Genomic DNA, 246,232 nt, shown 5'->3' with positions numbered 1-246,232 from the left:
TGGGATAGGCTTCCAGCTCTCCCCTACCCACCCACCCCCTCCCCTCCCCGATTTTCAGTGGCATTTCAAGTTACTAAGGTTAAAACTTCGGACAGTATTAGTTTTTGCCCAGCAAATTGACTAACAAATAGATCTGAAACACAGATAAATCAAAGTAACCTCTTTCGTGACATGACGTAAGCCCATTTTGCAGGAACGTCCAATCTTCTGTCATGGCTTGTGTCATGACACAATATGTACACCAAGTTTACTTTACCTCCCCCGTCAATCAGTTCCAGTTTTATGTCCTCGACGGCTACGATCAGAATGAAGAGTGGAGGTTCCACTACTCAAATAGCTAGCAATCCTTATTTCAGCTAATAGCGCATGATGTGACCGCAATTAATTAACAGGGAAATGGTGCCAAGACGATACCGAAACGTCGGTCCTTTTGTTATGTCTGGTTTCCTTAATAATTCTACCACATTAAATTAATTATTCTCAGTTTTGCGGTCCGTGCGCTGGAATGTTGCAAATTATCCTAATCAGATTCACAGTTGTGAAAAATGTGCGGTGTTGTATTTTAATCATCGAATCGAATTGCCTTTTTAAGCGCATTTTCAATTTTGTCTCCCAGCTTTCACTCATGATTTTGGCAACTAGTTCCAGGCCTACCGCTGGTTACAACCCATAATGCGACTACTGAGTTCACTCCAAGCACTCCGAGAAAATTGTGGTGAATGGAACCCGCCAAATCTCTTAACGAATTTCCGTTCGGCCTTTCTTGCGTTCTATTTATCGAGACCGTGAGCCAACTGGTTTCCCGTGAAAACTTCCGAGAAGACCTCCGAAGCGATTTTCGGGTGCATCAAAAAATAGCCCTCAATAATTTTTCCATGCTCAATGCGTACTGGCATTCATGGTATTTTGAGATATTTTGGCCACATGCAAAATTACCTTTAGATTTAAGCAAACCTGAAAAAAATAATTCACTAAGATAGAAAAACACTAAAGAGATAATAATAAACCATAAAGAAACGAGGATGGAGAAGATTGATTCGGATTACGAACGACGAACTTGAAAAATTCAGTCTAAACTTTTCAAGATGGGCAAACCGTGACGTAACCCCTTTAAACAATCACTATTCACGAAATACGACGTGGTTGTTAAATTAGTCAAGTGTTGCCAACACATAGTGTCTAACAGTAAGAAAGATACTGAATTACATTCAAATCGACAATTTTTCGGCGGTCTACTTGATGATCTTAAATTAACTGTTAAGTTGAAACTGTTGTGCTGATGGAAACGTCTCACTGGAAGTGGGGGGGCCAAAACATGCGTTGTGTTTTTTATCTTGCGTCGAGATTGTCACGAAATATCAATTTTTTAGCGAGAAATATTGGACAAGTTCTGTACTTGACTAGATCCACGCCAAAAATATTATTGCAGTAATCACGGGGATTATTCAGTCGCTGTGATTCGGCGATAATTTATGTCCCTGAAGCCATGTTTTGTCAGTCATCTTCTTCTCAACCGCACTTCTAAGCGACGTACATTTGCTTTTAATATAAGATATCACTATGGCTCACTAAGTTTTGCTAACTCAGTGAATGTACGATAACTTCAGTAAAAAGAAGACGCATGCGAGTTGTACATCATGGTCAACACGCGTTTTATCCAGTGTAATTCCTTGGCTCCAGATATAAAACACAGAAGCCGCCGCTAATGCACCAAGCCACAACTTCTAAGAAAAATTTTAGCGTGACGTCGCTGATTACTTCGCCAGTAATCAATTATGCTTTACGTTAACTTTAGAAGCTTAAAGTAATTGAATTCGAGACACCTTTGAAACTTGCATTACTTACCTGTCATTACATTCCAACTTAAGGTCCAGAAATCCCGGAATACAAGAATCTTCACGTACAAACTGCCTTTCGTGGTTTATGACGATTCTGGCAAATCAGTTTTCCGGTTGATGTTGTGCTTCCTTTTACTGCGATGGGATTATTTCCATTCCGTGAAAAGACTATTTTTGGCCCTGGAGGCGTGATCTTTGCCACTTCTGTTTTTGATGTCAGCACTTCTGAAAAGTAAATATAACTTGAGAAAACATCGGCACGTCCAGAGTATTACTGGTGCGTGGAAGTTAATTAAATTCTCTTCAATTGATCCAAGTGTCGCACGTCAGCTTTGAGCGAGCCAAACTTTGCAGAAAAATGTTACATTCCACTCAAATCCATGAGATACAATATCGATGCACATTAATATTTGAGATAACGGGCAGAGCTTCAAGACTCTGGTCGACTTACAGTTACGCATATACAAGAGTTCTTTGAAAGTAAATAATTAAAGCGTAGGAATTTTGTTTAACTCTGCAAGGAATGGCTTCACGGCGTTCTCTAACTGGACATCGTAGACAGAACGCTTCCTTCTAATTCTTCGCGTTTACTTGAAGACAAACGTTTACAGTGCAGAGAGTGACTTTTCTAGAATAGATTCAGCTTCTGTTAATCTTGTTCGCCAGCTTTCCGACTTCATTTGTTACATTTGGCATTGTAATGAGAATTCGATGAATTCCCTGACACAGACATGCCACTTCACAACTTCCTGTTCCCTGCATTCTTGTTTCTCGCTGTTCCTATGTTACATTCCTTTATAAAGGTACTAATTATCATTTGCAATCTTTACAGAAGCAATACAGCAATGCACAATCAAAGAAGTTTTGTTTTGGTTATTTTAATAATCTCTAAGTCCTTAAGCAACTCTCTTCAGTTTTAAGTAAGCCAGCGCTTATAATCCGCTAAACGTCATCATGACACGTAACCATGGAATTCAAATGAGAGCTAATTAAATCTCGCATTAATACCAATTTTGTTGTGTTTGGTGCTATAACAAACCAAAGATTTGAATGTATACAAAGAGCTTAACTCGTTGCATGACTATTGCTCAGCTATGTGTCCATAATAAAAGAAATTTTTATGGACAGTCCAATATAGCCTCAAAGAGCATACACAGTTAAGAGGATTAATATTGATCCCTCGTAGACAAATAGCACGAGGTTGATCTTTTTTTTATTCTTTCTTGTGGCTTTATAAACAAAAAGGAAATTTAATTGAGGCAAAAAAAATGATCCTTGTAAAGAACACACAAGTTGATGAATATTTTACTTTGACGTAACAGAGACACGAGGGCTAAACAAAGAGGAGTATTGGAGTCACGGTATCTAGACTTCTAGGGTCTGGTATTAAAATCGTTTAACCCAGAGTAGGCTCAAGTAGAGTAGAGCAGAGCAGAGGAGGGAGCAGGAGGGTAGGGTAGGGATGGGGACCCTAAGGTAGGGTAGACTAGGTTTGGGTAGGGTAGAGTAGAGTAGAGTAGAGTAAAGAAGGTAGAGCGGAGCGGAGCAGAAAAGATTGCTTGTTCAGTATCGCAATGTAACTTTTTTCCAAAGACACAAAGATGAAAATGAATAGCCTAAGTATATCCAAAAAGTCCCCTGATGAGGTCTCCGTGCTCTTCGATCGGTGCTACGGTATCTATGCCACTTTATATCAAGTCCCCTGACGTAGCAGTATGGTGGCCTGGTGGGGAAAGTGATGACAGATACAAACGACATACGTCTCATATTCTGCTGTGATAACTCTCATCCCGTTTGCGGAAAAAGGCCTGCAGTACTAATGGATTTTTGTTTTTCAATAAACAAAACTAGCCATGTTTATGCTCATATTGTGCTTGCAGTTGGTCAACAACCCATATCCCTTTTTAAAGAATCATTAAAAACCACCCCGAATGAAGTGAAGCGCACACTAAAAGACGCGTGAATTACGCCCAGACCACTGAACCTATTGCTCGCACTGAGAGAGAAAGGAAATGTTAGTTTTAATGGCATTTCCTAGAGGAGAAAAGAGGCAGAAACAGCCGTATACATCGTGAAAAGGCCATTTTAATAAATTTGATTCATTTTGCGACGGTAGCGTTGCCTGCGCTTTGGAAAATACCCGTGGACAGATCGTGTATTCCTAAACGACGTACAGTTTCGCAGCTGTGGAACCGTTTGCTACTGGGCACGAGCAAGTTTACCAAGGAAAAAAAGTGCGGGTTCTTTTCCCTCAATATTGTTTTGTTTTCGTTGGAGAATGTCACAGTTCTTTTGAGTGACTCAAACGTAGTATAAAGAACGTATTTTTCGACAGAATTATCAGTTACTTTGACTTGGAGAAAACGCGGTCGACAATGTGGTCCTTCTCATACTCGGCCATGTTGTCATGTTGAACCATGTGACATTTGTGACATTTTCAAGGTGAGAAATGCGTTGTTTTGTCAAATTTACTAGCCAGTATATGTTTGCTTACACGCAGCGTAGATACATTAAACTGCTGCTTCCTGCTATATTGATTCTGTGCTTAGGATAACAGTTTTTACACCAGCTGAAGATGGGAGCATCGAGCGATGACCAAGATGAACTGCCGCTGAGTTTGTCAACGAAAAAACGTCGCTGCCTGAAAAGATCACGCTTATCTTCCGACTCTGATGATGATAAAAGAAAGACCAGATCATCGAGGAAACAACTGAACAACTCAAGCAAGGAAAGTGATGACAATGAAGGCTGTGGAAGTGAACAGTTGAACCCAACGCCCTCACAGACCCCTCGCAGCTCAGAACGGTTGCGAAGGAAATCTTTGCAATCATTCTCTTTGCCAAGCAGGGAAAAAGTACTAGACGCCATAACACCCAAAGGCAAAACCCTTTGTAGTCAGCAGAAAGTAAAGACGTTAAAAAGAAAACTGGTCAACAACTTTCTGAGAGAGTGAGTACAGTCTACGTGTTAAAAATGGTACATAATGTGGCTTGTGATTGAATATAAGCATAAACAAGTAGGAGTGTTGGTTTCTAAAGAAACTGTTGGGCTGCATTGGTAGGGAAGCGTGAAACAGTTAGCTATTTATCAACTTGAAGTTGTTGAAGGTAATCTGTGAATACCAGGCCTGCCCCACCCCCTTCCTAAGGGTTGGGTATTTTGTGCTAACAGGTCAGCCTGATTGATCTGATTTCAGGGAAATTTAATCAGGTGAAAGATTAACCCAACAAAAATGTGAATTTGACAATTCTAAAAATTATTCCACTGACAGTCATATCTGTGTGGTCACTCCATGATGTAGCAGAGACAGATCCAGGGGAGGGGTTGAGGGGTTGCACCTCCCCCCCCCCCCTTCCCCCTTGAGCAGCATACAGTGTATTTTTGTTATTTCTTTGACTTTTCATAAAATGAATAGAATAAAATATTATTGTGTTGTACATAGTCATTTCACTTCAAGTTAGGAAAAGATAATGTACATTTCACAACTGAGTTATTATGTTTGGTTTCCTGGTTGAAAAATAAGTTAAACTCCAGATTTTATATCATGCCTTTACAAATACTTTTCAAGTGTCTGGAATGCTGGAAATGGCATTTTAGAAGGTGTAATCTGAAAAATTTTTGCAGAAGGCATGGCCCTAGACCCTCGTATAATCTCATGTTATTTAACTGTAATACCCCCCCCCCCCCTGCCCTCTCCTTTTCAGGAATTCCTGGATCAGCCTCTGTTTACAGCAATTTTGAAAGTGTTTTGTTGGTAACTTTTGAATGCAATTGGAAACAAAGGAAACCCTTCATGTGTGTTACAAGCATTTGGGTTGCTGATCTCGAGAAGAAAACAAAATTCCAAAAAATGTAAAAAATGTAAAAAAGGTGTTGAGCTGAAACTTACAAAAAAAAAAAAGAAAGATTTATACCGTCCAGTTTAGAATTGGTGGAAAATTTGGTGAATCGTTATCTGGAAAAGCTGATAAAATATTTGAAAAGCAAGATCTATAAGCTTTACTCTGATAGAAGGGTTAGGCTATGTATGATGTCCCTACATCCATTTGACCAAAGACACCCCTGAAGGTACATGTACCTGGCAACCTTACCACTGTAGTGAGTTAGTGAAGCTGATGTTTTGAGTATTACATGTACATGTAGCCCTTCATCACAGGAGGGCCATGAGCACTTTGGGCACTTTACCCTGACAAAGGGTTAATGCTAAAAATATCTACTTTGGTGCTTAATTTACCGTTATCATCTTCAAGGTGGTAAATAGCTAAGTATTATATGTGGAGGTACAGTGTACATGGTCTCCCTTAGTGCAGCAATTTAAGATTTTGGGAAGTTTGTATGTGTTGCAGTTAATTTTTACAATGGTAATTTGTGTAGCAGAATATAATATCTCCATTCAATGGCCAGAGTATTTTCTACCTGCTGTTCATTATAGAGCAACACATTAACTGTTGGCCAACCATGCCTTCCACAGCGATAAAGTTTCTTGACTTTTAGTATACTCTTATTTACACAACCCTTACCCTTTTGGGTACATGTAGATCACTATGGCAGTATGTATATTACATATATCCAATACAGCTGTAATGTACATGTACCTCCTTTATACCCTCCTCCCCTCCTCTCCCCACCCCTAGGAGGTCATTGGAATTTCAGAAGTGTTGAAGTGTTTTTGAAAGAAAGTACACATTCAGTTCTATGAATTTAAACTGGAGTTTCCATAGGGCTGTGGAACTGAAACCAAAAATTCTTCTTTGAAGGGGTTATGGATATTCTTTAGAACAACAGCAGTTAAAAGAAGGTGTGTTCTGTTTTTACATACAGGCGTTCTTCATATGTCAGCCGTGGAGAGGGTCGTTATGACTCAGATGATAGTGGAATGTCTGATTTCATAAACGATGATTCAGAGGAGGATGAAGAAGATGATACAGACTCCAGTGCGGAGATTAACCAGAGTTGTGACAGCAACAAGAAAGACTCGGGAGTATGCAGTGTAGAAGTCAATAAAAAGAGACACAAGGAAAGAGCAGTGCTTAGCTCAGAAGAAGAAAATCAAAAATCTCGTGGAAGTGACAATGATAATGTGCTTTTGTCAGAACTGGTGGATGAAAAAAGAGCAAGAAAGAAAGTGACTCCAACTGCTGCTGATCCAAATTACAGTGAGTCAGAGGAGGAGTTTACTCCAAAACTCAAAACAGCGAACAAAAGAAGGAAAATCATTGAGTGTAGTGACTCAGATGAAGAAAGTCAATCTGCAAAACAGGAAAGGAAACTGAAAGATGTTAATGATGAGAGGAAAAACTCTGACAGTGATGATGAACTGTCAAAGAATTCTCCAGCTAAATCTGCCTCTTTGAGGCCACGCTCAAGGCGTCTGCAACACCTTTCACAGAAACATGAAGACAAACATCGCAAAACATTTGACTCTTTATTAAAGAAAAGACAAACAGCAAAACTGGATCCAAAAGAGAGACATGCAAAGAAACAATTGTCAAGAGATAGTGATGAATCTGAAAGCAGTGATGCATCTAGGTTAGAGGAAGAGCTGGATCCTCTAAAAGAGGCTGATGCATGCTTTGAAATGCACAGCAGTGAACTTGAGGAAGATGATGATGATAGAGACTTCATAGTCAAAGATGGAGAGACTTCTGATGAAGGAATGAATTCTGATGGTGCATCACAGTTTCTTAAGCTTCTAGACACGTTTACAGGCAAGCAACAGGATGAAGAAGTTGCATGTAATGAAATGAAAGATGTTCCTTATGGCAGTGAGGACACTCATTTCAGAAGGCGAAGAAAAAGAAGGAAAAGGAAAAAGGAGAGGAAAGCATCAAAATGGAGGCGCATCAAGATGGAGGATGACAGTGACGATACTGATGCCAATGATACAGCAGTCAGCGACGTGTGTAATAGATATCCACCTCTTCATGCTGCTGTTCTTGAAAATGATGTGCCTTTGGTGAGTAAGCTGATAAAAAAAGATCCCGATTGCGTTTATGAAATTGGGTACAGAAAGAGAACGGCCTTACATTTGGCAGCATTAGAAGGCAAAGTGGAACTAGTGAAACTTCTTCTTTACCATGGTGCCGATCGAACTGCTGTGGATTGCTATCATCTTTCAGCCATTGCTTATGCTCTGGATGGACATCCAGAATGTGTTCAGCTGTTACTTGATCACACAAACATTAAGAATATTAATAAGAGTATGACAAACAATCTGCAAGAAATGAACTTGTTACACTTTGCTATTGGGGAAACAAGAGATGGCTTGAATTGCCATGACCGAGCAAGATGCCTGGAACTTCTGTTTAGTAGAGACAAGAAGACCTCTACAAAGCTTCTAAGACAAATTGATGTTAGGAAATTTTTCCCTTTGGCTGCAGCTGTATTTGCCGGACAACATGAGGTGGGCAACTGACCTTTTGTTTTTTGTTCCAAGGACGTGTTGGTGGTTTGATAATTTTCAAGCTAACCTTATTTGTCATCTCTTTTGAATTATATTCATTAACATATACAACTTAATCTGAAGGAAAAATTATATGTAAGCCTGCATCAAGCCAAGTGCTCCTGATATCACAAGAGCTCATCCCAGTTTCTGTAGCATTACGTGACTACATGCAGGCATGTTTCTAAACCCCCCTTCCCCCAGATGGAAAGCTAGTTCATTACTGTTTACAGGTTACTCTCAGCACTTATTCACACCAACTGAACGTTATGTAAAGCTTGGCATATTCATGTCAAATGAAACTTAGGAAATGAAAATCAGAAACATGTTAGTTAAATTTTAGGCCTTGTAGCTTTCAATTGTGTTGCTACATGTACATATATTTCAATCATACATTTCAGAGATAGCTAGGCAAAGCTTCATTTAAAGAATGTCCATCCCTAGGCGAAATGTATGGGTTGTTGACCAAGTGTGAGGTCAAGATGGCTGTATATTGGCCAAGTTCTTTTTTTTGCATGTTTATGGACCGAGACGGAGTCGAGGTCCATAGACTCACAAGAAAAGAACGCGGGCAATATCAAGCCATCTTGACTGAACAAGCTTGGTTAATAAAGGATTTATTATACATGTATGGCTTTCTTGCGAGACATGGCGGATAGTCCCAAGCAGGCAAGATAACTCCATCTTGTCCGCTTGGGTAGCCAATCACAGCGCAGGATTTGATTCATCATGCTCGCTCACGGAGCTGGCCGTATAATAAGGTGATGTGTGGAAGACTTAAGTTAATACAGTACTTTGTAGCTTAGAGCACATGAAGTAGATACAGTGTACTCGTGTACTTGACGGTTTTGTTTTCTGAAGTTACTTTACATGTAGAATTGTATGCAGTAGTTTGTGAATAGCTGTTTTCCCTCAACAGTGTGTCCAAGTCTTGCTTAGGATGGGTGCAGATGCTACGGCTTGTAAGACAGATGATGGAGGAAATATCCTGCATTTTGCTGTAGAATGTGCATCTCATTTTAAAGGAACATGGCCAGCAACCAAGGACACTTCACAGTGCCTGAGAGAACTTCTAAAGAAAACAAAACTTCTGATTGACCAGCCTGATGACAATGGTATGGTTATGAAAACTATTACTTATACATGTTCATGGACATGTATGTTATTTTTATATGCATTTTGTGTGGACATTCCCAATTTCCCTGTAAATGTATTTGCCTATACCATATGATAAACAACATACACTTACTCAGCCATTGTTTTTATATTCCATAAAAAAGATACAAAGAAGTCACAATTATTAGTACATGCAAAAATTAGAGTAAAATGGCAAAGAAACCTAATAAAAACCATGGGGCTTGTAAACTTCGGTTCCCTCTCAAGAAATATAAGATGACAAAAAATGATACATTATTATAGTAATTGACATATTGACAAGCCATATTTGTATGAACAGCTCAACTTATATTCGGCAAGTACATGTATATATGCATAAATGAAGTAGTAGGAGGTTAGTGGAATGCATGGTCACACCCAGCATGTACACTAGAGTTTTCTTTGTCTGATTTATTTGCCAGGTTTCACTCCACTAATGTATGCCTGTGAGAGTGGGGATGCCAAAAGTGTCAAGCTGTTGCTGGAAAATGGTGCTTCACTCAAATGTGTGGTCAGTGGTAATTTGTATTATTTTTTTTTTAATTCTCAAAACCATGATCAGAAATAAATTATCAATTATTAATTGATTTGCCCTTTGTCAATAACTGCACATGTGTATGTAACTAAATAAAATTGCTGTTTCCCCATGAAACATTGGATACATGTGTGATCAATGATCGGTGTACCTGGGAACATATGTGTACTTGACACTTAACAAATAGAAACATTTGGCATGTGTCTGTATGTATGTCTGTATGTACAGTATGTACGTGTATATGTATTTAAAAACAGAAGTGACAGTTTGGGAGAATGTAAAAATTAATGATCAGAAAACATCAGGCTGTGGCAAGTATTTCACAGCTTTTTTAAGTTCTTTCAATGTTCATGAGTGTTGCTGTACATAACCTGATAGAGATACAGAAAATTAGTTTATTTCATATCTTTAAGAAATAAACGATTATTCCAATAGACCATTTTACACTTGCGAGACTGTTCAGTGACCTGGCCTTTGAATGACAGCGAGACTGGAGGTGACCTTGTTTTGATAAAGACCTTACTGTTTTTGTTGTGTAAATCAAGTTGTTCGTGTGCTAACTAGTTTGCATTTACATGAGAAAAGCAGAGAGGTCTGTATCAAAGCAAGGTCACCTCCAGCCTCGGTTGCATTCATAGGCCAGGTAACTAAGCACACAACTGTAAAATGGCCTATTGTCAAAATGATTGATCTCTTTGTTTGTGTGTTTGATACATGTACATGTCAGTGTATTCTTGTAATAGCAATATTGCGTGGACGATATTACGATAATAATTATTATTGCAATATCATCTACAATCCACTACAAATAGTTGTGTTTGTTTTCCATTAGGACAGTCATGGTACCTCAAGCCTTCATCTAGCTGCAATGTCAGGGGACACTGAGTGTGTCCAGTTACTGCTCAACTTTGGACACCAGGTTGATTGTGTTGACAAATGTGGTTGGCCACCACTACTTTATGCCAACTTCAAGGCTCACGAGAGCTGCGTGCTAGCGCTTATGAAGCCCAAACCAGAGCAGGTGTTTGTGTTGGGAACATTGTTAAGAAAAGTAAGGAATGAGTTGGACAAAAAAAGAACGGTCAAGGTACATGTACACTGTATATTGTATGTTGCTGTAGGGTGTGTAGTTAAGCACTGGTTACCAGCTTATTTCAACAGCTGATAGAGATTTTACATTATCATGGGCTGAAAAATTCACAAGAAAATAGACTTGAGTTAATTTGGAAGATTACAGGCCAGAAAAGCTGGCTGAGCTCGTGAATGAACCTGTTAAGTTTTTTCTTACATTGTAGCCCAGTTGTTGACAATATACATGTAGTTTTCAATAACTTTTTTCCACTAGTAAATTATAAAACAGGAACATGTTTAACATTACTTTTGAGTAAACGTTTTTGTTTTTGTTATTACTATTTTGACAACTTTCTACTACATGTACATGTACATGTAAATGTAGGTTCCATTTGATTTATCTAGCAAGGATTTCAATATTAATACATGCATGGGAGGGGGCAAGGGTGTGTATGACATCAACAACTGGTGGGAAATTCACATGTAACAATTTCCCACACCAACTTGTGTGATCAAATCACGTACATGAAAGCCCAATGGCAGAAAAAAAAAAGAAAGAAAGAAAGAAAGAAAGAAAGAAAGAAAAAAAAGACAAAAGAGAATTCTTTGACAGACTGTGAACAGTAGTCAGCATTATGCCACACACTCATCATGAACTGTAATCAGAGACACAATTCTTGTCTCGATAGAAATGAGACGGGAGGCCGGCGTAGCTTACTTTTGAGTGGTATCATATGTGTCGATGTCTCCATATTGAGGCTTGTCAGGTTAAAAAACTTGTAAATAATTAATTTTTCAATCATGTTGTCTTAAGGTTGTCAAGAATGTGCTTGTTTCTCTGGCAAACCATGATGCCTACTACACAGTCTTCAATGACTTCATTCGGCAAAATCCTGAAATGCTGGATGAGAACAACTATGGTCTTCTACAGCACATCTGGAGGGCCATCCTGGATTTTGATAATAAGAGAAGGTGGTTCGTCAAGAAGCTGTCACAGATAAGGTTTGTCTAGGATCCTTCTTAAAGTTGATCTCACTGCAGTGAAGATGGCCTACTCAGGGCTGTCTCTTATATTTAAAGTGTTTAAAGAAGTGAAAAAAGTTGTTGTGAATAGGGTCTCATCACTATCTAAGGAACATTAACATTGTATTCATACAAACATTAATAACAAGCCAAACTGAAAGACTGGTTGCTTTAAGGACAACCCAGCACTGTTGGTTGTAATGACATTTTTCTTACAAACGTACAATCTTCCGTCACAACCCTGCAGTGTACCACGACATACCAGAATTTAGAAATTAGCCAAATCCGTACCTTTAGACATGATTTTGTAGCAGTTTTTTTTTTATTATAGTTTTATCTGTGAAGGCTCCACCCACAGGTCTCACCTCTTACCCTTTTGTATACTATTTAGACAGAAAAGGTAACCCTTTCATATACCTACTCAAGAACACTGCATCCCTTTTCTAAACCCTTGGAATGAAGTTAATGAACACTAATTATTAGGGGAAAACATCAAACATTACTAGGTACAGTCACAAGGTATGTCTGTGCAAAATATGTTCATTAAAGGCCCTTTTAAATACCTAAATGTCAGATTTCCCTGCTCTTTCATATACCTCAACTTGTGAAATCCCTTTTTTAGATACCAGAAGCTTGACAAAGGTACCCCTCTCACGAAGAGCCTCCCCATATAGGCCATCATAGGGAGTACCCCCCCCCCCCACCCCTCCCTCCCATGCCTGCAGGATTGTATCCTGTGATGATATAATACCGGTACGTGCACGTTTGATTTTACTGTTGACATTTTGTGAATTCACTGAAACATTTCAGAGGAAGTGGCCCATATAGCTGGGCATTTGAAAGTATATCCCTGGACATTGACAGAGAAAATGTGCTAGGCAGTGCTATAAACCAGATGGGCAGAACACTTGGACATGCACTGCGAAACAGATCATTGCACGTTACTTTTAAGAATGAACCTGGTGGGTTACATCATGTTAAACTTCATTGATATATTAACAAGTTTGTAAGGATCACAAAGTGTCAGAATTACTGATTGTAGAAGAGTCTGTGTTTAGTGAGGTTTATACATACATGCATAAACTTTATTAACCTGTCAAAATATATTTAAATATTGTTGTTATTTTTTTTTCCTGATTGCATCATACACTGTGGGAACATGTAGTAGAAATTTCTGATTCTTACAGCTGTACATGTATGTTGAAAATGTTTACATGTAGAAGACTAACATAGCATAACCTGATGTCCTATCGCGTCTGTGCATGTATAAACCAAGTAGCATTCCCATAATAATGGTCTAATTTTGTGCTTTGTCATTTGAATTTCCTAAAGGTATATGCACTGGTCCTAAGAGGGAATTCTTTGCTTGCTTCTGTAAAGATGTTATTGATCCTAAACGTGGCCTCTTTATAGTCACAGATGATACTCAGTACAGGTAAAATGATACGTTTTTTTCGTCTATTTTTTGTTGTTGTTGTTCGAAAGCTCATGAAGTCATATACGCTGCAATAACTGTCTTCTTAACCAAGCTGTTTGGTACTGTACTGAGCTGTACTGGGAGAGTACTGTTCTTTCTGCACAGACCTCGCTGCACTTGAGGGCCAATACTTTACAGCGCAGGCCTTGTGGTGGGTCTAAAACACAAGTCACGGGTCATTGTTTTACTAATACTGGAACAACCTTAAACCGTTACTAATACTGACCTTAAGCCTAAACATTGTCTTAGTGTAGTACTTAGGGCTAAGGTTAGCATTAGGAAGGGGTTAGGGTTGTTCCAGTATCGGTAAAACAATGCCCCGTGACCTGTGTTTTAGACCCGCCGCAGCCCTTGTGTTTAATAAGCTGTATATTTTACATTTTTGCCATGCGATACATGTACTTCTGTTTGGCGCGTTCATGATATGTTTGCTTTTTTCCATACATGTGCAGTCCAGTGCCAAATGCTTACTTTGCTAAATATGTCAACAAAGAAACACAGCAGGATTCTTCACAGAACACTACAACTCAGCCAGTTACATCAGTTAAAGAAGCACATCCATCAGCCGAGTGTACAGATGAAGAATTAATGACAGCATTGTCGCAGGCTGAAGAGCTTGCCGAAACTACAACAAACACCAGTCATGATGATGCAGAGCGAATCAATGAAGATAGTCAGGCAATTCATCAGGCAAGCAATCTGTTGTCTGACGTACACCGTGAAACAGAGAATCATGATGTAAGCCCGCCTGGAGAGAAGCAGACTAATTCAGGCAGTAGCGTATCAGGAGAAGGCGCAACGTTAGTTGATGAGGAGATGAATATAAAATTGTCTAGTCAAGTTGCGTCTGGTGAGAGAGCGGAAGAAAGCAATGAGACAAGTGCTTCAGATGAAGCACACAATGGTACATCTCACAGCAGTGGACAAGATTCATCTAGTGCCAGCAGTATTGATCGTGGGGATACAACGTGGATATCTTGTATGGTGGGTAAAATGATTGACTTGCATGGACTTGTATTTTTTAGCCCTCTCACTTGATGCTGGGGGTAACTCTGCGATGGACTGGCATCCCATCCAGGGTGGAGTAGAAATGAGAGGAAAAATCACAGAAGGAAAAAAAGCCGGCAGGGCAAGCAAAACAAGACAGCACCCCCTCCCCCTTAACTTAAGGTCTGGATCGCCACTGAGTCGCTTCATGCTACAGAAACCGGAATAATTTCGGGCCTGATGAGCCACTTGGCTCGTATGCAGACTTTACCTTACTTGAAGCACAACAGGCGATTTTAAAGATAATTTTCGAAAAATTTCAAATTTGCCGCCATTTTCGCTTACCATTCGTCTTAGTTTTCACTTAGTTCTTCTCACTAACAAAGAAGCTGTAGCAAAGATGAAGGAACACGTGACTTCAGACTGCAAGTAAACAAGTTGAGTTCGAGGAAAATTTATTTAAAAAAATAAAACATAACCTTTATTTACCCTCGGCAGTGTTTATAGCACAAGTGCTAGTGGGGCCGAGCAATCAACTGAAAAAAATAATTCAAATTGAACATAACATTGTTAAGAATCCCAACTGGCCGAACGCAAACCAGTTGGCTATTTACAAGCGTGGCCGAGGATTTGAACTCGGAACTACCATGAAACAAATCCAGGTAGTGGTCAGAGCGGGACTCGAACCCTGGACCACTGGACTGCGAGTTCGACACGCTGACCACTCGGCCACGCTGCCGCCGTTATTTGAGGTTTAGTGTGGAAAAATGCCGGAAAGATGCGTTGCAAGGACAACAAGATGCGATCACTTGCTATTGTCCTTATTTGTAAGTACAGCACAAGGTGACAATTCAACGCTGATAGATGTAAATGTTCCTAACTGTTGAAACAATGTCGAATGGATATTACATGTACATTGAAACATGCGTATCACTTTGTGGTATAACTAATAATAATGTATTTTGCCGTGGTGGCTTATTCATCAGGAACGTAGCAGTGGAGACAAGGCCATTACGAATTTGTCCTTGCGTTCCAAACTCAAGCAGCTTCGCTTCATTGGCCGCATGACAGGATTTGCCATTTGCCAGGACTTGCTTCTTGATCTCCATCTGTCTAAACCATTTGTGAAGCAGGTTTGATGTAACTGTTTGTTTACAGGTCATGCACACGTGTAAAAATCCCCACCCCACCCTAAAACGTAATGACATGTTCCCTCACCCAGCCTCAAAAGAAAATTAAATATCGTGAATTACAGACCAAAGTGTGAAAAACTTGTTGTCTAGATACACTTGTATTGGCTGAAAACACACTTACATGTTGGCACGGATATTAGTTACTGTTTCGTATTTTCCCATCTACTGTTGCGTTCATTCGATTTGCAGGCTACATGTAATTATGATGTTTCATCTCTCATTTCAGATCCTTGGAATCCCATTATCTCACCCAGATGACCTGAGTTCTTTTGATTACGAGCTTCACAAGAATGCAGTGACCTGGGTACAGGAGAACAGCGTGAATGACCTTGATTTGTCATTTAGTGTGGATGCACTGAATCCGTGGAATTCCAAACCTGTTACAATCGATCTTACTGATGACAGCGACAAGAAACTTACAGATGATAACAAGGTGCGTGATAACAGATACATGGAACCTGTTCCAGGCTCACGCATGACCAAACTCGGCCGGAGAGGAGACTAAGAAGAGCACTCTTACTCTCCCTAGTCCTACCCCCTTTTAAGCTTTCTAACTCGCGTGTACATCTCGCCCGTTCCCTGAAATCTGAAAGTCGGAACCAGGAACAGAATAAAATTTAGGATAAAAGTGTAGAAATTAAATTGTTACTGCTATGAAATAATCAACTGTCATGTTTTACCTGTCTCCTCCCGATTATGAAAGTTGCGTTACCCTAATAAGTAATTAAATGCCCATGGAGAAGCTATTTTGCAATGTACTGGTAAAAGCAGTACGCATTTCTTTCTTGCAGGAAGAATACACCAAACTTGTGTCCCAGTTTAAGCTGGAGACATCGATAAAGGATGAAGTTGCGGAATTTTCCGGAGGACTTAATGAGGTTAGTTATAGTGGATAACCAACAAATTAACTGGGAAATGAGAACCAGAACAATCTTCCAATACAAAACAAAGCATATCAACTTAGTAACATGAAGAATCACAAGTGATCTGTAGAAATCCACGGCCGCAATACAACATGCTGACTTCACACAAGGCAAGGCTGGGGTAGCCCTGAAACTATCGGAATTTTGTATATACACTTTATATCAAAATCAGTTTATCTATGAACAATTTCCTCTTAATTTAGGTTATTCCTCGTGATTTCCTGTCCCTGTTTACAGCCGATGAATTTTCACTCTTGATTAATGGAGTCACTAAACTGGATGTGGAAGACTGGAAGAAACACACTGTGGTAAGTTGTGTTACTGTTTATTATGGCCTCGTACGAGACAAACTGAGAGCTGGTACACTGAATTGGGCCTACTACTTACTGGACACTACCCTGCTTCTACAAACGCATTTCGAACTGCTTTGCAAGGTCTTTCATTAATAGAAACACAACTCGCAAGAATCTCCAGCACCTTTTCCTCCTAGTACCACATGTAACATTTTGCTTGATGGTTTTTCCTCTGCAGTACAAGGCATGCACGGTGGAACATGACGTCATTCAGTGGTTCTGGAATGTAGTGTGGCAGTTAAAGGAAGAAGAAAAAGCTTTGCTGATGAAGTTTTCCACTGGCTCGCCGTGTGTTCCTCTTGGTGGTTTTGCTGCTCTAACGGTATGAATGCGAATAATTTTTATTTGTAGATATCACTGCAACGCCATCGATATAAGCCGATATACCAAAGCTCCTCCCGCACAAGCTCTTCTTTAGTTCCGCAGGGGGTGAAGGCTAGAAAAAGATTTTCCACGCTAGGCATTTGGCTCAAGTGATCAATGTAGTTCTCTTTTGTTTGTCAGGGTTTGTCGGGACCTACAAAATTCACCATCCTGAAGACCGAAGGACTCAACAAAGTAAGTATCTTACGACCTTAATGTAGTGACGGACTGACCGGCTGGCTGACTGACTGACTGGAAGCTACAATTTCCCTTTCCATGTGATATTCCCTTGCACAGTTCAACCTAATTTTACCTACTTGAAGTCAGTTTTGTACGTGATTGTCTATTTACACCCTCACCAAAAAACGGGTGCACAGCAGTAGAATACGAAGTCTTCTACAGGGTTAACACATTGTAATCCAGCTCTCAAAAATACACACTCCCACAAACTCGGTGCAGATTTGCGAACCCCCGGAACAACGATCATTATGTAAGAACTACTCACCTTGATTATTTGATCAACATACTGAGATTTGACTCGTGTTTTGTTTTTTGTTTTTTTCAATTTTGTTTTTGTTTTTTATTGTTATTTATTTTTTATCTTTTGACAGATTCCAATGGCATCCACTTGTTTCAACATGTTAAAACTAACCAGCTACAGTTCTGAGAAGCAGCTCAAGGATAAGCTGTTGATTGCGATACGACACGGTGCCGAGGGCTTCTCATTTTCATGACCCAGTTACAGACTCTGCTTCACAGAGCGTGATAGAAGAAACAGTGAGATCTCAAAAAACTTTGCTTTGCCAGCAATGATTGAAATTGACGCGAAAGACAGGGTGCTGAGGGACTCTCCTTTAGATGAGTTACAGATCCAGCTGTACAGATCATAACAGACTGAGGCATTGAAAGGGTATTTTTTTTTTTTCAATTATGAACTGATTGCCGCGATTCGACACGATGATGAGGTGTTCTCGTGTGCGTGATCTGCTTCCAGCTTTACAGAACATGATCGTGTGGTTGCTGGATCCAAAAACGACATTGATTTTGTTGTTTTGTTTTTGTCTTTTCTTCCACTTATTTATTGGTTATCAAACAACGTCGTGAGTAATTGACAAAACTCGATCACAACTAAAGAAAGGACATTGGCTTAACTTGCAATTGCTGAATTGAGCAAAAATGTGGACGTTAGCACGTGCAGATGTTTAAGGTAGTGAATAATTCCTAAAGGTGCAGTTGCACTAGACAAATTTTCGCGCTTGCTTGTCTCACTACTGAGGTGCTACACAAATTGCACAAGGCGTTGCCCACGGTAAAGCCCCCCTGAAATGGTCATGTCTCTAACGTTTTGTCGCTGCAAGCATTGCTGTGCAACACAACAAACATGCCATACAAATTACCTGGTGTCATGTGTAACAGAGCCTAATAATTATTTGTTTATCACAATTTGGTACGCTGCATTGAGGTTTTTGAAATCTGGATTTTTCTCTAATATTAAGACAGGCGGCGTGGATTTACCACACGACCATTAGTGTGATCAGAAGCCAACAATTCAGAAAAACAGGTTTACACCGCAATTTGCTATTGTGAATTACTAGACCGAAAGAGACTGCAATACCGCCAATGTTAGTGGGTTTGGTATTGTTTTGTTTGCTGTTTGTTTTTTGTATCAAACCCTTGTGGTAAACGTCGATCAAATAAATAGACGGATTCGGCTAATGTGTTTACATCCTTGGTGCTACCCAATAACGAAGCGCGTTAAGTCTAAAAATAGAATGCATATTATTGGAACCCCGCGAGAGTCAGACAACATAAGCGTTTTCTGAGAGAAATAGGAGGAAAATTAACGCCAAATTGTCGTTTTAAAAATTGTTTTAGGAACACTTGCTTACGCGCTTGAAAAAGCTCCAAATTTTCCACCATTCCGTTTTGTTTGTCTAAGTTATAACGTCACTCGCGCGCTTCGCTATTCAGATCAGGTGATATTACTATTGTGCAATCTGTCACACGCAACTGAATGCATGAGGGTGCGTACAAACAGACCAGTTGTAAGCTCCCAAGTGAATCATCACGTGTTCTGATCTAGGTGGCAACAAGAATGAAAACACGTTCAGCGAATCTGTCTATAACCCAAATACATGTATGAAAAAGATAACATCACGTGGTCTGTAGGCAATTTATATTCGTCATTAATCATTTGTAATGAAATTTTAGTTCTGTTCCGAAATGAATTTCACATGACTGATTTCACTGTCAAGATAAAAATAGCGCGGAATACGCTTTGAAATATTCTGCAACGTGTATCTGTGATGTGGGAAAAATGTAGTTTATCATAAATGTTATTGTTTGCAAAATAAAGAAAGGTAGTTTTTATTAAATTTAGCTGACATCCGCGAAAAATTTGTTTCGTTTTTTTTGCCAGAATGTAGCAGGATATTTAATTAATTAAACCTGGTTTACTTTTAATATCCTAAGCAGAAGTAAGCGCCTTGCCTAATTTGGATCTTCCAATTTTCAACAACTGAAGAAACATGTCACTGGAAACGAGACTTGAAGTCAAATGTTTGACAGTTGTACCGTTAAACCGCAATTGAAACCCCGCCCGACTTATATTGAATTTGCCGCGACATTTATCTAATAATGTTACGCATGCGCGGACCTTAAAGTTATTTCACCGTCTTACAACAAGGGAAATCAGAGAAGTATAGATATTTTTCTCGATTGCAGTTACTGATTCTTCGAAAAATTCTAGATTGCTGATATAATAACAGTTCCTCGTCGATATTCGCTCTTTTTTTAACTGCACGAAGTATTTGTAAAGTAAAACTATTGTCACTGTTTCTTGCTGCAAACGCTCCTGTTTCCGTTATTTTTGTCTTGGCACGTTTAGAATGTTTAGGGTTGAACTGAATGGCTCTCCATATTGACTGCTTTTTACAGATAAAAGTTTTTCAGTATTGACTAAGTACAGAGCTCCGAGATTAGCAATCTAGATTTTTCAAGTTGATTCTGTTAGATTAAATTAGGAGCCAAGAAAATTGGATCAGTAAAAATTGATGGCATGCGAAATAGGCCATGTACTACAATGTACGCCATACACATCAAGTCTTCAGTGAAAAATCCAGGCTTAGAAAAAATATCTGTATCGATAAATCTTGTTAGGATAAAATTGCGCTCGAAAAGCTTTTAAGACTGGGCTTCGATTCATGCAAATTGCGATCCAATTCCCTTTGGTAATGACGCATTTGGACAGTAAATGTCAGTTTATATCTCCATTAATAAAAGGCCATCTATTTCCATTTGCGTGCTGAAATTTAGCACCAGAAGATCCAATGAGAGTTTGTGCGTAGGTTTCTTTAGCACAAGCTTTACCGCGTCCATGACTGGTAATGGAGACTAAATCACGTCGACACGATCGCGTGGAAAGAAAAACACAACAAAGCACAACAAAGTTATCTCTGAAATTTTCAATGACGTGACTATATTTTTAGAAGTGTGTTTTATTGCTCTTCTGTCCACAAGCACTCAAGCAAGGCTTTGCAAATGTTATGCTAAACAGGTGTGATGTAACCTCTCACAGATACTTTATTCATACATGAAGAATATACAAAACAATTTCGCTCATACGCATGCTTTTTCCTTCTCGCCCTCAAAAGTTCCGGTTTGTGGAAAATTGATGGCGAAGCGTGATCGGCGAGGAACATGTTATTCTAAGCACTGAACAATTATTGGATTTACGACGAACACACAGGTTTCTAAACCATTATATTGCTTGGATAAGGAAACAAAAAATGCTATTTATTACGAGCATAATGTTTAAATTTCAATCATCGATGCTGGGTCTGGGAAGTATTCCATGATAATGATATGTGTATGGTTTGTATTTTTAGAGCAAGAGCGGTCTTTATTACTCAAAACTTGCTGCCTTTAGCTCTTGGTTGTGATGTCTTCTCCGCGGCCTTGGCGAAAAACCTTTTGACAAGATGAAAAGCGTGATCTTCTGTACCATTTCGTTCATATATTTGAATTCGTACAGCCTTGTTGAAGGGGAGGCAACTTCGAAGCCATCATCAGAAACAAGCAAGCAATTTACTGGTAAAACTCTTTATCATTCCTGTTTACCCGCGTACACTAGACACTTTATAGAGTTTATTGTCTTTTTTTCCTTCATGATTGTAAGATTTTTTCAATTCAATGTGTAAAGACGTTTGAAAACAAATAGGCCGTGTTACCATGAATATTTCGAATGAAATGTTTACAGGGTTTACAGATATCCGACCTTTCGTGAAAGAAGGGCCGTTACGATATATATAGGTTCGACGTTTTCACGGAAAATAAACTTCGTTCAACGCGGAAAAGTCAACTCATTGTTTACGAAAGGTGAGTGTGAGTATTCAATATTTTTGTGGCCGGAAAAGTGCTGGAAATTTTATAAACTGAACCTGACAAAAGTTATTTACATGGCGTCGGCTAAAATTTTCCGCAATCTTTAAATTTCGATTCAATGGATGTTTTTGCCTCCGGTGCCCATAATTAAACACCTTCTTATTGCTAAGCAAACGACAGTGGTTTGATCTTCGACGAAACAATGCAAATTTTCCGCTTTTGTTTAAAAGTTCCGGGGTCATAAGGACAATGGTTTTATGAACAATAATAAAATATCGTCATTGAAAAAAACTACAAAAAGCCAAAGAAATAGACTTAATGAACCGAGACAACTATAAAAATTCACAAAGAAAGCCCTTTAAGTTCGGTGAGTTGGTCGAATAAAGAACACTTCTACAATTAATTGATAATCTAAGACCGAGCCTCCCACTAAATACAGTCCCCCTCAAAATTCTGGAATCAGATAAAATGTTACAAGCGGATTAGCAATTATTCTGGTCAAGAAAGATTTATCACGGGCGACTTGGCCAGTGGAATAATTAGGAGCTTTTTGAAAGAAAAAATTGCTTCAACCAATGACGCACCCTGAAAATTAAGGCTTTGTTCTTATCACTGTTGACAAGTCTGTGAGTGTTTAGCGACGAATGTTTCATAAAAGCTACAACAGAACTGTAAGCTTTTGTATTTCATACGCTATTTGTTGTGAGGCATCTTCGCTATGAAGTCCGGAGGTAATGTAATTTTATTTTCTGGCACAGTTCATGGCTCGCAATCTTCTTTATGTCTCAATGGTTTCGCGGCGTTTTACGGTTAGATTTTTATTCCATTTTCACCTGTGCTGCGATGGCGGTATTTTTTAGCTTTTAATTTATTTTATGCTGTATAATCCAAAATTAAAACCGCAAATGTATGAAGTTTCTGAACGTCCGCGAAAACATCACTTAAACATGTATCGTTAAAAATAAATTATACTGTTACCACTTTTATTATATCTTAACTTTAATCAAGAAAATTTTCTTCCTTGATTATTTTTATTGTAGTTGTCTTTTTTCAATTTTTGTTTTGACGAACGGCTCCCATGAAAAACGTGTGATCTTGCTTCCTTTATTTCTCGAGCTAAGGAATTGATTTTAGAAAACAATCTTGCACATTTACAACTAAAGCAATCTAAAATGCGTTTTTTTTTCTAAGTCATTCCTTTAACGAAATTGTTCAGACCATGTATTTTTATCTCTATTTTAATCCTTATCTAATTTTGCTTATAAGCGTGTGGCGACACTTTCGAGAGCGCTAATGATTTCCTGGCTTTCTTGCTTTGACTTGGTCAGTTTTTCTAACCTGGGGAATTTTTGTAATGATCCGGCTAAAAAGATAAATATCTTGTTAAATCATCAATACTTGAAGGCAAATGCATAGAAGAACTGACTATTATTATTTCATCCATGTCGCTCGCGGTAACTACTGCGGCTAAGATTTTGAAAATTCATGGGATTTTACAAACGATCGAGGTATTAAGGCTACCTAAAAACCCACAGCTGAAGAAAATATACAAAATTACTTTGTAATTTCATGCACCTTTCCGCTTAGCGCGGTTTAATTTTTAGCCATAAATAATTTCTACGATAACAGCCTATGAACAAAATTTAAAATTTAAAATTTGATCCGCAAACGCATCGAAGGAGAGATGTTAAAATGCTAACTTCGACCCTAATTTTTGCCGTGTTTGTCTCCCAACTGTGGAGTCAGTAAGTATTGGTCAAAACTATCGATCTTTCTCTGATCTTATGCGTTTTATTGTTTCTTTCTCAGTTCCACAGCCAGCGATAATATTTCTGGGATTCCTTGGAGTATGTCTCGTGCTTGTGTTTCTCTTGTACAAGATTCTGCATTCCGATGTATGCAAACTCGATCGAAACAAACTGGCCGGCGTGCAAGAAGCGGATTACGTGGAGCTTGGGCAATCACCCGCCATGGGCGAGGATTCCATGGATGAATCGGACAGTGTAGATTTCATTCAACCTGAGACAACTGCAAGCGACAGGGAAAGCGATGACCTTGTTTTGAAAAAACCCAAATACATTAAGAGCAAGAGTTTGAGCGATTTGCTCTCTGACAAACCGCGTCAAGCGCCTGCCCAGAGAAAGCTGACTCAATGGGAGAGGCCTTCAGTTGAAGCTGTTAAAGCAATAAGTCATCTAAATGTCCTTTCTGCTTACGGCGATACGGCCGGTGCGCAGCGAGCCAGGCGAAACAAAGCTCCGAGTCGTGAATCAAGAGGCGAGATCAACTGCGTTGCGAAACTGCAAGTTTCCGTAGGATTTTCTCAGACAGCGCAGCGATTAGAAGTGACTATCATCCGCGCACAGGACTTCCCCGAAGCAATTTCTGTCGGTAGTGCTACTTCGGCGATGTCAATTCACTTGACATTAATGCCGTCGAAGAGATATCGATTCAAAACGAAGACAAAGGCGACCTCTGATGTCACTATTAACGAAACGTTTGTCATGCGCGGGATTTCTGCGAATGAACTGATGGAAAGCAGTTTTCGCTTTCGGATCTACGCGCAAGGCTCCATGAAGACTGGAAAACTGCTGGGAGAAACACAAACACACGTCACTGACTTTGATTTGGATGACGTCGTGTCTACGATGTGGATTATGGTGCCGCCAGCCGCCGAGGAACAAAAGAAACCTCCCAAGAAAAGGAAACAATAAATGGAGCTCATAGGTACTAAACTGAAAAAACCCAGTCTGATTATTTCTTCCTATCGTTTATTGGCTTTCCAGACTCCGGCAGTATACAGTATGTGCAGCTTAGTGTGAAAACCAACATAAACACTGTCAAAAATCGACAAGAAAAATTATCACAAGGACGAAGATCATGTTAAGTTTTCATCCCTGTTGGAAGAATTTGACTTTAAGTTTCGTTTGTTTTGTTCCTTAGTGCTTGAAACTGTTACAAACAGGTAGAGAATTCATTTTGGCGAAAAAAGTGTGGAGATAAAGTCGAGCCTCCTGTAGTAGATTCTTCCAACAAGACTCCTCCACCGACAATGCACAATTACCCTTCCTGCAGCGCCTCTAGACCTGAATTCATAATGACCTAATTGCCCTTTTGCATCTTTTGCTAAACGGCAAGGGACAATGTTTTCTGTTTTGTATGTTCTCAAAACTATCTGGAAAATCACTCACTCAGTGCGTGTGTCATTTCACGTACAATCTCTGATCACACTCAAGTTTTTTCTTGGTTAGAGTGTAAAGAAGACAACGAAATTGAGGTCTGAAAGGAGGCTGTATTTACAGGTTTTCCCACGCACTTTACCTTTTAAGGACACGCTTATTCATTTCCTTGACACTGGGCAGATGTTAAAACGCAGGATTCGGCACAAAAATACCTGCCCTGGGCTAGAGATAATTTTAAGCTGAAACTGTTCGAACGGAAGTTCGAAATTGTGTTTGAAAGTTCACGATAATTGTATTTGCAAGGCACGATGCCTTTTTCAAATTTTTATGTAAGAAAAATACCCTGTCTTAATAAGCAGACTTCATGAATAAGTTTTATCTTATTTCAGAAGGAAATAAACTGCATAAATTATTTTGTTTTAAGAACAGCTGTTATCCTTGGGGTAACTGTATTTGAATACTGCTTCAAACAGAAATTACTTTCAGGATTTCACCTGAACCAATGTCAGACCAAAATGTACTATTTCTCTTTAAGATTATTCAGTATGTTGTAAAATGCAGGCAAAATTTATTTTACTAGTAATTTTCGCCGCCTAGCTTGTAAAACGCCAGGCGGTAGCTTCACATTGTAAGGACTGGGTCCGAGATTCAGTGGGAACTGAGTGATCGATCCCAGGTCTCGTGCAGCGAATAATAAATTTTCATATTAAAACCTGAAATGCACTCTCAGTTTCTTTTACTTTAAGCGAAACAGGATTTCACTGTTTCGCTTTTGTAAGTCCCCTCGCAACTAATTGATTAAAACGTATCATGTGACTCGAGTGTGCAAAAATTTCACCAACTGCCAGGCGGTGACGTGAATGTTTTAACTTGGGAACTCAATTTGCAAAAATAAGTTTATCCTTCTACGCGCGAAATATTTGCAGCAAAAAGATAAGAACACAAACGTACAGGTTCAGGAACAGCAAAATATTTTGAATGTGTTACAGCAGGATACAGGACAGTAGGCACGGCTTCTGATTGGCTAATTGCGAATGACGCGTAGCGACAAAAATCACGCAAGCCATGTCTCACTCATTTGAACTGACTAGACGAGAAATATGGGGCCATTTATCACAAGGTGGTGTCCGAAGGTCACAGAAAAGCAAAGCAAGTGGTTTAAACTTCACCATCCCTAGTTCCAGAGGTAGCCCATGCAACACTCACAGATGATCAACAAAAATCAAGAAAATACTCCTGAAAAGAAATTTCTCTGTCCAATGGTCATTAAGGCATTTAATACCAAGGCAAAAGAATAGTTGTACTTAATTTTAATGTGTACTACGCCCACAATGACTGACAAGTAACTCACACCTTTTGAAGGCTTGTTCCCTTTTTAATAGGCCACGTTCGATATATCAATATTTTAACATGGTTCCGAGGCTTTCGTAGCCTCCCCAGCAAACGCTCTTACGACTCGTTACGCGTGACGAGCCCTAAGAGCGTCTGAGTGGGAGGCTAAGGCTTTCGGGGCAATGTTGTTTTCTTTGTATCCAAGTGTCTTTTGGGAATTGAGAGACAAAAGAAACTTTAAAAATGTGCAATTCTGATCTGAAAGCCTCCGAGCCATGTTAGAATATTGACATATCGAACGTGCCTATTACAGACTGTGTCTATCATTGTTATTAACGTTTTAACAGAAACGAACCAATTGTGTCGGCAAGGTATTTGTAGTCCTCCCAACCTTCTCAGCAAGTGATAAACCTCTCAGAATGTTGGACAATCGAGACTCAGGACAGCTATTGTCATTCAAAGCAATCTCGTTTATTTCATAAATCTTCATATTTAACTTCACTGGAGGAGAATCTTCGGAATTTATAATTTATTATCTACCATAAGGGATAATGCTGAAAACAGCAGTTTTAATTCACTCTAAATATCGTGGTGGTTTCTTTTACAATAGGAATCATCCAATGAAATTCCAGGAATACGATTGCGTCACAAGGTGACAAGCTAAGCTCTTAGACACGCGCGCTAGGTTTTAGGTAGCCACAGTTCCGTCTAACGGTGCCTAAAGAAAACTGCGACAACAATATATAACATAATTATGCTCGTCAGGCTTGAAATCAAGATTTCAGGAAAATGACAACATACTTTTCTTCTCTAACCACTTAAAGATTGTCAGTCCTTACTGTCATATTACAGTTCAAGGTTTTTTATTACCTTACTGTGCCCAAGTTATTTTCAACAAATGGTTTAACTAAATAGCATGTGGGGTCTATGCTTTGTACACGCAAACGATTTACGCAATTTTTACAAAAAGCGTAGCTTGATAACTACGTTAACTTTGTTAACTTTACAATGCATCAATAATGCAAAAAAAGCGAACTAGATTTTTTCCAAGTCAGTGTTTGATTATAAGGGGTTAAAATTAAAAACTCTGTCTGTTCTAGACGAAATCCTGTTAATTCGTTTCCGACTTTTGTTTGTTTCTTCTAGTTGCTGTTGTTGTTTTCAGTTTACTACTCTGAGCGGGAGTAACATCGGGTTTTCCGTTAACTTACTACTGACTAAACATACTACGACATAATTCTTCCTGACCACAAACATAAACTACTACACACTGAAACAAACAAGAAGACTTAGAGACGCTGCACATAATCACATGTCAAGCACGCGACTTGGTCGCAAAATCACGTGTCAAGCACGTGGTTTAATTTGGTGATGGCATACATTTGAGTCTTTCAAAGGAAGCCTTTTCCAGCCATTCTCGGTGATCAGGGTGGGCGACTTTGATCAGTTCATAAGCTCTTTGTTTCAAGTTCTTTCCAAACAAGTAAGCGATACCATGCTCAGTCACAATATAATGCGTGTGGGCACGTGTCGTTACTACACCTCCACCTAAAATAAATGGCGACGCCAGAATTCAGTTAAAAACCACATCTGACATCTAGAAGGAATCAGCCCCGGTCAAACGGCGTATGATAGTTCATGATAGTTGTAGCACGAGCTTGCGTTTGACCGCCAATTATGAGGCCCCATCATCGACTATCATCAATTATTTAAAAACTGGATTATTGGATAGTACAATTCCAGAGTTTTACATTGGTGCGCTCGTGGAATAATTGTTAATAGTCGTTCACTTTGAGCTTGTTCAAATTCTCCATGATAGTTAAGTAATAGAGGACTTGTTAGCCTCATCTATAAACGAGAGGGATTCGGAGAAATAAAGACAGTCATGCAAACCCGAGACTGCGTCTCGGGTTTGCATAACTTTCGAGAATTCTGCCAACCCCCCGAGTGTTTAGATGAGGCTATGTAAACACGGAAAAAGTCTTCTATTGCTTTTATAAGATAATTCTCAAAAATACGCGCGAATCTAAAACGTCACAACCGTGTCTACAAACTCTCACCTAAACACACCTATCAACCAATGAGAGCGCGCGCAGTATCTCACTTATTTTAAGCTCGATGATAGTTTTTCCCGTTTGACCGCGCGTATGCGAGTATCATAAACCGTTTGATCATGGCTTAACGCCCATTTGACCCAACGCATAGATTCATTTTGTGCTTTGTACAACAACCTCCTTCAAGTTTCACGAAGACACAAATCACATACAAACAATAGTTCGACAATTCAAAGCCTAGAAGCAAACCACGAATAAATAAACAGATAATTGATTATAGTTACTTTATAGTCGTGAGAAGATCTAGCATTTCTCCTCATGTATTCATACACACTAGTGGCCATGCATGCGTGTTTATTTACGTACCTTCTTTTAGGAAAGGAACAATCTTGGACTCTCCCCTCTTGGTGACAGAATTCAGTGCTAAGATTGGCTTACCAAGGCCATCATGCCCCAAGGCTGCCCCACGTAAGAAGTCTATTTGACCTCCGACACCTGAGAGGAAATAAAAACACACATCAAAATATCATGAGATACCTGTTACAGGCGCCGAGGTCCCACCACAAGAGCACGAGCTATAAACAACTCTCCACTGGCATCCCCCACCTCACGCTCCACTTAAGTTACAATTAAAAAAGACCACATGTCTGGTGACAAAACAAAAGAATCAGTCAATTACCTTTCACTGCTTTTTTTTTTATTTTTTTATTATTTTTTTTTTTTTTCTTGTGTGTATTGGTGTTTTAGTCGTTTTGGTACCAAATAGGGTATGGTTTTTGCACTTTAGTCTTGAATTGGTTATGATTTTATAGAAGAAGCTACTTTTTCACCATTATTGGTAAGACCATCAACAAAGGCCCTTCATAATGCCTTTAAAATTGGTCTGAACTAGGGTAAACTAGGGTGCTAACTGTATTAGGCATGTCTGAAACAGTGTATTGATTTAAGTGTCAGGTCTTAAATACTAACAGGGTACAAATTTCTGGTCAGGTCATAGATAGGGTAGGGAAAATCACAGATTTTGGTCTTAAGGGACCAACAAGCTAAGGTTCATCAGGCTGCTGTACCTGCCATGCAATGTACATTACCTGAATACATTCGTGTGCCTATGGAATCAGATACAACTTGTCCAGTGAGATCCACCTCAATGCACGAATTAATTGCTGTCACTTTGGGGTTTTGAGAGATTATTGACACCAAGTTGACAAACCCAACATCTAACATGACTACAAAGCAAAACACAAAACAATACAAAAATAATGTAACGTTATAGTATAAGAACGATTCATAATAACGAAACTGTTAAATGGTACAATGTTCAGTTACAAAGCGGATTTTTCAGTGTATAAATGTTACTAAGTGACATACGACGTTTTTTTTTAATGTATGAGAATCTGCAGACTGAGAGTTTTAAACTTTCACACCTGGGAGTAGAACTCAACTAAGAGTTTAAAATTTAAAATTAAATCTTATATTAAACAATACGTTACAAATTATTAGGTGAAACAAAAATACGTGGTACTGAATTTAATCCACTGCTTAAATTGGCAGGTCACACAATAGATTTTATCCAAAAACATTTTAAGTTAAATTAAGGTGTGCTAATTATTAAATAGTTAGCAATCTGAATGCATGTGATTGGTTTTAGTTCTGAACGTGAGTACTTTTAAATTTGTAATCATGACTAACAAAATTCACCAAAATCCAGTTTATCAAAGGAACATTATCGTCCTTGAGGACACGATCCTTCAGGAATCGCAATTTCAGGGCAGGTCCAACAACTGAAGCCTTCGATTCCCTGACTTCTGGTCAAATCCGACAAATCTGATTGGCTGAGAATACAAAACGAATACTCTGCGCGGAATTCTTGGTTCCGAACAAAAAGATTGTGGCCCCTGGGCACGAGTATGCCAAAGAAATATCACGCTTTTCTAGGAATATTAAAAAGCTTTAAGTTTAGTTTATCGATTGTATGAGATAGGTTTCACAATGACAGCTCCCCTCAAACCCAGTATCTCTAAATTTACAGACGAAAATACGTGTACAGCTCACATGATAGTGCATGTACTTTAACCTTTTGGCTCGCTGAGCTTCTTGTCAAAAACGCATTTTTTGGACATTTTGGAGATTTTCAAGCTGGATATGGGCCAAATTAGCTCCAATCTACTCAAAAAGGCATTTGCAACATGACAGCATGCCTTTCTTTCCAACAGCATCGCGTTTTGCGACATTTTTGCTCGGGCATGCGCAGAAATAAAAATTTTGAGTTCTTGGACGAGAAAGTGACCTACGTCTTTAGGCTTTTCGATTTTCTTTTTCCGCCTTTCCTTTCTCTCCTTTTTTTTTCTTTTTGCTGCAGTGATTGACCTACTGGGCTTGGTTCCAGTTCAAACAATTCTGAGAAAACACCATCGAGACGGGCAATTTTTGCCATGGAGTAGCCACGTGTAGTCGCAGGAAATTTTGCTCTGAGTTTTTCACTCAACCTTTTGAGCTTTTTCATGAATATTTCAGGCCCCATTGAGCCGATCACTCTGATCTGGGTATCAATGGAAAGATCTTTTCCTCCCGCAGAAGTTGAGCATAGATGATGCCAATTTTGGTCAAAGGTGTTGACATCAGAAGTGGAACAAAGACCACGGCTCGTAAGCGCCGGTTACGGGCGGCACGGGGGTCAATGGGGAGTTTAAGAAATCCACGGGAACGTCGGAACGGGCAACGGGAACGTCGCTACGAGGAGAACAATGGTTTAACACGTGCGTTATAATTCTTAGTACATTTCTTTACCGCCCTCTGCAAAACAACAACGTGAAATGACCAAATTCTGCGTTGTCTGGAGTACGTGAACCACGACGGATAATATTTAAAATTTATATTTTGAATTTTGTGCTGTGTTCCATATATTCAGTTTCGAGCTGGTTTTGACAATGAGAAACAAACTAATTGACTTAAGAGTATCGCGAGATTTGCCGGTGAAATATTAATTTATTTTTTAGTCGAGGTTGTCCCCGGCGTCGCCGTCGTAGCTTCTTAAACTCCCTACTGGGTTAACTGATGCAATTAAACCTGAGTGAGTGGAAACTGGATTTTGAACAACTAAGCCAGTCATAACTCACCTACAAAAGGATTATTGTCAATGAATTCAAAAACTTTCTCTGTTCCAATCACAAAACTTCCCACACATCTTCCAGGCAGCACATTCTTGAAAGCATTGGTTATTGCTCCTCTCTCTGTCAAAGCTACTACACCATCACTGAACATCTCTGAATGAATGCCAAGGTTTCTGTGATCCAGCAGCCGACTAAGACAGGCATCTGGTATTGAGCCAATACCTTAAAGATTGCCACAAAAAGATAACATAATCGTTTTCCTATACAAATCCTTACATTTCAACTGTCGCATACCATGAATACTACCGTATGTATAGGGATGCTCATTTGCAAGCTTGGGCCACCTGTGTTTTCTTTTTGTTTCAACCTCACAAACCTGAGGGAATGAAAAATTTCAGTGACCCCAGCCAGTGCTTGTAGTCTGCCTTAACATCTCAATCCAGATTTTAAATATCCCAGCCTGATCAATCGATGAAACTGATAATCGATAGCAATCGATAGCAATCGAGAACAATCGAGAACAATTAATCGATTGATATCGGAAATCGATGACCAATCGATGAACAAAAATTTTACGTTTTTCGATTGCCATCGATTATCATCGATTTTCATCGATTGTCATCGACTGTCATCGATTATCATCGATTGCCATCGATTGTCATCAACTATTATGGAATCCCATCGATTGTCATCGACTAGCAATTTCATCGACTTCCATATTTTTTGGTCAGGTATATAAAATACGTGTCGTATCTGGACTTGCCAAAGAAGTTCCTATACAGTAAGCGCTATGCCAGTTCTACTCTAACTTAGCCGGGAACTTAGGTAGGTCAGGAGAGTAAAATGAGGCAAGATGGTTGATGCTGAATGCATATGGTGTTGACTTGTTAAATAAACACCCAGCAGGAAATGACCGCTGCGTATTACGGCTTTATGTCATCGTTGTACGTTAAAACCCCGGGATTAAACGTAATGAATGCTCGGCTGCCATTTCTCTTGTGAACAACAGCAACAACACTTTATTGATCTTCATAACAGAACCAAATGCAAAACTATAATTCTTTACAAAACGTAAACCGTGACTGCAATGAAAATGTTCCCACTCGTGCAACGGATACGTTGCTCCTTTGTTAAAAGTTCACTGGCAGAATATTTTCATTCCCTTGATGTGTTCTTTCAAGAATTATCCATAGTGCTAATTGCATTGAAAATGATCTTGCTAAACAATAGCAATCGATAGCAATTAGAGGACTCGAGCTTGTGATTATCGATTGGTCATCGATTGGACGATAGCAATTGACAACAATTAACTAATTGTCTTCGATAGATATCGATTGATCAATTGGATTTCCAATCATCAATTGTCATCGATTGATCAGGCCAGGTAAATATGCACTTTCAATTACTTCGACAATGTAACTTCCCTCCCCCCTGCCACAGAGGATCACAGAGCCTCCAGCCACAGATATGTATACCTACTTAATTAACAGTAAGTGGGTAAAAGACCTGTTTGCCTTACATTGCAGTAGAAAAACGTAATAACATGCGCTTAAATAACCTCTATTTATTCAGAAATTATGCACTGTACTTATGTAGGGTAGGTAGTCTGCTTATGAGCCAAGTGGCTCATCAGGCTGGAGCTGATTCCGGTTTCAGTAGCATGAAGCAACTCCGAGTATTTCTACTCCCCCCCCCCCCTCCCCCTGGATGGGATGCTAGTCCATCACGGGGTTACCCCCCAGCATATTCGCCGGTAACCATTTATACACTTGGGTGCAGGCACTGTGAGAGTAACATGTCTTGCCCAAGAACACAACACATTGTCCCCGGCCAGGGCTCGAACCCAGACCACTTGCTCCCGAGTCATGCGCACTAATCGTGAGCCAGTACCATGCCTCCCACATACTGTACTTATGTACAATCTATAAACTTACCCATTTGAAGAGTTGCACCATCGTCTACAAGATTTTCAGCAATAAGTGATCCAATTTTGGCTTCCTCAGGAGATTCTGGTTTAATCTTTAGTTCTGGAAGTTTAAACTCGGAAACACACAGCACGTCAAGATGGGACTGGTGAATACCTCCTGGGCCATGTGTGCGAGGACACCGAGGATTGACAAGCCCTGGAAATTAGAAAGTAAAGAAAATTATTTCACGATCTATGCAGGTATGAGGTTGTTAAAATTGGCAAAATGTGAGTTCTATTGTAAACCAGTGCTACCTAACTAGTAAACGAAAATATTTAATTATCAATAATAATTATTATTAGTATAGGTAATCATACGGTTTTTCTCTTTCAATTTGGAATTAATTTGCACGAGTGAGTTTCTCCAAAAGCTGAAATTGCACGAGCCGCTTCCGCGAGTGCAATTTCAGCTTTTGGAAAAACTCACAAGTGCAAATTAATTCCAAATTGAACGAGAAAAACCGTATGGTTTACTTATTAATAATATAAACATGAATAAATTTGCATGGAGGAAGTGCTGGAAGACCTTTCTTGAAGCCATTTTTTCTCATTCAAGAAAACTTTTTTCAAAGTTTCCGCACAAAATTTTCGTCATCGTTTTACGTAATACCATTGGCTTCAAAAATTTATTATTGTCTTTCAGCCAATTATAATCTAGAATTATGAAGTATAATTTACACGTAAAAAAAATGTAATTTGTAAACGTAAACGTAAAAAAAAAAACGTAAACATAAAAACGTAAAACGTAAACGTAATTTGTTCACCCACGGAGCACCAAGGAGTTCACAGAACTCGTTCAGAAATGTCTGTGCATTCAAGAATCGAATTGGAATTTGAGAAATGTTGGTTTTTGAGGAGAGGGGAAAACCGGAGTACCCGGAGAAAAACCTCTCCGAGCAGAGAAGAGAACCAACAACAAACTCAAACCACATATGACGCCGGGTCCATGAATTGAATGCAGGACACATTGGTGGGAGGCGAGCGTTCTTACCACCGCACCATCCCTGCTCCCTGAACTGCACTTGAACTGCACTGCTCTCAGCCAATCAGAATCGAGTAATTTTTCCATGTATATTATTATATCTAGAATAGTTTGACAAACATATAAATACAACTGAGCAAAATACAAATTATAATAAATTAATTATGATACTAATAATTAACATGCATTGCCACATAGAGTTACAAAGAGAAATTGGAAAATAAAAATTTTCAAACCGTGACAGTAATGCAATTATATAATTAAGAAAATGAGACAGTATCGAGATTTGGAATAATTCACTGAAGAAAACCCAGCTTAAGTGCTTTATACAATTTAGAAGAGTCTAGTCACCGCATTTAGCTCAATATCAATTGATTAATTCACAACTTGTTTGTAGAGGCTGTGATGCCAATAATGCAGACATGCACACTAGACATAAACATCTATACATTTGTATTACAATTCATTAATTACATAACACACGCAGCCCTACCTATGATATATTTAGCATTTTGTATGGCAGCTCTTGTACAGTCCACACTCGGTCCTAGAGTACAGAAGCCATGTTTGTCTGGGGGACTAACTTGTATAAGAGCCACATCCAAGTCAATAATTTTCCGTTGAAAAAGCAGTGGAATCTCACTCAAGAAGATGGGGGTAAAATCAGCACGGCCTTCATTTACAGCTTTTCGACAATTGGCCCCGATGAACAAGGAGTTGCTTCTAAAAATTCCTACAACAGTTACAAATATCAGTTTGAAAAAAGATTTCAAAAAACTTGATGAGTTTACCTCTATAAGCTTGCCAACCGAAAAATAATATGATTGCTACAACTTAAAGTCTTCTAAGGGCAAAACCCTCAGCTATGATGTATTCTCATTGCCAGGTCTTGGCTAACAGAGGGCTCTGGAGAAGAAACCATCCCCCCTCCCCTCCCCAACCCCACACATACATGCTCCCCATCATCTTCTACTGAGGGCCAAAAACCTGTCCCACCTGACCCTGTCATTTGATGAGAAAGGGCCTATGTTCTCTTCTTGATGTCCCTTTGAGAAATACAGTCAAAGTCTCCAATGATACTGTTAACTACTGTTAGCGTTTACATTTGTTTGTTTTGGTACAGATTATAAAACAAGCCACAAATTAACACCTCACCTCTGTTGAGAACCATCCATCACTTGAAAAGCAGGTTGACTAGACCTACTAGTACTCTTGAAAAGTTAACACGTGAATCACCCCCATGCGTGAATGCTTTTAAGATCAGAAACTATACTCTCGCAGAGTCTCTTAATTCATTCAATGCTTAACACTTAAATCATGCATGTTTTAATACTTCTTGCTAATATATATACTATACTACTTACCATCAAATTCAGGTTCTACAAAAACCCCTGTTCCTTCAGTATGGATATGAATCAATTCTACATCCTGCAATCCAGCTTCTTTTCCTCTCTGAGCCATAGCTTCAAGAAGTGGTATGGGAGTAGCAGCACCCCCATGAACAAAAACTTTCATTCCTAAAACAACACCAGTATTATTACAAACTAACCTGGAAAAATTCACCTTGGAATGAGCATTGTATTGTAAATATCTCCCATCAGACAGTTTTTTGGTTTGACCCCCCGCCCCCCAACATAACCCCCTATAAATCCCAGTTTAGTTTCCTATTTCCTTTTAAATGTATTGCTTGTGATACTACCTACCCCCTACCTACCCCTTCTCATGAGGTGGGTACATGGACATGTTTTGCAATTGTTCTACATAACAGCTGGATTTGAGGTTGGAAATTGTCAACCAGCAAGACACAAAATAAAATATTTGAAAAAAATACCAAGCTTTAACTTTCATAGACAACTTTGCAGTGCAGTATATAATTACAGCAGTCTACTCGTGATTTTGACGCATGCAGCTGTTGACAGTGATGTTTTAAACCAGGTATACTGTATCAAAGAAACAGTCTATTCAGAAAAAATCATGGGATTGTACAGCAGTAGCAGCCATATACCATTATACATGTGATAAAATTTAGATAACCTCGCACCTACATTCCTTTTGTAGGGGGGAGGCAGCCTCTTTTCAGGGGTAAGGTGCTAAGTCTCTATTAATAACTAAAGTCGAACCTCCCTTAAACGACCACCCAAAATGTCAAGTCTAGGTGGCTGCTCAAGGGAGGTCGAGGGCGGATTTAGGGGAGAGGTCAAGGGGGCCACTGCCTCCCTTTTTTTCTTGTATTTTCAAAGCATTTTTGTAACCAACAACGCCAATCCATCTAACCTTCTTTTGAGTGGTATTATTCAATCAAGCTTTCCTTTTATTTTATTCTCTGAGCTTTCCTTAGTTGAAATACATTTTGTGTGAACAATTATAATATATATTTATTTACCAAATATTCAAACAAAACGTGATCTGAAAACTCCACACTAATTGCAAACACCAAATGTAATAAGCATTTCTATCGGTGTGAAATGACGAGCAACACTGGACACAAATGTATTCCCTGCCGCGTCCCTTGCTGCGTGATTAAGCTGCACGACTGCTAATGAGTGAAATAATTTTTGAAGCAAAGCAAAGAAAGCCCCCTGTTTATAATGATATTTCATCATAAACCAGGTGAGTATGTAACTTTTTTTTTTAGATCTGTATCTGTCTGTGATCGGGCGCCGATCGAGCTCTGCCTGCGAGAGTCAGACTTTGTTTGGTGATCCAGCAGAAAGGCAAAAGAATTAAAAATAATAAACTTTAGCTTATATTGAAGCACTCAAAGTAATGTTTTATCACAAAAGGTTTTGCGTAAATTGATTTATAAACCTGAGTTAATTTCTGGATAGAAAATTCTGACAAAAACGATTACAATTAATTTATTACAGCAAAAACAGTTTGCTGATGATATTTCAAAAATGGATTAGCTGTTTCTTCTTGTGCCAGGTGGAAGCGAGTTTTATAGAGCCAGTAACAAGTGCATCTGTTGAACAAAGCAACTCTTCACTGTGCTTTGTGAAGAATGTTTGTTGCAGCACCGTGAGGGAAGACATATCTAAAGATTACAATACCATTGTTGACAAGTATGCATAAGTGTAACCAGACAAGGATGAAATTTATCAATCCACTGCAGTGATTTATTTCCAGTAATAGGATGTATAAAAACTGTAATGCGATGACTCTGTTAATAGTTCGCCTTCTGTGCAGGAATTTGTCACAGCACTGTCTCTGAATCAAAGGGCTGTATATTTCAAGTTAAATAGATGCATTTATTTCTCTCAATCTCATTTGATATTACACTGTCGATAGCTATTCCGATCTGAACTACACCCTTTTACATCAATGGATTTTACATTATAACTAACGGGGAAATACAATAATGTTGTAGGTCAGTTAATTCTTGGCTCGCCTTTTCTGTTGTAATACAAGTTCTACATCAAGATCATGCTTATCATTTCCTTTACATGCAAATCAGCACGCGATCTGTGTTAGCTATGCAATCTGTAAGTAAATGTCACATTGTGACGTTACCCTCCTAGATAATTTGCATAGTGTGATATAAAAATAATTGACTATTATCAAACACCTACCACTAACATAATTAGGATTTTGCTTTTGAAAATCATTTTATATAATGCTCTTTAATTTTCTCTTCCGAAATATTAACTTTACTCTTTACATCACATATACACCCACAATGCTGCATGCTTCATCTCCTAAAAGTGAATTTTCATTCGGGGTGGGGAGGGGGGGTCGCATTCAGCCCCCTCTTATGGAATTTTCTGGATTTGCCCCTGGAGGTAGTTGCTTACCAGAGCTTAGTCCATGCTGGGTCAAAATTTTACATCATTAGCATATGGTAACTGCAGAGATTTTCCCCACGTTTTAAATGTTTTACTCATGTAACAAGTCAATTTTGAGAAAAGATCTGTTGTTCCGTCTCTTGCACTTCCCAGGTATATGTATGCAGTAGTGTTACAACACCTTACCATCAAATTTCCATCCTATTATCCGTCAAGTGGTCACTTATGGGAGGTTAAAAACAAAAGAAAATTTCAAACTTTTAGCTCTAAAAGTGGTCACAGTCACTTATGAGAGGTGGTCACTTTACAAGAGGTTCCAAATATCGTGATTTGACTTGGAAACTTTTGTTATTTTGGAAATCTGGTTGCCATGAAGAGATGGTGGCAACCAGAGGTTCGACAGTAGGAATCTTGTATCTTTATTTTGAAAAAAACAGTTGTGTTTATCAATTTTAGAATGGGCTTTGTGTCCCAAGCCAGTTAAATGGTTTCATAATTTTATGAAAATAAAGGCAGTATTAACTCATCAAATTCTGAATAAATTAAATGTAGTACGTAAATGCATGACCATGAAATAAGGTCTACAGTAAGAGGTTTGACAAATTATTGGAAAATCGTAGTTAATTGAAATTTTGTACAAGCCTGTGGAAAATATTTCTTGGAGGGGTGGGGGTGAGGTGGAAATAATATTTTGGTGGTGGTGGCAATATTAATTCAGTGGGGGGAAGTTCCAATTTTTGTGTTTATAATTTGTATTTTTAACATTTTTATAAAGGCATATGATCTGCAAAGTTAACTTCAACTGGGATATTAACTATACTAAAACTGGTGTAATATTATAACCATCGAAGAAATAAGTTTAGCTATAACGAGCAATTACAAGCTCCCCTCACCTGATTCAATGACTTGTACCGCTTCTTGTGGTGACTTCCATGCCGGTGTTTTACCAGGCAGAGGATGAAATGGCTCCGCAGAATACGTGTAAAAACTACGATGACCTGAGATTGAAAACAAATAAATCAAAAGGTAGTTCGCGTGATAACCCATTCAGTGAATTTTATGTAAGGTATAAGTCCTGTTAATTGGGTGTGCTGTACAATTACGAACTTACTCGATTTGTCGACGTCTCCACGGGTTTTGTTGCTTCCAAGTGAAAAAATGCACCTCGATTGTAACCGAACTGCACCCGTAAGCAATCTCGCTGGGCGCAGTGTCTGTGCAAGCCGCGAAAACAAGGATGCCATACTTTCTTTCCAGCTAGACAGCTACCTTGGCCTTCCGTGACGTTATGCACGTTTTTATTCACAGGAAGCTGCACCAAATGGAATGACGGGTATCTGTCTGTTACAATATCACGTCACGAAATATATCTTAAAAAGTAGTCTATGGAAACTCTCAGAGCAATACCAAAGAGTATCACTTCAGAAATAGTTTTTGATAGAAAAATAGCAGTTACTCAAAGCGTAAAGTGAAAAGAAGAGCTCCTGAAGAGCACCAAGAAGAATTTGACTATTCTGGTGAAAGCAGCCGCTGTACAGAGAATGTGCGTGTTCGAACATAGACAGGCGCTGGCGGTAACGTTTGTTGGCCGTATTCAATAAATATTTTTGAATGCCTTGTTTATGAATTTGATTTTTTTAAATCTATAAGGGAAGGTAGGTTTTTTATTGGGGGGCGGGGGCCGGGGCTTCGGAAGGGAGCCTGGGGCTTCGGAGGGGAGCCTGTTTTTATTCGCAACCAGGGGAGGGTCACAGGTTTTTTTTGGCAAGGAAAAAATTAATCCCTGTCACTTAGTTGACTCTTATTTGATAACAAACACACGAAGTGTATAGAAACCTAAAACTTGTATATACAAGCAAAGCTACCAGTCAAGATTAATCTACATTATTTACAGGTGTCGAAATATTATATCAAAAAACTATCTTGTCCCAACTGACATAATCGTTTCTCTCAACCCGTGCCCGCTTTCGTCCATATTTTGACGGCGGTAATGTTTCCACGCGGGATTCAGCTGGTATAAAATTAGTCTCCGGTGACGATTCGTTACTTAATGAACCGACAACTCGATCTACTACATCCCTTTCGAGTCAGTTTCAACCTCGGAAAGTGATTAGGTCACTTGTTGCTGCACATTTCTTAGTGGGGGCTGCCGAGGTTGTTGACATTCCATTGAATCGTACAGCAAGCTGCCAATGTGCGCTTTGACCATTGCGACCTTTTCAGCTTTCTTCCCATTGAAGGTAATCTTGTGATGGGAAAAGTACAAGGATAGCTCGTCCACCCTCAAGGACGACAGCTTATCGGAGTTGTACAGTCCAACCCAGTCAAATTCATTGTACTCCCGGTTCAGCCGTTTCATTCGCTTCCTTTCAGTCTCCTCTTTCTTCTTCTCCTTGCGCATGTTTATCTGGGCAAGATGCTCAACATACTCTGCCACAAGCTTTTCGTGGACAATGTATATATCTGAAAACTTTCTAATAGCCTCACTGTCCAGAATACTATTTGAGATTTCAGTATATTTGCCCTTTGAGTTCGGTAACCACCCCTGGTCTTAATCTTTCCACTTCTCTGGACTTGCACTTTCACTTGTTCCCGCACCCGATGTGCCACCAACAGAGTCAGCGGAGTAGCGGGCATCCTTTTTAGAATGGCGAGTCGGCAAACACCCACAATAGCCACAAGTTGCTCCATCTGAGCTCATGAAATCCTCGCATTCACCACAAGCGCATTTCCCTCTTTCTATTCCTCGCACATCCTTGCCCATTTTCAAGTTTTCACCGTGCAATCACACGCCATGCAGTTAACTGCTTTATGTGCAGACGCGGTTATGTGAGTAACACTTCCGGTTAGGTATTTTCACTTCTGGTTGTTTTTGTCTTGGAGGAGGTGGGGGGAGGGTCAGATGTTTTTGTGTAGGTATTTGTGAGGGGTCATGTATTAATCCACTCTGGGAAGTGGGAGGGCCACGACTTTTTTCACAAAAAATTTCTAAAATATCCCGACCCCCCCCCCCTCAATAAAAAAACGTACGTTCCCTAAGGAGCATTCTTCAGTTTAAACTATATACTTTAAGTCTTTTATCAAGGCGCGTATGCTCAACAGTAGACCGTACAGATGCACGTATGCAACCCAATGCAGGAATGGTTGTTGATCTCGTTGATCTATACATATTTCAGCTGTTATTATTATTATTATTATTATTTACACCAAGATGTTTGAAAATGCTATAATTTAATAAATGTAATTATTTGACGTTTTTGTCCTTCATTGAATTCCAGCTGTTTTACAATAATAGACAATATTCCGTGACATAACCGCGCGCTGCACGCGTGCAAACACAGGCATTACCCTTTAAATGCACGCATAGGAGATTATTCCGTGCGTTTTACGGATCACGAACTTTAAAGCCCTGGCCAAACGATCGCACCATTTCAACGCAACATATCGCGACGTTGTTGGTCCAGTATTTGCTAGCCCCGGCCAAACTATCGCAGCATTTCAACGCAACTTATCGCAACATTGTTGGGCGCAACATGTAACGTGCGTTTGGCCACCCTGTTAATAGTATTGCGACGTGTTGCAACATGTTGGGTGTTGCAAATCGAACTAGTGCGCATGCCCTGGCGCAACATTGTTGCACGAACCTGGCACAACATTATGCAACATCCACAAATGTTACCTGAAAAATTTGACCAGTTACACACTTGAGCCAACAACACCCAACATGTCGCAACACATCGCAACACGGTGGCCAAAAGCGCCAATGTTGCGATATGTTGTGTTAAAAATGTTACGATCGTTTGGAAAGTTTTCATTTTGGCTGTAATGATTAACTATGATTTTTTATGATTGTTACGCAATTTCCGTTTGCGAATCATATTCGGCCAAAGGACAATGTAATCAGAGAATAATAATAATAATAATAATAATAATAGAGCGGTTTTCAATTGAGTGTTGAAAGTAATTAGACAATTACTATGGTTTGGTTTTGGTTTTACTACGGTTTGAAATTGGCTAAGTAGTCTAATTGGTAAGTAATTGGTTTGGTTTTGGTTTTACGACACTCAATTGAAAACCGCTCTAATTAGAGCGGTTTTCAGTTGAGTGTCGAAAGTAATTAGACAATTACTTTGGTTTTGGTTTTACTACAGTTTGAGATTAGCTGAGAAGTCTAATTGGTAAGTAATTGGTTTTGGTTTTGGTTTTGGTTTTACGACACTCAATATTGAAAACCGCTCTATAATAATAATAATTAGAATAATTAGAATAATGGTTTATTAATATGTATCCATGCAAAAATGGTTCTTCATCTGTTACTAACTAATAAATTAGAAAACCCACTTATACTAGAGCGGTTTTAATTGAGTGTCGAAAGCAATCTGGTAATTACTTTGATTTTGGTTTTGGTTTTACTACTGTTTGAGATTGGCTGAGTAGTCTAATTGGTATGTAAGTGGTTTGGTTTTGGTTTTACGACACTCAATTGAAAACCGCTCTAAATCCTACTAACGAATAAATAGAAGAAATAGCGATTACGTGTAGACACTAAATGTAAGTACAAAGTTAAAAATATTTACTATTATTTTTTTCTCAAGCGGGTCGGAATCCTAAATCTTCGAATTTGATTGGTTAATCATACGCACGTGACCGGTCCAGTTTTTCACGATACCGCTCACGGGCCGGATTTTTTCTTCGCTGCCTAAATTTCGCTTCTAAAAGTTAGCGGTAATCGTCAACCTTTTGCCTTTTTTACACATCCATCGACGATTAGTCAACGCAAGTTTATCTCTTTTCACTTGAAAATGACAAGGAAAGTCACTGTAAGTAAATTCAATTGAGTGTTTTGAAGTTGTGAGAGTTTGCTTAATTGTTTGTGGCTTGGCGCTGTAATGGCGCGTAATCCTGTGTTTCTCTCGCCGTAAAATTTGAGTCAATTTCAGTCGAGTTTACCTCTCTGATCGTTGCTGTATTTAGAAGAATTTCTGTGGAATACACTTAACGAATTGTTTTTGTAATAAAACTTCAAACTTCGCACGAAATTTCACACCGTAAAAACAATTTTGGAGAACTTAACTGGTGGAATAAATGCAACTAACACAAAGTAGTTCGAAAAAAATCTGTTTCTTAATACATCTTTCTTTGTCTACTATCAGAGTTACTCGCTCGTTGCCGAGATTTTTTACTAGTTAGTAGACGGCGCGCAAGCCGATTCAGTGACAAGAGTTGCATAAACAAACCCATTTGTAATCTGTAAAACCAATTTACTGCAGGAAAAAAATAAACATGTTATTTGCCGGCTTACGGTCGGTCCGTATGGTAAAAAACTGTGACCTCAGGCTTGAAAATGCTGCCCTCGGCCTGCGGCCTCGGGCAGCATTTTCAAGACCTCGATCACCGTTTTTCACCATACGGACCGACCGTAAGCCGGCAAAAAACATATATGTAGTAATCGTAGCTTAAAGAGTGCGTTCGAGCATTGAAGCAAAAATTCTCGGAACAGCAATTTGTGCCTGAGCTGTTAGGTAGACGTGAAATTGGCCTCCCTCCCGCTGGGGCGAAAACAAATGAACTGATCGCAAAGCGCGTACGTACGAGAGGGTTTGATCTCATTGTACATGAATTACGTAATATTAGTTACGACCGGTCAGTATAAAACATGGAATGTGGTCGGTAGGCCGCATTTAGTCCGTAGTCCGCGTTTTCCATGAGTCCATATTTTATACCCAGTCCGTAATGCTTAGTCCACATTTTACACCTAAGTCCGCAAGTCCGCAGTCTGCAGTCCGCCGTCCGCAGTCCGCAATCCGCAATCCACAATCCACAGTCCACAATCTATATTTTATAGCGACCGGAAACCTACGATTCTGGACCGTGAAAATCGACACAAACGTTGCCTGTTCCGTCAGTATGCGAGACGACGTGCTTTTATTACCAAAACTAAGACAATTATTCTGATTACGAAAACTACTTGAATCGCCTTGGATCTAACGGGATTAAAGAGGTACGATTTCGCTTATGTAATTTGTAATCCGCATAATTTTCAGATAAGTTTTGTGTCTTGTGATTCGGATAATATTTTTTGAGTACGCTTTTATGTACACTAGTGATTGCACAATGGTACATGTTATAAATAGTTTTCGGATCGTATGTAGCAATACTTTATGTCGCACGTTACTTTTCAGTTCTTACGTTATTTTCAAGTGCTCCAAAGAATACAACTAATAAAAGATTTACAAGATGAGCGCTTGTGATTACAAGAAGATCTGTTAGATCTTAAAACCGCGCTTTTAAAATTTAACTGTTTTCTTAGCACTACAGTCGCAATGCAGTGCGCATTCCAAAGCAGTCCTTGATGATTCATTGATTACTGTAGACACCACATGACTTGATCAACACAAACTGTATTATTGCACCATCAGTCGTACTCGCAGCCATTGTGAAATCTCCGATGACGTAATGTTCTTAATCTGGAACTTTCTTCGGAATATGTATGGGCATGAAGATAGGAACACGACAATAATAACACTATTAAAAGTCATGATTGACCAAAAATGTATGAATTCCTTCATCGAGCCAAATTTTGCTCGTTAGAGACTAAGAACGGTCAATTGGACCGATTTATGGCGAAAAAGAAAGTTTTTGAGAAAATTTGTGGTTTTCTTTTTATACAGACGTTATTTATTTTGAAAGGGAAGCAAGTTGTTTGTCAGAGATCCTGCCTGACCAATGCTTCGTCACTATATATGATCTGAACTTCTATGAGTATGAGACGCTAATTGAGAGGGAACTTTGCTTATTTTTCACTGCTTTTTTAAAAACCGTCAACAACCTGCTTCGGATTAGTTTAATCAGTTTTTCACAGCAAAAGAATTAAGTAACCGTCAAATTATCGATGGGATGCATTCAGCTAAATGAGAAGCTAGTAGGCGAGTTCATACTACGTACGTAAGTAGGCCTTAAGTACACCCAAGGTCTACTTGGAATGTGAACGGGGTTTATTTTAGTTCAAGTACCTTACTTTGTAACCTTAGAAACGGCGTACTTTCAAAGGAGCCGAAGTGCGCTCTTAAGTCTAGTTTTGCTGTTCTCGAATGCGTTCTTAGGCACTATCAAAACACGCGAAAGCGATAACACGTCAATCAACTAAACGGCGGGAAAAGCTAGTGCACGCAAACCTTGGCGAAGCAAAAAGCATGGATTACAACGCAAGCCGGCCTCGCTTCTTCGCTCAGCAACAATACCGGTTAGAGGACGACGATTCCGTGGACTTAAGCCTCATGTAAGTGCAGTTTCATTTATTAATTAAACCAGTTAAAGACTTTTGAACAAATGTTCTGTTTTACTCTTAATAAAATCTTAATAGCCATGTTTTCATAAGCATGCTTTCTGTTCGATAGCAACAACTTAAACCAAAGATTTGCCGGAGCAGTACCCGTAACGATTAACCAGCCACAAACGCCTTTCCGCAGTGGACAACTCTTTCATTTCCCACCACACAGCCAGACCTTTTACCGTCCTGCTGCATTTCAACCGAACGACAGTCCACCACAAAGCAACAACAGCTCCCTAGTATCGCGAACCCCATCACCAGGGCCTGAGACTTCATCCGCTAACTCAAGCCGGGTCAGTAAAACAAGTTCCGAAGGCAAAAAGAAGACCAAATTAAAGGCGTCTGACTGGACAGAAGACGAAACTCGTGAGATGCTGGCAGTATGGGGGCCACGGTACAGCAAGCTACGCAGTGCGTCCAACAAAGAAAGGATTAAGATATGGAATGAAATTTTTATCGCATACAAGGAAAGCTGTCCTGACAGCGAAAGAACTTTGCCGCAGGTAAAGAAACGCCAGCAAAATCTCGAGTACGAGTATAAGCTTTTAAAGCAACGCTCTCAGTCGACCGGCGAAGCGGGGTTTAAGAAAATCAAAGAGGGGTTTCCATACTTCGACTTTTTCGACGACGTGATGGGTCATCGCGATAGCGTTGACCCATCCAAAATGGCACTCGAAGGCTCTTCCACGTTTGCCTTCGAAGAAGGCAGCAGCACATCACTCTCTCCACAAGGAAGCGTGGCCGACACAGAAAACATGGAAAATGAATTCGAAACTACGACGCCCAATGAAGGAGTGAAACGAAAGGCAACTGATAAGCCAGCGAAATCTGGCAGCAAAGGAAAGAAGAAACGTGATGAGCAAACAGCGACGTCTGAGTGGCAGACAAGTTTTCTACAACTTATGGAACGAAGCATAGAGCAAGATAACATACGATTTGAACGTTCCACAGAAATGCTTCGGGAATCACAGAGGAATCAGTTGGAACAAACAAATGCAATTCTCGCAGGGTTTAAGGACATTTTCAAAGATTTGGTGTCAAAGTAAATCAGTGCACATATTTGATGTTCTAAAAAGGAGACAGTTGTATTAATTCTAATTATATATATATTTGTTACTGTTCTGCTGTTTTGTTGTTGCCTGTATCGGCAAGTTTATATGTTTATATGACATTTTGGTGCTACACATAGCATTCGTTAACAAATAAAACCTGCAGTTGGAAAATGTAGTGTTACAAGTTATCCCGCACAAAGTCTTTTGAAGCATCTCTCACATCGTTGCCAGTTTCAAATAGAAGTCTGCCTTCATCTTCATCGTCTGAGTCATCATCGGAGTCGCAGCCATCATCATATAGATCACCTCTCTCAATGCAAATGTTATGCAAAACACATGACGCAACAACAGTTTTCGTAAGGGTTGTCGTTTTCTGCTCAATTTTTTTCATAACAATTCGCCACCGTGATTTTAACATGCCAAATGCACGCTCGACTACGCATCGTAGGGCACTGAATTTTTTGTTGAATTTTTTTTGTTCAGGAGTTAAGTGCCCCCTGTCTGAGTAAGGTTTCATGAGCCAGCTGGTAAGGGGATATGCACTGTCTCCAGCGAGAAGAGGGCCGATTTCTACTCCATTTATATTCCTCGTCGGGCCAGCAAGAATTTGCTCATTTTGTGCCAAATCGTATAGTCCACTTAGTCTAAGGACGCGAGCATCGTGTATGCTGCCTGGATAACCAACGGTAGCATGGATGAATTTCAGGTTAGAATCAACTATAGCTTGAAGGTTCACACTATAATGCTGCTTACGATTATAGTAATCCTCGTGATTTCGTGGTGGAGCATTTATCTCTATGTGGCAACCATCTATGGCTCCGACAATTTGAGGTATGCCATACATCTCTTCGAACTCGTCAACCTTTTCTGTAATTTCCTGCCTTGTCGAGGGAAATTTTATGAATTGATCCTTCCTACGAAGAAGAGCGCGCTCGAATTCACTACAAATGCATTTCGCTGTTGACTTTCCGTATCCAAATTGTAACCCACAGCTTCTATAACTGTTGCCGGTTGCAAGTCGCCATAATGCTAAACCAACTCTTTCTTCTACACTAATTGGCACTCGCATCCGCGTGTGTTGTTTTTGTATATCTGCTCTTATTAGGTCACATAGGTATTCAAATGTTGCGTGAGTGATACGAAAATGTTCCTTCCAAAGAAAATGCAGTGCTGGATTAGCTATAAGAAGGCGAAACCAGTTCTGTGGTCTAGGCCAAACCCAAGCTCTTCTTTTCAGTTCTGGTCTTTGTTGTTGTGGGTGCCCTGCCATATAAATAAGCAACATCCGACGGTTTCGCCGGCTAATTCTAAAGGCTTCCTCCATTAAAGCGAAGCAATACATTTGTTGAAGCATGAAAGACCGCTGTCGCAAAAGTAGGAAAGCAAAAATCAAAATAAGGGACGCTATTCGAACGTTTCGAGGTCGCGGCATAATGAAGCTTTGAGTGTCTTGACTACATTTGCTTTGGCGGGTTTTACCGCGTAGTTTGATTGACAAGCGATTCCGCAAGTAGCATACTTTGCAATTTAGTATGAACGCTTATCTTTAAAAGTTAGCACCGCCAGTCTCAAGTTCACTTGAGTTTTTATCGTACTTAAGGCCTACTTGGGCCCTAGTATGAACTTACCTAGTTTCTTGGCCGAAAATTGGACTTACCGCTAAAACAGGTTTAAAACGAAAGCCGTTGGATTTTGCAAACGCGCGGCCGATGTCGCTGTTGTCAAGTTCTTCATAAAATTTCTCACAGCAAGAGAACCGAATGACCGTCAAACTGTCGATTGGATGAATTCAATCACGTTCAAAGCTAGTCTCTTGGCCAAACACTGGACGTATCAAACTCTACATGAAGGCATCAATGTCTCAGGAGTACCTGACGGAGCCGCTCGACAGGCTGCAATTACGCTGGCTGGGAAATATTAGTATTAGATCATTTACTGGCTGGGATTTTCGTTCAGCGTCTGGCTTGCTAAAAACTGATTTAAAACACTCTCCCTAGCTGGAAAAAACGTGACTTGTTTGTTTTTCCTGGCTGTGACTTTTTCGAAAAAGCAATCAATTAAACTGCCGTCCTGGGACATAAAAAACGCGCGAGTGGGCTCTAAAGTCTAAAGTCTTCCGCCGCGAGACGATAAACCGCAAGCGGTCATACTTACTCCCAGCGCCACGCGCTGCAAAAATAATGCAAATCAACGCGTGCGTGACGCCATGCCAGAAAATGATGGCTCCATTGTCAGATTGTTGCGGTTTATCTTTTTTATCAACCAGTAAAAATTGCATAACACCAGCAGCTGTCATTTTCAATGACGTAATAACACTAGTATCTCGAATGGCCAAATCCGTTAAAAACCTTCTTTTCAATGAACACGGCCGATCTTCAGAATTTCCGCTCGTTTGTCGTTCCAAAGGCCTGAAGAGGCCGTCACTTCAGAAAACCGCTGCTGGCGCTATTGTGCTGCAAGCAGTCAGCAGTTATAAAGAAACAGTGGAAAGCAACTTAAGGTTGGTAAATTCATTCCTATAATTCTCTTGCTTGCACACGGGGCAGTGATGGTACATTGTACTGGAATCAGTGACACTGTTCGCTGTCTGTTTTGCATTAATTTTTTCATTTATAGACAACTAAATTTAAAAAGGTATCGGCGGCATAAGAACTAGACTCTAAGGTGTTCATTTACATTCCTCTTTTGCAGTCATTCTGGGTTATTTCGAGGGCTCCGCTGGTAAACGAAAGAATGGAGATCTGCCAAATCTGAGATCTGCTGTGAAAGGGACTTGGCGCAGAAAAACAAAGCGGCTGGATAAAGGGTAGGCATAATGTTCTGTTTATATGCGCTAGTCGTCTGCATCGGTGATCAACTTTTCTCTCTTGATGCTAAAGTAATCAAGTAAACTAAAAAAGTAAAGTGATCTCATTGTACCATGCACTCATCGTTTCGCTCATAGCAATTTTGGGTTGCTATTAATCTGCAAATTTGCTTAATCGAAAATTTCCCGAAAGTTGCTGGAAGACGAGGGGCAATGGTTTGCCCTATTTTTCAGTCTTATTGGGTACATTAAATGCCTTAATCGTGGTTCAGTACTAGCATACCGAGTTAATGTTTGTCCTCTGGAAAACAGGGGACTATCGAGGGTTGCTCACCGGAAATGGCCGTCGGGTGGATTCATTCCACACTGTTCGCTGTGTCTTTGAGCTTTGAGAGAAATGCTTTTGGTGAACTCATTCCACACTGTTCGCTGTCTCTTTGTGAGAAATGCTTTTATTTTGAGACCCTAAACTTATTAATGTATCGGCGATTCAAGATTGCCGTGAGTTAATTTACATTTGCAGTCATTCTGAGTCATTTCAAAGGCTGGAGAGAAAAAAAGAAAAGAGACTAAGGGCAGATATCTGCCAGATCTAAGTTCCGCTGAGAAAAGGACTTACCAAAGAGACAAAGCAGCTGGATAAAGGGTAGGCATATTTGTTTATATGCGCTAGCTCGGACTGCAATGTTGGGCATACAACTATCCTCTCTGATGCTAAGATAAAGGGATCATTGTACCATACAATCAACGCCTCGCTCATAGCACTTTTGTATTGCTTTAAATCAGTGCAACTTTGCGTGATGGAATTTCCCAAAAGTTGCCGGCCGACAAGGGTTAATTGTTTGCCCTCTTTTTCAGTCTTATTGGGTACATTGAATGCAAGGGACTATCGCGCGTTGCGCATGCTCACCGGGAACGGTAGTTAAATCATGCAATATGTTTTATTTGGCATAATAAGTAAAATGTTAAAATTGTCTACGTTATTAAAATTTTTGTCAGCGAAAAGAACTCAAGATTTTACCTTCTTAAACTTTCCTTCAGTTTGTAGTTGAGAAGGAAACAACTTTTGTCTTTCTGTGCGGCTTTCTTTGAGCAAAAATATATCATTTGTCGCCTTTGGTTGTGTTTCACAAGGCTAACTGGTCGGACCTGTAGGTTCTGCGTGTAATCATGTAATAATTGAATTTCCGTACCAGGAACCAACGGATCTTTTGAAGCCTAAAGAAGACAGAAATCAGCGAAGGATTACAGAACTCGCGATCGTTTGTCATTTTGAAAACACTGTTTTAGAATTGTGAAAAAAAAAAACTATGAACTCGTCGTTGACCTACCAGTTGAAGCAACGGTTTCATTCTGCACGCTAGTGCCGTGAATTAACTAGAGTCGTGTAATGAATGATCTATCGATGAACTGTATACCGTAATGAACACTTCTGCCAGTTTAAAATTCTTTGACCAAAGAGCGCACGTCTGGATAGTAATTTTGCCAGATTATTTGGCAGGCATTTGTCGCCTGTGGTATTGGGCGGGGGTAAGGCGAAAACTCCTTTTTTTTGGCATGTTCACTCGTTCACAAGGCCAATGGGGCGAATTCCTTAGGTTGATCCGGGTCAGGATTTATGATCCGAGATCTCACTGATCATGTTAACAAGAGGCCGCAAATGACTTTTGGAACGTCAGGAAATAAGTTAACCCATGAGAAACTTGACACTGCCTAAAGACATGATCGCAAACAAAATGGGTTGTGTTCCTAATCAGAAGCATATCACCTATTCTAGGTGATATGCTTCTGTCCTAATTAATTACGCGCTATTACAAGGTCTGTGAACCCAGTATGTGCACAGGAACCACACGAAATTGCAAACGTCGTTTCAGTTCGTCGACTGACTAGTAGAGAGCGTGATTGGGGGTATAGATCACGTTCACGGGAAATAAAAAGGCCTTTTCACAATTCACGAAAACTGATATAATAGTGGCATTTTACGCTTCACGGAAAATAAAAAAGAACGTTTTGGAAATTCACGGCTCACGATTACTAAGACAAATCCAGTGCACGCCTGACGAACAACCAACGATTGCTTTTGCTGCGAATCCTTGCGGCTTCTGTCGTGAGTCTTTTGCCGTGATCGCCTGACGAACAACTAACGATTGCTTTTGCTGCGAATCCTTGCGGCTTCTGTCATGCGTCTTTTTGCGGTGATCGCCTGACGAACAACCAACGATTGCTTTTGCTGCGAATCCTTGCGGCTTCTGTCATGCGTCTTTTTGCGGTGATCGCCTGACGAACAACAAACGATTGCTTTTGCTGCGAATCCTTGCGGCTTCTGTCGTGAGTCTTTTGCGGTGATCGCCTGACGAACAACTAACGATTGCTTTTGCAACAAATCCTTCCCGCTTCTGTATTGAATCTTTTGCGGGAATTTGCTATTTCGCCAACGAAATGTTATACTGATAAAGGTAGCTGACATCTGTTTGTTTCGTAGGTTCATTTGAAAATAAAAATGACAGACACTTGGTAGCCAAAGCCTAATGAGGGCTTTGTAATCTTGTCTTGTTTTTACTTGTTTTTCTTTGCATGGAGGTTCGTTGACTTTTTGGAGCAATAACTGTGGGAAACGAAATGAATGTGGAAGTTTGTCGTACGTAAGCGTTTGAAACAAGTGATAGGTTGCTTGTTGTACTTATAATAACAACAATAGATCCAGTGAAATGTAAAAATGAAACCATTAACGTATTTTTTGAGTTCAGAGTACGCAATACTAAATCCGTTGTTATATTAATAGTTTTAAGGAAATGTACCTTGCTATTGTATATTGAAATTATTCGCTCGCTGGCTGGCAATAAATGGTATACTCGAACATGCTGGCAAACTTTCGGCAAACTTTTCTTATGCTGGCTAGCTAGGTGGCAAATTTAAAGCATGCTGGCCCGTTGACGACCTCAACGTCGAGTGCTGGCTGGCAGTCCGATAACTTCAAAATCCTGCTTGCTGGCGGTGAAGATCGGGTATTTTTTTCCCAGGAAAGTTAAATATTAAACAAGATTGACGTAGCGACACTCGGGTAATGTTAAGCACACTGTTCGGTGGATTTTCTTCGAAACTGTCGTTGGGTACAGATCGAAACATATAAGCTGCTTTATTAAATCCAATTTGAAATCACTGGTTATCCTTGCAATCTGATTGGCTCTCAATGATGCGATTTATTCACGAATCGCACTATTTTTTGCTCTAAATCGCATCTTTTTCTCAGCCATTGAGAATGGGACAGTAAAACAAAACAACCAATCAGATTTCAATATTAGTTTAAAGTAAACGATAAAATTTCAGGAAAGTGAGAGGCAAAAAGCCATTGTGTGGAGAATTAAGCAACTACTATTGCCAAAACTTTGTTGTTCTTGTTATTTTTTTTTCCAAAAAAATTGACAAATGTAATTAATTACAGTTTGTAAATGACGATTATGAGCTCCTTCAGGCTGAACACCTACTTTAATGGAAGTTTCCAACTTTCAATGTCCATTTTGACGAATATTTCGGCGATTTTTCTTCAACATCTGCTCAAAATCCGTATGATACCGAGTCCAATAAAACATAAACAAACGAAAACCACACAACAACAAATTCAGGGCCATCTCAAGAAGGTAGATGTTTCCAGGTTTCCGGTAGTTTCAAACGAAGCAACAAAAGAGCTGAACTCTGTCGCTGTGAATAAACATAGTCAAAATACGCCCCGCGCCACAAAACAGTGAATGAATGAACGTCTTACGAAGCTGGTGCTAGTCCCGCCATCTTGGAAATATCTTGAAACAAATGGCGCCGCGAGAACTTGACAAGGTCCTGAGTATTGAGTCCTTCACCGAGGTCACAAAAAGAAACGGAGATGATAACGAGCTGGACTCCCTTAAAATCATGCCATTAAACGGTATGAAAGAAAAAAAAACGTACCATCCACTGGGCATCGTGCACTCGAGTTTCACAACTCAAAAGAAATCTATCGCAGAATTACGCAGGATGCACCTTCAAATTCCTTCTCCAAAGACAATGAAAAGTCTCAGCCTCAACCACAGAAGAAAGAAAGACCTTCCATCATTGATTCAGGCGACGAGAATTGAACTTTTATACCTGAAATAGACTATTTTCGTTCTCACTTCAAAACCGCTTGTTTCTTTGTCATGCTCGGATGAGTTTTCGTCACATGACATCGTTTTGCATACTAAATGAGACGTAAAGGCGTTTCCGGTTCCGCTTCTTTTTTTTAACAAACAGGCTACTGGAACAATACATCAAAAATCTAAAAATTAAGGCGATAAAATTGTGCGATTTCAAAATGGATCTAATAAAGTGGCAATTGAACTTCGTGTCGTGCAATTTTGGTCTGAAATCATACTTGTGATTTCAAATCGAACTCGCGCTGCGCGCTCGTTCGATTTTGAAATCACGCGTATGATTTCAGACCAAATTGCACTCCACTCAGTTCAATTACCATTATTAATCAAGTTATTAGTATTCAGCACTAAGTCGTTGTTGATGTCAAGTTCTTCGTATTTTTTTTTCGCCGCAAGAAAATGGAATGACCGTCAAACTGTCGATGAGAGTAATTCAATGAAATTCAGAACTACCTTTGTAGGCGAAAAAAGGACGTATTTAACTCTAAACGAATGAGTAAATACCTACGTTGTGATTTTGCCGAATGAAAAACGAAATAAATTCACCGCGCGGTTCATTGCTGTGGTCGTCATTTCCAAGTTCTTTGCCAATTATTTTCACCACCACAAATTCCGAAGACCGTCCAACTGTCGATGGGAAAATTCAGCCAAATGCAGAGCTAACCTTCAAGCCGAACTTTTGATGCATTGAACTCCAATATCGAATGTGTCAATGCCTTCGCTGTGAGTTCGGCCGAGGTTACAAATTTCACTCCCTACTGGGCTCAGTAGGTGAGCTCAGTGGAGACAAACTTTAACTGTCCTGCCCCTCCCTCCAATCATTTTTCTGGAATCTGCCAAAAAAATCTAGCACACACGTGACCACCTGCAAAGAGAGAGGACCCTGGGAACGAGGTTGCTAGCGAAAGTGGAAGCTGCAACGTCAGCGCATTCCATGGCTGACGCACGTGCCTGGCTGACGTAATACCTTTTTTTAGCGTATTTATTATTCCATTTGAATCCAACGCTTCGATAAAACCAAAAGAAAATATATTTTACCCACAGCAAAGAGAACAATATCCGTAAAATTGTCCGTGTATTAATGTTTCAACAGCTTTTGACGAATAAACATCACACGTTGCGTGACTCAAAATTTGGCCGAGAGGGAGTTTGGGTCTGGTCACGGACAGAAAAAAAATAAACCACGGGTAGAACATGAACCGCGCTCGGCCCATGGCCACGCGGTTAACAAGTACGACTCTGCCTTCGGCTAAAGATATATTCAAGGTCCTCAAGATATCGAAACCATCGCTACATTGGCCATTTAGAAGGATTTGTGCTCCAGTCAACCCTAATTACATAGCTAAAAGCTGACATTATATTGTCGCCATATGTTAAAACTAACTCTTAATTCCGTGCTAGGCGTTGGACCGTATAAATGCGCATGCAAGAATGATTGTTGATCTTTACTCTGTCTGTGAAGCCCTGCGTTTGCTGAAATTTCTATACTCCCTGAGCAAGAAATCCTAACTTGCTAACTCAACGAACTTTTACATGAAGTAAATATCAAGGACTTACTTTAAACTGGCACACGATTGCAAATGTTGATTAGCTAATACTCTCATGTTTCCAGCTTAGAATACTATGTATATATGTTTTACATTGAAAATGTTTCAATAGGACGAGTTTTGAAGGCAAATGTAAACTGACCCAGCGTCGTATATTTAAAACAATATTTCGACTGGCCAGCAGGACCTTCGTTCACAGCTTTGCTGTTTATTTAGTTTTCATTACTAACTAGTTCTTCTTTTATAAAAGTATATCAATTTTACATGATAGACGATTCAAACCTACAAGTTAAATTCTGGAAATTCGCGCGGACACTTATGATAACAAACCCGTCGAACTAATTAAAATAATAATAAAATTAATATTTTAAGAGAAGGCCTCCAATCTGACCTGGAGATGATTTTCAGGGGGGTCCTCTTCATTAAGAATTGATGCAAATTAGATCTAGCTATATACCGCTCGATTACATCTTTGTCTCAGCCGAAAAAAAAGTTATTGGCATGCAGTTTTCTAATTACAAAACTTTTTTTTTTTTTCAATTTCAGATAATTTGAACTTCCATTACGAATGAAATGATTTCTTACAAACTCTTGGTCTTCGGCCATCTAGCTTGATTAAAAATATAAAATAAAAAGCGATGATAAACATTTTAAAAACATGCATTTTATGAATTTGATGTTTCGTATGCTAGTCAACATACACTTTGAAGAGTATAACCGTTAAGATTTTTGGAAAGCTGTTTATACTGTATCAGTGGGGGTGTGGAACCTAGACAGAAAACATCTGCAGTAGAAATTTAAGACGTTTCAAACGCAAACTGTCTGTAAAGTGACACATTTCAAGGTTCTTTTGAAACGCGATCACTCTTCTGCTATTGCTGATCACGTTAAAACGGCATGTACTAAAACCCAAAACAACGAAACGAAACCACCGAAACTAAACGATCGAAACGAGTATAATAATAAGTAAATAAATGAAAAAGTTAAAAACAAAAAAACAGCCTTGATCTTTGGCACGTTACTATGACAGCCTGATCTCGTACCCAGATCCACATGTGTGACATCGTTACATCTCAAACCTGAAAGATGGATGAGCGCAAGGGTGTCAACGACGATCACGGAGACATCGAGAAAAAGGTGAGTATTTTTCACATTTTGAATGGAATTCTAGCTAAAACAAGAAATGTAATTTCAAAGAAAGGTTTCCTGGTCGTATCTTGGATTCTTAGGCGGTGGCGAATCGACAACTTGACGCCGAGCCCAGGATGTACGGAAACACAATCTCAAGAGTATCCGTAAAGCTGAGAGCCTAATAAGAAATTACTTTGAGACTGCAGGAGTCACGAAGGTCTGACGCTAATACGATTAAAGCCTGTCAAGTCGTCCTCGTTTTTCCTGCAATTAGTAGAGATATATATTAAAGAAAGTCCTGGTTCGCACGAAGAATGCTGCAAAGTCATTCTCGAAAAGACCATTCGATTCGCCACCGTCTAAGAACCCACGATACGACCAGGAAACCTTTCTTTGAAATTAGATTTCTTGTTTTAGCTAGAATACCATTCAGAATGTGAAAATACCCACCTTTTTCTCGATGTCGTCCTGCTCGACACGTTTGCGTTCATCCACCGTTCGGGTTTGTGATGTCACGATGTCACACATGTGGCTTAAGAGCAGGATCTGGGTACGAGATCCGGCTGCCGTAGTAACGTGCTAGAGATCAAGGCTTTTTTTAACTTTTTTATTTATTTACTTACGATTTTACTCGTTTCGGTCGTTTCGCTTGTTTCGGTGGTTTCGTTTCGCTCGTTTCGGTGGTTTCGTTTCGCTCGTTTCGGTGGTTTCGTTTCGCTCGTTTCGTTTCGTTGTTTCGGGTTTTAGTACATGCCCGTTAAAACAACCGGTCACAACATCAAATGAGACCATTTTGTCATTTTGGCGTCCGGCAAGACTGACTACCATTGTAAGGTTAAGGAGACTTTGTTTATTCAAGAGTTGCAGCCAGCACTGAATGCCAATGTCAGCAGTGAAAATCTTTTACTTTATTAAGAGTCCCTGTCCATAAAAATGGAAAGTAACTCGGCAAGAGTCGAAGATTCGATTTCGCTCAAATTTTCATGGTAGATAGGCTAGGGCATGACAAAAACTACTGCATAGTTTTTTTGGCAAAATATCCTTTTATTTCAAAGAAATAGGCAAATTACCGAATTCCGTTGAAATCGTCATTTGACGCACCATTTTATTAAGCAAGTTTGAGAGCCACGCATGCAAAACCACATCATTCTTCCGTCTTAAAAACACTCAAATATTTTTGTGCAGTGTTTAAGTGTGTACTGGGTTGATTTTAGGGAATGTTGCGTCGTCTTTTTGGGTGCAAAATAATTAAATTTCGAAGACATGTATTTCACTCACTTAAAAGTACTTCTTGAATATAATTAATTTTCACCATGTGCGAAACCTTCAAATGAACTAAGCTTCTGATGGTTGAATTGCAGAAGGATGGTCTACAGATTCCTGTAAAAATTTCTTAGGGCAAATGATTGTAAGCGACGTGAGAGCTTTTCAAAGTACGTTGAAAATGCAAATATTTGACCATTTCCTCGTCAAATTTCAATTTACGGGTTAGACGTATATTTTAGCATGCGCCACATGACTTGACCTATGTTAAGTTGAAATAGACACAGAGCTGATAATTTCGAAATGATCTAACCTCATTTGTTGTAAAAGTCAGGTCCAAAGCCGATTTGACATGTTTCTCTCACTATTCGTCGCACATAAAGCAGAAGTTTGCTTTTGTTTACCTAATGTCCGATGTACATCGCCAACTGTCAACTTATTTAATGGTCGAATACCATGAATTTGTGACCCTCTTTCGACACATATGATCACCACTGCATCTAAGTCAAAAACGGCTGAGTCATTTGTAGATAGTTGCTTGCTTTGCACTACACCAAAATATTACGTTTGATCATCATGGTTTGATGGCTTGAATCCCTGCTTGCAGCGGTTCCTTGTTCGTCAAGCAATGCTGTCATCCCATTTTAGGGGGTTTTAGGGGTAGGACAATTTCTATCCTAATACGCTCCGTAAGGCTGGAACCACCGGGAGTACACAATCGTGTTGAGTAGGAAGAGATTAAAGAAATGAAAAGAATGAATAGTTCACCATTGCCCCTGTTGTTATCTTTTACTCGATCACCGCTACCTACATGCCCTGCGTAACACTGTAACGTTAAACTCGTACCTACAGTAGGTCTTTTCGCGCTGTGCAATTATTTTTGGTTTACATGTAATACAGTGGGCTACCCTCGGGGAAATGGGTGGTGACCGCTTAATGGGGCTAGCCGCTTAAATAGAGGTTGGTGTACCTTGAATATTTAATTTTTCACTATCGGGTTATACATTTCTTGGTGAACATGGAGTCAATTCAAGACAATCATGATAGAGGTGTGTTTGAATTGATATCACTCTTCATGCACCTTCAGTTTCAGACTCTTATCTGCCATCGCCCTCTCCAAAACAAAGTTTTTAAATTTTGGGTGGCCGCTTAATAGGGGTAAAGACAATAATGAAACCCTTATGGGAACGACCAAATGGTGGCCGCGGAGGTAACCGGTCAATAGGTGTTTTGTTTACAATATTTTACTGACAATAATTTTGGACTGTATTGACAACAGCCCTCTATTTTCTGTTACAAACATACCCATGCCTCGCCACTAAGCAAACAAAATACGCCAAACAAAATGGCATGGCCAGGGCTATTTACTCACGTAATTACTAATTAAATTTGGTCTGTTTTTCTCACGAATTAGACACGTTGTGATTTCCTATTTTTCTTTCAGCTAGTCCTTGCTTCATTAATCTATAATTTGTTTATGGCAATTTTTTTTAAAATTCTAGTGAATACAGGCACTAGCTTTATCAGCTGTTGTCTGAAACATCAGAACGTACAACAAACGTGATTTGGACCGAGGCCACGTACACCATGGAATACGATTATATAAATATACACTGACATATTATTATATATATGAACAAACAGATGAACAATGATTAAATTGTTTCACTTATCCTGAGAGTGCTCTGTACAAAATATATCAAAATGTGCAGCATATGCCGTGACAGCATTGCGTGACTAACAAAAAACGGCTGTAAGACTGTGCTGCGCCGACACACTTATCAGCAATGGTCAGCAATCGATCAAACGTAATATTTTGGCGCAGTGCACAGCAAGCAACTATCTACAAATGACTCAGCCGTTTTTTGACTTAGATGCAGTGATGTTCATATGCGCAGAAAGATGGTCACAGATTCATGGTATTCGACCAATAATAGGTTGACAGTAGGCCCAGGGGGGCACTCCCATATGGAGTGCACGGGGATGCTCGTCGGAAATTTTGAATTTAACCCCTAAAAGAGACCAATCTGGGCGTAGCCGAAGCTTATGCAGACCCCTAAAAGAGACCAATGTATAAAACAGACAAATAAAAAGTACAGTGATTTTTGATGATGGCGAATTTGTTTACATGAATTGAGTAAATATAGAGAATCAAAATTCTTTCTGTTTTGTTATTTCTTCGCGTGCAACCCTTAACGAGACCTTGACGGCTAAAAATAATGACATTTTGCTCAGAACACCCTAAGCGAGACCAAAATCCGAAATTTACATCCCTAAGCGAGACGACGAGCATCCCCGTCCATTCCATATGGGAGTCCCCCCCCCCCCCCCCCCCGACGTTAACCTTGTGTAAACAGAAGCAAACTTCTGCTCAGTATGTGCGACGAATGGCGAGAGACCGACTAGAAACACGTCAAATCGGCTCTGGACCTGCCTTTTACAACAAATAAGGTTAGAACATTTCGAAATTATCGGCTCTGTGTCTATTTCAACTTATTATAGGTCAAGTCATGTGGCGCATGCTAAAATATATATCTTACCCGTAAATTGAAATTTGACGACGAATGGTCAAATATTTGCATTTTTGACGTACTTTGAAAAGCTCTCGCGTCGCTCACAAACATTTGCCCAAAGAAATTTTTACAGGAATCTGTAGACCATCCTTCTGCAATTCAACCACCAGAAGCTTAATCCATCTGAAGGTTTCGCACATGGTGAAAATTAATTATATTCACGAAGTACTTTTAAGTGAATGAAATACATGTCTTCGAAATTTAATTATTTTGCACCCAAAAAGACAACGCAACATTCCCTAAAATCAACCCAGTACACATTTAAACACTGCACAAAAATATTTGAGTGTTTTAGGCCCAGTTCAGACGTCGTGCTTCTGCCGTGCCGAACTTAATTGCAATTTGGTTCGACTGTAGCACGGCAAAGGAACAACTCTGATTCAGACGTCGTGCCAGAGTCGAACCAAATTCAGCATTTAGTGATGCCTCGTAGCAATTCTCCTCCTAACTCCCCGTGAGAACGCAATCTAGCCAAAATACATTAATATAATTTATGAATTTTGTTTAGCGTGGCAAAAGCACGACGTCTGAATCACTGCCGTGCCAGAGTCGCGTAGCACGGCAGAGCTTGTCGAACTTAATTGCTTGCCGAACTTAATGCAAAAGTTTCATTCAGACGCCGTGCTTCTGCCGTGCTTTTGTCGAACTTAAATCCTGAATTTAGTTCGGCACGGCAAAAGCACGACGTCGGAACTGGGCCTTAAACACGGAAGAATGACGTGGTTTTGCATGCGAGGCTCTCAAACTTGCTTAATAAAATGGTGCGTCAAATGACGATTTTAACGGGATTTGGTAATTTGCATATTTCTTTAAAATAAAAGGATATTTTGCCAAAAAAACTATGCAGTAGTATTTGTCATGCCTTACCCTATCTACCATAAGAATATGAGCGAAATCAAATTTTCGACCCTTGCCGCGAAATTAAGAATATGTCTGATTTTTACAGGCAGGCACTCTTAAGAAAGCTTTTCCATTGTGTCACTTTACAGACGGTTAACGGTTGGTTATACTTTTGAAAATGTATGTTGACTAGCATACGAAACGTCAAATTCATAAACGAAATGCATGTTTTTAAAATGTTTATCACCGCTGTTTGTTTTATATTTTTAAATGATTTCTTGTCACTTCAAAAGTCAAGAAATATAATCAAATTAAATGGAAAACCCTGGAAAATTTAACTCTTCCCACAGTTAACATTTCACCCGGGAACATTTCACCCGGGAACATTTCACAAACAAACTGCGACTGCGAACAGTAATGTTGCTTCTTCTGGTTTTGCCAGTAACTACACTTATTCTACTACCGCTATTTCCCCGGCTAAAGCTACTTCATAGAACTCTTTTCTATCAATTCAAGATAATGCACTGTAAGTTCCACCGCGCGGTTTATCCTTCCTTAAATTAAAGCTCCTTGTTTACAAAGTGAAATGGTTTGGGTGAGATAGGAGCGTTTTGAGAGACGTCGCGGAAATGAAATATTTGCTATTGCTTTAAAAGATGTGTTTGTATGACGATATTTTTGTGAATTCTGATGGAAGACAATTATTGTTGGACCTTGTGTGGGTAAAAAATGATTAAATCCTCTAAAGGAGGCAGTGAACTGTGTAGGCGAACAACAAAGGTTCCGTTGTGATAAGTTGGGTTTTAAGGAAAACGACCAATTTTTTAAGTTTAAAAGACATGTTTCGACAGAACTTCTGTCATCTTCAGTTGAATGAATGATTACAAAGCAAGTTGAATAATAAGTAGGCAAAAATGCTAATTAAGACAAATAGTAACAACAGAACGTGAAAAGGTGTAAATTAAAAGGATAATTTTAGATTTACATGGTGTGATTGTTGATTGAGGCAAGGTAGTTCTTTTTGAATATGGATAGCCTCCTTTATCTTGAGTTGAAAGCTGGTGGTGGCGTGATCTAAAATATGAAAGCAGTCTATTGAACACAATGAGCGACAACGTTCAGAATTCTGAAGATGTTTGAAGATGTGAGAGGCCCTATCAACGGCTAAGTGCTCACGTACGCGTGTGGAAAAATGTCGGGAGGTTTCGCCGACATAACAGGCATTACAGCCCGCACATGTAAACTTATAAACCACACCTGAACGAAGCCCGCCGGGGATAGGGTCTTTCACACCAAAAAGGTTACCTATCTTAAAGGAAGAAAAAACTAATTTGATGTCTAAATCATTACAATAGCGCTTGATTAAGTGTCGAATCTTCTTCTGAGTGATGACAGAAAAATGGCCTATGTACAGCAGCTTAAAGTAAAACGTGGGCGAGGTGGTAAGGGGGTAGCGCCGGGGACAATCATTGCTATGGGTCCCAGTGATGTAACGGTTAACCACTTTTTCAATTAAATGGGCAGGGAAAAGGTTCTTTTTGAGAATTTCAGTGAGCTTGGTTATATCCTCGTGTAACCCCAACCAAGTGTTGTTGATCTTGTAGCCTGTCAACAAGAGTCCTAATGAGACCTACTTTGTATGAGTACGAGGTGAAGCTAAAATAATTAGTTAATAACCCAGTAAAGGTTTTCTTACGGTAAATCCTAGTTAGGAAGGAATTAGTGTCACTATTATCAATAAGAACATCTAGAAAGGGTAATTAGCAATTCGCAAATTAGTTTTTTTTTCCTTTAAGATAGGTAACCTTTTTGGTGTGAAAGACCCTATCCCCGGCGGACTTCGTTCACGTGTGGTTTATAAGTTTACATGTGCGGGCTGTAATGCCTGTTATGTCGGCGAAACCTCCCGACATTTTTCCACACGCGTACGTGAGCACTTAGCCGTTGATAGGGCCTCTCACATCTTCAAACATCTTCAGAATTCTGAACGTTGTCGCTCATTGTGTTCAATAGACTGCTTTCATATTTTAGATCACGCCACCACCAGCTTTCAACTCAAGATAAAGGAAGTTATCCATATTCAAAAAGAACTACCCTGCCTCAATCAGCAATTACACCATGTAAATCTAAAATTATCCTTTTAATTTACACCTTTTCACGTTCTGTTGTTACTATTTGTCTTAATTAGCATTTTTGCCTACTTATTATTCAACTTGCTTTGTAATCATTCATTCAACTGAAGATGACAGAAGTTCTGTCGAAACATGTCTTTTAAACTTAAAAAATTGGTCGTTTTCCTTAAAATCTTTACATGTCTGCTGCTATCTAGACCAAGTTGGGTTTTATTTTATTTTATTTTTTGGCGGGTTTTTCAAGTGTGTTAACGAAGTCAACTGAAAGATTTATGCATCAGTCAATTCCAGCAGTGCCCATCCCCCCCCCCCCCCTGGGCTAACCCCCGGGCATTAGTATTTTTTTAAAAAAATGGGCAAATTCCCCGGGTTGGGGAAACATAAGCTGTCTAAATGCCCCGGGGTGGGGACGAAGAAAGAGGGCAAATGCCCCGCCCCCGGGATCGTCGCCTTGCAACACCACAGTTTTTTAATTAATCAGTGAATAAAACGGTCAACTGTTCAGTATTTTAATGCAATGGTACGACTTCAAGGACAACAGTACGTGTTAGTTGATTCTGATTATATTTATTTCTTTATATTTGTTTTTAACAGTTTGCTAGAGGATAGCTGGGATTGCGGCGGACGTGCCCCCAGCCGCGAGCGATGATAGGCGCCTGTATTCGCAGGTTACATTTTCTGTGAAGAATCAAGACATTTTAAATGATGATGCATTGCATTTTAAGCTCGCAAGATCTGTCTTGAAGATCGCATCATTTGAATTCGCAAACCTTAAGTATTTTAATTCCACTTTCATGAATTTAAAAAATGCTAGGCTAGTTTTGAATGCGAAATGCGAAATAGTCGTGTTCACGTCAGTTATAGTTTTGTGATAAACAAAATATAGTTCACCTTGTAGCTTATATTTATATGCTTACAAGTAATGAAGAAATATCTAAAATTGAGAGAACATAACTTTAAAAACAAGTTTCTCCAGTCCCTGACGGACAAGCCATTGTTCGACAAACGCCTCGTCTTTCCCGATGAACTCACCCATGGCACTTTCCAAAACACGTGTGTCGAATGCCCCGGGGTCGCCCCAGGGTACGCAAATGCCCAGCCCCCGGGCCGCGATAAAATTGCGGATGCCCCACCCCAGGGACTGACAACGTGAGCAAATGCGCCGCGATTGCCCGGGGGGGATGGGCACTGCTGGAATTGACTGATGCATTAGTTCGAGGATATTGCATGAGGTAGCTTTATGCGGATATATTTTCTCTTGGCGGATATAAACACCAACCGCTCGGTTTAGATTTTTTGATCAGTATAAATAGGAGGTTTACTGGCTTGCTGTAAGCTAGTGCTGCTTAAAGGACTGTTTACGCTAGATTCAAAAGTCAACAAATGTAATCGAATCAAATGAAAAAGCCAACGCAGTTTAAGTGGCAGTCCCCCTAAAAGCGGTCCACTCGACTTCGGGACCAAAAATAACTTTCCTTCATTTTTTGTCACTGAAAAGGGTTTGACACATATATATATATATAAAAGCAATTTACTATTTTCCAATTCCTTATTTTTGCTTTGCTACGAGCCAAAATTGAATTTTGGCCGAACTGAGGTTGCCGACCGTGATCAGAAAGGTAAAATTCACCGATTTTGTGAAGCGTGCTACGTCGCCTAAAATGCAGCTCACGGAATTTCGTTCCACACCAAATTTAAGGTACATTCATTACTTTGACTGACGAAATATGGAAACTTTTCGAAAAATTCTACGCTTACCAGCGGGGCTGGAAGACACCCTACTCCGAGGCCTTTGATCACCTACTAAAATTTAGCCAAATTTGACGGGGAAAATCTCAAAAGTTCGGTCTAAATGAAGCCTAAAAAGCACATCACAGTAAATTTCATACCTTAATAAACCGTTCTATAAGTTCAAACCGGTGGGTATCTCCTTGGATTGCACGCGAGAACAGATTAAAATCTGCCACAGTCAGTGTGTTTACATAGCTGTCGCTCGTGTCAAAGTTCATTTGCATAACCCTAGCACTCGGTGAAAATACATCTTCTTCCGTTCAGGTTCGTTTGTTGACCTTCTGAGTAGTGGCAAATAGCTTCCTTTAATACTTGTGTACACTCTAGATCCAGTTTTGAGGTGAAGGTTGCGTTAAAGTTGATCAATTCTCAAGACTTGCGAGACTCCAAAAGTAAATAATGGCGCCGGTCTGCAGAAATTAACCGTAGCCGTCGTCCTGACCCTTCAATAAATTCTGCCGCAGATGTAGCACTAGGAGAAGAAGAAAATCGTAAGTTTTCATTTACCGTTTAATGGCAACTGAATCCTGTACTACTGCCAAGACTCCTTGGAGCTTGAGGGCTATGTGCCCGAATTTGAAAAACAACAGCAACGAACACTTGCCGGTTGCATCGCTGGGAAATGAACCTGAATGAACTCGACACGCTTGAATGGAACTATGTTTTGCGATGAATGATGGGCTTTACTTCTGTTTTATGCTTGATGCTTGTCTTTTAGTATCTTGCACAGCGCATAAAATAAACGTCGGGATCCGTTTATCGGGCCGTTGATACAACGACAGCTGCAGCGGCTTCGTCAAAATGTCACACAAGTTGTAACGTGACCAATTACCCGGGAGGGGGTACTCCCTTATATGGGCTATACGGGTATCTGTATGTGAGGCCCCAAAGGGTAGGGTTTTTCAGCCGTTTGGGTCATAAATAGGGTATCGATTTTGGCCATTTTGGCTATAAATTGGGTATGGTTTTGGCACTCTAGTCTTGAATTGGGTATGTTTCTTAGCAGAAGCTACTTTTTCATCATTATCAATAAGACCTTCAACAAAAGCCCTTCATAACGTATGTTTAGGGCAACTGTGTCAGCCGGAACGGTCATAAATAGGCTATCGAATTTTTGGTCAGGTCATAAATAGGGTAGCAAAAAACGCAGATTTTGGTCATAAAGAGGGTAAGGGGTTTGGTAAGTGGGCCGCACACCCCCAATCAACTTTTCTGGAAGTACCCCCGCTGGGTCAATTACCAGGGACCGAGCGCAAATCCCTTACTCCGCGCGCGCCGATCATTAGATTTGGCCAGGAGCCATAATCGGGGACGGAGACCGTAAGCGCGCGCCATCTCAAGTATTGGGGTTGTCCCCATGATATGGGACAATAATTCTATTTTTAGAACAAATTGCGCCATCACTTGCGGCACACGCGCGTACATGCTGCGAGGATTTTTGCGGATGTCGCGCGGGGGAAATGGCGTCCGAAATTCCCGAAATGTTTCATGTTTTTGCCCCACAACTCAACGCGTTTACGTCTGTTGGAATTTTGCTTAAGTATTTTCGTCGTAAGCTGCTCCAGTTTGAGTGAAGTAAGACAGTGTCGAATTTAGGCATGTTCCGCTGTAAGCTTATATATATCGCTGACCAAGTTGTGTTCCGACTGATGCTTCTTTTACATGAGCTGTACATTACTCCACTTTAAATTTCACGTATGTTGAAGATTAACAGCTTTTCCATTACACAGCAAAAAACTAGCTGGATATATTTAGATATAGCAGAGCTTCAGGACTTCATAGTTTCCTAGCTCCTCTTGCCACACGCTTGCGAGGAATTTCTCAGTCTAAAAGTAAAACAAAATAATTGCTAGTTTGAGTTTCGCTTGAATTGTAAGCAACGCTTGATGTTTCATCAAGGCTTAACAACTTTACGTCCGTAGATACATCTCAGTTTTATTCGTGTAAAAATCCAGTAAATTCTCTGTTGTCGATGAATGAGAGCGCCCGCCGATGCGTGTTTTGTACAGTCAGTAAACATAACAAATTGTACTTCCGCCGCACTTTCGTGTTAAAGCGTACATCGAACTCAAACAATAGCTCTATAGTTTTTAAATATGTTTAAGATTGATAAATGTTTGAGAACATATTAAAAGCTAAGCTGAAAGTATGTGAATAAAGCAGAAACAATCAGCAAAGTTACGATGATGCTTTCTTTAATCAACTTGGAATAACGATTTCGATTTTGATGATCGAGTTATCAAAACTCCTTGTCTATTGTCATTTTCGCAGTGTAAAACTTCACTATGCTTATGTTGAAGAAACACACATGATGTTAGTAGCCTTTTTTGCATTCGTGAAATTTGTTGCAGCATCTCAGCACAAAAAATAACGAAAGAAATCTTTGTCCAAATTTGTTGACAATTGAAAACACCGACTCGGACTTGAAAGTGCACGAGCTGCATGCACTATGCAAATGAGCTAATTGTACGCGTCAGACTTTCCTTTCAAAGACTTTTGCAAACTCACCAAACAAGCAGAGACAATAAGAAACCATCAAAACAGGTTTTTGTTATGATTAAACATTGTCTGAGAAACTCACAAATTAACTCGATACCAGAATAGAGAGTTTTCTTGCTATATTCTTAAGCATACGCGTAAGCTTACAACTAACGTGAGCAGATCTTATTATTCATTCCCAGCGCGAGATTGAAGTCTTGTTTTCGACCCTGAAAAACTCACCTTTTCCTTTAGCTCAGAGCATAAAACTACATATAAACGCCCTGGTTCGTATTCTCTGCCTTATTCCCTGCCATCGCCGTGAAAAATACGCAAGAGAATCTCTCAACTCTCACCATTTGATCACGCAACGTGACAACATCCACGCGAGAGCCCCTGACATGTGCGTGAATCCGCGCGGATATAAGACGTCAGGATGGCGCAATTTGTTCTAAAAATAGAAAAATTGTCCCATATCATAGGCGCGCGCGAATCCCGAGACTTACGGTCTCCGTCCCCGATTATGGCTCCTGATTTGGCAAGATTTGCCCATTTCAATACTGATAATGAAAAAGCCACCCATTAATTTTTTTGGACTAGTGCAATCTTTTCAGTATGACGGAACGACGACAATCGTTGCACCTTTTCAATTTTTATCTACCTTTCCTCAGACAATATAAGGAGTTGCTAATACATGAGGGCGCAGGAAGCAGACATGGACCTAAAATTCACTTTTCCTAGGCCTTTCCCGTTATCAGCCGTTCGTGTTTCATAGAAAACACAATGGAAGAAAATCAAAAGATGGGACTAAGAAACCTTCCAAAAAACGTCCATATCAAAGCGCGTGCAGATGTTGAGAGGCCGATTTCTCACTTTGAGTTTATAGAACTACTACCGTGAAGTATATATGAAATAATTCATATTTGAACTGCGGTAGTAGATGAAAGTGAAATGATCATCGCAGTAAATTTTCCAATTTAAGCAACTGGAAAGAAGAAGCCTGAAAAGAGTCAGGGCTTCAACGGGATTCGAACCCGTGACCTCCGCGATACCGGTGCGATGCTCTACCAACTGAGCTATGAAGCCACACATTGGGAGCGAGGTCAATTAATTGAGTTCATATCTTCCCGTGAGTGAAATGATGTGAAGTATATATGAAATAATTCATATTTGAACTGCGGTAGTAGATGAAAGTGAAATGATCATCGCAGTAAATTTTCCAATTTAAGCAACTGGAAAGAAGAAGCCTGAAAAAAGTCAGGGCTTCAACGGGATTCGAACCCGTGACCTCCGCGATACCGGTGCGATGCTCTACCAACTGAGCTATGAAGCCACACATTGGGAGCGAGGTCAATTAATTGAGTTCATAGCTCAGTTGGTAGAGCATCGCACCGGTATCGCGGAGGTCACGGGTTCGAGTCCCGTTGAAGCCCTGACTTTTTTCAGGCTTCTTCTTTCCAGTTGCTTAAATTGGAAAATTTACTGCGATGATCATTTCACTTTCATCTACTACCGCAGTTCAAATATGAATTATTTCATATATACTTCACATCATTTCACTCACGGGAAGATATGAACTCAATTAATTGACCTCGCTCCCAATGTGTGGCTTCATAGCTCAGTTGGTAGAGCATCGCACCGGTATCGCGGAGGTCACGGGTTCGAATCCCGTTGAAGCCCTGACTCTTTTCAGGCTTCTTCTTTCCAGTTGCTTAAATTGGAAAATTTACTGCGATGATCATTTCACTTTCATCTACTACCGCAGTTCAAATATGAATTATTTCATATATACTTCACATCATTTCACTCACGGGAAGATATGAACTCAATTAATTGACCTCGCTCCCAATGTGTGGCTTCATAGCTCAGTTGGTAGAGCATCGCACCGGTATCGCGGAGGTCACGGGTTCGAATCCCGTTGAAGCCCTGACTCTTTTCAGGCTTCTTCTTTCCAGTTGCTTAAATTGGAAAATTTACTGCGATGATCATTTCACTTTCATCTACTACCGCAGTTCAAATATGAATTATTTCATATATACTTCACATCATTTCACTCACGGGAAGATATGAACTCAATTAATTGACCTCGCTCCCAATGTGTGGCTTCATAGCTCAGTTGGTAGAGCATCGCACCGGTATCGCGGAGGTCACGGGTTCGAATCCCGTTGAAGCCCTGACTTTTTTCAGGCTTCTTCTTTCCAGTTGCTTAAATTGGAAAATTTACTGCGATGATCATTTCACTTTCATCTACTACCGCAGTTCAAATATGAATTATTTCATATATACTTCACATCATTTCACTCACGGGAAGATATGAACTCAATTAATTGACCTCGCTCCCAATGTGTGGCTTCATAGCTCAGTTGGTAGAGCATCGCACCGGTATCGCGGAGGTCACGGGTTCGAATCCCGTTGAAGCCCTGACTTTTTTCAGGCTTCTTCTTTCCAGTTGCTTAAATTGGAAAATTTACTGCGATGATCATTTCACTTTCATCTACTACCGCAGTTCAAATATGAATTATTTCATATATACTTCACATCATTTCACTCACGGGAAGATATGAACTCAATTAATTGACCTCGCTCCCAATGTGTGGCTTCATAGCTCAGTTGGTAGAGCATCGCACCGGTATCGCGGAGGTCACGGGTTCGAATCCCGTTGAAGCCCTGACTTTTTTCAGGCTTCTTCTTTCCAGTTGCTTAAATTGGAAAATTTACTGCGATGATCATTTCACTTTCATCTACTACCGCAGTTCAAATATGAATTATTTCATATATACTTCACATCATTTCACTCACGGGAAGATATGAACTCAATTAATTGACCTCGCTCCCAATGTGTGGCTTCATAGCTCAGTTGGTAGAGCATCGCACCGGTATCGCGGAGGTCACGGGTTCGAATCCCGTTGAAGCCCTGACTTTTTTCAGGCTTCTTCTTTCCAGTTGCTTAAATTGGAAAATTTACTGCGATGATCATTTCACTTAGAACTACTACCCTTCCCATTTTTTCTGACCACACCAAAATTATTGGCCATAAAAATAGTTTGTCTTTGATTTCTCCGCCTCGCGAAACATATGGTTAAGTGATGGGACATGCACTCTTACTGGTATGGGACTCAAGCGAGAGTGTGGACTTTGAAGGTAATTGTCCTAAAATGCGATAGACTTTTTATTAAAGGTGTTATATCGCATCCGGCATACATCAGTGTTACATCCTCATGGTGTCTGTAAAAAATCATAATAGCCGAGAGAAAATACATATTTGATAACATTTCTACATATATCATGTATCGCGAGCATTAACATATCTGAATTAAAAGTATTGTTGATACAGACTTATATTCATAACCATCACTGAATAGGACCTAGCAGCAATTAAACAAAAGATGCAATTGAACCCTTTCGCCCGTAGTTCAGCACACACCACTCGCCGTACATTTTTTTTTTTTTTTTACAGCAGAAAAGGCTTGGTGACAGTTACACTTTGACTTGTCGACGCTGCACTGAGATTGACGAGCTACTGAATCTATTTATAACATTCTTTCACCATGTCCTTTAGCTTACAAGTTCATTAAAGAAGACTTCCGCTCGCTGGCTTTGAGGAGAATTTCAAAATGATCTCACATGGCGTTGAGCATCGTGATATTGAATCCCGGGCACCAACGCTTGAGTCCCATACCAGCAAGAGTGCATGCCCCATTACTTAAATATATGTTTCGCGAGGCGGAGAAATCAAAGACAAACTATTTAGCGACCATAGTTTCACGCGCCTTGCAGCCGCGAGATCGCAGTACTCGATGTCCGGTGAACAGAAATCTTGAAATTTTTTTTAACTTCCCACACTGATTTTTTTGTTCACTTTTGGACAATGTGGATATAATTGTAAATACAATCTGTTTCTGGAAAGAAAGTAGGGGTCACGGAACGTCCAAGATCGTTAAATCCAAGTAAAGCTATAGCAATGGCCATCTGCCCCATCATTGTTCATTTTAGTGCTTGGCGCGTGCGCTTTATGCATGACGTAGCGTGTGAATTTGAGTGCGCAGGAAGGATGTGCAGAAACAGTTAGCACGAACGTCCTTAAATGCTTCCCAATGCGGCTGACAGCCGTTAGCAGTGATAAAAGATCATTGCAGGGCGTGGGATGTTTTCTCTACTGGTCAGATTCAAAGTTCAAGAATATGTCTGGGAGGACTGACGCGAACAAGTGCAGTTAATAGTAAGTTGAGTGGTGCCACATGGGAGCTGGAGAAACCTTGACCTGTGTCAATGTCTTTCATTGAAGTGGAGCGAATGTTGAGTTATTTGGCTAGTGCTGCTTCTGAGAACTGTTTTCTATCAATTCGAGAAAATGCTTTTTAAATTTCACCGGCAGTTTTAATGGAGCTCAGTCACGGTATTTTGAGTTATTTTGGCCACATACAAAATTACCCTTAAATGGTAGGAAACCTGAAAATATTAAACAGTTTAATAAAATAGCAAAACACCAAAGAGATAATGATAAACCATAAAGGAACAAGGATGGCTAAGGATGGAGAAGATTAACACGGATTGCAAACGACGAATTTGAAAAATTGAGGCTAAACTTAATGCGCAAACCTTGACGTACAGCCTTTTAAGCCCCTTGTTGTAGTAGTTACGGGAGTGAACCAACGCTTCTAAACTGCCCACGTATTTGAAATTCATTTGTGCAGCCCCCTCACTGATTTCTGTACTGTTAAGAAATAAATTAAAGCGTTATCGGCCTGACTCTGAATGTCATTCAGCAACGAGAAACATATCAACAAGGTGGAACTACTTTTTAACATAGATTAATTTTGAGATTCCGAACCACAAAGGATACGGAAGGTATGATTGAATGGTCTCTACACGACAACTTCATGATAACCAAACAGACCACCGAGGTCTTGTCCACAGGCCGGAGAAATTTGAAAACGGCGTTTTTGTTTTCACTCTGAAAACGTATCAAACGTTATCCATCCACACTACCGACAGAGAAATTTGAAAACGCAACAATCATTTTGGATTTGTGTTTCAGCTGAAACTTGGCAGGAAAATCAAATGATTATCGTTGTGTCATCGTTAACAAAGAGCTCCGTTTCAGAATATTTTTAGTCCATAGTAAAACGCAAAGCCAGCGTTTTCAAATTTCTCCGGTTTGAAGAGCGCTTTCGAAAAGCTCCGCTTTGTGACGGATTAGTGTGGACAGTAGGCCTAGCCATAGAAATCAAGTTGCGTTTTCAGATTTCTCCGGCTTAGTGTAGACATTATTAGACTGATTTATGGATTGCCGGAGGCTTTGAGAATGTATGCGGTCCAAGATTTTCATATATATTTTTGGCGATGGTTATTTCATTCAGTGTAAAGCCTGTAGCTAGCTGTTCGGCGGTTGCGAGGCCTTGTCGATGTGCCAGTGACGTAACGAAACCGCAAGTCGGAAAGCATTGCATGTTTCAGTGATAAAGAAACGTGTCACTCTTTTAAAACTGAAGCTGTAAGAAGTTGTTTTCTTGATCATGATACTGTCTACAGACTGACTAGACCTTTTTGAGTAATAACTTGCATGCCTTAAATTTCAGCTTCTAATTCCCCGAGCAGCATGGAAACTCTTACTGAGAAATTCAGAAACCCGTCTACTCTTCGTAAAGTAACAAGTGCTCTGGGAAAAGACAAAAAAATTCCCTGAGCAAACTTGAGTTTAAAATTACAGCTTTTTCAAATAATGGTGAAATTATTGGAAGTGCTAACATTCTAACAGCATCCTTTGTTTTGAGATTTAAAACGATTTTTATGCCGAAATTAGCGAGCAAATGCAAATCAGGTTTAACTTAACAATTATGCAAAAGCTACAGCTAATGTCTGTCAGTTGATTAATTAGAAAACATGTCGGGGACGATCGTGATGTGATAAGGCATTGGCAAAATAAAGCAAGGATGCCATCCGATCGGTATCTCGTTGAAAAAAAGGGGAAAATGTGAATAGACGTATTTTTGCCGTCTTAATAACCATAATCACTGAAATAATCAATGATGGTAAAAGATATCCTACTGCGCAATACCGTGAAAAAGATTAACTTTCTCGAATGGACCATTTCATTTCACTTAACATCAGTCAAATGTTGGCAAAATCATTAGTCAAGATCACTGGGGTGTCGTAAATTTTTTACCTCACTTTTTGCTTTTCAAGGTTTTGCACTTTGATTTCGAACGTGAGAGAAATGACGCACAAGATTTAAAAAATTATGTTTTCCTGAAGTGGCCATGTCCGTTGACTATAGGATTATGTCAGGAATAGTTAACACAGCTGGTCTAGATAACTTGATGATATGACATAATACAGGATTTTACTTTAGGAGTCGCATTTTACCGTTTGCTTTAGTTTAAAACTGACGCTAAATTTTTCTAAACCTTTTGTTGACGATCTGCACTGCACTCGAAGTTGTGGATACGGTGCAAAATTTTTAATTTCCCGCAGCTATTCGACATAATATACCGAGAGACGGTCCCATCTGTTAGGAATTGCGGTAGGGATTTATTTTTATAATTACTTGTGCAAGCTTTACAAGACGTTTCGTGTTGTTGCTACCTGGTATAGGGCCGCCGTTTGTAGCTGTTTTAAATTGACGTCTTATAAGTATACTAGAGAAGGAGCGAAATCTTACGTTGTTTTTTAATGCCTCTTATAGGAGCCCCGTTTGTGGCAACGCACTCGATGTGTGAAAGTGTAGCTGTTCGTAAATTGTTAATGGCATATATTTATCGCATAAAGCTAACTTTCAATCTTCACTTATTTACCTAAGTCGCAGGTGGGTGATAAAGTTCAATCCTCATAGACTAATTTGAAACCAACTGCCTTAATTTTAAACTTGCTCCTGGAAATGTTATCAAAAGCGCATCAGCTAGGTACGTCCTTTTTATTGTTAGGGTTTCAAAAGATTCTTAATTACTTCGTTTTTAGATCATTCTGAAGGAACTAATCTGATTTGAAAGAATTAGCCATCGCAAATATATTTGATATGATCTCGAGAATACGTGCAGAGAAGGATAAATCCTATTCAATAACATTGAGGAAGCAATAATTCTGAGCCAATTGCATTTATTTTTCTTCTCGCGGAATTTACTCCGCACTTTTGTTCCGACAGCCTTAATTGAAAGATTCGTAAAAACGTTTGCAGTCTGGGGAGCAAGAGTTCGTAGGCTTGAATTCTGTTTATCCCGCGAACCCGCTCGCCTAAAGCTGCCAGCAGGGTAAAAACTCGAAATTCTTTTTCCGAGAAGCGATCTGTCTGAATATGTAATGTCTTGCTCATTGTGCCATGACCCCTAGCAAGATTTACGTATATAACCATTATTTCTTCCCGAACGAAAAATTAATTTTCTCTCTCTCTCTCATTTTTTTAATTGATAACGCACAACATAAAAAGGATATTCACATCTTCAATAGTGCAATACAAATGGAGTCGACAGAAGTAGCTACGTAAACGGCTTCTAAGATATTTTTAAAAAGAATTGTACGTAATCCTAACTGCATGCGAGCAATTCCTGGCGGAAACGGCGAAATTGCCCGAAACTGGCTAAAATTCGATTGTTAGGCAAATGAGAAAAGTTTACCGTGAAAAGGGCGATTGAAAATTTTCGTGAAGCCACTGCGCATGGCACTGTAAAAGTACAGTCCGAAGACCGAACGGTTCGAAAGTTTTCTCCTTTACCTTGAAAATTTAAAGTTTACAGCCGGTGAAAACTTTGCCGAGCGATGTTTACGTACTCCTGAGCACGTACGCTCAGAAGATTATTGACCTCTTGTTTTGTTTGATATGGAATCGAATGATGCAAAACCTGTTCCTGTGATTAACTTGTCGGTTCTTTGACAATAGCTCTGAAGACTTCGTTTGTTTACTCAACCGTCTCACCACAGTTGAAAACACTTAGAGCAAACAGTCATGGTCAGAATCGAAAGTCAGTACCAAGATAACAGCAAAAAAAAAATGCCATTGGAAAATTTATCACCTTTCCAAACGCTGATTTACAATTGTCTCAGCGTCATTCATGCATTTACTACGTCATCACGCGGTTTAACGCTGACCCCAACAGGAATTAACAACAATGCTGATCCAATCAGAATCCTTGTACCATTTGAGTTGCAGCTTGATCTTGATTTTTGTCTAAATTAATCTTTAGGGTTCCTCTTCAAGTGGCTTGACGCAGTTTGCTCAAGAAATGGCGGGATAGTTAGCAATGTTTTGATGGCTCTTTAGAGGACAAAGATGGTGACGCTTCGCTTGTTACTTGATGTCCACGTCGGCAAATGGTTATGTTTAACCTGGTTTTTGATAAATGTTCTGGACGTTCAAGGGACATTTCCAAGTAGCGATACTGTCACTAAAGCACGTTGCATCGCCAACTGCTACACTATGGTAAGTTAGCGCAAATAATGTTCAGTTTTAATGAGAGCGGTCGACAATAGATCAGCACGAATTCTTTACTACTCATGGCGCGCTTTAATATTAATCTCATTATGCAGTCTATACCTATGATAACAGGTAAATGTTAGTTATAAACTTTATTCCATTTTCAAATGACAACCTTCAATTAGTTCGTGTTTGATGCGGGAATGCATTGTCTATCTCAAACAGTGACAAATTATTTTGGTAACTGTTAGATGTCAAAACCAAATGTCGGCATTGAAGACTGACTTGGTTTCCTTTGTGGACTATTATATTGCTCTCGCAAAATAGCGGCATCATCGACCACTTGAAATCTACATATCACATTGCCGGTAAGAAGATTACTCGTTTAATAAACGGCGCGGTTTTAGTGAGAGACAATGCGGAACTTTTTGCAAAATGGAATGATATTAGGGTCTTAAATGATTTGGTTTCATTTTAAAGTCAGTATGATAACAACGATTTTTAAACGAGATGGCGGCTTCAATTAAACCGTGTAGAACTAATATTAGTGATAGATCCCTACACGTTATTTTAAATTAATTATTAGCCTCTACAACTATACACAAACCACAATATTGAAATAAAGGTTGTTACGCTTGACTAACGATGTAGAGAGATGCAACTATTCTAGCAGTTTCCGTTGAAACTCAGAAGTGCGTCAGACAGTTGAAATTCGCTATTTCGAACTCTAAAGAGAAAAGAAAAATGGTTCGAATTGGTGGAGTTCGAAAAAACCAGGTCAGCATTAAATATGAAAATAACAATTAATATGTAATCTACATGATGGAGTGCACTTTTTACTATATTGGCCCAAGGGCTGGAAGAGAACCTCTGAGTGTACAGTTCATCGCAGTTATGTACGGGCAGATGAAATTAAAGTGCCATGAAAGCCTAAATTGAAGTCTTCCAGCTATGTTCTAGCGTGGTCTGAGGTCGTGAAAATGTTTATTTTTCAACTCTACAAATGAAGTTCAAAATAAACAGATTTTACTTTAGGCCAAGGGAAACAGAAATTCCAAATAGCCAATAGTGAGTGACTGAAAAAACTAGGACAAATCCAGGAGAAATGTGTTTGAGTTCGGAATAACGGGGAATTCGAAATAACCGAATTCGAAGTAGCGGGATCCAAACGCGGAAAAAAAACTCACCAAAAAAAATTGTTTTTCCTGTTTGGATTTGGAGACAGATCTAATGATCTCGCATCCACTTATGAATTGCTATCTCCGTTAGAAAATTCGATAACAGCGCCAAATAATAAATTTGATTATTTTGTGATGTAAAATGCCGCATGTCCGGGAGAACCAAAAACTGCCAGTTGCCTCTAAAAGACTTAATGCTTATGGTGGATCTTTGTAAAATGAAATATAATATAGTTATCTTCTGAATCCTCAACAACATTTTAAACTACGCCACAATGGTACCAGATAATCGAACGAATGTTAATGCAAAGCTTTTTCGATTTCTGTAAAGAACTGTCCTTGAAAGTAGCACATTTACTTCCTTACTGAGTTTATAAATTAAAAGACTATTTCCGTTACTGCACTTTCACGAATTTGCGTTTAAGTCACGTATTATTCTTTGCGGGTATTTTTACTGATTTTTTAACAAAATGTCATAAAATAACAGGTTCAGAATAAGGCACAAGGTGAAAAACAATGTATATTTCAGATATCTCAACTTCGGTTTTAAAGTGAACTCGCTTGATGCGTTGCCTTGCGTTGTTCATAACTCGAATAAAACTGAACGTCCTGTGTCACTTATCTGTCAGTTTCAAAACATTTATCTCAGTAAGATGACTTTGATTAATTGATTAATTTGCATCACAAACCGGTTCTTGTATCAGATCATTTATTAACCTCACGAACATAATGCAAAGCTTCCCTTTGTTGCTGCGCTTAGTTGAAACTCTAAAATATTAGCTGCAAAGCACTAGAGAACTTCTGACTTACTTACTGCTCGTTAGGGCTGATGTTCACTTGAGCATAAGCCAGCTAAGAAGCCGACTAAGATGTTATTTATTTACTGTTTTTCAAGGAAATTTACCTAACAAATGGCGCTAAGAACAACATAATACCAACTGTGTCTGTTTTTTGTTGATTATGCTTATGTTCATGTGCTTGTGAAAGTCAGTCTTTTGTTGGGAACGAATGATCACGATGTCTTCTTTTCAAGCGAGGATGTTTTCTATTCGTTTCAAGTCGTCCTCTATCCGATCATGATAGAATCCTACGCCTTTGTTATTGAAAAAGTTTAAAAACGATTTCAATACAAAACAATAGCTAGAAATCAATTTTAAGACATTTAAGAACTCTACTCGGCATTTGTATTTTCCCCCAATGTTTTAAATTTTCCTCGAAGATACTAGCCATATGAAGCCACCCCCATAATTTCGATTGTAGATAAATAAAGTTTACTTTTGTTTGTATGTGGTTGCCAAAACACAGAAAAATACGACGCGCATTCTCTTTTTTAACCAATTACAGCGAGAGTCATATCTTGTTTAGCCAGCAGGTGATAAGTTTCTGGTTTACTTCATCTAGCGAAAGAACATCCAGTGTATAATTCGGAAATTTCTTCATATCACTTTTTTGAAGTCTTTTAAAAATTATAATTTAAAAAGCAATTAAAAAATTGCGCACAATTATTGATCTTTCTCTGGAATGAGAATGAATGAAACAACCCCTAATGTCCGTTCGACTGAATCGCTATTCCAGATCTACGGTATATTTAATAAACATTGTGCTCAGAGAAGTACAGCACTCAGAATAATAAAATCTAGAATAATGACGTGTCGCGGCTAGCTCAGTTTTCCTGTCGCGGTCTTTGCAGAACAATGAATAGAAGGATCAGCTCCTCCGGCGTGAAAAAAATTAAAGGGAGCTTAAGCGATGACGACGGCGACGCCGAGGATGGATTTATATTTTACTTTTGAATTTTGCAGTTATCTAGATCGGAGATGGCGCAAGAAAAACAAAAAAAAGAATTTAAATTTTGGTGATCGAAGCAAACAACGCTTTTTTCCTCATTTTATCGAGTTATCACAACAGTCATAAGTTTATGTTTGCGAGAACTCCATACGGCTGTAACAGCATTTTTCCTTCCCTAAAATTTTCATTCGTGTTTTGATAACCTTATAAAGACGCGGAAATTGTTTTATATTTCTGAAATGAAGTTAATTCGTTAGTAGAGATCCCCTTAGATGTAGAAAATGTCCACTGACCATGAAACGTTAATTTCTAGTCGCTAACTCGACAAGTGTTATTTTTATTACAGACTGGAAGTCACAATAACGACTCGGAGAAAACTTGCCAGACTACAGCCTGTCAAGAGGTAATTTGCTACCATGGTGGATTTCCGTTAGTAACAATTGCAACGTTATTTTCAACCCGCCTAGCTCCCCCCGACCCCCTTTGCCTTTACGACTCTTTCCTCCTTAAATTACATGTCCAACTAAAAGGCTAATGCCCCTCCGCTAATGATGAATGCTTTAAACCAACAATCGCGTTTTCAACGGGTTTTTATCTTGCTTTTATCGCGTTTTGCGTTTTTATTGCGTTTTTTAATCGCGTTTTCATTGCGTAGGATTTGATGTTTGCTTTGAAAACTGCATCAAATACTGCACAAATTGAATCGTCAAGAGGGCATAATGTGGCAGGTTTATAATTACTGGAAAGCGTTAATTTATGTATTCTGCGAGACATCTAATAGCCTTCCCAGCTATTTTCTTCCGTAATATCAAAAAAGCTTATGGTGATTTCTAGATCACCCAAAAACAAAGGCTGACAAAGTAATTAATACTTTTATTAATATGTTTATATTTTAGTGTTTATCACCATGTGAGATTTGGAAGTCCTTTTTAAATGAAACAGAATGCCTGCAAACCTGCGTAAGTACTGAGATAGCTCATTGTACACCTTTGAAACAAAGCAGGATGAAAAATAGAACAGTTAAAACTAGATCTTCTGCACTCACTTTTACTCTCATACACTAGATGAAACTGAAATTGTTTATAAGAGTTTTTCGCACTATTAAGAAGATGACGAAATTAGGTAACTGTCGCTCTTGATGCCTTCTTGTTGTTACAGGAACCATACAATCTCTTGCATTTCTCTTTTAAAATCTAGCTATTGTTTCTTTGTTTGTCATCGTTGCTGTTTTTTAATGAAGGATCAAATCTACCTTACGTTGTATCCATCTTACTGGCTTTATCAATTCCAAGAGTAAGTTACAGCTCCTGTGTTAAGCTTCGGACTGAGTTCTATCACTCGCCTCATCCTATAGAATCCATTTTTAACCTAGGAACTAAATGCACACTATTTCGAGTGAGATTTATTGGGCGGTCCTGGCCATGTTTTTAAGTGTTCTTACAGTTCCTGTCTACATCTTCCTGGGTTCCACTTGATATGGGTTACCCCTGCGAAAATCGGCTCTGAAGAGATAAAGGCTACTTAAAATAAAATAGGGTCTGGATAAGGTTTAACAGATAGCCGAGAATTTGGTCAAAGTTTTTAACTTTTCGCTAATAGCTGAGATATGAGATCTGTAAAACTGACTGATAGCGGAAAGATTGGCTGAAATTATAACTCATATAGCGGGAAATCCCCAAATATAACTGATAAATGAGATTACAGCAGCCCCATTCAAAGCAGTATGAGGAAACCACTGCCCTACATCATTGATCGATCTTTGAAAGCAGGCTACTGGTTCTTGACACAATAGACAACGGGTCACAACGATGCTCGTCACCCCAGGTACGAGTATGTCCGGTTTTTCTAAGTGGATCGAGCGTGAAGCGAAAAAAAGCCGCAGTGCCAGTGAAAAGATTGCTGCGCGAGATCGCCATTTTGCATTTCGGTCTTTTATTTCGCTTCGCCTTTTCGCACGCTTACTAAAAAACATGCTGCCCCCGTAACTACTCTGTCCTCGACTGAGGCATGAGGGAGCGACTTCAATGCATTCAAGGAAGAACCATAAGGGATCACATGACTTGCTACTACCACTATATGTAATTCCTGGTTAACATGTTATTGCCTTCTCTTCAATTGCAGTTGAAATCAGGTAGTTGCAAGGCAAGTTGTAGATTTTTGACGCATATAACGAACCTCTCCTCGACATTGGTTGGAGATGGATCTACATCACCGACACCTGGAATACCAACAGTGGCAAACAAGAATTTCACCTCAATCTCACTGAAGTGGGATCCTGTGCAGAATACGACTGGTACCGCTGTGTACTTGATAGCTATGAACATAAAGGGAGATGAGGTTCTGACTTCCCCTCATTACTTCTTAGAGGTGCGCTCAAACTGTCTGTTGGCAAAGAAATATGAATGTTTTATTGTGATTTGTCTTAATAATCATTATGGTCCCTAGCCAGTATTAACGAAATGCCTCGTAGTGTGCGTCTTAACCGGAGTCTGACGTTCATTTTGTTGATGTCTAAGGTATTCACAGTGCCACAGGCCACGATAGAAACGCGACTATTGTGCGCACTAGTTGGTAGGGGAAATCCAAACAGGAGGAATACCTTCGACGGATTGTACTACAAATTCCACATAGCAGCGCTTACTGAGAATTCGTCTATTAGTTACGGAGCACAAACAACTGATATATGTAAGTAGTTTGTGACATAATAATGATAACTCTCCATAGTAGCTCTCGACTTTGATCACCTTCGTCCACAATAGTTTTGTTATTTGAGAATACAGCTAATAAAAGCACAGCGATATCTTTGTATTGGTAAAAGATAACTGGACTTTAAACACTCCCTGGGACAAAGGGGAGTAGAGACGGATGTCCCTATGGATATATCTGATTGTCATTCGATGCATTTCATTTTTCATTTCATTAGCCGAGAACCCACCACGTGACCTGCAAATAACTGCCTACAAATAATGGTCTGCATGCTCATGCGTAGTACTTCTAAATGTGTTTTGCTGCAAATAATGTTCTGCTCCAGCGAAATTATAGCCACGCTCTCGTGTGAAAAATGGCAGATCGCTTCCCTGAGCTGTCAGAGAGTGATTTAAATATGAAAACAGACTTGGTTCTAGAGTGATAAAACAATTATTGAACTCGGTTGTTGCAAAATATCGTGATTTGTCAGTGTCTCGTAGATCAATTATTTGCCTCCTCTGCTCAGCACTTACAAATAACCATATTTTCCTCAATCTCGTCCAATGATTGTTAATTATTTGCCAGTCACAAATATGAGATCAAACAACGGTACATCGATCGGGAACGCTAACGACGCTGAACAAAGATGCTTTTCACCTCAGAGTTTAATCTAATCTTCATCAGCCAATTTTAAAGCCCCATTCAACAAGTTTTTGGTGACACTTGAAACGGGATACCCTCACAAGGACTACTGAAGGAAAACTGCTCACAGCCTTTCTTCGTTATTTTTCAGCCCTGCCGCAGCCTACTCCAGTCAGTAACATAACACCTCCAAGTTTTGAATATGAAAGTGCTCGTTCGCAACGTAAACTGAAGTTGACGGTGTCTTGGGCTCCACCAGAACGTATGTATTGTGTATTTAGAAACAAAATATATGACGTATTTAACAGTAATTAAATACAATGTTTCCCTTCAGAACTAATGACTAACTCTAACTGGGTCTCTAAAACTTTCACCTCTCATCTTTAAAATCAAAAATTGATTTGTGTTTTTCTGGACTCCGCTTTCCGAGGTTAAAATTAATTTTATATAAAACCGAGGTTTTGGCCAGCTTGACTTGCCTTCTTAAGAAATTAAGAAAAACTAGCTAGATGCTAGATTCATAAAGCAACATGGACATCACCAAACGGCAGAACTAAAAACCAGATAGACCACACAATGATTGCTAAGGAATACAGATCATCAGTTATGGACACTGTAGTTCGGCGAGGCGCAGATGTGGGAAGTGACCATTACCTAGTGGAGACTACGCTTAAGCTGAAGTTAAAGAGAAGTCCAAGGGAAAAGGAAGGTCGAACAAGATTTGGCATGCAAAAGCTGACAGATGAAGAAATACGCAACAAATACAACATTGAGGTCAGAAACAGATTCCAGGCCCTAGAGGGATTGGAAGAAGAAGAAAATGCCGATCAAACGAACAACAGAATGGAGAATATCTATGTTGCAACTGCCAAAATGGTACTAGGGACAGCCAAGAGGGCAAGCAAACCCTGGTTATGCGGAGGAACGTGGAAGAAAGTAGAAGAAAGGAGACAACTTAAACTGAAGCTTGAAAGTACACGTTCAGAAAGAGTCAAACAAAGAATAAAGGAGCAGTATAAGGGAAAGGACCGGGAAGTGAAAAGGATTGCACGTGAAGACAAGAGGCGCTGGTTGAATGAGATGGCAGGAAATGCTGCGAGAGGGGCAGAAAATGGAAGAACTGGGGAATTACATCGAACAGTGAAGACCTTGACGGGTGAGACGAGAAGAGTGAGTACAGCAGTAAACGATAAAAACGGAAGACCGACAAATGAGGGGAGCAGAAGACTGAAGATATGGAAAGAACACTTTGACCCAGTACTCACCAAAAACCCACCTGAAAGGCCCATTCAGCCGCGTGAAATGGAAAGAAGGCAAAATGACGGAGAATTTGATATTGGACCATTTCGACCAACCGAAGTGAAAAGTGCTATAAAAGCAACGAAAAATGGAAAGGCAGCTGGACTCGATAACGTAGTAGCCGAACTTCTAAAAACAGATTTAGATGAGAGAACGCAGGAACTAACAAAACTGTTTAACAAGGTGAAGGAAGAGGGTGTAGCACCAAAAAGTTGGAATAGAGGATTGATAGTAAAGTTACCCAAGAAGGGTGACCTTCGCGAATGTACGAATTGGAGAGGTATTACACTGTTACCAGTCATCAGTAAGATCTCTGGAAGAGTGTTGATAAGTAGAATCAAAAAAGGTGTCGACAACATCCTGAGGAATCCCAGAAGAGCTCATCGAATTGGTGAAGGCGATGCACAACAACTTTGAGTGTGCAGTTCTAGATGAGGGTGAAACAACAGAATGGTTTCAAGTCCAGTCAGGAGTAAAGCAAGGTTGTGTCACGTCTGGTCTCCTATTTCTACTTGTAATTGACTGGGTCATGAGCAGAACTACGGAAGGTAGAAGAACTGGTATACGATGGAAGTTCACCTCGATCTTAGAAGACCTACACTTTGCAGACGACATCGCTTTGTTGTCGTCTAGGTACGTCGACATAAGAGATAAGACCAACAGACTAGCCGATGAAGCTGCAAGAGTCGGTCTTAAGATCAATGCAAAGAAGTCAAAAGTCATGCGGGTGAATGCCAAAAACGACCAACGAATAGAGATTAACGGTGAACAGGTAGAAGAGGTGGAAGAGTTTGTGTACTTAGGCGCACTGCTGGACAAAGAAGGTGAAACAATCAAGGACATACAACATAGGCTGAGTAAAGCTAGACAGGCTTTTTATAGGATGCGAAGAATATGGGGCACCAGTGAGATTGGCAGAAAGACGAAGGTACAATTGTTTAAAACAATTGTTAGGTCAGTTTTGATGTATGGCTGTGAAGCTTGGAAACTTACGAAAACAGAAGCAAAGAAGCTGGACGGTTTCCAATACAAGTGCATGAAGAGGATTTTAAGAATAAGGTGGCCTCAGACCATCTCCCACCAACAAATTCAGGAGAACACAGGAGTGAACAGAACGAGCGATGAAATCAGACGTAGAAGATGGAATTGGATTGGACATATAATTAGGAAAGACAAAGAGGAACATGCGTCACAGCTCTGGAATGGAGGCCAGAAGGGAAAAGAAGGCCTGGTCGACCCAAAACAACATGGAGGAGAATGGTTGAAGATGAAAGGAAAACAGCTGGGTGGCAGTCATGAGCGAATGTCAGAAACCTCGCAGCAAACCGTAGTGGTTGGAAAGAGAATGTCAAAGCCTTATGTGCCTTATGGCATAAAGAGATATATAGAGAGATAGAGATAGAGAGCTAGATGCTCTAAGATCGTTAACTCGGTTCGTTTCGCAATATCAAATTATCGTACTTTACAACTATCGAACAAAATAAAATTGTTTTAGCTTCGTTGAATATCCTCTTTATCCAGTTTCATGTTGTTTGTCTCACCATCGAGGTTCTGTTCATGTAGTTTTTTTTTCAACATGTAAGGTGTTCGTCTGAGCAACACAGTTTTTCGTTAAGTCGGTAGTCATAGTTTTGTCACTGTTTACGTAGTTTTTGAGATGATATAAGGCGTGGTTCTTTGCAAAGCTTTCCTCACAAAACGCAGCATTCTGCAGAGCGAGCACTGAAGAGCGAGCACTCATTCCAAGGAGCGAGAACACGAGCTGTCATAATTCTCATCCCCAGTTCCCACGTTCTCCATTAGGAACGCCTGGAACTATGACTCACCCCTCCCCCCTCCACCTCAGTTATGTCTTTAATCCAAGCATGTTTTTCTTATTTTCTATTTTTTTTTTTTTTTTTTTGTTTTTTTTTTTTTTTGTCTTCTAATTAGAATCTCAACATGTTTCAAGCTACGCTATGATCTGGGATTACCTATGTATTTCTCAAACTGCCCCCGTTTCTCCGCTTTGGACAACAACCGGGGTAAGTGAAGATCTCACATCTCCACCAAGGCTCTATTACCAGCCGCTGTTCGGGAAAGGAGCTCTCCCTTTCTTCTCGGGGAGGAACGTAAACCGGACTCAAGAGAGCAGCCGAAATTGAACCTGATCCCCATTGTCGTCCCGGTAACTGACACCAGGGAAAACTGCTGAGGTTTTTTCGCATTTTTTTCCCATATATTGCGCACAAACTTTTTGAATTAATTCTTAATCGTAAAAAATCGAACGTCTTCCTCTCCACTTATCAATACTGCAATGTTGAGGATTTCAATAAGACTTTGAGAAAGAGAAAATTGCGTAAGACTGGAACCCAGTCCTCATCAAGTTTTGATTAAATCTAGAGCTGAAACTTGTTCTTTACTGTCGTCTAGCTTAATATAATTGAATCATTTATTAGATTATTACAAAAACTAATTTGTTTCAACTGTTTTTAGTTACAACCATCCATACCAGCTTTTTGTTTTACATTTTATGACTTCTTTATGGGTGAATTCTTTTAAATACCCAGGATTGACCATTGCGCTTTTCCCCGCGTCTATTGGTCTTTTGGTTTACATGATAGCGAGGTTTCTATTGTTTTCCATTGCTGTACAGTGCGCAATGCACCCTGGCCAAAACTGGGTCTTCAAATTTTTAAAGAATTATTAAGAAGTGTCATTTGACTTTGAACACGACCAGTATTGTGTTAAGCAGATATCACGTACAAAACAACAGAACACTATCTAACAAACAAGAAAGAATGCGATCTTGTAAGTTGGCCAAGGGCAAATGATTCCAGACAAGATTAACAACATTCTCTAGTTGCACAAATCCCAAAATCCCCCCAAAAAATTGCACAGGCATTGTTTTAGATTTCTCTTGGGACATCTTCCGGTCCCAGGAGAAATTGCAGACAATGATTATGCAAAATTTTGGGGGGTAAAAGAGGTGTATAATGGGATTTGTACAAGTAAGGAATGCCATGATTTGTTCCTTAGTCAATGTCCAGCATACAGTCTAATGATATTGCCAATATTTTGTCCTAATTTACTCTAAACAAATACGGACTAACCAAGGTGGGAGTGCTGTTACTTTAGCAATGTTATTCATATCTTCTTACATCTTTTCTGCAGTCTCCGCAACCCAGTGGATCTATCAACATTGATGAAGAAATAAAGAAATGCAACCACACGTTAAAGGTAAAAATAACTCTGAATATCTTTATTCAGCAAGATTGAAAAATGATTGCTGTCAGGTTAATTTCAGTTGAAATGCAAATTAGAGTTTGTACTAAGACAAGTCAAGGTTACGTGTTAACACTGGATGTCATTTTCACGAGGGTATATAATCCATGGTACATTTTGTTTTGACATTTGGCTTGGTTGACTGATCTCCTCACGCTGATGTATTTTTGTTATGTTATGTTGCAAGGGTTCGATGATGAACAAATAACTTGTAAGACTTAAATTTAACGGTTCTCCCTACTAAACATCTGAGTGGACGCACCACATATTTGGTCACGCAACGCATTTGGTCACGCCACACATCTCTAAATGTTTAGTGTGACTATTGCATTCAGATGGTTCGTCTGAGAGAATACTGCCCATATTAAGCATAATTTTGTTTTGAATGTTCGCCATTACGATCGAGGCAGGAATAGAACCATTCACCAACTCTCTTAACTTTGCCTCATCATTTGACCAAATCATGTCAGGAAATTTCAGTAAATATTGGAAGAGACCAGAGAGAGACTTTCTCATTTTGGAAATCATTATCTTACACATTGTGGAGGCGCGGTTGAGCAATGGCTGGCACGATGACCTCTGGATCGAGCAGTCCGGGCTCGAGCTCCGGCAAGATTCATTCCGTTGTGTTCTTGGGCAAGACACTTGACTTTAGAGGCAAACGACAAATTTAATGCTGAGTGGTAACCCTGCGATTGTCGCTTAGTGTTACAGAAACTGAGATAAGCACCGCCTCTATGGGCCACTTGGTCCGACATAGCCTTGAACTTACCTTACACATTTTGCTTAGTAATTTCGGTGATGTAAACACAGCGAGAGAAAAGAACGTGCAATAACCAGAGGAATATTTTCATTGCAGGTTTATGCGCTGTCTCAGTGTATACCTAGCAGTGTAACAATGATTACTTATGAATATCCTGGTAAGACATAGCGATACCGTTACAGGCATAACTGCAAAATCATAACAGTTACGTACAGAGCTCAGGTAACTACAAACGGGATTTGAACCCATGACCTCTGCGATACCGGGGCATTGCTCTACCAACTTAGCTATAAAGCCAACTGGAAGCTGGTCATGTTGGGAGTTGGTAATACAGCAGCAAAAAAATGTCCGACTTTGTTTTGTGTATCTACAGAAACTCATTGTGAACCATCCCAGGTTAATTATTGGTTTTCAGTGAAACTCGAATCAAAAGAACTGACTGAAACGTTAATTTCCCAAGCTAAGTGATCACTAAGATCGGTAGAGCTTATCAGAATAACCGGTCTTAGAATAGCCTCTTTTCTGAGAAGGAAACAGCTGCAGCCGTGCAAATATTTAACTTTAAGTCCTAAGTTAAACATAATGGTGAGGTCGAAACCAATCTCAGATTAGTTAGGTAGGTAAGCTTTATTTATCCAGAGTGGCTAATTTAGCTACGTGACTAGTCTCCAGGGGCCAGGCTGCGAACAAAACAGTATGTCCTAACTAGAGGAAAACTAGTCTATTCTAGAGGAAAAAAAGGTCTATTGTTTTCTTTTCTCACAGGCTGCAGAAATATCTCCAGTTATCCCAAAGACCTATGCTACAAGTGTAAGATAGACTTTCATTATCTCTGTATTACATTCTTGTGTCTTCTTGTCTAGACTTGACTTGACTCGGTTCCAATCCACCTCGCCGGAACGTTTCTGTCGCTGGCAAGGTTGGAATTGTCAACGTACTTAGATTTAAGTGTCTTTGCTTTGCAGTCGATCCTCCTGATTCCCCAGACGATTACAGAGAAGTGAGAAACGTCAACCACACTGTGATGTCCATAGATGATGCTTACACATTCACTATCAATGTAACATGGGATCCACCCATCTACCCCTATAAACGAGTTCAGTCTTACAATGTCATCTGGCGAAAACGAAGTGAATTCTCTGCTATACCTCGAAAATCTTACGTAAGCTATTTTTTTTTTCCCTTTCTTCTTTCACTGCCTGTCTCGATTATAGGAGCTACGTCACGGTTTGCGCTTCTCGAAAAGTTTAGCCTACATTTTTCAAGCTCGTCGTTTGTAATCCGTGTTAATCTTCTCCATCCTTAACCATCCTTGTTCCTTCATGGTTTATCAATATGTCTCGGATGTTTTTCAATCTTAGTAAGCTACTATTTTCAGTTTTCCTTCAATTTAAAAGGAGTTTTTTTCGTGGCCAAAATAACTCAAAATACCATGACTATTAAAGTGCCTATGAAGTAAAAATTAATTGCTGCTTAGTTGAAAGGCTTATCAAAGTAAAGAAGAATGACGTTTCCCTTTTTAGAATATTTTTTTTCGTTCTAGAGATATTTACGTTTTTGTATTGTGCAAATGAGGAAAGTGATGACGTCATAGGTGGTTCCACTTGAACAGTAAAACACTGAATCAAGAATATCTCTAGAAATATTGGAGCAGTGTTCTTCAAACTTGGCACCACAAATGTGCATCACAAAAGAAACAGAATGACACCTTCTGTGTTGTTGCCATGGCAACACTTTTGGCTCCAGTCTCTTTCGGTGAAAAACCAAATATGCCAGTTTGCAACCCTTCGAAAAGGGACAGAGGGTCTTGCTGGGAACACACATGATTCCCATATTGTCTTAACTCTCCCCATTAGATTGTTGGGAGTGGATGATCCTTGTTTAAGATAAAATCTGGTAATGTTAGTTTTAATTAAAACGAGACCAGCGGCATAACTGTTGTCATGGCAACGGCACGACGGGTGTCATTTTGTTTATTTTGTGATGTACATTTCTGGTGCCAAGTTTAAAGAACACTGCTTTAATATTTCTAGAGATATTCTTGATTGAGTATTGAATTGTTTTAGTGGAACCACCTATGACGTCATCACTTATAATACAAAAACGTGAATATCTCTAAAACGAAAAAAGATATTCCAAAAAGGAGAACGCCATTCTTCTTTACTTTGAAAAGCCTTTCAAATCAGCAGCAATTATTTTTTACTTCATAGGCACTTTAACACTCGCTGATCTTTCCTGCTCCTCGTGTTTTCATTTTAGTGGCAAACCCGGGGCTTAATTAGCTGGCCACTGTTGTGAGGTCCTAATCAGGACAATGTACGTGAATCAGTGCACGGTCAGGCCTTGAAATCGTGGCCTTGAAGAGATAATTTGTTAACAACCCTTTCCCAGTCTTCTCTAAGGAAAAAGCCCTGGGAACGAGGTTGATTTTGGCAACCTCGGTTTGAGTATATCGTTCATATGTGACTTCGATTTGGTAATCATAAATTAAACAAATTGCAAAGTAAACATAGCTGGACATTTTGCTAACATTGCCCTGCATGAAAATCTTGACCTAATTCTGGTTGTTATCTTTTCTGATACATATATGTTATTGGCCGGCTGGGAGGTCCGTATAGTGAGAAAACTGCGACCGAGTTCTTGAAAATGCTGCCCGAGGGCAGCATTTTCAAGTCCAAGGTCACAGTTTTTTCTCCTTTTTTTTTCTTGCGGTAAATTGGCTTACAAGTGGGTTTGTTTACGCGACTTTGTTATTGAAATGCCTTCTACAAGTCATTCGTACTTGAAAAAATGCTAACGAGCGAAAGAGCGAGTAACTCAGATACTAGAAAAAGCAAAGATGTATTAAAGAACAGATTTATTTAGAACTTCTTTACGTAAGTTGCATTTAGTTCACCAGTTAAGTTCTCCAAAAGTGTGGTTTTTTTTTTGGTGTGAAATTTCGTGCAAAGTGTGAAGTTGTACTACAAAAAAAAATGTGTCAGCCGTTGCGAATCACTCGAAATCAGACTTTCCAACGTAAATTGAGTAGCAGACAGCGAGGAAAATTCGTTAAGTGTACTCCACAGAAGTATTCTCAAATACAGCATCGATCAGAGAGGTAAACTCGACTGAAATTGACCCACCTGTACGCCAATTTACCGCAAGAAAAAAAGATAAACATGTTATGGCCAGCTTAGGCCCAGTTAAGACGCCGAACTTTGGATGAGCCCAATTTAATTCGAATTTGGACCGACCCAAATTATCAAAAGTACGCCTGTTGATTCAGACGTCGAACTTAAAATGATTCGCCGAACTTAAAGGAGCTCAGTTACGTTTGCACATTTTGAAAAGTTCAGCCTAAATTTTTCAAATTCGTCGTTTGCAATCCGTGTAAATCTTCGCCATCCTTGACCATCCTTGTTCCTTTGTGGTTTATTATTATCTCTTTGATGTTTTTCTGTCTTAGTAACCTACTATTTTCAGGTTTCCTTGCATTTAAAGGAGATTTTGTACGTGGCCAAAAAAAAAAGGACAAAACACCGTGACTGAGCTCCTTTAATTTAGTGTGAACCATATCACATCATAATGTCAGCAATTTTCAGGGAAAGTGTGCACTGCTTATAAAACACGTTATAACAATTTATGCATCAGTTTCGGCACATGAAAAGTTCGACGTCTGAATCAAAGTCGTTGTAAAGCCGAAATTCCCGCCTGAGCCAGGCGGAAAGAACGGCCGAGCTGTTCCAAATTCAAATGACCGTTCTTAATTGATTCAGACGCCGAACTTTTCATGTACTTAATTCAATGTATTAGGTTCGACTCACGAGAAGTTCGGCGTCTGGGCCTGAGGGTCGGTCCGTATAGTGAGGCCGCAGTTAAAACCTCGCATTTTCAAGACCTCGGTCACAGTTTTTCACTATACGGACCAACCCTAAGCCGGCCAATTACATGTTTATTTGCTTCCTTATTTGACTCGTGACGTTCTGTGGAACTTCTGATTGACGAGCATTAAAAAACCTAACCTTCCGGTTATTTTTGCTCTCTTTCACCTAATAAAACAAACTATGTACACGTTTTAATTTTCTTTATAGCTGTTGAATGGTTACGCGTGCATTGTCTGCATATAATGCTGATCTTTGTTTTCGTATTTCAGGTAACGTCATATTTAGTAGGACCTTTGCAGCCCAGAGAAACTTATGAGATCAGAGTAAGAGGGACTTGTTTATGATCTATGTTCAAAATTAGTAATTCAGAAAACCATTTCAAAAGTCAATTGTGTACCTCGTTCAAATATATGATCTTTCATATATTTACTTGCGATGAAGTTTCCGTTTGTGTTATTAATTCATGTAGCAATATTGTTTTGCTCCTTTATGACTCTATGTTTGTCTTGATTCCTACCAGCTTAAACCGAACTTTGAGGATAAAACTCCACCAGGCAATGAAATAAAAGTCGAAATATCTACTCCCCGTAAGTAGAAGAATTATGATCTCAGAAGTGCATCATCCGAATAATAGTCTCCATCAAGTATTCTGTCAATAGCTTGATATGTTCTGGTGCTCTGGTGTACAGACCGATGATTAAAGACCAAGCAATATGATACAGTAGTTAGAACTATCCACTGACCCTTTGTCTTTGTCTTTGGGCGCTCTCCATTCGACCAAAAATTCTGGTGTGAATTCTGGAAATTTTCCGAGTCGAATGAAAGAGAATTTTCCGCTTGACTGCAACAGAGTGAAAAACGCTGATAGACCTGATAAATTTCAGAATTTTTGTTCGAATGGAAACACAGGCGGCCCAAGCGCGAGATGAGAGGAAATAATTAATGTAAATAAAACGTAGATTTAATGTTCTGTGAATAAAACTGACTAACCTTGCTTTTCTGTCGTATTCTTTGTTGTTTCAGGGTGTTTGAGGCCGTTTTGAAGCGTTTTCAGCGAGTTAGCGCTGGTGATGGTGCTAACTCGCTGAAAACGCTTCAAAACGGCCTCAAACACCCTGAAACAACACAGCATACGACAGGAAAGCAGGGTAAGTCAGTTTTATTCACAGAACATTAAATATTAGGTATTTAAAGCAAACCCGTAAAGTTCCCATACAAACCCTTGTAAATCGCATCTTTGTAACACAACACCGCTCGAAGGCAAGAGTCGCGTTCGCGTATGTTTCATTTCCTCTCATCTCGCGCTTGAGCAGCCTGTGATGGAAACCGCCCTTTGTCTTTGTCTTTGTCCTTGTCTTTGTCTTTGTCTTTGTTGCTGTCGCTGTCGCTGTCCCTGTCGCTGTCGTTGTCGTTGTCCTTGTCGTTGTCCTTGTCGCTGTCGCTGTCGCTGTCGCTGTCGCTGTCGTTGTCGTTGTCGTTGTCGTTGTCGTTGTCGTTGTCGTTGTCGTTGTCGTTGTCGTTATCGTTGTCGTTGTCGTTGTCGTTGTCGTTGTCGTTGTCGTTGTCTTTGTCGTTGTCGTTGTCGTTATCGTTGTCGTTGTCGTTGTCATTGTCATTGTCGTTGTCGTTTTCGTTGTCGTTGTCGTTCTTGATGTCGTTTTCGTTGTCTTTGTCGTTGTCGTTGTCGTTGTCGCTGTCGCTGTCGCTGTCGTTGTCGTTGTCGTTGTCTTTGTCGTTGTCGTTGTCGTTGTCGTTTTCGTTTTCGTTGTCTTTGTCGTTGTCGTTGTCGTTGTCGTTGTCGTTGTCGCTGTCGTCGTTGTTGTCGTTTTCGTTTTCTTTGTCGTTGTCGTTGTCGTTGTTGTTGTCGTTTACGTTGTCTTTGTCGTTGTCGTTGTCGCTGTCGCTGTCGCTGTCTCTGTCGTTGTCGTTATCTTTGTCGTTGTCGTTGTCGTTTTCGTTTTCTTTGTCGTTGTCGTTGTCGTTGTTGTTGTCGTTTACGTTGTCTTTGTCGTTGTCGTTGTCGCTGTCGCTGTCGCTGTCTCTGTCGTTGTCGTTATCTTTGTCGTTGTCGCTGTCGTTGTCGTTGTCTTTGTCGCTGTCGTTGTCGTCGTCGTTGTCGTCGTCGTCGTCGCTGTGGCTGTGGTTGTCGATGTCGTTTTCGTTGTCTTTGTTGCTGTCGCTGTCGCTGTCGCTGTCGCTGTCGCTGTCGTTGTCGTTGTCTTTGTCGTTGTTGTCGTCGTCGTCGTCGCTGTCGTTGTCGTTGTCGTTGTAGTTGTCGCTGTCGCTCTCGTCGTCGTCGTGCTGTCGTTTGTCGTTGTCGCTGTCGCTGTCGTTATCGTCGTCGTGGTCGTGGTCGTGGTCGTGGTCGTGATCGTCGTCGTGGTCGTCGTTGTTGTCGTCGTCCTCGTCCTCGTCGTTTTTGTTGTCGTTGTCGTTGTCGTTGTCGTTGTCGTTTTCGTTGTCTTTGTCGTTGTCGTTGTCTTTGTCTTTGTCGCTGTCGCTGTCGCTGTCGTTTTCGTTGTCTTTGTCGTTGCCGTTGCCGTTGTCGTTGTCGTTGTGGTTGTGGTTGTCTTTATCTTTGTCTTTGTCTTTGTCTTTGTCTTTGTCTTTGTCTTTGTCTTTGCCTTTGTCTTTGTCTTTGTCTTTGTCTTTGTCTTTGTCTTTGTCTTTGTCTTTGTCTTTGTCTTTGTCTTTGTCTTTGTCTTTGTCTTTGTCTTTGTCTTTGTCTTTGTCTTCGTCTTTGTCTTTGTCTTTGTAGTTGTCTTTGTCGTTGTCGTTGTCGTTGTCTTTGTTTGTTTTATCGCCAAGTATCGTTAACTTTCATAGCAAGTTAAAGTTAACTCTCTTTTATTTTAAGTTGTGTATTAAAACGTGCAAACGACTTTAACACGATTTCAAATTGACCCGTTTTGCTTTCGACTTGTGTCAGAAATTTGAAGCCGTTCCGCGTGAGCAGAATCGTTCCCGAACCCGTCAGACACACAGTAGAGATATAACAAATATCTTGATAACCTCGTCTTCTCGGTCCGTACTGTAACTTACGGATCCTCATTGTTTTCTCCTTCGATTCATGGCCCGCGCGAATCGCACATGGGCCATAAATCGAAGGGGAAAAAATTAAGTGGATCTGTAACTTACAGTATGGACCTCGAACTCCGTTAGTAAGATCAGCTAAATCGGAACAGTCAGGCCAAACTGTGAAAGAAACAGAAATATCAGAGACGAGACGACATGAACCGTTAAATCTCCATAAAACAACCCTCCAAAGGTTGGAATTGCTCAAAGTTTTCACGGTTGTACAGAAATTACCCGTGTAGATTTTCTTTTTACCTGAGAAATTATTGGGATGAATTCCACAGCTTTGTAGACTTTACGAGTCACTATTTTACGCTTGTGGAAGTTTTTGATAAATTAAACAGGAATTACCCAACAAGCAACAGAAACCAAGCCAGCGATAACAGGGTTGCTAAGAGACGAATATATATGACGTTTAAATTTTAGAAGTTAACTTTAATTTTGTTATGACCTTTTTCTTGAGTTGTGTCATGTTATTGTTTCTGAAAGATCCTGATCCATCACAAGTCACGGTGAGAAGCCTGGTGCTTAATGACTTCACCTTTAAACTTCCAACTGAGACATTCTCACTGAACGTAACCTGGCAAAAACCGTCGTTTAATTACAGCCAAATTAAGTCTTATGTGATTTCGTATCGCGTGGACAATGGAAAAGAAACTAGAACGCAAACAGTAAGTAGTTAATTTTACCGGGACAGGAGCGCTTGATACAGTTACTTCAGACTGTCTGCAATTCATATACAGTACTGATTCATTGCAGAACATTATCCTAGAAAATTAATGTAATAATCTTCGATGAACCTTAAAGGCAATTTAATTCTGAATTTTTTCGTGTAACATTTTTTCGTTTTTAATGAGAATTCCTGCCTCTTTTACATAACTCACTAATTGGACGGTTGCCAAAAAATGAAATTTCTTAATTGATTGATTGATTGATTGATTGATTGATTGATTGATTGATTGATTGAATGATTGATCGTTGATCCATCTGTACGTCTACAGTCACCCATCCATTTAGTCATTCATTTATTCAGTCAGTCAGTCAGTCAGTCAGTCGTCCATTTAATTTACGTATTTACTCATTCTAGTCTTGCTGCTTATTCTATTTACTAATTTAGCGTTTTTCTAACCCAACTTTTCTTTACATTGCTTTATCAATAAATATTGATTCATTTAGTTGTTTATTTTTTCTCTTCTAGAGCAAAACTTTTTTCAACATTGATGGAATCTCACACGGGCAACCCGTGGCGTTTAATGTAAGTATTGATATTTTTAAGGCCTTAAACCACATGTTGCTTTCTATAGGTCTACGAACGCGTGCTACTTAACTGAGCTAAACACTGTTAAAAAGAATACTGGTAGCTCAAGACAACAACTCGTTGTTTATGATTTTCTCACTGTCGCCTGTCACTTGACGATTTATCAATGTTGTAAAGGGCAATACTTCTTTGGAATAGATTGAGAAAGATATTTGGCGAGAGAAAAAAGTAGAATATAACCAGCTCTCAATAAAATATATAATCAGTTTTTCTTCCACCCGTTTCAGTTAATTCCCAGATTCTCTTATAATTGTCAACCGGTCACTGATACTGGAATGTGTGTATCATTTTTCATAGGTGACACCGCAGTATATCAACAACAGAATACGAGCAGTTCCATCTGTTAAGAAAATTCATGGGCCAGGTTAGTGACTATACAAGTGTGACGGATGACCCGTCCAAACTGAATATAGCAAACAAACCCAAGGCCTCCAGAAAATTCATTAATAAAACTAATGAAAAATTAAATAATTTCAGCGGAAAAATGTTTTTGTTGCATAGCCATATCTATCAAGCCAAATAGTCTAGAATGCCATCTTGTCCACAGGAACACAAGTTGACAAATTTCTCAACTAGCAAGTATGGAATCTCTCTCAACCACTGTGCTATAATTGCATCCATCCGTTTTGCTGTTATCCTAGGATACCCAGCTAGGTTTTGAATTCGGTGGCATAATTTTAGGTGACTAGGAAGGTGCGATACAGTTGGTTAGGATGATTATTTAAGTTTAAGGCTAAACACAACAGCTTACATGTTATTAGTGAGGTGCCATTCGAAAATCAAGACTGGTTTGTACAATACACATACCTATCTGACCAACAAACCATAGAACCATGGAACCACATTATTGTCAATTATGTTTTAATACAAATTTGTAAACTGTAATTGTTTTTTCTCCCTCAAGTACCGAATGATGAAGAGATTTCTGTACAGCAACTGCAGCGTACAGGAGATTTTGTTGAAGACAAACAAACTAACACATTTGCCGTCAACTTCACTTGGAAACCACCATCATTCCAATACAGAGACGTGCTTTATTATAACGTGTCATACGGGTTCTCTGGCTACCCACGTGATCAATTTCCTTGTTCTTCATTGGTCAAGGGCCCGAGATGCATAATAACCGGTGTGGTGAGTGCAACAGAAAATGATAAACAATCATTTCATAATCAGAACCATAACGAATTTCTTTTCCATCTCAAGCTCATTGGCAATAAGATTATAAATATCACCGTTGTATAAATTCGTAAGTGCATACAGTTCTTTTCTTATTAAAGGAGCTCAGTCACGGTATTTTGAGCTATTTTGGCCACATACAAAATTACCTTTATGTCTTCTTTCCTTGTTTCCGAAATTATAACTATGAAGCTGTACCTATGTCAAATTTTCTAGGTCAACAGTCAAGCTTTGTTTGCTAGAGCGCTTAAAGAAATCGAAACCAGACAAGTCGTTGTTGGGATAAATTTTGGCCACGTAGAATGGCCGATTTGTTGATTAAAACTAATATTAAATACAATATAACGAATTATTATTTGTTAACCTCTTGCAAAGGTGAGGGCACGAGAAAAAAGGAGAAGTGCCTATAAAACAAATACATAACATAACTGAGGTGGAGGAAGGGAGGAGGAGGGTCGACCTCGCTGAGTGTGCCAGGTCTGGAGACAAAGAGGACGAACTCGAGAAACATGCCACGTCTTATACCGATCGCTGAAAGCGAGGCTAAATTATTTTCCAGTGAAACTCGCGACTATTACCAATGAATTCGCTATTGTCATCGAAGTCATAAGATTGTCTTGTGATGGTCTTTTGATTATTGCTCAATCAAGTTTGTACTTGGTGACCCCGTCCCCATTTAGTTCGACCCTTCAGTACTCCCAGCCTTTCCTCATTATCTTAAACTCCTGGTTGAAAATTAACACTGTGTTTACAGTAATGCCAGGAGCGTGGGTAGAAGCTATAAACGCTTTTATTTGGTGGCAAATAAAATTTATTTAAATGTTAGGAAACCTGAAAATAACAGTTTAATAAGATAGAAAAACACCAAAGAGATAATGGTAAACCATAAAGGAAAAAGGAGGGCTAAGGATGGAGAAGATTAACACGGATTACAAACGAATTTGAAAAATTGAGGCCAAACTTTTCAATATGCGCAGATCGTGACGTAGCTCCTTTAAAGTTCTTAATTTTGGCGTTTTCTTCGTGAAGCAAAGCTTACATAGCTAGTTCTTATATCGAAACTTGGCAGTCAGAATGCTTTACATATAATTACAACGGAATATTAGGTCATTATAGTGCCGAGTCATTTTAAGTTCGCTGCATCTACGACATTGAGATGATGCAAACATAAGAAATTAACAAGGGTAGTTCTAAAACAATTCGCGGGAGATGCAAGGTTGAATATGGGGAAGGCAACTCGATTTATTCAGAGATAATTAGAGGGGTACTACTGACAGTGTGTAAAGAAAATAAGCTGCGAAAATGCTAATGCAAGTCTTGTATGGATTCGTTACTTAAGGATCAAACGTGTCACTATTTTAGCAAAGCCTATTATTAAAATTTTACTTTGGTGGAACGCCGAAAGAAAGCAATAACCCGTTGTTACATGTAATAATCTCTAAATTACTTTACTTTTTTAGTTGAAAACTGTAACTCAGGGTGAAGATAAGAAAAGTACAACGTTTATGTTATTATAAGGAGTTAAAAATAAATAAATTATTGAAAATTATGTCGTCGTGTTCACAGAAAGAGACGATATTTATGTTATCAGGAATACTTCCACAAGATCATGTCATCATCGAGGTAAGCTTTACACTGTAAAATAACCTCCTGATGTTTTAGATAGATCAATTAAGAAAAGATAGTAGGTTGTGGTTATTGATAGACTGAGATAAAATAAAGGATTTCGCTTCACTGATCAGTTTGTCTTTGTAGGTGACACCTGTTTACAGGGACAAGTATATATTGGGGAAAAAGCGACAACAAGAAGAGATGGCTCCGGGTGAGTTATCAAGATTTTATCACGTTGTATGTGCTAGACCAATTAGAAAACAAACACAATAATCAAATTTATAATGGTTAGGTAGTTAGACAAGGTCTATTACGAAAACCAGGAAAGGAGAGGAAAGTCGAAAGAGAGTGAAAAGAAGAGTGGCCAGCTCAACTGCAGTGAGCTTGTGATACAAAACTGATACACCTCTTGGATAGCACTTGCTGCAATACAAAACTTACTGCAATGACGAAATTCGAAGAACGAGTACGAAGGCAGTGAATTTTCTACTCGTCTTCCATATCCTGCTGAACATATTTCTGACATCGCAATTCAAAGATAATTGATCGCAATGACTCAAAAACTAATTTATTTTTTAATAACTGGTCTTCATAGTTGTTAAGTTTGTTAACCCGGCTTGATACTTGCCTTCATGTATCAAATCGTTTCTCTAATGTAAGCTGGGTATTTCAAAAAATCACGGTTTAGAATAATATCACTGTCGCTTAAACAAAAAACTCTGTAAAAATGTTGTTTCATGAGAACAAAAGTTTCAAAATTGCTACATTCATTAATTTATTTACTACAAAGATTAACACACCTCACTGAGAAAGTGGAACGACTCTTAAATGTCCCGTAACTTGTTTTATTTATTCTTAGTACAACTTACCATTCCAAATTACTATATTTACGTTTTACAGGCCCTAGAGAGGAATTATTGAAAGTTGTTGGACTGAGCCACGATGCGCTAGTTCCCAGTTCTAATGAGTTATTCGGCACAAAAGTGTCGTGGCAAAAACCACTTTTCAACCACAGTGCAGTGAACCATTACAGTTATAAAATAACCAATGGCACCGACAAACCTGTCAGAAATAAAGTACGACGAGCCATTGATCTCAACACCGTGTTTACAACGGTAAGTGAGACGATCTGTGAAACAGTTCTTCTCGGAACTTTTAAAACACTTATCCAGCCTCAATGTCGGCAAGGAAATGAACCCAGCTGGTATCATATACAGCTTTTGTCCTGAATGAGAAAAATTCATCAAGGTGGATCGCTTACCCAACAATTTCGCCGCTTTCCTTCTTTAAATTTTAAATTAAAGCTTTCCACAAAAGAGAATTACATCTTTGGTATTCTATTACAGTTGGCCATAAAGTTATTTTAGCTAAAATATTTAGAATAAGCCTGTAAAGATTCTACCTACGAACAGCGTAGCATCTCTATTTCGTCAGAATCATTTGCACTGGCAACACAAAATGGAAAAAGGTACAACTTCTTTTTACCTATTGAGACAAATGACCACTTAGTGACAGTGTCACTTTTTGACATTTTATCACGAAGTTGACAATTAATTTATTAATTTCAATTATCAAAAAAAGTGTTCAGAACCAGCCTAAATTCATGAAAAAATAAGAAAGACTTGACGCCTTCTTTTCAGAAATGGCAAAAAATCAGCTTTGTTAGCTTCAGAAATCAGTTCTTCGCGCAGTGTCAAAGTGATTGCCCGAAAAGATCACGAGTAGACCACTGTCGTAATATTAGTTTAGATTTGTTGTAGGCCGGGTATTAAAATTCTATTGACACCTCTGAAAAGATCACCTTCAACTTTTTAAACTGCCAAGTATGAAAGGCATGCGTTTTTAAACAGCGAAGATATAGAAATCTGCGAATGTTACAGACAGACTTTCACACTTAGCCACTTGACAAATTTCAAGGTGACTTTTCTTCGGAGGTATCCATGGATTTCAAATACCTTGACAAAGGTCTGTTGCATACGGTACACTTGACTACTTTTGATGTTCCCTTGACAACCAATTCTGACGTCATCATATGCCAATAATTCTATTCACCAATAAATTTTGAGAGATTTTTGTTAAGCGTGCTTCGTCAGTATCATTGAGATAGATGTGATAAAATGCTAAAGATGGGTCGTATTGTGTATTATCGTTACAAAACTTCCAACCACCTATTATGTCCACTAACAGTACTAACTTTTTACCTGTGCTGTAGAAATACACAAACGTCACCATTGACGGGATTCAGCTGGGTAAAGCAATTGAATTTAAGGTACTGGAAAAAATGTAAAAACCTAGTTCTTTTATTGCCTTTGTGTTCAGTTCCCCCACCCCTCCACCCATGCATTTTTTTCATTTTTCAAACTGATGACCTCTGATCGCATGCAGGCCATTTTCTGGTCGTTTCGCGATGAAAGAAAGAGGACGGATCCAGTCAGTGAAATCAGGGACTCTGTTGATACCAGCCTATGGCTGATGGGGCCACCCTGACTAAATAAAGTCTGCAAGGGACTTGCTCAATTAAAAACTTAAGTGTGAGATTTTTCTCTCTTACGCTTTATCCGCACTTCATAATTGCATGATATATTTCATTAATAGAGATTATTTGTCATATTAAACAAAGTCCACTACCGCCACGTCCCACGTTACAGTGTCAAATCCTCTGCTTGTTTGTATGTAGTATTCAATCTTTCGTCTTTCGTTTTCAGGTCACTCCCGTATTTGATGTGCACATGGTGACTGGTAGAGAAGCCTCGATTGCTATTCTCAAGGCTGAAATAGGTAAGTCCAATTCTTGTTCCTGTCAATAGGAACTCTTATCAAGCCAAAACACACAAAACGTCTTTCAGTTCATTGCCATACGTCGCACAAACAAAATGGTTTCAAAAGGTGCAGAACATCAACAAATTTAAAAAAACTTTTTGATTGAAAATAAACTTGTTATTTTCTTGCCCCTTTTCAGAACACGCGAATTTCACAGTGAAGAATTATCTTTGTCAATTGTAATGATATTCACGTATGATCTTTAGCTTTTCGGCTAAGGAACAATTCCTTTTGGAAAATCATACAATCTGAAATACGGCAACAAACCCATTTAAATTTACATATCCTTGTCAATTTGCATTCTTTACAGTCGAAATTGTAGAATAAACTTTTAACGGCCCATAGGCCCGTTTCTCGAAAGCCCCGGAAACCTTTCGGGCCCGTAAAAGTATTTTTAGTTCATCTGTATCTAAAAACGGAGAAGTGCATACCCCTGAAACTTCTTGTATGAAGGGACCTCTGCTCATATTAAGAATTTGTGAATAAAACAACTCTGTAATCGTAAGGTTCGAGATTTTGCTATGGCTTTGCGGGTGCAAAAACGTTTCGGGACCTTCGAGAAACGGGCCCCATGTCTCTTCGCCAAAAAACACATGGCGTCTTAGTGATTAGATCAGTTGGATTTGAAATCGAAATGTCCTTGGCCAAAAACCAGCAGCTGTTATTGTTTTGGGGGTAGTCTCGGTTGTGTTCTATTAACGATAATTATTTAGCGATACGGAGTTACACACATTAATGTTTTTAAAACTGAGCACGAACTTATAGAATTGGTATGGAGGAATCTTTGTTCATAATATTGTCTCATTAGCGGCGCTGCTCAAACTACAAAAACGTTAGCTCTGAACATTGAAAGGGCGACACGATCAAGGAATTTGAGCTCGACGTCTTGAATACTTCTTGTGCGACGTGGGTTTAAAACCTGAAACTTTTACAAAGAATGTATCAGCTCATTAGCCTTTTTGCCACCTCCGTAGAAATTTTGCATTTTTTGAAAGCCAGTTTCTCCTTGAATATTACACCCAAAGAACCCAAAATTTTACAGATTACTAAGCTTTCCAAGCTCTTTAGATGCTCGGAGTCAATTTGTATCTACCGTGATGTCTTCTCAGTGCAAAGTCGTCTGTTATGAGGAAAATGTAAACAATGACGTTAGCAAAGATCGCTCTTTTTTTATGAAATATTAGTCTACTGGAGACAAAGTAACAGATGTCATTAATTTTAAGCGACAGTAAGGAAGCCGAGATGCGAAGCGCCGTTCCATTAATAGGAATGGTACTTTTGGCTCTTGTTAAAAACTCACACATTTTTCATCAGGTGAAAAGGAATCCAGTTCCATGACTCCTGGTGAGATTGCGGGACTTGTCATAGGCTTACTGCTGTTAATCCTGATTGTAATCTGCTCGATGGTTTGGTGCCATAGAGAACGACAAAGGAAAAAGGAGGCCAAAGGACTTGTTTCTGGGTAAACAGCATTATATTTTCGTTTAAGGCTTCAAAATAAACCAAATTGACTCTATATGAGCCGGACACCTCTCGAGGAACAGTTGGGGCCAGTCCGGACGGTGTTTGTCTTGAAAAGAGTTGACTGTACATTCCCTCAGAGGTAGCACACGTTGAAATGCAACCCAGTGAAGTGTTTTCGTGCTTTGCAGCAGAACTCTTTTTAAAGCAAAAGCGGCGATCGGGCTGTGGGCCGTCTCTGTTTGGCCGAAATAGGCCTCTTGTATAGTTGGATTCAGTTATCAACCTTTCGCGAGTGGCTGATCCCCATGTTTTTCGCTTTTACCCTACCTGGGGTGTGGAGGAAAACAGATATTTGATCTTCTCTTGATACTGATCGCTGTCTATGCAGCTAAGAACTGCTTTGCATAGGAGCAAACAAAGCTTTAGTGCGGCAGATACCATCTTATTTAAAGAAAGGAAACCATGACCGTGACTGTGTTTGATCTTAATCAGCATAGGATTATACGACTTTATTTCTCAGTTTTTTTTCTTAGTTTTAGTTTAGATTGAGGAGATATATCAAACATCCAAGACAGTGTTTTAACACATTACCAAACACCTCGATACGCGTCATATTTTCGACTTTATCTCGGTGTTTGGAAATTTGGTCAACACAGTCTTTCGTGTTTGATCTATTACTTCCCAGTTCTCTGAGCGACTAGGACCCAATGTCCAAGCATCCAGGAAATCTATTTTGTTTCACAAAAACAAGACTGGAAACTTTCAATTCGTAACTATTACTGATAACAAACATACATATATTATTCGTAAAGTGTTGATCAACAGTGATCATTCTTTTGGTGTCAATGACAAATACCACCATGAAACAAAATCATAGGAATGACCTGATAAAGTAACTATTTTATCTCTTGCTTGGTTTTCACCAGCAAAAACGCGGTAATGATTGATCACTGGGAGGTAGATGGCAATTTAGTGTCCTTGGAGAAGGAGCTTGGAGAGGGGGCCTTTGGTAAGGTGTACAAGGGAGCCCTCAAGGAACATATTCCGCTTTCTCAGAAACTGTCTTGGAAGACACCTGTGAACACCTCACGAACTGCAACCATCAAAGGAAATGAAATGTTTACGGTTGCCGTTAAAATGCTTCATAGTAAGTATATCAAATGTATTGTTTTCTAATCTTTTAGTTACAACTGGTAGGTTACAGATGATTGCATGTATATTTCTACGTATCATACTTTTCTTGAGCTCAGTTCGGCGATCGGTGAAAACTAACTCTCAGGGGAAAAGCTTCCATTGTCAAGGTCAAAACCTCTGTGCTAGTAACTTAGAAGAGCCTTGTTCCAAGAGGCCTACCTTTTTTAAATAATAAGACAATAAATCTTATCGTGTGCTTACCGATGTAAAAAAAATCTTTAAATTTTCCTCTGATGAATTAGATATGGCCGATGGCGACCAAAGAAGAGAATTTCTCGAGGAAATTCAACTCATGAAAGCTGTGGGATCACACAAGAATATTGTTAACATGCTGGGATGTTGTACTGTGGAAGAGCCAATGTTCCTACTGGTTGAATATGTTCCTTGTGGTGACCTGTTACATTACCTCAGAAAACACAGGAGCAAGGTTCTAAATAACCTTTTATATTTTCATTGATAATTACGTTATAGGTGGTGTCAGCTTCATGTTTTGCTACTTTATTCTTTCACATGAATCTATCTAGTAAACGATTTTATTCATATTTGTATTTGCTATCCTAGGTCAACGAATATCTCGGAGATGATTCTAGAGGGCCTTACCGTTCAACGTACTGCGAAACTTATTTTACCGATGGGAATCCCACAGGAATATCTGTGAAGGTAAAAAACGCATGCAACTACCAGACTCCATGTCTCGCAACTATCAGGATCTATCTATCTCAAATACTTTTCCTTTTCTTATGTGCTTAGTACGCATAGTTCATCGTTCATTGTAACTATATATATTATTGTATTTTACAGCATTAGGATACATGTATATACAACAGCTGAGTTGCGCTCTTCCGCCTAATCTACCTAATCTCTTCCTTTTTAGTTCATCATGTTGTTGAAGTTTTTTAACAAAAACAACTGCAAAAGGGATTAATTATTTACATGTTATTTATCATTATTTTATTTGAATAGCTGCTTGTTTGTTTGTTTGCTTGCTTTTTCATTTGTTTGTTTGTTGTGTTGATTGGTTGTTTTGTTCACCATTTGTTTGTTTGTTTGTTTCGTTCGTTCGATTGTTCTTTTTATCGATGGGTCGGTCGGTCGGTTAGTTGGTTGGTTATGTTTATGTTTGTTTTTCTGCATCGTCACATAACTTTTGTTATTTCTTTTTTTTTTTTTTTGGAAAGACAACTAAAAACGACCGCATCTACGTCAATGCTCCAAACATGCCAAAAGAAAAGAATGAGAATATCCAACTTCTATCTTTTAATTCTCACAACGCTGAAGGTTCTGGAACTGGCGAGGAAAACAAAGGCCTAGATACTCAGGAAAAGGAGGACGAGCAAGACAATAACGAAGAAATCTTAACTCCAGGAGATTTAATGGCGTTTGCTTGGCAAATTAGCCAAGGAATGGTAAGCAAGAGTTGATAAAATTTGCAAAAATTGTTTAGATGGAATGTAGTAGTAACTACATGAATTATGGCTAAGTAGGTCAGCGAGTCTCATTTACCCAGCATATTGCAATGCCAATCGAATCATGTTAAGTGTCTGAGGAGATTTTTTCCTTTTGATTATATTTTCAATTTTAGAACTATTTTTTATTTATTTGTTCTCAGGAATACCTTACAAAGAAGGGATTTGTCCATCGCGATTTAGCAGCTCGCAACATCCTTGTTGGGGAAAAGAAAATTGCTAAAGTGGCAGATTTTGGCCTAACTCGTCACGTGTATGAAGAGAAAGTTTACCATGCAAAGAGAAACAGAAAACTGCCATTGAAATGGATGTCAATCGAAGCCATCTTTGATCAAACTTTTACAGCACAGAGTGACGTGTAAGTATTTTAAAAATTTGGTAGGACCAAAGGGTAAGCCCATAAACTTTGTATCGATGAGTGTACCTCTATTCAAACGTTTTATTAAGACCCCGACCACAATAATGCATTTTCGGGGAAAAACGCATACTTTTTTATGTGTTCTCGCACTTACCGGAAAAACTGATGAAAATGAGGGTTTTCGAAAACGGTTTTAAAAGTGTAGCCTTTTGAAAACGCTCCGTTGCTGGTGTGGCTAGGTGAAAACGGTGCCGAAAAATTCCATCAACGTTTTCGGGCGTTTTAGTGTGGACGATAGGCGAAAACGTATCAAAAAGTATGCGTTTTCATACGAAAACGAACAAGTGTGGACAGGTGAAAACAAAACGAAAACGCTAGTGTGGTTGAGACTATTTTGCTTCGCTTTAGTTAAGACGAAAACGGATATTTTCAAAAACGCATTAGTGTGGTCGGGGCTTAAGATTTACACTGCTCTTCTTTTGTCCTCGCAGATGGGCTTTTGGAGTTGTCCTCTGGGAGCTAGTGACTCTTGGTACGTTGAAAAAAGTGGATTATGTTTTGACTGGAAATATCAAATGCAGCTTTATCAGCTCGAAATAAAGAATATGAGATAATAACGAACAATAGCAAAAGGGTACGCTTCTCATGCCACATAAGTGCACGGTTTTGGCAATTAGGTAACACTTCTAAACATTGACTGAAAGTCCTAATTTTTTTTTTAGCCATGCACTCTTGTCAGAGAATATCTGGTACACATTTGTCATTTTCTCTTTTTTTTCAGAACGTGACAATAGGCAGACACGAACTGAATTGCCCTTAAAATGAAATACTTTTTGTCCGAAAACTAGCAAGTCCGGAAATCTCTATTCCACTTCTACTTTCATATGAAGCTAGTTCATGACAGGATTCAGAGATATTTTCTTTTTTATGCCAACAGGTGGTACGCCGTACCCTGCAATCGACAACAAAGAGCTGCTTCGCCTGTTGAAAGATGGATATCGAATGGAGAAACCAGACACATGCAACGATGACCTGTAAGTAAATACCTCGTAATATGATTCACACCATAAAGGCCCCACTTACGAAATACTTGGATGAAAACGTTATTGACAACTTTAACTTTAGTCGGTGGTTTACGTACTTGAAGTTAGAGGATTTAGTCATGTTTTATGGCACTTTGCTTCGAGGGCTGTTAAACGTAGGCTTGACTGTCTTGGCTGTCAACCCTGAAACCGATACACGATTTACCTAACACTGTAGAAATCAGAAATTAAACACTAAGTTGATCTCCACGTGCAAGACTTAATCGACAATCAGGACAAGACAGTTGTGTAATCTAAAAGACAATCATGTCCTGAATTATGCCATGCTTGACAATTTCCCCTGCCATATTCAACCTGGTCATAATTTTCTGAGAAGTCTGTAGTTGAATATTGACATTTGCCCAATATTAACTTACCGCAAAATTCTTTAGCTACAACATGATGACAGATTGCTGGAAGAAGTGTCCTGAGGCGCGCCCGACTTTTACTCAAATGAGACAGAGACTGGAGGAGATGATGCAAAAGGACAATCCGTATTTGGATTTGAGTGCTCTGGATGAAACAAAAGAATACTACAATGTGCCTTCATTTAACAGCCTTACTGAAGAGTCCACGGACGACTTGTTTGATAAAGACGATCAGGAGTGCCGTCAAGATTCTAACGAAAATAAGGAACTGGGAAGTGAGAAACCTACTGGAGATTCAAATGGAAACGAAACAAAAAGCTTTGAGCAAATAGAGGAGAAAAAGAACACAAAAAATACAGTAGCTTACGATGGGTATGGTAAAATCGATGATCGAGGTGGTAAAAATGTGACGATCAATTTTGATGAGCTAGAAATGAGCGTGTACAGACCGGCAGCTCGAGTAACGGTCTCCTAGCGTTTCACATAGGATATCAACCTGTCAGTTAACTGTCAATGTCAATTGTCAGAAATACCGTTATCTAGCCTAAATATAGTCAATTTTTAGGATTTGCAAGGGCGTACCTTGCTACTTATTGCTAGCTTATATTGGAATAGAAAGGTCCACTGGTATTTTCTTTTTAAAGTTTCCTTTGAAAAGACAACAACCGAACCGGTGAAACTGAATTACTAGACTGATGTTCATCATTAGCTGCCTCCCTAGGCGAAGGCTTAAATGGTTAACGCTGGACGCCGGAGAAAGCAGTCCGACTTCAAACCCTTGCCGAGGTCACTGCGAGGTCACTCTCAGGACACAAGTGAGTTGAAGGCCGAGGCGTAACCCTACCATAGACGTACGACTGGCATCTCATCCAGGGGGGAGTAGAAATACTTCTAGTTGCTTATCAGTGCTATGGAACCCGGGATAAACCCCAGTAGAACACTTGAAACACGTAGCACGAGGCAGACTTTGCCGTCCCTGGCTTCAAAAATCCAACGACGACAAGTTATTGATTGGTAGACTGCGTAAGTTAGTTCACGAAAAACTTTATTTTGACACCCGATGTTTTGTCTGACGGTTGAAAACTGTTGAGAGCAAAACTTTACATAAGAACTCCAAACATTATCGAACTTACAGCTTTATAGTTGAATACACATAGTATCTTCAGCCTCCAATATTTAAATGAAAGGTATCATTTATCATTTTTGAATTGCATAAAATGCAATTTAAAACTGAATAAAATACATATTAATAAATATCTCACTGACTGTGAGAGATGTAGAAAGTGAGGCAATCAAGTTCCAGTTGGTTTAGGCAGAGCGAACATGGAAGTGCCGTGGTAAACGTTTCTAGACTCCCTTCCTTGCTCGAACCATTCCTTCATGTTTTTGTTGGCCCACTCTACCTCGAGCCAAATGCCCATGGCCTTACTCTTGGCGCAACACTTGCGTAGCTTGGCTTTACACTTGTCCTTCTTACCAAGCAAGAGATTGTGATAAGCGAGTAAATGAAGTCGACGAGCTTCAAACAATGGGTGATGACCAAGAGCGTCCTTGAGTTTCTTCAGGTTCTGAAATTAAAACAAACGTGAAATGTAGCTACTAACTGACTCAGGATCGGAAGAAGTTATGTAGAAAACGGCTGGCAAAGGAAGCTTTGAACCCATTCGCCATATTCTTTCGATTAAACGCAGGGTCGAAGGCAAGCGGCAGATTTACAAGGAAAATCTGGAATAAGCCACTCGAGCATTTATTTGGGGTGAAATAACCTTTAGTTCGGACTCAAATAAACCGCCGGAGTCAAATAAAAACCGAGTCCATTGCCGAGTATTTAATCGAGAAAATACGGTAGTTATAATAGGATCGATTACCAGTATACTCGATTACCAGCCGCTGTTCGGAAAAAGAGCCCGCGCTCCTCCCCCGAAATGGGAAGAACGTAGACCGGACTCGAGAAAGCGGCGGAAATCGAGCCTATAGTTAAGCATAATATAAGTTGAGTAAGGCAGATGGTGTCCTCATTAACGTAGCTCTCCCAGGATTTACTTACAGTCTGTCTGCATGATACGTATCATTTTTAAGTAAACAAGACTTCAATGGAATACACCGGGCCAACTATTGGAACTCATTTCAGTTGCAGGTTTCCACATCAACGCTGAAGTTTCATGATTGTGGTGGATTTACTTGTAGCCTGCGAACGCACACGTATTTCCGGCTTCTGGCCGAGCCAGAAAACAATATCTCTGACGTAATTTTAAGCCAATCACAGTTTAGCTCAAGTAGCCCCCGAACTACTGCGCGAGGTATTCGCTGTGAGGAGCACACGAGTTTCATTTTATCATGGAATCTGATTGGCCAAGGAGAAACAAAAGTCACTACGTCACAGAAATCGTTTCCTGGCTCGGGTTCGCAGGCGTTATTTTCGGCGGAGACAAGCGACAGCCGGAAATACGTCTTCATTCGCAGGCTAATTTACTTGTAGTAAGCCCGCAAATTGTGTCCCAAACTATTCTTGGGAAAAAGCCTAATTATCAATCTGCGTCACATTTATTAGTAATTTATCGTTCGCTCCCGGGATTCTACTGTAGGCAGAACTCAGAATAAGCTAGAGTCAAAATGAGAAGAACCATCACCAGTCAACGAGAGATTAACTGAGCTTTGGTGCATAAACACACTCTGAAAAGCGACAGGTTTATTAGCTGAACGTTTCTGCCCTAGTAAAAAATGGGTTTTGACTGGGGAAGAAAACGACTGATTTCTATTTACATAAATCGATTGCAAATCTGAGGTCCTGTCCAAACTACGCCGGAGGAATTTGAAAACAAAGGTTTCCCTATGAAAACGCATCAAATGTTTTGCGTCCACACTACGCAGGGAAATTTGAAAACGTAACAATCACCGGTCATTTTGGATTTGTGTCCGAAGAAAACTCGGTCAGGAAAATCACATAATACTCTTGTCATCTTTTTCGAAAACTTCCGTTTACAAAAAGTTTCTCGTCCACTCTAAAACGCGAAGCCATTGTTTCAAAATTCCTCCGGTTTGAAGAGCGTTTCGAAAAGCTTTGTTTTGGCGATGGATTAGTGTGGACGGCAGGCCTAACCGTAGAAATACAACTGCATTTTTAAATTTCTCCGAAGCAGTGTCAACGGGGCCTAATTCAAGGCAAGAATATCATGTCAAACACTGAAACAAAATTTCGCTTACCTTCTCCACTTCATGTTCATTTCGTTTGTTTTTGCCTTCGTGTTGAAGTTTTAGCAGCCAAAATTCCACAATCTTAACAAAGCCATGAACAGACATAAACCCCTCGAATTTGGAAGGCTCTAGGCCAAGAGACAACAATTAACATTTACGATTTGTACAGTATCATGATTAGCAATGATTAAAACGCTTATGATGAATATATTCGAGGCAACAATGCAAGATATAAAACGCTCGCTTTGTTTCCCACGTGGAGTATAGTAAGAAGTGTGCTTTGGCAAGTGATTATTTTAGTCCTTTTTCAGAGCGGTGAAAATGAAAATTACTGTTTTTGAAATATTGTTTGGTTTGAAAATAGGCAGTGTCTGAACGGACTTGAAAGAAAGGAGACAATTTTTTTAAACTTGAAAAAAGATATGGCCGATCCCAAAGATTTGTTCGTCAAGTCATGCTTTTCGTGATTCTTTCTTCAAGGAAAACCATTTGCACAGATGGTCTATTCTTTACACCTAGGAACATTAAACTCGTGATTTTTTCCCCTTTTTGCCACTTACTTTCTTTGAGAAATAGGCACATGACCTACCAGATCGTTTGCTCGTTATAGCTAGGTTAGTTATTTCCGTTATTTGTAATGTGCTGTCTTTACAAGTAACTTGCCGTGGCTCGCAAACAACGTACCAGAAGCAGTAGCAATGTACACGTCAGCATTCTCCCAATCCCGCCTTCTAGCATACCTGTGTAAAAACAATTACATTTCAGCTTTACTTTCATTTTAAGATCGGAAGTCTTTCAACATGATGTAGTCAGTCATTCAACAACCTTTTTTCCATCATAAAAGGTAATAACCCAATTTCTATATATCGAGATTCTAACTTTCCTCCAAGGTTTGGAGGAAACTGCTTCGACGTTGAGACATGAACAATTAATTTATTTTTTATTCCCTTTAGCCTCTAAGCCAAGTTAGAATTTTATGATATCGAATCTGGTCTTTTAGAAAAAGAGGACCCAGCGTGGAATGAAAGTGTATCGGGGATTGCCTTGGAGAGAAGAAGAGATGGTTATGGGGTTTTTTGTTTGCAACCCGATTAAAGTAAATCCAAAATAACTCTTGCGAAAAGGTGGTTTGCAACTATTATTATGTACGCTTTGGAATTTACTTAAGAACAGAAAATATAAACATAAAACATTACAGGAAAGCCACAAGACTAAAATGGAAATTCATGATAGTCCTGGTGAGCATAATCATGCTTTGAAAAATTCGGATACCCACATACCGGAAAAAAAAGGCAATCAACCTAGAATGCGCCTATACAACATTCTCAAACTCATATCAAGTTTAAACAAAGGAAATCATGACCGTGACGGTGTTTGGATATCTGATTTCAATTGATATAGATTTTTACGATGTTATTTCTCCGTTTTCTCCTTAGTTTTACTTTTTTTACTAAGATATATCAAACACTCAAGACACTGTTTGACCATATCTCCAACCACCTCGAAGTTTGTCAAAAATACTCCGCTGTGCGTCGTATTTTCAAGTCTCTTCTCGGCGTTTGGAAATGTGGTCAAACATGGTCTTTCATGTTTGATATATTACATCAAAACGTGCAACTAACACGTACCACAGTGCCAGAGAGGCATTGAGATAAAACTTTGGCACCACATCAGACGAGAAAGCCGGATCAGTTGACATTTGTGTTGTAAATTGCATGATTTTGTCCACGTCCTCCAGTTGCCAACCTACCAGACATTTTAAAATAGCAAAAAAAAGATTTAGATGCCAGAAATGAATCTCTGAAGGGCAACACCAATATTAAACTTGCTGTAAATGCTTTCAGCCCCTAAATTTATCATTAAAGACCACTTTATTCAGTATTCCAAATCTATTGTTGTTGTAAACGCAACAATTCTTTAGTAAACTGGTATCTTGCGTGATCACCATACATTACCTGCCTCAAGGATCAGATCAAAGCAACAACATATATAAAGCGCTTGGCCATGAGAGTCACAAGATTCCAATGCTGCGGTGTTTAGCTCCTTAAGAACCTCGATGCAATCAGGAATCCTACGCACGGAAAGCAACAATAAAACATACATGTAAATTTTCAGTCAGAAGATATACGTATGGGTTATTGACCAAGCTTGTTCGGTCAAGATGGCTGGATATTGGCCAAGTTCTTTTTTTGCGTGTTTATGGACCTCGACTCCGTCTCGGTCCATAAACCCGCAAAAAAAGAACGAGGCCAATATCCAGCCATCTTGACCGAACAAGCTTGGTCAATAAAGGATTTATTATATGGCTTTCAGAGAAATTTTTCTTGCGGGACACAGCGGGTAGTCCCGAGCGGGCAAGATAGCTCCATCTTGCCCGCTCGGGTAGCCAATCACAGCGTAGGATTTAATTCATCTTGCCCACTCACGGAGCAAGCCATATAATAAAAACGGGTATCACTAGGACTAGATCAAAAGGTCTGTTCCTGTCCTAAGAACTGGACGAACTAGTTGATCTAGTTTTCATTTTTATGGCCTGAAGCTGATGTTTTCGAAATAGCTTTTGACCTTAGCTCACAAATCTTGAGAGTGGACTTTAAGAAATTTCCTCAACAGATTCGAGTATGAGCATTTCTGGCACGTAAAGACAGTCAAATATGAAACACCGTGAGAATGTTGTGTGACAGTGGCGGGCCCATACCTCTTTATAAGGTGGGCCCCCCAAAGTTTTTCTTGCCATTTGGACCATAAATTAAGGCGCAAGCCTAACAACTTTTCGGTTCTTTGGGCCCTTGAGTATTTTCGTCAATAAGAGGGGGTCCTACCGTAAATTCGCCACCGAGTGAATATGAGTACCATAAGGCGAAATAACAACAGCCTTGCATACTTAGCTGTGAAGAGTAGGCTCTGAGCAAGAAGAGGAATGCAGGTTGCCATCATATGCTGATCATGAACTTGTTTCGCGATATCGAGGGCGTGCTCTCCTGAAGGGAAAAAAAATGACTCTTGACTATTGCATGCTTTTGGTTTTTGGGTATGCTTAGCTTTAGGGATCAGACCTGCTTCTTTGTCAATCAAGGATGACTTGTCCCATTGAAGTATTCTTTTGTTTGGTAATTTTTAATATCGTGCTTCAGTATTCATGATGCACCCGAGAGATTTGGACAAGACGAAACGGTGCTAGTGGCTAAAGGCGAAGCTGTAAGCAACTCTAGCTTCTTAAGTGCTCTCCAAACTTCCCAAGTGCGTCATAACTCGATGATGTACGTACAACTAAAAGCATGACTTTTTTGATAACATTGGCAATGGAAGTAGCGAACTGAATTTCACTTAACTCATTCCATGCATGATTGGATTATGATTCACACTTTTTGATAACTTTATTGTGTTTGCTAACACTTTCTGAAACTCGTCAATAATTCATCAAGATTAAACAAAGGAAGTCATGATCGTGACAGTCTTTAGATATCTTATCTTAATTAGCATAGATTTTTGCGGTTTCATTTTTTTGTTTTCTCCTAAGTTTTAGTTTTGATTGAGGAAACATATCAAACAAGAAAGACCGTGTTTGACCACACGCCAAACACCGAAAAGAGAGTTGAAAATACGACGCGCAGCTGAGTATTTTGACGAACTTCGAACTTTACACTACTTATATTTAATTTAAATACAATAAAGCTACTTCAACTGTACTTACAAAACAACACTACTTACAATACTAACACAGCTTCTTTACCCTACCTACAATAAAATACGAATTTTGAACAATTTTTTTTTTATGGAACTATACATTTAATTGAATATTATTCTAATTGTGGTATGAATAATGAGGGTTACATGCATTCTTTGATTGGTAAATAAAGAGGTTTTCTGTTCAGCGTCGAAAGTAATCAGAAAAGTACTTTGGTTTTGGTTTTACTAGAGTTAGAGATTGGCTGAGTAGTCTAACCATACCTATCGAACTATTGTCTAACTGTTAAGTAATTGCTTTGGTTTTTGGTTTTACGACACTAGATTGAAAATCGCTCAAGCTATGGATTATTTTTGAAAACTCCTTGCAGTCCTTTCATTACAACAATATACATTACACTTTGTTAATTGCATATCCTTTCACTAATCTAGCACCTTTTGGGAGTATTAAACAACTGAATGGATTTCATCACACGTATGACAATCACATGACAAACCTGAGCTGATAGCCGCTGACAATCCGCCAATTGCCAGTCTGAAAGCGAGGCTAACACAATACAAATGAGCCACAGTGATCATGTCCTCTGGGTCTGAATAGAGAATGGGATCTTCACACCTGCCAGAGGACAAGGAATGGATTTCTAAGAAATTTGCAGCGATAAACACGATCGACGATACAAAAACAAGAAGGCTAAAATTTTAGCTAGCAATCCTCTTTTCAATAACAAGGCTATGCATTGCATGCATTAAAACAAGGCTATGCATTGACAAGGCAATGCTGGCTGACATTGGCTGCTGCAAAGCTAAATTAATTAACTGTTGCATAGTAGTAAATTTGATTATTGCTACAAGCATAACATAACAATGAAACAAGGCTGATTACTACGTAGAAAGCTTAACGGGACAACGACATGATAGAGTCCAAACTGAAAGCCAAGAATTGCAACCGTAGACAGCTGTTTCGACCTGGTTGGGTCTCGTCAGCACAGTGTAGCTGCAGCATTAAGAAGTAAAGCAACCGCCTGGTTGACCGATTTTCTACTAAATACGCATGGTGATGACTGCAAATGAAACTCAAATCCAAATGTTTGCGAATTGGCCAATGTCACATGCAAATGCGTGACAACGGACAATAGGCAAAAATGGTACAAAATATGCAGCCTTTGGTCAATAGAAGTTTATGAAACATTTTAGCACACTATACAAGAAATTAGAAAATGGATAACAATCCAGGAAGAAAATATGATTACAAATATGCTGTGATGTGTAGCTGAGTCACTTATACACAAATGTTAAATTTATATTAAATGTTACCTGTTCTTTCCAATTTCTTCGTATGTTTTTCCCCATCCTGTCCAACCGACAAGATGAGAACATTCGATAACTCCTGCATAGGCACTTATCAGCTGCAGAGAATAAACATTCCATAAACAGCCTTCACCCATTGACTCAATATCAAAATAGACATGGTAAAGGGACTGTCCTATTCTATGCACACTTCTATGGCAGATCTCATAGACTGGCAACTCTTCGTACGGTTTTTGACATTAGCCGAACTTACTTCATGAAGGTTCTCTTCAGCTTCCTCAGCGGCGTTCAGCTCCTGAAGGGCGGCCATGAGGGACCGATTGTTCTGATGTAGAGAGTGATACACGTGACTTAGGTGGCTTAGACAGCGGGATTGTTCAACTAATCGAGTTGAATTGTCTCTGAAAAATAAGAATGAATCACATAATTGAGTACAAAAAAGCAGTTGTCACAAGATGTTTCATGCCAAGAAATATTCTGTGCCTTACTCCTCGAGAAAATAGTTCAACTTCCGGTACGAACTCAAATGTTCAATTTAAAAATGGTCAAACTTGACATCCTTTTTACCGAAACAAATGGCTCGCGGGATATGGTGTTTACAAAACTCATTTCTTACAATACATTTAGACGTCTCAACAAAATTACTTACTACTACATGCTTAGATGTATGCAAACTTACCCAGCTCCTTCTATGTAGTAGCCAGGTAAAAACACATGCAAATAATGACGTAATGCTTCTTTTAAGATCTTGATGTAACATCCGAAGTCTGAGTTGGGTTGCTTCTTCCCCAGGATGCGTAGCGCCGCTGTCAGATGCGTGAGAGCTTCATGAAGACGGTTCATGTGGAACAAGGCCTGTAAATAGACATTCATAATTTCTAGAAACTTAAAATACTTTTTTAAACAAAAACACTAAGTTTCGGACAAATTACCATTCCTAATCAAATTTTAATTCTTTCAGATTAGGGATGGCTCAGTGGTGAAAGCGCTCGCCTCTTACCAATGTGGCCCGGGTTCGATTCCGGCCCTGTGCTATATGTGGGTTGAGTTTGTTGTTGGTTCTCGCCTCGCTCCGAAGATTTTTTTGCGGGTTTTCCAGTTTTGCCCAGGGGTAGAGGACCCGTATAAAAACCAGCTAAGGCTGATGTGCCTTCATCAAATTCATCAAAAATGACCACACAGATTGTCATTATATGGTGTGATTCTTAATCAAAGCAATTACATAGTAAGGAATATATGAGATGTTACATCAGTAAGTTAAAAGGGTTATCAGTCCATTTAGGTTCAGATTTCATACGCCCTACTCATAAGTCTAAGTAGCCGGCACATGCAACGTCATTTCTACGATGCCATGTTCTAGTTGTTTTTTAGATATCACAGCAGAAGCAAACATAGTTATGTAAGGTTCTCGATTGCTGGTACAGGTTAGAATTCGACTCTTGCCGGTCCATTCTGTGTTCAGGCTCCCAACCAACTGAATTGCTCACCTGACCAATGAGACTCTCGACTCGCGCTTTTTCTTCTTCAGAAGCCAAAGGTTCTTTTTCTTCCTTTGCCTGCTCGATCATGGTCTGCACCTCATGCAAGTAAGACAAGGCTCGCATGTTAGAGGAGGTGGCCAATGCTGCAGCACCAGACTCTGTCAAGTAACGCAATGTCTTCAATCTGTTTCCACACGATCTCCAATGGTCAACAAGTTGAGGAAACACTGAGGCGAGCACCTCAGCACATTGACAGTTACTTAAGTCGATCACTCTTTGCTGAGCGTCTTCAAGGTCCCCTAAGTCGATGTCGTCATCGTATTCTTCTTCTCCTTCTTCTTCTTCTTGTTCCTCGAGTAAAGGAGTGGTTGGACGTTTGGGAGTATATCCTGGATAATCAAACCAATCATTAACTTAAGCTTTCAACCGCATTGCTTTTAAGTTTGGTGGAAGATCTTTGAAGATCGAAAGGCAGTGCATTCCGCTCCGAGGAATGAAACCTGTACAGTTTAAGACAGCTTGTAAAGTTTATAAAGTAAAACCTTGCAATGAAAATAAACACCACTTGCAGGATTTAATGTGGTTGCAAAACATTTAAGACATGTCCACAGGAAAACTGTATTTCTGTAAAATGGACTTAGAATCAATCAAGGCAAAGTTAAATAATATTGATCTCTGAGGTATTGCCATGCACATAAATCACATAGCCATAGGGACGAAAAAAGAGACATATGTATGCCTAAAACATGAACACTTTTATATCTTTCAAATAATTAATTTTCGATTAGTCGAGGAGACGGTTACCTTTCATATCAGTCAAATTTCGTTTAGTAGAGAATTTTCTGAGCTTTTTCTTCCCAATAACGCCTTCTTTCTGCTCAAGCAACTCTTTCTCAGGATCCACACTTTTTCGACTTTTAAAGAATCTCTCTAAGCAGCTAGGCCCGCGATCATCCACAGCTTGACCAACGACTGCATTACTGAAGGGCCCTGAAGTGACAGCAAATGCACCTCCGATCCCAGTTTTCTCTATAAGCGTGGCTTTTTGGCTCACTACTGGAGACTCCGTTTTATCTCCTCTCTAGAAAATGCATAAAAGTAGAAATATTTACCAACTGACATGCTTCACATTTATCACCAAGAGTTCACAGCAAAACGTTAGGCGTGGTGATCAAATCGAACCGGTCATGCAAATTGAGGTAATCAAGTTATTGCTCCATCGCCAATTCAAATAATTAAGGTCGCTTTTTCTTGACCCTTAAAGTTTTTCGAGACGGGTTTACCAATTGAATGTTCTTCATCGAGTCATACAACTGAGTGGAAAGTGGCAGAGACGCATGGAACTAGTCAATCATGTCTCAAAACTACCACTGTAGATTGTAGATTACAGGAAAGGGTTTACTTTTAGCCAAAATCGGACTCCCTAGGGGAGAGGTTTATAGATGATTCCTTATTTAACCGTTTCAAGACGTACTTGTATGTTTGCTATGGTGTTTTGTTCAGCTCTTGAGCTCCGCTTTTATTAACTAAAACTCTGCAAAGTATTCTAACCAATAAAAGGAGACAAGGTATTTTCTCGACCAATGTTGACTCACGCCCGTTCTCTCGTAGTTGAACCTGCTAAGTGGTACTCACGGTTATCAGAAATACTTCGAAAAACAAAGGGCCTCCAGCTTTTTCCCTAATAGCTTTCCATCATTATCTTCTCCTTTATTGATTGGTGTATTGTAAGCCCGCAAAGTCCCCATCATTTTGAAGGTGCAAGGGAGTTGCACAAACCTCCAGAGCACTACTGGTTCCTGGAGTCTCAGCAGATCTTTCATGCGCACGCGCAGAAAACGCTCCTTGACTCTGCACTTTGTCTCTCATCTCCACTGTTTTTCTACGTTTCGCCATCTTGGACGAAAACGCTCCTTGTGATCTCCCGGATGTACCTAAATGTAACATTAATAAACATTCACCGTATTTATATAAACAGTTTTATAACACAATCTGAAAAGTCGCAAATATTGTTGTGAATTGTTTTCTTCATTTGACATCATCTAAAAAAATTCAGCCTCCCTGAGTGAGCCCTCATTAACTGGTGCCCAGTTCACTAAAATACTTTCATTTAAACAAGTTTTAAAAGGTGAAATCGCCGACAGTTTGAGTGATTTGCGGTTATTTCACTTAATTCAGTTAATTTTTGCTCAGTTTTTCCCTTAAACTGTGAAGCCTGTAAATTCTTCCTTCATCTCTCCTGTCCAACAATTAGACATGACTAGGCTGGAAGCTAATTCGAAAACCTAACGGTTCATTTAGCCTCCAGTCTCATTAAAAGAAGATTACAGCAGTTACTTTATCTGAAACATGCTATATATATTAAATAAACAAAAAATGTTATGATACTTATATTTGTATTGAGAAAATAAAGATGTTGCTGTTGTTGTTGTTGTTGATGTGTTTGATACCAATATATACAAACGTGCCTTTTAAAAAAAATGTAAGGTTGAAGAAATCCATTATCCGAAAGTGTTTTTGTTCTTTTTCCCTTCTATTTTCCCAACAAGATAAAACGACTTGTCACTCACCGCTGACTTTTGGTTGTCCCTTGCCTCCTCGATCATCCTGACCTTCACCCACGCTAGCTACAAATCCTCCTCCACCACATGCCTTGCACTTATGAGCCTGCGATTCAAGAAACATGGCAGCTTTCTCATGCAGTTCCCTTTTTTGATCTTCGAGCCAAAGCGAGTATGTGGTCTCTTGAACATACGTGTTGACGAATTTCAGATTTAAGCAATGCTTTTTGGGTCCACTTGGAGTCATAAGTCGTGACAGGTTTATGACCTTGGTCATCTCGTCAGCATAGCAACCACAGTAGACTTGTGTATGGATGGAGCTTGCCACGTTGTGGTGATGGTGATGATGGTGATGATGGGCGTGGTGCTGAGCATGCGTTGGGTCGTTAAAGTCGTAGAATCCGTGATGATTGTGGGCGTTTTGATGCTGTAAAGCCAAGCTTGCACATTCTAGAATCGATTCTTTGGCGAGATTGTACAAAACCAAATCGAAGCTATTTCGAGTGGACCTCGGCAGAATCACTTGAAGCACGCTTCTATGAAATTCAGAGCCTAAAATACTTGCGCATTTCAAGGTAACCTGCTCTAAAGGCATCATTCTATCCACACGAGCGAGCACCATGTCTTTGACGGACTCTGGAACAACCACTTTTGAAATGTCAATACCAGGACTGACGATGCAGACCTTTTTGGTGTCCAGCGGCATCGAATTCTCTGACGCATGCACAAAGTTAGCTGGGTCCAAATTGAACACGGGACCTTCCTGAATGGGATCCTCTTCCGGAAAGATACTACTTCGGCGGGACCCTCTGCTTGACTCTGGATCTGGCTCATGCATTGTCGCCTTAATTTCAAACTGGCTACTTGGTACATTAAGCTGAAAGGTGGTTCCAGTAGACCGTCGTCTTTCTTTTCGAGAAAACGTCAGCGCGTCCCCCAAGCTTTTTCTTCTCGGTTCCGAAATACTTGCCCTCCGCGACAGATCTTCGTCTCGCGATTGTCCATAAAATGGAGTTTTGGGTCGGGTAAAGTCAACCAGTTCTTTGTGTTTTTGTAAAGCCGTGCTGGTATTAGAGCTGCATAATGAATTTATGACGTCCAAAGCTGGTTCTTTATCAGGGAAGGCTTGGCTCTCCGTGACGATCTGGATAACACTACTTGTGAGCATGTCCTTGATAAGTTGTTCACACCAGGACGCAATGCCATGACTCTTCTTTCGTAAGATTTCGTCCAACTCTTTGGGTACATACATTGCATCCATAAACTGACAGGCCAGATCGCTCATGTACTCGGCAGGCAGGCCATCTATACAACGAAATTAACAAAAAATACTCAGAGATAATTACAGTGCTGCTTGGCGGTTTTACATAGACACCTCGAAAGTTACTTGGTACCAAGCCACACATATAAAACGAATATGTGTCATTACAAACCCGTCAAATGATTTTCGTCTTCCATCTAGGCATAGTTAATAGAGGGAAATAGTAAGGAAACCTAGGGAAGTTCTTTCTTGTTTGTTTTTGTTTGCCGTTTTGGGGGGTTGACCCTGCACAAAACCTGGCAAAATACAAAAGGTGGTTATGTGTAATCATACATGTGATTCATGCATAGTCTATGAGCATAAAGCAAAAGGTAGGCAGGGTCAAGGACCTTCCAACATAAATCTTAGCCTGTTTATTTGCTTCTTTGATGTCTCCCGGCCTTCCAAACCATTTCCCTCTATTTGTGTTGTATCTCATAAAGGCCAAGTAGAAAAGCAATGTGGAAAACTTTAAATCATCAGTGCTATTTGAACCAGCTGAACCAACGTCAATTGGAGTATGGGGGTGATTGATGGGGGTGACATTTTTTCCCAGTAAAATTTTTCCAAGCCGCTTGAACATTTTTGATTATTTATTTGACAACGTAAGAAGCCTGCGGCATGCAACAGCCTGTTGTAAAATCCTACGGGAATTTGAGATCTCGGAAAAAAAATAGAAGAAAGGAGCCGCAGGACAGTATGACAGTATGACAGCAGAACACATAGGGTCCTTCATATGCTCTATGATATCGATGCCGAACACACGTAAGACAATACGATTCTTTCTACGGTCTATTTTCTGATAAGCATAACCGTTTGGTCAATCGAGTGTGCAAAGATCCAGACTGCATTATAACCATCCGTCAGTCTACCAAGTCAACTGAGATACGATACCGTTTGAACAAAAAAAGTTGATAGACTAAAATAATAAGAAAAATTGTTTATTAAGTTTTCAATCGGACAGAATCAAGCCATAGCCAATTGAGGCCGAGATGGTTGGCGTTTCATTTGGGACACATTCAAATCAACAAATTAACTCACCCAACTTGATTTTTTTGGTCATATCATGTCCGATCAGTCTGATGGCTGCCTCGCACGGTGGGTTAGATGATGAAAAAGGCCTGAGCGATAGTACTAAGATGGCGTGAGAATCGGCAGAAAGGTCTTCAAGGAAGTCCCATGATTCTTCATCTATAAACTGCGCGTTATCCACTGTAAACAGACATGGCTGACTGACTGCGAACTGAAAGTAGAATTTCAATTGCAATGAAACCTCCAAAATTGCGTGCAAGCTTAAGATTAATTTAACATTCAATTAATTAATTCAACAAATGACTGCTAGTCGGTCATACTTTATACAGTTCTCGTTTCAGCGTAATTTCGTGCGTGTGATTCACTGGAATTAACAAAGAAAAAGAGTTTTTATAGAAAAATCCACACTGGACAGCCCTACGTTAGACAAATGCAAACAACATTTCCAGTAATGCGATTATCGTTAGCAAGGAGCCTGTTCAGGTATGCTTTAACGCTGAAGGTAAATTCCACGCTATTCCCAACCTGTAGTCAGTGACTATTGAAAAACATTGCAGAACACTCACCTGGTGAACAATGTCAAATAGAAGCGTGTGAAAATGTTCAGTTATTTGAGCTGAGTCCATATGAGCAAAGTCAGGATTTGGTGGAATCTGAATCAAAGAGATGACAGAAACCAGTTATCGATTTACAGTTTCAAAAATTATGGGTATAAAGAGTTCTGTTTTTAGCATGGTAGAACTTGACTTTAGCGGGAACTTATCGCTGGTGGTGTCAATGCCTCAAAGGCTTCTCTGTTGGTAATTTCATTTTAAAACGGCTAACTTGTTCCCAAAATTTGGGGTGTTCATTGCCTGGGAATCAGGCAAGTATCACTGATACTAGTTGAACAGTTGTTTTTATGCACATACACATTGAATACACGAGTTGTTTATTCTAATTAGCTATTCAGGAATAGCTAACCGTTAACACAAAATTTACCCACAAAATGGTATTATTTTTCCCAACACTACTTTCTTACCGATGAAATACCTGGATAGTTCTAACTTGATCAATTGGCTGGCAGGAAACATGCTTTTCTTTACTTATTGATTAAATCTTGTCTAGACTAATGCGAATTCTCGTTGAGTCTTATCAGCTGAACTTTTCTATCGCCATATTTTCCTTACATGTGTGCCAAGCAGGTCATTCAACAGAAACATCTTTTCCCGCAGCTTTTGGTCAGTAATGTGCTCCTTCAGAGCATGCTCCCTTTCCGAGGTCGTTCGGCAGGTGTCCAGCTCTAGTAGGTTTGTAATGAGAGTCTGCACTACGTAATAAGGGGTGTGCGCATGCGCCATATCAGCCTCCACGTAATCAACTCTGAAAGTCAATCAAACGTTATATCCTGAATATGTCAACTGATAAACTGAGAAGTAAGGAGACGAGGCTCGTTACATTAGATTTTGTTCAAAAGCTGTTTGTGAAAGTGTTTTTGTTGGCAAACTTCATAAAATAAATATATCTTACTAGATGTTTTGGCGTGTAGTATCGCTGTATATTTTTACGAGTTGTACCGTATTTTGACGATCCCGTAGGGCGAGTCAAAATACAAACGAGTAAAAATATAAAGCGATACTACACACCAAAACATCTAATGAGAGATTTATGATCCAACTGGTGTAGTCAATAAATTTATCAACGAAAGAGGGAGAGTGTGACAGTTTTGCGTGCGCGCGACGACTTGTACGGCAAACAGGTTTTCTACTGTACAAATAACTGTACAATATCGCTGTATATTTGTACTGTTATTTGGACAGTATTCGCTGCAGTTGGATAATAAACCGATTTAATCGAGTGTCATTTTGCTTGAATAGCAGGTTCAGCCAATCTAAAATTAAACTGCAATCAGGCCGAGTTTTCTTCGCGTTCTCAAAAAGAAGAAAGACCCTGGGAACGAGGTAGTCATGCATCATTATTATTGTACGTTCTCTAGTGTGGTCGCACGAAAAAACAGGTAGTTTTTCTAGCGACTGTTGTAGGGACAGCGGTTGATCGCAAAAAATATATTTTTCTTTGTTTTTACCTTTGTTTGTTTGTTTAACGTTTGTTTGTTTGTTTAATGCTTTTTTGCTTGTTTGTTTGACTCTTAAATGCAATGAAGGCGTTTTACAGCTGGGGGAAATCTGCTTGCTTGCTTGATTGATTGATCGTCAACGTTTTAATAGGCCGCATCAATAAAGACAACCACGTTAGAAGCTACAGAAAGCTTAAAACCGGGCCGGGTAACGTTTAACTGCCTTTGCGTTTAACAACATTACAGTTGGTGATAGCTTGACGTTCCTAATCTGATATACCATACCATCCCTTCATACTAAGTGTTCTCTCCCCTAAATGCTGTTTTTTGTTTTGTTTTGTTTTGTTTTTGGTAGATTCAAGAACCTTTCTTACTTGAAGTTTTCATCTTCTGCAATGTCCATAAGCGCCTCCAGCACTCTGGTTTTTCCAATTCCTCCTTCTCCTTCTATCACCACAACTCTTCTATTTCCACTTGTATGAGTATCGTCACATTTAATGGCGTGCAATAGTTCCCTCATGTCGTTTATCTCCTTTCCTCGACCTGTACGTTTCGAAGCGAATTTTTTTTTGCTACATGGGTTTCAAAGCTCGACAACAACTACTTTCATAAAATCCTACCAAATAAGTTAAAAAGTTAGCCAGACTAACGTATCTGAACTATTGATTGATTGACGATGGAATTATTTATCTGGTTCAGTTTCGAATAGACTCCAATGATTGTTTCTACAATGGCATTTCGAGTGTTTACGTCATAAAAAGGAAAACATCATCTTGTTACAAATCTCTCAGTGGTTCGTTCTTTAAAATAGAAAAGCTCATGAAATTTTAAGAGAATTCGAACAAATTTCCACTAGTTGTAGGCTACAACTAAAACTCTATGGAAACACAGAAGCGTTATTAAACATTTCCTTTTAAAAATGAAACATCATAACTTAATTACAGAGAGGAATACTAACCTAGAATGGGATATTCATACTCTTCTTCTTCAACTTCTCGGCTGCAGACATAAACAGATGATAATTAAGCGAATCCGCTGAAATCATTGTTTTCGAATGATTGTAGCAAGAAACTTTCAAATAGACCAGTTTACAGTTGACCCGAACTTTGAATGGCAGCGAGGCTGGGGGTGACCGGACTGGTTATGAAGCCCGGCAAACATCAAAGGAGCAAACAAAAATGGCTAGATTTAAGTTGGAAGGTCCACGACCATGTAAAATCTTTTGTTTTGCGTTCACACACTATGCCTGAGTTACGTAATCAAAACATTTCTATTGGTTAGCTCCTTGGTCAATAGTAAACAACTGCTGTGTTTTGTGCACGGTCAAGGCTAAAAATGAGAACAAAATTGTACAATAAAGAACTTTGTCGAGTTTCATAACCATTCCCCTCTATTAACTATGTTTTGATACAGACCTCGCTGCTTTTGGTTTGTAAATCAAGATGTTCTAATGCTAGCTAGTTTGCATTTAAATTAGAAAAGCAGAGACGTCTGTATCAAGGCAAGGTCACCTAAGGCCTCGCTTTCATTTATAGGCCAGGTAACTGAGCACGCAACTGTAATGGCCTATTGTCAGATATCACTCACTCGTGATGTTTGTTGTATTCCCTGACTGTTCCTGGTTCAGCAATTCCTTTCAGCTTTACAAAAGGCAAGATGACGAAGTCTTCTTTCTTTAACTTCGACTTTCCTGATCTGTAGGTGTCGTCATCACAAGACAAGACCTCGGGATAGTTTACCATCAGCCTGGCGGCCATGTTTACCTTTCGGCCGATAACTGTTAAAATATAAAGACAGAAAACGCTGAGTTAACTTCACTAGTGTGCAAGAGAAAAAAAATATATCATTTTCGATCTCAAATGATCTGATACAAACACAAGACTTGCAGACATAATAATAAAAAAGACAGTTACGAGATTTTAAGATGCTCCGAACTGCGAGGCGTGACACAAACCAATGTCTCATTTCATTAAACTTCATTAAAGGCCCCGTCCACCCTAGATAGATAGATAGATAAGATAGATAACTTTATTTCCACTTGGGTTGATGAGGCTGATTAGGCCTCTAGTAAGATTATGCTAATTTACCAAGAAAAATAACTTTAAACGAAAGAAAATTGAAATTAAAAAAATTACAAGATATAAATATAGAAATTGAGAAATTTGAGAAATTTGAAAACGCAACTTTATTTCTCCGGTTAGGCCTACCGTCCACACTAATTCGTCACAAAAACGGAGCTTTTCGAAAATGCTCTTCAAACCGGAGGAATTTGAAAACGCCGGCTATGCGTTTTAGCCGGAACGAAAAGCAATTTGGAAACGAAGCTTTTCGAAAACGAGTGAGGTTACGATAATCGTGATATTTCACTGCCCAAGTTTTACTCAAACACATATCCAAAATGACTGGTGTTTGTTGCGTTTTCAAATTCCTTCCGGCGTAGTGTGAACAGGGCTAAGTGATCAAGATCTCACTATCGAAAACAAATTGCGCAGTAATCATCAAGCCGTAGAGGACATTCGTAAAGCGTGATATTGGATTGGTTCTAAGAAAAATAATTCTAACAAAAAAATACTAGAAAAAGAAAAAAAAAATAGAGTACAGTAATAACAGTGTACCTGTATATTCATGTCTGTCTCTGTGACCCACCACACCACAGAAAGCTCGGCCAGTTGTCACACCGATAGATTCGTTACTAAAACACAACAAAAAATATTTCAGTTTAAAGTTTTGGTTTTGAGTTACAGTCAGGAATTGACAGGCTGAAATATCCATAACTAAGGCTTTTTTCACTAACTATAAAAAGGTATTACCAAGAGATTATGATCCTGGTATTACACATTGTTTGTTTGTGTGAAAAGTTTAGGTTTCATCTGACTGAAAATACTGCTTCCATGTGCTACGATCGTGACAGAAATTCGTTAGGGATCTTTGTTATCCATTCTGTTTTTCTATACTGAATTTTCGGTGGCTTCTGTCGACTTTCATCAGAGTTTCAATGTTGAGGTTCCTTACTACTCGCGCCACAAGCCCGTGTACTGTCACAACCGATTCAACTAAATCAACTGACGAGTTGAATTGCGCTCAGCTTGCAATCGTGTTAATTGTGCACGGTATTTCTATTTCAAGAACATTGCCCCGTAAGGACGTATTAAGTACATAATTAGTTTATATACGGGGAAGATTGCAACCTGGATTTTTTACTGTATCCACAGGACCAGGCCGTGTCGGTTCCTTATAGTTCCACTAGGTCCACGACTGGGCCGTTATCAGGTCTGTTTACTCCGGATTGTTCTCTTATTATAAGAGTCTGTTCACACCAAACCTTGGCCGACATCAACGTGAGTAACTCAGCTCTCTCTCTCTCTCTCTCTCTCTCCGTTTTTAATTCTCTTCTACCCGTGCACAGAAGTTGTCTCGGACGGGTTCTATTTGGAATCGGTTCCGTGCTAACAAAGCGTAAAATATAGCCTGTACAAACAATCTTATCCCCCACTCACGTGATATCCATAATCTGGTGCAGGGAATCCAGAATTCTATGTCCAGCCTTCAGCGCACGTGCAGGGTCATCCTCATGCTTATCACCCGGTAAACCAAATATCACTATGAACGTGCAGCCCTGAATAAAAATTACACAAATTGAACTGTATCGAGACTGACGAGAATCGGTTACTTAGTCGTGATAAGTGCCATATCGTCCTTGCCTTGTGTAATATATCAAACGCGAAAGAACGTGTTTGACCACATTTCCAAACACCAAGAAGAGAGTTGAAAATACGCCGACGGGCAGCGAAGTATTTTGACAAAATTTGAGGTGTTTGGAAATGTGGTCAAACACGGTCTTATGTTTCTGGTTTAAACTCGATGGTCCTGAATCAGAATTTGGAGATGTTCGTTTTTGTGGAGGGACGAAAACCGGAGAACCCATGCAGAGAAAAACCCATGGAGCAAGGCGAGAACCAACCACAAATGCAACCTACATATGACACCGGGCAGGACTCGAACCCGGATCACATTGGTGGGAGGCGAGCACTCTCACCACTGCACTATCCCTGCCAACTATTAGAGCGATTGTTTGCGTCTTATTTGGCAAGTCAGCGTGTTATATTTCCTTACAGTAAACAGGTGACAATAAAGAATATCAATTTTGAACTGTGACATACGTGCACCATTTTCTCAAAACTAATACGTAAACATTCCAGCATGAAAAAAGGAGCTAATGAAACAAAATTTTTGTCATGAATTGAACAACAGGTAGTAAGATACATACGTACAATGTGGTTCTCTTACCTTGTCAAAGGAGAAGACTTTGTTCAAGCTACCTAGCATGTAGAGATGTCAGAAAGCAATGTAATTGTAAGGCAACAGAAACTTAACCAGTTAGTCTTTAAACAGTTTATTGCACTAGATTTAATTGTTATTTACCTCTCAGTCTCTTAGCACATTCGTATATGACCCCAAAAGCCTTCTGAAGGGCCCAGGAATGAGACCCTCCTTTTAAAGGCAGCACCATATTTATAAACAGCACGGAGACCTGGCGCATTTCTGATAGCCATTCTAGGTCCTGACCATGGTCGATCTACAACGAAAGCAAATAGCTTAGCGAAGTGAGATATGAAATAAAATTTTTTTGCACGTTACTACATGAAGTGGAGCTGTTCAGGCTAGTTTTGACTAGCGCAAAAGCGTAAGCCGACATATGCACACGCAGTAAGGGACGGACCGTTAATATTTTTAGGGTGGGGGGAGGGTGGGCAATTTTCCGGAACTCGAAACTTTATTCTCATCTTCAGGTTATGCACGATTATTTCCCTGATTATTGTTGATGGGCAATAGCTTGTGCAAGAATTTTCTTTAAAAGTCAAACGCACTACCTGGATAGTAGCAAGCACTTGCTCGATTTATTTGGCTCCCTTTACACTATTTTTTTCCAGCAGTTTTCGCTGTGCCGAAATGTTTTTCTGGAAATTTCCCGACATGATAATATTAGCAAAAAGGGGCAAACAGAGCGGACGCTTAATACTATGACATTAAAGGTTCCGTTTATGTATGTTCTTAACTACCCACATAACCAGAGCAGACTGTATGAACAAAAAAGGCCCTAAATCGGTTGGTACTGTAGGGTGAAAGTATAATGGTCGCATTATATCGCAACGCAACTGATTACACTACAGTAAATCATTTGACTCCACTGCTAGACAACTACAACCTATAAAACAAAGCCTCGGTTTCAAAAACGACTCAGTTCAGTTCGAAATGAAATAACAAATAGCTCTTTTCCCGCTACTTTCGGGTTGGCCGTTACTTTCGGGGGAAACGTTACTTTTGGGGTTCAAAAGGGAGGTGAAAAATAACGTTACTTTCGGGGAACCGTTATTTTTGGTGGCGGGGGGAGGGCGTTACTTTCGAAATTAAACGGTGTCTCGTATTTTGTGTGAAGATTGTAGGGAAATTTGTTGTCATGAGGGATGGTGTACAAAGCAGCTCGTTCAATGCAAACGTTCAAAGACGGGACTATGGGGCTTTCAAAGACAAAAGGTAGCACGAAAATATCGCTAATTATCCCGGGCGGCGCCTGGAGTCCGCGTGAAACTGAGTCTCGTAATTTCTAGGCAGTGAAATTTCCACATGTTAGGTGGGGCTTTCAGACTTTACCTTTGAAAGGACAGGTTTGGAGACATAGGCGCGAAGATCTTCGATATCCTGGTCACTAAGCTTACTGTAAACGTCAGTACGATGGTCTGCAAGCAAAAATTAACACCGCTGAAGTTCAAGTGAATGAAATAGCGAGTTGAAACTCGAAACCATTTCAGGGAAATTAAAGATAGAATACAACTGACCAGGGTCGTGATAACTCTTGCTTTTCAACAGATTTCCAGTGATTTTACATGTTTGTTCTTTCTGCTCAGAATGACTGCTCTTGCGGTAGATCCTGGGAAGTTTCATTTGAGGATGGTAACGTGAAAGCAGTGTACCAACATGAGGAGCAAATATTCTTTTAGCCACCGATGGTGTTGATACAAGGACAGCGTTTGTGGATATCACACCAGACATCAAGGCTAGCTGAACTCCTGTTGGGTGCACTGTGGTGACGGTGGAAGACTCTTCTTCAACTTTAACTCCGGCTACCTGTATGAAACAAAGGCAGAGTTTGCGTCTTCTTCAAACATGTGAGTGTGTTCCACATTCATTGCCTGACGAAAACTCTCGGGACCAATGATTCGCGAGAGCTTGAATGGTTCACCTCTGAACGTGACAGCAGGCGCTCGAGTCTTACATGCCCGCGGAGAGTTTTTCCAAATTCACTTGGGTGTTCACACTCTTTATCAAGCTTTATTATTTGGCTGTGTCTCACAAGGACTGGGAACTACCGAATTCACGAATTTGATTGGGTGGAATCGATATTGACCGCGGTCTAGATTTTCCCATCTAGACCGACATCTAGACCGGTTACATTTTGCGGAGAAAAAGTTGCAAACTAAAATGCATGATGATCAAACAGATCGAAAACGTTTAGACTCGTAGTTTTAACAACTTTTTAACTTAAAGTTTTATATTTTTAAAAATGCAAAAATATTGACTGTTTTCTTCTAACAATATTTATTTATTTATGGTAGTGCCAAAAAGCCTGATGAGAAAAAAAGTAAAGAGAACGAGCAAACGTCGACAGAATTAAGTTTGGCTCATCGCCGTTCGCAAGCAAAATGTCAGCTAGTACAAACCAGTTATATTAAACGATTTTTAAAAATTGTTCTTGTTTGCCATATAATAAACATCTTATTAACCGAGCTTAGTCGGTCTGTATGGGAGAATCTTGACCTCGGTCGTGTCATAGTTAATAGAGGGGAATGGTTATGAAACCCGACAGAGTTCTTAGTTGTATGTTTTTGTTCGCTTTTTTGGCCTTGACTATGCACAAAACACAATAGTTGTTTACTCCGTACTGAGGAACTAACCAATAGAAACGTTTTGGTTACGTAATTCATGCATAGTGTATGAGTGCAAAACAAGAGATTGTGAACGGTCGTGGACCTTCCAACATAAATCTTGTAATCTTTGCTTGCTCATTTGATGTTTGCCGGGCTTCATAGCCAGTCCCCTCTATTAACTATGGTCGTGTGTACAGAACTCACTGCGTTCGGTCTGTACTCGCAACCTCGGTCAAGATTCTCCCATACAGATCTCCTGCTCGGTTAATAAGAGCTAAATATGTAAGAATAATGGAAGCCTTTCTTTCGTGAAAAACCAGGGATAATGCGGCGTCTTTATTCGTGTTTACAACGTGTCATAAAGTAGCAATAGTTATCCGATTAGAGCAACTTCTGTCCTGGATTGAAGGGATACTTTGTTAAATAAGTTATTCGCATTTGAGGTTAGTTGAAATTATCACGTTTAGCTGTCTTATTTGATGGAGTTACGTGTGGTTTAGAACGAAAACAAGGCCGAGGATTTTTATCATTCTGAAACATTGTATGCATGTTTTAGTGAACTTTAACAATGACGACACTTTGTAATGTTAAACATGAAAAGAATATTTCGCAAAAACATTCAAAACCGGACGTGGATAGTAGAAACAACACACCTGAACAGTAATATGAAGACAACTAACAGGAGCGATGACTAAACTATGGCAAGACTAAAGATGAATTGAAATAAAAAAAACGTACAAGAAAAGCGACCATCACACAAAGAGAAACAATATTGCCTTGTTGGACATATAAATCATACCCTGTACCCGAGGTCCTGAAGGACGATCGTACCTTTCCAGTGGCCTCACTAGTCGTTTAACATTGACAAATTTAAGGAAACCCCCTTTTTGTGCCTCACCCAATGTCATCCCTACGGACAGTTATTTTCAGCCAAGTATTCGTATCTTTGTATTCTACCTGGCTCTATACGAAAGAAAAGTCATCATAAACGCCTGTAGTATAGATATTTGTATAAGCTTGTCATTACCACAAAGCTTACCCTGTAATGCGAACCGTTGTCCAGGATTTCAAACAAGAACAAAGACTGATCACAGTTCATAAACGCCAAACGTGACAAAATTATTGACCCAGGCTGCGCCCACTTCTCAGCTGCATTCACGTCGTCAACCGCTGTCCCTGCTAGATCGAAGTGTTTGCTCTCCGAGACTCCCACGTGTGTGATGAGCATCTTCCCGACAGACAAAGCGATCTTTACTCCAAGCAGAACACCAACGTCAGTCATGTAGTTGTCGCATTCCTCTTGAATAGCTATGCTACAAATGATGGCTTTGTTGATCAAAAGAGTCAAGTCTCCTGAGGTGTCCTCTGACTTCCATAAGGCAAGCAGAGCGTCCCCTGTGAAAAGGAAAACAGCTAATAGCAACCACGAACCCATAACATGAGAGTGTATAACCGACCGTGTAGCATGGCCCTTTGACAAAATTGAGAAACATTAAAAGTATTGACGTCTATTTATCTGTTTAGTTCGTTAGTTGGTTAGCTGTTTACTTGATTGGTTGGTTGGCCTGTTGGTTCTCTGGTGAATCAATCGGTCCGTAGATCAAGTCCGTTGGTTAGCTAATTGTTTGGTTGGTTGCATGGTCGATCGGTCGGTCGCCTCCTAGTTGACTGGTATCCGGGGGGTTCTCCCTTATACGGCCTGTATAAGAATGTGCGGCCCCAAAGGGTATGGTTTTTAGCCGTTTTGGTCATAAATAGGGTATCGATTTTAGCAATTTTGATCATTAATAAGGTCTGGTTTTTGCACTCCAGTCTTGAATTAGACGTCAGTGTTTTTTAGAAGAAGCTAGTTTTTCATCATTATCGATAAGACCGATCAACACAGGCCCTTCACGATGCCTTTATAATCGGTCTAAACTAGGGAGCTAAGTATAAGGCAGGTCTGAAACAGGGTATTGATCTAGGGTCAGGTCATAAACAGGGTATTGAAAATCGCAGATTGTCGACATAAATAAGGTAAGGGTTTTGGGAAGCGGGCCGCACATCCCCACCCATTTTTTTTCGGAGTACCGCCCAAATTGGCTTGTTGCCTAGTTGGTTCACGGTTTGTTTTTTCGTTGCTTCTCGCGACATTCGTTTGATCGTCCATTTTTCGCTCGGTGATTCTTCGTTTGTTGTAGATCTACAATAATTTTACAGTAACTGTGCTAACAGTTGTGCTACACATCTTATCAACTGTTTATGTAAAGTTGCCTCGTACCAGCAAATTTTAAGACATCGCCTCCATGTTTTAATATATCTGAAAAGAGAAAGTTTTGGAATTAGTGCGAAAGCGTTATACCATAGAAAAGCGTATAACATGACAGTTTTCATTTAGTTCCTGTTTCACTTACCCTCGACTATTTTTCCCAGGTACGTGTTGAGTGTGGAGGTAAGTTTGTCAGTGCCACATGATTCTTCGGAAGCTTTCAGACTATAAGTCTCACACAGAGAAGTGAAGCCTGTAAACGATATCCAAAAAGCTTGTAAATATAAAAAGAATAAAAAAAAAACTATACATTTTTTTCCAGGTAGCTAAACTTGATATTGTGGTGGTGAAGTTTGTGATCTCGAGCAGGGAAATCACATGGTTATCGTGATGTCATACTTTTCGAAAAGCTCCGTTTTCAAAATGTTTTCCGTCCAAACGAAACGAAAAGCCGGCGTTTTCAAATTCCTCCGGTTCAGAAGAGCGTTTTCGAAAAGCTCCGTTTTCATGACGGATCAGTGTGGACGGAAGGCCTAACCAGAGAAAAAAAGCTCCGTTTTCAAATTGGAACAGGGCATTAGTTTGAACTCACCTGAAATATCGGCAAACATACACACGCCCACCATGTGCTTGACACGTGGCATTGACTTCTTATGGTCACAGTTAATCACAACATCCGGGACATGCGTCAATAATTGACGTAATGCAATGGAGTCACCAGGATCCAGGCCATTACCCGGCTGATCTAAGAGAAAATTCAATGCAACAATTTACCCTCTAAATACAAGACAAGAATCATAATTTCACCTGCGTTTCTGAATTAACGCTAGTAACCTTGTTTTTTGTTGGACGTTGGATGTTGATTCCCAGGCAATTTTATAGTATATTATTATATAAGAATTTAACAAATTGACGTCAGCTTTTCATGCGTCTGTCCTGTTATTGATCATGAATTTCGTCATAACATTGTCACTCGCCAAGTGGATCCGTAGACTAATTTGACAGTGTTAGTCTAGGGCTTGTTACTTTTTATTTCTAATCTGGCGTAGCGCGCTGTAAGAAAAATATCTCATTAGTAGGTTAAATGCAAACTGTGTTAAGTCCAGCACACTGCAGTTTTCTTCATAACTGGCTCACTCTTACTTGTTCTAGTTTGCTGTGCGATTAAAAAGAACTGAGGCCTAGGATCCGACTTGGGCGGAATTCAGTGAAAACAAAAGTTTCTTCATGTTATCTTTGTCGGCTGAGAGTTCAAGTAGATGTTCAACTTGCTCTGCACTATCTTGCCAGTAAACAATCTTTTACTATCACAAAGCGCACATCAGTAGACCTTCGTCACCAGAAAAGAGTTGTTCATTTAACTTTACGAGGGCGACGGTACTAATGCCAACTGAAAAACGGCTCGTTTAATCAGTACATTTGCTACAGTGATCTGCAAGTTTTTGTTTTCTACCTTTTGAGAATGTCCGCATTATACGAAGTACTTTTCTGAACTTCTCCATCAAAACAGTAGCGAAAAAGTAATTTGAAAATACAAACACCTTGTCAGTCTCAATTCAAACGGTAGGCCGAAAAAGAAACGACAAAAATAGACAGAAAAAAACTTCGCCATCTGACAAAACTTGGATCTAACCTGATTTTCTTCGTGCAGAAACTGCCTGTATTTCCTCGCTGCTCATTTCTTGGCGTCTTTTCAGGCTCTAAAGAGCCAACCTCTGCATGAAGCGCAAAAACAATGTTTTGTTTGTTTGTTTTGACGCGCGCTGAGGTCATAATCCGTTAGGGATGACGCACGCCAAAGCATTTCCGCGCGCACAAAAGCTACATGAATACGCGGCTATGGCTACCCTGTTGCACCATCCAACATCACGCTACATATTGCAACAGGGGAGTGGCTAAACATGCGCAAAATGTTGTGCGCTAGACATTGAAAAAAGTCCTTGGTCTTGTTTCTGTTGCTCAGCCGCTTCGCAGCTTAAAACTTCGTAGCAACTTTCACTCGCTTAGCTATTCTACGTACCCTGAATCTCATGAGGTCGACTTGTGGCAAGTCTAGTTGTACACAACAACTTGAAATGTTGCCGCCTGCTTTTGGCCGGGCCTGAGTTGCTCAGAATTCGCACCCCAGTCTCGAGACCAAGTCCGTCGTTTACTCGCAATTCCTTTCGAATCTTTGACAACTTCACTTTGATACCTTCTTTTCATCTTTGCTGCTTTGGAAATTGGTTCATGGGGATGGTTACGCTGTAAGGGGCTTACGGTAAAGATTGCCGCGAGAGAGAGGACTGAGACCAAGTCATTATTTCGTAACCGGGTTCTGTGGAGGAATTAAGTGGCTCCTTGAAGTTTTCTAAACTCTGCCAGGGGACGGGAGAGGGGGTTATTGAAACTGATTCACGGTTTATTCGAAAGATATATGGACTGATACCCCGGGGCACCGCACCACTGAGCCAATGTAAATTTAACTAGATTGAGTCAATTCGAAGAAAATTAGAGAAAACAAGAGGAAAAAAGAAACAAATCGACCAAATATATGGATATCAGATCTCTTGCCTTCCTTGAAAGTCTTCGGCAATCAAGCTAACAAGTTAGGAAATCGTGTCTCGTCACACGCAGACTTTGCTCTAGCAATAAAATATGCTCCCGCGTTACGTGCCGCTGATCAACAGCAGCCATTTTGAAAGCGTTCAGCGTAAAGTTCCGCGCGAATACATTAAAATTCGCCTTGGAATATGGCTTACAGGTTTTGTTCTGTACTACGAAGTATCAGCCAAAGCCCTCGAATATTTCTCCATCATCAGAAGCTTTATTTAAGCCCTGTGACATTAACACGGACTATGGTAAGTTAAGCTAACAACTGAATTTTAGAAATTGCGAACGCGCGAACCAAGAAGATTCTTAATTTTTTTCTGCAAGTTTAATTCTCGTTGAGTGCCATGTGATCAGTGGTGGAATAAAGAAACCGAACCCAGAGTGCTCCATAGTCAGTGTATGGCCACTGTCAAGAAAATGCGAAATGGCTCTGCAAAGACATTTTTGTTCGCTTTCATCAGTTAACCAAAAAAATGAACAGCAACAGCGATCGCCAGCAAGCGGCTTTGGTAGCTTAATAGAATATTAAAATAGGCTTACTTTCTCTTCAATTAACTACTAAGCTCACAAGGTGTTCGTTTTAGCTCTAGTGAGCTTCTTTATAAATACGAAATGTGAAAAATCGCCATTCCAGGTTAACACCCTCCTACCTTCCCAGCATCTGTCGTCCCCCTCATTCCTCCCTCACCACTCACCCTACCTACCTCTCTCCCTTCCTCCAGGTCGGCTTTTTAATTTGTGAGAAGTGGTAAGGGAAGGGAAGAGAAATTAAATGCACTGATAATGGTTTATTCCTTCTGAAATGTCGCGATTTTTACTGCTCAGCTTACACTGAAAAAGTTCTTTCCTCGCATGGAGTTGTTGTAATTATTGTCACCCACCCCTCTAGGAGAAATCAGTTCTGGAAGCTTCCTCCCGTGAAAAGATACTAGTACCAAGGGACTTACTTACAGTGTTGTTCTTTTTGCCCCTTGTGAGACATAAGGGCTTCCACCATAGCTCTGCACTGGAGTCTGTTCTACACAATCAGTTGAACTTCATCCCCATGTCTTCCCAATGTTCTCCAGCTTTTTTTGTCCCTCTGCGTCTCCATGATTGTTTTGGTCTTCCCCTTCCCTTTTCAGGGGAGTTAAAGGGTAAATCCTGGACTCGGCAGAATGACAGGACTAATAAGTTCACTGCAAGCCTGACTTTCGTAGCCTTTTTGCAGAAGAAATCAAGACTCCCAGACAGCATAATGAATACTAAAATGAAACACCACCCTTAAACACTGATAGACTCGATGAGACCAGGTCCGGTACCCCTGAAGGGATGAATTCTGACAATTAACACAATGATCCTTCACTACCAACAGGCCACGCGCATTGAGACTGACAGTTTTGGAGAAATTGAAGTACCAGCTGATAAGTACTATGGAGCCCAAACTGCAAGATCAAAACTGAATTTTCCTATTGGTGATGAGAGTGAACGTATGCCAGTAAGTTAATAATCAGTGACCTGTTCTAAATTTATCTCAGACTTAAAAGTACAGAGATGGATTAATATAACATGTGTCTTTTTAAAGAGCCAGAAATACCACTTGTCCATCTGTTAATAGGAAATTACCCCCAAATATAATGTCCAAACAAAACATTTGCCATTTCACAAAGTTTCTTAAATCTACATCTTTCGCAGATGTGTTTGTTTTAAGTTTTTCTCACAGCTAAACTTGGTTCACATCACACGTTTTAAACTTCAATATGTCCAGTAACAACACCAGTTTCTAATAACAGGCTCCAGTGATCCGTGCCTTTGGTTTCTTGAAGAAAGCAGCTGCTGAGGTCAACAAGGAGTTTGGTTTAGATGCAAGTGTTGCTGACAACATCATGAAAGCAGCAGATGAGGTTTGAAATACACCCAGTGTTGTATTGTTTAAAAAAGAGTATTCTTTGATACTACCTGACAGTTTTTGCAGTAATGCAAATTATTTTAATTGATGTGAATAATTTAATTATTATTGTCAATAATTTAGCAACACCCATAAACTGAAGAGGACACTTTGCAGATGTTGTGACCTTTTTCGTCCATGTGGTAGTTTTTCTTTAGCTTTTGGGTAAATGTAGCTGACAGCACATGCATTGAACATTTTTGTACAAAGATAATCAAGTTTATCAGAAAGACAAATTATTAATATATAACCCTTTTCCAACTTCCTCATGTGCACTTTCCTTTTAAGTTTGTCTATGGTGTACAGTCTTCTAGATGTATCTCTTTAATTCTTCTATCTTAAGTCAGTAAACCACCATATAAAGAGGTTAAAGTGATTTAGAATTTTCAATTTGTTACTTACAAGTTACTCTCCACATCCAGGTGATAGCTGGAACGCTAAAGAACAACTTTCCCCTTGTGGTGTGGCAAACAGGCTCTGGCACACAGTCTAACATGAACGTGAATGAAGTGATCAGTAATCGTGCTATTGAGATGATGGGCGGCCAGATGGGATCAAAGAAACCTGTACACCCCAATGATCACGTCAACAAAAGCCAGGTTAGTCCTATGGAGAACATTCTTCAGATCTGTTACTGTGTCCTTGCATCATGTAGGGTGTAAGAACCAAAGAAAATGGATGTCTTTCTTTTGTTGCCAGTACTACTTGCTATTGTAGATTAAATATTCCTTGTGTTTGTCAGAGTTTGATGCAGATTTATCTACTCTACACATATATAATATATACGTGTATGATCTGAAGTGTACTAAAAAGACCTATGTGGAGGATGGTATGCACTTTGCTTGCCTCCTTATTTATATGCATATATTCACTTTTAAGAAGTTTATGAATTCTTGATTACAGAGTTCTAATGACACATTCCCAACAGCAATGCACATAGCAGCAGCAATGGAGGTTCACGAACGGCTGTTACCAGGTCTGAGAAAACTTCATGGTGCACTTCAGGCCAAGAGCAATGAGTTTAAGGACCTTGTTAAGATTGGCAGAACTCATACTCAGGTACAGTTATTTGTTTCATGTTTGTTCACCTTACTGTTGCAGCTTACTGGAAAGCTGTTTTGATAGACTTGTTTTGAAAATTTCCTTTCAGATCAATTCAGAGTGGTTCCTCTGCCCAATTTGTACTGGAAATTAAATTTTATCAAACAATTTTGAAGTATCAAGGTTTTTGATACATTTGTAAGCCACTGAGGTCAGAGCATGGTAATAATTATTCTCCCAAAACACTTTGACCAATTAAATTATAGTTTTTGTCCTTTACTTAGTGGTTTTGGAAAACATAACTTCAATTTAAATTTGTTAATGTTGTTATTATTAATTATTACAGCAACTATCCTTTGCATGTTTGTTCCATAACAGGATGCGACACCCGTAACCTTGGGCCAAGAGTTTAGTGGTTATGTGCAACAGATCGAGTATGGTATCTCAAGAGTGGAGGGGACCCTGGGGAGAGTGTATGAGCTGGCTATTGGTGGAACAGCAGTGGGTACTGGACTCAACACAAGAATAGGATTTGCTGAGAAGATGGCAGCCAAGATTGCTGAGTACACAAAGCTACCATTTATAAGGTAGGAATGAGGCATTTTTTTTTTACTTTAAAACTACTCTTTGCACTGAACAAGTTTGCTGGGACCTTTTGGGATAAGTCTCAGAATTTTGGGAACAAACTTTATCAACATATGGTAAATATTGCTTTCTAAAATACTAGTTATGCAATGCGTTCAAGTGGCAAACCATGGAATATAAATGGTTCATGTGCATACCAAGAAAATACAAGTGACTCATGGGATATTCCATGGTATACCACAAGAGAGCATTGGCTATATATTTTATATACAATGACTTTCCTGTATTCTGACTGGCTGTATTTTCTATGGCATGGTATAAAGATTAATAGAGAAAGTTTTCTTCCATTTTGTTTCCTTCAGTGCCCCAAATAAGTTTGAAGCCCTTGCAGCTCATGATGCTATGGTAGAGCTTCATGGAGCCTTGAACGTAATCGCCTGTAGCTTGATGAAAATTGCTAATGATATCAGGTTTCTAGGCTCAGGTCCTCGCTGTGGGCTGGGCGAGCTCATGCTTCCTGAGAATGAGCCTGGGAGCAGTATAATGCCAGGTAAGTCCTCCTAATCATGTCAGTGGCACTGAACATAAAGTAAGCACTGTTTTTTTGAGGCAACCCCAGGGAAATGCGAATGCTTTTTTGAATAAGACATTATCAAAAAGTGTAGACAGCAGGGAAGTCACAGCAGGTTTCAGATATAAAATGCCTCTTTTTAGTTTTACAAACATGCTTTGGAAGAAATGTCTTCCCTCTTCTTAATATTTGCACTGAATAAGGCAGAAGTTTCTGCTGAAACACGTTTGTAAAACTCCAGATTGTTGTTTTAGAACTGAAAATAAAACATGCTGTAAATGGTAAATTTCTCTCCAGGTTTGTGTGCATTTTGACCACTACCTGTGTTGTAAGACTGTTGCTGGTGACTTATGTTCCAAAAAACACAAATTAAAGTAATTCAACAGTTCTGTGAAATCTGCATTAATGAGGTGTTTCTATTAGTGATGGTGGGGATAAATGCCAATATTCATTTCATCGAGTTTCCCCCATGCCCTTTACATTCACTGACATGATATCTGTTTTGCTAAGCTTGGGTGGGTTGCATAACATAATTCAGAGGCTACACTTTTTCTTACTTTAAGCAAAATTTTAAATTGATCTTTCAGGGAAAGTTAATCCAACACAATGTGAAGCCATCACCATGGTTGCAGCTCAAGTCATTGGGAATCAGACAGCTGTGTCTGTTGGTGGAAGTAATGGCCATTTTGAATTGAATGTGTTCAAGCCAATGATCATAAGGAATGTTCTTCAATCAACAAGGCTCATTGGAGATGCTTGCGTGGCATTTACAGATAACTGTGTTGTAGGAATTGAAGCTAATGTAGAGAGAATCAACAAGCTTCGGGATGAATCCCTTATGTTAGTCACAGCACTTAACCCTCATATTGGCTATGACAATGCAGCAAAGATTGCTAAGAAAGCTCACAAAGAAGGCACAACATTGAAAGAAGCTGCCGTTAGTTTGGGATTGTTAACAGAAGAACAGTTTGCCGAGTGGGTGAAACCAGAGGATATGTTGGGACCTAAGTGAAGTCTGAATCAAACAATACACATCAAAGAGCAACAACACATGATGCTTTTATCAATTTAAATCTGACTCAGTCCTATGCAGTGTTGCATTTTGCCAATTGTAGGACAGATTTGATACTTTGCTGTAAGGAAAGTGAACTGTTTTCATTGAAATTAATATCCCTCCATTAGTGAGCTTGCACAGTACTGTTCTTCAAGCGTATCAATGGTTAGGATGATTTCCAGGTACCTCATAGATTGTACAACAGTAACCAGACATGTTGTAGCAAAGTTCTTGTCCTATGGCAAGTGTTAAGCAACTTTCCAAGTGGGTTTGTTAACATAAATTTCTGTCAACTGATGTAGTCATTTCATGTTTATATCACTTTGGGTAGATGATGGATAGGATTTTTCATCGTCATCATCATCATCATCAATCATCATCATCATCTTTTCATAACAAAAGCAGTTCACTCTATGTAAATTCAGTGCTGGAAATAATATTTTTTTTAATTAGGCACAGTTGTAGCAGGACATATTAAGTGCTTTCAAATCTCTTTGGCCAGACACATTTCAAATTTGATAAATAAAAGATGATAAATTTGCAGCTTGGGGAATAAAATGATAATAAAGAAATGTTGCCACAAGCATTGGACAAAAGAAAAAATCTGAGTCCCCAACAGGATTCAAACCTATGGCCTTCCAGATACTGGTTGGGTGCTCTATCACTGAGCTATGGAGGGACTCTTGGTGAACTAGGTTCATATGTGACACACGTCCTGCTAACTGCTAGGATCAGCAATATTGAGAGCGTCGTGTGTGATAAATGAACCTAGCCAAATGGCTAAGCTCAACAAGAGTCTCTCTGTAGTTCAGTGGTTAGAGCTTACAAGAGTGTCTGTTAAGACAGTTTCCACTATAGTTGGCATTTAAACGAGAAAAGCAGAGAGGTCTGTATCAAAGCAAGCTCACTTCCTGCCTCGCTTGCATTCATAGGCCAGGTAACTAAGCACACACTGCAAAATGGCCTATTCACATGATAGCTGTAAAGATTACAGCAAGTATTGCACATTCTCTTATCTCTGCATAAACTACAGTTGTTTATACAACTGCACAATGCAGTTCATGAAGACATTCTAACGTCATTTAAACTCAGCTACAAATCCTTTCTCATATTATCAGCTGTTTGCCATTTCCTGGTGATCATCTCTTGTATCATCAGCAAGAATGTTATACAGCACTCTGATGCTCAATGTGCAGTTTGAACAACACACAGTGTTATGTCCATTTTCCAAATCACACTCCGTAATCACATACTCCCCACTGCATCGACAAACACTTGAGAAGCTTCCAGAGTCTAGAATAACAACATTATAGCAAATTTGGTATACAGTGGACGCAATAAATTAACACAACCAAATTGCAGTCTTGGGTGCCACAATAAAATTTACTGTCAGCAATGACTTAACTGTGATGTATTCCATGCTATTGCCACACAACAAAGTCATCCTAAGTATTACTGACATCTTTTTGACAATGTTTATACTGCAATGTCAGTTGGCTTCTCATACATGTACCTAGGTTTGGGTCAAGGGGTAAGGAAAAGACACAGTTCCAAATAGACCTCTCTCTCCTCCACAGAGACTTAAAGGGGTTTTTCAGGTGGAAAAAAATCCTCTGAACGATATGAGTGCAAGGACAGGATTATGTGAAAGGGCTGCCTGGCCAATCTATCTGACTTTGCGTCTGCACTTACTTCGCACAGCAGCTTTCTATAACAAAGGTTTCGAGCCTCTGTGGAGGAGAGAGAGAATAGACAATGTTCTGAAAGGGTCATTGGGACATTAAAAAATTTTCCACAGAGTACTTTTAAAATAAAGCAAAGCATATAACACGAAGTAAAAAAACATCACATACAGTGCTGAAAGCTGTATAAAAATAACATTTTCAGGCTACATGTAAGTTTTTAACAGTTTTCTACCTTCATGATATTCCATGTCATCTAAATCCACCTCAGCACTGACTGGCCACTCTTGAGACAGACCCTGTTCTAAATTTGGTAAATAATAATTTTTAAGGAATGCTCTTGTTATGTAAAATAGCTTTTTGTTACAGTAGGGTCCTAGAGAGGAAGCTCATCTCTGACAGTTACCCCATCCCTTCTTTAAAGTGCCACTGAAACGAAATTTTCGTACTCTCTTTTTTTAGCCCAATTTATAGTTTCAAACGTGCTTAAAATAATGGTGAACTTTATTTCTGTCAAATCCTAACGGAAAGTGCTCTTTTTAGCTGCTGAAATCGAATTTTTGGAGCAAAACTGTGTCCGGGCTCTGGAACCGAGTTTAAGGACCTTGTGACGTCACTGGTTGTATTCACGCAAGAAGCGCTTAAGATTCTCTCTTGTTTTCACTTCATTTATTTAAGTTTATTCTTCATATTGTCGATACCTACTAGTTTCCTACCTTGTAATTTCAGTCCAGCCTTGACAGGAAATACACATCATAAACGTTGGAGGGCGCCAAAGAATGTAGATTCACCAAAATAAATGCTACAGATTAGAACAGCTCAGTATACTTTTCGAACATCTTGAGTACTCGATTGGAGATTTCGAAGACGAGTGTGGCAACTTTTGTATCACGTCCTGAAGCCTAAACACGATATTTCGTCGTCTGTTTTCAGCCTGGTTCTGAAATTTGGATTCTCACGTTTATCTAAGGTCTATTAACAAGGTTCGAATATATCCTCGGCAACTTTGCTGCATTAAAAGCCGTAAGCGCATCAGCCATCCGCACAATCATGAAGTTATTAACGGTCCACAATCTTTGAGTCGAGTACTTCTTTGCACACAGAGAGCATCTTTTTATGATACTAATAAGTGAGAGTTCTTGTGGTAGACAAAATGTATCTTTGAAAGTTGTGATCCGCAGCAGGGTTTGCTTTATCGCCGCATACGTATCAGTGTAAACAAAGCGGGAATTTCGCTTCTCTTTCACACGTATCTCCCAATTGTAATATTTCACGGCCGATGGATAACTTGGAGTTCTTTAGCACATACTTATGTCTATGATCTTCATTTAATAGTATTCAAGTTCAAAGCAATTCGTTAAACGTCACTAGTTTATTATTTAGTCGAAGGTTTATTAAACAGAATTTGAACTAATTTGCATATATGACCTTTCGCCGCCGACATTGTCACGCTTTCTCTCGTTTCCTGAAAACATATAATTGCAGGGTCATGGCAGCTAAGTTTGCCTTTATAGTTTAAATTCGCTCCCTCATATAAAAGAAGAGGGTTTCTTAAATTGTTGCTGTTGCGATAACTTGTAGGATGTAGCAGATACAACTAGACTAAAGGTCACTGTGGCACAATCTCGTCCGCGGTGAAACTCACAAAGCGTCCGGTTTCCTCGAAGCGAAGCGACTCGAAAACTCGAAACGTTGTTGCTACGATTCGTGCAGCAGCACTCCGGATAATATTTTCAAAAGCCGCTTTCTCTTGTTTTCATGTCTTTTAACTTTATGAGTGTAGATATTGTTTAATTGAGTGCTGGCCATTTCACTAAGAGTCCCGATCATTTTGCGATCTAAGAACTCCCACTCGTTTGCTTGCTTACATAAAATATCCAATTAAATAGACTGAAAAGCCCCAGGATCGACTCTCCACCTCTTCATGTTTAAGGCTACTGTTATTATCTGCTTTACAGCCCTGAGATGTCCTTAAGATGTTTTTGGGGGGGCTTCGAACAGTATTCTCTTCTCCCATAATCACTCTAAATTTTCAGCGCGGCATGAGAGCAATACAACCAGTGACGTCACTAGGCTGTTTTGGCCGCGCCAAGATGGCCGCCAATTTTGGGCTTAACCAGCCAATTTCGAACGGCTGAAAAAGCAGTTTTCGCTTACCGTATGCGAAAAAAAAGTCTGCAGTGTTTCCAAGTAAGGTTGAAACTTTATTACTAAGCAAAAATCTCACATACGAAAATTTCGTTTCAGTGGCACTTTAAACTGTCTTTGCAGTGTGACTCAGAAACCTTTGGGTTTGTTTATGTGTCACAAGGAAAAGATTTCCTCGCAAAGCATTCTTTACTAGGGACATGAAGTCTTTCACAATTTCCTTCACCCAAGAATGGTTTTACAAGAACAGAGCAAGACATTATTTCAGATGCCTGACTTCCAACATGTCTAATAATTATGGTCTAAAAAGTATTGTGTGTTACTTGGACCATTGCGTCTAAACTTAGCTCTTGTAGGCTGCTTGTTATAAGCTTAATTTGTTTTGCAAATAATGCAAATCGAGCAAAATAAATTATGAAAGTGAAGAATGCTCATCGCAGTAAATTTTCCAATTGGAAAATTTACTGCGATGAGCATTCTTCATTTTCATCTACAACTGCAGTTCAAATATGAATCATTTCATATAGACGTCACAAAATAAATTATGTCAACAAAACATTTTACCTTTCGGGTGTGGACAAAATGTGGGGTAGGCCATGGCCTAGGCCATGCTGTAGACCATGGTCTACCCTATGGCCTAATGGTGGTCAGATTTTTAAAAACATAAGCAAATCATATGCATCAGTAAGAGTCAAATGGGTAAGCTGGCATAAAATTATATCCCTCGTGGTTTCTTGTATCCCTCTAATAGGGGTATACGAAAAGTCACTAACACTAACACTAACAGTCACTAACGCCATTCATTACATGTTTACACTAGCACTCCACTATATGTTACAAACTGGCAGCCAGTATGGATCGTGGAGCCACCATTTTGGATATTCTCAGCAATCAGGTAATACCAGTCCTTCCCGGGAGGGGGGGGGGGAGGATATATAAATCACCGGGGTGCTCGTGGTACCTTTTAGGAGTTAAAAATGCAGTTTTGGTACCTCTTAAGGTGTTTAGCCTCAAAAGGTCCACGGTGGGAGCTCTTGCAAAATATGATAGGGGATAATATTTTATGTAAGAATTGGTACCTCTTAGGGGAGAAACAAATTTCAAACCATGCCTGCAAAAAAGGATCTTGGTACCTCTTAGGGGTTCTTTCCAAAATTTCCAACCAGCACCCTTCCTTTTTATATGGGAGTGCCCCCATTGGGCCCTTCCCTCCCTCTTAACCTGCTGTTATGGTTGATTGCTTGGAGAACCTAGACGTCGAAGGCAGCGAGAAATAGGATGTTTCAAGGCTGAGTGCTGTAAGGTTTGAATTGTTTCGTTCCCTCTGTTGTTGAGAATCGTGTTAGTGACTTTTTAGTATACCCCTATTAGAGGGATATAATTTTATGCCAGCTAACTCATTCGACTCTTAGTGATGTTTTGTTTATGTTTTTAAAAATCTGACCACCAGTAGGCCATAGGGTAGGCAACAGGGTAGGCCATGGCCTACCCCACGTTTTGTCCACACCTTTACCTTTCAGCTGTTTATCAAGGTTTACTCGTGTTTCTTGGTTATTGAGGAGTTTCCATGCCTTATCTATAGCCAAAAACCTTTCATAGGCCTTGTCACGATCTTCCTGGGTTAATGATTCATCTAGTTTATCAGGGTGCACCTGAAAGGGCAAAAAAATTCTTTCGAGATCGAGTCCTGGGATCGAGTGGACAATGCAGAGAAATTTCTTTTGCAAGACGTATGATCGGTTGTCGAACCTTGAGTACAAGTTTTTGATAACTTCTCTTGATTTCTTCGTGGCTGGAGTTTGTTGAAACGCCGAGCACGTCATAAGGATTGGTGAACTCTGCCGCGTTCATAGGATCAGCACTTCCTGAGCGTTCGCCATATTAGAAACCGTGTTCTTCGAGGAGAATGAACACTAGTTATTTTCTAATAAAACTTCTGATTGGTTGATATTGCTCGCGTTTTACACAGTGACCAATCAGAACTATCGTTGTAAGTCTCCATAGAAATTGCGTGGTTACCAATTATTCTAAGAGAAACCAAGATGGCGGCGTTACGACGCGTTGGACTGTGCAGATGCTTATCACTAGTGCGGTCTGCACAACCATCATTAGCTACTAGTAGTTGTCTTTCTTCCAGGAATGAGGTATGAGGCTTGCCTTTATTTAGTTCTTTGTTATTTTTTTTTTTCAAATGACATTCCCTTCAGTCAAACTTGAGGATAGTTTCTAAACTTGTAGATGTGGAAAAAAGCTTGCGCACCGGTAGCAAACTCATTGACGAACCTCTTTGAGTACTGATTCAAATATATAATGATGCTTAACTTCAGCATATCCTCCCTAGAGCGTTCAGAGCTGCCTTAAAAGTTTCGAAAAGTTAAGGTGGCTCTGATCAATGCAAAAAATTGCATCTTATTAGGCTTATCACAATTTGATAATAAAAAATATGGATCACTGAGCTTGTTTTTGAAGTAAAAAAAATTAAGAGTGTTTCTAAGAGGTTGTATTGTTCCCATGGTAACCTGTTATATAATATAATGACCACAACTTGTTTACCAATGATTAGGCATTTGTGTAATATCATTATTGTACAGCTTTAGGATCATTTGACAAAGATAAAATGATATCTCTAGCAATCTTTGAGCCTACCATTTCAACTGAAATTCACCCTTTAGAAGGTGTGAAAACTGACTCCTTAGATATCAGTTGCCTGAAAGCTTTGGTTGTCCTTTCTAAATTTATGTTGTATTGATGTTAGAAAGTCCTTTAACATTTGAGAGTGGGTATGGTGGCAGCTCTATACTGTAAATTTCATGATATATTTAGAACAATCATTATTCATTCAATCATTTGACCGACAACCCAACTGACTGACCAACTGATCAGTTAATTGATACTTTTTTTATGTCTTGTCAGGTACCAGAATTAGGTGGTCAAACCTCACCTATTGGATTTGTTTATCAACACAGGTACTGACAAAAAGCATACATTCTGGTCTTGAGTACATCTGCATTTTTGTTTTCTGCACATAACTGTAATAATATTATTAAATGTCCTAAATGCCTACTTAAACACCTACAACAGCAGTAAAATTTTATCACGTTGTAAGTAATATTATGTCATAACAATGCATCACAAAAGTAATCTTGGCTATGAATAACAAAGGCTAATGCATTGGCAAAAACGTGCAGGCCACTTTCTTCGCATGAGGGGTGCATTTGAAAGGTGCATGCAATGTTCGCTTCCTTCTGAGCAGTACTGTGATCAAAAGGAGAACAGGTCTGTTGAACTGGAACTAGAATGGTTAAGTATGTTTGTAACTTTAAAATTTCAGAAAAAAGGTTAGAAACATTATTATTACTGAAGTATATGATTTTTTTATGAGTTTGCTCTGCCTTCATAGGACAAGAGGGGATTTCTGTCCACAAAGAAAACATGGTAAGAATCTTATACTATTATTTTTCCTGTGGATAAAAACCGATCTGAGACAAATCTGTGATGCAGAAGTTTACAGTATCAGCTTTATTCTCATACCCAGACATTCTTTCAGCTCATGCAGTCAGGAATGCATGACAAGCAGCTTATGTTGCCACAGGTCAAGGAAAAAAATTCAATAATGTCAGGGAATTTTGTTTTGAGTCAGGAATTGGAATAATTTAACCAGCTGTAATCTCAATGATGTATTTCCTTTTCATGTTGTTCCAGAAAATATCCATATCACCACCTTCTCATTATTTCCTTTTTGGCACACAAACATAACCCCCGTTCTTCTGAAATGTCCACAAGTATTATGTTTGACACCCCTTAGCCCCTCTGGAAAAATTCATTTTGTCCAGAAAGTGTGTTACAGTTAAAGGAAACACTCCAGGGTTGTACATCACTGCTGTTTATTATTGATTGTTGGTAACATGCAAAGATACAGGTACAGTACAGACTCCCAAAACATAAAGCAACTTCTTTAAACACACTTTAAAGTGCCACTGAAACGAAATTTTCGTACTCTCTTTTATTACCCCAATTTGTAGTTTCTAACGTGCTTAAAATAATGGTGAACTTTATTTCTGTCAAATCCTAACGGAAAGTGCTTTTTTTAGCTGCTGAAATCGACTTTTTGGAGCAAAACTGTGTCCGGGCTCTGGAACCGAATTTAAGGACCTTGTGACGTCACTGGTTGTATTCACGCAAGAAGCGCTATAGATTCTCTCTTGTTTTCACTTGATTTATTCAAGTCTATTTTTCATATTGTTGATACCTGCTAGTTTTCTACCTTGTAATTTCTGTCCAGTCTTGACAGGAAATACATATCATGAACGTTGGAGGGCGCCAAAGAGTGTAGATTAACCAAAATAAATGCTACAGATTAGGACAGCTCAGTTACTTTTCGAACATTTTGAGTACTCGATTGGAGATTTCGAAGACGAGTGTGGCAACTTTTATATCACGTCCTAAAGCCTAAACACGATATTTAGTCGTCTGTTTTCAGCCTGGTTCTGAAATTTGGATTCTCACGTTTATCTAAGTTCTATTACACAAGGTTCGAATATATCCTCGGCAACTTTACTGCAGTAAAAGCCGTAAGCGCATCAGCCATCCGCATAATCACGAAGTTATTAACGGTCCACAAGCTTTGAGTCGAGTACTTCTTTGTACACAGAGGGCATTTTTTTATGACACTAATAAGTGAGAGTTCTTGTGGTAGACAAAATGTGTCTTTGAAAATTGTGACCGCAGCAGGGTTTGCTTTATCGTCGCATACGTATCAGTGTAAACAAAGCGCGAATTTCGCTTCTCTTTTACACGTATCTCCCAATTGCAATATTTCACGGTCGATGGATTACTTTGAGTTCTTTAGCACATACTTATGTCTATGATCTTCATTTAATGGTATCCAAATTCAAAGCAATTCGTTAAAACGTCACTAGTTTACACTCCTTTCGAAGGTTTATTAAACAGAATTTGAACTAATTTGCATATATCACCTTTCGCCGTCGACATTGTCACGCTTTCTCTCGTTTCCTGAAAACACACCTGTAGGGTCATGGCAGCTTAGTTTACCTTTATAGTTTAAATTCGCTCCCTCACATAAAAGAAGAGGGTTTCTTAAATTGTTGCTGATTTGATAACTTGTAGGATGTAACAGATGCAACTGGACTAAAGGTCACTGTAGCACAATCTCGTCCGCGGTGAAACTCACAAAGCGTCCGGTTTCCTCGAAGCCGCTTTCTCTTGTTTTCATGTCTTTTTTACTTTATGAGTGTAGGTATTGTTTAATTGAGTGGTGGCCATTTCACCAAGAGTCCTGATCATTTTGCGATCTAAGAACTCCCACTCGTTTGCTTGCTTACATAAAATATCCTGCAAATATCCAATTAAATAGACTGAAAAGCCCCAGGATCGACTCTCCACCTCTTCTTGTCTAAGGCTACTGTGATTATCTGCTTTACAGCTCTGAGATGTCCTTAAGATGTTTTTTGGGGGGCTTCGAACAGTATTCTCTTCTTCCATAATCACTCTAAATTTTCAGCGCAGCATGAGAGTAATACAACCAGTGACGTCACTAGGCTGTTTTGGCCGCTCCAAGATGGCCGCCAATTTTGGGCTTAACCAGCCAACTTCGAACGGCTGAAAAAGCAGTTTTCGCTTACCGTATGCGAAAAAAAAGTCCGCAGTGTTTCCAAGTAAGGTTGAAACTTTATTACTAAGCAAAAATCTCACATACGAAAATTTCGTTTCAGTGGCACTTTAAAAGTAACTAGACAGACTGTAAATGGTAACTTGTGATTTTTGAGTAGCTAGATGAGTACTTGAATTTATATTGAATGGAAGGACATCTGGAAACTAAAGTGGATCCAATCTCCCTGCCCTCCATAGTTTCCTGGGTCTTTCACCCCTCACCCCTGTGTAATTTGCAATTCTTTCTGTGGTGGGGTATGAATATTTTCTGGAACCATAAAAGGAAAAAGGAAAATTTGTTGAGAACTAATCAGCCCTCATGAGTGGGTGGAAAGGATGGCTGTCAGGGGAGGCTGCAAGCTGATACTGTAGGGGAATCCTTGTTTACAATATTTGCCTCATTAGCATAAGCAATTCAGTTTCTGATGGAGCGACTAATAAAACAGTTCTGAATATTGAAAGGTCATGTACGATTAACTCTGCCAATGAATATGAGCCTGATGTATTAAATACTTTTTGTGCAACATGGGTTTAAAAACTCAAAGTTTTATAAAGAATATATGAGCTCATTAGCTCTTTTGCCACCCAGAAATTTTGCAGTTTTTGTAAGACAATTTCCCCTTGAATATTACACCCAAAAAGCTACAAATTTCAGCGTGTATTACGTTTCACTAGCTCTTTAGCTGCCTGGAGTCAATTCATATGTAACATGTTTCCTTCTGTGTGCAAAGCCGTATGCAAATGAGCAAAAATGTAAACAATAACATCAGCATAAATCCCCCTATATCTGACATCTTGTCTTAATTTGACCGTCAGGGAAATTTTACTTTTATCAGGGAAAAGTAAGAAAATTGGCAACCATGATAAGCCAAAACAATGGCTGCATATGAGGTTATATCAGCTTGGGATATTTGATAGTGACAGATGTTGATTCTGGTTGGAGAAATATTTCACTCAGATGTTAAACTGAAACAGCTGACTTGTGATAGATACACATATTTACTCAAGGAAGTACTTGGCTTTCTGCTCTTTCCCTCAGGAGTCAAACTAATGCAGTTGAGATCTTTTTCTACCAAAGAAAATGTAAGTGTTTCTAGAAATAATGTAATATCATGTTTTACTTCAAGCATTTGATTGTGTCGTTTGTGTTCTGTATTACTTTGTGACTGGTTTGGAATGTATTTGCTGCTCATCAATTCTATTAAAAACTTACAGTTTAAGCTATTAAAATAAAAGTGAAGATTGGGTTGGGCAGATCCGTTAATCTCAATATGTTTTTCAATAAACTTTTTTCAGGATAGTTCTGACTCAAACAAAAGAGTTCTGTATTCACTAATCAGCATCAAATACAAGGGCAGTGACGAAGCTGTACTAAAGAGCTACACTAAATTTATCACACTAGCTGCTTCACATCTGGACATTGATATATCTGACCTGTAAGTACAATAATTATATTATTCATAGCTAACATAGCTAGCAAACATTCAGTATATGTAAGCATGCATTACAATTCAGCGATGAACACTCATGGTGGCAGGGTTTCATTAAGGGTCAGGCACCAGGCAAATTGACTAGCTGTGAGGATGATTTTGCCTGCCTGGTTTGACCATCAAGCAGAAAGTTTTTCTTATAATGAAGTTCAGTGCAAAACACTGTTAAAATGAGCAATTTTTGTCTGTAAACCAATATAGGGCAGATTAAACTTGCTCTGCTTTTAAATATTGACCAACTGATTGATATTGAGTTCTTATTTTGGTTTATTTCCTTGTTTTGCAGGATTTTACTTCCCACGTCAATTGAAAGACACACAGTTTTAAAATCTCCACACATTTACAAGAAACACAGAGCACAGTATGAGGTGCGGACACATGCGCGGATGTTACAGGTTTGTATTACAATTGAGAGTTTTTTTGTGAGCTAACTACATCGTGAAGGTTCCTGCTCAAGGATGGATCTTCCTCCAGTATGTCCCCGGCCCTCCTAGGGGTTGCTTGGATCTTGATAAAAACGTTCCTTTTGAGGGGAGCGTGTTGTCCAAGAAAAATAAATTGTCTATGTCTATGTCTATGTCCATGTCTAGGAGAGCTGCTTGACTAAGTCCTATGACGTATAAACTACATATGACTACCATATTACTACCAATATTATTACCATGTACGTGGTGATGGAACTTCTTGCTGAACTTGTTTTAAAGAAGCGATATACATGCGGCAATGCCACAGCGGATCTTAATGGCTTATTCAAAACAATCTTATACCATAACTTAATACATGTATACGGTATTACATGTTTAATAACATACATGAAAAAATTACTCGCTTCTGATTGGCTGAGAGCAGTGCAGTTCAAGTGTAACACCAGTGCAGTTCAAGTGTAACACCAGTGCAAAAAGTGTAACACCAGTGCAAATTACACATCATAATTCGGGATTATGATTGGCTGAGAGAAAATAAGACATTTTTGAAGCCAATGATATTATGTAAAATGATGAGAAAAATTTTGTGCGGAAACTCGAATGAGAAAAAATGGCTTCAAGGAAGGTATTCCGGCACTTCCTCCACGCAAATTTTTTCCTGTTTATATTATTAATAAGTAATCATACGGTTTTTCTCGTTCAATTTGGAATTAATTTGCACTTGTGAGTTTTTCAAAAAACTGAAATTGAACTCGCCGAAGCGGCTCGTGCAATTTCAGCTTTTTGAAAAATTCACTCGTGCAAATTAATTCCAAATTGAACTCGAAACCGTATGATTACATTTACTAAATGTGCATTAAATCTCTCCTCAGTCTAGCTCACTAGACTTAACGCAAATGTCAATAATTGACGATAATTATTATGAAAGGACTAGGGAGCTTTGTATTCAACCAAAACCTCTTTTGAAACAAGCCCAAATGGTACGGAAATTTCCTTGGAAGTTTCCGTAAAATCCGAAAACTGGTCCATTTCTGAAATCCAAACCATTTAACCAAAAACTGCGGAAATTCTGAATGGAACAGAAATGCCCAGCAAGAAATTTTCGACAATTTGGTGTTCCTTGCAAGGTTGTCCTCTTTTCGGAAATTCTGGAAATGCTGTTCGATTCGGCAGTGGAAATTTCTGGAAGGCATCTCTACTCGCAGAGAACTTTTGTAGTGAGCATACATGTATCCAAAAATACTTCTCAAGGACATCTTCTAAAGTTCCTATGCGACTACTGCTAGCTGAATATAACTCCTACTTTCTCGACAACGCGAGCAAAATCGAGACTACAGGGTATCAAAAAACGTACATGTACTGCGATGCTACAGAACTTTCAACGAGCTTTAACTGTTCTTGATTCAAGTTTTATTCTCCCGACGTTAATAGTTAGTGTGTACCTTGATAAAAAGCGACTGATTGTCAGAGCATTGGTTTGTATTGTAGGTTAGGAATGTGACCCGTGAAACAGCAGATGTGCTACTTGAGTATATTCAGCGGAACATACCTGAAGGAGTCAGTATGAGTGTGGAACAAACTGAACTGGAATCAATGCCACAATACTTTGAACTTCCTCCTCAAGCACAAGAGTACTTAAACCAAAATAAAGACTGAAAGAATAGCAAAAATAACAACCAAGAAAGATAAATCGCGCCATTGACAGAAGGCAGTCAATACTGCTTAGCCAGTTATGAGGCCCAAGTCTGCATGTGTGATCTATCAAATGTACCATCATGGATTACTGATTTCAATGGCGCTTTGCCGCGATTTATTTCTGGTCTTCGCGATTTTCGATCACCGTCAAGACTAATATGTCTCTTACTTCACAGGCAATTTAAAGTACAATATCTGAAAAATAACATTAAAATAAAAAGATAACCTGTGGTGAAAGAGTTTTATTCCCAAACATGTTGTCCAACATTGAGATCATATTTGTCTCTTGTATGCGTCCCAACAACGACGGTTGGAAGTTGTTTGATTATTTGCTGAGAAAAGGTAAAGAATTAGATGTTTCGAGACTGCCGCCTCTTCTTCACTGATCTGATTTGGGGCAGAATGTAGACAGCCATAGACCTATAAAGAAGGTTTTTTTTTCATGACAGAAAAGACATGATACCTTGTAAATCCAGCTTGATAGCGACACCTGAAGGACGCAAACTAAAGAAATATGTGAATAACGAGCTCATTGCATTTCATTTGTTTGTTTGCTCGAAGATCCCTCGCTACCAAGCTGAATTTTAGTATGTTGAGAGCAGCCTATTGGCTAACTTAAAAAAAAAGCGGTAACGACGATTCTACCACCTTTACAAAGGCTTGTAAAAGAGAACTTTGTCCTGCAGATAAGTTCAAAGCAGATTTTAACGACAAAAACTTCATCTCGAAAATAAGAATACACGATGTCAGCAATACGAGACAGGTAACCGTTATTCCATTTTGTTTCGCCGGGTGCATGGTCTCAGTGCAGAAGTGTACTACTATTCACTTTGCTTCACATGGAAAAGTGAAGGTTTGGTTGCTGTGATCGGTTTTAGTTAGAAATCCAACTGTGGATACGTTAAGGAATGAAACCAGTGTTGAAATTTTTTTTTTCTTTTTTTTGCCATTCAATTTTATTTACAGGATTTACACTCACACTACTTACAGCACCTCTGTTTATACTTACAAATATACTTACGCTATACTTACTTAAAAAAAAAAAAACTTACACTACTTCCAATACATTTATTACAATACAATAACACTAATTAATGTATAGCGCGTTTACTTACAATGTTTTTTTTTTGTTTCTACATTAATTGTTCAAACCCATACTATAAAAAAAGGAAAATTATTTTTTTTGTCGCTTACACTGCTTACAACACTATATATTATACTTGCATAAGTACTTACACTATACTTACTTCTTACATGATGCTTACAATTTATTGACTTGCACTACTTACATTACATGTGTTACAATACAATTACACCAGTCAAATTGAATTACAGTTTTTTTTTTAATTTATTTCCACAATTACAACAATTGCAATTATTTTTTCAACAATTTATTTACTGAAGAATGAATAAAGTTTGGTTACAAAAGTTAACAATGACACCATATGGAATTAGTTATGAAAATAGATAATGTAAATTCTTCTCTACGTTCTTATTTAACTTAAAGACTTTCCTTAATGGTAGCGTTTTCCGACTTTAATTATTAGATAAAATTGTTTCCTCAAAAATCTGCCACTTTTCTTTAAACAAATTCGTTTTATTCAATTTGAAGTATATATGTTTTTCAGTTTCATATTTCATCATTTAATCAAGGAAGGTAATATTTCTTTACATCGACAAGTCCACAAGAAAGATTTTCCTAAAATTACTATGTAATTAAATAGATCCATCTCCTCCTCAAAAGACCCAACAATAACATCGCAATATGTAAGCGAGAGGCTTCTGTAACTCTTGATTTTACTCAAAATTTTTTCATTAACCTCATGCCAAAAAGAATTTGAAAAAGAACAACGGAACAAAATATGGGATATGGTTTCTGTTAGCTGATGACAGAAGGTGCAGTTGGGATTAGAAACGTATCCTATTTTACACAGGCGGTCATTAGTAAACAGAACAAAATTCAACACTTTGTACTGAAAGGAGCGTAGATACAAGTCGTTAGCAACCGTCATGTCACTGGCAAAAGAAATGCCCCTGAAACTTGCTTATCATCAAGACTAAATTCGTTCTTTAGCTTAACCCATTTACTTGGCTTTTCCAATTTTTGTTTTATAAGAAAACAATAATAGTCATGACATTTAAGACTTTCCAAATCAAGAATCACCTTAAAATTTGGTATGTTGACACGCAACTTCAAAGGAATAGATTGCCTTAAGCCTGTCCAGACTAAAAAATTGGACCTTGTCAATCCCTCACTTCTGAGAACATTAAAAGACTCGATAATTGACTTGTCAAAGAGCAGATCATTGGTATATTTAATATTCATATTGAAATAATGCTTATAAAAAACACTTTTACCATCGATTTTGATTTCTTTGTTGTTCCATATAACATATTTGTAAACATTATTTGGATCTACTATTTCCCTTATATTTGACCACCACATTAACAGATCCTGATAAAAGGTGGATGAAATGTTTATCTGGTTTACATCATAATTACATTGAAGAAGAAAAAGACCCCCTTCATTATCCAAAAGACTTCTAGAAACCTGACGAGTCCTCGTCCGTTATTCGCATTAGCCAGCTCAACCTCAACGCTTTTATCATGGTTTCGTAATCTATCATTTTGAGCCCACCTTGCTCATAAGGTGCATACGTTGAACTTCGAATAACTTTATCTTTCCCATTCCATAAAAAATGAAAAACTAAATTGTTAAATTCTTTTATAACTTCAGACGGAGTGCTTATCACCGAGCTCGGGTATATTAGTTTTGGAAGAAGAATTGCTTTTATAATATTGACCTTGCCATGAATTGACAAACCCCTTGATTTCCATAAATTTATTGCATTTCTGATTTTTTTCAGCCTTTGCTTAAAATGTTTCTCCACCAGTATCTGTACATCATGTGTAATGAGAATCCCTAAAAACGTAACGCAAGTTTTCCATTTGACTCCAAGTGGTTCATTTTCACAGTTCTGGAGGGAGCCGATCCACATTGCTTCTGTTTTCGCAACGTTAAGTTTTAGTCCAGAAACTTTCTCAAAACAATCAAGCAATACAAACAAAGCTCGTGCGGAATCTAAATCCGATAAAACAACAGTAGTGTCATCAGCGAACTGCAGCAGTTTAGTTTCTAAATCGTTTATTTTTATTCCTTTAATATCGTCTTGGTTTTATATAGCAATCGCTAGGATTTCAACAGCAGAGACAAAGAGGTAGGGAGAAAGGGGGTCTCCCTGCCTAAATATAACTCCACGCTCTATCTGAAAGTAGTGAGAGCAAAAGCCATTGTTCATAATAAAACTTTGAATATCTTTATAGAAAATATTGACCCATCTTGTAAAATCTGGCCCAAAATCGAATTGATTCAAACATTTTTCAAGAAAAGTCCATTCCAAACTGTCGAATGCTTTCTCAAAGTCAATAAAAAGTAAAATTCCGGGTAATTTCTTAGCTCTTGTATAATCCATTATATCAAGAATTGAGCGTATGTTCTCACTGATGTTTCTGCCCGGGATATATCCTGATTGATTATGTATTAATTTAGGTAAAAGACTTTTCATTCTTTCTGCAATAACTTTTGAGGCTATCTTTGTATCAACATTCAAAAGGGAAATTGGCCTCCAGTTTTGAAGATCACAACGATCTTGGTCCTGTTACTCAATTAATGTAATTACAGCCAGTGTTGAATTGCCCAATAGTGTAGCCAACCAGAGTTGCCGAAACTACTTTTGGCGGGATGGGCTATTTTAAAGAATGGGACAATAACAGCTAAAATCCTGGAAACGAGATCTTGTCAGGGTAGTATACCACAGTCTTGAAGACGCGCTGACAGACGAATCAGTGGAAGACGAATTTGGCCATATAATTCGTCTATAAACACCGGATTTTATACTTGGAAGATTTATCCGTGGATAAATCGTCTTAGCTATAAATTCGGACATTATTACGTTAATGCCGCATAGAACTATTTTTACAGGTTTGTTTTGTAATATAACAACTATAAACGAACATTTAAAGCGTTATTCCCTTTTTTCGTTCGAAGCAACAGTCGATCATTAAGGCAACATTTTGTTTCGTTTCACTGAATTTTGGCCTTGGCCGCCGTATTCAGCACATTACCGCTTAACACAGAATGGAAAACCTTCGCATTTGTTAACACTTCGTTGTTTCAATCTAGTTTAATCACTTTAAAAACTTTAAATTTGCAATGCATTTCACTGATTTGCATATGTGCTCGTCACGATCATTTGAGCAATATATCTGAATGTGTGCTAACCAGTTTATTTGTCTGGCAATAGAACAATATAGGAGATAGAGCAATAGGATGCTATCGTCACTAAGGCCCCGGACGCCGGACGAATTTGAAAACGAAGGTTTCTCCGTGAAAACGCATCACATGTTTTCCGTCCACACTACGTCAGAGAACATGATTTGAAAACGGAACAATCACCGGTCATTTTGGATTTGAGTTTGAGGAAAACTCGGGCAGGAAATCTCGATTATCGTGACGTTATTGTTTGCGAACAACCACGTTTTCCGAATGTTCTCCGTCCACACGAAAACGAACAGCCAGCGTTTTCAAATTCCTCAAGTTTGAAAAGTGTTTTCGAGAAGCTTCGTTTTCGTGACGGATTAGTGTGGATGGTAGGTCTAACCGGAGAAATGAAGCTGCGTTTTTAATTTCCTCCAGCGTAGTATGGACGCGGCCTAAATAAATAGTTCACCTATGAAGACAAAAACACTCACTTTGTTTCTGAGGAAACGAAGCAAAAATCGGATTTTGGTAAACAGTATAATGTCATCATAAATATTTTTTCTTATAAAAAGTCGAGACACGTGTGGATTCTTTCGACTTCACAACCGTGAAATTCAGAAGAGGGGCTTCGCAGGAAGGTGGCAAATTTTATAGAGAGGTTCCTAGCTACGACTGATTACTGGCTCAAATTCACAAAATGATGGCTACCTATTCACTATAATCCAACACTAGAAACACCCGACGCTTTCGATCGTGTCTCACACTAGCACCTAAACTTGTTTAGGCTGAAAACCGACACTCATCGTGCTCTTACACACATTGCATAGCTTTCCTGAAACCATTGTCAACCACCAACAAATGACTCAGATAAAAATACTTCACGTTTCATAAGGGAGTATCAAATACTCTTAATCTTTAATTCATTGTCAGAAAATACATTTAGGACTGAGTGAGGAACTTTGTAAGCGTGTGGCGAGTCGAGCTAGGCTACGATCCAGCAAAAAGCCATCATAACTTGTGATACGGCATATCTGCTCTCCATAGATCCTCCAACACACTATCATTTCCAGGGAAGCGGGTAGTAAAGGATTTGATCATTCCACTCGGACTTGCCTCAAATTCTGTCAGAGCAACACAGTTGTCTTCTGCGGGAAAAAAATGAAGACAAAGGAAATTGGCGCTTCCTATGAGCAAGTCACTCCCGGAGGTAATACTCCCCAAAGTTTTTGGTCGGGGTGTGCAGCGCGAACCCCGTACCCTATTTCAGATCTGAGGCATAAATCAATGCCACATCTCAGACCTCTAAAATTAGTACACAGTTCTAATATATGACCGCAGCTGACCAGACATGGCTTCCATTCGCCTAAACATTTGAGAAAGTCTACAATATCTGCCAATGCTGATGCAGAAAAATAGTTCCTTGTAAACAAAATACCCAATTGCAAGCCAGATTGAAAAACATACCCTTTTGCAGACCAAATCGTTCCAAAACCACACCCTTTAGGGCCGCAAATACCTATATAGCCCATATAGGGGAGTAAACCCACCCCCCGGGAAGTAATTGTATAAAGTCTATAGGCTGTTTTCTTGTGTTTACCTGTCAAACTAGTGTGAGCTTGGACAAACATTCTTCTTGGAGTCTTTCGAGCAAGAACTGTTTTCCTGAGGGCTAAAAATTCATCGTCGACTGCTGAATAGCGATCATACAGTATCTTTCCGGAATCGTGATCTGCCGTTGATTTGTACACCTGGAGCAAAACACAAATATGTTAATAAATTAATCTCTTGTCTCAATACGTAACGCACTCCAAATCAAGGTGATATTATAAAAAGCCAAGATCACACAAGTGATGATAAACCTGCAGTTTTCTGAGGAAGTTTCCGATGGCCGGTCGTCCGACAGACTCGATCTTTGTTCGGTCCAGTGATATCAAGACATCTGGTTTACCGTCTGACCCAGTTACACTGGTCAACTGCACCAGCTTTTCGCCGGCTTCGAGGAGCACGCGCAATATGACGTATCGTGCCTGCATGTGAGCCTGGAAAAGCAAAGAACAAGGGAAACGATATTCTTCAGCAATTAAACTGACCAAGGCTCGAAGCAAAAGGAGTGACGTGCGGCAAGCAGCGCGGGAAAAAGTCACGTGCGCCACGTGGATTAGATCTTGATTGGCTGAAAAACCCAAGTCGATTGAAAATCGCTCTCCGGTTTTGTAGAGTTTCTTGAGCGCTGCTTCGCAAATATACAAATGTCCTCAAAAGGTAAAAAAAAAAAAATGCAGGTATGCGAGCTGCGAGAACATTTACAACAACATAATAACTAACATAAACATTTGCAGCCACATATTTGCTACGCTAGAGAAAATAACTGAACTTATTTTAAGTTGTTGTTATCACAGACGTACCTGTCTCCATTTCTTATTTTCAGGTGTAAAAAATTCCAGTCCTAACAATCCTGCTCGCGCCATGTTGAGCCAGTTGATGTAAACTATGTTGTCTGCATCAGCGCCTTCATGACCAAATATTCTACAGCAGACAACGATATGCACAACAAGAGTAAAGTCTTACTGTCAATTCCACGTACAAAATTTATCCTCTTCGATTAACCTATCTACGAATATGTACAGTCAATTAAATTTTACAGTTGTCAGTAAACCCCAGACGCAATGAAGCCACCGCTTGTCTACACTACTGCTGACTTCACAGTTTTACACTCAAGATATTTCAGTGAATTGAAGGCTTTAGAGAGAGTTTTTAGTTGACTGTCGTGACACCAAAGCCAAAGGTGTTAACACAGCCAGTCACGCACACGTAAGCAACACTATTAACCAATAAGAACTCAGAGCATGACCAAGTGACATCTGATTAGTTAAAAAGGCGGCGCACACTTTTTAAACCCATCACTGCCCAATTCACCGAACGTAAAATCAAATTGTAGCTGTGTAGCACTTTGAATTGAACTGCATTAGATTAAGTTTACAAAGGTGCTTAGAGGTATTTTTAGAGACGTTTCGGGAAAATCCCTTCACCAGTCGCAAATTTGAAGCGTTAACCGTTTTTTTGACACCGTTGAAGGGTTAAAACCGCGTTGAAGCGTTTTTAGCGCTTCAAATTTGCGACCGTAAACTTAATCTAATGTAAGTATTCACCGAGCGTAGTGCAGCAAAATCAATAGACTGATTATGGATTGCATTATATTCAATAGATAATTAAAAATGGCTCTGTTGGGTCATCTTTGTTGACATTATTTACCTGATTGGCATAAACGGGTCAGTTTCCGATCAAGCTAAAAAATATCAGCTCTGAATATTGAAAAGGCACGACACAATTAACTGTCCCAAGGCACTTGAGCGCGTTTTTATTTGTTAAATTCTTCTTTGCGACGGGGGAGTTAAAAGCTCAATTGAAAACCTCTTCTCAAGTGTAAATACTTTCTCTTTCTCGTGTTATATTCCAAACCAAATAGAAGATGGTGTTCCTGTGTTTCTAGGAAAATAAAGCACTTTTGAAGTCTAGAAAAAAAAAACTGCTATACGCACTCGCGTTCCGCTCGCGCGTTCGCAAGCCTCAAGCGTACATTATTTAAGAAACAGAGAACATTTTCCTTATTTCTGTCGAGTTCTAGATACACGAGTGGAAGTTTGAGAGAAAGAGAAATGCTGTGAGAACACGAGCCGACAGGCGAGTGTTTCCACAGCTTCCACGAGTTCTCTCAAACTTTCAAGAGTTAAATACTATCAGCGCACGTATTTTCTTCGGTATATTTTCTAATTTTTTGGAGAACATGGAACACCATCTTCAATTTGGAATAAAATGAATAATTGAGTGTACAAATTTGTGACGTATTGTTGTTAAATTGTCCCACTTGACCACGCACCGCAGTGAATTATTGTAATGAATTGCGGAGCTGTTGACATCACGGCCACAGCTGAAGTCATATTCAGGGCATTTTATGGCTACTACTGACCTGAGCACTTCTTTAGAGGTGCAAAGATAGATTCCCACACACTCTGCACGGCATTCCTCATACGACGAACTCAGTTCAGCGAACCGCGTGTACCAGGTCTCCCCGTCTGTGTACCAGCTAGAGATCTGGAAACCACAATAACAATGTGAATGTCTGAAATACCTGTAACAAAAACGAAACTACAAAATAAAATCAAACCGTCATCTTACTTTTTCTCCAGTTTCTGTGTGCTTCACTGCGTCAATATCAAAATTGAACTTGCCGTCATTTCGCTGAGAAATTTAGAAAAAAAGTATCATAAACATCACGTTAGAGAACCAAGAGATGTGTTAAGAAGCTTCAGCTAGAAAATTAAACATTAGAAAGAAGACAAGACAAAGCCGTCACTCACGACTAAAGCGGGATCAGATGAGGACAGCAATCACTCACTTTAACAAAGAGTTTCCCGCTTCCATGACCTAAGAGTTCATGAAGGCCAACTTGAACTTCAAACGCTGGAGCTTTGAGCTTGGTAAAGAGTTCCTAAAAATCAAGGATAATTATATCATAACTGTGGTCTGCAAATAATATCTGTGAAGCTATAAGCAACAGAAGTAGTGTGTGAAACGGTGATCTGATAATTATTGTTTTGTCTCCTTTTTATTGAAAATTTTAGTTTAGTTTTGTTTTGTTTTGTGTTTCTTTTTTTAAATTCGACTCAAAATAATCAGCTGCATTGATCAAGCAATATTCATCCTCTAGCTTGACAGTAATTTGATTACACTGTTCGTTTCCAATTCCTAGTCTTTCCAAATTGTTCAGTAGCTAGTCATAATCAGTGTCAAACCAAAACTCTAACGTGGGCTGGATTCTAACGTCTGATATGAGCCGCCAGGCCCGTAAACATTTGACAGATTATTTTATTTACACGAAAGGAAAGGTTATGAAGCCATATTATTTTATGCGAGGGAGAAGTTATTCAAATGGAGTGTCTTACTTGATCCTCATCGCTAAGGAAGGTGACCTTTTTATCGACAGAATGAGCGGCGAGAACGTTTCCGAGCGAAACGTTTTTGAAGCCCTCTTCTTGTCGAATGTCATCATCTGTAACACCAAAATAACAAATACGTTTAGGAACACTTATGCGTCTTGTAGGGCTGTGCGACAAGACTTTTCGAGGTAAGTCCATCACAAACAAGGCTTAATATACCATTATTTCTGCTTCAGTCCAGATGTCATCATTACAAACGGTTTGAACCAGTTTTACTCTTTAATAATTCCAGTCTAAACAAGTGAACAAGTGTTAACATTGTGAACTTATCACGTTTGAAGGTAACTGTGCAATTTGTTTTAAAATATCAAAAATAATTTCCGCACTCAGAGCGCAATTAAATATCTTATTACAAGTGGGATATTTTGTCCGGTTCCACCGGACTTCGCCATCCATTATGGTTTAATAGATTATTTTCTGTTGCACATTGTTTTTCTCACTGTTCACGACAGCCTATCGCAGCAGTGAGCTTGCCCCGGGATCACGAACTTCAGAAAATAACCATCACTGATCAATCTTGAGAAACAATCCGATTTATTTTTCAAGTAAAGCGTTGACTGACCTTTGTCAGTAAAACAACTAACATCTGATTTTACAAACGTACCAAACTCTGGCATGCAAGCGAGCATGGATTTCATATTGAGTTGTATCGATATCACTCTTATGTATTCTTTTGATATTGGTAGCACTTTTTACATGTAACAAGGTATCAGTACAAGAAAGAAGGGTCAGTCAGTGATATTATCTCTTCCCGTGTTTTGAGTTAACTGCGGAAAATCCTACCCCTCAAATCAACAACAGGGCTTGTACACATTCGCGCTAACACCTGTGTTGATTTTCGTTTTTCTGTTTGGTACAGTAACGAACTGTTCTGAAACTCAGGTTCAGCCCAACACGACTTTTAAACACCGAACACGGTAATTAATTCTGTCATTATTGTCCCAGAACTCTTGGTTCCAGACACGATAGCAGATTGCAAACTCCATGAACCTATTTGCTTTAAAGTCATGAGGCAATGTGATGCGAAAACTAAACTTGTCTGTTTTGCCATCTGAACAAGTGGACATATAATCCGCCCAAATGTCCTGATATGTCTTCCAGCTATCTAGTGTGAATCTTACAGTCACCTCTTTACTATAACATAAATTTGTCACACGAATAACTCCAGTGACCGCAAAGTTCTCGCAAACGATGTTCTCAAGGCAGACATTCTGGCTGTAAACCCGCTTCGTGAAACTCTCTACCGCTTTAGAAGGCTGAATGAAGCACGGGGAAAGATATTTCACGCATCTCGGAAGCAGATTTCCATTGATATCACAGTGACTTTTCCAAGCGCCAACTAAAGCACACAAGTTGTCTTCGCTGCTGCAAGGAGTTATATTTTTCACGAATTCGAGCTGGTGACCAACCAGGTCCGCAAATTGAACTTTTTTCGCTGCTGCCGAGGTGAGAACAGTTTCCTCAGAGCGGCTAGCTTGTGATTCCATCTGCTCTGATGCGCGGTTCTCGTATTTCAGTCATCGGGTTAGAGTCTTTTCTCCCGGCGACCACTCTTCGAGTGCTGTTGTTCGGGTGAATTTCGGGCAGATGACGTCAACTTCGGAATCAAAGAGAGAAAAAGTAACGACATTGTCCGCTAAACACGATTTGCTTTCCCTGCAAAATTGAACCGCACTTCGGAAGTAAAGAGAAAACCTTAAGACTGGAAACCATATCCAAAGTGCAAGCAATTTGACAACTAGTCAAGACAGCCGAGAATTTGAAGTTAAATTACCACAAAAAAATAACCCGAAAACCGATTAATTACTGCGTTTTTTACTTACATGGTTTGAAAGCTTTAATTCTTCGCCTTATAACAAAGACAACTTCCCTGCAGCGAAAACACTTTTCAGATACGCTGTTCCAGTGTTTCGCAGCACGTACGAGAAAGAAGTCCGCGTGAGCGTCAAGACTTACGCTAGACCGGTGGTGAATGTAGCTGTATTTTTATACAATTGTTGAGACAGAAAGGTCAACAGTGTCACTAAAAAGAACGTGCCCAAATTCACGGAAATAAAGACAACAAACGTCGCGCGCTTTCAAAACAACGAGTGAAACCGCAGTGAACAGTCATGAATTGGTCCTTCCAAACTTCGGCTTACTTTTTCCTGTCGTTCAAGTACCATTTAAATCGGCGAAATTGCATTAAACAATTACCGCGAAAAAGCCAAAAATACTGCATGGACAAAAATATGCAAATTTTGACCAAACTGAGAACAACATTGTCACAAGTCAATTTATTACGTCTGGCGCAAAACTGATCGTGCGTAAATCAACGTCTCAAGAGCCTTGAGAACTTTACTCAAAAAAATATATTCAGCTGACGCTAATTTCATGTGTAAAGTCATGCCATGAAATATATGGCGTTAAATTTTTTGCACATCCAGAATTTAGCCATGCAATTTTCCTGAGCAGACGAGCATTCGAGCCACCGAAAAAAATATTAAGTCACTGTTATTTGTGCTTTCCAACTTACTTTCTTCGTTGCGCCCTAAAAAAATGTATGAACTATCAAATATAATACTTTTTTAGGTAGTCCACGGGTCTCTGTTTACTGAGAAATTCCTCTTTTGTTTGCTTTCGTTTTTTGGTTTGTTTCTTTTGGCACCACCTTGACGCGGTGGCCCGGGGACATTGTGTTGTGTTCTCCTGCAAGACACTTTACTCTCAAAGTGCCTCTCTCCACCCAAGTATATAATTGGATACCGGCGAATTTAATGCTGGGGGTAACCCTGCGATGGACTAGCATCCCATCCAGGGGGGAGTACAAATACTCCTAGCCGCTTCATGCTACAGAAACCGGGATAACCTCCGGCCTGATGGGCCACTTTTCTCGAATACAGACTTTACCTTACCCATTCTTGGCACAAAATAAGCGCGCGGTCGCATGATTCTAATATGTACTGATCTCTCCGCACACATTTTGACATTCTTTGACAGATTTCATCTGACATTGACAATCATCGAAAAAAATACCCCGGCAAAACAAATAATGGCACGAAGTGCATTTCGCAGCACTTGGGGACAATAATAGATATAATCCCTCTTCAACCATCCTGCTTTGCTTATGTAACAGAGCTGGGAGATTCTTGAGGATGCTCCTGGCACCTTTCAGGAGTCAATGGTGTTTGGGCATCACTTCATGTGTTCCATCACGATTGTTGCTTACCATGGTAGCTTTAAGGGTGCGTTTTCAAACTAGTCAGCAAATAAATAGAAACGCATTTGATGCTCAGAGATAAGAATTGACATTTAACTGAGGGTTTTCTGACGCCGTATCCACATACCTTTTATCGTGAAGTTTCCCACCCCCACTAAATTGCACTAAGTGATGTCGACACATCCACTGTATACGATTACACACTATCGGTAAACAAAGCGATTCAATGACGCGATCCGCGAGTTGTTTCAAACGTTTCCTTTCGTCAGCATGACTTTTGAAACTCGATTTCCATGTTCTTACGCCCGGCGTGATCAATCGATGAAACCGATAATCGATAACAATCGATGGCAATCGATATCAATCGATAACAATTAATTGATTGATATCGGAAATCGATGACCAATCGATGGCCAAAAAATTTGTTTTTTAATTGCCATCGATTGTCATCGATTGTCATTGATTGTCATCGATTGTCATCGATTGTCATCGATTACCATATCTTTTGGGGACGTAAAAAAATGATTTGACAGGAGAAATATGGTGACATGTAATTGTGAAGATCATCGTTACCATCAACAACAGTAACAACTTTATTGATCTCTCTAAATGCGGGTATAATGCAAGAAAATTAACATTGTTAACACAAACTAAACTGGGATGAAGATGTTCGTACTCTTTCAAGTTACAACAGAAACGTACGGTTTAAAGTTTTCTGGTTACTGGCAGTCCATGGGAAGAAAATGCTCATTGCCATCGTACAAAAATGAAACAAGATTAATACTTGCGAACATGAAGCTTGCAAATAACAATCTCAAGACGCGAGTCAGAACAGGTAAGACTGAAATAGACTGACCCTACCAGACACATTATGGCCCGTATTGACGTGACTACATAAAGATAGGTTAAAATATCAAGATACAAGCCAAGTATTTGTAGTAAGGACTCGAGCTTGTGATTATCGATTGGTCATCGATTGGCCGATAGCAATCGATAACAATTAACTAATTGTTATCGATTGATATCGATTGATCGATTGGTTTCCGATGATCGATTGTCATCGATTGATCACGCCGGGTCTTACGAACTTTAATTACCATTTTGGTAGTTCACAAGAAAAAAACTGGCAAGCTAAGTAAAGCGAAGTTCTGTTTGTTCATCACTCACAGTCTACACACTAATACATCGGTACTCAAAAGACAAACCTACGTCATTTACAACATTATATTCCACTATAAACAAATTAAATAGCGTCATAATCTCGGTTAAAAGCTTTGGACTCATACGACGTCAACAGAGGGGTTTTAATGGGCGGACTTACACACAGGTCGGGCGTGAAAAGCATCATAAAAAAAATTAACAATTTGGAATGTGAGGAAAAGAGGAAAATGTTGTTTGTTGTTGTTTTCTTTTCTTTTCTGTTATTATTAGAGAACTGGGGGACTAAAAGCGCGAGTTCCTATGGGAGGGGGGGAGGTTATAACTCCGATTTTACGAGGATTAAAGTTAGGTCATTTTAATTATCATGCAATCGTGATAACAACCCAATGAAGACAATATCCGACAACAAAAGTCAATACTCATGACGAGGCCCTGTTAGGGGGGGGTACCCATGTCCCCTGTCTGAAATTCGCCACCAGCCATGTCGGCATTTCACAAGATTCCTATGTCGCCTGTCGGAATTTCGTCTCAGAGGAGTTGTGTCGGGAAATTTGACCTTGTTCGATTAAAACGAAGCTACACGTATAACACATCTTAATACCTTTGTTTATTAAAAAAAACCGACATTGTGCTCTCAAGTCTCACGCATTGAGCATGAGGTTCACGCAAACGAATTCAATCTTGCGCTCTTACGCTGAAACTATTATTTCTTACGCATTGAAGGTTCCTTGATGTTTTAGTTAAGTACATATATAATTAAGTATCTCTTTGGATATAATGTACTCCTTGTATGCTTTGCACTTGCTTCGAACATTTTTCAGCACTAGAAATTCTTATGCAAAGCCAGCATTTCTCCGGTCAGTGGGTTTAATGATTACTTTATGGTTACTTTTAAAGCATCACATTTCGACTCAGAATGAAGGAAAAGACTTCTTAGCTACTTCAATTTTTCACAATTTTCTAAGGGGCTGGGGGCATGTTGAAGGCATATTGGGGGCATGCTTTCTAAGGGTTTGGGCATGCTTTCGAGCACTGAAGTTGCTAACCTCCTAGGGGGATGTGGGGGGGCATGTTCCCCCGGGAAATTTTGAAGTTTAGACGCTTAGAATTGCTATTTTCAGCCATTTTCCAGTCAGTATTTGGACCTAAACTACAATAGAACCTATGACTATTTTTACCATGTTTATGTTTAACAACCGTTCTTTAACTCAAAATCTCAACGGCCTCAGTCAGATAATCTCTCCTATCTATAATCTTCCTTTGAATTTGGCGTAACCCTTATCTTCTCCTGAAGACGAGAAGAACTTGGCAGCTTTCCCCTGTCTCTCTTTTCCTTCCATAATGCCATTTGCTGATAATACAGCTTGATATTCTTTTACTGGTGACCCACTAATAAAAATATGAAGCAGACGGTCGAAGATCTCTTTCTTTTTTCCTTAAGTGTGTTTTTAGGCGTTTTAGGGCACTGCTCACTCAGCTGAGAGTGAGAAAAAATACTCAGCAATGACGGACTCGATTTATTCGACGTGGACGTTTTAGCATATATAAGAAAGCCTGTGTTTCACGATCCGTCGACATCGCGCGTGAGAGAGGAAAACACATTTAAAAGTCTGGAAATTCGTCTTCACTTCAACTCAGACGTTTAAAACAATCACTGCATTCTCAGTTCCGAAATTCGTTGTCGGTCTATCTTGCCATCGGTGTCGCTTTCCCTATTTCGCTGGAGTAGTCTGTCGTTCGTCGCCAATTCATAGCTCTCATGTCGCCGTTTCAAGGCCACGTCGCTTGTCGGAATTTAACCCTAACAGGGTCTCCATGACGTACGCTACACGCCTCGTTGGCTATCTACCATCTCATATTCAACACGCGCTCGTGGAATAATTGTTTAAGAGTCTACACTAAAACTAACTGAAGGAAACAAAACACAGGAAAAAAAATCACTGTTATGATTTGGCTGGCTTCACGTAGAACAATGAGACTGAATAATTATGTCCACGAGAGGCTAAATCTGCGCATTAAAGAGTTTTCTGGAATTTTCAGGTAAGGCCTATTTTAACTTACAGTTTGGAATGTTAATTCCAGCGGGTATTCCACTGCTGCCAAACCCTAGTACATCAAGTGACGTGAAGTCCGGTCGTAAAAACTTGTCTTTTTCATAAGCAGGCGGCCAGGGAAGCTCCGGTAACAGAGCTTCAGCACTGCACACCAATGAGGTGAACTTAGCACTCATTTCTTTATTAACAACGGAGACAAATCCTACAAACAAAACAGTTATCAACACTAAAAAAAAAAGAGTTAAATGCAAAAAGGCTTGATTGGTGATTTTGTTTTCGTGTTTCTTTGTCCACTTCCTCACTCATTTCCCCACACCCCTCCCCTACACTAGAGCTAAGGTTCAAATGATCAAACGTTTCATGGGGCAAACTCCCGGATTAGCTCGGATAGTCTCTCTCCCAAGCGTTATTTGCGTCGTCACGCAACGCAGACGGTCAACGGAGCCGTTAGCTGTTAGCTGCTGCAACTGCCTTTTTTTTAGCAGGATTAGCAAGCAAGTTAGAAAACAAAGGCGAGTTCTGCTTAAAAACACATGACATGCACATTACAGTACCAGGCTGATTAAAATGTAGCTGCGCCCATTTAGAAGTGAACTCTGACACTTTAATTGAGAATTGAATGTAAGTTGTCAAAAGTAGCAAAACAAACACCTAAAGTTACCTTCGTACTCCGCTCGCACGCCAAATGGATCTCTATATGTCTCAATAAACCCTATGTAACTAAAAATCAACAGAACATTTCGTTAATGTACTGTAACAAGGGGTTCAAACCTTTACTCAAATACAGTACCGCTTGGAGGACCTCAGAGATACGCGGTCCATAAAATGCGTTTTAAACTCGTTGACAAAACGACGTCAACGCGTTGGTGCGTTTTTAGGTGACGCATTTGGAAACGCGATTTTCATCAACGCGTTTTACTTTTGTCATTCTTTTTGTCCCCTTCAGTTTGTTTTCCCTTGTGTACTTTCTTCACCAAGTCAAAAGGACGCTTCGAACTGAATTGAAGATGGATGTGATTGTAAATTTTGCTCACATGTATGACTGGATCAGTGTCATTGGTAATGTATCGTGTTTTCACGATGATGACCAGGAGCTTGCCATAAAAGAAAATCAAAAGGCCAAAACAGGCGAAAAGAAGGAAATATCAACAAAAAAGAGAAAATGATGAATAAAAGATTCAACATTTCAACAGATTGATAATTTTGATTGCTTGATATCCTAGCAGAGGTGAAGGCACTTGCCTTCCACCAATGTGGCCTGGGTTCAAATCTTGAGCTGGCATCTAATACTACTCAGGTTTGCTCTGAGGATCTCAGGTTCTCTGGTTTTCCTCATCCACAAAAACCAACACTCCAAATGCCAATTCAGTTTCGATGTATATGTTGTAGTTAACTAATATTTATTTTGGTTAACTTCTTTTTATTTCACCTCTATTTGGTTTGTTTTCTTCTACGTGTAGTTGCTTACTTTTTTCCAATTTATCCCTCTCAATAAATCAGAAAATGCCTACAACATATTCACTTTCTAACAAGCTCTTGGGAGGTCTTGTGTCTTACTTCCCAAAGGGTGAATAATTATATTACAGTCTGACAGACTGATGAGTACATAGCTCAGTTTTCTGCAGAACATGTGTCTACATTCTCGCAAAATCTGCCTCTGCCACTGGTGCGAGCAACTTACAGTTTAGCACAGATTAATAATATGTATCCTTACGTTTCTACAATAGGTCCTTTGTCTCTGATCCAGAATCTTGAGCCATCCTTGTGAGCCTGAACAGAACCTGTTTTAAAACAGTGGATGTAGTTCTTCAGCATTGACAGTTCATTGTCATTAGCAGTCAACTCCTGGAATCAGAACAAACAAGTTAACAAAACATGAATATGCAATTTTCACTCATACATCACACAGGCACATGCTGGCTTAGGCACTTGTCAAAGAGCAGTCTTCAACTTCAGTCAGTGTCAAAAAACTAAACAAAGCCAAAATTGTTACTCCGAAAAATCACAAAGTTTACAGACAATCCAGTGACCAATAGAACTCAAAGTAAACATGTATAGCTGGGAAAACGTATGTGAGCCACTCACATTGACTTGAGCGACAAGTGTAGCAAACCAAAACCAAGGCTAAATTTGCATGTTACTTTCAACACCATTTAAATGAAAACCACACTACATACATAGCAGGGTTAGCAACTTGGCTCTATAACATGTTACTTTGCTTTTATCACCTTCCTTACTGTCTTTTTCATTTCTTTCCTCTCTAACGAACTCTATTCTTATTTCTCTCTCTTTTTCCTCTCACTTTCCATTCCTTACTTCTTTTGTAAACATTAGAAGTGAGCGAACAGCACACTGGCTCTCAGTCAGAATTGTGCTTGAAGCTTATGCCATCTGTCCAGTCCATGATTATTGATTTAGAGTCTCGTGCACTTACTATTAGTGCCATCCCCCTCCCCTCATTGCACATTTTTCTTTTCCCAAGTGGAAAGTCTACTCAACCCTAATAGAAATGTCACAAAAAGACCATGGTCTGGCTGTTAAAAACCTGATTTCCATTATTCCAGAATGAAAGTTATATTAAAGTGTCAGGGAGTTTGAAAAGTTCAAAAAACTTTCAGTCAAAATCCACTCTGATCCTGGATCAGTGTTCAAAATAATCATGCTTTGAACATACCTTTGCTTTTTCCAGATTCTCAACGACCTTTGTCAATATCCCAGAGTAGTCCCCTCTTTCAATCTTGAAGGTGCAGCCTTTAAATTCATGTGAACCCAGAAGACCTGCTATGTTGTCTTTCTCTCCACTGGCACCAGGACACGGCTCCGCTGAAAACAACACATTGTACCAATCAATTGCACTTAGCTGAATATCTTTTTGGGTGATACTCAACCAACTGTTGACGTCACAATATGCTGATAGATCAGATGTGTTGTGCTATTATATGGGTTTGCTCCAGTGATAATTAATCAGACACACACATCTACTCAACTCACCAGTTGTTGCTACTGAAGCCAAGCGAAGAAAGTATGTCACATGACCATCATTTACCTCCTTAAATAACCTAGTGTTGTAAGTTTCTATTTCCTGTCAATTAAATCAAAGTGCATAATTTACTAGATTAATGACACGATGATGATAATGACATAAAAGACAGCGAGAGATAACAACATAAAAAGCGAATCCATGTACGTTCATACCTTTTCCTTCATGAACTCTTGTACAAATTCAGCATCAGTCTTGATACAATTACTGGAATAATATGTTGATAGACCCTAAAAAGCAAACAGTCAACATTGAAACAAAACTAGACACTAGCAGTTGCACTGTACATGAATCATGGTTCTAGTAAACATACACAAATGAGAAAAAAAAAACATCCCTGTACTGTATGCACTTTATGCCAGGCACACTAGCTACTAGTGGCGCAGTGGCCCAATGTTTAAATTGAGCACTGGACTCCAGATGGAGTCCCCACAGGGGTCACTGTATTGTGTGATCTAGGACAAGACACTTGACTCTTGCAGTGCCTCTCTCCATTGGATCAAATTAAATGCTGGGGGTAAACCTGCAATGGACTAGCAATACTCGTAGACTAGTTGCTTAGACTAGTGCTCCTCATATCTGTCTCTATAGTGCGTCACCATGTATTTTTGGGCCTGCCCCACTTGCGCCTACCCTCCGGTGTCCAGTGGAGTGCCATTTGATAAGAGGCTTGGGCCACAGCTGAACCTCTATGCTAAAGCAGGCCAGGGACAGACAGCTGTGGAGCTCCTTTGTGGCTGTCCTGTGTGCCAGTGGGCATGACGGGCAGTGAGTGAGTTAGAGAGCTGCTTAGTGCCACCAAAACTGGAATAAGCTCTGGCAGTATAGACCACTGGGCCTGATGCACACTTTATGTTTTTATTCACCCAGAGAGACTCCCAGTTCTTTTGATAAGTACAAATTGCATACATTTTTAGACTGGAAAGTACTGTCAACTTTTAGTCTTCATTCTTTCAGGCACCTTGAAAACTACACTGTCAATATCTATTTTTATCAGTACTTAATATTACTTTGGTCAAAATCTTACTTGTTGTCCAAACCCTAGCTGTTGAGTTTTTGAGGTTAGGGAATACATTGCATCTCCACAGTCATTCCATAGTTGTTCCATTCTTTTGGAATTAATTTCATAAGCTTTGCTTGAGAACAGTATACCTTGCAGTTTTTCCTGTAACAGTAAAATAGAAAATTCATTAAAATAGAACACATGATTAGTTATTACTGGTATGCTATTGGTCAGTTGAGAAGACATGTTTCACAACATCTGGATACAAAGCAGTTTCATTTTACGACTGCCATAAGAGTAGTAGTATTGTAAAATTAGCATAACAGTCACCAGATTGTTATTTAAAACAAAAAACAAAAACACCGTTTTGTCTCGATACCATTATTGGAGGAAAACATCTCAGAACTCAAAATGTCAGACTGGCTAGTGAAAAATCTACTTATTAAATTCTACATATATGTAGAACCAATCTGCATTGTGCAAAAGGTTTGATCATTTGGTATCAGGTACAACCTGCCCTACAATTCTTAGTGATCTAACAGTTTGTTTCAGTCAGTGTGCAAAGTAGTCCTGTTCAATAGCCGAGGCCTAAATCTAATAGCTTTGCCAGTCAGGCTAGTGGAATGCTGTCAGTCACTTGCCAATGGACAAGTGAAGTTTCTTGGAAAAATATTTTGAGGAATTCAAATTAAAGAAAAGTATTGCAGGAGATCAGAATTTTTTTTTAGGGAGGGGGGAGGGGGGGGGGCTAGTGCACCAGTTAAAGCTTGCCCAAAGTGTAAACCCTAAAATATCTGTTTTCTTTGCACCCTGGTTTAGACACTCATTTTGCATAAAATAATACGTTTTACTGGATTTATGAAAAGATGGTCAATGAAAAGTGCATTCTTATGCAGCAAGTGAACTATATGACTACGTGCTTGGATTGTATGACTCCCAGTGGCTAAGGAACCAAAAAGCACTTCGTATGGCAATAAAAGTGCACAAAGGAAAATAAGAGAGTTTAGGGGGAAAAAGAAAAATAAGAGAGTTTAGGGGGGGAAAGATTGACAATTCCTTTGAATTTTTATATCATCTGCTTTACTCTTACACCAGAGTGAGATTTTCTTTGAAACAGTTTTCATGAATCCAGACATATGTACTCTACATGTATACAAATAAGAATACCTTTCGTAAATCAGGGACAAACTTGGTGTCTCCAAATGACTTATAGTTACCTAGGTTACCATAGAAGGCAGCAGCATAAATCAAAAAGTTCTGTAGAGAGAGCATATTATAAAATATATAGTACTGCTACTACAGGGAATAGGATCAAAAAAAATTATGCTTTTCCTCTTCTCGTTAGATTTAGAAACTTCAATTTATGCCCTGGCCAATTCAAAGCCTGCTAACCACATCCCAAGGGAAAATTGGTTTCCACTGCACCCTGCATTGCTATGGAACGTCAAGCTAGTGAGGGGACGTACATTTTTTGCTGTTTATTCAAAATTTCCTGATTGACATGGATTGGCACACAAAGCAATAGCCAAGTGTTTCACTAAAGGGCTTTTGTTGATGGTCTTATTGATAATGATGAAAAAGTAGCTTCTTCTAAAAAAAACAAATTCAAGACAAGAGCGCAAAAACGATAACCTACTTGAGACCAAAATGACCAAACTCAATAACCTATTTATTGGCAAAATTGCTTAAAAACCGTACTCTTTGAGGTCACACTGCTTTAATTATAGCCCATATGAGGGAATATCCCCCAATTCCCAGGTTCCCTACTTATAATCTATTGGAGGACAGAAAAAAAGTGTTAATGAAGTAATCTATGTATCTGTCCATCAATAGATCATAAGTAAGAACAAATCAAAATGTTAGAATGATTCAACATATTAAGTAAATAGTACTACAGAATAGTTTCAACAACTTTTTTCCCAGACAAATATGCCTTTCAAAATCTTTTTTCACTTGTGTAACTACATGTATCATCATCAATAGGGCCATTTATACGAGAAAAATAAGCCAAGGTTTACACAAGCCACAAACAAGCCGCGATACCATTTATATGAGTGGTTCCACGTCTTATAAGCCATGGCTTATTTAAGCCAAGCTCAAAACCCTCGTCTTACACAAGCCAAGGCTTATGTTATCCACAGCTTGTGTTGGACGTGAACTGGTCAAAATGTAATGAACCATTTATATGGTAAGTTCGCCTCTTATGTAAGCTGCGGCTTGTGTAATCTACAGCTTATTCTCCTTGTATAAATAGCCCTATTGTGACACTGTTGTTGTTATAGTTATTGTTTGGTTGAAATGGTGGTCAATTCAACAACAACAACAACAGCAACACACACTTTTTTACCAAAATAGAAAAACTCTTGGTTTAAAAAAAGAGAATTGAAACAGAAAATTCCGTTAATTTACCCGGAATAACTTAATCCCTAAGAAAGTTGTACCTGGCAACAGCACCTTCCTTGACCACACTGTACTCCCTATTCGTGAAAAACTTACCATCTCAGTTTGTTCCAAAACGCCAGGCTTTTTAGTTAAATTGCAGAATAGATATCCATATTTTAATGGAGCTAAACCTTTTCAAATACCTCAAATTCCTCCTGGGACGGACCATTTTCGGATAACAATGCCCGCTTTTTGAGCTCTTGGACGGATTCCGCAAGGAACAGTTCTTGTAGAAGTAAAAAGATTCCAGGCGATTCAGGTGACGTCTGAAGGAGGCAAATAAGAGCGCCATCCCAAGAGGCTCGACATAGATAATGAGCGTAGAGCTTTTCTTTTTTTGTAAGTCCAGAAAAAGCTGTTCTACAATCTAGAAGATTTATATCAACCTCCCGAGAAATAATGTATTGAGAAAAGTCTTTCTCTTTCAAGTCGGAAGCCATGTTGATTACCGAAAGGAGGCTGGCACGAGCTCAAGTTGCTCAGCGGATTACTGTTTCATAATTTCAAGATGGCGGACACTAACGAGCAACTTCGACATCCTAAAGTTGTGTTTATTTTGAGCGGAAAACGAAAATCAGGGAAAGATTATGTCACAAGCAAACTTACAGAGGCCTTTGGCCATGACTGCTGCGAAATTATCAGGCTTTCTGGACCTCTGAAACATGAGTACGCGCGACAAAATGGTCTTGATTTTGACCGCCTGCTTGATTCAACAAACTACAAGGAATTTTATCGTCAAGACATGATTCGCTGGGGAGAAGAAAAAAGAAACGCTGATCCTTCGTATTTTTGCAGATTAGCTATTAAGGTGACACTTTCTGGAGTCTCCAAAGAAAATGACTCATTACAAAAACCAGTATGGATCGTGTCTGACGCACGAAGAAAGTCAGATGTTCATTATTTTAGGGAGACTTACGATAAAGTTGTACACGTGCGGATAACTGCTACTGAGGAAGTAAGGAGATCACGAGGATGGATATTCACAGCAGGTGTTGATGATGCTGAGTCTGAATGTGGGCTTGATGATGAGGAATTTGATGTACTTATTCAAAATGATGGTCACGATCATCACAAGCTTAACAGTCATATTAATTCTTTACGAAAATATATTTACTCGTCTAACTAGTCCTTAAAACGAGAGAAAACTTTCTTGAAAATAGAGTTACATTTTCTGGTAAAGGTGAAATTTATAATTTGGAAGCAAAGCACAAATGCACATCTCTCATCATGTGTTGAGCTACATCAAAGTGAAACTTTCAAGATTCAAGTTAAAAATTCCAAACTTACGCTATCCGCAATCTTTTTTTTTCCTTAGCTGGATTGTCGAAAAGTGTTTCTACTGCCGTTTCTCATACAATTTTCTTTTTTGCTTTCATTTTTTGTGCAACTGACTTATAAAAATTAGGGAATCCTCTAAGCCAAGGTAGAAACTGGAGTCTAAACAGCTCCATTTACTGGCTCTAATGAGCTGTTTCTACTTTTTAAACTTTTTGCAAAAATTAATCAAAGAACTGAAGAGTACTCATGCATCTCTTCAGTACAACATAATCCAAAAACTTAATACAGTGTTAATGTTGTCGTTAATTTGATCTCAGTTAAATTTTGATTTTAACTATGGACATGCATGGTTTGTTTTCTTCCGGTAAGTTAACTTTCGTTTTCAATTCAGTCCTAGTCAATAATTATTATTGCCTAGGGATAAACTGAAAAAATGAAGCTAACTGAAAGAAAAACAAACCACATATATTTGAAATCAAAAACTAACTACACTAAACTTCTGGATGTAAGCGTTTCCTCTTCCTAAACTTATTCCTTCGTTACTACAGATCATGAGGCCAAGCTTCAAGAATGATCTTTAATACCCAAGTTTGATCCTAGTAGTCACAATTAAAGCTAGTCATATGGCTTGGCTGTTAAGACGCTATCATATCTCTGGGCTACAGGATCTGACCAGTGTGTGAATGGCCTGGGTTCCATCCTATTGGAGAACTCACAATTTTTCACCAATCACCAATGACAACAACAGTACTAACATTTTTCTCAAGAATTTCATCACCTATCAACTCTTGTTTCAAAAAGAACAGTAAACTAAGCTCCCAAAAATGATTACATTGTTGTAGAGTAAAAAAAATATGAAAAATCGCAAAAATAAATTAAAAAAGAAAAATAATAACAAATTTCTTTGTTTATCAAGAAGTTACAATGAATTTGAACTTAAACTCTTTTAGAGTCAATCAAACAGGATAAAGTAATCAGGTCATCTTTTTTTTTTTTTCATAATACAACTAGCCAAAATGTTTAATTAACAAAGAATCAAATAATAAATTAAGCTCTTTGTTGATCCTTGTAACAAGCCGAACTGCATTCAAAAATATTCTTAGTATGATGTAGTTGTGACCACTTCGAGTCTCTTGTCGCACTTGTTTCACTTGCTCTAATTACATTAACTCTGTAAGTGCCTGTACAATTATGTTTATAATTATTTGTAATCTGTGTGCCTCACAGGAACTTGGAAAACATACAAAAACATAGGGAATATACACAGAGGCAAAACCTCAGCACCAGTCTCCCTTTAAAGCTTTTGTGCAAGTTGTTTTCAATAAGATAAGTTGACTAAATTTAATTTCCTCAATTTGTCATACAGGCACTCGGGGTGAACGATTAAGTTTCACCATTGGTACTCTAAAACATTACTGAACATTTAGTGTCCTGTTCAATAGATATTTGATATTTGATTTGACAAATCTAATGTGTTGGCATAGCTCTACAAGGAACCATCCAATGTCACTGATTGACTATTACTAACACACAAAAAAAAATCAAAACCAACCAACAACCAGCCACACACAACATGATTCTTTATAGAGGCATATTATGACATTAGTATGAGCTTTTTAGCTCATCTTGAATGCCTCCTCATTTAATGGAAATCTTAAGAATACAACAACAGTAAGAAGGCTGTTGAGCACTCATGAAGAAATTGAACTGATATATTAACTGGGAAATTGGCCAAGATATCACTAAACTAAACTGATTTCTTAACCACAAGGCTACTCATTTCCAAGAAGCAGTGGCTCTAATGATATACCTACTAGTTATTTAAGTTATATAATATATTAAACGATATTCACCAAGCATTCAACTACAACAAATTATTGTCCACAGACAGAAGGTAGCCCAATAGGGGAGCTATCCTGAAGTGGTTTGTCCACCATTACTCCAGCTGAGCTGACTACACCGCAGTTATTTCTCAAAAATAATGGCCCGGTCACTCACTTCCGTAATTTTATTGTGACTGACGGGAAAATGTATCTGCATTTGTTCAAATAGTCTTCTCTAATCCAACCAAACCTGCACTGACTTCCCACAGTTGTTTCGCTGCTTCGTCATCTTTTCCTTGATCAGCAGGTTCCTTCGGTTTGCAATCACTGTAATATAATCCAGACTCAACATCATCAGCTACAGCGCAATGAATTGTTGTCTGTGCACCTTGACGAGGTGTCTTGAAGAACAACCAAGAGATAGGAGCAAGAGTAAGGGATGCCACTTTCGACTTGGAAAAGGACGTATGGCGAGCTAACTCGGTTTTCACAACGCCGGGATGTACAGCAGTGACTAAAATATCGGTATCTTCAAGTCTTTTGCTCAACTCGCGAGTAAAAAGGACGTTGGCAAGCTTGCTCTGAGCGTAGGCGGATCCCGGACTGTATTCGTGCTCGCTCCTTAAATCATCAAAGCGTATTTTCCCTCTAACATGAGCCAAGGAACTGACATTAATAATGCGACTTGGCTTTGATCTTTCCAGCATATCTAGCAGGAGGTTTGTAAGAAGGAAGTGGCCCAGGTGGTTGACGCCAAATTGCATCTCGAAGCCGTCCTCAGTTTTCCAATATGGACACCGCATGATACCCGCATTGTTGATAAGAATGTCTAATCGATCTTCACTTTGGTGAACTTCCTCGGCAAAATTTCTCACGGACTTTAGCGAAGCAAGGTCGAGCTCCTTCACAATCACCTTTTTATTGCCGGTCGTCATTTTGATTTCCTCGGCAGCTGTGTGCGCCTTCTCAAGATTTCTGCAAGCCATGATGACACGAGCCCCCTTTCGGGCCAAATCCAGAGCAGTTTCTCGTCCGATTCCTGTGTTTGCCCCGGTGACGATCACTGTTTTACCGTCTAGTTTCGTTTTATAGTTGCACACTCCACCGGAAAAGTAATTTCTCAACAAGAAGATGCCACCAGCACAAGCGGCAACAGTTGACAGAGGTCCAGCTATCTTCCAGACACCCTCTGGAACCGCCATGTTGAATAATGTTGACATTTCCACGCGCGATTGCCCGCTGACATTACCGTCTGCAGACTCATCTGCAGCTCAAGATAGGTCCGCAAGCGCAAATCAACATGTCGTCATTGCCTACAACTACAAGAATTCCTTTTAAATATAAAATAATTTCCTGTACTCAAAGCACAATTAAAAAATCTTATTAAGAGTGGAATATTTTGTTCGGTCCAAACGAACTTTCAGAAAAGGAATTCAACAGAATCCCTTTTGTTTTTTTCTTTGTTATCTAAATTTTGAAGCCCTATTGCAGTGGGGTAAACTGCACTAATTCGCACAAAAAAAAAAACACAAAAACAAAGAAGGATTCTGGTAGTTGTAGTCAAATGACGCCATCATGCAAATCGTCTCTGATCAAAGTTTTTTGTTTTGATTTGGCACTTTCGAGCTTCGAATAGATCGTTTTCACGTGACGTCATTACTTTCTACAATCCAAAACTAAATAGCCACCAAAGTTTTTATTCCCATTAGGCATGAGAGGCAGTATATTTACATCTGTTTACAATTTTCCAGCTCAGTAGCCTGCTTCGTTTCGAAACCAGAACATTTTGAATTTCACGGTTGTGGAGGTGCGTGACACAAAGCTACGATCGAGTTTTATTGAAAGATATATACTTATCTCATGCTTTTGGGCCTTTTTAGAAGTTAGAGCACGAGGAAAAGTGCTTATGTAAAAGCTTGTTTGGTCAGTACTGATAATCAGTCGCCTAGATAGCCAAAGTAAGTTCCAGATGTTTACACTATTTTCCGGCCGCAGTATTGGTTTACCACGGAGGTACACCAACATGGCGTTTTCTGTACTGGGCTCTGTAAATTTCTGCGAACATTTTGACGAATATCTGAAATTTGGGGAAACACACAGGCCTAAAACTTAAAGAAGTGTCTTATTTAGTTATCTTCTATAACATCACAATTTCTTAGCTTTTTCCACTCGATGGTTTTCGATTTATTTTTTTATTGCCTGACAGTGAAAACGATCTATAGCTCTTCCTGATTTTAGAAGAACTGCCTCCTTGCTCCTGATATCTGATAACATTCACCATTTCTCATCAAAGCGCTGAGCAAACCCGCTATCAACGAGGACGATACGAAATGACGTTAAAGGTGGTGAGGAGGAAAACATCGGCAATACTATTGTTGACCATTGTTCGATGCAGGTCATCTACATCTTATTTTTCTCAGCAAAGAAGCTAGTTCGACGTGGCAGTTGAACCACGCGATTACATAAATTAAAGATATCTTACTGCCAACTAATTGTCCAATTTCTCAGTTTCGACTCGCCTAATTTTCATCTTTAAATGAAGGATTAAAAAGCACCAACTATAGGGTGGGTTGTTCGAAAGCCGGTTAACGCTAACCCAGGATTTACTGAAAGCTAACAGAAGTATTCATTTTCATTGTATAAAAATGTTTTCACTGCTTATGTTTTGTGTAGTTTGAGATTATCCAAACTCAAAACTGAAGGACAACTGTAGAAACAGAAAACCTCATCGAAAAGTTACAAAACTGAGATCAAAATTCTCGCCAATCCTGGGTTAACCCAATTGGGCTTTGAACAAGCCTCCATGTATTTTAAGCTGCGACCCACTCTTTTCAATTCCTAATTCCTTGTCCTTTGGGTTCAATGTACAGATCCATTTGAAAAACACCAAACGTGGCAAAAGCAATTCCGCTCACGCATAGCCGAATTTCAACTGAATCGAAGATTTCATCGGGATAAGTGTCTGAAACAAAAGAAAGTTCTTTTAACTGTTGGAACTAAAGAAACTAAAATTTACTCTAGAAAACACTTTAAAAACACTCTCAGGTTTGCAACATTTCAAAATACGAGTTCAAACTATAGCCAACTGTTCAAACTATAGCCTTCGATGGGTTAAATGGTCAAAAAGAAAGGCGGTGTAAAATATAGTCCCAGAAATATTATAATAGTGCAAAAAAGTGGAAATAAAGGGAAAGATTTTTGCGCCATAGAATACTGTATTGTGCTGAGAGTGGCAAGAACAGCATTGGAGATTATAATTGTGTGCCAGTATTTCAAAAAGGATTTCTGAAGCCATAATTGCCTTTGTCAATAATCGCAAAACGAAATCTTTTCAAAGTAGATGACATAGTGATCACACCATGCATGGTTCGGCCGACATCACGTTCGCCCTGTGTTCTTATTTCCTGCGGTATCAAAGGGTCTTTTTATCTTATCTTTTTTCCCGATTCTCAGATTTTATTTAGATTCTTTTCAGCATCTTTTTGCATTTTACCCACCGAAGACTGTGGCTCAAACAGTCGAAAGCTCGCCTTTACTACAAGCCATGTCCTGGCTGCAGTCCTTCGATATTCCGGTTCATAAAATAAATTCATTGTTCAATTGTTCACGCTCAGTGATATTTCTGCGGTATTTCATGGACCGTAATTTATCGTGCCAGTAGACGGCAAAACGAGCTTTTGATTCAGCTCGTGAATATTCGCCAGGATAAAAACAGCTGTCACATATTGAATGTTATCACAAAAAAAACCTCAGTAAAATGAAGAGCTCTGTTCAAACAAACTTAAGGAGCGAAAAGATTACAAAATTGTTCTGTTTTTGCATAGAATAAAACACGGTTAAAAGGCATATATCAAGAAAAAAATATCTTACGATATATAAAATCAGTACTTTTAGGTAACATTTTTGTCCCATTTATAACCGCAAAAATAATACTTTTCGTTACAACATTACTTATTTTAATTGTTGTATGTCTTAAGGACATTTAAAATCTGCCATAACATTTTAGATTAAAGTGTTTAATTGCCCCAAACAATCTTGTCAGCGCTCTTAAAACGATTGGTTAGCTATATTTAAACATCCTGCAATTCTTCGTTTCACGGTGATTTAACCAATAAGTGACCCTCTTTTAATTTAAGACAACCGGAATAAGAAAACTGAATACACGAAAGTCATTTATGTCGACGCGAGATAGTTTGTTTCGCAAAGAAATGATAAGACTTAAAGTCGGCGATTGCCTCATCTCAGTCAAGAGAGTATGAAATCGTCCATCTCGTCATAATCTATTTTTTAACTGCTAAGAACAACGGAATAAAAAAGCCAATAAATTGAAATTGTTTCCAAGGAGTTGGTTTGGTTAAATATTCATTACAAACGTGACCGTCCCTAAAAATCACAAGGCAATTTTTACTGATGATATCTCACACAGAGATACTGTCCGTGTGTCAATATTTTCTACCAACGCAGGACATTTGCATTTTAGCCCGAGGTAGACTCGATCATCTTAGCTTCATATCGCCCTCTTCAAGAACACTTGGCAGAATACATCAGAAAATATCAGCGTCGTCAAGAAGATGGTCTTTGGGGGGCCAATAGAATGCCGCAATTCAAGTTCACCTCAAACGCTTTCCTTCATCACATCTGCAATGTCTTCGCTTCTTATGTTAACCACAGTTCCTGGAAATCTTCTTATTTGTGTGGCAGTTGTCAAAGATCCGTTCAAGACATTGCGTTCGCCCTTCAATCTCTTCTTGCTAAACATTTCAGCTGCTGACCTTGTAGTTGGCTTAGCAGTGCTTCCTCTCTCCATAGCTTACCACTCGCTGGAGGGAATGGGTTTAATGTACGATGCATTGACAAAAGCGTTACATCTTTCTTTCTTCATTTCATGTACAGCTTCTGTCCTGGGCATCGCAGCGTTGAGTATAGATCGCTATGTTTGTATTACTTCACCCATGAAATACCGCTTGAAGCTGAAATCCTTACAAGTCAAGAGGGCGTCTTTAATCATTTGGCTGATCTCCGTGATTTGCCCTTTCACGTATCTTTATGTAGACTTTATAATATACACGTTGGTGTTTGCCAATGGAACCCTTCTTTTTACATTACTCGTTTTGGCGTTTGTAAACCACAAGATCCACCACAGTCTACAAACTCAGCGAAAACAACTTCAGACCCTTGTGGATGGTGAAAAGTTGAGAACGAGTTTATCACAGCGTGATGCCCGAGTCACAAAAACATTTCTGTTCTTCCTTGGCTCTTTTCTCGTCTTAACTTTACCTCCCTTAACATTTAGCTATGTGTTAAACTTCTGCTCTTCTTGCAATTGCCGAACAATTCACATCTTCAGAGATTTTCAGTTTCTTTCTATATTATTTCCCAGCTCGGTGAATCCTTTTATTTACGCCTTAAGGCTTCCAAACTTCAGAAGAGCCATAACAGTGATATGCAGAAAAATTTTAGGGAATCGATTTGCGACTAAAAACCCTCAATTTCCTATTTTGGATTCTAGCTCTACTGAAGCTTTGAGTAGACATAGCCCTAGAAGACCATCGGTCTTGCCTGAGCTTCGATCAGTTGATGAAACACTTGTCATTGAGACAAACGCAAGAATTGACGTGACAACGAGACTCAGCCGATGGAGAGCAAACGCCAAAGTATCGTTTGATGTTAATCAGTTTGATATCAACACTTTGCATGTTGACAGCAAGTTTCATTGTGAAGAGCGAACTGCAAACAGAAGGGAACATGGAATATCACAGTTTTACAGAGTCACCACGACTATATAAACAAACTGCAAGAGGATGTTGTACACAGATTTTTATTGCTGATATCTAAATTTCTTCATTAGGTCATTACATAATTATATGTACGGAGTAACTCTAAAAAATAATGTATTAGTGAACCATAAGATAAGGTGTTATTCGGCAGAATAAATTTGTCGGTCCATGTAGTTAGGTAGCTATACAGATTAGATGAGAAAGAAGAATGACCGACTGCAGCTAGAGAGTTCACTTGGCAAATATACGTACAGAAAAATATGTTGAAATATGGATTTATTCACGTTTAAGGAGAAAATTGAGTGACTGTAACATCGCAGAGGGCGCCTTGGTAACAGGAAGAGATCTATGTCACAGCACCTTGGTTCATGGAGATTAAAATTCAGCTGGATCTACTCTAAGAGCATTAAGGAAAACACAGGATCTAACACTAGCTTCTTCAGCAAACAGCTGTATGTGATCGAATTGTTCTTACAATTAAAATTTTATAGAAGTATCTTTTGTTTCTTTAAAGATTAAATACTCTCTATAAACAGACGAAATATTGTGTATAAAGGCATTGTTTCCTAATGGCTCAAATTGTACTTTCAAGCCGAGGTTATTTTGCTGCATTGAGCATGAAAAACCTCCTCTTGTGCAAATTAAGAACTGATCTAAGATTCATCATCGAAAAATAAAACTTTCGCAGATTTAAATGAAAGACAAACAAAGAAATTTTACTGAGATCGGCAGACATTGAAGAGGCCAGCTACTTAATAACAGTTCATAGGAGACCCTACCACTATTCAAAAATAAAAGTTTACAAAGTCTACTGAGCTCATAAGTAAACTGAGGAGGGCTACGGTTAATTTTAATTAAGAATTGTAGAGTTAGAGTTCTGGTTGAAATACTTCTATAAATCGGAAGGACCTACAGAAAAGCAATCTTCTCGTGAAAAATACGTAGTCACGTGTCAGTCGAGCTCTTGGAAGCACTGACATGCGTGACAAATTCAGGAAAAAGAGGGGAAAATTATGACCATTTCGCTTGATTTATTCCATCGAGCCATAAGGTCTCAATAGACGTCAAGGCTAACCGTAAAAAGGTCAAAACCTAGTCATTAGAATTCAGATTTCAGAAATCTGGGTAATCTGTAACTCCTAAAAAAGTTTACCGTAAAAATGTTTTCGCAACGTAATGTCATGTTGACAGTGCTAAGAGTACGCTTGCTGGGAAATTTTGCGTCTTGTTTCGTAAATGCAGCAGCTACCACTGCTACAAATTCTGCCCTGGTCCCGGCAAGAGTCTGTTTTTCGTAGGACAAGTTGCAATTGGTAGACAGCTTGACAGATCTTTGTTTATCAAAACTAGGCTTTCTTTTACTTACCTCATCAAGCAAGTGATGGGCGGGTTCAAAAGTGCCCTGCAACCAGTCGCTTCGATTTTTCCACTAGAGTACGTACTATTATGACGTAGACTACTTGCACGAAGTCCTTGTTCCTTGTTTTACTAGATTTTAAACAGGAAACGGCGAAACAACTGAATATGCTGTGTTGTATACATTGAATTTCTACGCGTGTAGCGATATAAGATATAATATACAATGATGGCCCTTTAGCCAATGAATTAGAAAACTATGCATTACCTACCGATCCAGTTTGTAACTATATGAAATACATCAAGCATGCCGGGAGAGTGTTTCATCGCATTTCCAAACACATAAGAAAGGAGAGAATAGAATACGGAGAGCCGGCGTATTCTACTTTTTCGCGTAAGCATGAAAAAAGCTCGGGCGAACCTGTATGGTAGAGAGCAGCCCAATTTTCGGTCAATCCAGTGCAAATTTGAAATTGGACCCGGGAATTGAATTCAGTGTAATTTCAGTGGCGCTCTCGTCAAAAAAGGCCTCGATTACAAACAAGTGAGAAAATGTTTGTTGGATCCCAAAGGTCAGGCGAAAAGGTGAATCCTGAAGCAATCCAAATAGAACTCGGATAATCAAATTAGAAATGAACAAGAGGTATTGAGAAATTGTTTAATTTTAAATTAATTTTAAAGGTTTTCAGTTTTTAACTGTAACAGAAAGAAATCCATCTGATAAAATAAAACTGTCTTGAAGGAATCTTCGCAAAAGTAATCAGACTTTGTGCTATACATAAAGAGGTAAAGAGCTGTAAAAGCTAAAAAAAATTGTTGCAACGAATCAAATTAGTTAGCTGATTGGTTTACTAGTATAGTATTGACAGCTTGTCGTATCTGTTGTTTGTTATTGTTTCACACTAACAAGTCAAGATATCTTTGAGATCCTGTTAAGATCGCTTTATTTAAAGCATCGTTTCTTCCGGGGGTTGCTGCCTGTGGGTTTACTCACGATCGTTAAGATTTATCGCTATTTTCCAAGGGTCAGTTCTTTCGGGAGTTCGTTAATTTCGCAACTTTACCACGACTCAAATCTCACTGTAATCTGAAGCTGGAACTGATAGCGGACTATTGTTGACCAAAATCGCATGGCTACGCTATGCACAAAATATCAATCGATTTCTTAACTTCCAGATGAATGATGCGATTGGCGGAAAATCTGTACAAATGGCCTTTACATGGTTAAACAACATACAAAAAGTATCAAGGAGAGTAGAATCTTTGGCAATGGCCAGTTGGCTATTTTTCAGCTTTCTAATTGAATACTGTACGTGTATAAACGAAGGTGAAGACAGCTTGCAGACCTTCACCGAAATTAAAAATATCTGAGGTTACGTCAGGCTTTAAATATTAATTATCTTCACTATTTCGTAATAACACCTGGTTGGTTTGAACACGTGAATTTCTCCGACCCGCGTGAGTCTTCAAGCGTTGCCTTTTATGTAAGTATATGTTTTTGTGAAGGCCTTTTCACAATGTTTCTTGAAAAAAATTCCCATTTCTTGGGGCTTTGAAGCTTTGAATTAAGTCTCTTAAAGATACTGATTTTAAAACGCCCCTCTGATCTTAGCTAACACTCAGCAAAAAATGTAAAACAGAACGCAGGTGTTAAAAAATAAAACAAGATAAGCAGTACGCTTTATGCAGATTTTAATCCCAGAATCAGACCTATTTACAAACGACTATTTCATAAGATTGAAAACATATCAAAGATCCTTGAGCATTCAATTTATGGAGGACGTGATGATTTAGAAAGTTCACTTGTGAATAAAGCTATTAGGAGAATATTTACAATCAAATCCTGGATTGCCGTGTGTCTCTGCACGGTCAAACTAAAAAAAGAAATGTCATTTGAAGTCCTTTTTCCGGCTCCTTTGTTTTAACTTCTAACTCACGTTTTCTAAAAATTGAGCCTGTTATATAACATAATGTAAAATAATCTTAAAATTGAGCCTCTTATAAAACACAATGGGAAATAAGAAACATCATGGTGCAAAATTTAAAGAGGGCTGTTTGTCTGCCCTGGAAAGGGGGGAGAGGTGACAGGGGTTAAAACTCAGCCTCGAAAGTAGATCAAACATGGTGACTGCGAAGAAAGGCGGGTAAAAGAACAAAGAAGACGCCCGTGATCAAAGTTGGACTCAAATTTAATTCTGAAACTGACAACTAATCCTATCAACTGTTTTATGTCAGTAGAACTGAGATTAGTCGAGTTCGGTCTGTGATCATACGAGCGATTATCGATTAAAGTCGGACGACCGAATAACGGCAGTCCGCACGAGTGTGTCAGTTACAGAGAGAACAACCAGAGGACGGTTAGTCCTGTTGCCAGCTAATCCAAAGGAATTACCACAAACCATTGTTAAACGTGTTGACAAATCAAATCACAAAAGGAGTTTGTCTTTGAGCCAGATACTGACGAGAAAAAGAAGCTTTTCGAGTACAACCGCCTAAAAAAAACAGCGCACGCAAAATTTCGAGTACTCTTCAATTACGATAGCCAATCAGATTCAAGGAATTGTGTAATAGTTTAATCAATTTCTTTAATGGTCTAGAATCCCCCACAGACATGAATTCGTAATAACACACTTTTTTGCTCTGTCGCGAGGTATTTCCGTCTCCACGTGAGCGTTTAAAAAATATATCTACCCACCTGCAAATAAGTGAAAGCCTTCTAATAAATGTTTTTTCAGTACAATAATAACTTTAGGCTCTCCAGACAAAATAAGTTGAGGTTTCACAACGTTTTACTTAACTTCTACACCACAATAACATTTTCTACTGAATATTAAAATATTGAGTGAAGTAAGTGAAAATCCTAAAGAGAGACTGGTATCAGAAATTACTACCGAGTTAGTCACAGTATCCAGGACGAGAAGATTTTCAAATTCAGTTTTAAAATCAGGCAACCTTCAGTGGATTTTAACCAATTAAAATATTGAACTTTGAGTGTAAACTTTCCAGTTATTTTTTTGATTTTAACTATCGCATACCTGTGTTTGGACTGGCAAAAAATATCAATGATTGTTACCCATGTGGTTTTCGCCTTGCTTTTGAATGCTGAACTCACGTGTTGCAACGTATGTCAGTCATGGACACTTGTTGCATAACACATGCAGAATGATCAGAAAACAACGCACGTCAGATAAGTTATTTTGAACTGTTTGCTTGTATGCGTTTGTCGTGCCCCCTTACACGTTAAACTGCGTGAAAGGCTTTCAACAATGTTTCTAAATATAACTAAACAAATCAAGTTTACTTTCCATAATGCACCACCCCGGGATGTGTTTATTCACTGTAAGAGGCAACTTTAAATATCTTTTGTCAGGGTTTTTTAAATGTTATTTTCATCGTTTGAAATCAGTTGTGCGGCTGGAAATTAGATTAAACGAAATATGCTTTCCTTTATTTTTCCAGAAAGTCGATCTCACGTTTTTACGACGCGTGAGAGCTATTTGTAAAATGCTTGTTTGATAACATTGTATAAACAATGTGCAAAAAGCAAAGTCACGTTATCTTTAATAACATACGTTTTATGGTTCAAGTTGGAATAGTACGTGATCTTACAACATTAGCAGGATCAACAGTGTCCCCAATTCATAGGATCAATAGTGTCCCCTATTAGTTTTTTTTTTAGGCTAAATAAGCTTACCATTGACACTGAAATAAAGTATTTCATTCATTTATTTATTCATTCAACATGCATTATCCCTTCATGTTATATAACAAAAAAGAAACTCACGTGTAATTTTACACCTGCCCAGCTTCCGTTGTTAACTGATGCAAAGAGGATAAAAAGAAACCAAGAACACTGCAATCTTCACATTAGACTTGCGACTAAAGCAGCAAACTAACATGAAGAAGGGAAGCCGAGAGAAAGCAAGAACAGCAGTCCAACATTCACAAATCCTGCACTAAGTTAACACATCTTCCAGATATTTTGACATTTTTCGAGAAATGTTTCAATCCACCAAAGCTGAAGCCAGAACAGCTTTATTTCAAGACAGTCAAGAAAACAAGCGTAAGAGAGTCCGTCAGATATGCGATGAGTTTCTATCAGTAGACAAGACGTCGCTCCAAGATGGCAGTCAGCACCGAACGTGCGAGAGAAAGTCTTGGCCGATTGCATACATGTATGAAGGCGGAAATTTTGTTAAGCGAGAAGACTTGAAACTCTTAGTGCCCTTCTCATTATACACTAAAAATAGCACGGATTGCAGTTCCTCCTCCGAGAGAAAGTACTACACTGAAGAAATTGCAGCCTTCGAGAGCGCAGCTCAAGCTTTATCCAACATGGACAACAAAGAAAACAATTTCCAAGTAACACTCCCTAACCATCAACAGGCACAAGAGGAGCTAAGAGGCGAACCTAAAGTAAAGAAGAGAAAAGAAGATTCTTCGGCAGATGAAGATGCAAATAATGAACCAACAGACAGAGAGAGCTACTGGGAGCGAAGGAAAAAGAATAACGCTTCGGCGAAAAAGTCGAGAGATGCGAGAAAAGCCCGAGAACAGGAAATACAGATCAAAGCAGCTTTCCTTGAGAGGGAAAACCTGAGGATACTTACACAGCTTATGATGGTCCAACGGGAAAATGAGTGTTTAAAACGAGTTTTATGCTCAAAATATGAAACACCTTTATGACAGTTAACCTGATCATTTTGTCTTTATACTCGGTAGCCGGTCGTTTCGGCTACAAGTCGTTTCGTATAGAAGTCGATTCGCCTACACTAAATGCTTATTACTAAATACTAAATACTTACCTAAAAATTCTGAAAATTGACAAACAGGCCGTACAATAATTATAGTAATGTTTTTTGGGAGAGTATTCCACAGCGACGGTGCGGCTATGCTGAACGTTCTGTCTCAACAAACGAGCTACTAAACTTGAAGATCACCAACGGGAACTCGTCATGTACCAAAAGAACAGAGAATTAAAATTCACCTTTAACTTGAAATGATATATGTGTGTGTAAGAAAAAATTCTTCTGGACAGGGAGCAGACGATCGGTATGTTGTCGATTCAAGTAACTGTACGTGATCAAACTGTGTGGAATCCCGATTTCTCGAACCCTCCAATAACTCGAACCAAAAGTCGTTTCCCCTCCTCAGTTGAGCATTGTAATTTTACTCCCGTTTCTCGAAATCTATGATTTTTCGAACCAATTTTCCTTTCCCCTGCGGTTCGAAAAATCGGGATTACACTTTACATGCATCGTGTTACGCGTCTGTCTGATTCGCGCTACAATTTTACGGTGAATTTAACTAGAAATACGGTCAAATACAACTCCTCTGCTTCCCGTGGGCAGTGATTTTCATCTATCTTCGCATATATTTTCGACTTAAGTGTAGGCGAAACGACTCAGTTAATGTAGGCGAATCGACTCAGATCGTGTTGGCGAAGCGACTTCGATGTAGGCGAATCGACTTGCAGGCGAAACGACTGACATCCTTATACACAGTTTATAGTTATAAAAAGTGCATGTTTTAGCGTTTGGAAAGCCTTTGCCTTTTGTAGATCGTCTCAGTAGAGGAAACCAATGTTGTTAAAGATCAGTTTTGTTTTTATGTAACCATATGAACTTCCGATCGGTGTAAGCCGGTATCTTTGGCTTAGTACCAAAGATACGAGTTGATAATCTTTTTATCGTAATAATTGTCTTTTAATGTAATCAACACATTGAGATTGTAATAAAACCCTTACGTTTTCTTTGGAAAAACAAAACCTTCCAGTTTGAACAGTTTTGCACTTTGTCTTCAGATATTCGTTATTCCGTTCAACTCTGAATGATAACTGGATGGCTTCGGCATTAAACCCAAATTATGCTGCACAGAATAAACCCGTAAAAAATACAGTACCCTTTTTAAAGCTTCAGTGCAGCTATGTCATAATTTTAAGCAAAAATAGACCATTACTTTTACTTTTTATATGAACCGTACTGCCCACCGCGCCACTGACCTTAGAAAGTCCTGTATGAGTGCTGTACGCGAGGAAGAGATCCGAAAAAACGAGTGCGACCCAACTAGAAAAGCGTACGGAGCCCCAAATTCGACGCAAGTTAAAATTAGCGACAGAAAGAGTTTAGTTTCTGAAGATTATAATTTTTCTAAAATGAGTGTTGAAGGTAAACATTCTAGCCGGAATTTTTACTATTTGGCCGGAACTATCCGATACAGGACTTCTTCACTTGTCAGCTTACCCCGAAAGCACAGAAAGAAAGTCGACACTTCTCACAATTGTAGAGCAAACTCGAAATAGGATTAAAATAGATGTGGATTGATCGGACAAAGATTGCTCCCGGAGAAAAAAATGTTTTGACCTCAAAAATTTGCAGACATGGTCTTAAATACTCTTTTTCTTTGGCCATCGTAGCTTCATAAGAATTCACCGCAGTTTGCGTGTTATTTCTTATTAAGACACGGTTTTGTTGTTAACTAGCTACTGTCCGTATTGACGTATTGATAATTAGTTATATCTCACTTCACTATTCTTATAATCAATGCTCTTTTTAGTTTCACCTCAGAATTATCCCTGGAGGTCAAGGATAATTGTTCAAATGTGTTTTTTTCCAGGGAAAACTTCTCAGGCTAGGCCACTGACTCGGCTTGGGGAATGAGCCCACGCTCACATCTCGAAAGAGCAGCAGGAATACCGCCAAAAAAGCGGCACGGTTGCTAAGCAGTAAATATGGCGGCTTCAATGATTGTCTTGCGGTGTTCAAACTGTCAGCAGTTCAAGGTGAGTTATCGAAATCTGCTGAATTATGTCTGAATTTCAGTTGTTATAATGATCGAAATAATTTCTTTAATTTTCCATATTTGCCAGGCAATGTTGATCGTTCTGCCCCTTGTAGATAGTGTCTAAAAATTCTAAGCCAACAAATTCGTCGTTTCGCAAAACCTTCATCAATCTCTGTAGAAATGCATAAGCTTATTAAAATACTGGAAAAACCGTCTGTGGAGAAGGCTGTCGAATGGCTTGATCGTTGAAGCAGTTCCTGAAGAATTGCTTATATGTGGGCATAAGCTTGCTACTTTAATTTCTTTTGCTTTTTATGTATCAATCTTGTTGACTTACACTTGTACATGGTGTACTTATCTGATATCAGCACGCAATGTGTGTACAACATTGCACTAGAAAGTTAATCAGAAGCTACATGACAAACAAAAGTTTCTTAATAGAACCAAAGTCAATCAATCAGAAATATGTTTAGTTTGTTTTTCAAGATGGACCTAAAGTCAAATAAGTAATGCCAGGTCCCACCATTTATTGCAGGACGTCCCATAGATAGTCTGTATGGTTTACCCCAGAACCCATTTTAAAATACAGACATTACTTTTCTTTGGATATCATTATTTTGTTAAGAAATTGTTTCTTTATTTATGAGGATCTCCCAGGGGTTTTCTGGAACAAGAAAACATGGTAATGTATTATTTCAAGGGAATGAGGGATATTAATTTTTTTGAGTAACACTTAACTACATTAACAGGTCACGTGAATCTCTCCTTTCATCCCTTGCAATGCTTGACGATTTCAGCAAAGTCTCTGGCCTCAGACTCAATGATAAGAAAACGGAAGCTCTATGGATTGGCGCAAGTATTGGAAGTGATAAAATTCTGTTATCAGGAAAAGAGCTTAAATTGCCAAAAGACAAAGTAAAATCCCTAGGTCTATGGATTTCAACAGATCCCGAACTATCTGCCTCTTTAAACTACAATGAGAAACTTGAAAAAGTGAAAGAAATCCTGAGATGCTGGAAATACCGCCGACTCACATTGTTAGGGAAAATCACTGTTATCAAATCACTAGTGGTCTCCCAATTGGTTTATCTACTCTCGCCTCTTCGCTCAAACTACAGGGTTTTAAAAGAAATAAATGATTTACTCTACACTTTTCTATGGAATGGTAAAGGCAACAAGATAAAACGGAAGGTAATGATCAATGATTTCGGTGGTGGTGGCCTAAAAATGATTGATATTAGTTCCTTCAATAAATCTCTCAAAACCACATGGATTAAAAAATATTTAGATAACAACAATAAGGGAAAATGGAAAATCTTTTTTGATATAACCCTAAAAAAATATGGCTGTCAAAACTTTTTTTCCTACAACCTCAACATTAGAGACACCTTATCGACAATAACAACTTCGGATGCCTTTTTAAAAGAACTATTAGGAATCTGGGCAGAAGTTAACTTTGAACCTGAAATAACATCGAAAGATCACTTTCTGGATCAACAACTTTGGCATAACTCCCTAATAAAGATAGCCAACAAAACAGTTTTTTTTAAAAATTGGTTCACCAAGGGAATAACTCGGGTGAAACATCTTTTAGGACCGGACAACAACTTTCTCTCGTTAAATGATTTCCGCAGTAAGTGTGAAATAGACCCTCGCTCTCTCAGCTTCTACGGATTAATATCGGCTGTAAAGTCTCTTCGGACTGATTCTAATTTTCAAGATTTACAGAACACTGACCACGAATATGAGCCACTTACAACAAGAATTTTGCAGGTCAAAAAAGCAACTACAATAATATATAAAAAACTGATTAGTAACAAGAGTTTAACCCCAGAGTCAAATCAAAAGAAGTGGCTAGAGGATTGTGGCCTACCAATAAATGACAACATAAATTGGAATGCTGCCTATCTTTTAGCTAAAAAATGCACAAAGAGCACTAAGCTGATAGAGTTTCAGTTTAAATTCTTACATAGACGTGTACCAACCAATAACTTTTTATTTAGAATAGGTCTACAGGGCGATGAAAAGTGCAGTTTTTGTCACACCTCCTCTGAGTCAATAATTCATCTTTTTTGGTCATGCCGTCAAACATCTCACTTTTGGAATAAACTTACTGAATGGCTGAAAAACTTAAATTTACTTCCTAGAGATTATGCTTTGACAAATATTACTGCTTTGGGTCTGAGGCCAGATATCTCTCAATTTGCGCTTCTTATAAATTACTGCTTTCTCTTAGCACGATATCACATATGGCTCGCTAAAACAAAAAATGATCATCCAAATCTTACGCTTTTCATATGCACACTAAAATTACAATATGAGATAGAAACAAAAAGTGGAGACACGAAGAAATGGAAACCTCTTACAGGATACATGAGGATTTAATTAATATTTTAGATTATATTTTCTGTAGGGTTATCTATCTCCTACCCATTAATCTATTTCTAATCTCCTGTCAGATGCATAACTCATTTTACTTTTAATGTACCACATGCCTTTGGTCTGTTTTTTTATGTTTCTGTACTACAACCTCAAGCTGTAATGATAACTAGCTATTTTTCTTCTCAGTTTTTTTTTTTTTTCTTTGCCCCTTGTCGTCACTGTATTTCTTAATTGTGTAAGTCGTGTAACTGTATTTGTTAGTAATGTAAGTCGTTTAGTTATTGTAATTTAAATAGTGTAAATAATTAGAGCAATATAATGTAAATAGAGTTAGTGTTGTAAGTAAGCATTGGTTTCCCTTGTGTTATTGCAAATAAATAAAAAAAAAAATAAAAAAATAAAATAAATTATTTAACTTTTGCCTACAGATGAATTTAGTTGCAAGATGTGTATCCAGGGGTATTTTTACAAGTCACCATATTGGTTCTGTTTCCAGGTGAGTTAGGACTAAGAATTTGTCTTTTAGAACTGATAAAACCTGCCAAACCTTGGAGTGGTTGCAAGAATATTAAGGTTGTGTTTTATGTGGATGAACTGTTGGGCTTTTTCGTGTTCTATTAGGAAAAACTGTTTTCAGTTAGTTTGGTTCATGAACATTTTCAACAGGCCTCAAACCAGGTTTAAATGGTTGAAAAAGCATTTATGTGATCATACAGCATGATTGTAGCTCGCGTAAGGACCATTTTCAGGAGTTACGGTGTTTCAACCGAAAATGGTTGGAAAAGTGTTCTATTGAGAAACGTCAAGCATATCAACCCAAACTGGTTGCGATTAAAATGGTTGATCCCAATGGAACATGATGTAACACTGGGCTAAAAAATTGTCTTATCAGTTGAATCCATCCTTGTCAAGTCATCCCTTATCCATAACCCTTCCTCATCTCTGACTTTTAACTCTTACTGTTTATCTTTAAACTGTCCTCTTTCACACCACACCCATTACATCTTAATAATCTCACTCCTCACATCATATAGACACTTAAAATTATGTCTTTGGTACATGCATTACTAATGTTTGACTGTGTTTCACTGAATAGCTATTTTGTCATGATTATAGGTTAACACTTTCCTGTACGAGCCATTCATTGGCATATTGGCTTAAATCAGGTACGCAGAAGGCATGACAATCAGAGTTAGCACATACTCATTTTATAGTCATATAAAGTGACTGTCTTCAATATACTTGCATGTTAAATGTCATGTATATTGAAAAACATGACAACTGTGGGTTGTTATATGTTGCAGATGTGAAAGTCAGCCTTAAAGGCTCTTAATTTGAAATGATATACATGTATATAAACTGAGGGAAAAGATTCCCAACAAATCTTTTGGCATGAACGTGGCTACTGGCATGTACAAGGCATTAATAACCCTTTAAAGTTAAATTTTGGCATGTTAACTCTGAGCTGCTGAATCAAATTCCATAGTTTCAGAACTTACTTTTGTTGTGATGTGGCTCAAGTATTGCCTTGAAAGACATGTAAGACGAGCTAATGGAATGGTCTGCCACAATGGGCAACAAAAGTACGGAGAAAAACATATACAAAAATAACATATTTCAGTTCAATATCATTTTGACTAACTACGATGTGTTTTGGTTGCTGTGATAGTTCCTTGCAAAAGAACTTTGATTCTTGACAATAGTTGCAACCAAAAAACCTGACAGATGCTCAAACTTATAGCAATATGTGGGGAATTTAAAATAGAATACAAACTGTATAGGCAATATTTGCATACAATTTCTCTTGGATTTAAAATTTTATTCCACTTGTTAAAAAAGAACTGGAATTTAGAATTCATTTGTGATAGGTTGACATCAATTTGCTGTGGGAGGTTGCCTTTAAAGTTTTTTCTCTTTTCCTTAAATTTTGAACTACAGTTGTACATGTACATATGAAGTACACTTATCTGTGACATCTGTATTTTATTGTTAGATTCACCATTCAGATCACTTCTACCACAGATGAAAGGGAACAGGTGTAAGTTTGCAACAAAAACAGAAACTGAGGTAGTTACAATTAATTCTTTAATTTTATCAGTTTATTTAGAATGATATCTTTATTTATTTAGAATGATATCTTTATTACAACCTTCTTGTTAATAAGACTGAGTTTTGGTGCTTGAAATAATGTAAAAACCTACCCTGTAGATATCAACCAAAATCTGCTGCAACCTCGCAGGAGCAAAAAAAATACAATTTTCAAAATATTTATCTGCACATTTACATTTGTTTTATACTGTTACTGACAGTATACTGTAGACTACATTCCACTCTTTCTCTGATTGGTTGAAAATCATGTTTTATCATATTGCTGTTGAACTGATTTAATAAGGACACCAAGGAGACATAGTTGAGTGTTAATGTACTCCATACTCTAGAGGTAGAGATTATCCTTTGAATTCTGGTTTCTCTGGGACAAACTGTCCATGCTGAACTACTTTTTTCCAAATTTAACTTATATCGTGAAGTAAGTAATGAAGCCACAGCCATATGTTACATTGTTTGTCAAACAAGAAACAATCTAGTTAAAATAATAAAGTGTATCATCGTTTGTCTCATGATGTAGTCACTTGAGATGTAGATCGCGATCTATATCTCAAGTGTCTACATCATGAGACAAATGATAATACACTTTATTATTGCATGTACCACAATGAATAGCAACGACCTTTTCCTCGACAACAATCTAGTTGTTGGGAACAGTCAAGAAATGTCGAAACTTGTGTCACTCTTTCACTTGTGTGTCACTCAATTCAAAGTTTTTCTCATTTCTCATTCTTGACAGTGTAAAAGTATGGCTTCTTTATTTTTTACTCTAAAATCCCAAGTTAAAGCCTTGGCTTATATAACTTCATTAAGGGGTTTTTGGAGAGGGCTCATATGCAGGGGAGGGGGGGGGGGGGGCATATAAGCGAAAAAAAAAAAAATGTTTTGGAATGATGAGATAAAATGTATCTTAGAAACGAATTAAAGTTAACATACCATTGCATTTAGAACTATTACCCTACTACCCTATAACTCTATTATTGCCCTATTACCCTGTTAGCCTATAACTTTCAATTATTAAAAATTTTGTTGTTTGTAAAGAAATGTAAAAGGAATACACTTTTACATTAGATGGGCATATATCCAGGAGGGGCTTATATCCAGGATAATATCTTTGTTAGCAAATAGAAGGGCTTATATTCAGAGGGGGGGGGGGGTATAACCAGGGGGCTTTAACATAGCCTGCAGAACATGCATAATCTTTTTGTGTATTTTAGGTGAACAGAAGCAAAAGGGAGGCAAAAAAGGGAGGGGGAAAAGAAAGGCGAGCATGAAGCGCAAGTTGTGCGCAAGGGGAAGAGCAGGAAAAAAAATGGGATTTTATGGTCTTTGTTTAAATGGACTTTTAGTTATAATTACTTTGAATCATTTGTTATTATTAATATTTCAACAATACTTAATTTATTGTCTTGACAGTCGCAGGAAAGTCCCCTGGCATATTCCAATTTGCTGATCACGCTAGAAGGTTTGGATGATGGTGTTCTGGATCATTACTGTCAGTTTGTAATCAGTGCATGCAAGATGATGAAACTACAAGTTAACAAGAAGTATGTTCACTTGTTATTAAGTATTGCTTAATAATGTATAAGGTTTACTGTAGTTTGCTACTCTCTCTTGAACCATGAAGACTAGACATTTGTGTTTATTTACTTATTTAAAAGTGGAGCTCCTGTGCACCTATGGCACGCAAGCGGAGCCTCATACCTAACAAAATTTGGTAACCCATTGATCTAAAACATTTGGTTGTCAAGTGACTGGCTGTACGTCCGTCTGTCTGTCCAATTGGATCGCAGACTCAAGCCAGGATATTACTGTGGGGGAAAAGGAGGGAGTACATGTACATGCAGAGGCAATATTTCAGCGCACAATTTGACCCCTGGCTTGCACAATCATCTCTTATTGAGATGATTGGAAAGTTCCTAATATATTGCATATGTAATGTAATTTTACAATCTTGGAAACTGGAAAAAAAAATAGTGAAACCACATGCTGAACAACAATATATATATATGCTCACAATTGATGGGGTACATGGAAAAAGACCCTAAGTGACATCTGATAGACTGCAAGATTCTCCTAGAAAATCACCTTTCACTTCCTTGTACAAAAAAGGAGAATTTGACATGAGATCAAGAGTTGCACTCCTCCAGCTGATCCAAGAGAAAATTTTTTTTTTTTTATGGCAAACTTATTGCAATTAGGAGCCCAACTTTTAGGCTTGGCTATCATACTCTTAATTGCATTTTTGTGATGATTATCCTATGAGGGTATTGCATGTTCTGTGTTAGCAAGAGGATTTAGCATTTGTACAGTGTAAGATCACTTATCCTTTTCTTTATTATATTTATGAAGAGCCCCTTTTAAGTAATAATAAAAAAAATTCACAAAAAATGTGTCCATGGTAATCACACGTTTCTTATGGGTTGTGAGCTAACTACTGCCCTTTCGTTGCTACCATCAGAAAACCTGTTTGTGGAATATAATTTCATGATGCAGCTTTTTACCTTGAGCAGTTTTTGTTGCCTTTAGACCTTGAGAATTGCAGTTCTACCAAATTTGTTGTTTCAATGCAATAATATTGAGTTGTGGTGTAAATTCACGTTTGGTTTAAAATAATATTGAAACATAGTTTGAAGTTACATGCAGATTTCTCAAACTCATTAACAATTCATCAAGTTTCAACAAAGGAAATCATGACCGTGATGGTGTTTGGATATCTGATCTTAATTAGTATAGATTTTTACGAATTTATTTCTCCGTTTTCTCCTTAGTTTTAGTTTCGATTCAGAAGATACATCAAACACTCAAGACCGTGTTTGACCACATTTCCAAACACCTCAAAGTTCGTCAAAAATACTTCGCTGCGCGTCATATTTTCCACTCTCTTCTCGGTGTTTGGAAATGTGGTCAAACACGGTCTTTTGTGTCTGATATATTACATAACAGTGAGCACAAGACAAAGGAAAATAAATAAAACTGGTCTCAAACTGGGGAGGTACATTGGTAGGAAATACAAAACAGTAACTTCATTTTACCAAACAAAACCACTTAAGCTTCTGCAGGAAAAAAATCATGAAATTTGAAAGAAAACAATTGAGCTGTCAGGTGGAAAACACAACTTTAGGGTACCGAGCACACTTCCTCCGATTCAAATCACTGTTATCTTCATCTTGTAAATCTGTCAAAAGGTTATTAGTGCAGTCATCAAATTTTCCATTTGTATGCTCCTTGCAGTGAAGCTGTAGCAAAACTGCAAAACTAGATTTCCTTGTGAGCAGGTTTTTCCTGGAAATTTTGAAACTTAATACATGCAAAATACAGCTCCTGAATTATCAGGAAATAAAGTACATGTGAAAATTAGTAAGAATTAAGAATAAGGTACTGATTGTACATGTAATCTTTTAAGATTCAACCTTGTAACAGAGAACTTCAGTCAAACACTGGCCTTCCCTCCAGACAGCTACAAAAAAGGCAATGTGACATACCATTTTAAGAAACATGGCCGGATGATACAGGTCAGTGTCACAGGAAATTTCAGAATACCGCAATACATATTATATACACGTGTTGCCCGTAATAAAATCTCATTAACTACCGCCATTAATTAATGTCCTGGACAATAATTTATTTTATTATATGACTTAGCTCCATGAGCAGGCAAAGTTAACCAAATCCTGTGCCGTGATTGGCTACCCGAGCAGACAAGATGGCGATATGTTGCCCGCTTGGGACTACCCACTGTGTCCCACCAGAAAAATTCCCCCGAAAGCCATATTACAAATCCTTTATTGACCAAGCTTGTACGGTCAAGATGGCTGGATATCGGCTTTGTTCTTTTTGAATGCGGGTTTATGGACTGAGACTCTGTCCCATATTTTTATATGTCTAAAACATAGTTGTAGTCATGGTGTTCATGTATGCCTCGTCATGATATCAACTCCTACATTGCATCGTCTCCTATCCCCCCAGGAGAATGAATTTTGTTCTCCTGGGGGAATAGGCCAGGAATCAAATTACACAAAGCTATACAAAGAGAATAAATCGTTACACAGTCACCCTCCTCTCTGTAAAAAGGTATTATTCCAGGTACTTAAAATGAGGACAATACCTTGTCAGATTCACACAAAGGCCGACAATATGTCATTTGCATTTAAGTATTTACCTTTCGCTACTTACAACGCAGAAAAACATGATTGTTATGAGAGTTGTGGAAAAATTGATAGCCCGTGTGAAGGATTTGTTGGCATAACTTGTGTTCAGTATCCTTGGTGTTTACATTGTATTCCTGTACACAGGTTGCACAGCTTCCAGCAGAGAAGTCAGATATCTTCATTCAGTATTTACAAGATAACATCCCTCCAGGTGTATCACTACACATGGAGCTGGTAAGGAAAGATTTCCAACTCGTTTGAATTTCTTTTACACTTAAAGTAAAGAAAAGTAAAGTAAAGTAAAACTTTGTTTAGCCGGGTGGCCCATTCAGCGTTGCGGCTGGCAACCAGAGGGGCCCTGGTAATAAATATTACAATCATAAACATTGCAAATATACATAGGTAAAAAATCGAATTTACAGTCCACTCCCGATAACTCGATTCTCGCGTTAACTCGAAGCAATTTTTGTTTCCCTTCAGGTCATTTTCTATATAATTTTACCCTCTGTAACTCGAACCATGAGCATGAGAGCTTTGTACCAGTAGCCAGTACAAGCAGCCCTCCATTGTTCTCTCTAAAAAACCTGCACCGTTCACAGTTCCTGGGCTTCTCCCTGTTGCTTTCCTTTGTTATATTTTTCACATTACGCTACGTTCCGATTTATACAGTAATTTAGAGATGTATGGTTTTATTTTCACTGGACTTCTCTATTCTGTAATTAAATTTGATTAAAATGTACACTGCATGAATGGAAAAACATTTTAAAAACACCGTTGTATTCCTTTTTCCGGTCATTTGTTCTCAACTCCCTATAAGTCGAACCTTTTTCAATTTCCCTTGAAGGTTCGAGTTATCAGGAGTCGACTGTATATTTAATAAGAAGTTAGGGAAATACAGGTATATGCTAAAAATGCTAAAATTTTGAATTTTTGTTGGCAGAGAATTAAAAAGCACTGACCTTCAGGGCACTATATGATAATTGTTATGTCGTTTATATTAGTATCAACTGGCAAACCTCGCAAATAATTGAAATCGGATTGAATCATCTTTTCTATTTTTTTCGTATTGTTTTATTCTGATTGACACCTAGTACATGAACACAAGATAAGAATGTGTGGGAGAACAAGGTGTTTATAACAAATACACACTTACCTTTTAGACATCTCAAAAACATGACCCTCATTGTTTTTGGAGGAAGTGTCAAGTTGTAAGGTTCTGGTCTACTAAAAAGTCACAGTTTCAAGCTCTCTATCCAGGGGCCCGTTTCTCGAAAGCCCGGAAACTCCTCAGGCCCGGAAAGCCATTTTCCGTTCATCTGTATCTAAAAGGTTATGAGAAAATTCGCCGTTCCACAGACAGTTCTTTATTATTTGAAAAATTATAGAAAACACCGACAGTAACCTCTTTTCAGTTTACAGCTAGAGATCTTAAGTTTTGCTCTTCATTGTACTTTGCCGATTCTTTGTATACCTGAGTGTGTGCAACGCTGTTTCACTAACTTTCATTTGGAAGACAAGTAGTTCGTTATCGGGTCATTTGAGTTTCTTTTTATTATTGAAATCTACCTTCCGTTCCCCCAGAAACTAGCCAGCTGAACTACTTTTCACTAATGAAGTTTTATTAGTTTTCTCGGAGGTTAGCCAGCTGAACTACTTTTCACTAATGGAGTTTTAATGCTTTCTATTCATAGGATAATTTTTCCTTGCTGTCGGTAACACCAATTTAGAATTTCAAATTTAAGTATCTCGCTTTTAATTTCCTAAGTTTGTTCTATCTTAATCCCAGCCTGTGTAATTTTAATCCTAGCACTCTATTTTTAATTTTGGAAGCCTCGTGGTGTTGATTAGAATTCGCTATCTTAATTAAGTACTTTCCGCTCGTATTGTTTACTTGAAGTTACATTAGCATATTGTAAACACTTGACGTGTAAAGGATGATATATAAGCAAGTACGTTTGTAAAGCTTTTTCGATTACATCGATTACATCGGCTACATCGTTACGATTTTACAGCGGCTACTCCGCCGAGTATGTCAGTTTCACCCTCGACATTAGAGTGCAGAATAAACTACTGTTGGACCAAGTTATGTCTCTTCCTTGACGTCCGTAGTGAAGACCATTGAAGTAGATCCTCGTGTACCAGGAAATCGTGACGAATTTCCGTTCCCGCAGCAAAGCAGTGCTCTCCAGAGTTAGATTCCCCCAGTTGTCAGTTCAAGTGTCCGTTCAGTCCGAGATTTACAGTGTTGCAGGAAAAACCTATCGTCACAGTAGTTCACCGAGAAAACTTATCGTCACAGTGATTGGAGAAGAGTGGTACTTTGTGGATCTTCCAAGGACGTTATCAAGGCGCCAGAGCAGATTCAAGTTCACCAAAGACGCTAGTTGTTGTAATCCCTTGAGTGCGAACAAAGGATAAAAGCCGCTCAAGCAACGTGAGTACAAAATCAATTCTTTGTCCTCATATATGAAGTCCGTGAAGAAAGTTTTTAGGAAGAAACTTTCGCCGTATAATTTACGAAGTAGGAAATCAGCCGTTCCCGTAGTTAAAGCCAGTACGCCTAAAGTAAATAAAGAAGTACAAGCTTCGTTGTCAGAAGAAGAGAATTGTACATTGTTGTGTGAATTACCATACTATCGAAGTGTCGTCCACGAGTCGTCGACGCACGCGTTAGATTTAAACGAGGAAATCCAGCCAAGCAAACCCAGCGACGGCCCACGTTTGTCCACCGCATTTTCCAGTCCAAGTCAGGCCGATAGTACGAACAGAGAAGCCATAAATATCAGTATAGATCAACGCCAAGAGTCGTCCATTGTTCAACCGAGTTCATCAAAACAAGCCACTCCCTGTGGACCGCGTGTAACAAGCGATAGCAGTTCCTTAGAAGACTTCACTCCAATTGACTCCAGGCAGTTACAGATTGGCCCTCAGATTGCTTTAGAAGTCGAAGAAATCAGCGAACCCGAAAACGAAGAGCCAGATCCAGAACAGAACTTGAGTTTCGCATACAACTCAAACCCGTTAATTAATTCGCAGTTGACTGGTCACAGTCAAGTAGGAGATAGCATAAATTATAAAAAATCAAAACAAAACAAAACAAATACTCGCCGAGGATCTTGTTCCAGCGACGAAATCGGAAACGAAGGTTTTGAACATCCATCTACAAGTAGTAGCAGAGAAGACAGCGAAGAAGAGGAGAGTGACGAAGGATCCCGTACACCCTATAAACCAGAACCAGAAGAAGTTATGGATCCACAGTTAATTCAAACTTTGACCGAAGCTCTACAACGGATTGGACAGCAACAACAGACGTCCATAGTTGTTCCAGAAACTATCAGGATACAACCTTTCCGTGGTTTGGATGGAGATGACGTTGTTGAATGGTTCGAAGTCTTCGAGAACCGTTTAAAACGGAGACGCATCCCCCTGGACAGCGAGAGTGCGTTAACAGAATTGGTGCTACATCTAGCCGGACCAGCCAAGGACTTCTACAGCGATTTAACCCCAGACGAGAAGGACACGCTCGAGAACGTAAAGCGAATCATGATAGAACACTACTCCAGCAAGGATCACGGCTATGGTCAGAGAGAATATCTGCTGAATAGGCGACAAGCTCCTAGTGAAACTCTGGATCATTACCTAACGGATATCTGTACTAAATTCCGCCGCCTTGGCTTAACAAACAAGGAGAAGATGACATATTTTTTGCAAGGTTTGCGTCCCGAAATCCGCCAGCTTGTGTACATGAAGGAACCGAAAACATTTGCCGAAGCCGAGAAAGCCGCCCGATTTGCAGAATCCATTTCTCGAGCTCCTCAATCGTCAGCCGCTGGTGCCGCAACTGAACACGAACTTATTGCTAACTTACTAAGCCAGAAAGCTGTCAAGGACGACAACGCGATTTTAACTAAGCTCGATGTCCTCATTAACGGACAGAATACCAAGACAGGGGACGATCAGATACAATCCTTAGTGTCAAGGCTTAACGGATTGATTGATAAAGCTACGAGACAACCAGCTGGTCCAATCACAGAAACAAAAACAGCGAGCCTGGCAGCGTATGCAGAACCCAACAAGAGGGAAAATCCGGATTTCATGCGCGAAATTCGACGAATGGAAGATAAGTTAGAAGAACTTTCTCGCCAGATGGATGCTCGGATTAAAGGGCTGGCTCGACGAAATCCGCCAAATCAGGTTGATCAGCCAAGACAACGAACACGAGAAGGTCGACCCATATGTTATACTTGTGGAAGAGTTGGACATATTCAACAAAACTGTAACCAGAGGTCTTCACGAGAAACCAGTAACTACGACCGATTCCAGCCGAACCAGCAGCGACGTCAAACAAGTGAAAATTATCCTTCCCGCTCAGGCTACAATCAATCCCAACGACGGAGCGAATTGCCTTCTCAGTTCAATGCAAGTGGCCCGCGAATGGCCGTGCTCGATGATGGAGATTACGAGGATAGTTTCGTCGCTCCGCTAGAACAAAATACAATTCACCAGACAATTCCAAAAGAAGGAGGCGAGTTTCCAAGAATAAACTGGAGCGATGTCGGATCGCAAATTGGCAAGGAACTATCTCAGCAGTTGCCAAATACGTCTCACTTGGTCCCAGAAGTGTTCCAGCAAGGTCAAGTAAAGGAAAACCAGTCGCCAACTGTGGTTATTGAAGTATCAAAACCACACTCCGAAAGTGGTCAACGAACAATGGAGCCGAATAATGAAAACAAAGCAACTGGTGAAGTAACAACCGCTGCCCGTCCCGAGCGCGAGTTGCCTGGAAACCTGGAAACTAAGCCCGAACCGGAAATACGTCAGCACCTGGTCGCTAGTCCACTGAAACCGAACGAACTCAGCGGAAACCAGAGGAGTAACTCACCACAGAGTCAGAAAAAACATGTCCCATTTCCTAACGCTGTACGCCGTACCAAAACCAGAATTACAGCAGATACGGATGTTATTGTTGACCTGTGCACGGACGGGAACATCGGGAATCCCTCGGTTCCAGATCCCTCTCAGCCAAAACATAGTACTTCCGCCGGAAGAGAATCCACTGAAGTCAACAATGACAGCTTGCCTAACCATAAGCCAGACCCTGTCCAGACAAAACGTGAAACTTCACCTTTAACCGATGAACAGTGTCACACTACAAATAATCAAGCTAAGCCACGTGACCTAACAGTCACCGCCCAGCTAAATGGTCAAGATATTAAGTTACTCGTAGATACCGGAGCAGGCGTGTCAGTAATTGATGAACAGTTTAAACGAGATATCTATAAAGGTGAACTACCCAAGTCAGGCTTCGCAGGTAACCCAAGCAATCAGCAACCACTAGAGTTGCAAACAAAGTTGGAGAAACTCAAAGTTGGAGAAAAAGTATCAAGAAAATTTGACGGAAGTCACGTCAGAGATGGAAATACAGGTAACATCGCCGCGTTTTCAGAAGCCAACAATAGAGAGACGTCGGAGTTGCTGATAGAAATTCGCCGAATGGAAAACGGTTTAGAAAATCTAAACCAACGAGTAAATCGCATGGACCGCCTCGCCCGACGTAACCGCACCGTGTGCTATAGGTGTGGACGCACTGGCCATATCCAATATAACTGTTACTATTATTACCAGCCAGAAAGCCCGTACCAGAACCAAGAAGGGAGCCAAGAGTACCATGCGAATTACAATCAGGAAGAAAATCAGCGTCTGACAACTCATCCCTCGGCGCGTTCGTCCGCATTAGATGCTCAGTATGCCCAGCGAGTTCTAAATTACCCTGACAACAAAGTAAGGAGTTCAGGATCAGCTGAACAAACCTCCTGTCAGCCAGTACGCACTTGCAACCTAACATTTGAAGGAGAAGAAAACTCGTTAGATCGTGTGTTAACCGCGCTACCAAAGCAAGACAAGACAAACAGCCAGGAAAATGCAGCAAGTACAACACAATCACAACAAGAAGTGAAGCTGACAAGAGCCAATAAGCGACAACCACAAATCTCACATAAGCAAGTACCTTTGCCCGCAACAAACCACGGTCAATCGAAGTCAGCAGCTCAGCCAAGCAACGATTTCTCGTCTGGTAAAAAGGATTTCAAGCTAAAGTGCAGTGATCTAACTACAGAAGGTGAAATAGCAGGCCAAGCAGTTCAGTTACTCGTGGATACTGGAGCGTGCGTATCAGCCATAAACGAACAGTTTTTCACGAAGATTTGTGGTCAATTCCCGCCTAATATGAGCGAAGGTTCCTTATCGGCTGTCCAGACAGTAAGCGGAGAGAAAGTCCCAGTCTTAGGAAAGATTACGATACCTTTACAGTTGCAAGCAACAGAATATACCTGTGAGTTTCATGTCATGCAGAACCTGACCTACGATGCTATTCTCGGTCGAGATTTTCTACAGAAAGAACGGAGCCCTTATTGATCTGGTAGACGGTACTCTTTCCTTCAAAGGAACAGGATACGTTGGAGAACAAGGCAGCACAGAGAATGTGCCAGTGATGGGAACCTTCCTTTCCCAGCATAACTTGAAAGAAAAGAACACTCTGGCCAGTTATGCAAATCTATCGCCTTTCCCAGAGATTTTAGAGTCCAAATTTGTTCAACGCAATGAAAAGAGCAAATTGATGTTTTCTCACCAGTCACTGCTACTTTTGCTGCTCATTGTCCTATACCTACTGACTGCTTCATGCACGCCACCCACGGAAAACAACGACAAGCCCGTTATTCAGAAACTGCCCAAGTTCTTCATCCAGGAAACCCCCAATGATATCCTTCAAGGTGTTCACGAACTTTGTACCCCAGTTAGCCCAGCAAATCGCAAGAGATCTGACCAGAGTGAAGCCCAAAATGAAAGAAACGTATCGAGAGCTAAAACGTTGAAGTGAGCCGTATCGCTCTTTGAAACCGTTGATGTTCAGAAAACCTTAAAGGCTATGTCTTCAAGCAAAGAAAACAGTTCTAGGTTACCACAAGAGATTCATGTCTACCGAAATGTAAAGAATCAAGAGAGCCAGTTTACCATTTACCAGGAATTTTGAGAGAGGAAGAGGTGTTGATGACATTGGAGAAGTAACGCATGATTGACGCATATAGACAAACAGGTTAATGAGAATGATATATCCTCACAGAAATGAGATTATAGGAGAGATTTCAGTGTCGAAGTAGACAAGTAGACAGTTTTTCCAAAAGAGACAAGCTAATGGAAAGAAATTTGATGAGGAATATTAAAATACCAAGAAAGATTTTTAGGAATTTTCTGGAGACCATTTTAACGCTTGTAAACCATGTTCAGATAGTCAAGTTGAGTTCTAAATTCCTTTTATACTTCTTGCTCGACCAGGAGGTCTCGATTTAAAGGTGGGAGGAATGTTATGAGAAAATTCGCCGTTCCACAGACAGTTCTTTATTATTTGAAAAATTATAGAAAACACCGACAGTAACCTCTTTTCAGTTTACAGCTAGAGATCTTAAGTTTTGCTCTTCATTGTACTTTGCCGATTCTTTGTATACCTGAGTGTGTGCAACGCTGTTTCACTAACTTTCATTTGGAAGACAAGTAGTTCGTTATCGGGTCATTTGAGTTTCTTTTTATTATTGAAATCTACCTTCCGTTCCCCCAGAAACTAGCCAGCTGAACTACTTTTCACTAATGAAGTTTTATTAGTTTTCTCGGAGGTTAGCCAGCTGAACTACTTTTCACTAATGGAGTTTTAATGCTTTCTATTCATAGGATAATTTTTCCTTGCTGTCGGTAACACCAATTTAGAATTTCAAATTTAAGTATCTCGCTTTTAATTTCCTAAGTTTGTTCTATCTTAATCCCAGCCTGTGTAATTTTAATCCTAGCACTCTATTTTTAATTTTGGAAGCCTCGTGGTGTTGATTAGAATTCGCTATCTTAATTAAGTACTTTCCGCTCGTATTGTTTACTTGAAGTTACATTAGCATATTGTAAACACTTGACGTGTAAAGGATGATATATAAGCAAGTACGTTTGTAAAGCTTTTTCGATTACATCGATTACATCGGCTACATCGTTACGATTTTACAGCGGCTACTCCGCCGAGTATGTCAGTTTCACCCTCGACATTAGAGTGCAGAATAAACTACTGTTGGACCAAGTTATGTCTCTTCCTTGACGTCCGTAGTGAAGACCATTGAAGTAGATCCTCGTGTACCAGGAAATCGTGACGAATTTCCGTTCCCGCAGCAAAGCAGTGCTCTCCAGAGTTAGATTCCCCCAGTTGTCAGTTCAAGTGTCCGTTCAGTCCGAGATTTACAGTGTTGCAGGAAAAACCTATCGTCACAGTAGTTCACCGAGAAAACTTATCGTCACAAAAACAGAAAGGTGTGTACGCCTGAAACTTCTTGTATGCAAGAAGACAACTTCTGATCATATTAAGAATACGTGAATAAAACAGCTCTGTAATCATAAGGTTTGAGATTTTGCTATGGCTTCCCGGGTGCGAAAACTTTCGGGACCTTCGAGAAACGGGCCCCAGGGCTCCATTCTGCCACTAGTTGTTCAGCCAGTCGACTATAACAGGAGGTCATGGGTTTGAGCTTGGGCAAATAAAAGTTTGTTTGCTAAAGTTTGCTAACTTGAGAATTCTGGTCTGAGCACAAATGCTCGTAAATCCTTGTTGAAAAATGTCTAGTGGTCGCAGCGACTTAACAGATACTGGCAACCTGCACTTAAAAATTTAAAGACCGACAAAACAAGATCGCAGAAAAGTGAAACGGGAGTAAATTCTGAACAGGAATCAAGGAGTTATTACATGTATCTTTGCGCATTTTGGCGTTGTTTTACAGGTCAGAGTAGCAATAGTAGTTATGTTAGTACTATACCTAAGAATTTCATGGTTGCAAATAGCGTCTGGCTTTTTATCAACAGAAAAAGTGGCAAGATTTTGTTGCACCTCCTGATCCAAGACTTCTAGAACAAGAAAGGCTAGAAAGAGAAAAGATTGAAGCGTGGAAGAGAAAGAACCAGGAAGACAAATGAAGTAGCATACACAAAGGATTATGAAAGAACCCTAAAGAGAACTTGCCATGCAATATCCTCTGATTCTAACCCGAGCTCTTAGGCTTATGTAACAAATAACCCAGACTACATCTTAACTGAGGTGATTCTGAAATAATGGTCGAAGAGACGGAAAGTCTCGAAAGATAATTGGAAGAAGAAAAGTGGGATAAATTGTCAAAATGAACTGTTTCCGTGACCTCAAACCTTTTATTTACTGTTCTGGACATAATATTTTGGGTGATTCTGAACTGATAAACCTTCGGTACCAACTGAGTTTGCTTTAAACACGGAATGGTCTAATAGAGATGTCAGTGACGTGACGAGGACTGTGAGACCTGTAACGCGATATTAGTGCGAGTTTAGTGGTGGGCAAAAAGCGACGACAGCCACAGGTCTCGCAAGCTCCTTGGGATCCGTCAACATTATAATAACTTACATTCAGTCGCGTAACACTGTGGAAATATAACAGTTAGAATGGGAGTGTAACGATGTTTCATAACAATTCGAAATATGGAAAAGCAATCCAATATAAACGACTTACTTTGGACTCTTCTGTGGGCTGGTTGTGTTCCCGTGGCGTTTCGGGCCGTTCAGTAAAAATAAAACTCACTGAAATCGCCTTGAAACGGCCCCAAAACGGCCCCAAAACAACGGAAACAAGTTGAAACATAAGTACTCAAAAAATGGAGTCTTATCCAAAATCAGCCATTGCTGAAGATGATTTACAAAACGCCTATTATAACATTCAAGAGAGAGAAATCGTTTGAACACATGCTTGTCAGAGCAAACTTTCGAAGACTATTAAATAGGACCCAATCGCTAAACTACATGTACACGTTGGCGAGTATGTGTACGTGTGGGCCCGTCAATAACCTTTTCAATCAGTGCTAGTTTGCCTCCTTTCCCCACCAAACAATTCAAACAGGTATTTAGTTATTGTAATGATTTCATTATCTTGATCAAGGTGTGTGGTTGAAAAATATTCTTTTGACGGTTTTGGCTATTTCTGAAGGCAAACTAATTGCTTCATCCTTTAGGTTAAACGAACCCCTTTTTGATGCGTGTAGTGAAAAATCCTATTTTTCAATACCGGTCACCTTTGCCTCTTCAGTATGATCATGATTGCGCTTCCAAAGCCATTTAACCTAGCAATGGTACAGTTTTGGCCCGTCAGTGCAGAGGCTAAGTTAGAAGCAAAAGTTTCCAAATAAACACTTTGCCGACTTTTTCATGCAAAAGTCTCCACACGAAACAAGCATCAGAGCAACATATGCAGACGCAGCAAGGTGTTGATAACCTGCAACCTTTGCTAGGAAAATGTCCTGACAAAAGGCGTTAATTAGCAACACCTTACTGCGTCTGCATATGTTGCTTATGTGCCACTTAATGACAAGCAGCCACCCTACCCTCCCTGCTCCTCCCCCAACCCCTACCATTAAGCTGGGCTGCAAAACAGTTTTCATTTTCTCAGTTGTAGGAAATAGGAGTGGCTGGTAGGAGAGATTTCTTGGATTTTTACCACGCCCCCACTGACCTGGCTGGGCGGAAAAGCGGAGTTTCCACTGTTGAGTAATCAGAATACCTCAAAGAGGCTGCATTTTCCAATTCATCATGAATTGATCATCAGCAAGATGCTTGAAAAAATTATCCAGGCCGTTCATCAGGACTAGTTTCTTTCCACGAATTGATTGACTCCACTCAAACCATAACGATGTCTTTGTCTCCTCCATTTTTGCCATCACGGTAAAATAACTTTTCTGTCTTTAATAATACCAACCATAAGGTTGTTTGTATACGGAAGGCAGAATGTTATTTTTAGTCTGAGGAAGGGGGAAGGGCAGACTCAAAACGTTGCAGGGCACAACAGCGATTTTAACAGGAAATCATAATCTACCAAAAAGTAGGAGGGTGGGGGACTAATTCACCCGTAAAGTTACAATGTTGCAAATAACAATCCTCAACTGCAATCTTAAAAAAAAAACACCAGAGAAAGAAAGTACTTCTTGTTGACTTTCACTTTCTGTTACAACTTTATGCAGTGTGGATCATTGATCATGGTTCGAGCGAGTCTATCAACATTAAAAGAAACGCATTAACCTTGAAAAGGAAAGCTTGAAGTTAGAAATTCAAAAGGGGTAATAATTTTGCGTCATTGCTAGAATAGCAGTAAAATGGAACAGCCTCCCTCAAACCCTCAAAAATACCCCTTTCTTGTTTTTTTTTCTCCTGGCAAGATCTTTGAACAAGGCTACATATTCATGATGACCTATATGGAGTACCTCCTGCATTTGCAGGTTATCAAATCAGTACCACGACGTTAATGTTATGACTTGCCTTGGCTTTAATTACATTTTACTGCAATAAAATAAATCAAAAAAAAGCTACCACACACACACAAACCCCTCATACAGACAAGCAGTGTTTCTTACACTATTGTAAAAAGTTCCACTCTGACCCACACTGCAGTACTACACATTGTGTGATCTGACTGACATTCAAAGCCTTGATGACGCTAGTCATTCAAGGAATGACTGGCAACTCTCCTTCTCCTGCAAAAGCTCTTTGGCTGTAGCATCCATTTTCTCACGCGAGAAGTCATCAATGGGCAGGCCCTGTACTATTTTCCATTCCTGGTCTGCAATAGTCACTGGGTACGAGTACACAATGCCTTCTGGGATACCATAGGAACCATCGGTACAGACACCCATGGACACATACGAACCCTGTAGACAAAGACAGATGAAATAAGTAATGCGATTACAATTAAGCAGTTTCTCATATATCAAACTATGTCGAAATAACCTCAGTACATTGTAAAGCACCATAAAATTATAAGGAGAACCTTTGATATCTTACCTCAGGAGTACCAAACCACCAGTCTCTCATGTGGTCACAAATAGCTTTAGCTGCAGACATGGCACTGGATAACTTACGAGCTGCAATGATGGCAGCACCACGCTTTTGAACAGTCTACAGCAAAAAAAAATGGAACACTTATCAGTAACATAAAACTAATGTAGGTTGAACTTGTTTCGATCTCTATGCGTGATAGTTGACGAGGGCGCGCATGCGATAGAAATCTCGAGCTCATAATCTAATATCGTTTCCAATCAGCGCGCGTATTTGCTTTTCGTCGTTTTTTTTAATTAAATTAGCGTTCTCTTCAGAGGAATTGTTTTGGAGTTATTTATATACACTTTTGCGATCTCAACGATGGACAACAACACGCATTTGGATAGCAATATACCAGCAAGTTGACTTTTGGAGAACGCTTACTGACATATCCAAGACAGTATTTTTCATGAACACGATCTTTATGCCTTTATGTCTTTATTCTATTTATTATTATGCAGCATTATAGATGTTAGCCGTATCGCTGCTGTTAAGCGAAACCTGCTTACTTCGCACTTTCCGTTCGGAAGCGCTCGTTTTAAATTCTCATCTGCTCGACGATGGACTGTTCATAAGAGAATTGAGAGTCGAAAAATCAAAACCCGACTAACTTCAGTCTAGCCAATCATAACAGACATAGACAATCCACTGAACCAATCTAAACTGCAAATAAATCATATCTAACTGGCGTGAACTGCTGGGAAACCTCAGTGTGTGAACCAGCCAGTCACAAAATTCTCATGCAGCATAGTAGTACAGAACCAAAGCGAATGCTAATTACTTTTGACATCCAAGTGAACACCACTGTATGTGAAAGAAAAAAACTAAATACATAGCCACTTAATACAAGAATAACCACTAATCTCGAGACTATGCTGCATGTTGCTGAACAGTGACGTACCCTAACAAAATCTCCATTTAACCAATTGTCATCTTTGACAGCCTGCCTGATAGGCACGGCTGACCCATCTGCAGAGGGAACGGTGCCATGGTTGACATCAGGGTACTGAGTGGAGGAGTGGTTTCCCCAAATGATGACATTCCTCACGTCTTGAACTCGAATGCCAAGTCTGCTAGCAATCTGCATTAACCAGCAAGGACAACTGTCAGAGAACAGCCCTTTAAAAGATATGTCTCTTGCAGAATTTGAATCAAATTCCACAGACTTGCAGCCTAAATTGCTTTTTCATTGCTTTGCAAGTCTCAGGTTTATAGAAAGATATCAGTCTTACGGTCTATCACACGCTCTGATTCACCATTTGAATTCCCCCTTGTGTTTTCTTGTTCACACAACAGCTTTTCAGCCTGAAGTACTGTAGGCCAGGCAATAAAAGCAACGGTTGCATTCATTAGTAGAAAGGATTGGAGAACTCCAGTGTGAAGAATGCAGCAAATAACACACCGTAGGTCTCATGGCATGAAGAAAAATTGCTGGATGCTGCCACATTTTCTCAGAACTGACCTCCTGATGAACAACTGCTCCTCCTAAATTACTGCCACATCATATGTACTCAAGGTGCAAAATAACAGCAATCAACAGATATAAATACAGGACTCCCATGAGAGTCAGTTTCAAACAAAAAGGACTTTGGAGAATTAAAAACCACAAGAAAAGATTAGATTTGTATATTTAAACATTTCTCTCCTCCTTGTCAATGTTATAAAAGAGATTATTGTTTACCTGTGCCTTGGCTCTGTTCATATCCAATCTAGTCAAACAAGAGAAGTTCTTAGCTGGTATGGAAGGTGCATTCATTTGTGCAACCATGCAGTTTGTGTTTGCTGGATTGCCAACGACCAACACCTGCAACATTCAAACAGTCAGCAAGCGCAATCTGTAATATTAAAGCTGTCTCTGCCAAAAATTATGTACTTTACTTGCTTCATGTCTGTGTAGCCCTACCTAATAACGGCTTGATTGCATATCAATTTTTAACAACCTTATTTACTGTATCTGGTGATTGTTAAGGTTGTAGCCAGTATGAGGCAAACCAAGGCACTTGCCTCAGTCATTTTTTTTTTCTCATTTCTGTAGTTTCTTTTTTGAAGGAGAAAAGCAAAAAAGCTGCCACATTCCTATAGGATGAGAATTTAACCGTGAATGTGCCTGAGCCATAATCTTTTTAGGGACATTGCCTCAGTCATAATTATTTTCTGGCTATGGCCCTAAATACCATCCTAAGTATGCCAAGAATCGTAAATTAAGGCAGTGATTTTATAATCCATATGTTTTGGCATGCATCATACCTTGACAGTTTTTTTTGCCGCTTCCTCCAAGGCCTTCCCCTGTGAAACAAAGATCTTGGCATTGGCCTTCAGAAGATCTTTTCTTTCCATTCCTTCCTTTCGTGGCATGGCACCAACCAATATGGCTACATCAATATTGGAAAATGCCACCTTTGGATCAGCAGTTGAGATTATCTCTAACAAATAAACACAGAGTAACTGTTACAGTATGTATTATCTTGACTACTGATCAACCACTGCCTCATAACCCCTGCTACCAGCTCAAAGTTTTCAATAATTTTCTATTATGTACAAAGTGCCATGCAATTCTTTTAATAATGTTAAAATATGCAAATAACAACATGTCACTATTACAGGGCATTTGACAGGATGGGGTAGTGCAGATCCGCATAATTTGCTAACATCCACATCCTCCATATAAAACAGAAAAAGTGTTTCATATTAGCCATAAAACAGCTGTTTAACATCCCCACAAGCAAAAATTGTGAAGTTGAAGTAGTTTTTCTCCTAAAACAGCGACAAAAATATGCCATTTCTTCATGACAAAATTTTAACCTACATGCGTTCCAACCAACTTTAGGCGAGAGCCTGGAAACTAGTTTTTCACTGTCCAATGTAATGCCTGGTTACTAAGTTACGGATGTTCCAAAACAGTAACAACGAATTCTTCACACAAAATTTTACGAAAAACCTGTGTTAAATGAAGAAATACCTGTCAACAAATACTAGAAACAGATCGAGCATATGTCCAAGTTGGCGAGCATGATGTTTAATAAGTTTATTCAATTAAAGAGCTTAGATTGTGGGTAAGACTTTAAAGTGCTTTTCGTTTCACTCTTACTCAGTACATTACAAACGGTTTATTATCAATTTTGATAATCACTGAAATTTGCACATAATCCAGTGTGTTTTCCACATAATTGACACAATTTTCCACATTTTCCCCCAGAAAATTTCTGCATAATTTGGTTTTTTTTTCCACACCCTGTCAGATGGCATGCTATTAATGGCAAATTCCAGAAAGTGACCCCCACAAAATAAACAATGCTTGATCCAACTATTGAGCCTGTAACCATGTACTATCTTAAAATCAGACAAAGAAACAAGACCATTATTGTGACATTACAAATAACAGGTCAGAGAACCTCCAACACCCATATGGAATACAACTGCCACTTTCACCATATGCTAGATAACATAATCCTGTGAACAATCAAATGAAATTGTTTCATTTGCACCAAGCCTGTTTTTTTTTTTTCCTATGTAGCTCTTGCCCATTAATTAAGTTACTGTACACGTACCTTGTAACAAAGGAAAGGCACAGTCCTGCAATTCCATCACGACACCTTCCAACACACTCATCATGGGCTGGATATCCAGCAACAGCAGGGTCAATGGCTGCCATCAGAAAGATTTTATTAAATAAATCCAACAACAATTTTATGACATTAACGGTGAGTAGTGCTAGTGGTGAACTCACATAAGATGTAGCTGATTCTCGTTGCATTTGCTGGTAACTGCAAAAATGTGGTGAATTGTGCTCTCAGACAATTACATGTATATCTGAGCGAATTCACAAAAACATGCCCACTAGGTTTTCTTTGCCCAAATCCAGGCTAAGCCAGCGACATTAAACCCAGGGGGGCTCCATTAAGGCCAGGCTGGGCACATGGCCCAATGACTGGCCTATCTGCTGGTGGCTTGCTAGCGGCCAGCTGTCAAAAGCAGGGGGGAGGGGAGGGTGTCTTGTACTGACACCCCAAACTAGCTAGACCTTGAGTTTTCAGTGTTAAATAAGCTTGATATTGACTGTGTTTCTGGGTATTTTACTCAGTTGGTTGACCTTGTTTGAGGCTGCTGTGTCGACATGGCACCCTGCTAGAGTGGTCCATGCCATGTGCATGCGTGAGGGGCCAATCCCCTAGCCAGGGGGGTGGTCAGAGGACTTCTGGCCGCTGGGACTGTCTTTGAGTCAATGCGGGCGTGTTTTTGCGAATTCGGTTAGATATATAACAAGGCTTAACCTAAGCAACATTTTTTGAATTTTAAATACAGACATACAGTTTTTTTTTATTGTCAGTAAAACAACATCCATTTGTTAGTAATACCTAACAATGATATTATTAGTACAATCATCATCATCATAATTTAAAACACAAAATAATAATGTCGAGCCTCTCCCGAAATGCTGGCAGGATCTAAAATGATAACACATAAGTAACATAAGGGAATGGCTTTGTATGCCTTACACCCGGCCAGCTTTTAGTTGAAGCAACACAAAGAAAAAACTTTGACGTTTAAGGCAAATCATATATTGTACTGTTACCATTCAATTCGAGGATGCTTGTAACTTAGGCTTGTAATTAAGGCTAGAGAAGAACATAGATGTCAGTAAAGTTCAATACAGTATAAATCAATATGTGATCAAAAGCTCAAATTGCAACATTTCAGTAAGCATCTGACATGGTCTTATGTTTATCTTTGGACTCTACAATGGTCTACCAGTGGAGTTGAAAATCACAGGGAAATGAAGAGAAAGAAAAATTAGTTCAAAATGCCAGAAAGTTTGTAATGACTAAGTTTGAATCAGCAAATAGTAAATGATTGAAGAAATAGCAAGTTCAGATCCAAGTAGTATGTAACATAATTAAGTAACTTACTAAGTAGTGTAGTAGTGTGTGTTAGTGTAATATACAATGTAGGTGTGGAGTCAAGTAGTATGTAATGTAAGTAAGTTATTTTATAGTATGTGTGTAAAGGTTTCTGTTTTTAAATGTAATGAAATGAATGTAATGTAAGTAGAGTAAAATCTGATCACCCAGATGACTACGTAGCTTTACATGATTACTTTATTGTACATTGATATTTGTTTGAGCTACATAATATTTTGGATCCATACTCAAGGATCTCTCAAATGGTGTTAAAGATATCATGTAAAGCTACATTAAGTCGTCTGGGTGATCAGGATACACAAATTCATGAAATGTAACTGTAATCTCACTTATTAATAATGTACTGAATTAGTCTTAGTTGACAGCAAGTTGAAGCCCACTAAATCAAACTTGGTTGATGGTCATGATCAATTTTGTGACTTAGACCTATTTTTCCTTGGATCTGAGCCTTTTTTAATTATTTTATTTTAATTACATTACAATCATTTCATTACATTTAAAAACAGAAACCTTTACACACACACTATAAAATAACTTACTTACATTACATACTACTTGACTCCACACCTACATTGTATATTACACTAACACACACTACTACACTACTTAGTAAGTTACTTAATTATGTTACATACTACTTGGATCTGAACTTGCTATTTCTTTAATCATTTACCATTTGCTGATTCAAACTTAGTCATTGCAAACTTTCTGGCATTTTGAACTAATTTTTCTTTCTCTTCGTTTCCCTGTGATTTTCAACTCTAGTGGTAGACCATTGTATAGTCCAAAGATAAACATAAGACCATGTCAGATGCTTACTGAAACATTGCAATTTGAGCTTTTGATCACACATTGATTTATACTGTATTGAACTTTACTGACATCTGTGTTCGTCTCTACCCGAAATTACAAGCCTAAATTACAAGCATCCTTGAATTGAATTGTAACAGTACAATATACATTATGATTTGCCTTAGTGTCTGGGTTGGTTGTCATGTACATACAAAACTTCCAAACAAAGCAACACAAATCAGTGTGGAGCTACATGTCACTGATCAGTGAAACATTCTCTTGAATGGGGGAGAATTCTTGTATATAATTATTGCATTTACTTCTAATCACTGGTTTTTGGGTTGAAAAATCAGACCCATCCACTCTGTTTAGAAACAAATTACTTTTGCTTCTCTTTGTTAATGGCCAGTAATTTGAACAAAAAACACGACATAAAAAAAGTTGTGTAAATATGATATGCTTGTACCTGATTGGTTCCAAACACATCTCCTTTGCAAATAGAATACAGAAGTGAGTATGCAATCTGCCCAGCAGCACCAGTGATACAAATACGCAATGGTTCTCCCTACAAAATACAGCAACAAAATGATCAGGGAGCAAATTGACCAAAGAGTAATAGATCCTCTTCAAGTCTATTAAACAATTAGACTATGAGCCCGAGATTTCTATCATATGATAGTTGAGGAGGGCATAGTATAAATCTTCTAGTCACTCAAAACTTTACCTAAATCCTCTTAACAGGCACTTCAAAAATGCCAAGAAGTGGCCATCATTTTGTCAACAAAATTGTTAACTGATTTTTGTTCATCTAACTCTAATTTCTATGTTGAGTACAATAAAGTTGTTGTTGTTGTTAACAAGGACACACTGCTATGCTACTCATCATCTATCACAGAATAGATAGTGAGTAGCGTAGACAATCAGAGAACGGTATTCTTGTTAGAACGCCAGTAGATTTGTACTAATATTGATTGGATTTCACCAAGCCATCATGCTGCCCACAAAGAAGGCAGTATGGACAAAAGTTTCCCACAGGCTGGACAAGCCCTCAGACCTTTAAATAATGAATTGCAGAGATGCCAACCTAAAAAAACCCAAAAACTGGGAGATCGATAATTTTAACTTCCTGACCCAAAAAAAAACATTGTCTAAAGTAAAGCTATGCTGATACAACCACAAAAAAGCATCAAATGTTCCAACTTTTTCCTGGAAGAAGCCTAAAATCAACCAAAATAAAAAAAACTTACTTTACATGCTCCCCTTTGTTTCACAGAAATTTAGTGACATGCACAGGAGACCAGGAAATCTGGTCAGTATCCAGGAGACTCCTGGATAATCTGGAGAGTTGACATACAAGTATGGAAGGGTAGAGTATTAGCATAACGTAAACTTACTTAATGACCCTCGTTTAGGGGATTCATTAACATTTTCAGCAGGAGGGCTGGTTTTCACAGGTTGGCAAAACTATCTGATCTGAAATTCTTTACGCGAAAAACATTCTTCTAGGTGGTCAAACATAGCTGGGCAAACTTGTCCTCACCGCCAGTTAATTTGCCCAGTACCCGGCCCCTTAATTATTGAGACCCCTGCTCATTACTTTCGGAATTCACAGCCTTTGAGGCTTGTTTCTTTCAGGGGGTCATTACTTTAGGGGAGCAAAAAAAGTTATATAAGGTTGGTACGACTGGGCTCTTCTTCCAGTTTAAATCTATATTGGTGGCACATGGTTGGGCTCTTCATGTCTACACCATGTTGTCAGTGGTCAGCAGGAAAGCTAGTTAGATACCACCATAAACTGTTTGTACTTCATGACACACTGCGGTTAGTTTGCTGTAACAATATCTCACTGCACTGGCCAAGTTTTCAATTTAACTTTAAACAAATGTTCCTTTTAATACACTCATGTTGAAAATGATACTATTTTGAATCAAAGTCTCCTATATTTCATTCCTGTTACTTGATGAAAATTCTACAGGTTTTATTTTAACATCAACACAACATTAACTGAAATGTATGTACGAATTAAAGGACATCTCATCCTAGAAATTCTTTCGACACACTGTAAAAAAAACTCTTAAAACTGTTTCAAGAGTTTTTAGTGTGTTGAAAGATATCTAGAACAAGCGGTCTTTTAATTTATACATGTATACATTTTTCAAATTCTTTTCTAGCCTCAGCAATGGACATTGCTTGAACGAACTGTTACAGTAACTGATGAAGCACAAATTGACATTTCACAACACTTTATAGCATAAGAAAAATCTTCCCTTGTTAAAGAGTGACTTGAATTAAATTACCATACAAAACTTTGACCTGACTATTGACTAGAAAAGTAAATATACTATTGAACCTTGGTCTCACTATTTTCGGGGGCAAGGGGCAGGGATGATCAGGGATGGGCTTGGTTCTTTTGGAGAGGCTACTTTCGGCATTTATTAGAGGCCACATTTTTTTATATCACTTTCAGGGGCTCACTACTTTCAGGGAGTCATTACTTTTGGAAGTTTAGGGTGCTTTCAAAAACAGCCTTGAGAAAATATGCACACTGATTGGTTAAAATTTGTGTTTCTATTCAACAATTAGATTATGAGCTTGAGATTTCTATCGCATGATGGTTGATGAGGGCGCAGCCCGAGTCAGCTATCCCAAATAGAAACTGAGAGCAAATAATCTAATAATTGTTTTAGTATAAATCTACCAGTTTTTCAAAACTTTATCTAAATGCTCTTCAAAACCCCAAAGAAGCGACCGTCATTTTGTTAAAAGCCGCACACTGTTATGCTATTCACTATCTATCACAGATTATAGTTCACCACTAAATTTTCTCCGATTTTTATTGGTTTAAACTGATCATGTGACGCAATAGTGTTCGTCCACGGAGAGACACTATCAGCCCATAGTGCCCGTCCAAGGAAAATACCCGGATGGATAGTACTCGTCCGTGAAAATATTTATGTCAACAAGCGGGCTTATAGAGAATAAACAATTGAATTTATAATGAGAAGGTTTTTTTTGTTTTCTTTCTCAAATTTTACGTTTGGCTTTAACGGCTTTCATCTAAAAAAGTTGAAAATAATTCAATATGATTTTTGAACTGGCACACGGAAAAAAATTTAGTGCTGAACAATAAAGACAATAGAGTGTTTATGTCTCGGAGCTATCGGTCTGATAGTTGCCCCTTGGAAATTTGATGTTCTTAAAACTAGCATATTTGCCCTTGAAGCTTCGCTTCTCGGGCAAATATTTGTTTTAAGAACATCAAATTTCCACGGGGCAACTATCAGCCGATAGTTCCTCGACAGAAACACTCTATTGTTTAAATAGATAGTGAGCAGTGTAGCCAATCAGAGAACGACAGTCGTGATAGATCGCTGGTAGATTTATACTAAAACTTGATAGAAATTTCTATTTCTTAATTAACGCAGGGTTTCAGGTTTCAATGCACTTCCACTGCTCTTATTTCTACATAGATGCAGATATAAATAGCCATAAATTTAAGCCAATGAAAAATTCCTGTACGTATGGAGTGGACGAGATCTCATCTGACCTCCTGATGTCAGGGAAGTTGAGGAAATGCACGAACTGGTTCCAAAATCCTGACTGTACATAACTGTCCATTCCTGTGCCCAGCCTCAATACTAGACGAATCTTAAATCATATCCTTTCAATCGTTACTACATAAAGCATACACACGTAAACTGGCGGGCTGAACTTAAGTAAAGTTGTGTAAGTTATGCAGGTAAGTTAAAGCTCATATTGGGCGTGTTTTTTAAAGTGACTGGCCAAGCCAGTTTGATATGATGTGCCTGATCATAAATTTTACCCGTGACAGAAACCAAAACGGAATGAATACAGAAGTGTCTCGTTGAGAAGACTTTTCCTCTGTGCCTTGATATTACTTGAACAATTTTTTCGAACAGGAATAATGATTAAGCCAAGTGATATTTGCCCAGAATTCCCGAATTGAACGCGACAGACTGCAGATTGCCAAAATATGCCAAGTCACGTTTACGTCCTGCACAAACTAAAACTCCTTTCAGCTGAATTTTCAGGTACAATTTTTGGGAAACAAACTTCAGTGACTAACTACTCACCATTTTGCTGGAGTTGAAGTCCGAGAGAAATGCAAAGCAACTTGGAACAAAACGTGCCACGCTACACGAAAACTGCACTAGCCGAGTGAAACGATATGTGGGAACTGGAGACGAACTTGTGGAGTCCTGGGTATTGTGGCGTGACTTGTCACGGTCGAGTCACATGAAAGTCACGCACAACAGAAAGCATGGTTTCTCACTTCCCGGACTTCCCACAGGTGATTGTTTGACCGCTCAAATTTACTAATGCACTGCATGTGGTTTGGACCCTTATACTCTTAAGCCTGGCTGTCAGAGCGGTGCGCGTTGAACCCGCTCGAGCGTGTGTGTGCGCGGTATCACGGCTTCGCCCGGTGCTCACAGATCACGCAAGAAGCTGCATGTATTCTTTAGAAAGGTAAACAGTTTCAAGTTTCGAATACAGATGCTTTTGATGAAAACTCAGAAATGGTTGTGGCGTAAATGTTACAATAATTTATCCCAAATTTAGTCAAGATGGCCTCGAAGAGTGGCGCAATCAAGGAAAGCAACTTTATAAAAGAAGGTAGGAAGAAGGCCATTCTTCAAGCACCAGACCTCTCTCTCTTTTCAAGACATTCCACCCTTCCCCCGATGTTAGACATACCCATATTCGTTTTAATGCAAAACACACACCCTGCACAAAGTGTGGCATGAGCCAGAATAGATACTTCTTCGCACACGGAATTAAGGTCACAAATACACTTTTTCTTTTTTATAACAATATATTTTATAAGAATATCGAGGCTCAAATTTGCGAAATTTTAAGAATATTTTAAGAATAAATCCGAGGCTGAAATTTTGAAAAGAATATAATTTTGTGTGTTAAAAATTTGTAAATACAAAACAATTATACGTTTTTAACTAAACCGTATAAAATTCTTCATTTCTCTAAACGGCAAAAGTAGCCAAAACGCAACAAAAACAGCATTAGCCGTATTTTCGATGCTAATAATACATGTGCAAGAAGTTATGTATGTGATATCAGGCTTTCATGCTTGCAGGCTGGCTCCAACATTACCTTAACACCATCCAAACACCAAATACATTCGAAAACAGAAATGTCATACGCTATAATCTAAGAATATTAACAAGAATAATTGCAGCCTAAAATCCGCAGAAAAATAAGAAGCCGGAAAAACAATATTCTTATAAAAAAGAGTGTACAACCAATAAGTCGGTTTTGATAATAATGTTACTGGCACCAGTACAAAATATAAAGCGTTTACTGCTTAGTTTTTGTTTCGATTGAGAGGATATATCAAACACTCGAGACAGTGTTTCGTCTGCAATCTAAACACCTCGAATTTCGTCAAAAAATACTCCGCTGCGCGTCGTATTTTCAACTCTCTTCTCGGTGTTTGGATATCCTGATGAAACAGTGTATCTCTTGTTTAATATATTACGTCAGCACGTTCACTAGGTTTCGATTAAATACCAAATTAACCTGTATTAAAAATGGGGACACGCCCATAACACGATCAACAGACACTGTAACTCAATGTCAAATATCAACATTTATATAAAATCTGTCTCTTTATCCAAGAAATCACATAGCAAACATTTCTTGTATCTGCTTTAAAGTGTTTTTAACTCATTTTTACCTTAAATGATTTGTCTTGAACATGTGCATCTCAGACGTTTCTCAAATAAACTCTGCTATCTTCAGTTTATCTTTTATTCTGCTTTTTACTCTATTTACAGGTCGGGTTACCTTAACAAAAAATGGTCAAACTAGCTATTTGCTTTTAAGAAATTTGCTGCATAAAGTCAATTTTTTATCATCTATGATCAGAGCTCATTTGAAATTACGTCTTACCAAGAGAAGATGAGGGGTCATAGAGTGAATCCCCCATACAGTCCTCCTTTTCATGTTTTCCCTCCCAAGTTATTTTTAGGTCACTACCGGTTTTGGAATTCCCAGGAGGATCAAGAAATAACCAATCCTGTGACGAGGCGCGCGACTCGCCTGTGCGGCTTTACACGCACTTTCATCCTCCACAAAAAAAAATATCCGCGAAGAACTGGGTGTCATATCTAAAATAACTTGATGGAGAATACCTTGAGAATACTGTCTATATGAAGTGTTGTTTCAACTCTAAACACCACTTTCAAACTGCATTAATGAAATGTTCTGTGCATCCGCTACGTCAGCTATTTCCTTGTTCTTACGAACTTTTAATGACGGATGAAAAACACCGTAATAAAGCAACAACGATACAAGACCAAGCAGAAACGCGCCACACCCAGTTATTAGCATGATCACCTTGAACACTTTATCAAAATCACTGAGGAAATACCACAACAGAACCATAATGGAGTTCTCAATGCAAGTCACCAGGTAATATGGAATTCCCCAATTTCGTGTACGCTGGCCCTCCAAAGGGAAAAAACAAAACACGTTGATGCAAATAAAGGCACATCTAAGCAATATATCTCTTAATGATCCTTCTTCGAAGTAATTATCTGGCTGTCCGCGCAACAGAAAGTATGAAAACAACAAATGGATACCAACGACTACAAAAACAAAGTGCTGGAAATTAGAAGCAAACAGAACTAAAGCCAGTATCCTGGAAACAAGCATAAATAAGCGCCAAGAGAAATGGAAGACAGAGGCCAAGCTAAAAAGCTCCAACAGCTGGCTTTGTTCATTTCCGAGGCGAAGGAATCTACAAAAACTTAATAAGCTGAAAGCGAACAGAGCCAAAGACTTAATGATGTTTATTGCCACAAACAAGTCGGCGAATGACGTCCAATCCATGGTACCTTTCTGAAAAAGAATGTACAGCTGAAGAGCGACCTAGAACAAAAGAAAACAAAAAAACAACAACATATTTAAAAAACGCTAAGTTAGGAACTGTAGTAACTAAAAGGAAAGTAATTTCCCTTCACGTTGCTCTAGGTCTGTTTATAGACGATAACCACTGACCACTGTTGGTGCGTACCTGGGGCGCCTCTTCAGTAAACGCTTCCACGACACCCAATGTACTCGAGTCTTGCAGCTGAGAGATATACAGGCGATACAGCTCCGTATTACGTGGATCACGGCTTTGGATTTTTCGTATAAAACGCACGGTCCTAAAGATCTGGAAGCACCTACAAGATTAATATTATGCCGAGTAAATCTCGTGTCAGTCGACATCGCGCGTCACCATAATATTTAGATTTCAATCAATGTCCTTTATTAGGGTCATGATCAGAGCGCCCCTTTAATTTCATTATTTGATTAAAACGCATTTTGTACCTTACCTTATAAGACGACCACAAAAAATAAAATGGAACGCATAGAACCATGGTTTAACTTCTAAGTCGTTCCTGCTGAGCTTCTCTGTTTTTCCTTGGTCTTTTTGATCGTCAAGGAAAAATATGGCTGACAGGACATCAGTTATAACCAATGAAAACACAATCACAGTCAGTGTGTAGGCAGCCCATTTATAATCTCCTCTGCTGTAATGTGTTGCTGCTATCTCAAAATCCATACCAACATCGGCAACAAATAACAGAGCCGTGACAAATGGGAAAAGCAGAGAAAATCGACTGCACTTTGCTCTCTCATTCCAGAATCTAGCGACCTCATCTCCTTCTGTAATGTCTGGTCGATCATCAGCGATGTTTTTGATAAGACGCCGACATGGCCGACAGCAACTGGTGATTACATTGCAAAGGTTACACTTTTCATCTTCATGTTCACTTTCACTTTCATTTATTTTACCATCCTGATGATCAGGGACGTCTGCGACAGCCATTGTGTTAGCTGTGTATAGAACATGTATACAAATATGAGCCAGGAACACTGAACGTTATCGTTTCGAACAATGAACGTTATCGTCTCGCATGGACGATTTTGAGTGAATGAAAAGCGCACTATATTTAACAATTTATTCAGTGTTTATTCACCGAAGCGGAGGTGAATAAGTAACAATTAGACCCGTGGCCCTTGAGGGCGAAGGGTCTAATTGTTTTAGTATCATCCAACTAGTCGGACAGAAAAGGTAATAATAAAGTTAGCAAATGCAAGTTGAAGAAATATTTATTTGGGAATAAAACGAAAGAAAGCGTCACGCTCGATGGCGCCAATTTCGCTTCTCGATGACTATTACCAATAGTCCCCTAGTAGCGTAGCCAATCAAAATGCAGGATTTGCATTAGTCCACTAGTTGGGTGATACTAATGATGGATATTTACCGAGCCGCCAAGCGCCGATGTAAATATCCACCACTTTCACCGACACTGAGGTAAATAATTGTTTTATTATATACCACACAAGCTGCATAATCAGCCGATTGAAAATATGCTTTATTTCTAACAATAGAGCAACAAATGTACATCAGAAAATAATGAAAATCTCGCCGCGAGATGCTCTTTCGCGCACACAAAGTCACATGATAAGTCAGGTGATCAAAAGAAGTAAAACGAAGTGAAACGAGAGATTTCCAACGTTCGTGGATCTAATGATCGTCTACATTTTACAAGTGGTGTTGAAACCATGCTGCAAAACAGTAAATGTTTCATTGTTTATACTATATAGTGCTCGACAGTTCATGTAAACAAGGCATTGTACCTTTTTAGGCTTTCAAATTTGAGTTTGGATATATTTGACAACTTACCATTAATCAGGGTTTAACCAAATTTTTGCCATCTAATTTTGTATTTTTCCGAACAGCTGCCTCGTTTATGGACAAAATTTGTTCCTGGTTAGCCGAAGCGAAACGGGATGCCATTTTGTTTTTCTCCGTTTGCTCAGTTACTCTTGCCTCCGAGCTAGCCAATCAGAATGCGCGGAAAGCACTATTCACTTTTGTGGTATACATGGTGTATACTAAAAGTTATTAGTAGGATTCTACAAGTATACTACTTATGTAAATTCTAGAATTCGATTGGCTGTGCTATCGTACACTATCAGTCAATCATGTGCAATGCCTGCAGTGCCTGGAGGTCGTCCACACAATGGCGACGTTTTCTCGTTTCTCCGATGTTTCGGAGGCAAATTTCAATTTCCAGAAAGACTTTCATACATAATATTTCTTTAGATATTAAGGGAGTCGCCAAGAAAAAGTAAAGGCCTATAAATTTAACTGACAAGCACTCGACTTGCAGGCACACAAGTTACGTTACTTTGGCGGTCTGCGGCGGACGTATATTGTGTGACGCAAGGAGAACTGTAGAGCTTGTAGCTGCTTGTATTTGTTCAAATTGAAGTCAAGACATTTGATCTCTTCTGGGATCTGTGACACGACAGGAAAGCTTCACATCGGAAGTCCTTTTACTTACTTGCTTTAATAGCGGCATATAACGGTTTGAATTCCAGTTATTAAGCAGCAAACAGTGCGTGACATTGGAACTGTGTGCAGCAATAAAGGAATTGATTTTGGAAATCTTAGAAACACTACCAACACTGGTGTGCAGCGGTAGCCTTACTTCACAATTTGAAATGACGTCGATCGAAGTTGCGTCGTCTGCGATGTGATTGTCTGAATATGTGTTTTTCCGAACTGCTGTCTGCGTTAGCCTGCGTCACAGACGGAAATTTCCCCGTAAAAAACCGTAACTAGCGTCTCCGAGGCAGTCGCCATGTTTGAATTTAAAAATTTCGAAAGTCTGCGGGCATACAGTCTACGAATCAAAACAAATGTGGTTGTTCTTATCATCGGTTACATACCTTGCATTTATGTGACCTTCGATGCTTCACTGAGGCCTCGCGACGATTTCATTTCCATTTGCGAGGCAAGATTGAAATGCAAACGAGTCACGAAATATGTGAATAATAAGAGATATAAGACCGGAAGTGGGTTGTTCCGGTCTTGCTGTGAATTTGCGGAAGTCAACGCCTTGTCCTTCTTTTCAGTTTCGCGTCAAAACGGGAAGTCATAATTTAGTTAAGAAATCTTTTCGGTTTCTAAATGAATGTCAAAAATGAGCAAAAAGGTTATCAGTTGTCATTATCTCAGTCACAGTCCAAAATATGCAATGTGTGTATGACATATGTTAGAATTCTTCCGCCAATAGCAGGCAAAACCCTTTTCCTTGAGATCCCTACCTAAGGATGCAAAAATAAAATCAAAACAAAGGTAAAGAAAGTATTGGTTCCGTAAAACCAAGCAGACAATCTAATTGGGCTACGCCAATCGTATAATTTATTCCAGGATTCAAGATTATTCGATCTAAAGAGGTAATACAAAATTCCATTGAGAAACCAAACAGACGATCGGAATATAAACGCAAACCTAAGTTACATTGTTTTAAGCCTGAGTTACAGTACTAAACTTACTTCTTTGACGATGTCCAATCAGATTGTTTTGCGGTTTGTCCAGGTCAGGCAACAGATAAACAGATTTGAAAACAGCAGAAAACGGGTCAGCGAAACAGGTCAGCAACGAAGGCGTTCACAGTGAAAATATCTGCGACAGAAAACTAACTTATCCAAGCTCAAAGATCAATTGACCGTATCGGTTACGCGGCTAAATGTCAATCAAAAGATATTTAGGAAATCAAACGTCAATCAAATGCTAATTGTTCATATATTAACGGAACAAGTATGTAGTGGGAAACCTCGGCTGACTTTTCAGTGCTTTTTTGTTTTCACTTTCAGAGCTGGGGAAAATTGTTAAAAGTTGTCGCGCAACCCTTTCCAGTTGCATATTAACATACTAGCATATCTTATTAACCACGCACGCACGAGGGCCGTACTGCGTTAAGTCGCCCTGAGGACCGAACGCAGCCAGGTCCGTACAAAAATGACTGGGGGAGGATATTTTCTCGGTACGGTCCGGAATAAGCTAGGTTCATAAGAGATTTATTACACGAAAAAAAAAACTTTAGGAAAAAAGCCACGATCACGGACTGGAAAAGCATCGCAAAGTTCGTGCGCTCAATTCTGATTGGAGCCGACTAGGCATATATATACTCACGTCTGACGTTACAATCAAACCAAGTGAAGCGTTCCCCTCAAGATTAAATAATGAATTGATTATTTGAATATTGAACCCGCTAGTCGTATCAAGACTGCAATAATGAATCGATTATTTGAATATTGAACTCGCTAGACATTTCAAAAATCAAAAATCAATATTAAATTGATTTTAACCCATTAGCCGCATTCTTGGAACGACTAGTGGGTTCAACAGTTTCCAATAATCAATTCATTATTGCATTCAGTCTTGAAACGACTAGCGGGTTCAATATTCAAATAATCAATGCAATTCATTAATGTAATCTTGAGGGGTACGCTTTACTTGGTTTGACTGTAAACAAAACGGAGAGAAAAGAGAATTGGAAAGAAAGAGAAAAGGAAATTGTGAAAGCAACTTCTTTCAGAAACGTAAACCATAAAACCGAGGAAATCTTCCAAGTGATCCTGAGTCCGGGTTTATTCGGGACAGTATCGGGTCCAATGCTTAGAGAACATTAGAACTGTAATGAACCAATCAGATTTGTTGATTTTTGCTATTGGCCACGTGAACTAACTTGGTCGTTCAATCAAGACAGTACAAAAATACAATTCCGTGAAATCACCGGAAAATAAAGCAACCTGGAGGCAGAAAAAAATACAATTGGAAGCTATTAACGTTTGGAACCATTTACATCACTGGCAACACAGCGCATGCCCTACACAACTTGGTTCTTTACTGTGTTCACGTTGTCGTTGCTGTTGTCTTAATTGTTTGCTTTTATTCTTTTGTTTCTTTTGTTTGTTTGTTGTTCTGTTTTTCTTTCGTGTTTTTGTTGTTCACTCCATTTGTTTGTAGGGGCTATAGATCGTTTTCACGTGACGTCATCAAATTCCAAAATCCAAAACTAAGGAGCCACGAAAATTGTTATCCTCATAAGGCATAAGGGGATCTAAACTTATAGCAGTTCACAACTTTTCAGCTTAATAGCGTGCTTGGTTTGGAAACCAGCGCCGTTTGAAGTTCAGAGTTATGGCGGTGCGTGACATACCACTCCGATCCCGTTTGTGGGAAAATATACACTTATCTAGTGATTTTTAGCCTTTTTAGGAGTTAAAGTGTTAGGAAAAGTGCCTGTGTAAATGTTTGTGGGTTCAGTTCAGATAATTAGTCGTCTTGATAGCCAAAGGAAGTTCCAGATGTTTGCACTATTTTTCGCCGCCATGGTGGTGGCGGCTCCATACTGGGCTCTGTAAATTTTGCGCAAAACATTTCGACAAATATCTTACGTTTGGGAAAACGCAGAGACCCAAAACTTGGAGAAGTGTCTTCTTTACCTGTCTCCTATAATATTAAAATTTCTTGACTTTATGCACTGAATAGTTTTCGATTTATTTTTTCGTTGCGTGACAATGAAAACCATCTATTGTAATTTACCTTGGAATGCTTCACAACTCAAAACAGACAAGCGTGAAATTAAAATTGATTTCTCTATTGAACTTTATTGGCTTCCGCTAAGAATAGTTAACACTCTAAACAGACATTCACGGGTTCTCCTCAGTAAATCAAAGAACAGTTAGTCACGAGCTTGGAGTGTACCTTTCGAAATGTCGGGTTTACATTATCTTGGTTGACAAAAAAAATTGCTAACTTGCCGTGTTTAAGCTCAAAAACCTTAAATGATATTGTACGGTAACAAACGAAAGTCTTAACCGTGCTCTGTCCTATTGTAAAGCACGCTCGAAAATGGCAAGAGCACGACGAATGTGTAGATAAAACTCAACGACTCGTGATTTCTCTACAGATTCATTTGGTGCTAACGTCACCACTGAGAGCTTCATAACAGAATTAAACCATCTTGAAGGCTTTTTCGTCTGTTTAACAAAAAAAAAAACATATATTGTGATTTAGACGCACCTATGTAAAGCATCTTTAATATTCCTGGCATGGAATATAAACAGTGAATGAGCATGAAGCTATTTTCTTAGTTTTATGACATCAACATCAACAAGTATGTCCAGAAATATTTCTACAGCTCTACAGCACACCTTTGTGAAGCCGTAAACTGCACTCGTTTGACAGTCTTCAGGGCAAATACTTTCAGCTGGATTTATGTTAGAAAGTAATTATTTGTTTATTTGATTCTATCTGGTTTTTTGATTTTGTTTTTTGCTTTCAGTTCTTTTTTTTGCATTCGCTACTTTTGCCTTCAATTCATTTTTCTCTTTACGTTCACGTTTAGATTTACGTTTTCGTTTTTGTTTTTGCTTTGACTTTTGTTGTCTTTTGTTTGCGGATTCGCGTTTGCTTTTGGTTTTGTTGACATTTCGTCTTGTTGTACCACTCAAGATGAAAACCCAACCGATGATGGCCACGCGCGTTTTCCGTTGCTTGAACCTGGCGTCATGGGGTTGATTGGCTCAACACGTTAATTTTAAATTTCTGAACGTTTGTTATAATTGGACATCACCACAATCATTGCCCAGTTCCCTTTATGAGACACGCATAAGGGATTCATGGTAACTGAATTCAGCAAAACAAGTTCAAGACGAAAAGGTTAAATACAGCTGCCATGATTCCTCGCAGGCCCGTCTTTTAGAGGAAACTGGGCATTGCAGCGGTAACATTTTGTCATAATTATACGTTAGTTGCATTGCAAGAGCTAATCGTAGTCACGGCTATTGTTGTCACGCTGGTAGCTGCCGTACCGTTTCTATTGCTATTTAGTTCCCAGCGTGCTCTCTTGTAAAGAGATTTCACTCTTGTATGACGGCCTAAATCTACGTCATCTGGTCTCGTCTCATCTGTGTTTAGAGATGGATGAAAACGGCGGTAAAACAGAGCCAAGGAGATTATCCCGATTGCAAATGTTGCCCATTCTGTTGTTAGCATTGCTGTCCTAAACTTCAGACCGTAACTGGTAAGAAAGTTCCAAAGCAGAACCATAACACTATTTTCAATGAGGGTCAGAATGTAAAAAGGATATCCCCATTTACGAGTGTTTTTGCCCTCCAGTGGGAAAAAGCAGAATATATGGACATATGCAATGGCGAATCTGAAGACTTTCTGCTTGATTGGCTCGCCTTCAAAATACTCGCATTTCTGTCTCCACAGCAAGACATAGGAGGCAGCTAAGTGAATTCCAACAATTACGAAAACAAAACGAGTGAAATGTGAAGCAAACACAGCCAGCGCCAGTATCCTTGATGTGAGCATGAACAGTCGCCATATGAAATACAACAGGGAACCAACACTGCACCAGTTTAGCTGGTGACTTTCTGTATCAGCCACCCGGATGTACCTTGCGTAAATGAGCAGGTTAAAGGCAAAAAGAGCCAGTGACTTTGGAATGCTGAGAGCTACAATCAGATCTTCAAACGAGGTCAAGTCCAAAGTACCGCGCTGTAATAGAATATAGAGTTGTAAGGCGACCTGTTGGAAAGGAAATAACTTATGGTTAGCTCAATAAGCATATGTCGTACAGACATTTTAAGTATTTTGAGCATAGCTAATGATAAAAGTAGATTGAAATTGCTTACCATTATTCCCACCTTATAACAACCGAATGGTCAATTCCCTCTATGAAACGCGCCAGCAGGAATCATGGTAGCTGTTTTCATGAAAACAAACATCATGTCCAAGATGATGAATACAACTACTATGATTTCCTGCAGGCGCATTTCGTAGAGCGTCCGGTTTAAACCGTAGATACCTAAACCCCCACATCAAATTAAAGCTTATAGAGCTGGCTATCACACTATACCAAGAATTTTGAAACAAAATGAGTTGTCGAATTTGTCACGACCTTTAAACATTTCACTCGTCCATCGTTCTCGTCAATGGGTGAATAGTTAACGAGGCGTAGCCAGAAGACTATTGCTAATATTTAACTCTGGCCAGAGGCACGGGTTAACCACTGACAGGATTTTTTTTGTGATATTAGTGGGAACCACTTACTTGTGGAGCTTCCTCCATAAATGCCTCTAAGACACCAAGAGTACTGGAGTCTTGAAGTTGAGCTATGTACAAGCGATAGCGGTCTTTATCATCTGGCGACGGTTGTTTGATTCTTCGTATCAGACGTACGGTTCTGAAAATCTGACAGTATCTAGAACAGAAAAGGAAAAAGAAACCCATATTTTGTCAGACGTCTCTCACGACACTCAGTTATTCACGGCAAGTCATTCAACTATAATTGTATATTGTAATTGGCTAGATCTCGAGCTAAATAATACCCAAATGTTGCAGGATAATTTTAAAAGTGTATATTTATAAACCTTTCCCAGAGAACTCCCCTAAATCTCGTCTCAAATAAGGACCAGTTATGTGGGCCTTCACCTTTGCCAAACTCTGGCTAGGCTCCACTAGCTATGCCCCATAGTATGGTAGCATTATGATTTTTGACTCCAACCCAACAACGCTAATATTTTTATTATAATTATTATTATTTCGACATGTTTTAGGCTCGACATAGAGGCATTTTGGAGGGTGGAGGGAGGCACATAGAGTTGATTTAACTCATTACGCAATCTTTCCCCATGTTGCGTGACGGACGTTAAAAGGCTATGCATGCAACAAGCTACGTAAGCTGTTCTGTCTGTCATGTGACGATGGAACATTATCCCATGCAGAGTTTCGTTTACAAAAACACCTTAAGGCACTGTTTTCAGAATATAACTTCTCGTAAAACACGATTGAGTGTTGGCCATACACTGTAAACACTCATCCATGATAAGACCTTACCTTAAAAGACTTCCACAAAGAAAGAAATGGCAAATATAATGCCAGTATTTGATCTCCAGCCCATTCTTCTTCAAGATTTCCCGCTTATAACTCCTTTGGTCCTCAAGGTACCAGTTTGCAGACAATATTTCGATCGAAACAAGAGAAACAAACGCAAATCCGAGTGTCAATACACTCCAGGTGTAATACCCACGTTGATAGTGAACCACCGCCACCCTTAAATCCATCGCAGAATCCAGTAACAACACTAAAGCGGTTAAAAATGGAAACAAGAGGTCGAAGCGAGAACATTTCCCTCGTTCGTACCAAATCCTTGTTTCAGGGTCTTTAGGAGGTATATCTGGACGTGTATCTGTAATCCACTCCGACAACCGACTGCAACAAGGGACGCAGAAGAAGTATCGGCACGGGCATTGAAAGTCACGCGGTGAAGGCTCTGTCCCATTCATCCTGATTGTTGTGGTGCACCGAACGCCATCACTGAAGAGCAGTTGAAATAACAAAAGATCGACTTGCCCGCAAACTAGCAAAAATATTTTGCAGTATTCGCCAAATCGGGCTCACCAAAATTTATAGGATCCGCCCGGCACTCAACTTTCCTTATTTTCTTTTTTTGAAAAAAAAAAGATTTGTCAATACAGAAATGTTTATGGTTCGTGCATGTACAGCCTGTACAAACTCCTCAGATTGTTGCGTGTGTGACAAAAAAAGTCACCAATAAAATGCATGGACTATGGACCAAGACTATGTTGAAACCCTGTCTCTACTGTCAATCAATCTGACAGCTTCATAGTTCTTACTTTCTAGCCGATCACGAGTCCGTGATGGGATTTATTTCAGAAATGAGGCATGCTTTACCATGTTTAAAGGTATTAAAGATGTCACTCAGCCGGGGTTTAATGTTTAAGTGAATCAAACTGTTCCTTCGAAGTTTGATAAACCAAAAACTGAAGAGATTTCATGCGATGTTGTAACCCTTTTTAATGGTATGATTGCAATGCAGCACATCTTTTGAATGATTTCACTTGTACGGATCTCTTAAATTATTAAAGGAGCTCAGTCACGGTATTTTGAGTTATCTTGTCCACATACAAAATTACCTTTAAATGATAGTAAACCTGAAAATAGCAGTTTAATAAGATAGAAAAACACCAAAGAGATAATGATAAACCATAAAAGAAAAAGGAGGGCTAAGGATGGAGAAGATTGACACGGATTACAAACGACGAATTTGAAAAAATGAGGCTAAACTTTTCAATATGCGCAAACCGTGACTGAGCTCCTTTAAGGTAAGACAAACTAAACCATCACAGTCTAAAAAGAGAAAGTAGAAGTTGAAAACAGTAACAGGAAGTACTAACTGAAAAGTTGTCTAAAAATGTTGCGATAAGTCATAAGGAGGGAACAAGTGACGTCATCAGGTGGAACACATCCGGTTTTTACAGGAAGCCGATAAGCGTGACGGTCACGCCAGTATATTATAACATGTGTTTCGCATTTCGGAGCACTTGTAGATTTCAACTTCTGTAAGCAGCACGGAGTCCACGGAAGGCCAAGAGAAGGAAAGAGATAAGAAGAGTAAACTAATAACGTCAGAAACAGCGATGGAATACAGCGACAAATCCGGTAGAATCGAAACTGCATCAAAAGGTAAGACAATCCACGAAGGTGTTGCTTAGTTCATTATATAAATATTTCTATGGAATTACAACAGTCAATAGTATAGCCATGAATACAACAGAGTACTAAAAAAAAATGCGATTCACTTACAAGAACAATATTTACTGATGTCTGTTGGTTTAATTAATATCCATTCGTCCTTTGCGATTAAATTCATTTGCTTGCAGAGGTCTTGCTAGTTTAGATCGTATATCAAACGCCCTCTCGCTCTTCCCAAAAGGAACACCTGACTCGAGAACACAATGGAAATTTAGCCTAGACAAGCTATAAAGCTTTCCTCTTCTTTGCTATATTGCCAGCAGCGAAAAATAAGCTTATAGAGTAAGGTTTGGCCTGTGACTTGATACTTGGAAACTTTTAAACACAACTGAAGACTGATCCCGGCTTAAGTCTGGTGGAGGTGTTACAATCGACAGGGAGAAAAGCGATTTCTTAAAGGGCTTATAAAACTTTACGTGCAGGTTGGTAAGCAAGAGCCGTTTAGTTCGTAGTTCAGATAGCCTGCATAGCAGTCTTTTCCGTTTCCTCTTAGCGGGAGAAAGCGAGAGCCAAGGGGAAGTCGCGCGAACGCATGGGGCGAGAGCAAGAAGTTAGGAATGGGGGGAAGGGGGTGGGGGGTGCCCCTCCCCCTTGCCACTTATTTTTTGTTACCTCTGTCCTAGTGCCCTCGCGGGACTCCCGCTTGCCTGAAAGGAAACGGAAAAGACTGCTACGCTCGTTTGATGAACTTATCAAACATTGTTAGAGACCTGGGAATGAGTGAGCAGATGTGAGTGGAGTGTAGGTAACACGTGGCTATATAAACATAAAACAAAAGACCAACAAAAATTATCAGTCCATCTTCTCATGTACAAAGAGACTTTTTAAAACAAATGCAAATAATTTTCAATTTTTACCCACTGTTCCACTCCACTAAGCATCATTTTACAGATAAAATCTATTATCTGCTTTCACAGGTTGCCCAAACAAAGTGAAAATGTGCAGATTTACTGCAACAGTGCCTAATTCATTTTTTTTTCTCCCCTTCAGAATCTGACGATTCAGATGATGAGATCATTGTGGAAACAACGTCATGGCCTATACATCAAGCACCATCAAAAGACAGTAATGGCTCGGACTTCACAGATAAGGATATAAAAAACTTTGAAGTTAATGATGAATCTGGTGGCAACCATGACACTGATGATGGAGTGACTAATAAGGCACCACGATGTCGCATGAAATTTCATAGTAGCTTGGACTGCTCATCAGCACCGGCAAAGTCATGTTTAAACAATCACAATAGCAGTTCATGTGAACATTTGCATCATAAACCTCAAACAAGTACCAAAAAGGCAAATCACCAAGGTAATGGAAAACTGATTTAACAATATCAACCATTACTCTGAACAAATAACTGTGAAAAGTCTCAGGGTATAATGGATACAGGAGTGACTGGACAGTTTTCATAAATGACACTCTTACTCAGCTTCCCAATTCATTTTTTATTTATGCTATGCTTAGTTCATAGCCCCCGAGTGGGGGATAGGGCCGGAATATATGCTATAGTCTGAGTAAAATCAGAAAAATTATGTTACTCTCTGCAGTAAACTGTGAAAATTTCATTTTTGATTTCATTTTCTCATTTTTATGCAGTAAAAGTTTTGTAAAGCTCCATAAACCTGCTTTTGTGATAAGCTCTTGGCAGAAATTTAACTCCTTGATCCACCTTACTTAAAGAGACAAATTATTTGTGATTTTTTGAAATAAGTTCCTGCTTCTGTATTAAGCCTCCCTCTTCAAAAGGTCTAGAACACCTTGTAACTGGATTGCATTTTCCATTTCAGAGCTATCTGAAGACAACAATTCAAAGTTGCAAAGTAATTCAGAGTCAACACAAAAAAAGGCATTTTGCCGTCTAAACTGATTCATTTCTGGAACTGGAACAGTCACTGATGAGATCAAGTTACTGTTGTCGCATCTGAGGACAAAACAGGCAGGCATGCATGGAGAACAAATGAAGATATATGGGTGCCTGGTGACAAGCAATTATATTTCAAAAACATTTTTTAAAAGTATTTATTAAAATATAATATATTTATGAAGTCATTTATTTGTAGTATCATGCAGTAAATCAAACAATAAGTGTGAACAATGCAATTTTAGATCAGTATTGGAACCGAAAATCTTAAGATTTATGATGTTAGGATATAAAAGAAAAATGAACTTACAATGCTCTGATTGGTTAGACTGTGTCATGTGACCCTTAATAAAAAAAGTAATGCTTATTTAAACAAGACTGTGGTGGGTTAGTCCATGAACTTTACAGACAGTTCCTTTCAAATGCAACCAGGTTAAATTTGAAAGAATGGGATTGAAAAATAATGACTACACATGAAGTATCTTCAGAGCTGCAACTAATCCAGTGTCCTGGTGTGTCAGGAGTTTTCGGTGAAATAAGAGTTTCAGAAATTGTTACCTAAGAATAATTTTAGCATATATGGTTAAGTCTGCTTATGAGCCAAGTGGCCCATCAGGCCAGAGTTTATCCCAGTCTCTGTAGCATGAAGCGACTAGGAGTATTTCTACTCCCCCCTTGATGGGATGCTAGTCCATCGCAGGGTTATCCCCAGCATTAATTATCCGGTACCAATCTGTACACCTGGGAAGGAGGCACTGTGAGTGTAAAGTGTCTTGCCCAAGAACACAACACAATGTTCCCAGCCAGGGCTAGAACACAGGCTGCTCTATCCGGAGTTGAGCGCTCTAACCATGAGGCCACCACTCCTCTCCCCCCCTCTTCCCCCCTCCCCTCCCACATAGAATCTGCACCAAGAATTAAAGATTGGGAGACCAATGATACTGACCAAGTACATGAGAGAAGATATTTGCAATTAGCCAGTCAGAGGCCTTGTCTACTGTCCTGATATCCTGCTGCAATAACTATAACCCACTGATCTGTTAAGGCTGAAGTTGGTTAGGTGAAAACCTTTTTTTGTGTTTATTTTATTTATTTATTTATTTATTTTCTTTCACAGGTTTAGTACAAGAACACATAAATCGATACGTATAAACATTACAAAATTTACAATAATTACCGTAATTACAAACTACAAAGAAAAAAAAACTACACTGCACAACACTACAAGGATTACATAACTTATTCAACTTAAACTTAAAATAAAGAGTAATTAAGGGAACCTTAGAAAAACGAGGTTTGGATAACAGCTACTGCTGTATTCGTGGGAGCAAAGGTTTCCATTTTTTATCGCGGAAATGGATGTTTTTTTTGTTGTTGTTGTTGTTTTGTTTTTTTTTTCGCGCCAAAACATTTGGTTTGAAACGTTTTTTAAATTTATCGACTAACAGTCTCAAACATAAAGAGCCCTTATTTAACTTACAGCGGTAAATGAAATATTTAATTTCAAGAATGATGTAGTTGACGAGAATGCCTTTATTATCTGTATCTAAAATCCCAAAAAGAACATCCTTGATATCAAACCTAAAACAGTACATTTAAAGAATTAAATACAACCTTTAAATACGACAGGTGAAGACCTACCGTATTTATTCGATTGAGCGCTTCGGCGCTCTTAAAATTCTTAGCGTTCCAGTTACAGTGCTTATTTGAGGGTGGCATTTATAAATGATAACCAGCAAATGTTAACAACAAAACACAGCCACTTCGAGTAGAAAAATGTCATGGGTGATCCAGCAAAATAAATTTCCGAAACCAGTTTAGCTTAAGTGTAGCGCTTGTTCAAGGGTGGCGTCCTTTACTATTTGTGTTCTCACAGGTGGCGCTTAATCAAGGGAAGCGTTTAACTGGGGACAGGGCTTAATCTAGTATATACGGTAATCTTACCTCTTTGGTACGCTTGAGGGGCATATCAAGGTGTGTACCAATACGCCGGGGGTGGGGGGACTCCCAGAAAATTTGGTTGGGGTGTGCAGCCCTCTTACCAAAACTCTTACCCTATTTATGACCGAAGGCATTTTTCTCTACCCTTTATGACCTGACAAAAAAATTCGATACCCTATTTATGACCAGACCCTTAAATCAAGTGCACACCAATGTTAAATTGCCATTAACATAATTGTGAAGGGCTTTTGTTGATCAATAATGATGAAAAGGTAGCTTCTCCTTAAAAACATACCCATATCAAGACTAGAGTGCAAAAACCATACCCTATTTACGAACAAAATGGACAAAATCGATACCCTATTTATGACCCAAACTGCTGAAAAACCCTACCCTTTAGGACCGAACATAAGGAGTACCCCGCCCCCTCCCCTCCCGGGACTAATACAACAACCACTTTTACCTGTAAGTAAGATTGATCTGGCGAAGATTAATTTTGCTGTTACAGGACTACGGACCTTTTCGTGCAGATTAATATCAAACAGAAATGATGTCATACCTTAAATATGACTTCCTATTTTGATGCGAAACTGAAAAGAAGGACAAGGCGTTGACTTCCGCAAATTCACAGTAAGACCAGAACAAACCACTTCCGGTCTTATTGGAGGACATGTCTCGTGACTCTTTCGCACTTCAATCCGATAAACGATAAATATAAATCTGCGCCCCGCAGCTGGAAATAAAATCGTCACGAGGCCTGATTGAAGGTCGTATAAATACAAGGTATGTAACCACTGAATTGAAATTTGTTTTAATTCTTTTACTATAGGCTTGTAAAGTTTCGAAATTTAATTTAACAATTTGTCAAATGGCGCGGCGCAGACAGCAGTAAGGTATATACCATTGCAATTAGATTATGAGCTCGAGATTTCTATCGCGTGATAGTTGTCACTATCACGCATAGAAATCGAGAGCGAATAATCTAATTGATTTGGTATAAATCTACTAGTCGTTCAAAACTTTCATCTAAATCCTCTTCAAAGACACTTCGGAAACACAAACAAGCGGACCCCTGCGCGCGCTGCTACGCTACTCGCTATGTATCACAGAATAGAACGTGAGTAGCGTAGCCAATCAGAGGACGGCATTCGTGATAGAACGCTAGTAGATTTATACTAATTAGAACGTCACATCGTATGATCGGCACGAAATGCAAATCGAATTGGTGCAATTTTCAACCATTCCACCTGTAAAATGGATCGAATCGTCTTACTGGAGCTGAGTACGTTGCGTCCGCAGATGATGTTCATATAAAGTATTTTCATCGCCGATAATCGCTGACAACGGCCAGCTTGCCTGCGAAGTTGAACTCACGCAATGTTTCCAGTTTGAGATAATTCACTTCGTTTCGTTTAAATGAGCAAGTAAACAAATTCGATTCCCGTTTGAAACTTGCCGGTCCTTTTAATGCTGCAGGTTCCAGAGGAAATCAATGTTATCATCTACTAGTTTATCTATATTAGTCTTTCTGTCACACAACTCATCTAACGCCGACCACAATACTATGGAGGGAGTTACTTTATTTTCACACAACAAATATAGATTAAACAGAGATTTGTGGAGGTTTGCCGGCTTACTGTTCCTAAGTATCCCTGCCTCATATTTGTATACACAGATAACACAATGGCTGTCGCAGAGAGTGAAAGTAAACGTGAAGATGAAAAGTGTAACCTTTGCAAGGTAATCACCAGTTGCTGTTGGCCATGTCGGCGTCTCTACAAAAACATCGCTAATGATCGACCAGACATTACAGAAGAAGATGACGATGCTAACTTCTGGAATGAGAGAGCAAAGTGCAGTCGATTTTCTCTGCTCTTCCCATTTGTTACTGCTCTGTTATTTGTTGCCGATGTTGGTATGGATTGTGAGATCGCAGTAACACATTACAGCAGAGGAGATTACAAATGGGCTGCCTACACACTGACTGTGATTGTGTTCTCATTGATTATAACTGATGTCCTGTCAGCCATATTTTTCCTTGACGATCAAAAAGATGAAGGAAAAACAGAGTGGCTCGGGAGAAACGACTTAGAAGTTAAACCCTGGTTCTATGCGTTCCATTTTATTTTTTGTGGTCGTCTTATAAGGTACGGTACAAAAATAATTTTTGATTTTTAAATAACTAAATTAAAGGACCACTTTCATGAACCTGAAAAGTCAAAATCCAAAAAATATATATTCATTGATTATAACCTTAATATAATGGTTTAGTTTTCTTTAAAAAAGAATTACCATATAATTGCACTAGAGTTATTAAAAGAGTGACATAATGGTTTATTAACGCATAACGAAGTTGTGGTATAGCCCCTGGATTCCGCCCTTGTTTGGTGAAGCGCAGTGTCTATTGATGGGGCATTTACTTGGCACAATTAATCTTGTAGGTGCTTCCAGATATTTAGGACCGTGCGTTTGATACGAGGAATCCAAACCACTGATCCAGATAATACGCAGTTGTATCGCCTGTATATCTCTCAGCTGCAAGACTTGAGTACACTGGGTGTCGTGGAAGCGTTTACTGAAGAGGCGCCCCAGGTACGTGTCTGTTGTGATCACCGGTATCGTCGAGGACTGAGGTTGCCTGTCCATAAATATTTCGGTTTTTCATAGTCTGCGACGGTCTTAAGGGAATATAGAAAGTCAAGTTTATGAACAGACTAGAAGTGAAGGGGAATTACTTTGCTTTAAGTTACTACGGTTCCTAACTAAGCGTTCTAATATGTTGTTATTTTGTCTTCTTTTGTTCTAGGTCGCTCTTCAGCTGTACCTTCTTCTTCAGAAAGGTACCATGGATTGGACGTCATTCGCCGACTTGTTTGTGGCAATAAACATCATTAAGTCTTTGGCTCTGTTCGCTTTCAGTTTATTAAGTTTTTGTAGATTCCTTCGCCTCGGAAATGAACAAAGCCAGCTGTTGGAGCTTTTTAGCTTGGCTTCTGTCTTCCATTTCTCTTGGCGCTTATTTATGCTTGTTTCCAGGATACTGGCTTTAGTTCTGTTTGCTTCTAATTTCCAGCACTTTGTTTTTGTAGCCGTTGGTATCCATTTGTTGTTTTCATACTTTCTGTTGCGCGGACAGCCAGATAATTACTTCGAAGAAGGATCATTAAGAGATATATTGCTTAGATGTGCCTTTATTTGCATCAACGTGTTTTGTTTTTTCCCTTTGGAGGGCGAGCGTACACGAAATTGGGGAATTCCATATTACCTGGTGACTTTCATTGAGGACTCCATCATGGTTCTGTTGTGGTATTTCCTCAGTGATTTTGATAAGGTGTTCAAGATGATCATGCTAATAACTGAGTGGGGCGCGTTTCTGCTTGGTCTTGTATCGGTGTTGCTTTATTACGGCGTGTTTCATCCGTCCTTACATGCAAGAGTTTGTACGAACACGATAAGAACTGACACAGCGGATGCGCAACAAAACACCCTCTCGTTAAATATAATGCAGCTTAAAAGTAGGGTTTAAAGTTCAATCCTAGACAACAACATCTGAAGTCGATCCTCTCGAATATTGACACGGACGAGCCAGACCAGAGTGTCCTTAGAGAGGTGTCCTTACTACAGAGGTTATAGGTATCAGTGAGAGAAGATGAAGGGTGAAAGATTTAATCCTCCATGCAAACTTTAAGATCAAGGTAATCCCTCTCAAGTTATCTTTAGACATGGTACTCACTTTTTACGTGGATAATGTTGTCACCCGCGTTGCATGGGTATTAACGTGGTGGAGGTAAGTTTGGGTGGAGCTGCCACGGCATGTCACGCGAGAAAAATCTGCGTCACTGGATTGGCTATTTCCTAGACTCCCTTGAGATTTCCAAAACCGGGCGTGATCTAAAAGAAGACTTACGAGTTGATGCGATTAGTTAACCCCTCAAACTGGGGGATTATCTCTCTTACCCTTGCTGTCATCTTCATCGTCTCTTAGTATAACGTCATTTCAAATGAGTTCTGATCATAAGTGGTGTTTTTCAGAAATTGGCCAAACGCAAATAGTTTGACTTTTTTCATGAAGAATAACCTACATGTAAATAGATTAGGTCAATTAAAAAAAACAGAGAAAAAGAAAAAGACACTGCATAATTTAGTGGAGAAACTATTAACTTGACTATATTTAATATAAGGTAAAATATGTAAACAAACAGGAAATGTTTGCTATGTGATTTCATGAATAAAGAAGTAGAGTTTATATAAATGTTGCTATCTACCACTGTGTTATTTAGTGCCTGTTGTCCGTGTTATGGGCGTGTCCACATTTTACAGGTTATGTTTTACAAGTTATGGTTTCACCGAGACCCAGTGAACTTTCAACAAAATTAACTTAGTTCTGTATAGGGCTTATCAATTTGAATTCTAGTCTGACTCTCAGACTTCAAGTTTGACGGAGGTAGAAATAGTGAATGTGTTATACTGTCTTGAATCATAACTGGGTTGCTTTGGTCATTTTGTGCCTTTTCTTCTTCGCTCAAAACGTTCCACAAGAACTTCAGTAATATACCAGTACTATAAGTCTAAAAGAAATCTCAACTGTTATCAAATTTCGTAGAGTAAACCTTCTCTTAATAAGAACTCGTGACAAAATTCTGATAAGTAGTATAGTGTATATGGTGTATATGACACGCTTTGAGAAGGAAAAAGACAAGTGGAAAACTGATTGTGTGACACAGCTCAGGTAGGGTCATAAGTCATTATGCTCATTATAGAACAAGACGAAACGTGAAAGAATCTGTTTTTTGTTCAATAGGTTAAATTGAAGATTAGCTGAAAAATTCAGCAGCATGTGTGATCCGGCTACTGACAAAGAACTTTGCACTGGAAAGTTAAGTAAAATAAAAAAGTCCATGAAAACTTTTCGTCGTTTTTCGCTTGTATTTCTGTGAAGAAAAACAAGAAGAATCCTTCCCAAATAATACTATTATGTTATTCACATACAAAATGAGAATCACTAAAGACGTTTAGGTCAATAAGTGATGAGCTTACAAACAGTTAGAGTGGAGATAGTTAGCAGATGATTCGGCTGATTATTCAGAGTTACAGTGAAATCCGTATTAAGCGGACCCCATATTACGCGGACACCCTCTATTAAGTGGACACCAGCTTGTGTCCCAAAATTCTCTTCCTACATTTACTGTAAAATAAACCTGCATTCAGCGGACACCTTGGTTAGTCGGACGTGGACACCAATATTAAGCCATTTTGTTGCACAAAACCTGTAATAAGCGGACACTTCAAGGGCTTTTTACTTCTGAAAGCTTAGCTCGGACTCCTTTAACATTGTTCAGTGATGTCGTTTTAAAGCTAAGTAGATTATTCCAGATTGATGCATTGACTGACTGGACATTGTGCTATGAGCATAGGGCAGCCTGGGTTATCTGTTTGTTAGCAGTTCCCAGGCCCCACTGCGTAGAACGTCTGCGAAAATTTGGTCGTTCGTACCTTGTACATTCGTCGCGTTCGTTGAGTGCCTTCAGTTGTACATTTGTCATCTCTTGATGCAAAAGGAAGCTTTTTACTAAAACGGTAAGTTACTCAGTAGGTGGTCATGTCAGGTTTAAATTTAAGTATTTGGGGAAATATTCCTGAGGGTAGCGAATGCTTTACTGATGAACTGAGGGGAAGACGATATTCTTTCATGAGTCTCACCGCGCGCTGTTGTTCCATGAGTATTGCCCAGCGAGGTATGTAGACTGAATTATAATTTGCCCAACGAGGCGAATACA

At 39.1% G+C, this 246,232-nt stretch overlaps 22 protein-coding genes and 1 long non-coding RNA gene across 39 annotated transcripts; 12 read left to right on the top strand and 11 right to left on the bottom strand.

Annotated features, from left to right (window-relative positions):
* Positions 1-4,010: 4,010 nt before the first annotated feature.
* LOC110065378 (uncharacterized) lies at positions 4,011-19,757 on the top strand. Its single transcript, XM_020772508.2, has 17 exons — positions 4,011-4,280; positions 4,388-4,787; positions 6,660-8,241; positions 9,200-9,395; positions 9,858-9,946; positions 10,803-11,057; positions 11,856-12,043; positions 12,875-13,026; positions 13,397-13,499; positions 13,994-14,525; positions 15,515-15,661; positions 15,948-16,154; positions 16,513-16,599; positions 16,848-16,952; positions 17,176-17,319; positions 17,502-17,555; positions 17,972-19,757. The coding sequence occupies exons 2-17, from the start codon at positions 4,414-4,416 to the stop codon at positions 18,092-18,094; spliced, it is 4,338 nt and encodes a 1,445-aa protein (XP_020628167.2). The 5' UTR covers positions 4,011-4,280; positions 4,388-4,413; the 3' UTR covers positions 18,095-19,757.
* LOC110065380 (uncharacterized) lies at positions 18,138-25,644 on the top strand. 3 transcript variants are annotated; one of them, XM_089290825.1, is made up of 3 exons: positions 18,138-18,270; positions 21,248-21,452; positions 23,553-25,644. In XM_089290825.1, the coding sequence occupies exons 2-3, from the start codon at positions 21,341-21,343 to the stop codon at positions 24,455-24,457; spliced, it is 1,017 nt and encodes a 338-aa protein (XP_089146951.1). In that variant the 5' UTR covers positions 18,138-18,270; positions 21,248-21,340; the 3' UTR covers positions 24,458-25,644. The 3 variants fall into 3 exon arrangements, with proteins under 3 accessions (XP_089146951.1, XP_020628171.1, XP_089146952.1); XM_020772512.2 differs by lacking the exon at positions 18,138-18,270 and adding an exon at positions 19,875-21,108; XM_089290826.1 differs by lacking the exons at positions 18,138-18,270; positions 21,248-21,452 and adding an exon at positions 21,472-22,474.
* Positions 25,645-26,706: 1,062 nt separating this feature from the next.
* Positions 26,707-39,527, bottom strand: LOC110065379 (succinyl-CoA:acetate/propanoyl-CoA:succinate CoA transferase-like). Of its 2 annotated transcripts, none has more exons than XM_020772509.2 (9): positions 39,263-39,527; positions 39,045-39,149; positions 35,734-35,886; positions 34,863-35,102; positions 33,356-33,544; positions 31,428-31,643; positions 29,400-29,537; positions 28,678-28,806; positions 26,707-27,805 (listed from the first exon to the last, which is right to left on the bottom strand). In XM_020772509.2, exons 1-9 carry the CDS (start codon positions 39,393-39,395, stop codon positions 27,618-27,620), a joined length of 1,491 nt encoding a protein of 496 aa, XP_020628168.1. In that variant the 5' UTR covers positions 39,396-39,527; the 3' UTR covers positions 26,707-27,617. The 2 variants fall into 2 exon arrangements, with proteins under 2 accessions (XP_020628168.1, XP_020628170.1); XM_020772511.2 differs by lacking the exon at positions 39,263-39,527 and adding an exon at positions 38,338-38,373.
* A 4,488-nt stretch (positions 39,528-44,015) lies between these two features.
* Positions 44,016-108,371, top strand: LOC110065300 (uncharacterized). Of its 9 annotated transcripts, XM_089292999.1 has the most exons (34): positions 44,016-44,152; positions 49,225-49,339; positions 49,863-49,985; positions 75,435-75,670; positions 78,977-79,033; positions 79,527-79,589; positions 80,752-80,997; positions 81,147-81,315; positions 82,112-82,222; positions 85,192-85,283; positions 86,413-86,478; positions 87,383-87,443; positions 88,052-88,096; positions 88,252-88,448; positions 91,422-91,475; positions 91,673-91,739; positions 94,717-94,898; positions 95,426-95,482; positions 95,843-95,909; positions 96,450-96,676; positions 98,288-98,344; positions 98,477-98,543; positions 99,233-99,447; positions 100,545-100,601; positions 101,038-101,110; positions 102,467-102,614; positions 103,543-103,763; positions 104,053-104,237; positions 104,372-104,470; positions 104,989-105,216; positions 105,420-105,634; positions 106,126-106,166; positions 106,572-106,668; positions 107,109-108,371. In XM_089292999.1, the coding sequence occupies exons 4-34, from the start codon at positions 75,521-75,523 to the stop codon at positions 107,557-107,559; spliced, it is 4,065 nt and encodes a 1,354-aa protein (XP_089149125.1). In that variant the 5' UTR covers positions 44,016-44,152; positions 49,225-49,339; positions 49,863-49,985; positions 75,435-75,520; the 3' UTR covers positions 107,560-108,371. The 9 variants fall into 9 exon arrangements, with proteins under 9 accessions (XP_089149125.1, XP_089149127.1, XP_089149126.1 ...); XM_020772427.2 differs by lacking the exons at positions 44,016-44,152; positions 49,225-49,339; positions 49,863-49,985 and adding exons at positions 73,599-73,780; positions 73,943-74,062; XM_089293001.1 differs by lacking the exons at positions 44,016-44,152; positions 49,863-49,985 and having other exon boundaries at positions 48,624-49,339.
* On the top strand, positions 44,151-47,907 carry LOC149111182 (uncharacterized). Its single transcript, XM_089293005.1, has 2 exons — positions 44,151-45,430; positions 45,549-47,907. The coding sequence occupies exons 1-2, from the start codon at positions 45,345-45,347 to the stop codon at positions 46,525-46,527; spliced, it is 1,065 nt and encodes a 354-aa protein (XP_089149131.1). The 5' UTR covers positions 44,151-45,344; the 3' UTR covers positions 46,528-47,907.
* LOC149111181 (uncharacterized) lies at positions 46,541-47,965 on the bottom strand. The gene has a single exon (XM_089293004.1). It carries the CDS (start codon positions 47,963-47,965, stop codon positions 46,712-46,714), a length of 1,254 nt encoding a protein of 417 aa, XP_089149130.1. The 3' UTR covers positions 46,541-46,711.
* On the bottom strand, positions 108,113-134,557 carry LOC110065423 (adenylate cyclase type 10-like). The gene is made up of 31 exons (XM_089293006.1): positions 134,512-134,557; positions 133,471-133,623; positions 133,024-133,131; positions 132,891-132,929; positions 131,670-132,025; positions 129,542-129,830; positions 129,357-129,442; positions 128,127-128,280; positions 127,992-128,023; positions 127,202-127,320; positions 126,320-126,396; positions 125,292-125,481; positions 124,663-124,703; positions 124,079-124,247; positions 122,818-123,010; positions 122,215-122,301; positions 121,658-121,859; positions 119,326-120,621; positions 118,535-118,689; positions 117,560-117,836; positions 116,762-117,144; positions 115,954-116,129; positions 115,528-115,675; positions 115,281-115,372; positions 114,464-114,582; positions 113,164-113,260; positions 112,235-112,350; positions 111,908-112,025; positions 110,964-111,019; positions 110,289-110,407; positions 108,113-108,652 (listed from the first exon to the last, which is right to left on the bottom strand). Exons 1-31 carry the CDS (start codon positions 134,555-134,557, stop codon positions 108,377-108,379), a joined length of 5,769 nt encoding a protein of 1,922 aa, XP_089149132.1. The 3' UTR covers positions 108,113-108,376.
* Positions 134,558-135,538: 981 nt separating this feature from the next.
* Positions 135,539-140,945, top strand: LOC110065344 (fumarate hydratase, mitochondrial-like). The gene is made up of 8 exons (XM_020772476.2): positions 135,539-135,718; positions 136,825-136,947; positions 137,243-137,353; positions 137,820-137,996; positions 138,301-138,456; positions 138,817-139,025; positions 139,386-139,573; positions 140,182-140,945. The coding sequence occupies exons 1-8, from the start codon at positions 135,611-135,613 to the stop codon at positions 140,604-140,606; spliced, it is 1,497 nt and encodes a 498-aa protein (XP_020628135.1). The 5' UTR covers positions 135,539-135,610; the 3' UTR covers positions 140,607-140,945.
* A 123-nt stretch (positions 140,946-141,068) lies between these two features.
* LOC110065345 (dnaJ homolog subfamily C member 24-like) lies at positions 141,069-146,371 on the bottom strand. The gene is made up of 4 exons (XM_020772477.2): positions 146,228-146,371; positions 145,992-146,130; positions 142,566-142,634; positions 141,069-141,941 (listed from the first exon to the last, which is right to left on the bottom strand). Exons 1-4 carry the CDS (start codon positions 146,327-146,329, stop codon positions 141,763-141,765), a joined length of 489 nt encoding a protein of 162 aa, XP_020628136.2. The 5' UTR covers positions 146,330-146,371; the 3' UTR covers positions 141,069-141,762.
* Positions 146,372-146,496: 125 nt separating this feature from the next.
* LOC110065421 (small ribosomal subunit protein uS10m-like) lies at positions 146,497-153,983 on the top strand. Its single transcript, XM_020772555.2, has 7 exons — positions 146,497-146,622; positions 147,392-147,444; positions 147,879-147,913; positions 151,188-151,231; positions 151,445-151,584; positions 151,925-152,033; positions 153,552-153,983. The coding sequence occupies exons 1-7, from the start codon at positions 146,521-146,523 to the stop codon at positions 153,717-153,719; spliced, it is 651 nt and encodes a 216-aa protein (XP_020628214.1). The 5' UTR covers positions 146,497-146,520; the 3' UTR covers positions 153,720-153,983.
* A 4,919-nt stretch (positions 153,984-158,902) lies between these two features.
* On the bottom strand, positions 158,903-176,383 carry LOC110065422 (dipeptidyl peptidase 3-like). 2 transcript variants are annotated; one of them, XM_089290829.1, is made up of 17 exons: positions 176,059-176,383; positions 174,641-174,730; positions 173,498-173,635; positions 172,626-172,700; positions 172,422-172,512; positions 172,105-172,253; positions 171,145-171,275; positions 170,092-170,150; positions 169,438-169,632; positions 162,963-163,069; positions 162,416-162,508; positions 162,196-162,258; positions 161,987-162,111; positions 160,425-160,545; positions 159,879-160,058; positions 159,617-159,767; positions 158,903-159,164 (listed from the first exon to the last, which is right to left on the bottom strand). In XM_089290829.1, the coding sequence occupies exons 1-17, from the start codon at positions 176,353-176,355 to the stop codon at positions 159,028-159,030; spliced, it is 2,202 nt and encodes a 733-aa protein (XP_089146955.1). In that variant the 5' UTR covers positions 176,356-176,383; the 3' UTR covers positions 158,903-159,027. The 2 variants fall into 2 exon arrangements, with proteins under 2 accessions (XP_089146955.1, XP_089146956.1); XM_089290830.1 differs by lacking the exon at positions 174,641-174,730.
* LOC110056888 (protein phosphatase 1 regulatory subunit 3B-B-like) lies at positions 163,534-165,414 on the bottom strand. Its single transcript, XM_020763439.2, has 2 exons — positions 164,840-165,414; positions 163,534-164,613 (listed from the first exon to the last, which is right to left on the bottom strand). Exon 2 carries the CDS (start codon positions 164,501-164,503, stop codon positions 163,901-163,903), a length of 603 nt encoding a protein of 200 aa, XP_020619098.1. The 5' UTR covers positions 164,504-164,613; positions 164,840-165,414; the 3' UTR covers positions 163,534-163,900.
* Positions 176,384-176,385: 2 nt separating the features above from the next.
* On the top strand, positions 176,386-177,060 carry LOC110056893 (phosphomevalonate kinase-like). Its single transcript, XM_089290831.1, has one exon. It carries the CDS (start codon positions 176,424-176,426, stop codon positions 177,039-177,041), a length of 618 nt encoding a protein of 205 aa, XP_089146957.1. The 5' UTR covers positions 176,386-176,423; the 3' UTR covers positions 177,042-177,060.
* Positions 177,061-177,756: 696 nt separating this feature from the next.
* Positions 177,757-181,617, bottom strand: LOC110056892 (retinol dehydrogenase 13-like). Its single transcript, XM_020763442.2, has one exon. It carries the CDS (start codon positions 180,234-180,236, stop codon positions 179,238-179,240), a length of 999 nt encoding a protein of 332 aa, XP_020619101.1. The 5' UTR covers positions 180,237-181,617; the 3' UTR covers positions 177,757-179,237.
* Positions 181,618-183,348: 1,731 nt separating this feature from the next.
* Positions 183,349-185,488, top strand: LOC110056890 (trace amine-associated receptor 9-like). The gene has a single exon (XM_020763441.2). It carries the CDS (start codon positions 183,588-183,590, stop codon positions 184,800-184,802), a length of 1,215 nt encoding a protein of 404 aa, XP_020619100.1. The 5' UTR covers positions 183,349-183,587; the 3' UTR covers positions 184,803-185,488.
* Positions 185,489-189,948: 4,460 nt separating this feature from the next.
* On the top strand, positions 189,949-191,916 carry LOC110056897 (uncharacterized). Its single transcript, XM_020763452.2, has one exon. It carries the CDS (start codon positions 190,149-190,151, stop codon positions 190,833-190,835), a length of 687 nt encoding a protein of 228 aa, XP_020619111.1. The 5' UTR covers positions 189,949-190,148; the 3' UTR covers positions 190,836-191,916.
* Positions 191,917-192,802: 886 nt separating this feature from the next.
* Positions 192,803-211,136, top strand: LOC110056880 (small ribosomal subunit protein uS10m-like). Of its 3 annotated transcripts, XM_089292839.1 has the most exons (9): positions 192,854-192,930; positions 193,580-193,614; positions 195,743-195,810; positions 196,431-196,480; positions 197,308-197,381; positions 198,837-198,967; positions 200,827-200,935; positions 201,716-201,805; positions 210,458-211,136. In XM_089292839.1, the coding sequence occupies exons 2-9, from the start codon at positions 193,612-193,614 to the stop codon at positions 210,566-210,568; spliced, it is 636 nt and encodes a 211-aa protein (XP_089148965.1). In that variant the 5' UTR covers positions 192,854-192,930; positions 193,580-193,611; the 3' UTR covers positions 210,569-211,136. The 3 variants fall into 3 exon arrangements, 2 of the variants coding, with proteins under 2 accessions (XP_089148964.1, XP_089148965.1); XM_089292838.1 differs by lacking the exon at positions 193,580-193,614 and having other exon boundaries at positions 192,803-192,930; XR_016208168.1 differs by lacking the exons at positions 192,854-192,930; positions 193,580-193,614; positions 195,743-195,810; ... (3 more) ...; positions 200,827-200,935; positions 201,716-201,805 and adding an exon at positions 204,038-209,911 and having other exon boundaries at positions 210,458-210,597.
* Positions 201,025-203,054, bottom strand: LOC149111180 (uncharacterized). The gene is made up of 2 exons (XR_016208169.1): positions 202,974-203,054; positions 201,025-202,893 (listed from the first exon to the last, which is right to left on the bottom strand). It is a non-coding gene; the product is annotated as an uncharacterized LOC149111180 (long non-coding RNA).
* Positions 211,137-212,906: 1,770 nt separating the features above from the next.
* LOC110056879 (malate dehydrogenase, cytoplasmic-like) lies at positions 212,907-223,444 on the bottom strand. The gene is made up of 8 exons (XM_020763428.2): positions 223,287-223,444; positions 219,659-219,757; positions 217,030-217,126; positions 215,729-215,904; positions 215,163-215,285; positions 214,383-214,562; positions 213,446-213,559; positions 212,907-213,312 (listed from the first exon to the last, which is right to left on the bottom strand). The coding sequence occupies exons 1-8, from the start codon at positions 223,287-223,289 to the stop codon at positions 213,106-213,108; spliced, it is 999 nt and encodes a 332-aa protein (XP_020619087.2). The 5' UTR covers positions 223,290-223,444; the 3' UTR covers positions 212,907-213,105.
* A 565-nt stretch (positions 223,445-224,009) lies between these two features.
* On the bottom strand, positions 224,010-229,201 carry LOC110056878 (XK-related protein 6-like). 2 transcript variants are annotated; one of them, XM_020763426.2, is made up of 4 exons: positions 228,964-229,201; positions 226,554-227,058; positions 226,250-226,400; positions 224,010-226,104 (listed from the first exon to the last, which is right to left on the bottom strand). In XM_020763426.2, exons 1-4 carry the CDS (start codon positions 228,968-228,970, stop codon positions 225,403-225,405), a joined length of 1,365 nt encoding a protein of 454 aa, XP_020619085.2. In that variant the 5' UTR covers positions 228,971-229,201; the 3' UTR covers positions 224,010-225,402. The 2 variants fall into 2 exon arrangements, with proteins under 2 accessions (XP_020619085.2, XP_020619086.2); XM_020763427.2 differs by lacking the exon at positions 228,964-229,201 and adding an exon at positions 227,912-228,863.
* Positions 229,202-231,667: 2,466 nt separating this feature from the next.
* LOC110056898 (XK-related protein 6-like) lies at positions 231,668-235,652 on the bottom strand. The gene is made up of 3 exons (XM_020763453.2): positions 234,935-235,652; positions 234,149-234,299; positions 231,668-233,623 (listed from the first exon to the last, which is right to left on the bottom strand). Exons 1-3 carry the CDS (start codon positions 235,381-235,383, stop codon positions 232,829-232,831), a joined length of 1,395 nt encoding a protein of 464 aa, XP_020619112.2. The 5' UTR covers positions 235,384-235,652; the 3' UTR covers positions 231,668-232,828.
* A 735-nt stretch (positions 235,653-236,387) lies between these two features.
* On the top strand, positions 236,388-238,892 carry LOC110056877 (uncharacterized). Its single transcript, XM_020763425.2, has 3 exons — positions 236,388-236,584; positions 237,644-237,961; positions 238,441-238,892. The coding sequence occupies exons 1-3, from the start codon at positions 236,539-236,541 to the stop codon at positions 238,518-238,520; spliced, it is 444 nt and encodes a 147-aa protein (XP_020619084.2). The 5' UTR covers positions 236,388-236,538; the 3' UTR covers positions 238,521-238,892.
* Positions 238,893-241,124: 2,232 nt separating this feature from the next.
* LOC110056894 (XK-related protein 6-like) lies at positions 241,125-244,707 on the top strand. 2 transcript variants are annotated; one of them, XM_089292154.1, is made up of 4 exons: positions 241,125-241,238; positions 242,131-242,602; positions 242,897-243,047; positions 243,262-244,707. In XM_089292154.1, the coding sequence occupies exons 2-4, from the start codon at positions 242,139-242,141 to the stop codon at positions 243,979-243,981; spliced, it is 1,335 nt and encodes a 444-aa protein (XP_089148280.1). In that variant the 5' UTR covers positions 241,125-241,238; positions 242,131-242,138; the 3' UTR covers positions 243,982-244,707. The 2 variants fall into 2 exon arrangements, with proteins under 2 accessions (XP_089148280.1, XP_089148281.1); XM_089292155.1 differs by lacking the exon at positions 241,125-241,238 and having other exon boundaries at positions 241,343-242,602.
* The last annotated feature ends 1,525 nt before the right edge of the window (positions 244,708-246,232 follow it).

Source organism: Orbicella faveolata, unplaced genomic scaffold, assembly GCF_042242905.1.
Source record: "Orbicella faveolata isolate gen_17 unplaced genomic scaffold, um_ofav_v1 contig_24, whole genome shotgun sequence".
Classification (NCBI taxonomy): Eukaryota; Metazoa; Cnidaria; class Anthozoa; order Scleractinia; family Merulinidae; genus Orbicella; species Orbicella faveolata.
This window is presented reverse-complemented; position numbering and strand designations above follow the sequence as displayed.

Excerpts from the sequence above, each read along its gene's own strand:
- LOC110065378 (XM_020772508.2), top strand. The coding sequence starts at position 4,414 with ATGGGAGCATCGAGCGATGACCAAGATGAACTGCCGCTGAGTTTGTCA. Across the intron at positions 11,058-11,855 it reads ACAAAAAAAGAACGGTCAAG|GTTGTCAAGAATGTGCTTGT; the intron begins GTACATGTACAC and ends TGTTGTCTTAAG. Across the intron at positions 16,155-16,512 it reads AACTTACAGATGATAACAAG|GAAGAATACACCAAACTTGT; the intron begins GTGCGTGATAAC and ends TCTTTCTTGCAG.
- LOC110065380 (XM_089290825.1), top strand. The coding sequence starts at position 21,341 with ATGAAAAGCGTGATCTTCTGTACCATTTCGTTCATATATTTGAATTCG. Across the intron at positions 21,453-23,552 it reads AACAAGCAAGCAATTTACTG|TTCCACAGCCAGCGATAATA; the intron begins GTAAAACTCTTT and ends TTTCTTTCTCAG.
- LOC110065379 (XM_020772509.2), bottom strand. The coding sequence starts at position 39,395 with ATGGCATCCTTGTTTTCGCGGCTTGCACAGACACTGCGCCCAGCGAGA. Across the intron at positions 35,887-39,044 it reads GGTACAAGTCATTGAATCAG|GAATGAAAGTTTTTGTTCAT; the intron begins GTGAGGGGAGCT and ends GTGTTGTTTTAG. Across the intron at positions 31,644-33,355 it reads TGGTGCAACTCTTCAAATGG|GTATTGGCTCAATACCAGAT; the intron begins GTAAGTTTATAG and ends GCAATCTTTAAG.
- LOC149111182 (XM_089293005.1), top strand. The coding sequence starts at position 45,345 with ATGGATTACAACGCAAGCCGGCCTCGCTTCTTCGCTCAGCAACAATAC. Across the intron at positions 45,431-45,548 it reads TCCGTGGACTTAAGCCTCAT|CAACAACTTAAACCAAAGAT; the intron begins GTAAGTGCAGTT and ends TCTGTTCGATAG.
- LOC149111181 (XM_089293004.1), bottom strand. The coding sequence starts at position 47,965 with ATGCCGCGACCTCGAAACGTTCGAATAGCGTCCCTTATTTTGATTTTT.
- LOC110065300 (XM_089292999.1), top strand. The coding sequence starts at position 75,521 with ATGGTGACGCTTCGCTTGTTACTTGATGTCCACGTCGGCAAATGGTTA. Across the intron at positions 81,316-82,111 it reads AGCACAAACAACTGATATAT|CCCTGCCGCAGCCTACTCCA; the intron begins GTAAGTAGTTTG and ends GTTATTTTTCAG. Across the intron at positions 101,111-102,466 it reads TATTCTCAAGGCTGAAATAG|GTGAAAAGGAATCCAGTTCC; the intron begins GTAAGTCCAATT and ends ATTTTTCATCAG.
- LOC110065423 (XM_089293006.1), bottom strand. The coding sequence starts at position 134,557 with ATGAGCAGCGAGGAAATACAGGCAGTTTCTGCACGAAGAAAATCAG. Across the intron at positions 114,583-115,280 it reads GAAGAAATTGGAAAGAACAG|GTGTGAAGATCCCATTCTCT; the intron begins GTAACATTTAAT and ends GTCCTCTGGCAG. Across the intron at positions 110,408-110,963 it reads GTACATTGCTACTGCTTCTG|AGCCTTCCAAATTCGAGGGG; the intron begins GTACGTTGTTTG and ends CTCTTGGCCTAG.
- LOC110065344 (XM_020772476.2), top strand. The coding sequence starts at position 135,611 with ATGGCTTACAGGTTTTGTTCTGTACTACGAAGTATCAGCCAAAGCCCT. Across the intron at positions 136,948-137,242 it reads ATGAGAGTGAACGTATGCCA|GCTCCAGTGATCCGTGCCTT; the intron begins GTAAGTTAATAA and ends TTCTAATAACAG. Across the intron at positions 138,457-138,816 it reads TTGGCAGAACTCATACTCAG|GATGCGACACCCGTAACCTT; the intron begins GTACAGTTATTT and ends GTTCCATAACAG.
- LOC110065345 (XM_020772477.2), bottom strand. The coding sequence starts at position 146,329 with ATGAACGCGGCAGAGTTCACCAATCCTTATGACGTGCTCGGCGTTTCA. Across the intron at positions 146,131-146,227 it reads ATCAAAAACTTGTACTCAAG|GTGCACCCTGATAAACTAGA; the intron begins GTTCGACAACCG and ends TTGCCCTTTCAG. Across the intron at positions 142,635-145,991 it reads CCTTGATAAACAGCTGAAAG|AACAGGGTCTGTCTCAAGAG; the intron begins GTAAAGGTGTGG and ends TACCAAATTTAG.
- LOC110065421 (XM_020772555.2), top strand. The coding sequence starts at position 146,521 with ATGGCGGCGTTACGACGCGTTGGACTGTGCAGATGCTTATCACTAGTG. Across the intron at positions 147,445-147,878 it reads GGATTTGTTTATCAACACAG|GACAAGAGGGGATTTCTGTC; the intron begins GTACTGACAAAA and ends CTGCCTTCATAG. Across the intron at positions 151,232-151,444 it reads CTTTTTCTACCAAAGAAAAT|GATAGTTCTGACTCAAACAA; the intron begins GTAAGTGTTTCT and ends AACTTTTTTCAG.
- LOC110056888 (XM_020763439.2), bottom strand. The coding sequence starts at position 164,503 with ATGGAATCACAAGCTAGCCGCTCTGAGGAAACTGTTCTCACCTCGGCA.
- LOC110065422 (XM_089290829.1), bottom strand. The coding sequence starts at position 176,355 with ATGGCTTCCGACTTGAAAGAGAAAGACTTTTCTCAATACATTATTTCT. Across the intron at positions 173,636-174,640 it reads TTGTCCCTGATTTACGAAAG|GAAAAACTGCAAGGTATACT; the intron begins GTATTCTTATTT and ends TTACTGTTACAG. Across the intron at positions 159,768-159,878 it reads ACTTCCTCAGAAAACTGCAG|GTGTACAAATCAACGGCAGA; the intron begins GTTTATCATCAC and ends GTTTTGCTCCAG.
- LOC110056893 (XM_089290831.1), top strand. The coding sequence starts at position 176,424 with ATGGCGGACACTAACGAGCAACTTCGACATCCTAAAGTTGTGTTTATT.
- LOC110056892 (XM_020763442.2), bottom strand. The coding sequence starts at position 180,236 with ATGTCAACATTATTCAACATGGCGGTTCCAGAGGGTGTCTGGAAGATA.
- LOC110056890 (XM_020763441.2), top strand. The coding sequence starts at position 183,588 with ATGGTCTTTGGGGGGCCAATAGAATGCCGCAATTCAAGTTCACCTCAA.
- LOC110056897 (XM_020763452.2), top strand. The coding sequence starts at position 190,149 with ATGTTTCAATCCACCAAAGCTGAAGCCAGAACAGCTTTATTTCAAGAC.
- LOC110056880 (XM_089292838.1), top strand. The coding sequence starts at position 192,880 with ATGGCGGCTTCAATGATTGTCTTGCGGTGTTCAAACTGTCAGCAGTTC. Across the intron at positions 195,811-196,430 it reads CATATTGGTTCTGTTTCCAG|GTTAACACTTTCCTGTACGA; the intron begins GTGAGTTAGGAC and ends TCATGATTATAG. Across the intron at positions 201,806-210,457 it reads TATCACTACACATGGAGCTG|AAAAAGTGGCAAGATTTTGT; the intron begins GTAAGGAAAGAT and ends TTTTATCAACAG.
- LOC110056879 (XM_020763428.2), bottom strand. Across the intron at positions 217,127-219,658 it reads ATGTGTTTGGAACCAATCAG|CCATTGACCCTGCTGTTGCT; the intron begins GTACAAGCATAT and ends TTCTGATGGCAG. Across the intron at positions 213,560-214,382 it reads TAAATGGAGATTTTGTTAGG|ACTGTTCAAAAGCGTGGTGC; the intron begins GTACGTCACTGT and ends TTTTTGCTGTAG.
- LOC110056878 (XM_020763426.2), bottom strand. Across the intron at positions 226,401-226,553 it reads TTTTGTGGTCGTCTTATAAG|GTGCTTCCAGATCTTTAGGA; the intron begins GTAAGGTACAAA and ends TTAATCTTGTAG. Across the intron at positions 226,105-226,249 it reads TTACTGAAGAGGCGCCCCAG|GTCGCTCTTCAGCTGTACAT; the intron begins GTACGCACCAAC and ends CTTTTGTTCTAG.
- LOC110056898 (XM_020763453.2), bottom strand. The coding sequence starts at position 235,383 with ATGAATGGGACAGAGCCTTCACCGCGTGACTTTCAATGCCCGTGCCGA. Across the intron at positions 234,300-234,934 it reads CTTTGTGGAAGTCTTTTAAG|ATACTGTCAGATTTTCAGAA; the intron begins GTAAGGTCTTAT and ends TTTCTGTTCTAG. Across the intron at positions 233,624-234,148 it reads TTATGGAGGAAGCTCCACAA|GTCGCCTTACAACTCTATAT; the intron begins GTAAGTGGTTCC and ends CCTTTCCAACAG.
- LOC110056877 (XM_020763425.2), top strand. The coding sequence starts at position 236,539 with ATGGAATACAGCGACAAATCCGGTAGAATCGAAACTGCATCAAAAG. Across the intron at positions 236,585-237,643 it reads AATCGAAACTGCATCAAAAG|AATCTGACGATTCAGATGAT; the intron begins GTAAGACAATCC and ends TCTCCCCTTCAG. Across the intron at positions 237,962-238,440 it reads CAAAAAGGCAAATCACCAAG|AGCTATCTGAAGACAACAAT; the intron begins GTAATGGAAAAC and ends TTTCCATTTCAG.
- LOC110056894 (XM_089292154.1), top strand. The coding sequence starts at position 242,139 with ATGGCTGTCGCAGAGAGTGAAAGTAAACGTGAAGATGAAAAGTGTAAC. Across the intron at positions 242,603-242,896 it reads TTTTGTGGTCGTCTTATAAG|GTGCTTCCAGATATTTAGGA; the intron begins GTACGGTACAAA and ends TTAATCTTGTAG. Across the intron at positions 243,048-243,261 it reads TTACTGAAGAGGCGCCCCAG|GTCGCTCTTCAGCTGTACCT; the intron begins GTACGTGTCTGT and ends CTTTTGTTCTAG.